This window comes from Trachypithecus francoisi, unplaced genomic scaffold, assembly GCF_009764315.1.
Source record: "Trachypithecus francoisi isolate TF-2019V2 unplaced genomic scaffold, Tfra_2.0 Lachesis_group11, whole genome shotgun sequence".
Lineage (NCBI taxonomy): Eukaryota > Metazoa > Chordata > Mammalia > Primates > Cercopithecidae > Trachypithecus > Trachypithecus francoisi.
This window is the reverse complement of record NW_022681456.1, coordinates 20,121,397-20,409,754: the sequence shown is the minus strand read 5'-3', so window position 1 is coordinate 20,409,754 and position 288,358 is coordinate 20,121,397. Positions and strand designations below refer to the sequence as shown.

Sequence of the window (288,358 nt, the reverse complement as noted above, 5' to 3'; positions counted from 1 at the left end):
CTGGCATCCCCGCTCTCCATTTGCTACCCATGTGATCTTTTGGGCCTCGCATTTCTTACCTGTAACATGGGATTAATAATTACTACCTTCTAGGATTGTAGTGAGAATCTGAGGAGTGCATGCATGTGAATGCTCTGGGCACCCTCGTTAACGCAGGCTGGGTTCCCCAAGAAATGGCTTTGTGGGGAGATGAGCATGCAGGATGTTTAATAAAGAGAGTTCTTGGGATCCAACCCAGTGGGAAGGAGATGAAGGGAGCAGAATAAGGTAGTGGGAGACATTGAGTGGCAATGGCAGTCCAGTCATTGCTTCAGCTGACCCCACAGAGAGCCCTGAAGCTAGCATGGCCCTCGAAAGGTGTCCTGAGTTGGTTCAAGATGGTTGGGTCTGTATACTCAGCGTCCGTTGAGTACCTGGGAGGTGTGTGGCTTTGGGTAAGGTGGCTCTGCAGTTGACGTAGTGTGCTCTTCCACGAAGGTGGATCTAGAGTGTGTAACTACAACCATCAAAACCCTCAGTAGATGTTGGCTATTGCTGTCATTAAGAAGATTGAAAGGAAATTGGACTTTGGGAATGTTTTTCTCTTCTGTAAGATGCAGAGTACTGTCTGATTTGAATATTGCATTACGGTTATCAATTTAGTCATTCGTTTCACAAATATGCCTCAAGCTGCTCCTGCAATGAGCTGGGCATCGTACTAGGCTCTGAGACACCTCCCCTGGCACTTAAGCGTCTCATGTTTGAGATGAGAACCTCATGCTCTGCAAGTTTCAAGCATGAACCTGTGCTACAGACACAGAAACAAGCTCCAAATACACCTGCACAGATTTGCACACACACCCGTACACACACACCTGCACACATATCTGCATATACACACAACTGAACACATACTTTCACACACCTGCACAAACACCCACACACATTCCTGTGCATATACACCCATACTGGCACACACATATCTGCACACACGTACTCACACCAGCATCATACACACACACAACATTAAGAGTTGGTTGTGAGGTGTGTTAGGCCTTCTTGGAAGCAGACACAGAGTTAGGGGTGCAAGAGGCTTACTGGGGGTTAATGCCTGTGAAAGATAAAGGGGTTGAAGCAGGAGTGTGCAGGGGAAGCCTTCAGCTCATGATGCAGGCTTGAAGTCTTGGCCCACCCAACAGGGAGCTCCCATCAAAAGACAGCCCAATGAAGAAGCCTCAAATTGGGCAGAAGTGACAAGGTCTCAGTACCCCTGCCACGCCCAGTCATTGGCTGGGGCGACCTGAAAACAAGGTGGTCTTGGCTCAAATGCTGCAGCAGATCCTGAAGGTTCTCTTTGCAATGGAAGGAAATTCTTTTCTAAAGGAAGATAGAAGCAGCACTTCTCTGCGGCTGCCACGTGAGGATTAAAGACAAGCGGATGTGCAAACAAGAACCCAGCACAGAGTGGACACGGCAGATGCAGGGAAGGATCTGTATGACTTTTCATTCCCTTCTACCATTTCCTCATGTGGTTTCATAATTTCTAGCAAAGAATAGGAGAGTGTAAAAGGTCATGCAGTTTTAGGTGGCTCTGGTAACAATAATATTATTACTATATTAATCTATTGAACGTTTATTAAGTGCCAACCACTGTACTAAGCAATTCACATCTGTGGTCTCTACACAGCTCTTTGAATTAGATACCTTATTATTCCCATTATACAAATGAAGAAAACAAGGTCCAAAGGGGGAAGTCACTTGCCCAAGTACAGTCATGAGCTGCATAACGATGTTTTGGTCAATGATGGACCTCATATATGATGGTGGTACCATAAAATTGTACTACCATATTTTTAGTGTACCTTTTCTATGCTTAGATATGTTTAGACACACAAATGCTTACCATTGTGTTACAATTGCCTACAGTGTTCAGTACGATAACATGCTGTACAGATTTATAGCCTGAAAGCAATAGGCTCTACCCTATAGCCTAAGTGTGTAGTAGGCTATACCTCTAAGTTTGTGTGAATACACTCTATGATGTTTGCACAATGACCAAATTGCCTAAGAGTACATTTCTCGGAACATATCCCCATCATTACACGACATATGACTGTACATGGCGAAGATCAGTCCAAGTGTTACCGGAAAGGGGTCCTGATCCAGACCCCAAGAGATGGTTCTTGGACCTTGCTTAAGAAAGAATTAAGGGTGAGTCCATAAAGTGAAAGCAAGTTTATTAAGAAAGTAAAGGAGTAAAGAATGGCTACTCCATAGGCAGAGCAGTAGCTTGGGCTGCTGGACTAAGGATATTACTTCTTGATCATATGCTAAACCAGGGATGGATTATTCATGAGTTTTCTGGGAAAGGGCTGAGGAATTCCCAGTGAGGCTTCCTCTCCTTTTCAGACCATATAGGGTATCTTCCTGATGTTGCCATGGCATCTGTAAACTGTCATGACGCTGGTGGGAGTGTCTTTTAGTATGCTAATCCATTATAATTAGTGTATAATGAACAGTGAGGACGACCAGAGGTCCCTTTCGTCACCATCTCGGTTTTGGTGGGTTTGAGCTGACTTCTTTACTGTATGCTGTTTTATCAGCAAGGACTTCGTGACCTGTATCTTGTGTTGACCTCGTATCTCATCCTGTGACTCAGAATGCTTCACCTCCTGGGAATGCAGCTCAGTAGGTCTCAACCTCATTTTACCCAGCCCCTATTCAAGATGGAGTCACTCTGGTTCAAACACCTCTGACACAAGCTCCTAAACCGAAACTCTTCTCTGACTGCCATTTGCAGTCCTGGGTGTCACAGAGCAGAGATAACAGCCTCAGGAATATTGCCCAAGAAAGAAACACGATTGGAGAGCATAGTATCGATTATCCTGGCTGACAGCAAAAATGGCCACCGGCCAGATTCTCTGGGAGGTAAACTCTGGGAAGCTGTAAGGCTTGTAAATTCCACTGGGACCCTAAAGCACTTTGCAGAGAAGTCAATAGAAACAAAAGGAAAAGGCATGGAGAGATGTCGGGGACAGAACCTTAGAAACTTAATTTTGAGTGTGTGAGCCTCTAAGAACTCAAATTAGGTCATCTTCTTACCTCCCTAGTTAAACCTAGCAGAAAAAGCCTCCCCAGATAAAAATGGCTAGAAATGCCCCAGGGCAGAGGTTTGGAAACTTGCTGTGCTCTTGCCTGCTGGAGTTAAGATTTCAGAGGGAGGGCATGCCTTCGTCACTGCCATATCAGCGGAGGCTAATTGTTTTTTGAATCTGTGCCTGGCCGAGTCTGGGATGCAGAATGACGCTTTGCACTTGGGCCTGCCAGAGTTAGGCACCAGAATTTAGGATTCACTAGACGCTGGGACAGAGATGGTGTGGAGCAGCCTGGCTTCATGGTGTCCTGACCTTGGTGTTCCCCACCTCCCCACGAGCCTTTCTTCAGTTCTGACCTGCTCATTGTCCACTCTGCTCAAATACCTTAAGTGGCTCCTCATTGCTTAGAGGATGAAACGTAGACTGCTTCCTGGGACCCACTGGGATCTATTCCCACCCTGCTTTATTACTCATGCTACAGGGTTCCCGTTTGAGATTGTTCCCATTGTTCCCTGGGAGGACATCCTGAGACATGTTCTCTAAACGTGCCTTGCCCTTCACTTTCTTCTTGACTTTGCATAGGCTGTTCCCTCTGCCTGGAATGCTTTTCCCCCTCTTCTAAACCCCTACACATCCTTAAAAGCCCAGCTCAAATTTGTCTTGACTTTGACTCATTTACAGTGCGCTTTCTCAACCTTACCACGTTTTGGACACTTCTCGGTTGTGGGAGCTTTCCTGGGCATTGTAAGCTGTTGTGTATCATCCCTGGCCTCTATCCACTAGATTCTAGTAGCACTACCCCCACCAGTTGTGACAACTGAAAGTACCTCCAGACATTGCCCAATGTCCCTGAGGGACAAAACCGCCTCTGTTTGAGAACGATTGCTTAGTCAGTGTTTAGCAGCTTCTTCTATGTTTACCTGACACCTTGTCCGGGGAATCTTGTCTCACTGTGTTGTACTTATTTGTTTTCTGACTATCCCCTCACTGGACCAAAAGCTCCTTCAGGCTGGGACTTTGTCTTCTTCAGCATCTTGCATTGGCCTGGCACATAGTAAGTGCTGCATAAATATTTGGTGAACACATGGAGAAATGGGACACGGAGTATGAGCACTGCAGCTGTCTAGAAACGTGCAATTTCATAAAGCCAAGGGCAATTAACGACCCTTGGGATAAGAACAGTGACCACCTCATGGGACTGTGCATATTAAATGCCTTAAAGATTTAAAGCTGTCAGAATAGGGCTGACACATACTAGGTGCTTAATATATGTTAGCTACTCTTGTTATTGTTATTTTTCTCCCTCTGGGGCTCTCTCTTTCAGAAAGGCTGGCAATTTGAGGGTCACAAATGGCAGGCAGACATGGATAGGTGGACATAGTGGGGGAATCTCTCTTGAGGCTCAACATATGTAAATTTAGGCTACTTAAAAAAAGTACTCCTGGCCGAGCACAGTGGCGCATGCCTGTAACCCCAGCACGTTGAGAGGCCAAGACGGGAGGATCACTTGAGCCCAGGAGTTCAAGACCGGCCTGGGCAATATAGTGAGACCCAGTCTCTACAAAAATTACAAAAATTATCTGGGCATGGTGATGCACACTTGAGATCCTAGCTACTCAGGAGGCTGAGGTGGAAGGATGGCTTGAGCCTGGGAGGGGGAGGTTGCAGTGAGCTGAGATTGTGCCACTGCACTCCTGCGCATTTGAGACAGGTGACAGAATTCTGTCACTGGAATGAGACCCTGTCTCAAAAAAAAAAAAAAAAAAGCTACTTCTTTTTAAAGTGAGTTGTTTATAGATATTATGCTAAGGGATGAATATACAGACATAGTGGATGATATTGAGGACTCTGGACCAGACTGCTTGAGTCCATGGCTCACTTAGCCTCTGTTTCCCCACTTGTAAAATGGGGATAATAATAATATGTACCTCATAGGGTTATTATGAAAGTGAAATGAATTCATGTATATAAAACAACACGTAGTAAGACTCTATGAGTATATTACCGTCATTATTATTATTATTTTTAGATGTATTCTTGAATGATAGCGCCCAAATGGATCTTCCCCAAAGAGAATGTGGAATATTCCAGGACTGTTTGGATAGCATAGACATGCCATGACTTCCCGTTTCAATCCCAGGCAGACATGGCTAGTTGATCCTGCAGTTTTTTTCCCCCCTGAGCCATAGACTCCTCCTCCAGGCAGCCACCGTATGACTGCTGTATGCATCATTATCCTTAGGGATTGCCATTAAGTATAGACCCAGGGTTAAGAATGTGAAGAAGAGTTTCCCTGGACCGAATCCAACAGCTGGAGAAAGACAGAGCCTAAATCCAAATAGAGAGCTACTTAGAGTGTGGTCCGTGGACTGGTGCTCGTCCATAAACTGTTGCTGATCTGTGAGGAGCTAAGTACCAAAATTGTTATTAATGTCTTAGTTTCCTAAGGCTGCTTTAAGAAGTTACCACGAACTGTGTGGCTTAAAACAACAGAAATGTATTCTTACAGTTCTGAAGTCTGAAATGGAGCGGCAGTGAGGGCCATGCTCCCTCTGAGACTTTGGATGAATTCTTTCCTGGTCTCTTCCAGCTTCTGTTGGTTCCCAGCAATCCTTGGCATTGCTTGCCTTGTAGCTTTGCCTCAAATCTCTGCCTCCATCATCACATGGCCTTCTTCCTTGTGTATATCTCTGTGTCTTCATTCCTCTTCTTTTTTAGTTAGTTAATTAATTAATTTTTTTTTAGAGACAGGGTCTCGCTCTGTCACCCAGGCTGGAGTACAGCAGTGTGATCTCAGCTCACCGCAGCCTCAACCTCCTAGGCTCAAGTGATCCTCCCACCTCAGCCTCCCGAATAGCGGGGACTATAGGCATGCACCACTCTTTCCTTTCCTTATAAGGACACACATTTTGGGGTTTATGGCATACCCTGACCCAGTATGTCCTCATCTTAACTAATGACATCTGCAGATACCTTATTTCCAAATAAGGTCACATTCTGAAATCCCTGGTGGACGTGCATTTGCAGGGGGTACTACTTAATCCACTAAGGGAGTAAGCACTTTCTAGACCACATTTTGAGTAATATTTAGATGGTTCTATTCTCTGCCACCGCCACTGCATGGGTGTAGAGGGTGGGGGAAGAGTCCCCTAGAAGGTGAGTAGTGGTGTTTGTTGTTTGGGGAGCTGCACTACCTCCAGCTCAATCAAAAAGAGCAGATGACTCACCGGATGGTTTTGTGCTGAACAAATTAAACCCGTCCCATCACAGCACAGCAGTTCAGCCAACTCCATGCTGAACTTGTGCCCATATCATACATTTCATAATCCTAATTGTGGCTTGCATTTCCCTGATGCCTTCCAAACCAAAGGCTCATAACAGATCTGCAAGCCCTGGGAGTTGGGTTTGTTTGCCTAGGTATTTGGTTTTCTCTCTTTTTTCCCCTAATGAATAATTTTCTAATGAAAGCAAAGTAGGGTCGCAGTATGAGGTAAATGCATGCACTAAGGAGAACAGGCCAGAATAAACAGACTTTGCAGCATCTCCAGGTATTCCTTCCCAGGGAGCAGCTTGTAACTGTTAATGAACTTGGATAGGTTTGCTTGAAAGCCAAGAGGCCTCTGAGAGAATGCCCAGGACAGCTTTGAAGATGTGACTGAGGAATTCATTTCTTCTCTGCCAACCCTGCCACCTCAAGAGGACACCCAGCTTGTAAGTGAAGTGGTAATTCTGTGAGTTAAATGAGAAATCTGTAGGTTACATAATGTTGTTGATGGCAATGGTAGGAATTTGGTCTATTTTTTTTTTTTTCAACACCTGCATGAACTCAACTGCTCTCTAAATTTTAGATCAACTTTGTGAAGTGTGTAATTCTATCCTCCATTTTCTAGTGGAGGAAACTGAGGCTCAGGGAGGTGAGGTCATTTGCTTAAAGTCACACGAGGAGCCAGCACCTGAGCTGGGGTTGGAACTCAGGCCTGTGGGAACTCAGCCCTTATGCCTGCCCTTAACAGGGAACACTGCCCAGAATCTGAGAAAGTCATCTGGCCTCCCCTATTTCCACACGGAATGACAGGTGTCACCTTGAAGAAATTTACAGTTGGATGTTATGTTCTTCCATGAAAGAAGCTGTGGTTTATTTCGTTTTGGATTAGACCTGGGTTCAAATTCTGGCTAAGGCACTCACCAGCTGTCCTGGTCTTGGCCTTATTTATCTGTCCTCTGTTCTTTTCTGATTACAGGGGCCACACCCTTGCAGCCCACATCTTCCACACTTCTCTGTCACCTGGCTTCCTGCTGGGTTTGTCCAATGGGAGGCAATGGCATTACAGGAGAAGGCAGAAGGAAGGAAAGACCAAGGAATTTCTCCCCCTCCCTCTCTGCCTCTGGAAGGTTTGCTGACTCCTCCAAGTTTCCAGCTTCTACTGGGTGACACTGGCCCCAAGGCTCTAGGAAGCACACCTTCTCCCTTCATCCCACCAGCCTTGGGTAGTAACCACTTTCTGCTGTTGCTAGTCTCTGGGTGGCCTCACCCTCCTCTATAGCCTCAGCTCCCTCCTTACCCATGTAACCAAACCCCTGCATTAAATCCTCTCTGTCGTAAATACTTGAAACAGTTTCGGATTTCTTGATTTGATTTTGATAGAGATGCCAGCTAAGTGACTGCTTCTTTTAGACTTGATTTCCCTGTCTGTAAAAAGGGGATAATAATAGTCCCTTCCACCTAAGGTATTTGTGAGGATCAAATGAATCAATTTTAGTTAAACTCTTGGCTCAGTTTCTGGCATATAATAAAAAGTTTTCCAGCTTGGAGACCTTAGGCATGCATTTCCCGCAACAATTTAAGCAGCATAATGAATTCTATAGTTAGCCAGAGAGCTTTATTTTGTTTCACTTTTTTGAAAAGTGTTGGTTCTGGGTATGCATATTAATGAATATCACCAGAAAAATACACTCCAGTGACTAAGCCTGGGAGCTTAGTCTAACAGCTTCTGCCCTTCTCTCTTCCTCCTCTCTTTCACCTCAAGGAGTGGGCAAGCCAGCACCTTTTCTCAGCACCATGCATAGCCAAGTGGACGCAGAGAAAATGCTGAACTTTCAGAATTTCTTGAGGCTCCTGAAAGCCTGTGTGTCATCATGAAACAGAAGTTCATCTTATAAATCTGTCTTTCATAGAAGCTTCAGTTACTGATGCCAAGTGTCAACGTATCAGATTGTTGGCTAATTTTAGCTTTCTCAATGTCTTGCAGACATGTAATTAACACCACAGTTCAGCAGCCATTCAGACACTGAGTTCCATTTTGCATCATGATTTTTGAGACCTTGGCCATTAGCGTTAAGGTTCAAAGTCTGAAAGTGCCATCTACATGTGGGATGTCTCCTGTTCCTCCATACCTCCACTTGTCTGTCACTTTAAAATCAGAATCAAAATGGTCCAAGCTCCCATTTCACGTATTGTAGGATGTCCAGTGCCTTCTTGGATATATCTGGGAATCTCAGAGGGCTTTTGCACTCCCAGTCACTTCTCGTGTGGAATTCTAGATGGGTCCATGTGGTGTGTGATGTCTTGCCTCCTGAAGCTGTTGTGTCCTCTTCACCTTACTTAAACATTGCCCACCCCCTGCCTCAGAACATCCCCAGATGTTCTGGCAACTTATGTGTAGCAGGCTTTTACTGAAGGCTTGAAAATGGCTGATCTGGACCATGGCTCAAGACAAAACAGAAACCAAGTTAAAATGGAATAGTCAACGTTGTACATTTCCTTAGCCTCTCCCACCATAGGAATTTTCTCATCATTTGCCTTTCCTCTTGGGCTCCCCTGTGCTGCTATATGGCCGGGGCTTTTCACTTCCTCCAGCTCTCTTATCTCAGCTTCTCTCATTTTGGATTACTCCTTAATCTTGTCTAGTGACCCATCAATCTCTAGACTCCAAATTCACACTACTTTTGTATAGAGGGTAAAAAACATTTTTGTTTTTTCCCTCCTATTAGAATTCCGTGTAGACATGGAGCCGTCTTTGTTTAGAAGACTGCTTTAATGAGAGCTTGGGGAGAGAGTGAGCTTTCGACCCTCATGTCACAGGTCTCACTCCAAAGCTTCAGTGGAAGGGGATAGAGCTGGGAGGACAAGAGAGGCCTCAGAAAGTTGGAGAGAGAGCTGTGTGAGATCAAGTAGCAAATGTAAAAAGCCATGTCTGCTCATTTCTGCTTGCTAGGCTAATGTCAGAAACCTCTGACTCTGTGATGACATCCAACTCTCTGGAAACATGTGTTGAAGACAAAAGAGGATACATCACACAGCACTCTCCATGTCTTTTGCCTGAGTCACTAGATTCCTTAAAAGATAAGTGACCCTACTCCTTGCCTTTTCCTACACATAAGATTTCATCTTATGGGGTTAGCAATTGTGCCTCTATAATCTATAACCAGATGTACTGTTACATCCAACTTGGATGTGATTTTGCATGTACTAAACCTCTACCACCTGTATATAAGCAGTGGGCTAATATACTGTACCAGAGCAGTCTGATAGAGCTCTCTCTCTAAAGAACTGTTCCCTGGCTATAGGCTTCCTTCAGTCCACAGCCCTCAGTAAGACTTCTGAATAAAGCTAACTTTAATTCTTTAAAAGCTTGATTTTTTTCTCTAGTTGACACCTGTGAGAGTTGAAAGTCCAAGTGAAATCCCAGTAGAAATTTTGGGATTGGTGATGTTTAGAGTGTCCACCAGCAGTTGTTCATGTTACTGTGATATATATCTCTTCTTTGGGCTCCCTGTGGAATATTCAGTTAAGGAGGACATTATTAAGGCATTCTTGCTGTGGGTAGACTCTTCTGGGAAATTGGAGAGGAAATGTTGTATATGAAGTTCATGTAACTGAAGAAGTCTCCACAGCAGCAGGAACCAGGGTACTGAGAGGGCCATGAGGAAATCAGCTTTTGAGACATGAGGAAATGTAGGGACAAGAATGTTCTGGAATGTGCAGATATTTAGGAGTTGAGCTTTGGGACTTCATTAGGCAGTGAGATTGATGAGAGCTAAGGTCCCAGCAGGAAACAGTTGGCATTCTCAGACTAGGCTATCTGAGGAGAATTTAACTCAGGGCTGTCTTCAAAACAATGAGTAGAGTCCAGGGAAACCAACAAGAAAGAGTGGAGAATCCTGGGGTTGTTGTCAGTGCTGGGGGAGAAAGTCAGGTTTATTGCTGGGTAAATGCTGCACCTGACATCCCAGCATGGTGAGGACCAAAAGGTCTTGGGATGGCACATGGCTTGTGTGTTAGCTTCTTATGGTTGCTGTAATAAATTACTACACATTTAGTCACTTGAACTAATACATATGTATTATCGTCTTATAACTGTGAAGGTCAGCAGTCCACAATGGGCCTCCTAGGGCTAAAATCAAGGTGTTGGCAGGGCTGTGTTCCTCCTGGAAGCTCTAGGGGAGGAGAATTTGCTTCCCTGCCTTTTCCAGCTTCTAGCGGCTGCACATGTTCCTCAGCTCCTGGTCCCCCAGCAATCCTATCCCTCCAACCTCTTGCTTCTGCCATCCCATGTCCTACTTCCTCTTCTGTGGTCAAATCTCCCTCTGCCTCTGTCTTATTCAGACACTTGTGATTACACTTAAAGTTGCCTCCAGATAAAAGAATCATCTCCGCATCTTGATCTCTTGCAAATCACATCTTGCAAGGTCTTTTTGACCAGGCAAGGTAACACAGTCACAGGTTCTGGGGATTAGGACGTGGACCTCTTGGGGGTGGGCAGGGAGGAGCAACAGTATTTTGCTTACCACAGCGTGGAACACTCCAGGCTCCACATTTGTTCACCTTGGTTCCCACAGGCAGACCAAACCACATCACCTTTGCTGTAGGAACGACTCTAGCTGTGCCACTGGGTATCATGCATCCCACCTGCAATATTAGTTTCCTATCAGAGAGATGCAGGGGTTTCTCCGTAGAGACTACACTTGGAGAAACCCAGCTCCACACTGTCTGGTGTTGCTCACTCTGCAAGTATGTCTGCTCCCTGGCTACTGTGTAAGCTGCTAACAACAAAGCCAACAAACTATTCTCTGTATCCTCCCAGCAGCCTCATGGGGACTCGCACATGGTAGGTGCTTGGTAAATGTTGTGGCTCATCAGTCTGCTTACAGGGCTGTTTTGAGTAGTTGGGCTGGATGAAGTACATCCTGAATAGGAGTTTAGGGTTTTTTTTCCCCCCCAAGGGCAATAGGGAGTCACTGAAGGTGTTAAGTAAGAGCATGACAAGATTTGTGGCAAGAAATGGGAAAAGATTTGATGTTCCAATAAGAGGAGGCTTTGGGCAAATATGTGGAGACAGGAATTTTGAAAATACAGGTTTGGGGACTGCTAAGATTTCATGGGGTGATGTGGGGAAGATTTTCTTCTGATTTGCCTCCATCAACACTTTTTAATTGTGTGCACACACACTTTCACCCTCAGGCTCTGAGCCTGATTATCTTTGTAACCCCCACAGTGTAGCACTGGCCAGGCACATAGTAGGCGTTAATTAAAATTTTGGTGAGTCATACTGAACTTGGCAAGCCACTTGACCTTGACTGTTTCAGGCTTCAGTTTTCTTTCTTTCTTTCCTTCTTTTTTTTTTTTCAAGACAGAGTCTTACTCTGTCGCCCAGGCTGGAATGCAGTGGTGCGATCTCGGCTCACTGAAACTTCTGTCTCCTAGGTTCAAGCAATTCTCCTGCCCCAGCCTCTCGAGCAGCTGGGATTACAGGCGCCTCCTACCATGCCTGGCTAATTTTTGTATTTTTAGTAGAGACAGGGTTTCACCATGTTGGCCTGGCTGGTCTCAAACTCCTGACCTCAAGTGATCCATCCGCCTTGGCCTCCCAGAGTACCACCACACCCGACTAGGCTTTAGGTTTCTATTTGTAAAACAAAAGAGTGAGACTAGAGCCCTCACAACTCTGACTCCGCAGTATTTAAAATCCTGCTTCTTTTCATGGACAGCATTTATCTGGAGACCCATATTTGGGAGGGGAGTTGGGCTGGAAAACTCTGAGGATTTCCACAACTCTGGGACTTTGAGATTTATAGCTGCTTCTAATATTTATCAAGAATTTGTGTGTGCCAGAGACTACCTCAGGCCTTGCAGGGGGTCATCTCATCAAATCTTTGCAAGAGTCCTATAAAGAAAGGCACTATTAGCCCCATTCTACAGATGAGGAAACTGGGACTCAGAGAGTCAAGGGGCTTGACAAGGTCGCACAGTCAGGGGAGACAGAGCTGGGGTTTGAACACAGTTCCCTGACTCCAGAAACCAGCCTTTATTCTGTGCTCTGATGTTTGGATTCTTCTTTCAGTTTTGTTTTGTTTTGTTTTGTTTTAACCTCTAAACACCTCAAGCGTGTATATCCCAGGAAGAAAGACATTCTCTTACATTGCCACAGTTCAGTTTTCAAAAGCAGGGAATTTACCATCTCTTCAACGTTATCATCTAATCCACAGCTTATTTTCAAAGTGTTTCAACTGTCCCAGTAATCTTCTCTTTATTCTCTGTCCAAGATCTAATCCAGGATTGTGCATTGTATTGAGTTGTCATGTCTTCTTAACATTTCCTCTGGAGCAGTTCTCGGCCTTTCTTTGTTTCTTGACTTTGACATCTTTGAAGCTTCCAAGCCCTCAATGTGAGCTTCCCCGATCCTTCCCTGGGTTTAGATTCAGGTTGTGCATTTTTGCCAGGGACGATGCAGAAATGATCTGAATTTTCCCTGGTGCATTGTATCTGGAGGCACCTGCTATTGGTTTGTCTTATTCCTGGTGAAGTTGATCACTTATGGTTAATAGGTTTTGCCACTGTAAAGATACAGTTTCCCCCTTTATAATGAATAAGTGATTTGTGGGGAGATACTTTGAGACTAATAAATATATTGCTGTTCATCACACTTTCATTCATTGGTTTTAGCATCCTTTGAGGGTTTTCTAACTCCATCATTCCTTTTGCAGTTCTTTAGTTGGCTTAGAGCTTCTCTTCCTCCCACCCTCCATTGATTCATTTTATTCACATTTATGTATATTGACAGGGACTCATGGAGCCATTACAATCTATGCAAGCTCATCTCCCACTGGTTGTTTTTGCCAGGTGAGCTATTGCTTCATCATTTGTTCCCAGTGTGAATTCAGCTCATCTTATCATTTGAAAATCCAAAGGCTTCAACTGCCTGGAAATCTTCAGTTTGAGCTAGAAAGGAGCGAAATCACAGACGTCTGCCCTAAGGAGGAGGGAGAGGAGTGAGTGTTTGGGGAGTCTGACTGCTCACTCCATCCCCATCTAGCTCATCTTCCAGCAATGGCCATCCTCCAGCAATGGGGTGCACCGCAGGGTCAGGGGAGGTGGCCTCCAATTCTGTGGTTTCCTGGTGGTGGTCATTTCTATATGTCAGCCTCTCTCCTTCCTCTGTTTGTGGTTGTGGAACTGTAGATGCCTCTTTAAGAAGCAGGAGCGTTTATGAGCTCCCCCAGAGAAATCCAGGAAGGTCATTTAAGACTCATCTTGCAGTTTTCTCTTCTTAAAGAGTGAATTCAGATGAGGTTAAGTTCCCTTGCAACCCGTTCTTCCTAGTCATAGTACTATGTGTGTTTAACATCTTTTTTCTTTCCCTCCCTCTCTTCCTCCCCCTTTCCTTTTTACCTTCTTTCATCCCTCCTTCTTTTCCTTTAGCAAATTAATGCTCTTGAACACCTACTATGCATTTATCCACGAACAAGACAAACACAACTTGTTCTCAAGCTCTCCTGTAGCAAACATACATTAAACAATGTCGCAATTAAATGCATGATCACACACTTTGATAAGTGCTGCCACAGAATGTCAGAGGAGGGATGTACAGGCTGATGTGACAAATGAAGAAGCAAAGGCACAGACTCCATAGCCACCACCCAGAGTCAGGGAAGGTGTAGAAGCCAGACCTCCCCACTACCCACCCTGCCCTCCATCACTCAACCCAAGCCCTACGTGTTGAGGGAGCAAACCTCACCATGATCTCAGCTGAGCCAAGCATAAGGCTGCTCTCAGGCTAATTAACGATGCCCTTCTTGTATAGGAAGAATTGCTGGGAGTTGTAGGAGAGCAAATATTTACCTTCTCCACCAACCAGAGAGTCAGCTTAACTAAAATGCGAACATCTATCTCTTGTGTAAAATAAGACCTGCACGGGTGTTAGATCAGATGAAGGTGGCTCTATAAGACCTGTCTCCTTCTCTGCCAGGTCTTTCGCCTCTGCTCTCTGTCTATGTCTGTCTTGGGTCTGTCTCTGGCAGTTTCTCTGCCTCGTGTTCTCTGTGTCTCTGTTTCTGCCAGTCAGCTGCCTCTGTCTCAGTCGCTCTCTGTCTCACCTCTCTCCCCACCTCTTTCCCCAGCTTCCCATTCTGTATCCCAGCCAGGATCAATTCCTTGAAGTGTCCCTGGGATGCCACCTTCTTCCACCCTCCCAGCCATTGCAGGTGTTCTTCTACTTTCTGGGAGCGGTGGTGTCTGTGCCCCCTTCCCAAATTTCTGCCTATGTTATTTATCCTTTAGGTCTGAGTTTAAATGTCACCTTATACTTTGAGAATCCTAAACTCCACAAGGGCAATGATTTTTTTTTTTCACTGCTTGCTATGGTCTGCAGATTTGTGTCTTCTCCTTCCTCCCACCTACGATATCACTCCCCACCCCAAATTCCTGTGTTGAAATTCTAACTTTCAAGGTTATGGTGTTAGGTAGTGGGACCTTTGGGAGGTGGTTAGATCATGGGCTGGAGCCCTCGTGAGTGGGATTAGTGCTCTTATGAAAGAGGCCCGAGAGAGACCCCTTGCCCTTCCACCATGTGAAGACACAGTGAAAAGACGGCCATTTATGAACCAGGAAGTGGGTCCTCATCAGACATCAAACCTGCTGGTGCTTTGATCTTGGACTTTCCAGCCTCCAGAACTATAAGAAATAAATTTCTGTTATTTTTAAAGCTCTTCTGGCAGCCTAAACAGACTGAGACACTGCTGTATCCCTAGTACCTTTTAATGAGATTTCTATGACTGTAACTTATTTGCTGATTGAATTAATTGCATCTAGAACAGTGCCTGGCACATAGCAAGTGCTCAGTCAATATTTGTTGAATGAGTAAGTAAATGAATCAATAGTAGGTCTGTTCTGATCTCCCTCAATCTGGGTGTGTGCCCCCATAGCACCCTGGCCTACCACTGTCATAGTTCTTATCTCTGTTGTAATCACTTAGTTGTGGCTTAGGCTGCTGTAACAAGACCTCAACAACAATCCAAAGGCATCAGGAATAAAGAAGTTTATTTCTTTTACGTGAAACAGTCCAGGGCGACTGCTCCAGGTCAACAAGTGGTCCTTACAGTTATTCATGGACCCATTGGCCTGGGCTGACAGCAGCTCTGCCATCCTCAACACCTGGCAGGCAGGAGCCGCTTCTTGCAGCAGACGTTAAAGAGCATAGAGAAGCAGCTGGAATTTGGGGGCCAACCTGGAAGACACACACAGGCCTTCAACTCACATTCTGATGGAGACAGGTGGCTGCTCCTGTCTGCAGGAGCAGGGAAGGCTGGGAAATGCAGTCCAGCATGTGCCCTGGAAGAAGGGGAGAAAAGACTTGCTGGGCAGTTGGCAGCCTCTGTCACATCTGGGTGCCTGTGTGAATTGCTCACTGGACTGTAAGTCCTATGAGGGCAGAGAACATGTCTGTGCAGTCATCTCTGTGTCTCTAGTGCCTGATGCACAGCCTGACTCATTATAGATCCGTAGTTCCCAGATGTGTATGGCTATATATTGGAATCATGTGGAATATTTAAAACATCCTAATGTTTGGCTTCCACCATCACCTCACTTCCCCACTTTTTTTTTTTTTTTTTTTGAGACAGCACTTTGCTCTGTTGCCCAGGCAGAAGTGCAGTGTTACAATCATAGCTCACAGCAGTCTTAAACTCATGGACTCAAGGGATCCTCCTGCTTCAGCCTCCTGAGTAGCTAGGACTACTGGCACATGCCACCGTGCTTAGCTAATTTAAAATTTTTTTTTGGAGATGGGGGTCTTACTACATCACTCAGGCTGGTCTTGAACTCCTGGCCTCAAGTGATCCTCCCACCTTGGCATCTCAAAGTGTTGGGATGACAGGTATAAGCCACCATGCCTGGCTTGCTCCCACTCTTGAACATTCTTGTATAATTGCTATGGTGTGGGACTTTGGTATTGGGATTTTTAAGTTTCCTAGATGGTCCTAATATGTAGAAAGATTTAGGGACCACTGCCATTGACCCTGAATAAATGAATACATGCATGCATGAATGACCAGATGTGCCAAGAGATGTTGACATACTGTGCCAGAGGCTACAGACTAATATTTTGGTAGATGACATGTTTTGTTTGCCTTGTATGGGACTTAATTTTTTTTAATTATGCCAATTCCCAAGATTTAAAAGCTGGAACATGCCATATCATACTTCGGACTTTTGGTCTCTCTTGAAAAATCAGATGATTTGGCAACACTGGGATCCTCGAGGATGTTCTCATGTTCTTCTTTATGTTTACTGCCCATCCCTTCACCCATTTGTTGCCTATGTGGAAGCTGAAAGGCATTTGTATATGATTCTATCATCTGAGTAAACTTCTGTGCATTATTTCAAGAATTTCAGCTTTTTCTAGAGTCAGGTTCCTTTGAGAGAGAGAGAGTGATGTGTTGTCAAGGCCATTCTAGACTGGGCACTTTTCCTGCCTCTGCCTTCAATCCATTTGATCCAACAGCCCCCAGCCCAGCCCACTGGAAACAGAAATAGATTCTGTTGATTTCATCAGTGTTCTTGGATGTGGGCAGACGGTGTAGTGGGATGAGCTCTGAACCAGAAGTCAGGGTGTGGGGTGCTTCCCTGGGTTTGCATTAATTCAGTAATCTTAGAGAAAGGACATTTTTCCTTCCCAGCTCTCATCTGTAAAAGGAGGCAATTGAACTCAGTCATCTTTCAGTTCCCTTTCTACTCTCTGTCTCTCAGAATTACGTCCCATTTTAAAGATCCAGCGTTTTCTCTTTTGAAAAGGGTCATTTCTGAGGTAGAAATCTGCTTGGTTTATGACTCGTCCCTGAAATAAAGCTACTGACATGTCTTTTCCTGATAGAAATCAGCCATTTGCCAATGCTGCATCCAGCCATGCAAAGCTATAGGGCAATTAATTAAATCAGTAAATAAATTATTGTCATACAAATCCCATTAACAGGTGAGAAAGGAGAGATTACGTCTTTTAGAAGAGAGCTTAAACATTAATGTCTGACATCTTTTAAAGAAGAGTTCCTTTTTTATCTCTCTACCAGACTAATAGTTTGTTTATAGCAAATGCTCCCAGAAAGAGATGTATTAAAAACCCTGATTCACCATGAGCTGAATTAGAGTTTTCTCTCTCTCTCTCTCTCTCTCTTTTTTAAGGAACCTCACCAAGGAGTCCAGATGTCTGTATCTGCAGGACAGTGTCTCGATGGGATGCTTAATAATGCATTCCTGTCTGGTCACTGTTGAGGTAGTTGTGCATGCAAAGTGGTTTCTGAAGGAAGGGGGCCTCCTTTCTCCTTCACACTGAAGGTGAAGGAGATAGCTTGGAGGTAGATATGGTTCTCTCATCAGCAGGGAGAGAAACTGCCTGAACATCTATTATAAGCCTCACAGCACTGCAATTTTATCTTTGTAGAATGTGCCTAAAGTAGACAAACGCCACGAGTAATAATGTAGTGGACTTTGTAGTTGTCTCACTGTCTTAGTTTGGGTTCCTACAAAATAGACCCCCAAGTCAGAGATCCAAGTGTAAGTGGTTTATTGGGAATGTGGTCCCAGGAAACACTAGGCGGGGAGTGGGGACGTAAGAAAGTAAGAGAAGGGAGACAAATAGGGTGAGTCACCAACCCAGTTACTACTGAGGGCAACCAGAACTTAATCCCACTGGGCAAACCTGAGAGCCACTGTAGAACATGCACCTCGTTTGTTCCATCTAAGGAGTGAGGGAACTGGGGTATTTATACACCTACTCTATCATTATTGGTTGAAGGTTGCTCCTAGGTAAGTTAATTTCCTGATACTTCTCCTTGACATGAGTGACAGTAGAGAGGCCAGTAGGGTGCACTGCAACGGTAAGGCCCAAGAGATAGGTGGTGCATAAGAGAGGATACTGCTATGCCCAATAGCCAACTCCCCTCTTAATACATGCCTTAATTTTTGTTCCACATCTTTCCTATTTAGCTTTTGGAGGATGATAAATCTACCTTCACTCCAGGATCTAGGTCTAAACTAATTGTTATAATCCTACCCCTGGCTACAGTTATGGGTTCAGGGGGAGCATATGGACAAGTTAGGCCAATGAGGAGCTAGGACAAGTTAGGCCAATGAGGAGCTCATTCTTCTGAGATGGCATCCAAAGTCAGCCTTCTCTCCCCTTGTCTGGACCTGGGGAATTAAAGCCTAGAGCCTTGGGAGTTGTTGGGGACCATCTTGAAACCATGGAGAGACAGATGGAAGATGAAGCCAGCACCACAGAAGCCAGGGAAAAGAAACAAAACCTGAATGCTGGTCTCACCAGTGAGCTGCCGAATCAAGTCATCCTTGACACGTGGCCTTCCTTAGGACTTTTGGTTATTTGAGCCAATGAATCACTTTATTATTTAACCCTGTTGTTGAGTTTTCTGTTGCTTGTAAATGCACACTCCCTATATGAATCACACACACATGCTCAGCTTGGGCGAGGGAGGTGAAGTGAGGATGTGGGCTTCATCATGTGATGTTGGTGGGATAATGAAATGACAGAACTATTCTGGAAGCCATATGCATAGCAGGCAGCACAGTGCTGTGATTGTGAGTGTGCCTTTTGGAAGCAGACAGATCTGGCTTTTGTTCTTGGTTCTGCTGGTTTGTAGTTGTGTGACGTTGAAAGGTTACAGACCTTTTTAGCCTCAGTTTACCCATCTATAAAATGAAGGATAATAAAAATACCAGCCTTATAGTATTGTTCAGAGGTAAAGGAGTACAAGGCCTGGCATGAAGTCCATGCTCAACATATATTAATACTAGTTATTATTCCCTTTATGGAGAGACAATGTGGTCACAAGGATCAGAAGCCTTAAGAATGTGCATAAGAGTCAGATAAATGCCTAAAAATATATGTATGAGGCTGGGCATGGTGGCCCATGTCTGTAATCCCAACACTTTGGGAGGCTGAGGCAGGAGGGCTGCTTGAGCCCAGGAGTTTGAAACAGCCTAGGCAACATAGTAAGACCCTGTTCCTATTTTTTAAAAAAAGTTTTTAAATAAAAATATATGTATGAGAATTTTGTTTGTACCAATGTTTAAATTGGCAAAAAATTGGAAGCAACATAAATCTTTAACCAATTATAGTATGACTATAGTTTAATAACTGGGGTTATTAAAATGATGATGTGTATAGTAATATTATTGTCATGCAAAGATGCTTTTTACATATTGTAAGACAAAATCAATAAATTTAAATTTAAAGCAGTACATAAAGATTAGTGCTGCTTTTACAAGATAGGGTGTATACCCCAATGTTCAGATTTGCTCCCTTTGGGGATAGGATGTGGTGTTAGGGGTAAGTTTCAAGCCTTTCTTTTCATGTTATTTAGGTATTTAATTATACAATGAGCACATATGACCTTTGTAATCAGAAAATGCCAATTTTTTATATTTTCAAAACACAAACGAGGTCCAATTCTCCTGACTTGCTAAATTATTAAATGCCCCTCATTTTCCTAAACATAAGATGTGTTTTCACTATTTCCCACAAACGGTATGGCTCACAGAAAGGATTTTTTCGTAACCTTTATTTGTTTCTTGTTACTAGTAATATGTGTCCCTAACAAAAAATTCAATTATAAAAACTTATTACTTAGTTCCTGCATCTTCCACCCTCACCCTGTTACTCACTCCTAAATTCAAAATGTGTGTATTTTTAGCTTTTCAATGCATAAACTTATCTCCTGTGTTTATTTTCTATGTATATGCTAATACATATCTCTTGTATGTCTTCTGTTCAAAACCACAATCATTGGTAAGCCACTTCTTTGACTTAACCTTTCAACAAAACATAAATATTGCATTATATGAGCAGACAAGTCTTTTTTTTTTTTTTTTGAGAAGGAGAGTCTCAATTTCAAAAAATAATTTTAAAAAATTTGCTTCTTCAGATCAATAACTAGAATGTATACATATATTTTTCTTCTATCAACATATAATTTATATAAGTAAAAAATACACAGGTCACCAAGTACAGAATTTGATGAGTTTTGACAAATATATATTTTTTAAAAACACAGGACCATGCTATATAGACTTCCTTGCAACTTGCTTTTTTTCATTTTGCAATATATCTTGAGCCTCTTTCCTTATCTATCCCATTCTTTTAATAGCTGTACAGGCTCCCATCATTGTGACTGTATGATCATTTATTTCCCCAACCCCCTTTAGATGAACATTTCGGTGGTGTCCAGTTTTTTTTGTTTTTGCTTTTTTTGCTGTTATAAACAGTGCAGTGAATATCCTTGTACATCTATCTTTGTGCCCTTGTGGGATAATTTTTTATAGGTGGATTGTTATTGATGTCTAAGCACGATCGATTCAGACTGTTTCTCGTGGAATGCTCAAGAGATGTAATCTCTGTTCTCAGAAGGGCCCCAGCTAGACAAACAAACACGATTCCACTCCTGCTTTTCCATTATGGCCCTGACCTCAGCTTTCATGTCAACCCCTCCCAAAGATGAGGGATTCTGGCAGAGCCCACTTCATTAATCCCCAAGTTTCAAATTTTGTACCTAGGTCAAATCTTATCCATTCAATCAGGGCAACTTTGGAGTTTGCATTCATCAAAGGAATGCCACCTCTGTGCTGGGCTCTTTTGGGCTATGAGATACTCTTTTGGGCTATGCAGTACACACAGAGGAGGCAACAAGTAAGGAAACAAGTAATGCAGAAAACTGAAGTGAGCCACTTCCTGAAGCCCCACCTGGCTAACCGCAGAGGGTGATGGGTGCTGATCTCAGATGTCCTACTTTGCAAATAGCCCTACCAGCTCTAACTGGAAGTGGGGGAAATTTCTCTCTGGTGAAAAATAAAGTATTATTCCTGTTTCTTGCCTGATCTGCAGAGAAATATGCTCCTTTCTCTTGTTAGACCCAGGAAAGTCCTAAGATTGACGATTTCACAGAAACAAGTCCCAGATTTTTCAGAGGCAACAAAGAATAGTGAAAAGAACAAGGTCTGGAGGTTAGAAAGATGTAAGTTTGAATCGTAGTTATGATTGGCTGGACAATGGCCCTCCAAAGATGTCTATGCCCTAATTTCTGGAAACTGTGAATATGTTATCTTATGTAGCAGAAGGGACTTTGAAGATGCAATAAAGTTAAAGGTTTTGAGGTGGGAAGATTATCATGGATTACAATGATGTTTATATAGGAGAGGCAGGAAGGTCAGAGTTCGCAGCAGGACAAGTGACAATGGCAAGAGAGGCCAGAGTTATGTTCCACCATGAGTCAAGGTGTGTAGGCATCCTCTAGAAGCTGGAAAAGTCATGGAAATGATTCTCCCTTAGAGCCCGCAGAAGGAGCGCAGCACTGACAATCCATTTGACTTCTGACTGTCAGAACTGTAAGATAATAAATCTGTGTTGTCTTAAGTCACCAAGTTCGTGGTAATTTGTTATAGTGGAAGTAGGATATTAATTCAGCAGCCTGTCCACTTACTGCTCTGTGACTCTAGACACGCTCTTAACTGCTTTGAGCCTCAGTTTATCATTTGTAAAATGAACACCCTCTTCTCGGTGTGTGTGTTTTTAAACAATTGGAAATAAAACATCTAAACCACCTGCCTTAGTTCCTGTAGCATAATAGGTGCCAAGCAAATAAACAGAAGGCATTCTTATTATTGTATTATTGATAATTTAATTCCTCTACAGCGTAAAAGATTGAAGACCTAAGAACACAAACCGTGAACCAATGACAAAATAGAACTAGAGATTTATATTCAATGAAAAAAGTAAGAGTAGAAATTTGGTTCAAGGAAAAGACTACATGTGTAGGCATATGGATTTCAGGAATTGTTCCACGTGAGCTTCAAATTTGGCACTGAGTTTCCTAGCTGCCAAAGTGAAAAGGGAGATATGTCAAGTTTTATACTTTTCAATAACAAAGAGAGGGAAGAATCTAATTACTCAAGGAAAGCAAAACCTTTCTTAGTACCATAAGAAATCTCTCCCTGTATTTTTCCTTTGGCTTGCTTAGTACAAGTATGGTCACCTAATTGTGTGATTATCTATTTAAATCTGTCTCCTCTTACTAAACTAATTATTCTCAACCTTGGCTTCACCCTAAAATCACCCAGGACCTTTCAAAAATAACAATGCCTGGTTCTGCTTCAAACTAATTACACCAGAAGCTCTGGGAGTGGAGCTGATATCAGTATTTTTAAAAAGCATCCCAGGTGGTTCTGGTGACAGCCAGGGTTGAAAAAACACTTTGCTTTGCTGTTTTCTCCCTCAAGGTAGTAACTGGATCTGCTTATTGACAACTTTATTCCCAATACCTAGCCTAGTGCCTGGCACTTAGTAGGTCCTCAATGGCTCTTTTTAATTAATTCTTTTGGCACAGGTGGACCATTCACCTGATTTTTAAAATATCAAAAGGTATACAGTGGAATGTCTTCCTCCTTACCTATCTTTTATTCATCTAGTTCTCACTTCTTCCCAGTCCCCTACTCCAGGGGGTCATTGTTATAGTTTATTCCAGGATAACTTTATGCAAAGATAGGTAAAATTGAACATATATATATATATATATATATATGCATACCTAGTTAAATACACACATATGTGTCTGTTTAAGTACTGTTGAGTTACTGGCCCTAATCCTTCACTCTCTGATGGTGTTATACAGGCACACCCTTGCCAGAGCTCATGCTGGGTAGAGTGTTCTTTGCTCCTTGACTTTGGGCTTGGTCATGTGACTTGTTTTAGCCAATGGGATGTTAGCTGATAACATGAGAGTCTTGAAATGTTTTTGTGTGATTGGTCTTGCCCTCTTGAGCTTCATGATCCCTCATGAGAAGAGCATGCCCTGGTTAACTATTATCCCTTCATCCTAGCCCTTGAATGAAAAGAGAGGAACAGACTAAACAGCATCTGTAGCTTGCAGATGAGAGAAGGGTCGCCCTGCTGAGCCCTGCCAAGATCAGCAGAGCCCCAATTAGCTCTCAGATCTATGAGCGTGAGAATAAACAATTACTTTTTAAAAAAGTTTTGCAGTGATTTATTAGGCAGCATTACTGGGGGAATGCCATATCCTTTATGCCTTGTTATTTGCTAATATGTCATGTAAATTTTTCTAAATCAGTAAATCTCATCATATCTTTTAAAAAAATGGTACATGGGGTAGAGAGTCAAAGGCTGGTTAACTGATACAAAAGTACTGCCAGATAGGAGAAATAAGTGTGAAGAAATATGGGGTGACTATAATTAATAACAATTTATTGTATAACCTCAAATAACTAAAAGAGAGAATTTTGAATGTTCCCAACACAAAGAAATGATAAATGTTCGACGTGAGGATATGCTGCATTGGTCATTACACATTGTATACATATGTAATATATTATTGACATCATGCTTTTTCTTTTTTCTTTCTTTTTTTTTTTTCTTTTTTTGAGATGGAGTTTTGCTCTTGTTGCCCAGGCTGGAGTACAATGGGGTGATCTCACTCACCACAACCTCCGCCTCCCTGGTTCAAGCAATTCTCCTGCCTCAGCCTCCAGAGTAGCTGGGATTACAGGTGTGCACCACCAAGCCCAGCTAATTTTGTATTTTTGGTAGAGACAGGGTGTCACCTTGTTGGTCAGGCTGGTCTTGAACTCCTGACCTGAGGTGATTTGCCCACCTTGGCCTCCCAAAGTGCTGGGATTACAGATGTGAGCCACCACACCTGGCCCACACTTTTTTTTTTTATTATACTTTAAGTTCTAGGGTACATGTGCATAACGTGCAGGTTTGTTACATATGTGTACTTGTGCCATGTTGGTGTGCTGCACCCATCAACTCGTCAGCACCCATCAATTCGTCATTTATATCAGGTATAACTCCCAATGCAATCCCTCCCCGCTCCCCCCTCCCCATGATAGGCCCCGATGTGTGATGTTTCCCTTCCTGAGTCCAAGTGATCTCATTGTTCAGTTCCCACCTATGAGTGAGAACATGCGGTGTTTGGTTTTCTGTTCTTGTGATAGTTTGCTAAGAATGATGGTTTCCAGCTGCATCCATGTCCCTACAAAGGATGCAAACTCATCCTCTTTTATGGCTGCATAATATTCCATGGTGTATATGTGCCACATTTTCTTAATCCAGTCTGTCACAGATGGACATTTGGGTTGATTCCAAGCATTGCTATTGTGAATAGTGCTGCAATAAACATACGTGTGCATGTGTCTTTATAGCAGCATGATTTATAATCCTTTGGGTATATACCCAGTAGTGGGATGCCTGGGTCATATGGTACATCTAGTTCTAGATCCTTGAGGAATCGCCGTACTGTTTTCCATAATGGTTGAACTAGTTTACAATCCCACCAACAGTGTAAAAGTGTTCCTATTTCTCCACATCCTCTCCAGCACCTGTTGTTTCCTGACTTTTTAATGATTGCCATTCTAACTGGTGTGAGATGGTATCTCATTGTGGTTTTGATTTGCATTTCTCTGATGGCCAGTGATGATGAGCATTTTTTCATGTGTCTGTTGGCTGTATGAATGTCTTCTTTTGAGAAATGTCTGTTCATATCCTTCGCCCACTTTTTGATGGGGTTGTTTGTTTTTTTCTTATAAATTTGTTTGAGTTCTTTGTAGATTCTGGATATTAGCCCTTTGTCAGATGAGTAGATTGCAAAAACTTTCTCCCATTCTGTAGGTTGCCTGTTCACTCTGATGGTAGTTTCTTTTGCTGTGCAGAAGCTCTTTAGTTTAATCATATCCCATTTGTCAATTTTGGCTTTTGCTGCCGTTGCTTTTGGTGTTTTAGACATGAATTCCTTGCCCATGCCTATCTCCTGAATGGTACTACCTAGGTTTTCTTCTAGGGTTTTTATGGTATTAGGTCTAACATTTAAGTCTCTAATCCATCTTGAATTAATCTTCGTATAAGGAGTAAGGAAAGGATCCAGTTTCAGCTTTCTACTTATGGCTAGCCAATTTTCCCAGCACCATTTATTAAATAGGGAGTCCTTTCCCCATTTCTTGTTCCTCTCAGGTTTGTCAAAGATCAGATGGCTGTAGATGTGTGGTATTATTTCTGAGGACTCTGTTCTGTTCCATTGGTCTATATCTCTGTTTTGGTACCAGTACCATGCTGTTTTGGTTACTGTCGCCTTGTAGTATAGTTTGAAGTCAGGTAGCGTGATGCCTCCAGCTTTGTTCTTTTGACTTAGGATTGTCTTGCCAATGCGGGCTCTTTTTTGGTTCCATATGAACTTTAAAGCAGTTTTTTCCAGTTCTGTGAAGAAAGTCATTGGTAGCTTGATGGGGATGGCATTGAATCTATAAATCACCTTGGGCAGTATGGCCATTTTCACGATATTGATTCTTCCTATCCATGAGTATGGTATGTTCTTCCATTTGTTAGTGTCCTCTTTTATTTCACTGAGCAGTGAGTGGTTTGTAGTTCTCCTTGAAGAGGTCCTTTACATCCTTTGTAAGTTGGATTCCTAGGTATTTTATTCTCTTTGAAGCAATTGTGAATGGAAGTTCATTCATGATTTGGCTCTCTGTTTGTCTGTTCCTGGTGTATAAGAATGCTTGTGGTTTTTGCACATTGATTTTGTATCCTGAGACTTTGCTGAAGTTGCTTATCAGCTTCAGGAGATTTTGGGCCGAGACAATGGGGTTTTCTAGATATACAATCATGTCATCTGCAAGCAGGGACAATTTGACTTCTTCTTTTCCTAACTGGATACCCTTTATTTCTTTCTCTTGCCTGATTGCCCTAGCCAGAACTTCCAAGACTATGTTGAATAGGAGTGGTGAGAGAGGGCATCCCTGTCTTGTGCCAGTTTTCAAAGGGAATTTTTCCAGTTTTCACCCATTCAGTATGATATTGGCTGTGGGTTTGTCATAAATAGCTCTTATTATTTTGAGGTACGTTCCATCAATACCAAATTTATTGAGCGTTTTTAGCATGAAGGGCTGTTGAATTTTGTCAAAAGCCTTTGCTGCATCTATTGAGATAATCATGTGGTTCTTGTCTTTGGTTCTGTTTATATGCTGGATTACGTTTATTGATTTGTGAATGTTGAATCAGCCTTGCATCCCAGGGATGAAGCCCACTTGATCATGGTGGATAAGCTTTTTGATGTGCTGCTGAATCCGGTTTGCCAGTATTTTATTGAGAATTTTTGCATCGATGTTCATCAGGGATATTGGTCTAAAATTTTCTTTTTTTGTTGTGTTTCTGCCAGGCTTTGGTATCAGGATGATGTTGGCCTCATAAAATGAGTTAGGGAGGATTCCCTCTTTTTCAATTGATTGGAATAGTTTCAGAAGGAATGGTACCAGCTCCTCTTTTACCTCTGGTAGAATTCAGCTGTGAATCCATCTGGTCCTGGACTTTTTTTGGTTGGTAGGCTATTAATTATTGCCTCAATTTCAGAGCCTGCTATTAGTCTATTCAGGGATTCAACTTCTTCCTGGTTTAGTCTTGGAAGAGTGTAAGTGTCCAGGAAATTATCCATTTCTTCTAGATTTTCTAGTTTATTTGCATAGAGGTGTTTATAGTATTCTCTGATGGTAGTTTGTATTTCTGTGGGGTCTGTGGTGATATCCCCTTTATCATTTTTTATTGCGTCTATTTGATTCTTCTCTCTTTTCTTCTTTATTAGTCTTGCTAGCGGTCTGTCAATTTTGTTGATTTTTTTCAAAAAACTAACTCCTGGATTCATTGATTTTTTGGAGGGTTTTGTGTCTCTATCTCCTTCAGTTCTGCTCTGATCTTAGTTATTTCTTGCCTTTGGCTAGCTTTTGAATGTGTTTGCTCTTGCTTCTCCAGTTCTTTTAATTGTGATGTTAGAGCGTCAATTTTAGATCTTTCCAGCTTTCTCTTGTGGGCATTTAGTGCTATAAATTTCCCTCTACACACTGCTTTAAATGTGTCCCAGAGATTCTGGTATGTTGTATCTTTGTTCTCATTGGTTTCAAAGAACATCTTTATTTCTGCCTTCATTTCATTATGTACCCAGTAGTCATTCAGGAGCAGGTTGTTCAGTTTCCATGTAGTTGAGCTGTTTTGATTGAGTTTGTTAGTCCTGAGTTCTAGTTTGATTGCACTGTGGTCTGAGAGACAGTTTGTTATAATTTCTGTTCTTTTACATTTGCTGAGGAGTGCTTTGCTTCCAATTATGTGGTCAATTTTGGAATAAGTGCGATGTGGTGCTGAGAAGAATGTATATTCTGTTGATTTGGGGTGGAGAGTTCTATAGATGTCTATTAGGTCCGCTTGGTGCAGAGATGAGTTCAATTCCTATATCCTTGTTAACTTTCTGTCTCTTGATCTGTCTAATGTTGACAGTGGAGTGTTGAAGTCTCCCATTATTATTGTATGGGAGTCTAAGTCTCTTTGTAAGTCTCTAAGGATTTGCTTTATGAATTTGGATGCTCCTGTATTGGTGCATATATATTTAGGATAGTTAGCTCTTCCTGATGAATTGATCCCTTTACCATTATGTAATGGCCTTCTTTGTCTCTTTTGATCTTTGATGGTTTAAAGTCTATTTTATCAGAGACTAGGATTGCAACCCCTGCTTTTTTTTGTTCTCCATTTGCTTGATAGATCTTCCTCCATCCCTTTATTTTGAGCCTATGTATGTCTCCGCATGTGAGATGGGTCTCCTGAATACAGAAGACTGATGGGTTTTGACTCTTTATCCAGTTTGCCAGTCTGTGTCTTTTAATTGGAGCATTTAGTCCATTTACATTTAAGGTTAATATTGTTATGTGTGAACTTGATCCTGCCATTATGATATTAACTGGTTTTTTTGCTCATTAGTTGATGCAGTTTCTTCCTAGCCTCGATGGTCTTTACATTTTGGCATGTTTTTGCAATGGCTGGTACTGGTTGTTCCTTTCCATGTTTAGGGCTTCCTTCAGGGTCTCTTGTAAGGCAGGCCTGGTGGTGACAAAATCTCTAAGCATTTGCTTATCTGTAAAGGATTTTATTTCTCCTTCACTGATGAAACTTAGTTTGGCTGGATATGAAATTCTGGGTTTAAAATTATTTTCTTTAAGAATGTTGAATATTGGCCCCCACTCTCTTCTGGCTTGTAGAGTTTCTGCTGAGAGGTCTGCTGTTAGTCTGATGGGCTTCCCTTTGTGGGTAACCAGACCTTTCTCTCTGGCTGCCCTTAAGATTTTTTCCTTCATTTCAACTTTGGTGAATCTGGCAATTATGTGTCTTGGAGTTGCTCTTCTCGAGGAGTATCTTTGTGGTGTTTTCTGTATTTCCTGAATTTGAATGTTGGCCTGCCCTACTAGGTTGGGGAAGTTCTCCTGGATGATATCCTGAAGAGTGTTTTCCAACTTGGTTCCATTTTCCCCCTCACTTTCAGGCACCCCAATCAGACGTAGATTTGGTCTTTTTACATAATCCCATACTTCTTGCAGGCTTTGTTCATTTCTTTTTCTTCTTTTTTCTTTTGGTTTCTCTTCTCGCTTCATTTCATTCATTTGATCCTCAATCGCTGATACTCTTTCTTCCAGTTGATCAAGTCAGTTACTGAAGCTTGTGGATTTGTCACGTATTTCTCGTGTCATGGTTTTCATCTCTGTCATTTCATTTATGACCTTCTCTGCATTAATTATTCCAGCTATCAATTCTTCCACTCTTTTTTCAAGATTTTTAGTTTCTTTGCGCTGGGTACGTAATTCCTCCTTTAGCTCTGAGAAGTTTGATGGACTGAAGCCTTCTTCTCTCATCTCGTCAAAGTCATTCTCTGACCAGCTTTGATCCGTTGCTGGCGATGAGCTGCGCTCCTTTGCAGGGGGAGATGCACTCTTATTTTTTGAATTTCCGGCTTTTCTGCCCTGCTTCTTCCCCCCTTTGTGGTTTTATCTGCCTCTGGTCTTTGATGATGGTGACGTACTGATGGGGTTTTGGTATAAGTGTTCTTCCTGTTTGATAGTTTTCCTTCTAATAGTCAGGACCCTCAGCTGTAGGTCTGTTGGAGATTGCTTGAGGTCCACTCCAGACCCTGTTTTCCTGGGTATCAGCAGCAGAGGTTGCAGAAGATAGAATATTGCTGAACAGCAAGTGTACCTGTCTGATTCTTACTTTGGAAGCTTCCTTTCAGGGATGTACTCCACCCTGTGAGGTGTGGGGTGTCAGACTGCCCCTAGTGGGGGATGTCTCCCAGTTAGGCTACTCAGGGGTCAGGGACCCACTTGAGCATGCAGTCTGTCCGTTCTCAGATCTCAACTTCCGTGTTGGGAGATCCACTGCTCTCTTCAAAGCTGTCAGACAGAGTCGCTCGGGTCTGCACAGGCCTCTGCTGCTTCCCCTGTTGTTTTTTAGCTGTGCCCTGTCCCCAGAGGTGGAGTCTACAGAGACAGGCAGGTTTCCTTGAGCTGCTGTGAGCTCCACCCAGTTTGAGCTTCCCAGTGGCTTTGTTTACCTACTTAAGCCTCAGCAATGGCGGGCGCCCCTCCCCCAGCCTCGCTGCTGCCTTGCATTTAGATCGCAGACTGCTGTGCTAGCAATGAGGGAGGCTCCATGGCCGTGGGACCCTCCCGGCCAGGTGTGGGTATAATCTCCTGGTGTGCCCGTTTGCTTAAAGCACAGTATTGGGGTGGGAATTACCCGATTTTCCAGGTGTTGTGTGTCTCAGTTCGCCCGGCTAGGAAAAGGGATTTCCTTCCCCCTTGCGCTTCCAGGTGAGGCGATGCCTCGCCCTGCTTCAGCTCTCGTTGGTCAGGCTGCAGCAGCTGACCAGCACCCATTGTCCGGCACTCCCCAGTGAGATGACCCCAGTGCCTCAGTTGAAAATGCAGAAATCACCAGTCTTCTGTGTCGCTCGCGCTGGGAGTTGGAGACTGGAGCTGTTCCTATTTGGCCATCTTGCTCCGCCCCTCCACATTTTTAAAATTAAAAATTTTTTAACCCTACTTGCAAGCTAAAATATCACACTGTACCCCATAAATATGTACAATTATGATATGTAAATTAAACATAATAAAAACAAAAAACTGTATAGAATACTAATGTTTGGATACACTAATCTCCTATTCAAAGAAATCTGGGTTGTTCCCAATATCTAGCTCTTATACTTCTTCAGTGAATAACCCTGCATGTACATCATTTTGTGCAAGTCCAAACATTTCGTTGGGATAAATTCCCAGAAGAGGAATTGTTGTGTCAAAAAATATATGCATTCATCATTTTGATAGATATTGTCAAACTACACTGCATAGCATAGGAACACTCCTACCAGTAATGTCTGAGAATACCCAGTTCCCCACAGCCTTGCCAGCAAAGTGTATTATTAACCTTTCCATTTTTTTTGGCCACCTGATGGGGAAAATACTATTTCAGTGTAGTTTTACTTTGCATTTCTCTTATTTGAGTGAGACTGAGCATCTTTTCAAATGCATATGAGACATGTGTGTTTTCTTTTCCATGAACTCTCTATTCATTACCCTTTGCCATCTTTCTCTTAGATTGTCTTTTTCTTATTGATTCCCTCAATACATATTTGCTGAATAGACAAATGAATGAAATAAAATAAGTTTAAATAGAGGACACTGAATACTATGGTTCAAAGTCCCAAATAAAACTGGACAGATGCAAGAACAGATTTGGCAAGGCTATGGCTTTTCATTGCGTTCTTTGATTAAAAAGCCCAAGATCTCACATTTAAATGCCTTTCCTGATGGACAGCTCTGCAAGAGGCTGAGGTAACAAGATCCAAGTTAGTAGCCTTCTGGGGCAAAGAGTTGAGAAATTCTAGGGACTGTCGTGGACCTCAGTAGGACATTCAATGGGAGTAGAGGACTACTATAATTAACAATTTATTATATATTCTCAAATAACTAAGAGAGGATCTTGAATGTTCCCAACACAAAGAAATGATAAAAGTTTGAGGTGGTTAATATGCTGATTACCCCGATTTGGTCATTACACATTGTGTACATGTATTGAGACATCACATTTTTTAAAATTAAAAAAAATTACTCTATTTGTAAGCTCAAATAACACACTGTACCCCATAAATGTGTACAATTATGATATATCAATTAAACATAATAAAGGCATAAAACTGTATAGAACTATATACAGAGCCCTCTCCCAGGGCTAAGAAGACCTCCTTCGTTCTCTGAGATGGGTGGTAGAGAGTGGGTCTATAGGCTTTAGACACCAGACGAGCAGGTTGACATCTTACTGGGAACATCAAGAGGTGAATCTGGGCTCTCACCTGGATGGAAGGTGTTACACTCAGCTTGTGTACTTTTTGGGAGCCATGCACCTGCCTCACTTTCTGGCCAGAGTGAGCTAGTAACAGCTTGTGTTCTCATTGTCTTAAAGACAATGTTGCCACCATCCTGCTGTGGCAGCTTCTCTAGTCCCTTATATCACTCATGGAAATAGCCCAGAATTACCTCCCCTCATGCTGGTGCTGTACACCTCTCCCCTCTGTCCTGGAATTTTCCTGTTCCATCAAGGCATGAAGCACTGTAGAATCCAGTTGCTACTCATTCGTATGAAATCCAGAAGTGTAGGGGAGCTGGAGGAGAGCTTTGACCAATGGAAGATGGGAGCTGGTGGATAAATTATTCCTGGCTCTAAATGGGTGGTTCAAAGATGCAACTTCTTTGAAGACGTCTGCAGTACCAGGCAACTGACCAGCTCCATAATACACTTCCTTTTGTCTCCCTCTTTTTTTCCTCACTCTTGCTTCCCTGGGATTGCATTCCCCAATACAGTGTCAGTCCAGAATACTTTTGCCTGGGCTCTGTTTTCTAGAGAACCTCTGTTAAGACAGAAAGTAAACTCATTTTCCTTCAGAGGTAGGGGTTTCTAAACATTGCATATGTGACATCTAGATCCTAAAAGCAAAATGGCTTGTGGGATGACTGTGAGGAAGGTTTAAAAGAAAAACCCACTGTTTACTGAGCACCTACTATGCGAGAACTCTATGCTAAATGTTCAAATTGCTATTTCATTTAATTTTCACAATATCCCTATGGATTTTTTGCTATCATCATTTTACCAATAAACGAGACTTTGGATTTTAAGTCACTTGTTCAAGCTAGTCAATGATTGAGCTGGGCTTTCAACCTAGTTCTGCTGAGCTCCAAACTAGTACTCATGTGATTCAAAAGTCACACAAAACACTACAATGCACTTGAAAGAAATGCCTTAACAGAGGAAGTCACCTAAGTGTATCTAGTTGTAGGCTCACTCTTCTGTTTTATGGGAGTAAGACAGTATTAATAATAATATGTGTCTTACAGGTGGGTGTCCCATTGTGCTTTCCAAGTTGTCCCATATTTGATCTTTTTACCAACCCAGGAGGACAGGAATATGGCGCTTCCTGGTCATGAATAAATCCTCTTAATAAAAAGCATAAACTAAAGCTCAGAGATCCTAGAGGGTTTTCCAAAACCCACACAGCTTGTGGTCACTGGAAATAAACCTGGATTTTTTTGTGCCCCAGTTTAGTGATGTTTTAGACCTGGACTTTTTGTGCCCCAGTTTAGTGATGTTTCTATAGTCCCACCCTGTTTTCAATTGAACACATTTGTGTGATTGTGGTCGCTTCCTTAGAAATTGTTTTGGAAGCATGAAACAGTGAGAATTCAAACAAAACAAAGCACCACAGTGTAAAAAATAAGTCTTGACTCCTCCATTCGTGTGTGTGTCTGTGTGTGTGCATTTGTGTGTGTGTGTATGCATCCTTTTGGAGTTATTCTATGAATATACTGGCATACATGTTAAATAGGACACCACTGAAAACACACAGAAGGCAGGTCATTGTCCCACACCTTGTTTGGAGATGGTTCCATTTCAGTGCATGACAACTGCCTCTCTGGTCTGAGAAGCCTTCATTTCCTGGTTTGGATGAACCATAAATCATTCGGGTGATCCTCCATTGAGAACAGTCAGGTTGTCTTCTGCCTCCTGTTGTGCATTTGTAATTAGAGAGTGCTGCTTGATGAATGAGAGGACAGGAAAGTGAAGGACTTGCCCAAGGCTGCACAGCTGAAGATGGTAAAGCTGGTGTTTGAACACAGATCTCCTGACCCTGGTCCACCTTGTTTTCTGCTCACTTCACAAAACTGCAGGGGCATGGTCCCTAACTCCAAAAGGTGAGATTAAAGGATAGGTGTGGACAAATGAGGAACCTTGAACCCTCAGCAGCAGGGGCTATGAGGGGGTTGTCTACCCCCTGCTTCAGGTGTCTTCCTCAGCCATTCTAACTGTGGCAGGGTCACAGCCACAACTACATCTCTTCTGATGCATATGTCCCTCTGCTCTGCTCCAGCACAGCAGCTCAGCACACCCCAGGACACCTCTCTAGGTTCCTTCCAATGACAGGTAAGTCATTGATCAGCTCTGAGAACCAGCTGAGAGCAGGATCTATTTAAAGAAGCATATGTTTCCAGGTGCTGAGTCACGGTCGGCTGGACCAGCCGGCCCAAGTCTGGGCAGTGCGGATATTCACGGTACAGCAGCCGCTGCAGCCTGGCTTAGACTTTGACAAACCTGAGGAAGCTCTGAGCTGAAACACCACATTAAATAAGATAAAATACACCTTAAGTCCCACATCGGTCTCTGGATTTTAAGCGTGGGCATTCTTATTACCTCCCCACTGACCACCATTTTTTGTTGTAATGATGATGATCAATTAGCCAAAATTACGTTCACGGAGACCCAGATTTAAATCCTAGCTCTGCTGCTTATTGGCTGTGTGACCTTGGCAAGTCGAATAACCTCTCTGAGCCTCATTGTCTTCTTTTGTACAACCTTCTATGGCATAGGGAGGGACAAATATGGTAATATATAGGAAGTCCATGTCATAGCCTATAGTATGCAGTAAACATTTAGAAACTGATAGCAAATTAAATTAAATTAAGTATGTGTTCAGCACTATGCTAGGCATGGTAGGAGAATATCAAATACAGTGCAGTATGATGCTGGTTCCCATGAAAAGTTGCAATCTAGTTGTTAAAGATGACATACCCTTGTGAAGTTATAATGAACATATCTGAACAGTGCGATATTCAGATAGTCTTTGAGGACCTGCTTTGGGTTCAGGCAAGGCACTGACTGAGGCTCTGGGCATGTATAAATGGCTCCTGAGTGAACATGTTTACTCGGTGGTATGGGAATCCAGGTCAATGAGCAGCTAATTCTGCCAGGGACATTTGGGAGAAGCTTCTGAAAGGAAGAAAAGATGGCAAATCCATGGCATGTGGGACATCAGTCTCCATTCTCTGCCCATGGCAGCCATCGGTAATCAGTTACAGCCCTCTGCATCCTTCTCAACACAGTGATCCTCTGCATCCTTCTCAACACAATGATGACCCCCACCCCCAACCCACTGCATTCCTTTCAACACAATGCTCCAGACAGCCACAGCCAGTCAATCAACACTGATATGATGAACATTCTTTGCCATCCTTGAGGTTAAGGGTTCAAGATGTTGAAAGGTGTCCACTGGGGCATACAAATAATTAGAGTTACGGGTCTCATGGGAGACAAATGGTCTGGAGGAAGGTATGAGGAAACTTGGAATCCAGTTGCAGCATTGACACTTATATGCCCTGTGAACTCAGGTCATGTAATCTCTTTTATCTTGCTTTCTCTGATTCTGATTCATGGAGTACTAAGGCAAGGGGATTCCAGTTTGGGTGCTCAAGAAAGCTTATCACAAGAGGTAAGATTTCAGGAGGCTTTGAAGTATGGGCATAATTTACATCAATAGAGAGCAATGTGTGCATGCATCCATGTGTGTATTCATATGCACGTGCATTCTAAGAGTATGAGGGAATGTAGTGGGTAGGTAATGGATAGGTTTCAGAATCTACTCTCCTCTACCCTCTCCAAAAATATAAAGCAACCACCTTCTTTCTGCCAGCAGGCTACACTATGATGTGAGCCCTGTTCACTGGGGACTGGAGTGGGCTGTCAAGATCACAGTGCCAGTCAGGAGACAGTTAGAATCACGGAAAAAGTGGTGCCATCCAGGAAAGACTGGGAGTGGGGAGAAGTGTTGCAAGAGGCGGGGCTCCTGAAAGCTGCCTGCTTCTCCTTCCTCTTGCATTCAATTTCCCATTCCCCTGGACAGGGGGCCCATTTGTCTGACTTCTCAGCAGGGTCAGGTCACCCCTGAACCCACAAGGACACCTGTTGCTGGACAGAAGTGCTGTTTGCCATGTAGACCTGTGACCCACAGCTGTGCCTCTGAGGGGCTGTCTTCCATGACGAAACCAGGGGCAAAACCACAGACAGTCTGGCTATAGAGTCAGTGCTTGACATTTGGACTCCCTTTCCTGTTTACTTTTCTCATTCCACCTATAACTCAATGGACCACTTGGCAGAATGGTTTGGACTCCACAAACTGCTTGGGTTCAAATTCTGGCTCTGGCATTTCCAAACTGCAGTCATAGGCAAGCAACGCAAACTCTCTGAGCCAGTTTCCTCATCAATAAAACAGGGGTGATGATAATAGCACTTACTTCATAGAAAGATGTGTGGAATCAGTGAAAAATATCTATGCAAACACAATGCAGCATCTGTCATAAATGTTCAATAAGTATTCACTATATTACATTATCTGCTATAGTTTTCCCACTTTTACCTTGTATTTCCCCAACTAAATTATAAGCTACCTGAGAGTTGGAACCATCTCTTTTGTACTCCCCAAAGTCTGGGCACAATACTGAGTATGGAGGTGCCCAGAACTTTTGCCAATTATTTAATGTAAAAATAGAAAGTTGTAGAACTTTCTATTACTTGGAGGAAGTTTAGCCTCCTCCATTTAAGGCTCAGAGATCTTTAGGTTCACAATGACCTTCCCAGCCTCATTTCCTATTTCTTTTTACAGAAACCTATCCTTCAGGCACATCAAACTATTTGTGGTTCCCTGAATACACCACTCTCTTTCCTGCTTCTCCTTGCAAAGCCCATTTCCTCTGTCTTCCCCCAATCTTATCATTCAAGGCTTTTTAAAATTAGAAGTGACATAAATCAAACATAAAGTGGCTGAAGCAGAAAAAAATGTCTATTTGTTCAAATAACTGAAGAATCTAGTGTTACTGTCCTCAGATATGGTGATTCAGGGATTCATATTATACCACCAGGACTTTTTGTTTCTCTCAGATCGATTTCCCTTTGTGTTGACTTCATTCTTAAGTACAGTCATTCTTGCTAGGGGCAAGGTGATCCAGTCTTCTGACATACCTCCATCCATTGCAGCAACACCAGGCCAAAGAGAGCTCCTTTCTATTTAAGGTTCCAGACAGTCTGAGATGTCTTCTCACTGGACCTGTTTTAGTCATGTGCTCATCCTCCATCCAATCACTGCGGCCAGGAAGAAGGAATATGCTGATTGGACAGATTTGGCTCCTGTGATCATCCTCTAGAAAATCAGAGGATGATCTGTCTTGCTATTAGCCCACAATTCATAGAATTGTAAGTAACTCAAACCTGCCCTTCCCACCATGGCCTGAACTAGTTTTTCAGGTTAACTTTGTAATGCCCTTAGCTGAGAGAAGGGTTCACTCAGGTGGTTGAGGGGCTTGGGATTTTATTTTTAGTTTATGAATGAATGAAGCAAGTGTGTGGTGGTCCGGGCCTATGTTCCCTTAGGTTCCCTGCTCTCCCTCCCCTGTCCTGTTATCATGGGGGAGGACAACCCCTTTAGGCAGCATTTCCAGGCTCCCCATCTTCTGCCTGAGGGCAGCCAGTAGAAGACGTTGGCAGGATATTTGAGGGCAAAAGGAAGAGAGAACCTGGAACATTTCCAGGTTCCTTATCTCTCACTACTTTCTCCATGTAGAACCTGGAAGGTTTGCTAAAAATCACTGGCATGAGGCAGATTAACAGGAGAAAGGGCATACCAATTTATTTAATTCAGTAGCCTTCAGAATGAAGACCCAACCCCTCAATGAGGTACAGGAGCTTACGTACCAACTTGAGGTTAAGAAAGAATGCAGGCTCAGAGAATGGCCAAACACAAGTTAAGGTAGTAAGTCAGGTTTTAGTGGAAAGACAGGTTATAGGAGTGGGAGAAGAGGAGGCTTGACTAGCAAAGGTGGTCTTGTTATGTAGATAAAACTTCATAGGTAGCAACCCTCAGAGGGAATAGGTGGTAAATATTTCTTTCAGACCTTTGAAGGTATAAAACTCTCAGCTAATCTTTCCTAGATCCAGACTGGGGAAGATCTGGCTGCATTAACGTATATTCTCTACAGATTTCCCCAACAAAAGATAGCTTTGCAGGTCCTTTCTAGTCTGCTGGCCCTGTGGCAGCCATTTCAAAGCAATATTTTTTAGGGTAAAATATTTTTATTTATTTCATCTACCCCTCTCCACTTTCCCTGTCTCTCCCTAGCTGAGAGTCTTTTTTTTTTTTTTTTTTTTTGCAATGGCTATATCTCTACAGTTTCAGCTTTTACCTTATGGCCCTGGCCCCTGGGCTCTGGCATTACCTCCTTCTCCCTCTGTCTACCCAGACAATTATGGCTTCTTGATGTAGCTAATCTCTGGGTGACCTCACCATCCCCTCTTAGCTTCTGACCTTTTTCATCCCCCCATAACCAATTTTCTGCTTTAAATTTCATCTGCTTGAAATACTTAGCATGATATCTATTTTCCTGGTTGGTGTCTGACTGGTATTAACCTGTTCCTCAAACTATTAGGAGCAAGCTGCTTCTGTATAATTGTCCGAGCCATAAAGGGGCTTTGTTTTGCTTGTAAAGAAATTTTTCAGCTGCTGTTGTGAGGGAGGAATGCCACCTCTTCCTGAAGACTCTGTATTCACTAAATGTTCTCCATTCATCAAACACTCCTGCTGCATGTCTGCATGGTTCTAACTGGTCAGGGGGGAGCATATCTGTGGGGAGTCAAGAGATATTGATCATAAGAGTGGTAGGGAGGAAGGTGCAATGTTTCAGTCATGATGTGTGTGTGTGTGTGTGTAAGATTGCTATTTTATGCCCAAACTCCAGTTTTTCAGAAGAAAGGTAGGCTGCCTACATTTTGGCTCTGGCAAGTTACGATTGACTTGTGAGTTATTTTTGCCCACAACAAGAGTAGATTTGGTTAAGTAAAGACCCCACAGTTCCCCACTGTACCTCACAGAACAAAGCATGAACAAACAATGCAGGAAAGCCCAAACTGTGGTCCTTAGTGCCTATCAGACCTGAGCTGAAGTCCTGGATTTGTTCCATATTACATTGTGATCTTGCATAAGGGACGTAGCATTTCTGAGCCTTGATTTCTTTATTTGTAAAATGGAGTGAATTATAGCATCCACTTCATGGAATGAAATGACTCAATGCCTGTAAAATGTTCAATGTACTGCTTCATGTAATTTTCCGTATAAACTTTCCATAAATACTGGCTTAAAAATAACAGAAATCTTCACACTGAGGCTGGACCATAGACCTTTGCAGGACTGGAACCACACCTTGCTCATCTTAGTACCCATTGATAGGGCAATTATGGGAATTGATTTAGCTCCAAGGAGCAGCGGTCCATTCATATTAGCTCAGATAAAAATGGAGGTTGTTGCAGGAAACCAGGAAAACCTTTTAGAACTCAATGGCAGGAACTATGGCTGGGCTTCATTACAACTCAAAAGTCATAACTGTCACTGTGGACCCTTCCCCATACACATACTCTCAGTGCTTCTCTGCTTCATTTTATTCTCTATAGATACATACCACCTCTCCATGAATCTGCTTGTATTTGGTCCTTCATGGCACCCCCAAATGCCAGCTCTTGCTCCCCAAGCCTACACAAGAGAGGCAGATCATCTAGAAGTTGAGAGCCCAGAGTTGGACTCAGATTGCCTGGGTTCAGATTTCAGCTCTGCCGCTTCCTATCTGTGTGAACTTGAACTCGTTCCATACTCATGTTGTATAGACGGCAACACCAAACACCTCATTTTCCTTATCTGTGAACTTGAGACAGTAATAGCACCTGCCTCGTAGGGATATTGTGAGATAAATGAGTAAATATGTGTGAAGTGCTTATAGCTACCTGGTACATAGGAAGTACTCAAGAAAGGCTAGTGATTATTACATGACTCTCTAGCTTACCTCAACCCCTGGTCTTAGGCTGGTTCCCAGGTGTAGACCCTGAAACATGTGAAAAAGATTGATTAGGGAGTGTTCCCATGGGAGACTGGCAGGGGAATAGAGAAAACAAGGGGAGGAAAGGGGGTGGTACCAAGCCATCCTAAGGAAGGCAAGCTTGGCTTAAACCTGCAGGAGGCTCTGTAGATACTATAGTCATGCCTGGGTGTTGTCCTCATTAGGAGGTGAGGGAGCTGGAGTATTTATTCCTACACCTGTCAGTCATAGTTTAAGGTAACTCCCAGACATGTTAGGCTCTCTGTGTCACCCTGAGTCACAACAATGATAAAGGGATCCAAGGGGGTAAGTCTGCATGGAGCTCTGACAGCATTTGCTGCTCCTCGCTATGGAGCAGCATAGCTTGTCTATATCCAAACTTCAAACCCACAGCAGCAGAAATCTGATTGGACCTGGGTGAGTTGGGTGATCACCTCTTTCCCAAATGTATGTGACTGGGGCTCCCAGAGCATATACAATGGTGCATCTCAAGGAGGGTTATAGGTGAAACAGGGTTAATGAGAAAGAGCTGAGGAGGATGGATGACGTTCCAAGGATGTAGATGCTCCTCAGAAATGTCTGTTGGCAGAATGCTGTGTACTCAGTGCCGTGCCAGGCTCCTCACTCATGCAAAGATGGCAGAAACAGGGGCCCCACAGCTTCCTCTTCGATGCTGGTTTCCCCAGTGGCCCTGGGAACTTTGGAAGGGCAGGGACTGTGTCTTATTGACCACTGTATCTAGTCCACAGTAGAGGCATAGTATTTGTTGAGCTGAGCTGATGTTTTTGAGGTCAGCTGTGGGGACAGCAACACTATTGGCATCCTCTCCCACCGCTTACTGTCCTCCTCCTCGATCTCACCCTCTGGCAGATCCACTCTCCCCCATCTTACCTGGCACCACCCAGGATGAGAAGGGCCCACTTGGGAAACAACGGGATGCTGGTGTGGAACCTACACTGAACAGCATAGTGTGGCATTCAGGTGTTAGTCACAGCTCTGCCTGACTCTGTATGAAATCAGGGCCTCCATTTCCCCAGTCCAGTGAGGGCCTGGCTAGGAGCTTTAGTGATGCCACCATTCAATAAGGTAGTTAACAAAACAGTCCAGTGGGCTAGCACTGCTGTCAGACTTCCAAGTTCAAATCCCAGCCCTTCTGCTCTCTGGTTTGTCCTTGGGCAAGTGACTTGACCTCTCTGTGCTACAGTTCCCTTATCTGAAAACTGGGTATGACAATAATAGTAGAATCCTTACAGGACTTTGGTGGGAATTTAATAAGATGGGATGTATTATTCAGCCATCAAAAGAACTGAAGCATGGACATGTGCTACATCATGATGAACCTTAAAAAAATCATGCTAAGTGAAAGAAGCCTGCTGCAAAAGGCCACATGTTATATGATTTCATTTGTATAAAATGTCCAGAAGAGGCAAATCCATAGAGACAGAAAGTAGATTAGTGGTTGCCAGGGGCTGGGAGGAGAGAGAATAGGGAGTGACTGCTAATGGATATGGGGTGTCTTTTGGGGATGATACAATGCTCTCAAATTAGATAGTGATAATGGTTGTACAATCTTGTAAATATACTGAAAACAACTGGATTGTACACTCTAAATTGATTAATGTTATGGTATGTGAATTATGTGTCAATTTAAAAAATAAAAATAAAAGATATGGTATGCAAAGCCCCTGACTCACAGTAACCACATGATAAACCATCTTTCCCCTGGATAATTGCAGTGACCTCACTGGTTTTCCCACCTCTCCCCTTGCTCCCCATCAGAATATTCAGTGGCGTGTGAGTTCATGTCACTCCTGCTCTCTAAACTCTTCAATGGCTTCCGTCTCGGAGTAAAAGCCAAGGTCATTACAGTGGCCTATTGCACTCTACACCACCTGGCTCTTGGCTTCCTCTCTCTTATTCTGGGATTCTCCCCTTGTTCTCTCTGCTCCAGCCATGTTGGCCTGTTGCTGCTCCTCAAACCTGTGCCAGGCATATCTCTGCCTCAGGGCCTTTGCACTTACATTCCCTCTGCCTTAAACACACTTCCTGTAGAGCTATTTGGCCTTGCTCTTTTGCCTCCTTCAGGTGTTTGCTCAAGCATCATCTTCTCATTGAGACTTTCCCTGACCACTCACTATATAAATAGAGGGCTGGGTACAGTGGCTAATGCCTATAATCTCAGCAGTCTGGGAGGCTGATGTGGGAGGACTGCTTGAAGCCAGCAGTTGGAGTCCAGCCTGGGAAACTTAGCAAGGCCCTATCTCTACAAAAATATAAAAGTTAACTGGGCATGGTGGCACACATTTGTAATTCTAGCTGCTCAAGAGGCTAAGGAGGGAGGATCATTTGAGCCCAGGGATTTGAGGCTGCAGTGAGCCAGGATTGCTCCACTGCACTCCAGCCTGGGCAACAAAGCAAGACCCTGTCTCAAAAAAATAAAATAGCTTATATAAAAAACAAAAAACCCTCCTACCCTGGTACACCCTATTCACCTTCCCAGGTTATTGTTTCCTGTTACTCTTATGTTTAATGCCAGCGTCATGTTCATGTTAGCCCCATGATCACAGGATTTCTGTGTCTTCTTCTTGACTGTATTCCTAGTACCTAGCACAGTGCCTGGCACAGTCAGTATTCAATATTTTTTGACTGAATAAATAAATGTTAGCTGTTATGGTAACCTATAATAAACTTTCTGAGACTTTCAATCCTTTCCTTTTCCTCTCGTGGGTGTCTCTTGCAGATTTTAACTTGACGCCTCTTTGAGGCTGCTTTCTTCCTTCCGGTTTAGCCCCACTGGGTGCTGGTTTTAGAGGCAAACGTTATTCTTGTGGTATGATTATGAAGTTGCTCTAGAAAATAGTTTCATCTCACTTTGAAGTAAATTGTCTTTTTTAAAGTGACAAGACCAAACCCGCTACTGAATTCTTCACCGTAATGAGATAGTTTTCTAAAGATGATGTGGAAGCTAATTTGTGTATTGATGTCAGTTGGAAGGCTTTGAAATTAATTGTCTTAGTTAACCTTGTAGAGATCTAACCATGTTACGTTTAGCACATAAAAACATTTATCTCCTCATTGGTGTCTGATGGGACTGAAAGTCCTGCCTTATTCTCTCTTGAGTAGGAAATGTAATTTTTGTTGATTTCAAAATTAAGATGAGGAACTAATTGGTAGTGGAAAGAACTCTTAGTTTGGGAGGCAGATTCCAGACTTTAGATTCTAAAAATAACTCTTAAGTTCACTGACCACATGGACTGGGGTCAGGCTATTCTTTCTGAACCCTTTAATGAAGGGTACATTCTGAAATAATTTGTGATCACACAAGTAATACAGAAGTACATTCTTATAAAAAATGAGATTTACAAATAAGGCTCACGTCTTCTTTGACCACAACTCCCTGGTGTCCCTGAAGTATCCTGTCATATGATAGATGTATATATTTCCAGATGATTTGTATGCATTTGTATATTAACATGCAGTATTGTTTTGTGACTGTGTGTCTTCAGTAACTGAACAGATACTATAATATTGTACCACAACTTGCCTTTTCACCCAACATTGTGTCTTGGAGTTCTTTCCACATTAATATATGTATATTTCTGATATTGTTAAATAGCTTCATGGCATCCCATAATACAGATGTATCATGACTTATTTAGTCATTTTGTTATTATTGAATGTTTATGCTATTTTCAGTTTTTCCCTATTACAGACCAGATTGTAATGAATATCTTTGTTCCAGCCTCTCTTCAGGCAGACACTGAGAAATGGAGTGGTTGGCTCATAATTCTGTCATTCTTTTATTTATTTATTTATTTATTTATTTATTTATTTTAGAATTTCTTTTTGTTTCTTTCTCTTTTTTTGTTTTTGTTTTGTTTTGTTTTGTTTTTTGAGACAAGTTTTGGCTCTGTCACTCAGGCTGGAGTGCAGTGGCAAGATCTTGGCTCACTACAACTTCTGCCTCCCCGGCTCAAGTGATCTTCCCACCTCAGCCTCCTGAGTAACTGGGACTACAGACGTAAACCACCACGCCTGGCTGATTTTTGTTTTTGGTAGAAGTAAGGTTTCACCATGTTGCCTAGGTTAGACTCGAACTCCTAGGCTCAAGTGATCCACCTGCCTTGGCCTCCCAAAGTGTTGCAATTGCTAGGCTCATGCCTGGCAATTCTGTCATTCTTAAAGTAGAGGACTTAAACAAGTTAAACTTTAAATCATTTCCAGTAATTACCCAGCTATAATTGGGGTCCCATGTGGCCCAGTCTTTGTTCCATCTTCATTCAAAGAAACAACAGCTTGACAGAAAATATAATTGAACACAATTGCATGTTTTACTTGAATGCTTGGGATGCCCCCAATGGTAGTGTGGTGGTGGGGCTTGGGGCAGGGGTCAGAGTTAGAAGTATATCATTTTCAGTGAATCTGTTTGTTTGTTGCTTTCAGGTATTATTTTGATTATTTTGATTTCAGATAAAATTGTGTTTCTTCTTGTTGAGATAGGCAAGCCAGTTTTGTGTCTATGTTATTTTAAATTATGCATATACACACAGAGAGGAAAGGTACAAGTGGTTGCAAATTAAAGGAGGAGAAAGAATACAAGGTTAAATCTTTCCCCCACATCTGTTCCCTAATTTTCTTGCTAGAGACCCTGTCTACTTCCAGTCTCATATGTGTCCTGTTACCTATTTAACCGAATCTGCTTAAATACAAATGGTAGCATACTGAGCATATAGTTTGGACACTTGTCTTTTAAATTTTTTAATTATGGAAAAATTCAAACATGCACAGGAGAGGATAGTGTGATAAATCCCTCTGTACTTACCATTTGGCCTCAAGAATTATCAGTATATTGCTTTTGCTTTTTCAGCTATATGAAACACTTTGGATCTTGTTCCAATTCAGTTTGTTTAAACTTGCCTCATTTATTTTCACGGTTGCTTAGTATTCTATGATAAAGATGTTCCATAATTCATGTATCCAGTCCCCTTTAGATGGACATTTATATTGCTTCCCATCTTATGTCACTACAAACAGTGCTGCAATAAATATACTTTTACATCCATCTTTGGGCGTATGTTTGAATAAATCCGTAAGAAATTCCTGGAAATAGAATTGCTGTGTCAAAGAAATATGCGTTTAAAATATTGATATAAATACTGCCAAATAGCCTATTGATGGAATTTCATTAATTTTCACTCTCACTAAGAGTATCCAAGATGGCTCACTTCTTCATACGCTTACCAACACAATGTGTTATCACATTTCTAATCTTTAAAATACGCTCACCTAGTTTGTTTCTAAATAGACATGAATCTATTTAGTAAGTTGTAAAATCCTACCTATCTAGTGGGTAGAAGTCAGCATAGAATAGAAAATGTCAAAGAACATCACTTACAAAGACATCACTTTGTAAAAAAAATACAAAGAACATCACTTACTTGAGGGCAAGTGTAGTTTTGTGAAACTTTGGCTTCAGTCACATAAGTCACACATTTGCGTATGTGTGTGTATAAACTGAGTTATTACATAAACATATAATTTTTACTGTGAGTCTTGGTCTAAAGAGTTTGAAAACATTGCCCTACAATGATGACAGCTACTTTCTAGAATGTTCTTCTCTCATTTTTACTTCTCATTCCAAAATGAAAAAGAAAATTCCTTAAGCCCTCTCTTACTTGCCCTTCCCTCTTTCCCTTATGCTCCTGGTTTTATCCTGTGAGAAAAATGTTCTGATGCACATCCACTTCTGTCCCTCTCCCTGCGGGTCACCCAATCCCTCCTCACTTCCTGCTGGAATCAGAGCTGGCACAGAGGGCCTCTCCTTAGAGGGCCTCGGGGATGAGTTGCTGATGACATTATTTTACAAAGGGGGCACTATTTACATTTAGGGCAGCACTGGTCTCCAAGGCGAGGGGTTATCCTGTGCATTACAGGGCATTTAGAATCCTTGGCCCCAGACACAAAATGCCAGGAGCAACCTCCTAGTCGCTGCAATAATGGTAATGCCCCCCTCCTTACCTTTCTAAGTGCCCCCTCGGGGGCTGTGAAAAGCCTGGCTGCTGGTGCTGGTGCCTGCTGGTGCCTGGGGGTGGTAGAAACAATAGCTAAGGTTATACTCTACATGACTTTTGTCCCAATCACCTTTCTTTAAGTCTTGCTTACCCTGGGGCCTTTATATGCATTATTTCTTCTGTGTGGAATACTCTATGCCCCTAACTACCCTACACAAACAGACACACACACACACACACACACACACACACACACTGCTTAGCCATCTCCTTTACTCATCCTTCAGGTCTAAATATCAGAAGCTCTTGTGGTGTGCCATTCTCTTCCTTTGTCACGCTTACCACAGTCATCACACTCTCCCGGTTTTTTGTTCTTCTGTTCATGACCCGAATCTCCCCCTGATTCTCTCCCTCTGTGAGGGAGAACAGCCTTGGTTGTTCCATCCACAAATGTATCTGTGCAGTGGCTAATAAAGAAGGCACTCAATAGATAATTAGAGGAAGAATGACTTAGCTATGTTCTCATTTTGTATCAGGAGAGGCATGAACCGATGCCCATTTCCGAAGGGTACCAAATAGTCTGTTCTCCTTTGGTGACTGAGGCTCTTGGCTGCCTGGGAACTGATAATCAAGAAGTTCTGATGAATTATCCTGGACAAGCATGTTAGCCAGGGGCTTGGCAGGAGCAGAGGGACACTCAACCCCAGAAGTCTGCAGAGTATGAAAGGGCCTGTTTACAGATGCGTCAGAAGGCGTAGGCGATCTGCAGTAGGTGGTGCAGCAGCCTGGGGACTTGCACCAGCAGGGGGCCATTGCTATGTTGTTGTGAAGTGCAGGAGAAGTCGCCTGGACCTTGAAAGAGAAAGTTGTATGGAGGGGCCACCTGAGAGGAGCTGTGGCATTTGGCCAAGAGACTTGGTCAGCCCATAGTGACAACTCAGGAAGAAAGCAAGGGAATGAATGCCCCAAACACTCCTTCCTCTTACCCCCTCATCTCCTGCCAGGGTGTGCCATTGGCTTAACCCAGTGGACAAGGAGCCTGAAGATGCAGTCCACATGGACCAACCTCCCCGGGCCCAGAGGACAAGGGCAGAGAGGGGTCTGAAAGATAAGCAGAAGATAGCCGGGGCAATGATTACCTCAGGGGACAGTAACAGGGTGGCCTTGAGGACTGTACCGTGGAGCAGTTAGGACCGTGGCCACCAGAGACAGAGTCCCTGCACTAAAGTCCTGCCTCTTCCACCCCCTAGGTATGTCATCTCTCTCTTTGCCTGTTTTCTCTTCCAGAAAATGGGAATAACAATGGTGCCCACCACACAAGAGTTGTGTGGACATTGAATGTGTTACATCACACGTCAAGTACTTAGAGAGGTGGTTGGTGCATGGTAAGTGCTCAATAATTATTAGTGATTATTATTTATTATTAGTAATATTGTCATTTGGGGCATCATTCTCCTAGGCTTGCACAGAAATTTATTTATTTTTTAATTAATTAATTTATATATTTTTCATAAGCTATTGGGGTATAAGTGGTATTGGGTTACATGAGTAAGTTCTTTAGTGGTGATTTGTGAGATTTTGGTTCACTCATCACCCGAGCAGTATACACTGCACCATATTTGTAGTCTTTTATCCCTCACCCCCTCCCACTCTTCCCCTCAAGTCTCAAAGTCATTGTGTCATTCTTACACCTTTGTGTCCTCATAGCTTAGTTCCCACATATCAGTGAGAACATATGATGTTTGGTTTTCCATTGCTGAGTTCCTTCACTTAAAATAGTAGTCTCCAATCTTATCCAGGTCATTGCAAATGCTGTTAATTCATTCCTTTTTTATGGCTGCATAGTATTCTATCATATATATATTATATATATATGGTCTATATATATACACTATGTATATAGTGTGTGTGTGTGTGTGTGTGTATATATATATGTATATATATCACAATTTCTTCATCCACTTGTTGATTGATGGGCATTTGGGTTAGTTCCATGATTTTGCTGTTGTGAACGGGGCTTGCAGAGAAATGTAAATGGGAGGAGAAAATGGATAACCCCATCCCTTTTGTTGAAGGTTGGGGTTTTGCCATAGTAAAAGAGAAATAAAACTTAATGACAGTGGACATGGTTCCTTGGTGCAGGAAAGATCCCCCCTTCTTTTCCATTATGGGGCCTGACCCCAGCTTTGAAATTGTGAAGTTTTGATTGCTAATACAAATTGAATTTATTTATTTATTATTTTCTCACTTTCAGCAATGTCATCTTTTTAAAAAAATAAGTATAGGCTGATGAAACATATTTAAATGGAGAGATTAAATTAGTTTTCATTTGCTACTTTGAAATGTTTTAATCCTCTGCAGAGAATGATTAAAGCTCTTTGCAGAGGGTGGGGGTGTATTTTTTTGAGACGGAGTCTCGCTTTGTCACCCAGGCTGGAGTGCAGTGGCCGGATCTCAGCTCACTGCAAGCTCTGCCTCTAGGGTTCATGCATTCTCCTGCCTCAGCCTCCAGAGTAGCTGGGACTATAGGCACCCACCACCTCGCCCGGCTAGTTTTTTGTATTTTTTAGTAGAGACGGGGTTTCACCGTGTTAGCCAGGCTGGTCTCGATCTCCTGACCTCGTGATCTGCCCGTCTCGGCCTCCCAAAGTGCTGGGATTATAGGCTTGAGCCACTGCGCTCGGCCAGGGGTGTATTTTTTTAAGTCAATGTTTATATTCAACATTCCATTTTTGCATTTCCTGGTGTTGGCGGATAAAATGATTTCATTGCCTGCCTCACCAATGGACCACAGTGAGAAGTCAGGGTGGGAGCAGGACTGAAACTGCTGCTGGGAAGGAAAAATCAAATAACAAGAATGCTTTGTAAAGATAGGCAGTAGGGGCCAGACATGGTGGCTCACACCTGTAATCCCAGCACTTTGGGAGGCCGAGGCAGGCGGGTCACCTGAGGTCAGGAGTTTGAGACCAGTCTGGCCAACATGGTGGCACCCCTGTCTCTACTAAAAATATAAAAATTAGCTGGGCATAGAGGCTCATGCCTGTAATCCCAGCTACTACTCAGGAGGCTGAGGCAGGACAATTGCTTGAGCCCGGGAGGCAGAGGTTGCAGTGAGCTGAGATTATGCCACTACACTCCAGCCTGGGCAAAATAAAAAAAAAAGAGAGAAAGAAAAAGGTAGTAGGAAGTAAAGAACGCCAAGAAACAAGAAGATGGACATAGCATGTCCTGACAAAGGAACAAGCCATGCTGTCCAATAATAATAAATATACACATAGATATATAGAGATGTATATCTGTATATGCATATGTATAGAGATAGATAGATATTTTGGATTAAAATTTTTAAAATAAGAGCAAATGGTTGGAACGAATGGGGAATTCTCTCAGGCATCAAAGAGAAGTTCCCAGATTGTCACTGACACATAATGTATTATGCTGATTAAATGTAACTAAAATATTTATGGAAAGAGAACATTAAACCTTATCCAGCTGCCAGCGTCCTGGATATAGATGAGGGCACTGGGTTGAGAGTCTGGAGAACTGGGTTCTCTGGAGCTTCCTCTCCCTGGTTTGCGACTCTCTCAAGACACCAAGTTTCTTAGCCTCACATCCTCATTATAATAGCTCCACTTGTTACTTTGAAAGATTTGGGTTGGTGAGAATGAAAATCCTTTGTAGGCAGCCTTAAAAAGGAACGAGTTTGTATCCTTTGCAGGTACATGGATGAAGCTGGAAGCCATTATCCTCAGCAAACTAACGCAGGAACAGAAAACCAAACACCACGTGTTCTCACTTACAAGTGGGAGCTGAACAACGACAACGCATGGACACAGGGAGGAGAACAACACACACTGGGGCAGGTCACGGGGTGAGGTAGAGGGAAGAGAGCAGTAGGAAAAATAGCCAGTGCATGCTGGGCTTAATACCTAAGTGATGGGATGATCTGTGCAGCAAACCACCATGGCACATGTTTACATATGTAACAAACCTGCCCAACCTGCACATGTACCCCAGAACTTAAAATAAAAATTAAAAAAAAAAAAGAAAATCCTTCGAAGAATATAAAATTATCTATAAGAACATAGCATATGGGAACAACACACAGTGGGGCCTGTTGAGGGGTGGGGTTAAGGGGAGGGAGAGAATTTGGAAGGATGGCTAATGCACGCTGGGCTTAATACCGAGGTGATGGGTTGATCGGTGCAATAAACCATTATGGCACATGTTTACCTGTGTAACAAAGCTGCACATCCTGCACATGTACCCCAGAACTATAAACAAAAACAAAAAATGAAAAAAAGTTTGGAAAAAAACAAAGGCTATTGAATAAAACAAACATGAATACAAAAGAAAAAGGGAACATAACATATGTTTAAGTGTAATAATAAGCAGATGCTAAGGATCCATTCATCAACCAAGAATTTGCTGTGCATGTACCATGTGCCAGGCACTATGTTAGATCCTGGGAATCCAGGGGCGACTACTTTGAGGGATAGAGAAAGACAGTGCTAGATGTGTATGTCAGTAGAGAGAGATTAGAATTCAACTGCTCTATAACCTTTATATTGTCTTGGATGAGGGTGCAGAAATGGACTTATTTTAGATTGAGTCACATAAGCATATTAAAAAATGGAAGGTAACTACTGAAAGAATATGTAAAGAATATAACTTCTAAACTAGCAGTGGGAGAAAGAGAAGACAGGAAAGGCAGGGAAGGGAACCGTGGACAAAGCAGAGTAAACAGAAAATACAAAATCAGATGACAGAATGAACTTAAATATAGCAGTAATCATAGATACAAATGGTCTAAACTCACCAGCTAAAAGATAAAGATAAAACATGGGGCAGGGGCGGCAGGGGGAAATCCAGCTATATCTAACACATAAAAGACAGAGAAAGGTTGCAATGAAACATGGTCCTTTTCCGGGGGTAGATTATAATTGTGTCAAACATGTCTTTTATCTCTACTTACGTTTCCTCCTTTCTCTGGGGACTTTATACTAAAGCAGGCATTATGTTAAATTGACTGAGGAGAAATCAGGGGTGAGGGAGAAATGAAAGGAAAGAGGATTTATTGAGTCAGGTACTGTGCTGGGTGGTTTTTAAAAGGGAAGAAACTGGCATAGGATAGAAATGTACGTCCTGGTATAGCTTATGGTCAAATGCCCAGACCGTGGTGTCAGACAGACCTGGACTTGGTTTCCAAATCATTTAATCATTCATTTACTCATTTAACTAATATTTATTGAATACCTACTATGAGTGAAGAAGTCTACTAAGAAGTCACTTTAATCTCTCTATGACTTAGTTTCCTCATTGTATCAGTTATCTATTACTGCAAGAGTGCTGTGTAAGAAACAAGTAAAAACCCCTGGAGCATATAACAATAAACACACTCTTACTGCTCACTAGTCTATGGGTTGACTGGGCAGTCATGCTGATCTGGGAGGAACTTGGCTAATCTTGCTCAGCTTGATGATGAGTCTGCAATTAGTTGGTGAGTCTCTGGGAACTGGCTGGTCTAAGATGGCCCTGGTTAGGAAGCCTTGGTTCTATCTTATGTGGCTTCTCATCTTCCAGCAGGCTAGCTTGGATTTATTGTCATGGTAGAGGAAGGGATGAGAGAGAGAGAGAGAGAGAAAGAGAAAGTGCAAGACCTCTTAAAGTCCAGGCTCATAGCATTCTGTCAGCCAAAGGAAGCACAGGTCAGACTCAATTCAAAGGTTGGAGAAGTTAACTCCATCTCTTGATGGGCAGAGCTACAAAATTACATTGCAATGTGAAGTCACGTTGCAAGGGGCATGGGTACAGGGAAAGGAAGAATTAAGGCCATTTTTGCAACCAATCTACCACACTCATCTAGTTATGCAGAGATAATATTAGCACCTACTTCTTAGAGTTATTGTGAGAATTCAGTGAGATCATGCATATAAAGCAGTGATTTCGAGTCAGGCTTGCAGGAGGCACTCAGCAAATATTAGCCATTGCTGCTGCTGCTGTTGTGATCATCAATGTTAATGTTATTATTAATTTGGGTCTTCCTCATCCCTGTGCATCTGCTCAATGCAGTTCAGAGGTTCAAATCCCTTAGTAGCTTCTGCTTCTCCGTACCTGATTGCTTTTTCTCTTATTAAAAGAGCAAGTCGGTTGATGGAAAACTTCCTTGATTTTGTGAATGCAGACACCACTGTGTGTTAGCATCCTTTGGCCATTAGCTGTCAGGGCAGCAAGGCAGTGATCTATTTAAAGAACATGTAGGTGCCTCTGCTTTTTGCCGTCAAAGCTGTGCCAGGGATGGAGATACCTCTGAAGTAGGGGCAGAAGGGTCCTGACATCAAGAAAGGGGAATTAATTGCCTAGTGAGGTTTGGTTTCCTTATGTTAATTAATGATGCTAGCAGCTGAACGTGAATAGGATATTGTTTATTTTTACTTCCAAAGGAGAGAGATTGAGCCTTGAGTCAGAAATGAGCACAGGCTGCAATTCTGCTAAATTCTATAGTCTTGCTCACAATACCGCAGCAGGATGGGTGCTTTTTTGGCTGAGCTAGGAGAAAAGGTATTGCCGGGCCTTGGCTTTGTTGGAGCTCCTGTTTATCGACAAGGGAAGAATCTCCAAAATGCTTTTTGTCATATAGGATAAACCTCAACAGTGGTGAATTCATAGGCCTGACATCAGCTTCTCTTCCATATGGGAGGCACTAGCATTTACAGGAAGAATTCACATTTGGGGAGAAGAGCATAACAAATTTATTGACAGAAATTCCCACCAATCTTAATTTTTTTAAAAGAAGGGAAACACCTTCTTTTGAGTTCCTTCCCCAAACACAAGAAGAGCCAGAGATGAAATGTGTTAGTGATTCATCAAAAAACAGATTTTAGTTTCCCTTATTTTTAGAAGTAGCTGTCTAGGTATTGGGTTCTGTCAAATGAGAGAGAGATTATATTTGGAAATCCTAATTATGGAGAGGCTTTCTTTAAAAAGCAGCCTAAAGCCAAACTGGCTCCCACTGATGCTTCTTTGGTTGTTTCTTTTTTCTCTTTAATCCTTCTGACACCCTGAAAGTAGTTCACACATAGAATTAAAAGAATCCATTTTGCCCATCCTCGATGTTTACTTGACTTTATAGTTCCAGAAGCCATAATCTCATTCTCTGGCCGTCACTTTGAAGAATAATGTCAGGAAATATATGAATTTAAATTTTTTAGTTGGAAGACAATTCGAATAGGCTAAAGCAAAGCAAAACGACACTAACAAAAGGCAGGGGAACGTATTGTCTTACATTATGGAAAGGTATGGGGGCTTCAGGCATGGCTGGATTCAGGTGCTCATATAATGGCATCAGGAATCAGTTTCTTACATTGCTCTCTCTCTTTTGCATAGACTTCAACTTCAGGCTGGAGGATACAAAGAAGCCCCTTGGCAGCCCCAAGCTTACATTGTAGCAGCTTAGCAACCCCAGTGAAAATGATATGCCTCTTTCCTAAGAATGCCTGCAAAAGTTTCAGATAGGAATCTCATTGGCTTGCATTGGGCCACATGCCCTTCTTTGAACTAATCATTGTGGCCAGGGGATGAGACAGATGGATTAATTAGGCATGGACATGTACTAACTCCTGGAGTATAGGGAGGCATCAGCTCCACCCAAACCTCCACCCTAATGGACTAACTGTGGGGAAGGGGTGGTTTACCAGAAGGACAATCAGTAATAGGGAATGCATGCTTACCTGGAAAAGGTAGCAGAAAGTCTTTGGGACAACGTGCTAGTCTGGGTCCTCCAGGAAACAGATACCAGGACAGGAATAGATGTGCTAGGATTTAATTAAGGGAAAGGCTGACGCGAGAAAATAGGGAGGCAGCCAGAGAAGGCATAAGGAGCCACTGGACCCCCAAGTGAAGGGGAGAGGGAAAGAAGGCTGGGAGCAAGTGTCCTAGACTCTCATGCGGCCTAAAGGCACTTCAGCAAGGTGTCGAGGAGTCCTCCAGCCAAAGTCTCTGTCGGAGGAGTCCTATGTCTACCAGAGACAGGCGGGTTTTAGTATCCCTGCAGTATTCTGTTATTGGCTGGGAGCTGCCATGGGAAGCATGGCCTCGTTCGCACTGATGGATTTGAGAGTGCAGCAGCTGGGGCCTTCAGTCAATTAAGCTTCCTGTAGCTGCAGGTCTGCGAGGTACTTTCTCATGGCCACTATATAATAACTCATATTCATACAGTATCCTATAGATTAAAAGGTGATTTTAGAGCTGTCAGCTTAGTTTGATAATGTGATCATCACCCCCTTCCATTGTATAGATGGAGAAGGTGAGGCAGGGCTGATTATGATTGATTCTAGGGGGCTTTGCTAGTTAGTGAGGAAGTGGACTCACACCCTGATCACCATCTCCATACCCATCACACCTCCACTGTACGGGAGGTTGAATAGTGTCCCCCTAAAATCCATGTCTACCCAGCACCTCAGAATGTGACCTTATTTAGAAATGGAGTCCTTGCAGAGATAAACACTCAGGTTAAGATGAGGTCAGACTGGATTAGGGTGAGCCCTAAATCCAAATGATTGACGTCATCATACAAAGAGAGAAATGGACACAGACATAAAAGAGACAGAGGGAAGAAGCCCATGGGGTGATGGTGGCAGAGATTGGAGTGAAGCAGCCACAAACCAAGGAGCTCCAAGAACTGTCGCCCACTGCCAGAAGCTGGGAGAGAGGCCTGGAGCAGATTCGTCCCCAGAGCCTTCAGAGTGAACACGGCCCTGCTGAGGTCTTCAGTGAAATTGGCGAAATTTTCCTTCAGTATCTCTTTCTGTATTCCTTGTCTGTTCTTCCTTTTCTCCCCTTTATGTAACCCGTACTCTCATAATGACTTTCTTTTGGGGGCTCATGTTCGCTTCATCTTTTTAAAAAAGTTTTATTGATTGAAGGGGTACATGGGCAGGTTTGTTACATGGATGTATTGCATTATGGTTAGGTTTGGGCTTCTAGTGTAACCATCACCCAAATAGTGAAAAATATACCCCATGGGTAATTTTTCAATCCTCACCCCTCCCACTCTCCCTGCTTTTGGAGTCCCCAGTGCCTGTTCTTTCCCTCTGTAGGCCTCATTTTTGTGAAAACATCTCGTGTCCCCTAGGTTTTCTCTTCTCCCTTCAAAACTTACCTATCCTGTGTCCGTTCTCTCAAATCTCTTTCCCCTGTTAAGGATAAGGGGATAAACATAATCTTGCAAATTAGAAAGGAGTATTTCTTCCAGATAACATTGGCATTTTCATGATGATTTTTATTGCCTTCAGATTCAGCAGGCATTTGTTGAACACGTACTATTTGCTGAGCTCCACATGGGCCCTTTCCTGTGTTTTAATCCTGTTTTATCCTTACAAACATCTAGGCAGTAGACACTCTTCTTCCATTTTACCAATGAAGGTGGAGTGTCTCAGAACCTCTGCTTCCTTTCCCTGCGGCTCCCTATGGGGGTGTCAGGATGGCCAACAAGGAGACACAATTTTGTATTTTGATACCCTGCAAGACTGACTTAAGAATGACATGAAACTTATTAAATTATCCTCTGGTAGCCGGGCATGATAGCTCAAGCTGTAATCCCAGCACTTTGGGAGGCTGAGGTGGGCGGATCACCTGAGGTCAAGAGTTTGAGACCAGCCTGGCCAAGGTAAAACCCCGTCTCTACTAGTACTATGAAAAAAAAAAAAATTAGCCAGGCCTGGTGGCACATGCCTATAGTCCTGGCTACTGGGGAGGCTGAGGCAGGAGAACTGCTTGAACCCAGGAGGGGGAGGTTGTAGTGAGCCAAGATCGTGCCACTGCACTCCAGCCTGGGTGACAGAGTAAGACTCCATCTCAAAGGAAAGCAAACAAAAAAACATATCCACTATAACTTACCTGGTTCCCCTGAAAAACCAACAGGCATTTCCAAGTGCAGCCAGACTCGTGTCCCCTGGGATTTTCTCTCTGTTCATTTACTCAGCTGGAAAGGGCTAGTGAGTGGTTCTTGGGTTTGTCGTGTGATTAAACAGGAATGTTCCACGTGGCTGCGACTTTAGAACCATCAACTCTGGGCAGGAAACTTGCAGGTGATCTCCTTCCTGCAACCGTCGCTTCCCATTTTTTTCTCCAAGCCTCCTCTTCTGTGTGGCTCAGGACCATGAGAGAGCCCTTGGGTGAATGGGGGGCCTGAATTTCTCTCTGTTCAGTTTCTTTGTAGTTTCCTGGGTGTGGTCATGTTGGTGGAGGATCAGTGAGCTATTGGCATTGGCCCAGAGGAAGAACCTCTCACCCAGGAAATAATTGACTTGTAAAATGGTGCCGTTTTCATCCATTCATTTATCCACTCAATCATTCCTTCATTCATCAGCTATTTATTTGGTATTTATTCTGTGCCAGGCCATCATGGTAGATACACAAGACAGACATGGTTTCTGTCCTCAAGGAACAGCTATAGCCAGCAATTCTGGCATTGATCTGGGATGATGATCTACTCCAGGTCTTCCTGTTCTAAGAGGGAAGCATCTAGAAAACACGGAGCTTCTTGCAGAATCCTTTAGTAACTGACATATTCCATTGCCGATAACTAAACATGCAATTCAGGGTGGTCAGATGTCTCTCCCACTTCCCCGCACTGGGGATCATGATGGAAGGAGACAGGCTATTATGGAAGCTGAATTATGTGCAATGGGGGCAGAGAAGAGGAAGATCCAACCATATTGGGGGCAGTTCGGGATGGGTCCTGCGGAGAGTGGACAGATACTCTGTTCCTGTCCCATGTAGGCCCTTCAGTGTTTATTCAATACAACACAATGCTTAGGAGCATAGGCTCTGACATGAGACAAATGTGAGCTAAGCCCCTGCTTGATTACCTGCTAATGCGTGAGGCTCAGTCTTCTCATCTGAGAAATGGGGATTAATTTTAGAATCTATTTTCCAGGGTCGCTCTGAGTATTAAACAATATCCTGAATGTAAAGAACTTAGCTGAAGTCTTGGGAATTTGCTGTTATCATCCTTCATAAACTCTGGGGAGACTACCAGGAATCAGAAAAGAGGAGCTTCAATCTGGACTGGTGTAATCAGGGAGGTCTCCTTGGAGGAGGTGACCTTTTGGTCTCTAAGCTTGGCAAGAACAGGGATGGTATCACTTTTCCGTCTTTCTGTGCTCTTAGTACCAGGCATAAATCAGTCCTCAGCATATGCTTGTTGAGTGAATAGTTGAGTTACTGACCAGGATCTTGAAGGAAGAATAGGAAATGCGTGTGGAAGGGACTTTTAGTATTTCTCTCTTCCCCAGGGACCGTATTTTTGAATGGAGTCATATTTTCTATTTCTTCTTATTTTCTTTTTAATAAAGAGATTACAGCTTTCCATGGTTATAACAAGGCTATTCTGGTGTGGAGCTGCTTCACTTCCCCTGGTATGGGATATGCCACTATTAATTTAAATGACCCCCTGTTGTCAGACACTTTGCTTGTTTCCAATTTGTCATTATTGTAAGCGATTCTGTGATGATCATCTCTGCATATACATCGAATTATTTCCTTAGGTTAAATTCCTGGACAGAGTCTCATGGGTCACCTGGTAGGTATGTGTAATGTCTTAAGATTTTGGACACACAGTGTTAGATCACCCATCAGAGAGGCTGTGCCAGTTTCCCTTGCCACCTGCCCGTCAGCTCATCTGCTTGCTAATCTGCTGCCTGAGAGGTGGGCTTTCACCATTTCTGCAGCACTTGTCACTGCCTTCCCTGCTTGGCCAAGTGGGAATCGTGGGGTGAGCTTGTCTCTCTGTTCTTCAAGCCTGCTGGATATCTGTCGTGTCACATTAGGGTTACGTAAGTGTGAGGCTGAGAAATCTCCTTGGAGGAGAGAAGCTCCCCAGATGTTGGAGTCAGCGCTGGAGTAGGGAAGAAGAGGTGCTCAGGGCATTGAGAGACTGGTTACGTGGCATCCCCCCAAACCCCTACCCCACTTCCCTGGTCTCCCGTGGAGTTAACCTTGTCCAATCTCTTCCCACCTCACTTGCATAATAGAAAGAAACATTCTCTATGCTGTGTGTCCCACATCCCTTTTAAAACTCTTGCCACACTTGTCACACTCCTGTCACATTTTTCTGTATCTCCATTGGACGGTAACTTGGAAAGGTGGAGTCTTAGTCATTTTGGTATCTCCAGCATCTGACATAGAATAACAATAAAAAAAAGAATAAAGTGAAGGTAATAATAATAGTAGTAGCTAATGTGTTGGGCACCTACTATGTGCCAAGCCCTTTGTATATTTTATCTCACTGAATAATCCCAAGAAACGAATGTTGTACATATTATTATTAGTATCCTCATTTTACAGACAATGAGGCTGAGGCACGGAGAGGTAAAATGACTTGCCCAAGCTCACACAACCGGCGAGTGGAAAAGGTGGGACTCAAAGCCAGCTCCCTCTCAACTATTCTGCTATGCGCTTGGTGAGTGTCTTAGCCACTAAGTGGGAAGCCAGCATTTCCTCTGCTCCCTCCTTAATACTAGCTTATTTCTAGGAGGTTTGACAGTTATATATCCCCAGCAGAGATGAGGAATCTGGTTTATTCATTTCCAGGGAAAAGCAAACTAGGTTCTTGAGAGGATCTTCTTGAAGGAGTGCTTTGAAAGACCTACCTGGAAATAGATCTCTCTCTTGACTTCCCCATCTCCAATCACACTGCCTGGGGTCACTCCTCTATGAATTCATTCATTTTCCATCAGAGCTTAAAGCTCCTTTTGAAAATGTAGATTCAATAAAGCTGGGGTGGGGGTGGGTAGAAAATGTAGAATCTTCCAGCAAATATCAGGCCCCTTCAACTTTAATACCTTAGTGGGCATAAAGACATCTGAACTTTCTCCTCAAGCTGCTATTCCTTACTGTTCTTTTCACTTGTTCGAATTCAGTCCAGCTCAGGTCCAACCTCACCCCCAGGCAGGTTTTCCAGCCTCTCCCATCTTATTCAGCCTTCTCCCTGCAGCAGCCACTCCAGTATTGCTCTTCTGAGGTGATGATCTAGCCCAGGTCTCCCTAAAATTGTTCAAAGACAGCAGCATCTTGAAGATAAGGGGCTCCTTGCAGAATTCCGTGAACTCTGGTTATATCTCATTTATGGTAACTAAACATGCAATCTGGGGTGGTCAGATATCAGTAAGTTTTATGAGATTCCAGGAAGACAAAAGATGCAAGCATTAACAGTTCTAAGAATAATTCGTTTATTCAGTATTGACCAAGCATCAGATTTGTTCTGGCCCTTGAGAACTCAGAAATACACAAGATCGAGCTGTGTTCTTGGAATGTCCAGTCTGGTGGGGGAGCCAGTTATAATGTAGGATGGACACAGGGAGAAGGTGAGGTTTTGTTGCAGGAGTTCAGATGAGGAAAATACAGTCAGCCTTCAATAAGTGTTTGTTACAGGCTAGAAACAGATTCCGATTCTGGAGAGGACCTGGGAGAGGAAAGGTCCTACGTGCTTACTTTATTCTTTTGGCCTAGGATTGTGTTTTGGTACTTACTGGCTTAACTGGGAAGCTGGCCTTAAGAGACACAGCTGTGGCTGGGTGAGGTGGCTCAAGCCTATAATCCCAGCACTTTGGGAGGCCGAGGAGGGCGGATCACCTGAGTTCCGGAGTTTGAGACCAGCTTGACCAACATGGAGAAACCCCATCTCTACTAAAAGTACAAAATTAGCCAGGCATGGTGGTGCATGCCTGTAATCCCAACTACTTGGGAGGCTGAGGCAGGAGAATCACTTGAACCCGGAAAGCGGAGGTTGCAGTGAGCCGAGATTGCGCCATTGAACTCCAGCCTGGGCAACAAGAGCAGAACTCCATCTCAAAAAAAAAAAAAAAAGAAAAGAAAAAAGTTACGGCTGCATGGCGAGGGGCAGAGGGTAGTTAGGCAAACTTAGCATACCCAGAAGAATGATTTCAGGACTGACTGATTTTCAGATTTCAGGGCCCATAATGCTATGGAGGTGATGGAAATGACATTATGTCACTGCTGTAAGTGAGAATATAATAATTTTCTAATGTGCTTTAAAGTAAAAATGTAACATCTAAACATTGAAAAAATAAACATCCTTAGACCACCTAACTTCACCTTTTGGATCTCAGCACAGCATGTATCGCTCTTTGGAAGACACCTCTCTTCCATAATAAATAATAATCACAATGGCAATGATAATGAATAAAGATGACAGACATGGGGCTGCCTATGTGCCGGGCTCTACTCTAAGTGCTTTAACATATATTAGCTAATGTGATCCTAACAACAACCATATGAGGAAGTGCTATCATTTGCTTTGCAGATAGAGAAACTGAGGCAAAGAGAGGTTTAGTAACTTTCTCAAGGTCACACAGTTTGCATGTAGCAGAGTCAGATTTGAACACTGGCAGCCTAGCTCTAGAACCTGGCCTCTTTTTTTTTTTTTTTTTTTTTGAGGCGGAGTCTTGCTCTGTCGCCCGGACTGGAGCGCAGTGGCTGGATCTCAGCTCACTGCAAGCTCCGCCTCCCGGGTTTACACCATTCCCCTGCCTCAGCCTCCCGAGTAGCTGGGACTACAGGCGCCCGCCACCTCGCCCGGCTAGTTTTTGTATTTTTAGTAGAGACGGGGTTTCACCGTGTTAGCCAAGATGGTCTCGATCTCCTGACCTCGTGATCCGCCCGTCTCGGCCTCCCAAAGTGCTGGGATTACAGGCTTGAGCCACCGCGCCCGGCCGAACCTGGCCTCTTAACCATTTCAATATGCCGTCTCTGCTGTTGCTGTCCTTTTCCCCTTACTTATGGTCATTTTGGGCTGGACGTTTTAACTACATTCCTTGAGGATAGGAGTCTGGGTAAGCACACAGCACACAGTAGGCACTTAGTAAATGGTAGCTGTTATTCATCATTTAGAGTATATGAAACTCATACCTATTCATTAGCTCAGTGAAACATCCTGGGTGCTTTAGGAGATGGGTGGGGAAGGTATTGTGGTCCCATTTTACAGTTGAGGAGACTGAGGTTCGGAGCATGCCAGTGACATGCCAAGGTCCCAAACTGGGAAGTAGGGGAGCTGAAATCGAACTCCGAATATCGGAGAAGGCAAGTCCAAGTTCCCTTCCCCTGGCAGAGCCTTGCCTGCAAACGCGGAATTGACTGATTAATAAATAAGACTTGTTGACTTGTCTTGAAAGCTTGCTTCGCCAAGTCCTACTGTGTCTTTTCCTAAGGAGGTTAGTGGGCTTCCCTGCGTTTCCCTTTTTCCTTGTGGGAAGGGATTTGTCAGTGCACACAGGCCAATCTCAGGGACCCAGCAATCCTTTCTCTCTCTTTCTGTCTCATGTTCTTTCTCTCTTTTCCTTGTACACTAATCTCTCTGTTTCTTTACTTGTTCTATCTTTGACTGATTCCCTGTGATGAGTTGTGCTCCTGGAAAGCTGCCCTGTGACATTTCTTCCCTTTTGTGTCCCTGACAGTAGCATTTCCCTGGAGGCTCTTAAAGGAGAAGGAGGAGGGAGTGAAGAAGACGTGGATGCCCTAGCAGTGTCATCCAGCGACAAAGCCCAGTGTTCAGGCTAAAGCTTTGAGCATGTGTCCTTTCTCTTGTAGGGCACGCACATGGTATTGTTCAGAACAGGTTGCAGTATGATTGAAGCATTGGGTTCTTTGTCTCAGAGGGAGCTCAGTTGTGACTCCTAAAGCTGATTTGCTCCGGCCTTCTTAATGTAGGGTCCCCTGGCAGACTTGCTATATTGGTTTCCTATGCTGCTGTAACAAGTAACCACAAACTTTGTGGCTGATGACAACACAGATCAATTATCTTACGGTCCTGGAGGTCAGAATTCCTCGTCAAACCAAGGTGTCAGCCGTGGGGTTGTGTTCATTCTGGAGGCTCTCGGGGAGGCTCTTTTCCTCACCTTTTCCATTTTCTAGAGCCTGCCTGCATTACTTACCTGGTAGCTTCTCCCACCATCTTCAAGGCCAGTAACAAAGCATCTTCATACCTCTCCCTACCTCTCTTTCTCTCTCTCCCCCTCTCTCTTTCTCTCTCTCCCCCTACACTTCCATCAACACCTTTCCTCTCTGACTCTGGCCCTCTGACCTCCCTCCTGTAGGGACCCTTGTGATTACATTGGATTCACCCAAATAACCCAGGATAATCTCCCCACCTCAAGATCCTCAACTTAATCACTCCTGCAAAGTCCCATTTGCCACTTAAGGTAATCTATTAACCTCTTTTGGGGATGAAAATGTGGACATCTTTTGGGGTCATTATTTTGCCTACCACACTTGCTAAGTGAAATGGGAGCATTCTCTTTTTCTGGGCTATCTCAGTGCCCATTTCCTTGGGAGACAGAAAAGCACAGAAGACCCTGAGATAAACTGTTCAGATTCACACCCCATTCTCCCCCTCTTCCTAGCTATGTTATCTTGGGCAAGTCACTTGAGCTCTCCATGTCTGGTTTCCTCATCTTGAAAATGGGTAAATCGCGCAACACAACCTCCTTTCACTGTTGTCAGTCATGAATAGTGCTGGGGAGATAAAGCATGGCACCTGCTAAATAGTAAGCACATGCCCCCTGCAAAAGGAGAGATGATTAGGAATTAGGAATGCCAGATCGCATACTGATCATAAATTCCCAGGGTCTTGGTTCAAATTCCAGTCTCACCACTTGTGAACTCAATGGCCTCAGGCTAGTTGTTTTAGGAGTCTCAGTTTCATAAAACAGAAATGAAACCATTATCATCCTGAAACAGGATTTCTGGGAGGAGGAGATGATGCTGCTGCACATATACAAATTGTGCAGGAGGTAGTGGGTAGCATTTGTTGCTGTAGCTATTACTACCATCATCATTTCCCATCCTCTTTGGGGTGATGGAACGTCTTACTGGGCTGCCTCTGCTCCATAAAACAAGGGTACAGCAAGGCACCTTGCTGAATTGGGGCCTGAGGAATCTTCGCAATGTTCTATCATTGAATGAAGCCCCGAGAGCGTCGGAGCCTGGCTGGGCTCAGCCTTGAGGAGTCTGAGTTTTGAGGTGTCTCCCTGCTGCAGTGCTACAGGCTGGTGGAGCTTACAGCAGCAGCTGCTTCTTTGAACAAAGGGCTCTCCAGAAGCACCGGGGACAGAAGAGGGGTTTGGCAGTGGTGACCAGGGAGGTGGGCAGGGTGGGGCAAGGTCCCCTGACAAGGCAAGGCTAGTTCCTAGATGGTATGCTCACCAGAGAGGGTGTAGAGTTCCGGTTTCAACCATATTATTATTTTTTAATTTTGCTGCAAAGTCCTTGTTTCGATGAAGGCTTGGGCAGATGCCCAGTATGCAAAACAGTTAAAAGCACCACTAACTGTTCTAGTTGAAACCAGAGTAGAGGGTCAGTTGAGGCCTCTTTTCATTTCCACAGGGTCTCTAGGGGGGCTGGTTTAGGAAAAACTGACAGGGTCATGAAAACACAGACTTTGGAGTCAGACAGACCTGAGATTTGCATCGCTGCCTCTGCTGCTCCCTGGTTGTGTGAGCTTGGGGGCTTCACATCATCTGTCTGAACCTTCGTCTTCTTGTCTGCAATTGGGCAATAACAACACCCACTTCAGGTCGTTGTGAAGTGTGGGGATAATCACTGTAAAGTGCTTAGTACAATGCCTGACACATGTAGGTGTCTAGGTATGCAGCAGCTGGTAGCTATTGGCATTCCCTAAGGGAGAGCTGAATTCATGAGAGGCCCTCCCAGAATACATGCCTAATGGCCAGGGAAGCTGTGAGAAATTCTTTGGGATTGGAAGCCAAGAGGCCTGGGAACTACTTGGGTTCTGATTCCACCACCAGATCCTAGATGACTTTCATTTCCCCTTGGGCTTCTTGAATCACTCTTCAAATGTTTATTGAGGCGGCCAGGTGTGGTGGCTCATGCCTGTAATCCCAGCACTTTGGGAGGTTGACGTGGGTGGGTCACTTGAGGTTAGGAGTTTGAGACCAGCCTGGCCAACATGGCGAAACCCCGTCTCTACTAAAAATACAAAAATTAGCCAGGTGTGGGGTGCATGCTTGTAGTCCCAGTTATTTGGGTGGTTGAGGCATGAGAACCTCTTGAACTCAGGAGGTGGAGGTTGCAGTGAGCCGAGATCTCACCACTGCACTCCAGCCTGTGTGACAGAGCGAGACTCTCTCAAATAAAACAAATGAAATTGTCTATTGAGGGTTTCATATGTGCCTGGGACTGCCCTAGGCAATAGACCACAGGTCCTGGCATCTGAAAGGCTTACATTCTATACTCAACTCTGCTACTTCCTAGCTCTTTGACTATGGACAAGTCACTTCTCCTCTCTGGTCCCCAGTTTCTCCATCTGTAAAGTGAGAACACTGAATTTATGTCACAGGATCATCCCAGAAGATATTCAATGAAATTTTTCCCTCAAACTTGTAGAATGCATTTGAAATGGACTCTGAGAGAGACATCCTGGAGCATGTTCTTTGGAATCATACAACCCTGAGTTTGAATGCAACGTCTATAACTTACTGTGAAGCCTTGGGCAAAGGAATTTTATCTCTTAATTCTAAGTTTTCTCATTTGCAAGATGGGAATAATACTAGTGCCCTGAAAGGGTCATGGTGAGGACTTCAGAAGATGATACATGTAAAGTTCCTAGCAAAAGGGCTGGCACACAGTAGGTCTTCAATAGCTGCCATAATTGTCACCACCACCACCACCATAATCATCACCATCAACATCATCAGCATAATCATTGTCAATCAACACCATCACTATAATCATCACCATGATTACTGTCATGATGACAATTACTACTACCACCACCACCACCACCACCACCACCACCACCATCATCATCATCATTATCGCCATCTATAAAATGAAGCTCTAGGCCAGATGCAGTGGTCCACACCTGTAATCCCAGTACTTTGGGATGCTGAGGCAGGATCATTTGAGGCCAGGAGTTCAAGACCAGCTGGGGCAATATAGTGAGACCCATCTCTGCAAAAAATAAAAAAATAATAATTAGCAGGGTATGTTCATGTGCACCTTTAGTCCTAGCCACTGGAGAGGCTGGGATGGGAGGATCACTTGAGCCCATGAGTTCAAGGTTTCAGTGAGCTGTGATTGCACCACTGCACTACAGCTTGGGTGACAAAGTGAGACATTATCTTTTTTTTTTTTTTTTTTGAGATGGAGTTTCACTCTCATTGCCCAGGCTGGATTGCAATGGTGCAACCTCGGCTCACTGCAGCCTCCATCTCCTAGGTTCACGTGATTCTCCTGCCTCCACCTCCCAAGTAGCTGGGATTACAGGTGCACCCCACCATGTCCGGCTGGTTTTTTGTATTTTTAGTAGAGATGGGGTTTCACCACGTTGGCCAGGCTGATCTCGAACTCCTGACCTTAGGGGATCCACCCGCCTCGGCCTCCCAAAGTGCTGGGATTACAAGCGTGAGCCATTGTGCCTGGCAGAGACACTGTCTTGAAAAATTGTTTTTTAAATGAAGCTCTAAATGTTTTCATTTTAACTCCTGTGTCTCATGGGGAGAAGTAAGTGACAAATGTAGTAGTTAACCCTGGGCCATCTGGATGAGAAGCTTTAGATGTGAGTCTCCAATAGAGAGAGTTCTCCTTCACTTTACAGAGAAGTTCTACGCAGATCTTGTTCTGTTTGATATTTCCTGGCCTTTTTCCAACATGAGCCCTTTCCCAAAGTTAGCAGGAATAGGACCCTTGAGCTCTGGAGCACTGGGAGCCATGGGAATCCATTCCTCGTTACATATTTCCCCTTTTGATACTTTTATTTCATTGTCCATATAGCGATTTCATTTCAGAAAGCCAGTCTGGATCTTTCAGGGAAGGGTCTTTGGCCAAGGCTCAATGGTGTGATTTCGACCTAAAATTTCCCTTCATTCCACTCAAACCACATGTTGAAGGGTGAGGTTGGCCCATGCCATCTTAGGTGGGCTGTCAATTCCTTTATTGCTCTGTCCAAACATTTGTGTTGTAGGACAGGTTATGGATCATGAGATCATGGCAGTTCACAGCTTGAGTATTCTTATTGTTGCATTTTAACCTCTTGCTTCCTATCTTTAGGAAAAATGAGGTCATTATATTATCATTTTTACAGATGGGACTTGGAAACATTAAATGACTTTTCTAGGGTTGTAAGGGGCTGTATCTGGCTTCCAGAAAACTGTCAAGTGCTTATTCAACTAAGCCATCCTGCCCCTTAGAAATTTCCGTTTCTTATGCCTCAGCTTTTCTGCTCTGAATTCTGAGAAACTCCAGGTACAGGTCAGAAATTTGCAGCAGTAGGGGTGAGGACAGGTCAGCTGGGCGAAACTTTGAGGGGAAAAACCACTTAGGGAGCTCCGCACACTGGGGCTAAACTCTTGTCTGAGCAGAGAGGAGCAATGCAGGACTGGGGGCGTGTGGGAGACAGGGGCTGCGAAGTTATAGCTCCTTTGCTCTGAGAGTGAACGACAGTATTAGAACAAGTGTGTGGTAGGTAAGCTGTCACTGACTAGACTGTGTGATGTTGAGAAGTCCCGTCCCCCACCCCTCTGGACTCCCCCTTCTCTCCTCTAACCATCCAATTACTTAACTTCTCTGCCTAGGGGTTCGCTTCCCGCCCATCTCCTCCTCCACCGCGTCTTAGCGCTGTCCGTGGTGCTGACCGCCAATCCCCTGGTTGCCGTTTCGACCAGCTGGGATCTCTGGTGCGCCCAACCTCCCCTCCCGGCCTCCCACCTTTCTTTCTCCAGGCACCGCACACATAAATCACGGGTGGGAGGTAGGCTTGGTTCCCGCTCGGTTCCCCCTGCGCTAGGAAGCTGCCGCCCCGCTTCCCTTGCTCACACAGGGCTTTGCAGTAGTGGTGGCAGCCGCGGCAGAAACCGGCTCTGGGAAAGCAATTGATTCGTCTACTGCCAGCAGCCCAGAGTTGCCTACGCGGACTGGAAAGGAAGGCAGAAGGGAGAGAGAGAGAGAGAGAGAGAGAGAGAGAGAGAGAGAGAGAGAGAGAGAGAGAGAGAGAGAGAGAGAGGCTTCAGAGCGAAAACCTTCATCCATGTGGAGGACAGTCTGAGGGAGCCACTGTCCCTTGTCCACTGACTCACTGGCTGGTCCGAGTTTTCTCCGCTTCTGGCAGTGGTATTTCTTTTTGTCTTGGTCCTGCATGATTTAGGGGTAGTTGATGTGTCTGTGTGTCTGTGTGTGTGCACTGGTGCTTTGATTTTATTTTGGGAAGAGTAGGAGAGTCAAATGAACAATTTTCTTTCAGGCACCTCCGCTGAGCTTTTGAACCAAGTCATTGGGACTTAGCGTCTTCCTACCCGATAGGGAAGGGAGGAGTTGGCAAGAATTTGGTTCACCCTTTCCCCCTGCAATCCTCCCGCGTCGCGGTAAGTGATATTCTCCTTGATTGTGCAGATGGGCTAGGGGTATTAGAATCCCAATTGTGATGTGTGTGCATGAACTGGTGGGGTAAAGGGTAGTTGGGAGGAGAAGGGTATCGAGGAACGACTATGCTTATTTGCCTACATTCTGCAGTGTTTTATCACCTAAGCGGCATCCCAAAGCCAAATGAGGTTTTGGCTTAGTGCCCAGGGAGGGGGTAAAATGTGCTCATATTGTAGGCAATGTGATCAAGATTGTGGCTTATGCCCAGTTTGCCCTCTCCTTTGCAGCAGAAGCTGGTGAAAGTAGCCGGCAGTTCTCTGAAAGAGTTAACCCTTTGTGGGGGTGGCTAGTCTGGCATGGAGGGACTCCGGGTATTCTGACTTAGCAAGTGAGTGCTTATTCCTGGAGGGGAGGGGGTCACCTGAGACTGGAAGGGTAACTCTTGCTTGGGCACACTGGGTAAGATTTGCACAGGACAGAGCTTAGATTGTACCCAATTCCAGGAAGAGCTGAATAATTTAATTGTGATGGGTTTTGCGAGGTTGGCTGTTCTTGCTTTCCGGAGATGGGAGACCTGGGAGCCAGGAAAGGGCCACACTCTGCTTAGGATGAGTGGTCAGGCTGGCCAGAAGGGAGCAGCCACTGCCTGCAGGGGAGATGATGTTTTCTTTTCACAGGTGGCGTAACCTGTAAGTGATTGTATGGGGGAGCATCCTGGCACTAGCTTGGGAGATTCTATCCTTGAGTTTGTCTCAGAAGGAAGGAGGGGAACAAAGCTTGTTCAAGTTCTGGGGAAAGATTCCAGGTTCCAGCTTCAGTTTTGTTCCAGGGTAGACCATCCCCCTGCACTAGTTTCTTTTTCCAAGATCCTGATGGGGAAAGGCTGCACCAACCTGTTAGTGAGTGGGAAGTAGAAGTACCTTGAAACTGAATCCAAAAGCTCACATTTAATTTTGAAATGCCTTTGATGCTAATCTGTGACCCATCAAAAGGGGATTTCACCTTGCTTTCTGCTTTGATTACATCTACTTTTCTGGAAATGAATGCCCTTATTTTTAGCATCTTTGCTATTATCTCAGGGGCCACCTCAGTGTTCTGCACCCCCAAGGATTTCCTTTTTAGAGTCTTGCTCTTGGAGGTGGGAGGAATAAAACAACAGTCAGAGATTGGCAAGCCTGAAATATAAGCAGGGTTCACTCACTCCTTTTTTCTCTAGCCCCATAGCCAAGAAGAGATGCTGAAATCCCAGAGCATGTGCCTGCTCAGGCAGGACATATGAGGCAGAAGGGGAGGGTTGTCCAGTGGTTAGTGCCAAAGATTTGGTCCTGAAAATCCCTAACTTCTCTTCCTAGTTTCCCTTGCTGGGTGACCTTGAGGAGGAAGTTGCCTTAGATTCCTCACTGGGAAGCCTTGAGTGTGAATAATGAATGTATGGAAATTTTGTTCGAATAAAGAACCACAGATCTGGCTATGGGTGATATTTAAAGTATTGAAATTTGGTACTAATTGATCAGAATGGCTAGGGTCCTGGAATAGGGGATCTTAGGGGAGCCCTGCTGTACTGATTATTAATCTTTTAATTGCTGGATTATGGAGAGGTTTGGGGGGATCTCAGGGGGCTGTCAAGAGAGCCACGGAGGCCTCAGAGGAGCGTCCCCATTTAATTTTAATATTTTCATATTTTTATTTTGTTTTAATATTTTAATACTTTTAACAACTGGTTTAGTCATTCAGTACATGCCAGCCCAGCTGGGATAGCTAAGACTTGGGTGTCCAGATGTGGACACTTCCCAAATATCTCTCCGCTGCCTCACTTCCTTAGGGTTGGCCAAGATCCAAGAGGCCGCCCTCCCTCCTCCCCCGTCACATTTGAAGTGGTGCATTGTGGTGCACCAGGGAGAGGGAAACAGAAGCTTCTGGAAAGAGCTTTGGACTTGGGTCAGGAAACCTGGGTTCCAGTCCCAGCTGTCTCCCCTTTCTGGGCCTTGGTTTCCCCATCTATGCAATGGGGCAGTCTGTCTGGGTGGCCCTAAGTCCCCTTCCAGTTCTGGGGTTCTCTGACTCTGAGATAGGTATGTGTGTGAGTGTGAGTGACTGCACACGCCCACATTTCTAGGAAGGGTTAGCACTGTGCTTGAGAATTTATCCTGTGTCGGGGAGAAGCCCTGTTTGGGGTGAATGGGGATAGGGGAGTCTCTTGTGAGAACTTTGCCAGATTTCTAGAATCCTGAGCTCAGCTGGAAAGGGGTCTGCTTTATTTATGGCCTCAGAGGCACAGAGATGTAGATTTTGCAGCACTTGAAGGCTCCATAGAGACTCTTCTCAGGAGTAGCAGCAAGGACCCCTTGGAGAGCCTCTACTCTGAAAAGATGCATATACACACAAACACACAACATCAGGGTTGGTGGATCCTCTGTAATGCCCATGTGAGCAGCCCCCCAAGTTCAGAACCTCTGATTTAGTTTAACCCTTTCCGGGGGGCCCAGAGAAGAAAAACAATTTGCCTAAGACCACACAGTAAGTTATGGCAGCAACATATAAACCCACCATTATGAAGACCAAGGCATCATCCCCTCACTCCTGGCTCCAGCAGTCCCTACTCCCCCCATCCAGCCTGAGGCACAGAGGAAGGATGTTCAGCAGTGTCTCTCCAGCCCATGCTGGTAATCAGGAAGCTTAGCCATGGAGACAAATGTGGACATTTCCTTTCTGGTTGGCAGGAGAGAGGCAGCAGCCAGAGATTCTGTGATTCCACAGAGGTAGCCTGGAAAGTCAGTTCCCCCGGCTCACTCTGCCTTTCTCCTTCTTACTGCTCTGTACAGACACTGGCTGCTTTGTCTGAAGATGTGCATTCGGTTGGGGTGGCTGCCCTTGGGCTTTCTTTGTAGGATGTGATATGATGCTCTAACTCTTTCCCTCTCTGTGAATGGGTCCTACAGAGTTTATGGCTTTCCAATAAAAACCACCATGACACATGGACCTGTCTTCTGCCCTTCACCCTCATTCAGTGGGGAGCTGATTGTAATTGCAGATAAGTCAGGAATTGATGTGAAGGCAACGAGAAGAAAACAGTGTGGTTTATTTCTGTTAAGAGCTGTGGCCATAATCTGGGATAAAAATAATTCTGGGACCCAGTCATGGTGGGCTGAAGCTGATGATTTTAAATAATTCAGCTGCCACCCAGGATGGAGAGCCTTGATGTGCTGAGAGAGTGAAGGAGGCACTGCAGAAATAGCCCCCTCCTTTCTGTGCCTCACACCTGTCTGCCTCCTTAACCAGCCATGGGCTACAGTGTGGGCTCTGGGGGCAGTCAGATCTTATTTCTAATTTTGACTCTGACATTTCCTTGCTGTGTGATTTCAGGCAAGGCCCTCAACCTCTCTGAGCCTCAGTTGCTTCAGTTAGGTTTATTGGGGTAGCATGATATAGGGATTAAGAGGATGGGCTCTGGAAATAAATTTCCTAGGCTTAGATCCTGGTCCTAGCACTTTCTGGTTGTGTCACTTCACCTCTCTGGACCTCAATTTCCCCATCTACAAAATGGGAATAAGAATGCAGTTGTGAGAATTTTAAGAGTTCATGATCACTTTATACTGAGCCTGGCAAGGAGTAAGTGTCCAACAAATGTTCGTAATGGGGGCGATGTTGGTGATGGTAACAGCAAAATCACCCCTGACCAAAATAAGAGCAGGGTGAGGTAGAGGAAGGTGAGTTCTTTGGGCTAGTTGTGTAGCTGTGACTCACAAGAGGGAGGACAAAGCTTGGAGACAGGAGCTGCCAGCCCCTCTTGTTCCCCACTGCAGTTCCCCAGTTGCTGGAGGTCCCCAGAACTCAGTTTCTTTTTCTGTGAAATGGGCATAATGACTCCTCTCTGTTTGGCTTGTGAGGCTCTAAACAACTAACAGGGGAGTCATGAGCCTGGTGGGTAGGCCCCAGAGAAGTTTTAGCAGAAGAAGCCCTGTTGACCACTCAGTCTTTTGTTCCTTCAAGTCCCTGGGAGGTTTCTGCTGAATCATCCCAGGCTATAAGCTCTGAGCAATGTATTTTCTCTAGGAAACCTGAGCCTTCCTTCCCTTCCCTGGGAAGTGCTTTTCCTGCTACGGCGCTTCTTTGTAGGAGTCCTCAGGTGCTACAGGGTGAGATCTTTAAGGGCCAAGGCTGTGCTGTCTTCATTTTTTGGTGTCTGAGTCAGCACACAGCAGGTGCTCAGCAATGACTTACTGAGTGAATGAATGAATGAATGAAGCTCAATTGATTTACTAGCAAACATGTCAGTTTGGGGCCTGTGGTCCAGCCAGAGGCCTGCACACAGTAGGTACTCAGTTAGTGTTTGTTGATTATGATGAGTCATTGGTGAAAGGTTTGAAAGGACTTGGCTCCTGTCTCAGATTTGCTACAGGGAAAGGACAGGCCTCTCCCTCTTCCTGCCAGAGTGCCCATTGCTATTTATCATGCATTGCACATTTATTGAATACCTACAGTACGCCTGGCACCATGATGGGCATTGGGAATAAAATGGCAATAAAGACACAATCCTGGCCAGGTGGGGTGGTTCATGCCTGTAATCCCAGCCTTTTGGGAGGCCAAGGTGGGTGGATTACTTGAGGTCAGCAGTTCAAGACCAGCCTGGTCAACATGGTAAAACCCGGTCTCTACTAAAAATATAAAAATTAGCTGGGTGTGGTGGTGTGTGCCTGTAACCCCAGCTATTTGGGTGGCTGAGGCAGGAGAATCGCTTGAACCTGGGAGATAGAGGTTGCCGTGAGTCAAGATCACACCACTGCACTCCAGCCTGGGGCAAGACTCTGTCTCAAAAAAAAAGACACGATCCCTTTTGGGGCTTAGATAAAGTAAGTGCCTACCTACATAATGTGATCTTTTGGCGGGAGGGTGTGGTACAAAGAGGGCTCCCTGAGTCACCCAAAGACATTCAGTTCACTGATACCTGAAATTTCCATTATTCAAGTTTTTTTCTTTTTCTTAAGGCTCTGCTCTTGGTTAAAGAGCAGATGCTTTGGAGTAAGTTAATGCATCCAGCTTTATTAGTCATTTACACTTTAATGAGAAACTATAAGAGCCTTTCCTAAAAGTGAAGCAGGCTTGGTTTCTTGGAGCAAGGGGAGGGGGCTACATTACTAGACTTGCAGGCAAAAGAGGGGCAAAGGACAGAGAAAGGGGGATGTTGCTGGATTTACATTCTGTTGGGGGGTAAAAAGCTCTTGATGCCCGGAGTCACCTGATTAGCCTGAATCAGGTGGTCCATCTAACTCAGTGGTTCTCCGTGTGGTTCTCCCCACCCTGAAGCAGTATCAGCATCACCCAGGAACTTGTTAGGAGGGCAAATTCTTGGGTTCCATCCAGGCTTGCTGCACCAGAAACTCTGAGTGGAGAGCTCCCACTGCTGTAAGTGAAGGCATTTTTTAAAAAAAGGCAAAACACTTTTACAGGTGTTAACTATAACAGTTCTAAGTATGTTGTAAGCTTCTAACATTTTGCCAAACTGCCCCCGTCATCCCCCAAGGGGCTGAGCAGGGTAAGACCAGGCCCATTGCCTCCTGCACATACCATTTCCTTTCTGCTACTGAATCCCACAGGAGCACGACCTAGCATGTTGCTCCCATTCCCTGCTAACCTCAGACAATTCCAAGGAGTCACTTTTTGCTAGGCAGGACCCCAGAACTCAGTTTCTCAGGTAGGTTTGTGGCAAGGCCTTCGTAATCAGCTGTCCAACCAGGCCAGGTCTTTGGGATTTGCAGGCAGTGGCTTTGAGAGGGAACAAAGATTTTTTTTTTTTTTTTTGAGATAGGATCTTGCTCTGTCACCCAGGCTGGAGTGCAGTGGCATGATGATCATAGCTCACTACAGCCTTGAACTCCTGGGCTCAAGCAATCCTCTTGTCCCAGTCTCCCAAGTAGCTGGAACGACAGACATGACCATGCTGGGCTAATTGTTTAACTTTTTTGTTAAATGGAGGTCTCCCTGTGTTACCCAGGCTGGTCTCAAACTCCTTGATATCCTCCTGCCTCGGCCTCCCAAATTGCTGGGATTCCAGCCGTGAGCCACTGCACCCAGCGAAAAGTGATTCTTCTTAGCCCAACTCTGCTCCCCATTTGGGCCAGGAAAAGACGGGAGGCAGCAGTGCTGAGGGCCCAGGCTGCTGTATGCAATGTCACTGTGGTTTCCTCGAAGTAATTGTCTTGCTGTCATTGGTTTTAATGATATAACACATGCTTAAATCTCATTGTAACGGAGCCCTGTCAGACTCTGGTTTAGTAATCCATCCAGTGAGCAAGATAACATGCCTCAGGAAGCTGGGTTTTTTACCACCCCCTGCAATTAATCAACAAGAGGAAACTCATCTGACAGCATCATAATGATGTTTGGTTCGTGAAGGATTTATTTAGAGAGCGAGGGGGGAAATATCTTCTCATCTCTCAATATAATCTGAGTGAGTTCATTCAGCTGCCTTTTTCTTTTTCCTCTCTTTCTTTTCCTTGTCTTCCTCTTTAATGCACCTACACAATGACGAGTGGTGACTTGTGAATGGAAGCAGCTTTTAGCAGAGAACATATTATGTAAGCAGGTTTTGGTGCCAGCCATTGATGGTAGGGTGGCGTTCTGAGGCTGCGGAGAAGAGAAATGGTTTCTCGAAGTTTGTTGGAAGGCTTTTCATGCAAGGTGCTGCCAAACAGCATCTGTGTGGTGCGCTCCATTGCACATCTTCCTCCCTGCCCCCTTTCCCCTTTCCCTCTCTGCCTGCCTATGTTTTTCCTCTGTCACTGTGGTGCTAAGTTCCTAAGTCTCTGTCTTTATCTCTCCCGCTCTCTATCCTTTTCCCTGCCCCTGTCTCCTTACCTTTCCCACCCTTTAAATAATTCCCTGCTTTCTCCTTGTAGTCTCTCTTTTCTCTCCGTCTTTCCCTCTCTCCCTTTCCCTCTCCTCTGCCCCTGGCCTCTCCTCCTTTTCTTTTCTCTCTCAGTCTCCATCTTCCTCCTCTCCTAACTCCCCTGCCTTCCTCATCTCATCTTTAAGACACACAGAAATTACTTGTCAAGGGAATGCATTTGTGAATTCCTGAGACTCCAGGTGATGAGGGCTCCAAGTAGGGTCACCAACCGTTCAGCTTTGCCTGGAGCTGAAGGGGGTTCTGGGATATAGGACGTTGTGTTAAAACTGAGAGGCAGACCAGGCACGATGCCCTGCACCTGTAATCCCTGCACTCTGGGAAGCCAGGGCAGGAAGATCGCTTGAAGCCAGGAGTTTGAGACCAGCCTGGGCAACATGTGAAACTTCTGTCTCTATAGAAAAGTTAAACGATTCGCTGGGCATGGTGGCGCACGCCTGTAGTCCTAGCTACTTGGGAGGCTGAGATAGGAGGATCACTTGAACCCAGGAGGTTGAGGCTGCGGTGAGCTGTGGTTGTGCCACTGTACTACAGCCTGGGTGACAGAGTGAGACCCTGTGTCTAACACAAAACAAACCAACAACAAAAAAGAATGGAGAGAGGCCTGGGCAAATTGTGTGATGAGTTGGTCATCTTACCTCCAAGCCAAATGCTTGGAGTTTTGTAGAATTTTCAGAAGGCCAAAGATTCAGCTTTCTGGGTGAGTCGCCTGCCTTCCTGCTCTGGTGGCACACAGTGGTTCTGAAGCCCTCCTAGGCTTGGCATTCTCTGCGTGGCTCTGGAATGGACTATCTAGACACACAAAGGCCTGTCCCTCAGAGCTCAGAGGTCATTCAGGGGCAGGAGACTTACTCCCTTCACCTTACCTAACTCCTGTCCCTGACAAGACTGACCACCCAGCTAGTTATCCGCTCATTGGTCACCTGGGGGATATCGGGTAGAGACTGCAGATGGTTCAATGCCCGAGCTTCTCAAACTTGAACCTGCGTCAGAATCCCTTGCAGGAGTTGTTAAAACACAGAGTTTCTGATTCAGTGGGACTAGGATGGAGACCAGGAATTTGCACACCAAATGAGTTCCCAGGCGGTGTTGATGCTGCTGGCCTGGGGACCACACTTTGAGAACACCTGCTCTCTGCAGACTCATTCCCCCATTCCCTCCTTTCCAGACAAATCTTGTACACTGTTCTAGGCACTGCAGACTCAGCAGCGAGGGAGCCAGAGTTCCCTGCCCCCTGGAGCCGACAGCCCAGTGGGTGGCAAAACCAATAAACAAGTAAATGCATAAACAAGAAAACTCCAGACCACGTGAAGTGCCATGAAGGAAGGAGATAGGAAGACTCGATGGAGAATGACAAGTGATGGGTTGGGGGACAGAGGGGCGAGACTAATTTATAAAAAGGGCAGCCAGCAGAGGCTGAGTTTCTAGGAGTAAACAGCCATGCCTAGAGGGTGAAGGGAGGATGAGCCACACCTGGGAGGTGGGGGCAGTAAGTGCAAAAGCAGAGACAACTGTGGTGTCCACGAAGGACAGACAGATGGCTGGTGTGAGTGGGGTGAGGGTCACATGGCAGGGACATAGGGAGACAGGGCTGTAGTTAGGCAGGACCTCCCAGGGTAGCCAAGGAGTCTGGGTCTGATTTTATTTTGCAGAGAGGGTTTTATGCCAGAGTGATGTGACCTAATTTACAATGTTGGTAATGATTGCTTTGGTCTCTGAGTGGAGAAGGGAGCATGGGAGATGGGGTGGAAGTCAGGGGACCAGTGAAGGGAGCTGTGATGGGGCAGGGACCAGGTGGTGGCAGATAAGGTGGCGACATTTGGGGTGAATTCTGCACGAGTGCAGACAGGCTTTACTGATGGATCAGACTTAAGGGGAGAAGGCCAGAGGAATCAGGGTCCACTCCAGTGGGATGGGACCTATTCCTGGCAATGGTGCAGCACTTGTGATCCTAGGGACATGGAGAGGGGCCTTGGCTGTAACCAAGGGCCAATGGCTTATGAGGCAAGGCCCCAGTAGTGTGTGCAGAGCCAAGGCCTTTCAGGGAGCTCCGCAAATGCCCATTCCATGCTGGCTAAAATGCAGAGTTCCCTTCTCCCTGGAAGAAAAAGCAGCAGCTTGGGTTTTTTTGTTTTTTTGTTTTTCTCTCTCCCATGAGTAGTGGCTGGATTAATCTATCAGTATGAAGCAGGATATTGTAACTTGGCGAAGGCGATGACACCCCGTGAAGTGGCAAGCTGGGGTGGGTGTCTGGCCAAGCCTTTCTCTAAGGGGCTGTGGGAAAGGCTGTTGGACGTGATGGAAGACACGAGCTTCTGGTGTCTGCAGCTTCCTCTCTGATCATTAGAGACCTACCTGTTGTTCCTGGAGTTAGCTAGGCCCATTCAAAAAAGAACCAGTCAGACTGGGCTTGCACCTAAGGACGAAAGCAAGAGAAACCAGCATTTGGAGCAGGAGCTGGGCCCTTGGCGGGAAAGGAGACTCTTCACATGGAGCAAGCAGCAGGCTTGCCTTTCAGATAGAACCTGCCACTGTTTCTGTAGATTTTCTTTCTTCCTTTTTCTTTTCCTTGGAAGGGTTTATCTGACCGGGCAGGCCTATGTAGCCAGCATTGGCCAACTTCTGCAGAGGGGTCATGTCTTCTTATCTGAAGAATGGATAAGTGCTTCGAGGAAAGCTCCCGAGGAAGAAATAAGTGGTGCACACTCGTGTTGATGACCCGGAGGGGGGCTGTGCTTTTGATTATAATGAGAGGGGAACTGGTCTCATTTGTAGCCTCTCTGTTATTCACAGAAGACTCTTGTGCTTCGTAGATTAGAAGAATCTTTGTTAGGGTGTGAGGTGATGAGAGTTGAGTTATTTTTCCCTTCCTGGTACACAACCTGACGTCATTGATCCTTGCCCATCTTTTCCTCCGTTTTTCATTATTTATTCTCTTTTCCTCATACCCCATTCCCCTCCATTCATAGACAACCCTCTTCTACTCTGCTTATGCATATTTCTTTTGCTTGTATATGTCTCTTCAAAACACATATTTTTATAGATCTCATAAGCTCTCACTTCTTTTCCACTCAGCAGTATGTCTTTAAGATCCATCCACGTTGCAAGGTGGGCATCTAATCTTTTGCTTCTAATTGTTGCTTTTCTCCAAGGCAACAACCCCGCAGTTTGTTCTCCATTTTTCTTATATGAGTTTCCCTCCAGCAACCCAGAGTACTTCTGAAAATTTTTTTCCCTCCACTGGCCAGCTGAGATTCTTTCAGGACAGGAAGACTCATTTTAATAGAGATTTAATGATCGTTTGGGCAACACAGGTGGACGCTTTACTCTTTCACTTTGATTCTTTGCCTAACAAATGCTGAGTGTCCTCATGACATCAGACACCACGCATGTGTAGAGGGAGGCAGGAGAGAGCAGCCAGTTCTGGAGCTGGGTGGACGTGGGTTCGAATCCTGCCTCTGCTACCCACTGGCTGCGTGACCTTTGCCAAAGTGACAGTCTCTTGAGCCTCGGTTTCTTCTTCTGTAAGATGAGGGATAACGCTAGTATTCATTTTATAAACCTGCTCGAGAGTGAAGTAAGATGATGGCTAGTGTGCTTTGTGTGATGAAACTTTTTTGAAACAGTCTCCTTGGAGGTTAGGTAAATAGATATTTTTATCCCTTCCAAGTTCGGCTGGGTCTGCCTGCTGCGCTGTGTGTGTATGTGTGTGAGTGTGTGTATGTGGTGCTGTGAACGTAGGGGGTATGGTGTGAGCATGTGTGTGTGACTGGTGTGTGTGGCAATGTGTGAGTGCACATGTGCGTGTTCGGGAGTGGTCCCTGGCTCAGGCTGAGACGTTGCCCCATCACCCCTTAAATGGCTACTTCCCACTCTGTGTGGAGAGACCCTGCTCCCATCTGGGGTAGCCACGCTGGCTCCTCACCGCCTCTGTCACTCCCCAGGGCCTCTGTCCTCTCCTTGGGGCCTCTGTCCTCTCCTTGGGGCCTCTGTCCTCTCCTCAGGGCCTCTGTCCTCTCCTCGGGGCCTCTGTCCTCTCCCCAGAGCCTGGGTTTCCTCATGTAACACCGCCGTTGCCTCGGGGAATAGATTGGTGAAAGCAGAAAGGTTCATTTTGTCCTGAACATGCTCAGAGGGTAAAATGCTACAGCGGCTGGAAGTGGGAGTCCTTGAGTGGCCAGAGAGGCCCCCAGAAGCTATCCAAAGCCTGGGATTGAGAAGACTCCAGATCGGAAAATTCTTCCTCTGGTTGTCATGGCGGCAGGTCTGGATGGGAGCCTTTGTCCCAACTGGTCACTATGGGGTGGTCATTTCTGGTTGACACCAACTGTGAGGGCAGCCCCAGGTCTCCACAGCGGGGTGGTCTCTGACGCCCAGAGGGGCTCCTGACCTGCTTCCAGCATTACATCACCCTATTGCTAGAAAGGGCACTGAGTTAAGAGTCTATCCATTTGGGTACAAGTTCCAGATGTGCCTGATAATTCATCCTTTCCCTCTCTCCCAGGTAGAGAGGGAGAGAATGAATGATCAGGGAGAGGATGAATTAAGGCCCAGGATGTCCATGTGCTTCTTCATGGAGTCACAGAGCACTCTGTGTGGACTGCCGTGCCCTTTGGGTTACATGACTGACCTCCTTCAGTCCTCATGAAGCCTTGGGAAGGAGACATTATTATTATTATTATTACTGCTACCATTTTTCAGACGAGGACACAGGCAATAGAAGATAAGGAGACCTCAGTTCCCCCAATTTACACTGTCTACTTACTATTTGCAATTGTGAAGATAAAGCAACTTAAAAGTGCTTTTTAAAAAGTAAATAATAAAGCTCTGCAGAAATCTATTCTCTAGTCTTTAGCTCCTTCCAGCTTGGATCCAATGCATGGACATCATTCCAATAAAGGATTGGGCACATTGGCCAGGAAGAGGCAGTATGCGCAGTCCTTAGAAGCACAGCTGCTGTTCCCAGACCACCTGGATTGGAATTCCAGCTGTGATACTTGCCATCCTGTGATCCTGGCCTCAGTTTACTCAGTTTACTCAGATCCTTGGCCTCTCTGGCCTCAGTTTACTCATCTGAAAGATGGGAATAATAATGGTACCTCCCTCATAGAGTGGCTGTGAGAATTCCATGAGTTAATACAACATGAAGCACTCAGATACTGCTGGATACATGGCAAGTTGTTTGTTATTGTATAGGATTTGAATTTTTTTTAAAACATTACTTTTAGATTCAGTTTTTTTTTTCACAATAGCTTTTTGAAGAGGAGAGTTGGAATTACTTCCTCCATTACAGATGAAGGAACTGTGCCCCATAGAGGCAAACCAATTTCCCAAGATCACAAGATTAGTTAGGAACAAAAACCAGGTTCAGTCGTCAGGGATGACAATGGCCAAACTGTAAAGCTCCAAAGCATAGCGGATCCACTGGGCCAGCCACAGTCACAGAAAGGCTGGAAAAAAACCAGACAGTGAATTTGGTGGTCTCAGGATCCTTCCCGGTGGATCCCATCAGGTGGGGCTGTGAGCACTTCCAGGTGGATGCAAGTGGTCACTGCACCTGCTCCAAGCCACAGACCACCCAACAGTGCTTGCTTCCCAGAGGGTGGAAAGTTGAAACCACACCCCTGTATGAGCCATCAGCAAACCGTTGGGCTCTCTGTTCTTTAGCCCCATCCATTGGTTGGTTGAAGCCTGGGATGCATGTGTGCATCAGGCACGTGTGGCCCTCGTGACAGCTGGCTGCCTGGTGATACACCACAACAGTTAGGATGTCAGCACGGAAAGCCAGGCTCCCTAGGCCCAAGTCGCCACTTGACCCCTTCCAGCTGTGTAGACTTGACTGATTACCACAGCCCCCTGTACTTAAGTTTCTTCCAGCTGCAGAGTGGGGATGCTGTTAATACAGCAGATATCTCCTAGGGTTCTTGTAAAGATCAAATGGGTTCCTACAAATGGACCTCTTAGGACACTCTCATTGTCATCATTACTTCGTGGCAGCCAATACAAACTCTTTCTTTCATCTTTGGATTTTCCTAATTCAGGAAGGCTCCTGAAGTTTCTTTGCTTACGCTGGTGGTTTCCAAACTCAGATCTGGCCTGTGACAAAGTTTCCACTGACCCTGGTGAAAGGAGAAGAACTAGGCATTTATAGGTGGGCAAAATGTTGCCGATCGAGTTTTCCTAGGAAAAAAACCAAACAAACCTTTGTCCTGACATTATCTCTTTTCTGCTTATTAACGTTAAAATATATTTTTAAAAAACAAAACATTGGCAATGTATGGTAGCATTTTTTTAACAAAAGATTGGTGCCCCTTTTTTGTAAATAAAAACAACAACAATGCAAGTGGACAGCCCTAAATTTGGAAGAAAATTTTACTCATCTAAGAAATTCAAATGTCTGGGTGCTATTTTTGTCCAATCACAAACCTTAGTGGTTATAACATTTTTGTGTGTGTATGAATCTCCTGGGGTATTTTTTTTTTAATGAAGATGCTCAAGACCTATCCCTAGAAATTCTGATTCAGAAGGTTTAGGGTCACACCAGGAATCTGCACTGTAAAAAGTTTCTGGAGTGATTCAGGAATGATTCATGGGTCATTCTGGGAGGAAGATGAATCCTCTTTTTCACTGCCTGGGAAATGGGCTTGAGTTTCTCCAGTGAGAGGACTCTGCACCCGCAGAGGTGCCCTGTGCATTGTCAGGAAGGGCCAGTTAGCTAGGGCATCCTTCCTGATTTCACTTAAGCCTGAGTCCCATCACTCTTTATTGTTTTGCCTTCTGGAGCCCAACTGAAGAAATAATATTCCTAAGACACAGTTTGCTCGTTGAGACCCAAATGCACGTTAGGGGGCAGTTGTGTGAGGTTAAAAGTGCATGTTCATTTTTTTGAAAAGAGGATAATTCAGAAGTGAATATCTAGTCTCTGAATTGCTAGAGGGGACCTCCCTCAACCAACATACAATTATTCATCTATTCATTTGATAAATATTTATTGACCATCTACTAGCATGTAAATCACAGCCCCAAATATAACCTACAATGTTCATATTTTCCCAAGAAAATGATGAATCTGTCTCTCCCTCCAAAAAATTTTTTGCTCAACTTGAATAAATAACCCATTAGGGATGTAAGTGGACTTGTCAAATGTCTATTAGTATTTGATTCATTAATTGTATTATACTCACATACTTAGAACCACATGGTTATATAAATAAAATAAGCAATTCATCCACACAACTGTTCTTTCACCACCGGTACATATTGAGGAAATAATTAAACCAGGAAAATAAGGAAGGTTTTATAACTTTAGTAAAAGTCACTTATTGCAAATACCTTTTGCTGACAAATAGGAAAGGAAGAGATACCACTTGGAGTTGCTTGATGGTTGAAAAAAATGAGAAAGAATTTGCTTAAACTATTTTGTTATTAAAAAGAAGGCAAATTGGGAGGAAAGAGAATGCTTAACAGTGTGAAAAACGTTTGAAGAACCTGGACAGAAAGTGATTTTCATCCTAGTACAGTGGCTCACACCTGTATTCCCAGCACTTTGAGAGGCTGAGGTGGGCAGATCACTTGAGACCAGGAGTTCGAGACCAGCTTGGCCAACATGGTGAAACTCTGTCTCTACTAAAAATGCAACAATTAGCCAGGCGTAGTGGCAGGTACCTGTAATCCCAGCTACTCAGGAGGCTGAGGCATTGCTTAAACCCGGGAGGTGGAGGTTGTAGTGAGTCGAGATCACACCAGTGCACTCCAGCCTGAGTGACAGAGGGAGGCTCTATCTCAAAAATAAAAAAATAAAATAAACAAAAAGAAGAAGGAACTGATTTTTTGTTTTCTGAGGAATATTTGGTTGGGGGGAATCCTCCTCTTCCAGTTGGTCGTTTATAGTATGTGATGGGCACTGTGCTCAGTGTTGGGATGTAGTAGGAAACAATTTAGATGTGGTATCTTCCCGTGAGCAGTCAGAAAATGATTAAAATAGCTGTATAATGATAAATGAAGGCAAAGATTCTAAAGAGAGGGGCACAATTCACAAAGAAATTTGACCTAATCTTGGAGGGCTTCCCAGAGGAAGTGATGTTTGACTTGAGATCTGAAGGATGAATAGGAGTTAATTGAGTAAAGAGAGGAGAAAAGAACAGTGTTCTTGGCAGTGGGAGCAATATGTGCAAAAGCCCTGAGGTAGCAGTGCAGGATCTGAAAGAAGGCCAGCTTGGTTAGAGTGTGAGATGTGAGGGTGAGATGAGGCGGGTGTGAGATGAGGTGGGTAGTGCCTGCAGGGCCATGCAATCAAGACAAATCAAGCAATTTGTCTTGATTCTGAGAGCAATGGGGTCTCACAAGCAGAAGGGTGACCTGATGTGATCCATATTTTGAAAAGGCCATCCTGCCTGCAGTGCAGGGTTCACACGAAGGCGCAAAGTTGGGGAGGCTTGATGAAAACTTCAAACTGGCCCAGAAAGGGCTGCATTTATAGACTGAACCCTCTATCCTCCACTCTTCATAGCACCAACTCCCTGGAAATGAAGAGGACAATAGGACCCCTCTCTACCCAGAGGGAGACTTTGTTCTGCAATCTACCACAGATGCGAGGCCCCTTCCTGAGAAGCAGGGAGCTCAGAGTAGAGGAAGGGGGTAGAAATAATTGCTCATCTAGCTGGGTTCAGGTTCCAGCTCTGCTGCTCTGTGGTCTTGAACGAGTTACTGAATCTCTCTGCATCTCAGTTTCCTCATCTGGGAAATGAAGATAACAATAACAACTACGTTTTTGGGTTGTTTTGGGAATTTACCAAGTCAATATATTGTGTTTGCTTGAACCAAGGCTTGGCACTTTGTAGGTGCTCAGCAAACATTAGTCACTGTTATTTTGATGAGGATGATGAAATCTCTGAGCTTGATGTTCTGGAAAAGGTCCTGTTAATTCTTTCCACCTTCTGTCCACTACCCACCTCTTTCAGATCTTTCTTCAAATGTCATCTTATTTAAAATTGCACCTCCCTCCCCAGAACTCTACCTCCTCCTTCTCCATTTTCCCCCCTGGCACTTGGCACTGTGTACCTGCTATCTACTTTAATTATTTATTCTGTCAATTGCCTATTTCCCCCCACTAGAATGTCAGCGCCACCAGAACAGGATAATTTGACTGTTCTATTTACCACTGTATCTCCAATACACTATCCCCTAGTGTCTGGCATGGAGTAGGTGCTCAGTAAGTATCTGTTGGATAAATAAACATGAACGATATCAACCTAATGATCTTTGCTCTTATTCAAAACCTTACCCTCTCTCCAGATGACTCTAACTAACCTAATGGGTCATTAAACAGCAACACCAGCAAAGAGGGAGAAAACCCCCAAGCCTTAGAAGGGATGCAGGATGGGCAGGGAAAGTGTGGAGGCTCTGGGGATTTTGGTGATAGAGAAGAACATGAAGGTCTTTTATGAAACCAGCTCTGCAGCCTGATCTTTCTAACCTGATTAATCACATTAAGCCTTTGTCAATATCAACATTACCTCAGCCCCAGCTGCGGCAGCTGGTGGCAGGCTTATTCAATATTTAAGAAGACCTGCATTGCAGGCAAGGGCTTGGGCCGCTGGTGGAAGAGCAAGCAGTAAGTGCTCAGGGGCAGTCTCTTAAGTGGTGGATTATTTTTTAAAAGGAAAGAAACAAGAAATCGGAAAGGCAACAAGCCCTCAGCCTCCCCTGACTTTCCCCCATTTCTGGTAGAGGTTGAGCAGCATGCCTGAGTTACTGGCTCTGATTCAGGACAGGACAGCGTTGCTAGAAGAAGGGAAACCATGAACCAGAACATTTTGTCTCCTGAGTTTGATTTTCTAGCATTGCGTAAAGTGGCGGTTCTCAGAATGCGATCCACAGATCAGCAGTACCAGTACTGCCTGGAACTTACTAGAAATGCAAATTCTCGGGCTCTGTTCCAGACCTCCTGAATCAGAAGCTCTGGGTCTGGGGAGCAGGTATGAATTTGTGCCTTAAGGAGCCCTCCAGGTGGTTCTTCTCATGTGCTTTCAAGTTTGAGGTGCACTGGCTTGAAGGAAGGGCGGGATTGCAGGCAGGTGGCTCTTGGCCCTGGCTGTGCATTATAAACACCTGGGGAACTTTAGAAGCCTAGCTATGCCAGGACTCAGCCCTAGAGTTTCTTCTTTAGTAGGTTTGGATGGGGTCCTTGCATTGACATTTCAACCCTGCCTCCAAGATGATCCTAGGGCAGAACTAGGATGTGACTGTTCACCACCTGCCTGACTTTGGTGTGTTGTCTTAGCTCACAGATCCTCAATGTTGGCATCTGCATAATGGACCCTAAACCTCCCAAACTAAGGATGGGACTTGCAACAAAATCATAAGGCTTAAAACAAATGCTCTTGTTTTGTGAAACATTTGAGGGTTGTTTTATGCTCTGCCAATGGGAGCTCATGAGAGTTTCCTGGAATATGTCAGTATCTTTTGACCATTCTTGACCATTTCCTTCTGGTGGCCTCTTCTGCCTCTTCTCATCATGGGGATCTGGGGCCACAAGAACCCTCACTATACAAGCATTTTAAAAGAACATTGCGGCTCCTCAGTGTGGAGATTACTGTCCCTGAGAGAGGAGAGGTTGACATGAAGCACTGAGGGCAGAAAAAACAAGAGGAAATAGGTATAGATTCAAACCTTATGGGCTATGGTTGGCAATGAGGACTCCATGCTAGCATATTGTTGTTCCACAATAAGAGTTACCAGTTTTTGAGTATTTGCTATGAGCCAGCACCATGCCAGGAGCTCTGCATGCCTCATTTCATCCCCTTCTTCCACCAGCCCTGGGAAGAGGGTACGATTATAACCAGCATTTTCCAGACAAGGAAAGGGAGGCACAGAGGTTAAGGAACTTGCCGAGTTCCAGGTTAGCAAGGGGCAGAGCCAGGACTAGCCCTTGTGACATGTCTGGAGTTAACCACTTCATGTCAAACAGGTCCCTAGGCTCTCTAGAAAAGGTAATTACTGAGGAGAGGCACTAAAAGTGTCTCCAGAAACATGGGGTGAAGTGGCTTAGGGCAGAGTTGAACATCACCTTTCCCTGCCTCCTCTTACCTGTAAATTCCGACCCTTACCACACTGCCTCCTCCTGCTGGCTTCAGCTCTATGTGATAAGAGCTTGGTATTCCATTTCTATGGCTTCGGTATCCCCAGATTCCTCAATGAACAAGAACTACATGAAAAAGTAAACAGGCCGGCTGGGGACATTTCAGCTTCCTTTCTTGATTCCTCAGATTCCAAACTAAGAAATAAATCTGCAAAGTCTCAGCGCTTCTTTAAGAAGGAAATGACCTTCAAGTTTTCCTTTCTTTCCTCAAGAAAGAGCTTGAAATCGGGGCCGAATGAACTCAGTCCTCACTTGTCCTCAGCTTTGAAAGACGGGAACCCTCCTAAACCCTCAAATGCAGCCCCCATCAGTGACCAATTTTATTGTAGAAACTAAACTGGCAGCCTGGCTGGGGATGAACCACTTGCAACTACCCCTCACTTACCCTTAGCTCGCTGCAGACCTTCCACTTCTGAGCATGCTCTGTGGATGCTGGAGATTGACAGTACACTTATAAACCCACTTACTGCTTGGCCCTGGTTCGTTACCTGATCAGACTCCAGAAAGGCCGTGTGCTAGATGATCCCTGTGAGTTTTCCGTCCCTCGTAAATCCCCAATCCAATGTGTTCACTCTTGGCAGTTTTCTCTTCTTCCACTTTACCTCCTTCTGCCCCCACAAAAGTGATGGCAGAGGAACCGGGTCGAAATGCACTGTTAGTTTCTTGTGGGAGAAGTTGACCCCAAAACAACCCCTAAGGATGGTATGTTGTATGTTCCTGGCACTTTTCCTCCCAAATTGGCTATTTGCATCAACTATCTTATTATCTGCTCCTTGACTCCACCATATTCGGAAAAATAAAATAGATAACAGCCTAAATTACTAAAATCGGTCCCACTTACTATTCTTCATTGTAAGAGGAAAAGTGAAACTGTAAAAATGCCTTTTGATTAATCTAGTACTGCATACATTTGTATATTATATAATATTATGTATATAATACTTTATACTATGTTATTTGTTTTACATATAATACATTTTTTGTGTGTACATATATATGTATGTGTGTGTGTATATGTAGAGATAGAGAGAGAGGGAATCAATTCCCATTACTCATGATAATTATGTTCTGCAAAGTTGCCACAAACACTGAACTAGTACTGAACCACATTGCTCCTAGAAGAAATACAGGGTTGGGTTCCTACGAGTTTTGGTTCCAGTATCTTCAACTGATCAATAGCCTTGTTTTATGTGTGTTTCGGTTTAAAGACACCTCATTTAATACGCTATTGATTCCATTAACAGGCTTCCAGTATCTTCAACTGATCAATACATAACCTTGTTTTATGTGTATTTCTGTGTAAAGACACCTCATTTAATATACTGTTGATTTCATTAACACTGAACTTGTGGCCAATACCATGAGGCCTTTGTTCAGTTTGAAAGCACTGAACAAATTGTATCATATGCATTATTTTCTCTGTAAGGCACATCACAGCCTTCCTGCTCCTAGAAACACTCAATAGCACTATGCTTGGGGACCATTTTTAAACAGCAAAATTACCAACAAAAAGTACAAAAATGCAAAAAAAGTGTGGCACTAAATAGACCCCCCAAAAAAGAGACTTGATTACAGCATAGGAGCTGAAACAAGGTGGAGACCTGCTTTGTTTACCTTCAGCTAGGAGCATGCATGTGAGGTGACTCAAACATTTTGGTCACTCTGTGCACGTCTGTGAATGACCATGTAAGGGCCACAGGTATTGATTTTGGGGGTTCCAAATTTTAGCAAGTAGGCAAATTTGCAAATATGGAATTCACAAATAATGAGTATTGACTGTGTGTGTGTATGTCTCTGCATTCATCATGACTATGTTGATTGCAAACCTTACTCAAACTAGTTCAAGTAATACCAAAGGACACTTATTTGCTAATGTGATCGAAGGGTCCCCTCATGGTGGAGGCATGACTGGATCCAGAGGCTCAACAATAAGCTAGAACTGAGTTCTCACCATCTCATCATTCGGCTTTTTTCTGGGTTGGCCTCCCTTTCAGGCAGACTTCTCCCCCTGGTAGAACCCACCAAGTCCAAGTTTGCCTCATCCAGCTTCAGTTTAGTAGGAAAAAAAGAGCATCTCCTTTCTAGGATTGCAACAGAAGTCTGAGCATTGAATCTAATTGGGTTGGATTGGGGAATTAATCCAACTTTGAGTCAATTATATGTAGTAACAAGGGGGGATATACTGACTGGTGAGGCCAGAGTCATGTGAGAACCCCTGGAGCTAAGAATTGAAACCAGAACACCATGGTCTGAGGGAAAAGATGGTTCCTTTAAAAACAAAACCAAACCAGGGTGTTAGTACCAGGAGAAGGAGGAACTCACGTCCACTCCCCATACCTCCATGGAACTTTCAGTCTTGTGGAGGATGATTTCTTGAACCAGCGAAGGCTAAGCCATGAACTTCTGAATCCCAAATATGTTAAAAATTCAGAGAAGAAAGAGTGGATTGAAAAAGGCATTATGGGGCAGATGAGAGTTGAGCTAGGATTTTAGGGCTTACAGGGAGAAACCAGCATTTCAGGGTGTGAAAAAAGTTTTACATCATTCTATGCCATCTTGATAGCTGCATGAATCTCAAGAAGAGTAAGTCAAGTCATACATGGTGCATGGTTGGTGGATCCCAGCTTGTAGAAAGTGTATCAATTTCTGATTCATTCTCTCCCCAACCCCCTACACACACACAGAAAAATCCCTTTGTATATTTATTCATTCACTAAAACTGGGGAGAGGAAAAGAGTAATGTGTATGTGCTGCTGTCTATGGTGCTGAACTACAGCTCTGGCCTTCTAATTTCTATCTCTTTGCAAACCTTCTTTGAGCCAATGTATACAAATTACTTAGTGCAATCTCTGGCATGCAGTAAGTGATAACTACCATTATAGCTCTATTTGGCAGACTTGATATTTGGAGATGACGACAAGGGTAACTTCATCCTCTTTATTTAACCATGTGTCAGGCATTGTTCTAAGCACTTTACAAGTACTAACTCATTTAATCCTTTAACGTCCCTGTAAGATAGGTACTGTTATCATCCTTAATGAAAGAAAGGCATAGAGAGGTTAAGTAACCATCTTAACATCACACAACTAGAGAGAGGCAGAGTGAGGACTTGAATCCTGACAGCTCAGCACCTCTCAGCCTCTGCACTCTTTTGCCTCCAGTGATTTGAGTCGTAACACCCGCCTGCCTGGGTGACTGGGGAGACCAAGGGCTTTGTAAATTGCAGAGTTCTCCATCTACAGTACTTAATGTTTTGAGGGTTGTTTTCATGGGGGCAAGAAGAGAAGAAGAGGAAGATTGTGGTCCATTCATGTTCTCCAGCCAATACTGGCCAAGGTTTTATTTTCTGTTTCTTTCCCCCACCTGGTGCCTGGAAAGGAGAAGGGAATGGATAGAGGCAGGCCTTGAAGATCTATTATTCATGAGAACTAAGAGAAGCTTTTCACTTTATTTAAAGTGGGCTTGGATTTCTTAAAATCCACACCCCAGGGAAGTGAACACAGCCAGACTGTGTGAGGCAGAAAGTGTACTTCCTGTGGCTAGAGACTGTGCTAAAATGAGTTTCAGAAGAGGAGGGGTTCTGGAAGAACACCTGGGCAATGCCTAGTGAGGGTTTTGCCTGGGCTGGTACAGGACTAGATGCTCGCTGTGTTACTTTTTGCTGCAACCTCAAACAACCCCATGAAGTGGGTGCTGCTACATCCCCCACATTACAGACAAGGGAACAGAAGCTCTGGAAAGTTAAGTAATTTGCCCAGGCTCAGCCTGCTTAGCTGGGGGTTGAACACAGGTCTGTCTGTGTAACTCTAAGGCCTGGGCTCTTGCTCACTGCCCTTGATGGGAGATGGTGTGTTGAAATTTGTACTGTGGGTGAAAATGAGGGTGTCATGTTTGTATGATTGTGTGTGTGTGTGTGTATATGTGTATAGTGGAGTTGAGAGTGGTTGCAGCGCAGGTATGGTGGGTATGGAGTAAACTAGGATGTGGGGGGTGTTATGTGGGAGTGAGGTGAGTGTGTATGTGTGTGGTGTATTTATGTGGGAGTATGCACGAGTGTGTAGGGGAGGGTGTGGGGCATGGGTGGGGATGTGAGTGTGTGTATGTACGTGTATTTGTAGCAAACTGAGAAGACAAGAAGAGCCGTTTCCTGGCCTATCTTAGGCCAGGATACTTCAGCTTTCTGTTGTGTAACCAGAAACTAGTTCTTCTGACTTGATCAGAGGATCAGGCCAAGTCAAATATCCCGTATATGTGGGGCATTTAACCACATATGAGAGGGAAAAGTCTGTGAACTTGAGCCATTCCTTTTCAAATACAGAAAGGGGTAGTTTCAGGAAAGCTCATCACCCTCTTTTCGACAGCCCCAACAAGTGGTTTTGCTGTTTGTGCTTGATTACTTCCAATGATGGGGAGCCTATTATCTATCAAAGTAGTATGTATGTCTCCATTTTGATGGGTCTGATGGTTAGAAAGCTGTTTCTTTATTATTATTATTATTATACTTTAAGTTCTAGGGTACATGTGCACAACATGCAGGTTTGTTACATATGTATACATGTGCCATGTTGGTGTGCTGCACCCATTAACTTGTCATTTACATTAGTTATATCTCCTAATGCTATCCCTCCCCCCTGCCCCCTCCCCACAATAGGACCCAAAGTGTGATGTTCCCCTTCCTGTGTCCAAGTGATCTCATTGTTCAATTCCCACCTATGAGTGAGAACATGTGGCATTTGGTTTTCTGTTCTTGCAATAGTTTGCTGAGAATGATGGTTTCCAGCTGTATCCATGTCCCTACGAAGGACATGAACTCATCCTTTTCTATGACTGGATAGTATTCCATGGTGTATATGTGCCACATTTTCTTAATCCAGTCTGTCACTGATGGACATTTGGGTTGATTCCAAGTCTTCGCTATTGTGAATAGTGCCGCAATAAACATACGTGTGCATGTGTCTTTATAGCAGCATGACTTGCAATCCTTTGGGTATATACCCAGTAATGGGATGGCTGGGTCAAATGGTATTTCTAGTTCTAGATCCTTGAGGAATTGCCACACTGTTTTCCACAATGGTTGAACTAGTTTACAGTCCCACCAACAGTGTAAAAGTGTTCCTACTTCTCCACATCCTCTCCAGCACTTGTTGTTTCCTGATTTTTTAATGATTGCCATTCTAACTGCTGTGAGATGGTATCTCATTTGATTTGCATTTCTCTGATGGCAAGTGATGATGAGCATTTTTTCATGTGCCTGTTGGCTGTATGCATGTCTTCTTTTGAGAAGTGTCTGTTCATATCCTTTGCCCACTTTTTGATGGGGTTGTTTGTTTTTTTCTTGTATATTTGTTTGAGTTCTTTGTAGATTCTGGATATTAGCCCTTTGTCAGATGAGTAGATTGCAAAAATTTTCTCCCATTCTGTAGGTTGCCTGTTCACTCTGATGGTAGTTTCTTTTGCTGTGCAGAAGCTCTTTAGTTTAATTAGATCCCATTTGTTAATTTTGACTTTTGTTGCCATTGCTTTCGGTGTTTTAGACATGAAGTCTTTGTCCATGCCTATGTCCTGAACAGTATTACCTAGGTTTTCTTCTAGGGTTTTTATGGTTTTAGGCCTAACATTTAAGTCTCTAATTCATCTTGAATTAATTTTCGTATAAGGAGTAAGGAAAGGATCCAGTTTCAGCTTTCTATTTATGGCTAGCCAATTTTCCCAGCACCATTTATTAAATAGGGAATCCTTTCCCCATTTCTTGTTTTTCTCAGGTTTGTCAAAGATCAGATGGCTGTAGATGTGTGGTATTATTTCTGAGGACTCTGTTCTGTTCCATTGGACTGTATCTCTGTTTTGGTACCAGTACCATGCTGTTTTGGTTACTGTAGCCTTGTAGTGTAGTTTGAAGTCAGGTAGCTTGATGCCTCCAGCTTTGTTCTTTTGACTTAGGATTGTCTTGGCAATGTGGGTTCTTTTTTGGTTCCATATGAACTTTAAAGCCGTTTTTTCCAATTCTGTGAAGAAACTCATTGGTAGCTTAATGGGGATGGCATTGAATCTATAAATAACCTTGGGCAGTATGGCCATTTTCACGATATTGATTCTTCCTATCCATGAGCATGGTATGTTCTTCCATTTGTTAGTGTCCTCTTTTATTTCACTGAGCAGTGGTTTGTAGTTTTCCTTGAAGAGGTCCTTTACATCCCTTGTAAGTTGGATTCCTAGGTATTTTATTATCTTTGAAGCTATTGTGAATGGGAGTTCATTCATGATTTGGCTCTCTGTTTGTCTGTTACTGGTATATAAGAATGCTTGTGATTTTTGCACATTGATTTTGTATCCTGAGACTTTGCTGAAGTTGCTTATCAGCTTCAGGAGATTTTGGACTGAGACAATGGGGTTTTCTCAATATACAATCATGTCATCTGCAAACAGGGACAATTTGACTTCTTCTTTTCCTAACTGAAGACCCTTTATTTCTTTCTCTTGCCTGATTGCCCTAGCCAGAACTTCCAAGACTATGTTGAATAGGAGTGGTGAGAGTGGGCATCCCTATCTTGTGCCAGTTTTCAAAAGGAATGCTTCCAGTTTTTGCCCATTCAGTATGATATTGGCTGTGGGTTTGTCATAAATAGCTCTTATTATTTTGAGATACGTTCCATCAATACCAAATTTGTTGAGAGTTTTTAGCATGAAGGGCTGTTGAGTTTTGTCAAAGGCCTTTTCTGCATCTATTGAGATAATCATGTGGTTTTTGTCTTTGGTTCTGTTTATATGCTGGATTATGTTTATTGATTTGCATATGTTGAACCAGCCTTGCATCCCAGGGATGAAGCCCACTTGATCATGGTGGAAAAGCTTTTTGATGTGCTGCTGGATTTGGTTTGCCAGTATTTTATTGAGGATTTTTGCATCGATGTTCATCAGGGATATTGGTCTAAAATTCTCTTTTTTTTTTGTATCTCTGTCAGGCTTTGGTATCAGGATGATGTTGGCCTCATAAAATGAGTTAGGGAGGATTCCCTCTTTTTCTATTGATTGGAATAGTTTCAGAAGGATTGGTACCAGCTCCTCCTTGTACCTCTGGTAGAATTCGGCTTTGAATCCGTCTGGTCCTGGAGTTTTTTTTTTGGTTGGTGGGCTATTAATTATTGCCTCAATTTCAGAGCCTGCTATTGGTCTATTCAGGGATTCAACTTCTTCCTGGTTTAGTCTTGGGAGAGTGTAAGTGTCCAGGAAATTATCCATTTCTTCTAGGTTTTCTAGTTTATTTGCGTAGAGGTGTTTATAGTATTCTCTGATGGTAGTTTGTATTTCTGTGGGGTCGGTGGTGATATCCCCTTTATCATTTTTTATTGCGTCTATTTGATTCTTCTCTCTTTTCTTCTTTATTAGTTTTGCTAGCAGTCTATCAATTTTGTTGATCTTTTCAGAAAACCAACTCCTGGATTCATTGATTTTTTGGAGGGTTTTTTGTGTGTCTATCTCCTTCAGTTCTGCTCTGATCTTAGTTATTTCTTGCCTTCCACTAGCTTTTGAATGTGTTTGCTCTTGCTTCTCTAGTTCTTTTAATTGTGATGTTAGGGTGTCAATTTTAGATCTTTCCTGTTTTCTCTTGTGGGCATTTAGTGCTATAAATTTCCCTCTACACACTGCTTTAAATGTGTCCCAGAGATTCTGGTATGTCATATCTGTGTTTTCATTGGTTTCAAAGAACATCTTTATTTCTGCCTTCATTTCATCATGTACCCAGTAGTCATTCAGGAGCAGGTTGTTCAGTGTCTATGCAGTTGAGCAGTTTTGATTGAGTTTGTTAGTCCTGAGTTCTAGTTTGATTGCACTGTGGTCTGAGAGACAGTTTGTTATAATTTCTGTTCTTTTACATTTGCTGAGGAGTGCTTTACCTTCAACTATGTGGTCAATTTTGGAATAAGTGCGATGTGGTGCTGAGAAGAATGTATATTCTGTTGATTTGGAGTGGAGAGTTCTGTAGATGTCTATTAGGTCTGCTTGGTGCAGAGTTGAGTTCAATTCCTGGATATCCTTGTTAACTTTCTGTCTCGTTGATCTGTCTAATGTTGACAGTGGGGTGTTAAAGTCTCCCATTATTATCGTATGGGAGTCTAAGTCTCTTTGTAAGTCTCTAAGGACACGCTGTATGAATCTGAGTGCTCCTGCATTGGGTGCATATATATTTAGGATAGTTAGCTCTTCCTGATGAATTGATCCCTTTACCGTTCTGTAATGGCCTTCTTTGTCTCTTTTGATCGTTGATGGTTTAAAGTCTGTTTTATCAGAGACTAGAATTGCAACCCCTGCTTTTTTTGTTTTCCATTTGCTTGGTAGATCTTCCTCCATCCCTTTATTTTGAGCCTATGTGTGTCTCTGCATGTGAGACAGGTCTCCTGAATACAGCAAACTGATGGGTCTTGACTCTTTATCCAGTTTGCCAGTCTGTGTCTTTTAATTGGACCATTTAGTCCATTTACATTTAAGATTAATATTGTTATGTGTGAACTTGATCCTGTTATTATGATATTAGCTGGTTATGTTGCTCATTAGTTGATGCAGTTTCTTCCTAGTATCAATGGACTTTACATTTTGGCATGTTTTTTTCAATGGCTGGTATCTATTGTTCCTTTCTATGTTTAGTGCTTCCTTCAGGATCTCTTGTAGGGCAGGCCTGGTGGTGACAAAATCTCTAAGCATTTGCTTGTCTGTAAAGGATTTTATTTCTCCTTCACTTATGAAACCTAGTTTGGCTGGATATGAAATTCTGGGTTGAATATTCTTTTCTTTAAGAATGTTAAATATTGGCCCCCACTCTCTTCTGGCTTGGAGAGTTTCTGCCAAGAGGTCTGCTGTTAGTCTGATGGGCTTCCCTTTGTGGGTAATCTGACCTTTCTCTCTGGCTGCCCTTAACATTTTTTCCTTCATTTCAACTTTGGTGAATCTGACAATTATGTGTCTTGGAGTTGTTCTTCTCAAGGAGTATCTTTGTGGCATTCTCTGTATTTCCTGAATTTAAATGTTGGCCTGCCTTACTAGGTTGGGGAAGTTCTCCTGGATGATATCCTGAAGAGTGTTTTCCAACTTCGTTCCATTTTCCCTGTCACTTTCAGGCACACCAGTCAGATGTAGATTTGGTCTTTTCACATAATCCCATATTTCTTGGAGGCTTTGTTCATTTCTTTTTACTCTTTTTTTCTCTACACTTCTCTTCTTGCTTCATTTCATTCATTTGATCTTCAGTCACTGATACTCTTTCTTCCAGTTGATTGAGTCAGTTACTGAAGCTTGTGCATTTGTCATGTAGTTCTCGTGTTACGGTTTTCATCTCTGTCAGTTCTTTTAAGGTCTTCTCTACATTGGTTATTCTAGTTAGCCATTCATCAAGTCTTTTTTCAAGATTTTTAGTTTCTTTGCGCTGGTTACGTAGTTCCTCCTTTAGCTCTGAGAAGTTTGATCGACTGAAGCCTTCTTCTCTCAACTCGTCAAAGTCATTCTCTGTCCAGCTTTGTTCTGTTGCTGGTAATGAGCTGCGTTCCTTTGGAGGGGGAGATGCGCTCTGATTTTTTGAATTTCCAGCTTTTCTGCATTGCTTTTTCCCCATCTTTGTGGTTTTATCTGCCTTTGATCTTTGATGATGGTGATGTACTGATGGGGTTTTGGTGTGGGTGTCCTTTCTGTTTGTTAGTTTTCCTTCTAACAGTCAGGACCCTCAGCTGCAGGTCTGTTGGAGCTTGCCTGAGATCCACTCCAGACCCTGTTTGCCTGGGTATCAGCAGCGGAGGCTGCAGAAGATAGAATATTGCTGAACAGCGAGTGTTGCTGTCTGATTCTTGCTCTGGAAGCTTCATCTCAGCAGTGTACCCAGCTGTGTGAGGTGTGAGGTGTTGGTCTGCACCTCGTGGGGGATGTCTCCCAGTTAGGCTACTCAGGGGTCAGGGACCCACTTGAGCAGGCAGTCTGTCCATTCTCAGATCTCAGCCTCCGTACTGGGAGATCCATTGCTCTCTTCAAAGCTGTCAGACAGGGACATTTACCTCTGCCGAGATTTCTGCTACTTTTTGTTTAGCTATGCCCTGTCCCCAGAGGTGGAGTCTACAGAGGCAGGCAGGCCTCCTTGAGCTGTGGTGGGCTCCATCCAGTTCGAACTTCCTGGAGGCTTTGTTTACCTACTTAAGCCTCAGCAATGGTGGGCGCCCCTCCCCCAGCCTTGCTGCCGCCTTGCGGTTAGATCTCAGACTGCTGTGCTAGCAATGAGGGAGGCTCCGTGGGCATGGGACCCTCCGGGCCAGGTGTGGGATATAATCTCCTGGTGTGCCATTTGCTAAGACCCTTGGTAAAGCACAGTATTAGGGTGGGAGTTACCCGATTTTCCAGGTGTTGTGTGTCTCAATTTCCTTTGGCTAGGAAAAGGAATTCCCTTCCCCCTTGTGCTTCCCAGGTGAGGCAATGCCCCGCGCTGCTTCAGCTCTTGCTGGTCAGGCTGCACCCACGGACCAGCGCCAAGTGTCCAACACGCCCCAGTGAGATGAACCCGGTACCTCAGTTGAAAATACAGAAATCACTCATCTTTTTCATCGCTCATGCTGGGAGCTGGAGGCTGGAGCTGTTCCTATTTGGCCATCTTAGGCGCACCCCACCAGAAAGCTGTTTCTTATCTCATGCCAGATTCTCTCTTACCATACCTTTTACTCAGTGGTTCCAGGTCTGGCTAGGTGGCCAGATTGTAAGAGTGGTTATCTAGACTAGCGGTTAAGGCTGCTGGTATTAAAGGGAGAACATCTGGGTTTATAACTCACTGGCTCCACCACTCCTTTCTGGTCATTTTGGGTAAATTAATTCACCCCTCTGAGTGTCAGAAATGGGAATAACTTCGGAGCCTACCTCACAGGATAGTGGTGACGATAAAATAAGGTTGTATATGAAAATTGCCCACCTGAAGACTGGTGTTGTTCATTTCTACACTACATCCCACCTCTGCAGAACTGTGAAATGCAGACCCTCAGGGCAGGATAGTGAGCTGGCCAAGAGCACATGTTCTGGAGCCACACTGCTGAGACTCCAACGCTGTCAATTGTTAGTTGTGTTATCTGGGCAAGTCCTTACCATCTCTAGGCTTGGAGGGGTTGGGAGGAAACATAAGTAGATGCAGGAGAGAAGGGACTGGGTGGAGAGGTTCTCCTGACAAGAGCTATGACCTTCAGAAGAATATACCCCAGCCTGTCTCTCCTCCCTCCCTCCAGTCTCCTGCTGGTGCCTCCCATTGGATAAACCCAACCAGAAGCCAGAGGGCCAGGGAGCCTGCTGGTGCTCCCACACGGGTCAGCCTCCCAGGGCACAGAGCAGGATGGAGGATGAATGGGTCTGGAGGAGCAAATAGAAATTATCCAGCAAAGCTACTTTATTATTAAGTTGAACCACATGATGCTGCCATTATGCAACCATTTTTGTACTATAAAAATAGCAAATTAATATGTTTAACCCAACAAATAATAGAGCAGGATGGGCAGGAGCCTCATTTATAAGAGACCCATATTTGGGTCACTGGATATTCCACCTGCTACCAGCATGACCTTGACAAAACTTGGCCTCAATTTCCTGGCCTATAAAATGGGAATGCTATTTCTCCCATGTAAAATTTGTGAAAATGTCCCTTAGATGTGAGGACCAGGACTGCTGCCATTTTTTTAAGGAGAAAAATGCCCCTCTCTGCTGTGACCGTCCTGTCCCCGAGGCAGAGGAGGGAGCAGGACGCTGTCTGTGGCCTTCCGTGGCATGATCAGATTTAGAGCTGCAGAGAAGTCAACTCCAGCTGTGTTTTAATCAGAATGAATTTCACTGCAGCCTGGGCCTGAGTGGCAGCCAGGGGCCATTAAGCTAAATGACTTGTTTTAATATGGAGACCTGTCTAATCACATTTTCTGTATGGGGCCGGTGTGTCTGTGTGCGCATGTGTTGAGTGCTGAAATCAATCCTGAGCCTTTGCCTTTTCCCTGCTTACCACAGTGTAGCTGGGGCAGAGATAAGCCAGATTAACAGCACGACAAAAGCAAGTTTCCACTTTATCAAGGAATTAGGTAATTGTCTGGACCGTGCAGGGAGCCATGAAGAGTGTTCTGTTGATCGGTGTCTGGTGTTAAGGCTTTGTAGACACAGGGCTCACAGAGACTCCCATAACCCAGGGGAGGAAGGAAGAGCTTTGGGTTCCCCTATCCAGCAGGAGACATTCACCTCAGGAAGGTCAGTCAATCCTGGATGCTCTGCCCTGCCTCCAGTGGAGTCATGTACTGTATTTATTTCTGTGGGCTCTTTTCAAACGCACACCGTGTTGTAACCTCCTGGCTGCACGTCTTCCAGCAAATGACTTTACCCCTCCGGGCTTCAGTTTCCCAATCTGTAAAAGTGGGTCATGAAAGATCCTGTTTTCTATGATCATTACTAAGACAGAATAAGACGTTGCATGTGAAACATTTAGTGCAGCTTCTGGCCCGTAGAAAACACAGGCAGACTGGGTTAGGTTGTGCTATGTTAACCATTTCCAGAGTTTCTGATTTGTTTCTCACTCATGCTACTTGGATATGGTGAGATAGCAGGGGATGTCTTCAGAGCTGGGACCCAGGCTGAGGAAGGCTCTGTCTTCATACAAACATGATTGTCAAGATGGGAAAAGGGTAATGTGGTGAAGTATGCACTGGCTTTGAAGCTTCCACTTGGAAACCTTCTTTGGCCAAAACAGGTCATGTGGCCACTCCCAGCTTCCCCAGGGAAAGGGAGGGCCAATCTCACCACACAGTGGAAGGCCAGAAACATTTAGTCATTAACACTAAAGGCAACGATGGTGCTCAACAAATGACCCATGCTTGAGAATTATTATATTATTATTAGTGTATTACTATTGTGTTTATTTCCATAATCCATCATTGTTTTCCTCCATGTACTTACTCTGGTTTCAGAAAGCCTGAGATATTTCATTCCAGTGCAGAAAATGGACTCCCATCTCTTAGGAAAACAGGACTGAGATTATTATTCATAACAAATTAAGGATAGCTTCCACTTGACAAGGGTGTGCTTTGTGCCAGGCTCTGGACTAAGGACTTCAGAGAAGTGATTTCATTTAATCCTCACAGTTCCATTTAGAGGTGGGTTCTTTTTTGTCCCTGCTCTACAGATGAGGAAACTGAGGTGTTGGAAGGTGAGTAAATTTGCCCAAGGTGACCTGGCTCATAAATGGCAGAATGGACTTGAACTCCAAACCCATACCCTTAGTCACCTTGCTGAGCAGTCTGCTAAGAGCAGGGGATCTCAGCCTCTGGATCTTCGAATGGAAGTTGGGGTTGGCTGAGTGGAGATGCTATGCACTATCATTGCTGATCCACAGAAACAGGGATTCAGCACTGGCCCCACTTTCTCTTTTTAGCCCTGTTTCCCCTTCCTCCCTGTCTTCAATCTACCCAGGATCCATCCCCATGGGTCTCTCTATTCCCTAAATGTTTCATGTCCATTGTAGCCTCTGAACCCTGTTTACTCACTTCCCCATCCTTTCCTCCATCCTTTATTCTCACAAGTCCCAGCTCAGCCTTCAAGGTCCAGCCCAAATGTTCTCTTCTCTGGGAAGACACCCCCACCCCCACCCCAGGCAGCACCAATCCCACAGTCTGTCAGCTCCCAGGGAATTTTATACATTTACAAAATATAAATCTTGTCTAGAAATGCACAGGTGTGTGTGCATGCACCTCCCCCTTACAGGCAGCCTTTTTAGAGGAGGGAAGAAATTAGTCTTTGCTTTTAATTAATGACAGCTCTCTCATCCTGACTTTTAATACTGCCACCTCATTTGTCTTATTAAGTACTTAGTTTTGCTTTTAATTAGTGTTGTTTATTGTCACTGAATTTTAATTGCCGTTGTAGGGTCTCAGCGAGCCTTGGTGGGGATTTATTAGAAACACTTTCTGTCCTCCAAGGAGCTTGGATGGCAGTGCCTCTGAGGTAGAGGAGGGAAGGATTCAAGGGGGTTGCTGAAGACTGATGTATTTTTCTCCAGGCCTCAGTCAATTCTGATTGTCTTTGGAATCCCTGTTTGCTGCAAGGTAGCTTGGTCTTACCCAGAGGGTACACAGAGAAAACTCAGGAAAATGGCAGGAATTTGTTCACATTGTATTTGAATTTGACTTCTCAACTTAAGAAGAAAAGAAAAAAAAAAAAAAAAAGGAGAGTGGGGAGGGAACATACTGGTCCATAGTAGCCAAAAAGGCCATGGTAGATTGATAGATTCAGGCATGGCTGGATCCAGCATTCCAACAGCATCATCAGGAATCAGTCTCTATCTCCCACCTCTGCTTTTATCCTTTTCCAGGCTTTTCTTGTGCGTTGACAAAAGTTATCAATAGCAGCTACAGACTTCTGTTCTATCAGTTTAGCAGCCCAGTGGAAAGAGAATGCTTCTTTCCACATAGTTCCAGCAAAAGACCAACTCCAGTCATGTACCTATCCTTGAACCAATCACAGCAGCCTAGGGAGTATAATACACTGACGGGCCAGGCACAGGTCATTGGCCCACCTGTGAGGACTAGGGTTGGATGAGCCCCACCTGGACCACATAGATCAATACTGAGAGCAGATGGTTTCCCAAAACACAATTGGGGTGACTTTACCTAACAAAAGGCTATCCAGATAAATGCTGGATAGGGAAAAACAATAGATATCTACCCTAGACATCAACTGCAGTGTCTCACTCAGGCTTAAGCAAACACCTAGGATTTAGACCTTTGTTTCTCTCCCCAGTTCTGCCCTCAAATAACACTAACAGTATCCTCCCTGACTGATACTTGGAAATCACTTTAGATTACAAGGTCCCCTCACATGAATTAACTCATTGGTTCTTCCCAACAACCCTGCAAGATAGGCATAAGAAGAATATATATAAATATTTGAGATGGAGTCTCACTCTGTCACCCAGGCTGGAGTGCAGTGGCATGATCTCAGCTCACTGCAACCTCCACCTCCTGGATTCAAGTGATTCTTGTGCCTCAGCCTCCTGGGTAGCTGGGATTTCAGGCATGAACCACCATGCCCAGCTAATTTTTTTGTATTCTTAGTACAGAGAGGGTTTCATCATGTTGGCAAGGCTGGTCTCGAACTCCCAGCCTCAAGTGATCTGCCCACCTCAGCCTCCCAAAGGCTGGGATTACAGGTGTGAGCCACCATGCCTGATCAAGAATAGGAATTTTTACATCCTCATTTTACAGATGCAAAACTTGCTTAAAGTCATGCAGAGAATCAAAAGGGGAGGTAAGACTGGATCCCAGTGCTCTGGGTCTGAAACCAGCAATTGTCTCACTGCAAGAGGCTGCTTCACCAGCCAGTTTTTGCTGTGTAACAAACCACCCCATAAAATAGTGGCTTAGAACAACAACCATTTATTTACCTTATGATTCTCTGTGTTGGCATTTGGGTTGAGTTCAGCTGGGTTCAGCTAGGCCAAACTTGGATGATCTTGGCTGGGCTTGTTCGTGTGTCTATGGTCATCTTGTATGTTGGCTGGGACTGACTGGTGTGTGACAGGGCAGCCATAGAAGCTTGGACAGCTGTGGCCTCCTGCCTTGTGATAGCTCATCCTCCAGCAGGCTAGCCTGGTTTCTCATATGGTGACTGCAGGGTTGCTAAAAAGTAGCAAAAGAGACCAGGCTCCGAAGCACTAGTATTTCCAAGCCTCTAATGCAACACATCTTCTAGTGTCCCATTGGCCACAGAAAGTCTCAGAGCCAACTCAGATTCCATGGGTGGGGAAATAGATTTCACCGCTGGATGGTAGGAGCTGAAAAGGACAGGGTTACAGAAAGGGAAGACATGGGGCTATGTTTTGTGATCAATTCACCCCATCTGCAGTGAGCTTACCTCTTTGTTTCCTGAGCTAGGGGAGAAAGAGGGGACCAGATGCACCTTTAGGGAGCAGTGCTGGTGGAGGAAATTTGGAGCACCATGAAAGCTATGGAAGCATTTAGTGCTTTTCCATTCACACCATGGAAGTTATGGTCCATTTTAGCTGCTGGAGAGAACAAACACTGATGGATGATGACGGAGATAATGACAATAGTGACCATAATTAATGTTTACTGAACACATACTATGTTCCAAGTACCACGTTGTCTCTCTTGCCTTCATCTTCAAACCCCACTCTTCACAACAGTCCTGGAGGCAGCATAGCAGAGTGATTAAGCATGCAACCTGGCATCAGATCCTGTAGGTACAAATCCCAGATCTGCTGGTCGCCGGCTGGGTGGGTAAGTCACTTACCCTTCTAAGCCTCAGTATCTCCATCTGCAAAATGGAGATAATACTTGTACCTTCCTTAATGGGTGTTTGGGAGAGTTAAATGAAGCCATCCATGGCAAGCATTTAGCCCAGGGCCAGGCACAACCTAAGTAGCCATTATGATGAAGTAGGTAGTGCTGGGATGACCATACTCATTTTATCAATGAGGAAACAGGCCCACAGACATTATGTATCTGCCCAAGACCATGCAGCTTGTAAGTGGCAGAGCAGTGGAGGACGAACTCTGTGCCTACTTTAAAATCTGTGAAATGGGGACTATCCTGTGGGGTTATTTAAAGGCTCACGGCAGGCAACATCCGTTATTGTTATATGGCAATGGGAGAACCATATGGAGGGGACAGTGAGTTTGCTTTGTTGTTTCAAGGCCAGGAACACAAAGTCGCCTTTGTCTCTAGGACCTCCCAGGCCTGTCTCTGTCCTTGTCTCTGGCACCAACCAGCTCGGCATGGAAGGAGCCAAGCTCTTGTCATTTCAGCCTTTGCTGGCTTCAGGGAAGGCTGGGAATGTCCCAGCTTGCTCTAGGAACAAGGAGAAGCCAATAGCAGCCTATACCATCTGAATGGGACTGGATGTGTAAGGGCTGCTGGGGTCCCATGAAAGAAGGCAGGAATCACCAGTGGGCAGGCAAGTGAAGGGGCACTCAGTCCATCAAGCACAGTAGACAAAGCAGGAGATCGCCGTCTTTCTCTTTGGTGTTCCAAGTGTCCTTGTCATAGTGAGGGTGTGTAGAAATCCCAACAGCCTGGAAAATAGTCAAATCTGGATGCATATTTGAGATGGAATAGAATATACTCAGCTTGCATCATTGTTCAGAGGCTTTCTGTGTCTCCTGCATCTCTCAGGGTGGAAGCTTACATGCCTCCCCACCACCACTTTGATCTCAGCTCCCTCTTGCTCTCTTCACTCCAACCACTCTGTTTTCCTTGCCATTTCTCCAATTTACCAAGCACATGCCTGCCCCAGGGCCTTTGCACTTACTCTTTCCTCTGCCTGAAATGCTCTCCCCGAGATGGCCTTGTGGCTCAGTTTATTACCCACTTTGGGTCTTTGCTCAAATAGCATCTCTCAGTGAGGCAGGCTCCCTCTGGCCACCTGTTTAAAACCACACTTCTTCCCCCCAATTCCCAATCACCCTCCCTCTTTTATTTTTCTCTAAAGCACTCATCATCAGCTGACACATTTAATATTCTACTTGGTTGCTTATTGTCAGTCTTCCCTACTAGAAGGCATGTTCCATGGGGACAATAATTTTTGTCTTTGTTTGTTTTAATGTTGTATCTCCTGTGCCTAGAACAGTGTCTGGCACATAGTAATAATAAATGTTCCATAAATATTTTTTAATTCTTCTAATTTCCCAAGAGAAGCTGGCAATCTGTGTTTTTAATTAAATCCTGTGCTTTTAAGATATTGATTGAATTTTACCCTTAAAATAATCCTTCACGGGCCAAACAAAACATTTTCAGCCTGGATTTTGCTCATGGGCACTCCTGCTTCTCCCAATTTGAGGCCCTTTGTTTAAGTAAATTTCCCACCCCATCAAATAGTCACAGTGAGTTTTTCCATATACCTAGTTGAGCAGTGACGTACTGCACTCAGGGGAAGAGAGGAGGGGCAAGGAAAGAGATCGAGAGATGGAACTGTCTGGGCATTGTCCAAACTTGTGGCTGCAGGTTCTGCTGCAAAGCATCTGGTTTAATTCCAAGACCATTGGAATAGGGAGGCCAACTGTGGCATTGAACTCCACACAAACAGCTGCAGCTCCTGCCAGTTCCCTGCAGTGCCCTGAAGTGCTGCATAAAACCCCTGCCAGCCCAACCCCGCTGGGTCACGTTCAGACACCTGCCACAGCAGCTCAGAAACGGAATAGGCTTTGTGTTGTTTTTTCCATTCAACTACAACTAGCAGAAAACCTTGGAGATTCTGGGGGATGCCACTGCTGTTCCTTAGCAAGCAATGCTAAAGAGAGCCAGGGGAGAAGCAGGCAGAACCAATGGCAAAGGAGGAGAAGGGAGGACCCTGGAATCTGGGTTATCTGGGGTTAGGACAGAGTCTTTGTGGCAGTCTGAGATTCCAGGTCTAAGATTCAGTCTAAGATTCAGATTCATCCAGCTATCCAGTGCTTATTATTAGAGGTTTAGATTGATTGAAGGAATTTAAGCAGGACCTTGGAAAGTTCACTCAAACTTTCCTTGACTCAGTTATCCCATCTGTAAAATGGGATAAGAAGAGCACATACCTCATAAGACTGTTGTGAGGATCGAGGAGATAAACTTGAAAGGTGCTTAGTGTGGAGTAAGCCCTTGATATCTGAACTTTCAGTTGTTGCTTCTTTTGTTACTGAAAGCAGATGATTCTTTAGAGTTTGTACAAGGACTGTAGGGGAGTTTCTGTCCAGCTAAGAAAGAAGCGCTGAAGTCTCTGTTTCAGGAGAGGAAGTCATTTTATGCTTCTGAAGTTGCAGCTGCAGGGCTGGATTTAAGCCACTGCCTTGCCCTTACCCAAGCCGAAGTATGTGATCTCTCAGAGTCGCCTGGGAGAGGGCTAGGGTTGGGGGGGGGTGGGGGTAGGTATCTGTTTGTCTCCGAGGCTGAGAAGTGAGAATGCACCCAGGGGCCAGAGGGCCAGGAATGGACAATCACCAATCCTCTAGATACTCATCAAAACCCAACAATCCAAAGCCCAGGGGCAATGAACGGGTGTGAACAGAGTAGTGAGTAAGCACATGGGCTTTGGAGTCAGGGTTCAAACCCCAGTTCTGCTACTTGGTAGCTGTGTGATTTTGATCAAGTGGCTTAGCCACCCTAAGCCTGAATTTTCTTACCTGTAAAATGAGGATAATACCATCTACCTTGGGATAGGATTGTAAGGAGTAAAGCAAATAATGTAGGTATGGAATTTGGTGCATAGTAGGTACTCAAAAAGTGGTAAGTCATCGTCCTGTACACGATAAGTATAGGAGACACAGGAAAAGAGAATTCCCACTTTACAAGTGTCTGCTGTATGCTAGGGAGTGTAGCTGGTGCTTACTTAAACTTATCAGCTCAGTGACGCCAAGCTTCTGCAGTGGTCCTAGGGCTGGAAATTGGCACTATTTATGTGACACTTACATTTATACTTTTGCTTCTTGTATCCATGGTTGGTTTCCTTCTTCTGGTCCTCCCTGGGCCTCAGGCCTCCAGTGTATTATGACGATGGTTTCTCTGTAGTGAGTGATGGCAAAGTGGGGAGTGGTTTGAGAATGTCTGAGGTTCACCAGTAGACTGTCTCCATTTCTGTTGACTCACCCTCAACTCCTCATGAAGAGTTGGCCTTTGTGAAGTATCATCTGCAGGCCAGTAGGAAAACATCTGAGGAGAGCATTTTAGGATCATGCTGTGTTGGATTAGAAAATGGCTATGTGACCACTAGGGGTGATGTAATGAGCTCGTGGAGCAGAACCATGCTTCCCTAAGATTCTCCTGTCTCCTCCCACACAAGGTCAAGTTCCCTAGTAGCAGAAGCTGAGATGTGCATTCTTGTACTAGTAATAGACTCAGGGGATGCTCCAAGGAGGAACCTGCTAGGGAATGAGGGAAGCAGGAAAGGGCAGCAGAGGAAGCTAGGCGAGGGCGTGGCTTCACCTGAAGTCTGGCCTCAGCCCAATCCTTGGGGAGCTCTGGAGTGTGATGGTAGCACAAAGCCATCTTGCCATGGGAGAAGGGGGCTGTATTTTTCTACCCTCCTCTTGTTCATTAGCCACTGGCTTTGTGCTGCTCCCTGGTATCTCTGGGCAAAGCAGCTCCTGTTGGGTGAGGGCGATTCTCTGCAAAATGGTGCTGCTCTGAGTCCTTAGTGTAGCCCTTCGTGGCTAACACTCCTAGAGACTGGGATTGGGAGGATGCACCAGCTTGTGGGGAAAAGAACGAGAGATCAGTTGGTTACCATGTCTATATAGAAGGAAGTAGACATAAAAAACTCCATTTAGTTCTGTATTTGAGATGCTGTTAATCTGTGACCTTACCTTCAACTTTGTCCTTGCAAGAGACATGTGCAAAGGTGACTTAGGTTAAAAGGATTTTGGGCGGTGCAGAATGTGCCTTGTTAAACAAGTGCCTAAAGGCTGCTTATGGTTAAAGGTCATCAACATTCTCTTAAATCTCAAGAAAGAGAAAAACATTTGTCTCCTGCCCCTCCCTGGGCAATGGAACATCTCTGGGTAACACCCATTGTGCGTTCTGTTTACTGAGCAAGGAGAAAACCACCTTTAGGAATAAGGTGGGGCTTGCTGGAGCAATACTGCTAAAAGGTTTCTGGAGATGTTCGCATATGCATCTCAAGGCACAGCATTTTCCTTTAAACTTATTCATGTCACAGGGATTTTTGTTCATATGTCTTACTGCTGATTTCCTCCCTACCATAGTCCTATTGTCCAGTCACTCCCTTATCTTTCTGATGGTAAAGATAATTGTCAATAAATACTAAGGGAACTCAGAGGCCGGTGCCGGCGTGGGTCCTCTGTAAGCTGAGCGCCGGTCCCCTGGGCCCCGCTTTTCTTTCTCTACACTTTGTCTCTGTGTTTTATTCCTTTTCTCAAGTCTTTCGTTTCCACCTAACGAGAAACACCCACAAGTGTGGAGGGGCAGGCCACCCCTTCACCAGCTGTAGGGGGATCCAGATGAGGAATCAACAGTGACTATTAGGGTACCTGCCCCCAACTGCATCCCCACCTCCATCCCAGAACTGCCAGTGGACACATGCCCTCCTTTCCCTGGGCCTATTTCTCTAGTTGTTCAAAAATCCTTGATTGCTTGAACATTTTCCTCTTCTGGTCCAGGCCTGGTAGACGAGGGTAGGCAGTAGATAAAGAGTCCAATCCTGGGATGTTAAGTGCATTGAGAGTCCCAAGTGGCCAAGCTGAAATAAACAGGGCTGTCCAGGGTGGCTTTTGGCCTGGAGCGATGGAGCTAGGTGGTTTCCACTGGCTGGTCAGCCAGCGAGTTTAGACTTTGCAGATGGAATTTTAGTGGGAAACTCACCCCTGGTGTGCATGACTGAACAAAGGAGAGTGCGAGCAGGCCAGATGCTGCCCTGAGGATGATGGAAGTTGGAGATCAGAGTTCCTGGGAGGTGATCATGTGTCTCCCTTACCCCAGACCTACCTTCCTCCCAGGGTCTCCAAGGCCAGTGTCTTCTCTCTGCTGCAAAGCAGCAGATGAAACCTTCAGTTACAGGTTCAGCTTTCTAGACCAACAGCAGCCGAGGAAGCTCATGCTCGGGGACTGAGCCTCTTTGCACTCAGCAGGGGCCAGGGGTCGTCCAGGTGGGGGGCTCCAGGGAAGTCTGCTCAGCTCTCACCACAGGCAATAATGAGACATTAAAGTTCTTTTTCAGCAAATTTCCTTCACAACAGGAGCTGTCTCTCCTTTCTGTTTTTGAAGTGGAAACAGTGAAATGCCCACATTACTCTGGGAAGATTATGTTAACCACATGGGAGCAGATGAAATAGCTTTACTGTAAGGGACCTTCTCTGCTACGGGTCCAACCAACATTCCCCTCCGGTTTCTCCCACACAAAGACTGAATAATTACAAAGGATGCAGGACAGGAGAGGGAGGTCACTGTGTGTTCACCTCCCAAGTTCTTATCTATTTAGCATCACAGACAACAAGACCTACAGGAAAATCAGGACCCCCTAGACACGCTGATCTGCTTTCTATTTGTTTTTAAAATAATGACTGCAATCTCCATGTGGTCTCTTCCCTCTTACTCTTGGTGGGACCTTCAGAGGGGTGGGGTCGGGACAGGTTCAGAGAGAACTGAAGCCTGGCTGAGTTCAGCCACTCTGACAGTGTCGATGGAGACTCTTTCACACATTCAGCAAATTTTCATTACGTACCGTCTAGGTGCCAGGCACTATGCTAGTGTTTGAGACTAAGCAGTGAACAAAACGGAAAAAGGTATGCACGTATTAGCAGGGGGATTCAAACTCTAAGCAAAGACACAAACATAAAAATAAACAACTTATATTAAATTGGGCTAGTGATAAGAGCTAGGAAGAAAAATAAATCAGAGTAAAGGAGGCCAGAGTGGAGAAGCGGGAGGAGGAACTATTTTATTTATTTAGATTATTTTTCAAAAAAATATCTATTTTATTTTAACTTCCGGGGTACATGTGCAGGATGTGCAGCTTTGTTACTCAGGTAAATGTGTGCCATGGTAGTTTGTTGCACCTATCAGCTCATCACCTAAGTATTAAGCCCTGCATGCATTAGCTATTTATCCTGAAGCTCTCCCTACAGTGACCCCCCTGTAGGAGCTATTTTAAATTGAGTGGTCAGGGAGGCCCTCTTGGAGGAGGTGGCATTTAGGAACAAACCTACACAAAGGGAGAGAGTGAGTTGAGCAAGCATCTGCAGGAAGGCTTCCAGGCTGAGGCAAGAGCAAGTGGGAATGTGGGGGGGGATGTCGAGGGAGCAGCAGGAAGGCCTTTGGGGCTGGGAAAGAGGGCGTGAGAAGAGTGGGAGGAAAAGAGAAGGAGGCTGCAGGGAGCCAGGCTGTGCTAAGGGATTTAGAGTTTAGTCTAGGAGCAACAGGGAGCCTCTGAAGACTCTCGAGCAAAAGAGTGGACATAACTGACTTGCTTTTTGGGGGATGAAGGGAAGGACATGAAGTACACACATCTTAAGAGTTTAGCTTGATGGCTTTTGCAGACGTGTATACCTGGTTAGTGGCCACCCAGATCAAGATATGGAATATCTTCACCCCATGGAGGCCCCCTCCTGCCCCTTCTGAATCAATAGCCTCCCCAAAGTAAGCAATTTATTTGCCCTGATTTCTGTCACCATGAAATAGCTTTGTCTTTTCTTAACTCTTGTGCTAATATAATCAGACAGTGTGTTCTCTTTGTTCCTGGCATCTTTCACTAAACATAACATCTATGGGTTCATCCATGGCGTTACATGGACTGTATCAGAAGCTTGTCTGTCATTGCTCACCAGCATTCCACTGTACAAATAAACCACAATGGCCTTATCTGCTCTCTGTTGATGGGCATTTGGATTGTTTCCAGTGTTAAGGTATTATGAATAAAGCTGCTATAAACATTCTTGTACATGTCTTAGAACATAAGCACTTTTTTTCTTGGGTATATACCTGAGCATATTTCTGGGGTGTATACCTGAGTAGAAGTCCTGGGCCACATGGTAGATGGACTTTTAGCTCAACAGATACTGCCAAACAGTTTTCCAAAGTGGTGGCACCATTTTTTTTCAGCTTTATTGAGATATAACTCACAGATAATATAATTCACCCATTTAAAGTGGGCAATTCCATGGCTTTTGGTATTCTCACAGCATTGTGGATCCATCACCATAATCAACTTTAGAATATTTTTACTGTCCTTACAAAGAAACCCTGCACCCCCTAGCACCTCCCCCAGCCTAGGCAACCACTGATCTCATTTTCATCTTTTATAGATGTTCCTATTCTGTATACTTTATATAGGTGGAATCTCACAATATATGGCATTTTGTGTCTGGCTTCTCTCACTTAGCATCATGTTTTCAAGGTTCACCTACGTCATAGCATATGTCAATACCATATCTGTTTTTATGGCGGAACAATGCTGCATTGCATGGATATACCACATTTTGTTAATCTGCTCATCAGCTGGTGAATACTGGGGTGTCTCTACTTTGTGGTTATTATGAATACTGAATGAAATGGGACAAGGGTAAATGGAGAAAGACCAAGGAGGAGTCAATTGCATTAAGTCAGGCAGGGATAGTGGCAGTTTGGATCAGCATAGTAGCAATGCAGGCTGAAAGTAGGCAGATCCTAAATCTATTGTAAAGATCAAGCCAATACCATTTTCTGATGGTTTGGATGTAGAGTATTTTTTTTAAAGGCAGCGACACATGGATGCAGGAAGGGGAACATCACACACTGGGGCCTATCCTGGGGTGGGGGGCCAGGGGAGGGATAGCATTAGGAGAAATACCTAATGGAGATGATGGGTTGATGGGTGCAGCAAACCACCATGGCACGTGTATACCTATGTAACAAACCTGCACATTCTGCACATGCATTCTGGAACTTAAAGTATAATTAAAAAAAAAAAAAAAGAAAGAAAGAAAGAAAAAGAAAAAGAAAAAAGAAAAAAAAAAAGGCAGGGATGACGCCACAACAACTAAGTCAGATGACTTGCTCGGTAGAAAGACCCTGGATTCGAGTTAAGAACTCTGGCCCACACACTGCTGGGGCTGCAGTGGCCTTCCCTCAACATCCCCACAACAGTGTATGGAGGAGCTTGGATTTAGGTGAGGGGGTTCTTCCCTCTGGTCCTTTTCTTGCCACAGGGTAGCTGTGACTTCCAGCAAGACAGTTGTCCCCCTTAGGATCTCAGATTCCCCATCTGAAAAATGGAGAAACTAGATTTAGTTCTTTCTTCTCTATCCCACTGGGTGTGTGGCATAAAACAGGGACTTGAGAACTAAGGAGTGGCTGAATGATGGGGTGATGTCCTCTCTGGGTTGATGTTTTCCAGGAGCACTAGACGTCTACCATGACTGACACCGTGTTCAGCAACAGTTCTAACCGTTGGATGTACCCCAGTGACCGGCCCCTTCAATCAAAGTAAGTTGCTGCATCTTCCTGGGAGTGGCTTGTTTTGAGTTGATGAGGTTTTGACAGTTCTACACTTTAAAAAAAAAAAGGAATAGCTTCCTTCCCTGAGGAAGGGGGAGAGGAACCTAATGGGAGTTCAGTCATGAAAATGTCTCCCCTAGTTTGACTATTTTGCAAGGTTGGAAGAACAGATTAAATCCTGAGTTCCATGCTCCATAGATTAGGTGGCCTGGTGGACTGGAGAGAGAACGGACCTGGTGGTCAGAACCAGACTTGGGTTCTAGTTCTGGATATGAGCTAATTTACTGTGTGATGATAGGCAAATATCTTCCCCTCTTGGGGTCCTAGTTCCCTCATCGGTCAAATAAGGAAGTTGCACTGGATCAGAGATTACAAACTGGCAGACTCTGACTTGCAGAAGTGTGTGTGTATGGTTTTTTTCTTTTTTATATTTTGGGCCTGATCATGTAAAAATTGGGAGATTTTGCATGAAAGTCCAGATTTCTGACTTGACTTAAAATACCAGAAGACCTGACAATACTGGACTGCAATTTTGCCAACAGTTCAGCAGAAGACAGATCTCTCCAGTTTTCCACAGTACCCATCATTCCTTGTTGGTCTCTAATACCTGGCCTACTTTGGACATTTCTGTTACCCACCCATCCCAATTGGTCTCCCTGGAATAGATGACCTCTAAGTTTCCTTAACTGTGAACTTCTGTCAATCTTATGTTAGACAGTATTTTAGGGTCAGTTTAAGAGTTTAAATTCTGGGTAGGACAGTTGAAGATATGGTTATTTTTGTAAAAAGAATAAATGTCAGGGTGTAGTTGTTGTGGCTTGCCCAAAGAATGGAGAAAGGTTTTTTTTGTTTGTTTGTTTGTTTGTTTTTAATTTGAGACAGGGTCTTGCTCCGTTGCCCAGGCTGAAGCGTAGTGGTACAATCATAACTTATTGCCTTGACCTCCTGGGCTCAAGCAATCCTCTTGTCTCAGCCTCCTGAGTAGCTTGGACTACAGGCATGCACCACCATGCCTGGCTAATTTTAATTTCTTTTTGTAGAGATAGGGTCTTGCTATGTTGACCAGGCTAGTCTCAAACTCCTGGGCTCAAGTGATCCTCCTGCCTTGGCCTCCCAAAGTGCTGGGATTACAGGTGTGAGCCACTACCCCCAGCATACAAAGGCTTTTTAGCAAAGATTTTTCCTTATTGGAGAGTAGTGTTTCCCTAAACTTGGTCATTCGAGCACCACTTTTACAATTTTTACCTCATCTATGAAATATCATTATTGTTATTTTCTCTTAATTGGCTACTTATAAAATGTAAGAACTCTAACAAGAGATTTTTTAAATCACAAATAAATGTAAGTGGATAATTAGTTCATGCTTTCTATGAACAAAGGTAACCATGAAGACAAATAATTTAAAAAAACAATGTTATTACATTCTAGCTATAAACTGTAGCCTCACAGAGGCTCTGAGCCTGAGACTTCCTTTCCACTTAAAAAGGTAACTAGCCCGGCTAGTTTTTTTGTATTTTTTTAGTAGAGACGGGGTTTCACCAAGTTAGCCAGAATGGTCTGGATCTCCTGACCTGACGTCGTGATCCGCCCGTCTCGGCCTCCCCAAGTGCTGGGATTACAGGCTTGAGCCACCGCGCCCGGCCGCCCTGTAGTCCCAGCTACTCGGGAGGCTGAGGCAGGAGAATGGCGTGAACCCGGGAGGCGGAGCTTGTAGTGAGCTGAGATCCGGCCACTGCACTCCAGCCTGAGCGACAGAGTGAGACTCCGTCTCAAAAAAAAAAAAAAAAAAAGGCAACTAGCAAGTGATAGAGAGGTGTTAAAGTCATATGAGCACTTTCTCCTTGAAGTACGTGAGGTTGGAAAGGAGATTGAAATGGGAATGCCTTTCTTATTATTTAATATTGCCCTGTCATTTACTGTCTGATTAATTTTTGTTCTAATTTCTATTAAATAATCCTTTCTCATTTTCTTAAGTGTATTCTATTACTTTCTAAATACTTGGGTTGTATACTTACCTCATTAATATAAAACTTCCCTTTTTTCTAATATTAGTCATTATAAATGTGATCAACAAAGTACCAATTCAAATGATCCCACAAGCTTCAACATATAGTATTTTCATTGTTTCTCATTTCTATGTATTTCAAAATTTCTCTTATGATTTCTACTTTAACCCAAGAGTGATTTAGAGGTATATTTAAAAATTTCTAGATGTTTGAGGATTCTTAACTTATTACTATTTTCGTTATTAATCTCAAATTTAATGGCATTTTGGTTGGAGAATATGACCCATACGATACTTCGTCTTTGAAATGTGTTAAGATTTGGCTTATAACCAGATCTTAGGCTATGCTCAACGAGTACGTAAGAAAAATGTGCATTCTATAATTATAGTTTGTAAGGTCACTCACATATCAAAATGAGATTATTAATTGTGTTTATAACATGTTTTTACATTTACGGCTTTTTAGTCTACTTGTATTATGCTGAAATCTCCTTCAGTCACCATGGATCTGTCAGTTTCTCCTTGTGGTTCTGTGAGATGGCTACAGGTTTGGAGTTGACCTATATTACTGAAAAATTGAACCTTTTATCATTATGTAATGTCTCTCTTTATCTCTAATAATGATTTTTTTGTCCTAAACTCCCTTTTGTGATATTAAAAAACAACATCAGCTTTCTTTAGTATCTTTTTATCCTTTTATTTTTAATCTTTTAGTCCTCTTACATTTCAAGTAAGAGAATATGAAGGATATTTTTAGCCAGATTTTGTTTCTTTTGTTGTTGTTTAATTCAGTGCGGTAATCTTTGTCTTTTAGGTGATGATTCTAATCCATTTACAGATACTGTAATTATCAGCAAACTCTTTCTGTAAAGGACCAAACAGTAAATATTTCAGGCTTTTCTGGCCATAAAGTCTCCATTGCAACAACTCCACTTTCACTGTTCTAGTGCAAAATCAGTCATAGGCAACATGCACATCAATGGGCATGGCTTTTTTTTTTTTTTTAAATAAAAACAGGCAGCTGACTGTATTTGGCCTGTAGGCTATAGTTTGCCGATCCATTATATAGTTTAACTTTTCTACTCTCTTGTTGTTTTGGTCTCTCTTTTTCTATGGTTCTTTTGTTTCTCTCCTTGCCTTTTATTTTTATTAATTGGTTAACTGGGCCTGGGGGTTTACAAATTCTACTTTTCTCGTTGTTGGTTTCAAAGTCATGTGGTTCATTCCTACGATTTCCATGGCTATCCTTAAAGTGTTACCATTCATAACTAAGCATGTCTGGAGTTACTGTCTCAACATCTTCCTCTAGGCAACACAAGGTGCTTAAAACACTCTTAACAACATCTTAATTCCGACCCTCCTTACCTACATACGACTCTTCTCTAGTATCTTAGTTTAATCCTTTATTTAACTCCATATATTAGACATTATTATTTTATACTGGCATTTAAAAAAATTTTTTTTTCCTGTCTTCTAGTTTTCTGGTTCGATGTTCAGATCTTCCTGAATCTTGGTCCTTCTTGGGGCCACTTTACTTCTTCCTGAAGTACTGCTTTTCATTTGGTAAAATTCTGTTGGTAAGCTCTCTCAGACTGTGTGTATCTTAAAACATCGATTTATCCCTTGTTCTTGAAGGTTGCAGCATTCTAGGTGGACTTTGAAGGCTTGGTTGTGCTTTCAAGTGTCTGTTAAGAGTCTTAAGTCAACAATTGCCCTTCCTCTGTAGATGATTTTTCCCTCCACGTAAGACCTTCTTTTTGATGTTCTGTAGAATGATGTGCTTACGTGTATATTTCTTATTGTTTTTTTCTCTTTGGTGTGTGTTGTGCTTCCTGAAACATTGGATTCATGTTTTCCAACATGAAAAATCTAGAAATTTTCTCGTTCTAGAAAATTCTCAGCATTATCTCTTGAAATATTTTTCTTTCTTCGGTTCTCCCTATTTTCCCTATCTGGAATCTGATTAGATAAATATTAGACCTCCATGTTGCTGATTCTCTCTCTCACTTTTTTGTTTGAGTTGGGGTCTTGCTCTGTCTGTTCTCTCTTTCATATTTTATATCTCTTTACCTCTCTGCTGTATTTTGGGTAATTTCTTCACGTCTTTCATCCTGGCTATACTCTGTCTTAGAGCATATTAATTGGCCATTAAACCACCCATTGCATTTTAGAGTTTAGTAGTTACGTATTTTATTTCTAAAAATTATCTTTCATTCTTTTTAGTATCTTCCTAACCATTTTTAATCTCTTGACTCTTGCTTGTTTTAATCCACATTTTATTTCTTTAAGTATTTCACATAGAGTAACTTCACATTCTGTATCCAATAATTATACCTGATTCAGTGGCATGCTGGATATGTACCATAAAAGCTCATTAGAATGGATGTTAAATTTTTAGGAATTTTGTGAGCCAGTTAATAAACATGACCATTATTAAAAATTAAGATATATATTAGCCAGGAACTGTGGCTTACACCTATAATCCCAGCAATTTGGGAGGCTGGGAGGTGGGAGGATCACTTGAGGCCAGGAGTTTGAGACCAGCCTGGCCAACACAGTGAGACTCCATCTCTACAACAAATTTAAAAATTAGCTGGATGTGGTGGTGCATGCCTGTGGTCTCAACTACTCAGGACGCTGAAGCAGGAGAATTGCTTGAACCCAGGAGTTCGAGGCTGCAGTGAGCTATGATTATGCCACTGCACTCCAGCTTGGGTAACAGAGAGAGACCCTTTCCCTGAAATGAATAAATAAAGTTATATTTATAGTTAAATAATATTACACACAATGGTGATAAATATTCAAAATTAAACACGTTTCAATTATTTCACTATCTTGTTTTTGAGACAGAGTCTTGCTCTTTTGCCTAGGCTGGAGTGTAGTGGCACAATCTTGGCTCACTGCAACCTTCACCTCCCAGGTTCAAGCGATTCTTTTGTCTCCCTCCCAACGGGGTTTCACCATGTTGGCCAGGCTGGTCTTGAACTCCTGACCTCAGGTGATCCACCCACCTCGGCCTCCCAAAATGCTGGGATTACAGGTGTGAGCCACTGTGCCTGACCTGTTTTACTACATTTTGATGTTCTCTGTTATTTATGTCTATTATGCCTGTAAGGTGAAAATACTATATAAAGGTATGCTGCTGTACATTTATTCCCAGCTCTTCATTTAGTCACATCATGTTGGCATTTGAAATCAGCCTCCACGGGGCTCTTTCCCCAGAGAGTCAGTTGTTAAACATTTACCAGCACACCACTGCCTGACGCCTCTGACCATGTAGGTCTGTTGTTTGTCTTTCCTGCAGATTTTCACTCATAATTACTTGCACTTTGAATGCTCAGTCTGTGAGAATCCTAGGGACCTACCTTGGGAACATTTTTCTTCAGAGGTATTTACACTTGCTTCTGCCAGGAGTGAGATGCTCTGGTCATCCAGAAACACTTTTGCTCCCCTTGAGGGTCCTGGCTCCATGTGAGTATCTCCAATTCAGCTTCTGCACCTGTCAGGATCTCCACGTCAGCCCCTGGGATGTAATGTTGGTATTTGCATTGGTTTATTGCTCACAGCTCCCTGTTCTGGATTCAGTTTGCTGGATTCCCTTTTTTAAAATATGCTTTATAGAGGTATAATTAATATACTTTCAATGGTACACAATTAGGGTAATTTAAAGCACAATTTGATAATTTTATATTTTTATTTTTTTAGAGACAGTATCTCACTCTGTTGCATAGGCCAGAGTGCAATAGCACAACCACAGCTCACTGTAGCTTTGACCACCCAGGTTCAAGCAATCCTTCCATCTTGGCTTCCTGAGAACCTGGGACTGTGGGTGCACATCACTGCACCTGGATAAGTTTTTTTAAAAATAGAGACAAGGTCTTGCTATGTTGCCCAGGCTGGTTCCAAACTCCTGGCCTCCAGTGATCCTCCAGCCTTGGCCTCCCAAAATGCTGGAATTACTGGCATGAGCCATCATCAGCCATAAAAACATGTGTATACCCATGAAATCATCACAGTAATCAAGATAATGAACATATACATCCATTGCCAAAACTTCCTTGTTACCCTTTATAGTTCCTCCTTCTTACCCCTCCCTCTCCCCACCCATCCCTAAGTCATCACTATTTAGCAATAAATTTGTTTGCTTTTTCTGGAACTTCATATAAATGGAATCATCCAGTGTGTACCCTTTGTGCAAGGGAGCTATCTGTCTTCTTTCACTCGGTGTAATTATTTTGAGGTCCAATCATATTGTTTTATATATCAATATTTGTTTCTTTTAATTTCTGAATATTATTCCATTATGTGAATATGCCACAGTTCATTTACTCATTCATCCGTTGATGGACAGTGGGTTTGGGCTAGTACAAATAAAACTTTGTATAGACACATACTTTCATTTCTTTGGGGTAATTACCTAAGAGTGGAGTGTTTCAGTCATATGGTAGATGCTGGTTTAACTTTTTAAGAAACTGTCAAACTGTTTTTCAAGTTTATTGTATTATTTAAAATTTCTACCAGAAGTGGATGACAGTTCCAGCTTCCCTACCACCTCAGCAGCACTTGGTATGATCAGTCTTTCTAATTTTAACCTTCTTGGTGTGTGTATAGTGGTTCATTGTGGTTTTAATTTGCATTTCCCTAATAATTAATGATGTTAGACATACTAATATAAATTTTTTCCATTTGTATAACTCTTTGTTGAAGTATCTTTTCAAATCTTTTGTCCATTTTTAAAATCAGATAATTCATCTTCTTATTATTAAGTTTTACAAGTTTCCTTATGTTAGAGATAAAATCCCTTGTGGATATACATGTTGCAAATACTCTCTCCAAGTCTGTTACTTACCTTTCCTTTTCCATAACAGAGTCTTTTGAAGAGAAAAAGTTTTTTGTTTTAATTAAATCTATTTGGTTTATTCGTTTGGAGAATTTCCTTACTTTCTAGAAATCCCAGAGCTGCATTTTTTTAAAGTTTGCTTTAATTTTTCTAGGATCTAATTTTATATTGGTGAAGGGTCTTTCTGAATATTTAGTCCACCCATGTACTCCAAAGCAAATGTCTCATGTCTGTTTACTACTTCTATCTAATACCTCCTCCAGTTCTACAAGTTTTACTGTTTTGAAGACACTATTGAACTCTGTTGGTTTCCCTTTTCATAGGAAATTGCTAGTTTCCAAAGCCCTTTTCACGATGTCTTCTTGGAGCCAAACTTATTTTGCAGAGAATATTTCCTCAGCCAGAAAGTGTGTCTCTGTAAGATAAACAGTTGCCTGAAGGGTGGATGGGGTAAAATATTTATTTTATTTAAGAAATGTCAGTTAATTAAAATCTCATCCATCAGAGTTTACTTTAGTGGATATGAAGCCAAACAATTTGCCTTACAATTAAATTGAAATTATCCGAACAGTCTGGACACCATTTCATTAAAGCATTCCTGGGCTCCCATGAAACATGTTGGCATTCTGAATGCATCTGGCTGGCTTGATTGCTGCTGCCTTTCCTTCAGATATTAAAATTATTTTCCAATAAATGCTAATGGGTGAATTACAGTCATCACACATGCTATCTAGTCTGTTGCAGTGGTGGTGAAGTAATGCAGACACTTATAATGTCTTTCTCCAGTAAATTAATGAATCTAGTCATAATTAACTGCTGGCTAGCCAGACACGCTTCCTGCTTTTGTTATTTTCAAATGTCTTCCTCTCTCACCCTCCTTGAATTTAATGATCACGTTTGAAACCAACAACAGGGGAATTTGAGAGAAATGAATGCGTCTACTCCTTGCTTGATTAGGGCAATGGTTCAGTTCTTCATGTTAAGAATACATGGGGAGAAATGCTGGTCTTTGACAGTTGATACTTCTAGCATTCAAGTCTGCAAACCAGAGAGTGCCAGACATGGGAGGTGGAAACTGAGGCACAAAGAGATGATATGACCTGCTTTTGGTTGCGTGCCTCATAAATGGAGATGCTGGTCTCCAGTCTACAGTGGAAGAACTTGCTTCCCCAAACTGGGGAACTGCAAGGTCTACTGTTCAGGGCCCATTGCTCTACCTAGTGTGGTCCTTGTCCCCCCGTGTTTGGAATAACAGAAACCAAGAAAGGTGATGGCCATGAGATCATTCAGTGATTTCTTTTTAGTGCCTCAAACCATTATTCAAATACATACATGATCAGCTTAGTTAATTAATAAGCCAAACTGGCTGGTCAATTTAATCAAAGATGTGGATTTCATAATGCTATGTTGAAGCAGCCTTGTTTTAGATAATGGCTGAAACAAAATGGAAGTAGGTAATAGTAATTCAAACTATGTGAGTGTTGCATCCAGCCAGTGTTGATATTGTGACGATTTCTTACCTAACTTTATTCATTTTTTTCTTTCTCTCCTTTCTCTGCCTTCCTTCAGTGATAAAGAACAGTGAGTATTTTATAACACTTATTTATTTTTTTTTTTTACAAACTGTATTTTATCTCTTTGTCTGATCAAGGTGGCTTGCCCCTGAAGAGAGATGGTTAAAAAAGGAACTAGCAAATTTTAAATATTTTTTTAAAAAGCTAAAATATAAAAAATACCCACACCCACCTTAGGAAAAAATATTTATAAAATTAAAAAAAAAAAAAACCTCATACCAAACTTGATAAAAGGATAGGAGATATTTCTTAGCCCTCAATTCTTGTTAGTGATGTGTAGGATTTCAGCAAGTTTATTGGCCACTCAGTGCCCTTGTTTCTGCAGCATTTTGCTGGGGAGGACTGTTCTGCGATAAGGAAAATGTTAACTCTAATACTGCTACCATGAATAAAAGATGATGATGAACAGGGCAGGGCTCTGGATTGTTATGTGCTGTACATTTGGTCTTTGTCACCTCATCAGAGGTCATCCTGATTTCCCAGCAAAATACCTTTGACGCCGAGGCCCTATCTTTTCTCACTTTTGTGTTTTTAATTGGATTCTTTTCCTAAATACGCATGACAGATTGGATGCCGGGTCCAACAAATGAGCAGCCAGACTGCAAAGTAGCCCCATCTTCAGTTGCGTGCACACATTCAGAAACCATGGAAAGTCATTTTTAGCTCCCCTCCCCGCAATCGTGGGACTATGGGACTCACGGTCCCTGTGGCCTGGGACACAGCCCTTCACCTCCTTTAGCCTTGGTTATCTTGTTTGTAAAATAGGCGCAACAACCCTGCCCCTCCCTCCTTACTGGCTGGTGGTGGGATCAAATGAGATGTTTGCAGAAAGCTTTATCAACTGTAAAGCTTAACCAAGCAAAGTTAGATGAAGGTGTGAATTACATCCTTGCCTTACCCTTATGTTTACATAGAAGACTCTTGCACAACTTTTCCAGCTTTTTTGGACCCAAATAACCACATTATGAGACCCAGAATGCTCTAAAGATTTAGTTAACACAGCTAATACGTAGCCAGGAGACCCAGAAAACTCTTCTCCCTGCCCTTTGCCTCAGTTTCTCCATCTGTCAGATGAGAGCTTTCAACAAGCTGCCTTGTAAAGACTATTTGAATGCTCTACAAGCTCTGTTGTTGGCTGGCAGGACCCTGGACAGGCAAGATCTGCTTTCTATGAAATCATGAGTATATTATTCAGACATGCTGGAGAGAGATGCTAGATTGTTGTCAGATTACAAATATGAACATCACAAGACAGAAGTTCATGACTCCAGAGGGTCTCAAGGCTCTTAGAGGTTTCACGAATGCTGCAGGTTGAAAGGTAGCATGTTCATCCTCCTCCCCTCTGTTCTTCATCCCCAAGATCCTCCCCTCCCTCCTTCCTCCCTTCCCTCCCTCTCTCCTTCCCCCCCTCTTTCTTCCTCCCTCCCTCCCTTCCTTCCTCCCTTCCTCTATTAATAAACACTTACACCGAGTACTTACTAAATACCAAGCACCATGCTAAGCACCAGGGACACAGTTAGCCAAGTGTAAAGATATGTCTAGTGGAGTCTACAAACAAATAAAGGGCCAGTCACCAACAAATACACTCCGGTATGTGCGGAGCTATAATCATAGAATCACAGTGAACTGTGGAACACAAAGACAGTCACCTAGCTCAGACCTGAGGGTGATGAGGGAGAGCTTCCTGGAAGAAGTGATGTGTAAGCTGAGACCAGGAGAGGGAGGAGAACTATGTGGAGGAGACAGAGGAGCTGCCGGTGGGGGAGACGGCATCTACCAAGCCCAACCATGAGAGACAACATGGGATTTTATAAGAACAGAATGGAATTCAGTCTGGCTAAAAAGGTTAACAGGATCCCCAGGTCCCCTTGGCATTCTGAGGACGTGGAGGACCCACAGCATCCCTTCTGCACCCCCCGTTAGTCTGGATGGGGTAAATTTCATCCAAAGGGGACTTTATACCAGCTGGGCATGGGCAAAACATTCTGTGGTGTAGCTGCCCCTCCTTTCCTTCAGGATTCATTAAAATCCCATTCACTCTGCTCTAAAGAGACTTCCTGCAGACACCTGCCCATGTTGGCATCCAAGGGGAAGGGAGGGAGAGAAGAAGAAAGAAAAGAAAAAGGATTAATTTTCTGCACACCTCTGCTGTTGAATGCTTCAGAGCTTTCATGCCCCGACAGCTTTTCTATCATCCCACTCCTTTAGGGAATTATAATTTATTAATAGGGACATCTGGCAAGTATTTATTATGTGACTATTGTGTGCATGCAATGAAGAATCAAGGTGAGAGGCAGGAAAGATATGGGAGGCTGCCCTTTGCAGTATTTCAAGGGGAAACATCTATGAGGGGCTTCCATCTGGAGTTGGGGCTAATTTCCTTTTGTGTCGGGGTCCACTGATGCTGGCCTTGGTGAGTGGCTTCATTCTGACCCCCTCATGGTGCACCTGAGCAGGTGCCTTCTGGTAGCAGATGAAGCACATCGAGAAGGCTGGTTTCTCAAGTCCTGGACCATCCTCTCTCCACTCATGATTGTCGGCAATTCTCTTTCTCCTTGTGAGTCTCAGGCATCTGGGAAAATGAGCAGGTTACCTACAGTGGTCTTTAGACTTTTTCTTAGCAGTGAAAGTCTTTCTTTGAATAATACTTTATTCAGAAGCCAAATATTTGAGACAGATAAGAGTGGAGCTGGATAAAGACCTTTAATGGCTGAAAGCATTAAAAATAGTATGGTAAACATTATACAACTGGAATTTAACATAATGCTAAACTGTAAAATAAGCGTAGGAAGTCTAACAAGTTTCACTCTTTTTTTTCTTTCTCTTTTTTTTTTTTTTTTTTGCCATGGTGAAAAATGTATCAGTTAGCTTTTGCTGTGTAACAAACCATCTTAAAATTCAGTGGCTTAGAACAGTTACTTGTTCTCAGGCATCTGGGCTTGGTAACTGACTCTGTGGACTTTGGCTAGGCTCATTTATGCATCAAAGGGTTGGCTGATCTAAGATGACCATGTCTGGAATGATACATTTCTTCCAACATGATGTCACATGTGTCACCTTCCAACAGGATATCCTGAGTTTTCCCATGGTGATGGCAGGGTATAAGAGTAAGCAGAAACACACAAGGCCTTTGGAGGCATTACCTCTGGGCTAGTGCAACATCACTCCCCTGCATTTTATTGCCCACAGCAAGTCCTAAGTCTGGGCTAGATTTAAGGAGTAGCAAAATAGATGCTAGAGCCAGGCATGGTGGCTCATGCCTGGAATCCTAGCACTTTGGGAGGCTGACGTGGGCAGATCGCTTGAGGTCAGGAATTCAAGACCAGCCTGGCCAAGATGGTGAAATTCTGTCTCTATTAAAAACGCAAAAAACTACCTGGGCATGGTGGTGCACGCCTGTAGTCCCAGCTATTCAGGAGGCTGATGCAGGAGAATTACTTGAACCCAGGAGGTGGAGGTTGCAGTGAGCCAAGATTGTGCCACTGCACTCCAGCCTGGGCGACCAAGTGAGACACAATCTCAAAAAGAAAGAAAAGAAAATAGACCCTGACTTTTTGGTGATCAATTTCAAATTCACATGGCATAGGGCATGTATACAGAGAAGAGTGAAATATTGGGGCCATCCTTACAATAAACCATATTTCATGCTTTTACCAAAATACTAAATATTAATTTTTTCCCCAATGTTTGTCTCTTTTTTTCTTTCTAAATTTAAAAATTTTTTTATTGACATAAAATAGTTTACATATTTTTGGGGTACATGTGATATTTTGGTACCTATATACAATGTGGAATAATCAACTCAGGGTAATTGAAATACATATCACCTCAAACATTTATCATTTATTTGTGTTGAGAACATTTTAATTCTAATCTTCTAGTTATTTTGAATATACAATAAAATATTGTTAATTATAGTCATCCTATTCATTGTACTACCAAATATTAGATCTTATTCCTTCTATCTACGAGTATTTTTGTACCCATTAACCATCCCGACTTTATTCCTTCCTCTCCTGGAAATGCAAATTCTCAAGTCCCACCCCAGACCTGAACCCAAATTTCTGCAAAGGGCCCAGAAATCTGCATTCTGGCTAGCTCGCCAAGTGAATCTTAGGCATGCTAAACTTTGAGAAGTGATGAACTCTATCACAGGCCACCCCTCTGCACTGCCCAGAGGCTTTTATAGGTTCAGACCAGTACCCAGATAGGGTTTACATTATCTTTTCTCAGTAAAGGTGTTTAGGTTCTAGAGTGGACAGTAAAGTGCCTTCTAAAATAAGAGGTGTATTTTGGGTAGGGACATACAACCAATTCCCTGCTTCCACCTCAAAGGCAGCTCTGAGCATTTCTTCCTGCAGCTAGGACATGGCACATTGTTCTTTGCAGATTAGCCAGTGGTAGACAGGTCCTAGAGAGCCCCCAAGTTCTTCATCATCTGGGAGAATGTGCTTGTTTCCATCCACATTCACATCACACATACCATCAGCATTTTAAGCCAGTGATGAGTTTTTGGTGTCTCTATACTTTACATTCCCCTAATTAGATCAATCTACTGTGATGCTCAGAATGAAGCCCTATTAAGCTTCATGTGGTGATGCACACCTCTAGTCCCAGCTACTTGGAAAGCTGAGGTGGGAGGATTGCTTAAGCTCAGGAGCTCAAATCCAGCATAGACAACATAACAAGACCTTGTCTCTTAAAAACAAAAAAAACAAAAATAACCTCATTGGAAAAAATATACAAACAAAAAAGATATTTGGAACCGACAGTCAAAAGTTCTTGAGATTCAAGCTTCCTCTAAACTGAAGAGCCACGAATAATTAAGATGAGGGGCAGGGGGTCTGGAAGAGTTGACTATGGCCTGGGAGATAGAACGTGAGATGGGACCATCTGGCTGCCTTTTAGAAAGGCAGGATAGCATGGTGGTTCAGAGCACAGGACATCCCCCCTGGAGACGGCTTTGCTACTTCAAGCTGTGTGGCCTTAGGCAAGTGATTAACCTCTCTGAACCTTGGTATACTCGAGAGGAGAATAATGTTTACCTCAAAAGTATTGCAAAAATTCAATAAGACAGTAAATGTAAACCCTATGACATAAATATTATTATTAACTCCATTTGACAGATGGAGATTAGAGTCCAGAGAGATAAAATACTTTCCCCTAAGTCACACAGTGCCAGGGTTTGAATGCAGATTGTTCTGAATCTAAAGCTCGAGTTTGATTTGTTTTGTTTTGTTTTGCTTTGTTTTCCATTGCATCCTAATATCTCAGTAGATTCTGGTCTGGGGTTAGTGTATCCAATTGAGAAAGGAAATCTGGGAGCTACAGGAAGGATTGGTCCAGGAAGGGTGTTTCTGAAAGTTCATTTTCTCCAGCATTCATTCCTGCCACCTAAAGTCAGCTAGGTTAGTTGGTCTCTCTCCTCTCTCTCTCTCTCTCTCTCTCTCTCTTCTCTCTCTCTCTCTCTCTGTCTCTCTCTCTGTCTCTCTCTCCTGAATAGCTAAATCAACTAGGCTCATGTTTGTGCAGATGCGCAAGGAATTGATTTGGACACTCCTACTACCATGGCTTTAAGGTGTCAAAGAGCTTCCTGATTTCAAATGCCAGTCAGTGATCCAGGCTGCACATTTTGTTTCATTCCATTGGTTTCTTCCCACCCTGGGTCATTGTCTTCCCATCTGTCTTCCCTACTCCTCCCTATCAGAACATTCTATTCATTCATTCTTCCTTTCATTCAGATTCAGTGCCCACTATATGTGCAGTGCTATTAGGTAATTTTTCACTGAATTGCCACAGTGGCAAGGATTTGAGACACAGTTTCATACCAAAAATATTTAATAAGAAGAAAAAGAAAACACAAGTTCACCTTTTTGGAGCATTTGCCAAGTCCTAGGATCTACGCTAAACACTTTTTATACATGGTCTAGTTGACCCTCATATGAGCTTGATGAACTCACTAGTACGTATTCCCTTTAACAGATGAGGAAACTAAGACTCAGAGATGCTATGTAACTTGTTCCTAAGGTTGCACATCTAGGCAGGGCAGTGCCAGAAAAGAAATTGGAGCTATATGACCCCAAAGCCTACTCCTGCATCCCCTCTCTTAGGTTACTGTATCTTCATAGCAGCCAGAGCTGTCATTGTAAGCAGCCACCAGGTCTGCTTAGGTTGAAGGGCTACTCTGCCAGCAGCTAGCTAATGAGTTGCTGTGAAAAATGCCAGCACTCACCTGGAGAGGCAGTCCCACGAAACTGTGGAGCATATCTCAGTTTGCTTGCAAAGTTCCCGGTGCAATTCATCCCTCACTAAAAAGTTAGGGCATCCTGGTAGATGAAGAGGATGGTCACAATAGCAAGGGCTGCTGTTTCCTGGGCACTTGGCATGCACTTTCATATTTAATCTTCCCAAGGGCCCTGTGATGCATGCCCTATTAACATTCTCAATTAGTAGACCAGGAAACTGAGGTTCAGAGCAGAGCAGAGGCCCAGCACATACTGCCAACAAGTGTCAGACCCAGGATTCCACTCATTAACTCTGCCAAGTCAACAAGGGTTCAAATTAGCACATAGTAGGCCCGCTGGGTATTTTCTGGATTGGATACAATTCTCTAACTTGTCCAAGGGGAACAATACTTTGGTCTCTGGCTTCAGTCTTTAACAAGATCCCAACACTGGACTCTGGCTCTGGTCTTAAGGACACAGAGCTGCCATCCTGTGTCCAGAAGCCCTTGGTAAGGGTTTTATCCCAAGGACCCGATTCTTGACGACCTCGTGCTCACATCGCTCCTCGACTCAGGAAGACCTAGACAAGCCCATTCTGTCCCCTGAGAGCAAAAGCTTTGGTCTAAAAAACTGATCTTGTTTCTGTCTGTTTGCTTCTGGAATTAAAACATGAAAATCCACAGGAGGCTTGCAGGTTCCCACTGAGACCAATCGGTGACATTTTCGAACATGATGAGCTGTTTGTCAACTACGTGTTCTGGAGCAGAGGATGGGGGAAGGGTCTGGAAAGGTGCCAGCAGCCTCCAACAGGGCTGCTCATCTGCAGTCTGCAGATGGAGGCAATTATCCTAGGCGGGGCCTCTCGGGGACCCCCAGCCCTGCTTATGTCTCTGGAGCCATGTGTGTTCAGATGCTTGCATTTCCTGTGCACGATAACACTGGCAGTGGTGTGGTAGTGGGGTGTGAGCCATTGACTTCAGGTCAGGTGGCTCCTGACCAGATTGTGAGCTGCAGGAATGTGTCCTTGGAGAGTCTTCACTAAGGACTAGGCCTAGAATCTCACATGTGTTCAGTTTTGGTCACTGAGCTGCTTTGTAATGGCAGAAAATAAAGGAGGATCAACAGAGAAATCCAGAAAGAGATGCGGCAGCAAATAAGGGAGAATAGAGGCAGGTGAAGTGTCCATTTCCATGGAAAACTGATGAGACTTGGAAGTGGCTGAATTCCGTTATGACTGGGGCTCTTTGGGAAGGATAGGTGATCTTCATTATACAGGAGTCCACTGTATCCTTTAAAAGTAATAGGAAGAAACAGCAGGCTGAGGGGCATTGGCACACCAAATGGAAGATCTTCCCAACAGCATGGCACAGACTCTGCATAAAGAGAGTGAGGCCTCCATCACAGGAGGCATTCAAGCAAGGATGAAAGGATATCTGCCAGGAATGCCACAGCAGGCAGACTTCAAAGTGATCCCCACCTCTTGGTGTTCATGCCTTTGTGTAATGCCCTGACCCTGAGTGTAGGCAGGACCTGAGCCTTGCTTCTAGCCTATGGAATACAGCAAAGGGGATGAGCTGTCACTCTTGGGATCACATTATGTTATATAAGACTCTGTCTCAGGTGACAGGAGCTAGAGATTCTCCTTGTGGACTTGATGAAGGAAGTGGCCCACACAATGGGATCAGAGAGGTCCACATGATTAGGAAATGTAGGCAGCCTCTAGGACCTGGGGTAGGGACTCTCTCAACAGCCAACAAAAGGCCATGGCCCTGGGTCATACAGCTGCGAGCAAATTAATTCTGCCAATGAATTTTTGCTTAGAAGCCAATTCTTCCCCTCTCAAGCCTCCAGATGAGAACACGGCCCAGCCCATACCATGATTGCATCCTTGTGAAATCCTGAGCAGAAGACCTGGTTAAGCCAAGCCCAGACTCCTGACCCCCAGAAACTGTGAGAAAATAAATGTGTGTTAGTTTAAGCCCCTACATTTGTAAGAATGTGTCATGCAGCAATAGAACATGAATCCAGACACTGTGGGGAGGGTGCTACCAGTCTGTCTCTATCCTCCTGCTGGACTGGGTTTCCTAGTTATCTGATAACAAATCATCTCAAAAAAGTGGCTTAAAATTACAGAAACCATGGATTATCCCTCACAGTTTCTGTGAGTAGGAATTGGAGGGTGGCTTGGCTGGGCAGCCCTGGCACAAGGTCATTCATACAGCTGCAGACATGTCACCTGGGGCAGCAGTTATCTGAAGGCTTCATAGGGGATCGAGGAGCAACTCACATAGCTGGCAGTTTGGTGCTAGCTGTTGGCTGGGGGCCTCAGTTCCCCTCCAAGTGGGCCTCTCCACGGAGCTGTTTGAGTGTCCTCACAACAAGGCGGCTGGCCATGGTGGATGCTTCAGTGTCTTTTATGATTTGGAAGCCACACAGCGTCACTTCCACTGTATTTAGTTGGTCACACCAGATCAGCCTTGATTCAGCATGGGAGGGGACCACACACAGGAGAGTAGGAATAACAGGAGGCAGGGACCTCTGGGGACCATCCTAGAGGCTGGTCATCATACTGGTCTTCTTTCCCTCCAGCATGCTGCCTGCTTGCTCTACTCCAGCTTTTGCAAAGAAAGTTTGGTGCCCTTTGCCAGACTCAATCTCTCCCCTACCTTCCATCACCACTTCAGCTTATCTTTGAGGTCTCAGCAGAAGTCAGCCATAGCATTGTGGGGCCCAAAGCTTATATACTTAAGGGGCCCTCTTCAAGATCAAAAACAGAAAACCACCTTGCTTCTGCAAACTTTCCTAATCACATGACCATTGCTAGGGCCCATCCTAGGGCCTCAGGAGGTGCCTGTGCAAACAGGGGGCCCCAAAGCTTCATCTTCACCAGGATCACAATGAATTCTCCTCACTTCCTCAAGAAGTTCTGCCCAGTCTCTAAGATGAGTAACCTCCATTGCTTCAGTCTCCCTGCATGTCACCTGTATAATTAGGCATTTAACATCTCCTTTGGCCACCAGGGACCAGGTCTTATTCAAAACCTCTTTCTATGTACTTGCTGTCAGAGAATGATCTAAATGCCATGGACACAATAGAGAACCAGGGCCAGACAAGCTCCGTGCTATCCTGTAATCTATGTTCTGGTGGGAGATAAAGGGGTAATAAATATATAACAAGAAAAAATTTGAAAGATAACTTCAGCTAGAGACGGGTGCAATGGAGAAAGTGAACCAGGGCAATGAGAGATCAAAGGCAGACTCTCTGAGACCAGGATGATGAGAGGGAAGATCCAGGGAGATAAGTGTCCTGGCAGGGGGAACAGCAAGTGCAAAGGACCTGAGACAAAAAGAAGACTTGGGTGTTTAAGATTGAGCAGAGAGGCCAGTGTGGCTGGAGCCTAGTGTCCAGGGGAAGCAAGGGGCAATGAGGACAGAGGGACAGGTAAAGGACAGACCAGGTAGGACTTTGCAGAATAAGCAAGAAGTCTGGATTTTATTTTATTAAGGTAAAATTCACATACCATAAAAGTAATCACTGTAAAGCATATAATTCAGTGGCATTCAGTATCTTCGCAATGTTGTGCAGCCATCACTTCTGCCTAATTCTGAGTTTTATTCTAAGTCAATGAGACACCACTGGAAAGTTCTGAGCAAGGGGTTTGAGCAGTGTTAGCATGTGCTCATCCCAGAGGTGTCCCATCCAAGGCCACACATGGGAAGGCAAGGTGTGTTTCCAGCAGAATTTCCCCAGGCCATGTCCTCCTTCCCTTTCTGGAAACAAGACTTGCCCCAAGACATCTGCTTCCCGTTTCCTTCAAACTCTTCCTTCTCTGCTCTTCAGAGCAGGCTAGCTAAGGTGGGGGGATGGCCGAAGAAGGGGAGGAGGGAGGAAGATGGGCTTTTAATTTCCAGCCTCCAATGTCAAAAGGCAATTTCATGCCTGCTGCTGTGGTTAGGCTAGCAGAAGGGACCAAGGCTGGCGGCTAATGCAGGGCTGGCTCCTGAGGATTCAGAGTTCCTGATTTTTTTCCCTCATAGGGACAAGAATTTCTAGCGGTGTTCAACCCTGCCTTCCACTCCGGTGATACACCTCAGAGCCTTGGGGCGTGGACCATGGTGTTAGTGGAGAGGATACTAATTTGTCATAGACCACAGCCTTAACTCTGCTCCCAGCAGCCTCTGATTCTCTGAACCACTGTCGGGCACAGGTCCCATTCTTTCCATCTCGTGGAGGGTAAATATGCAGGATGCTCGGGTCTGAATCCTGCCACTGCCACTTGTCAGCCACGCAACCTTGGGCAAGTGCTCTAATTTCTCCTTGCCTCAGCCTTCTCACCAGGAAATAAGGACACGAGCAGCCCCTGCCTTGTAGGGGTGATGTGAGGATTAAATGAGGTAATGCAGGCACACGGGGGACTTGCATGAGAGATAATAAGCTGATGCGGTCGCACAGTGGGCATGTGTGAGAGATAATTAGGTAATGTGGGCACCAATAGATGTTATGTCAGTGTTCGCTTAAAAAGAAAAGAAAAGCCAAAAAGAACACAAGATAGAACCCAAAATGTTACAAGAGCCTTTGAGGCTGGAAATCTAGACATTTATGTGAATTCAAGAGATTTTTACAACCTAGTTGGCAACCAGTTTAAACTTATTTTAAAACACTCTGTGGCCCCCAAAAGCCATCTCTCTGCCAGGCAGATGCTGTGGTCAACCTGGGACCCAGGGCTTCAGACTCTGCCTGTCAGGCTGACAGAAGTCTACTGTTCTAGAATCTTTTCTGAAATATCTTTACTCTCCAGGTTTCCATGAGCTTGCTTGAAAATGTCATGGAGCGTCTACTGTGTACTAAGCACATAAGCAAAATAAACTCATCAAACGCCTAAGAGGGAAGTATGCGTGTCCCATTGCACAGAGGAGCAGACTGAGGCTCTGAGAGCTATAATCCTCGTGCCCACAGTTTCCCAGGCAGTGAGTTTCCCAGCAGGAATTTGAACTACTATTTTCCCTCCACCCTCACACCTTCCCAAATTTCTTTTCAGGCTCCAGGCAGGCTGGTCCGTCCACCCCAGTGGTCAGCCTGACAGGCAGAAGAAGCAGGAAGAGCTGACCGATGAGGAGAAAGAAATCATCAACAGGGTGATCGCTCGAGCTGAGAAAATGGAAGAGATGGAGCAGGAGCGAATCGGGTGAGGCTTACACTTCCCATTCACCCCAGAGCCGCTGAGGCAGGAGGGTGTGCTGGGCCGGAGCAAGGCTTTGGCCTGGAACAGGGTGTGCTGGGCTGCCTCCGGGCTTTGCCATTTGTGACTTATGGGGCCACCTCCCTGCCACCCCTCCGACTTCCCCACTGGCAGATGTGGGATCTTTGTTGCATGAGGTGGGAGAGCTGAGAGAAGAGAAAAGGGACTAGAGGAGAGAGTGGGCTGCAAGTGAGGAGTTTCTTGGCTGGGGGTGCATTGAAGAAGGGGCAGGGGGAGGGTATTGTGATAGGGAAAGGGGAGATGCCATTGGAGGCTTCAAGAAGTGGGGTGGGTGTGAGCATGAGGTGTCTCAGCTAATCACAGCTGCATAGGGATGTGTTCTAGAAATGAGAGCCATGTAGGTGTCAGAAGGTACAGCTGAGGGCAAGGTTAGGAGGACAGAGAGTAGGTAAAAAAGAGTGTGTAAAAGAGAGAGCATGTTTGAAATTAGTTATACACGACAATTGGAGAAACCAGTCCTATAAGGGTCAGACAGCATGTGAGTGAGGAAGCAGAGGTTAACCTGATGGGTCCGGACTCCAAGAACCCGGGGTCCCATGCCATGTCCCTACTTGCCTACTGTGGATCTTGGGCAAGTTGCTTGACCTCTCTGAGCCCCAGTTTGCTCACTGGCAGAATGGGGGAAATAACAGTAATTATTCTATAAGACTCTTGTAAGCGTTGAGATGATGCATGCACAGTTTCTGACCCAGGCTCTGGTGACACTATGTGTTTAATAAATGGTAGGAAGGAGGGGAAAGTGGGGCTCAGAGGGAAGGGATAATGAAAACATGTTTGGGAGAGAAGCAAGGCTTATAAGAAGGATGTGTGATGAGTGGAAGAGAGTGACAAAATCAATGAGCAGGGACAATACCAGAGAGCAAGGAGTGGCGTGGGTGTGGGCTGGAGCTGAGGGACTGGGGAACATGTGGGGCATCATCAAGGTGGGAGAGTAACTTAGAGAAGGGAGTGAGGGTATGTGTTTGGGGAGCTTTTGGTATAAATGGAGACTTTGGCTGCCGGGATACAGAGAGGCCATTGAAGTAGTCTTCCTAGATCCAAATATCAAACAGGAAATGGGAAGGCAGGATGCTGGAACACCACCGCCACCCTATGCCCTTCCTCAATCCCTTGTGCCGGGGACAGCCATTGCCAACTGCTTACAATGGATTTAGGCACTGAGGTGCCTACTGATCTCCCTATCCAGACCCTCAGCCGGGGGTTAACGAGGTTCCTGGATGGAAAATGATGCTCTGGGGATGCAGGAAGTGGGTGCCTTTGATTTGATCCAGATAATTGCGCTCAGGGCAGGCTGGGAAAATCAGAGGTGTTGTTGACAAGTGACAAACAAACCTCAGGATGTGTCAGAGGATGTGTCAGCTTCACACGTGACCCTCTGTCAGCCTCCTCGGGTGGTCACCAAGCAGATGGGTCTGAGAGGCTTGCTTATGGGGTTAGGTTTCTATTTTGCTTTGCTTTTTAAAAGATATTTCAGGAGTGAAAAGTTCTCCAGGCTGGCAGTGTGTATGTGTGTGTGTATGCATGTATGCACACATGTGTGCATGTATGTGCATGTGTGTGTGCACACGTGCATATATGTGTGTGCATGTATGTGTGTGCATATGTGTATGTCTTCATGCAGCGATGGGCCTCAGTCATGAGGGAAGGAAATGTATGTATGCTAAAGGTAAACAGTGAAAACAAGAACTCTGCTCAACTTTTTCTTGCATGGCACTTATCACCAACTATCACATTTTATATTTCACATATTTTCTTTAACTATTGTATGTCTCTCCCCATTAGATTAAGATTCCTAAGGATAGATATTTTTGCCAATTTTGTTCACTGCTGTATTTCCAAAGCCTGGTATATAACAGGTGCACAGCAAAATATTTGTGAGTGAATGAATGAACATGGAAGATGAGGCTGTCTCCCACCTTCTTTCTACATTGCCTGTGGCCAAGAGGCTTGCGGGTTTATAGTCTTATCCAGGGTCCAAATTCCCAGGGAAAGTACTCTGACTGTCTTACGTCAGATACTATCCCTTGTCCAATCAACTGCAGCCAGACATGCCAAGCCCTGTTGTATCAACATGGCCACTGGGCTGCCTCTGGGGGTCAGGTTAAGGAGGTCTTTGTGGACTGAGCAGATCCCAGCTTAAATGATATAGAACAGGGTAAATGGGGTCCCTGTTTTATCTTCAATGCCCTGCTGTATTCTCCCTACCAACCTGGTGACATGGCGGCAGAGCATTGTGGTTAAGAACTGGGGTTGCCAAGTCAGAGAGACCTCGGTCCAAATTCCAGTTCTGCCACTTACCCACTGCGTGCCCTTAGATAAGCCACTTTACCTCCCTGTGCCTCAGTTTCCTCATCTGCAAAATGGGGATAACATTATCACATACATCTGGGTGAGTATTTAATTAGCATGCAAAGGATTATTGTGGTGCCTTATACAAAGTACATATTTAAATAGTGGCAATTATTTAATTGTGAGGTTTGTTTGTTTTTTTAATGAGAAAGCTGATTGTTGACACTAGCTGAAGACTTTGTTCTAGAAGTCTGTCCTGAGACTCCTGTTTGGCAAGTCCTGAAACTCTAGCAGCCCCTGGCTTCCCCTGAAGGAGATTTGAGAGGCTTCCAGGGGAGCTTGGGCCAAGTCTTTGGTGACAGAATGTCCCTTTGCTGAGATAGTGTGTTTTCTGCCTGGCTTCCCAGAGTGGGGAGGACAGTCCCGGAAGATTCTGGCTGTGGTTGTTCCACAGCGCCCTTCCTGCAGCCAGCCCTTGCTGGTAGCATCGCCAGAGGCAAACCCAGTGCTATTTGTGTCTTATAAGCTCAAACCTGCCCTGATTACTGTTCCACCCACACTTCCCTGGGAGGGGATCAGAGAGCAGTCAGATGAAAGCCAAGTGAAACATCAGACATGGAGCCAAACTGAAAATGGGGGTGCTAACTGGGGCTCCCACTGCAGAACATGAGGATCTCAGTTAGTGAGCTCTGGGAATCTCAGTTTCCCCATCCATCAGATGACTCAGTCTCTTTCTCAGGATTCTTTCTGCACAGACTCTACAGTATTTTGGGTGTGTCTGGTGAGAGGCCTCACACCCTATTGTTGGCTGTACCTCTCAGAGTAAATGAGCTCCTTCTATGTTAAAATTTCCCATGTAGCTCTGTCCCTTACTGGGTCTGGACATCAGCCCCATGATGCTGAATGTTCTTTTTTATTACCTGAGTGAAAGCTGTCTGGGAGAGTTACGAAATCACTGTCAATAAACATGATAAATAATCATCATGATGGGTGTCATTTATTAAGCACTTACTATGTGCCAAGCCCATGTCTAAAAACTTCATTTGAATTAACTCATTAACTGCTCCTCTCAACCCTGTCAAGTAAGCTATTATTATCCCCATTTTGCAGGTGAGGAAACTGAAGCTCAGCCAACTTAGGTTATTTGCCCAAGGTCATATGCAGGCAAGGTACACATCCCTATTTGGCTGACTCCCGGAACTATGCCTTTAAATGTCTCAGATGTTTTTCCTGAAGATGTGTTCCCAAATTCCTAGGCTCTGCAGAGCATGGAAATTTTAATTACTCAGGTTTGGAGGGGACATTTTGAGAACTAGAAGCTGAAACCCTTTCTGTGCTGGCCCAATGATTATTTCCAGCTCTTATTAACCTGTCCGTACCTTCCAAAGCTGCCAGGGCTAGTCTGCATGCTGCTGTGGTTCTGAGAGTTCCAGGAGAGAAATGCCCTCAGGCTTCCCAGGAAGCATTGCCTCCCTGGGGCAGTTTTGCAAGAGTTAGCTGCCGCAGGGAGCCCCAGGCCATGCACAGCAACCCAGAGCCGCTTCATTCTATGGAGCTCATGTACTTCTGCCAGGAGGAATCTAAATCTTCACTCACCACTTAGCTCACAACCCAGCTCTGTTCTCTTCAGCATCCCAGGAGGGAGAGAGGATGGCCAGAAGAGAAACTCATTAACCAACCTCATTTTGCCCCCACATTTCTTATATAAGTGCCAAGTGGGATTTCAGAGTTTATTTTGCATGCCCGACTGCTACAGACTTTCTATATTAGTTAGGACACTTTGCTTACAAGAAAGGAAACTAATTCCAGCTAGGTTGTTTCAGTCATCTATTGCAATATAACAAACCACCCAAAACTTTGTGGCTTAGAGCAAAACAGTGTATTATTTTTCATGATTTTATGGGTTAAGGATTCAGACAGAGCTCTGCTGGGCAGGTTTTCTGTTCCAGAGGACATGGGCTGGGTTTGCTCACTCAGCTGCATTCAGCCGGTGGTTGGGTTGGGCTGGAATGTACAAGAAAGCTTTACTCCCCTGTCTGTACCTTGGTGCTCTTCAGGTAGCCCCTCTCTTTGCATTTCATCCTTCCTTATTCATTAGTCTGGCCTGAGATCCTTTACATGGCAGTTGGACCCCAAGGGAACAAAGATAGGTGTTGCCTGGTCTCTTAACAGTGAGGTCTGGAACTGGCAGGTATCACTTTCTATTGAGGACAGGAAATAGATCCTATCTCCTTATGTGATAACTGTCATGTGCATGCAGAGGAGGAAGGCATTACTGGTGGCTATCTTTATCCCATTATGCAGAAAAAGAAATTTAACATAAGGATTCATACATATCTCCAGGGATCTGAGGACAAGAACACAGCCTAGCCTCATGAAAGGCCTACTTCTCATCCCACATATTAGAAAATATAGCCATGCTAGCTAGAGCCTCCCAGTTTTTATAGCTCTTCTTAGTCTCAATCCCAAATTCCCAGGGAAGGAACTCTGATTGACCTAGCTCGCCTTAGATGCCTGCCCCTCATCCTATCAGCAATGGTCAGAGGTGCCAGGCTAGACACACGTGGCTGCTGAGTACTTCTCCTGAGCATAAAAGGGCCCCGTTGTGAGTTGCAAAGCCACACGTAGGTTACTCACAGGACTTTTAGAATGTATTAAGTTTGGAATTAGACATTTGCCTCCAAAATTGGTTTGCATTTCCACCTCTCTCCCTGGCATTGGTAAGGCCCTCTTTATCCTTACTCTGTTTCTCTCTGTCCAGAGCCTCTCAAAGGCATTTGCTCACATACATTGCCTGTGAAGGGACTGGCAGCTGGGTGGATTCCATTCGAGGTCGGCTTCCTTAAACAGATGGGCCCAAAAAAGTAATTAGGATTTGTCATTAACCTTGGCATCCAGACGCCGTGATAGAGGAGGAAGTCAGAGAGACTTCTTGTTGACAGGATCTGTCGCACCCCTATCACCTTCCCATCTTGATTCCACCTTCCCCTGTGTTTTTGGCACATATTTTTTCCAAAATATGGACAGAGGGAGAAGTGAATAATGATGCCTGGAACTTGCTACGTCTAATTAGGCAGACATTTGTCCTATGACTTGACAAGCTGACCATAAGCCAGGTCATACTCTCCTCTTTCTAAAGGAGGACTCCTCTCCCACATTTAAACCTAAAGTCTTAAACCTTCTATGGATGGGAGTCAGGGACTTGGGGGCATTCTGATAATATCAACATATTTATGTATGTGTCTATGTGCATTTTTTTCTCAAGAAACATAGATTTCATCAAGTCTGGGGGGACTCTGAACCTCCCAGTGTTGGGAATTATTGAGTAGTACCTCAGTTTTCTCAGGGATTGGACCAGTGCTTTTTCCAATGTCCAGCTAGCCCTAACATGTTACAGAATCTGTTTGTGTAAGATGAAAATACATAGTAGCTCATGCCTGTAATCCCAGCACTTTGGGAGGCCGAGGCGGGGGTATCAATTGAGGCCAGGAGTTTGAGACCAGTCTGGCCAACATGGTGAAATCCCGTCTCTACTAAAAATACAAAAATTAGCTGAGTGTGGTGGCTCATGCCTGTAATTCCAGCTACACGGGAGGCTGAGGCACAAGAATCATTTAACTCAGGAGGCAGAGGTGGCAGTGAGCCGAGATTGTGACACTGCACTGCAGCCTGGGTGACAGAGCGAGACTCTGTCTCAAAAAAGAAAGAAAGAAAGAAAGAAAGAAAGAAAGAAAGAAAGAAAGAAAGAAAGAAAGAAAGAAAAGACGTGCAACACATTAAGGAAAGTAACTTAACCCAATCATTTGGGGAATTAACATTTGGGGAATTTTTCTTTTTTCATACAAAAGCAAAGATTTTTTTACTTGGGAGGCTGAGGCAGCAGAATTGCTCGAGCCTGGGAGGCAGAAGTCTCAGTGAGCCACCTAGATCATACCACTGCACTCCAGCCTGGGCAACAGAGCAAGACTGTCTAAAAAAAAAAAAGAAGATCAAAATAGAAGTTTTCTGGATTCCTTAATTAGCTCGATGCCTGCTATAAAAGAGAGAACAAATACATGTTGAATGAATAATGTTTACTAAGTGAACCGTAAACCCAACTAAGATGCTTATCAAATCACTTTACCCTTACAGCCTCCCTCACGGCCTCCCTGACCTCATCTGTAAAATGGGAAGTTGGACGGGGTAGTCTTCAAATCCCTCTAGCCCAGGGCTTCTCAAGTTCAGCACTATTTATGTTTTGGGACAGATAATCCTTTGTGTGGGGGCTGTTTTGTGCATTGTAGACTGTTCAGCAGCATCTCTGGTCTCTACCCACTAAGATGCCTGGTTTAACTCCCTACCCAGTTGCAACAACTAAAAACGTCTCCAGACACTGCTCAATGCCTCTAGGGGCAAAGTCACCCCCTGTTGAGAACCACTGCTCTAGCCCTTTTGTTGGTGGAGAAGGAATGGGAGATGAAATGGACTGCGATTTTTCTTGCAATCATACTCAACTTCTAGCAAAATAATCATAAGAAACCACTTTTATTGGCATCATGTGCCAGCACTGTGCTCAGAGCTTTATGTAGATTCATTTATGTAATCTTCACAGGAATCCTATGCAATAGAATATATTACAATCATTCCCATTTTACAGATGAGGAAACTGAAGAACAGAGAGGTTTAGCAGATTGCCCAGAGTCACACAGTTAATACGTGGTGGGACTGGGATTATAAATCCAGGCTGGCTGGCTCCAGGATTGGGCTCCTCTTCTGCTATTCCATAGAGAAACAAACACTTATTTCCAAGCCCTGTGCTAGGAACTTTCAAATATCACATATTTCCTTTAATCCTCATATGTCCTCGCTGAGAGACAGACAATCATCTCTGCTTTACAGCTGAGTAAACCAAAGCTCAGGGAAGTTAAGCCACTTGCCCAGAGGCACACAGCCTTTATGTGGCCAAACCAGACTTTGAACTTGAATTTGTCTTTCCACTTTATCCTATTGCTTTTGGGGAGTACAGGTGGGAAAGGCAACTGATGGACGATTTCAGGGATTCAGAGAAGTCAGTAATTACAGGGTATCTCAAACATTTATTGAAGTTAATGGATCGTTTCATATGTTTCTTCATTCAGTTGAACAATTCATTCCTCTTTACCACAGTGACCCTTGGCCCCTTCAGGCCTCAGCACCACATTCTCCCAACTCTATTTTTCATGACATGAAAGAGCAGGGAGAGGGGTCAGAAAGAACCCCAACCAAAGCACTGACATGAAACAAAGATTTCGTTCTAGCATCTGGGCAGCTGGACCTAACTTCCAGATCCAGTTCTTCCACTCTTGAGCTGTGTACACTTGGGCAAGTGAGTTCCCCTCTGTGTGCCTTGGTTTCCCCATCTGTAAAATGGGAGTGAATAATAGAGCTTCTCTCCCAGATTATTGATGGCTTAAGGAAAACAATGCATATAGAGTACTTAGCACAGCACCTGGCACAGTAAACACTCCAAAACAGCAACCACAACTATTGCTGTTCCCGGGTTTGTCATGACACAGCACCTTGCCCAGCATGGACTGCACTAGCCCAGCTGAGCCCTCCAGTGGTCTTTCTTGGCTCCCTCGTCTCCAACTCTGAACCGAGGTGACCTCCTTCCCCAAAGTGCTGAGGCCCAGGCAGGAATCCCATTCACCAATCCCTCAAGGAGACAGATTGAGATCTAGGGCTCCCCAGGCGGTGACAGTAACAAACAACAGGGAGAATTAATGAGTCTGAAATGCACACGCCCTGCATGCCAGCATGTGGCTTCCTGACAGAGCAGCTCAGTCATTTAAGGACAGGTTCCTGAGAGACCTTGGCATTACAGCCTCAGGCCAGCCCCCATCAGAGCAGCCATTTCCCCACTCACAGCAGATGGTCCAATTTTGACTTCAGAAAGTGCCAACTTTAATAAACTCAACAGTAATATCCCCCTACTTGGCAATTAGGGTGAGGTGAAGAGCGAGCAGGGATTCTGGAATTGATGGTGTGGTGTGTGGTGTGTGTGTGTGGGGTGTGTGTGTGTGTGTGTGTGTGACAGAGAGAGAGAGAGAGACAGAAAAAGAGGCAAAGATCAGAGAGAGACAGAGAGGGACAACATGACATCATACCCATTCTCCCACTTAGCTGCATTTTTCTGAATGGTGAAATCGTGGTCAACCACTGCTTCTAAAGGCAGCTGCTCTGGCTCCATCCCATGAGTTGGTGGAACCCCAGCTTTTAGCCATTTCCTCTGCTGATTCAGAGATTGGCACATAAACCCATCACACTGGGGTAAGCAGGGTGCAGGGTGTCTTTTCCAGGCTCTGCTGCACACCACATGAAGCCTACTTTCTGGTACAATTGTACATCCATTAACCTTTTCCTCAACATTCATCAAGATGTTGCAGCAGTACAGGAAAGCTCAAAAGTAGTTACTTGAAAGTTTCTGAGGTCAGTTTGGGGCTTTTTGTGGGAGGTTGAGCATCAGAAATAAGCAGAGGTCGGTCCTCCACTGGGCTTACGGCCTTACTCGAAGAAGGCAGCTGATTGGATCTGATCTCTCTGCAAGAGCACAGTGTGTGCAGACATGCATGTAAAAGTGTATTCTTGCATGTAGGTTCTAATCATACATGTGCGTGTGTGTGTGTATGTGCATGCATGCTCATAGCCGTATGTACACGTGCCTCTACAGGCATGCCTGTGAGTGTATATGTGTGGGCGCATGTGTCATCTGTGTGTCTGTGTGTGTGTGGGTGTGTTTGGTGATAGGCACTTGAGTCCTATAAATTTCTTTTTCTTTTTTTTTTTTTTGAGACAGAGTCTCGCTGTGTTGCCCGGGCTGGAGTGCAGTGGCCGGTTCTCAGCTCACTGCAAGCTCCGCCTCCCGGGTTTACGCCATTCTCCTGCCTCAGCCTCTGAGTAGCTGGGACTACAGGCGCCCGCCACCTCGCCCGGCTAGTTTTTTGTATTTTTTAGTAGAGACGGGGTTTCACCGTGTTAGCCAGGATGGTCTCGATCTCCTGACCTCGTGATCCGCCCGTCTCGGCCTCCCAACGTGCTGGGATTACAGGCTTGAGCCACCGCGCCCGGCCGAGTCCTATAAATTTCTAATCAATGCAGCCCCTTTAAAAGCTTTAGAAAAACAGATTTCACAGGCAGATGATAGCATCCTGGATACCCAGAAAAAATGTGAGTACCGAGATGTATAAAACCCACAAATTTCCAGAATAAATAATTAGCAGCAACCATTACTGAATCATTACCATGTTCTGGGCATTTTACAAACTAAAAAAAACTATCTCATTTTACCTTTGCAACAATCCTAAGAGGTAAGGGTGTTGTTTTCCCTAATTTACAGATAAAGAAATTGAAGCTCGGAAAGGTTAAGTAGCTTTCCTGGGGTCACAGAGCTAGGAAGTGGCAAAGTCCAGATATGGGGCCAGGCAAGCTCACTCCAGAATTGGCACCCCAACCCCTGCATCATAACTGCTTCCTACTACTAAATCCTGAAAGTGTGCACGTCTGCAGGAGTGTGTGTGTGTGTGTCTGTGCTGGCGTGCCTGTGTATAGGGAAGTCTACGCTTTCTTGGGGCTGCATGTAAATACCTGAAGAAAGCGACTGGAACGTCACAGAGTTCAAAGCTTGACTTGTCTGACATCCACAGCCTGTCAGGGAGGAATTGTTCTGCAGAGGAGGGCTAAAGTTGGTTTCAGACCCAAATCAGGCTCTGCGTGACTGGATGGGGCAAAAATGTGGGTGTGGCAGGCAAAACAATGGCCTCCCCCAAAATGTCCACATTCCAATCCCTGGAGCTTGTGCGTATGTTACCTCCAGTGGCAAAAGGGTCTTTGCAGATGTGATAGTTGTGAATCTTGAGATGGGGAGATTATCCTGGATTATCCAGATGGACCCCATGTCATCACAAGGGTTTCCTGTGAGAGGGAACAGGAAGATCAGAGTCACGGAGAGATTAAAAGATGCCCTACTGCTGGTTTTGAAAATGGAGGAAGGGGCCATGAGCCAAAGAATGCAGCTGACTTCTAGAAACTGGAAAAGGCCCGGGAACAGATGCTCTCCTAGAGCCTCCAGAAGGAATGAAGCCCTGTCAACGCCTCGACTTTAGCCTTGACCTCTAGAGCTGTTAAGATAAATGTATATAGTCTAAGCCCCTAAGTTGTGATAGTTCATTCCAGCAGCCACAGAAAGCTAATACAGCGAGTGATTCCTTGAAACCTGCTGGCATGCAGTGGCATTTTGTGGCCCTCCTTCTGATATGCTCTTTTACCACCATTGAGTTAGACCCATTTGGACCAACCTTGTAGTTTCAAAGGACCTGATCAGCTCCATGTGTGGAGAAAGACCAGAAACCTGCTTGCTTCATTCCACCTGGAACAGCTGCTGCATCTGAAACTCTCACTGCACCAAGCCTCCCAAGGGCTCCATTCATTTGTTCAAGTGTTGTCTCTAAATGGGGCTGGGTGTGGTATCTAATACCTGTAATCCCAGCACTTTGGGAGGCTTTGGTGGGAAGATTGCTTGATTGAGCCCAGGAATTCAAGATGAGCCTAAGCAATATAGTGAGACCTCATCTCTATAAAAAATAAAAAATAATAGCTGGACGTAGTGGCACGCACCTGTAGTCACAGCTACTTGAAAGGCTGAGGCAGGAAGATTGCTCGAGCCCAGGAGTTTGAGGCTGCAGTGAGCTATGATCAAGCCACTGCACTCCAGCCCGGGCGACAGAGCTAGACCCTGTCTCAAAAAAAAAAAAAAAAAAGGGCGGGGTGGGAAGTTGAGTCTCCTCCACTGAAAGCCCTTGCATGCTGTCCCATCACTCTTCAATAAAAGGCCCTGCATGGAGTGGTCCCTACCATCTCTCCAGCCTCATCTCCCACCATTCAGCCTCCCAGCCATGCTGAGCACCTCTCACTTCCTTCGCATATGCTATTCCTTGGTTCCTCTGAGGACCCGTCCTGACTGTTCGTGTCTCTCTCTTGTGAGTTCTCAAAGCTGCTCATACTTGTCCTTCAGGGGACTTATGATGATTATGGCAATTTGCATGTTTTTTGTTTTTTTTTTTTTGAGACGGAGTCTTGCTCTGTCATCCAGGCTGGCGTGCAGTGGCACAGTCATGGCTCACTGCAAGCCCTGCCTCCCGGGTTCACGCCATTCTCCTGCCTCAGCCTCCCAAGTAGCTGGGACTACAGGCGCCTGCCACCATGCCCAGCTAATTTTTTTTTTTTTTTTGTATCTTTAGTAGAGACAGGGTTTCACCATGTTAGCCAGGATGGTCTCAATCTCCTGACGTGATACGCCCGCCTCGGCCTCCCAAAGTGCTGGGATTACAGGCGTGAGTCACCACACCCGGCCATGTGATTTTTGAAACAATGTCCGATTTCTCACTTGAACACCAGCTCCATGAGGGCAGTGATCTTGTTGTTTTGCTACTGTTGCATCCTCACTGTCTACTTGGCACATAGTAGGTGCTCTATAAATGTTTGTCAAGTGAATGAATAGCCCGTCTGCCTCCATTGGGATGGCAAGGCCAGACCAAGTTGGGAACCTGCTTCCCACCACCTCCAGATGCCATCCATTGGTGCCCAGAGGAGAGGACATACTCCTACATACTCCTGGTGCCTCTGGGAGCATCCTGGGAATTGGGATGTGCCTGCCCGACTTCACTGAGTAACCAACAGCTCACCTTAAGCACCCAGCCTGGTGATGGATGTTCTCAGGATGCCAGGTGTGAGTAGTCATCATAAAGTTAATCAGGCATGTAAAGACATAGTAGTGAGTGTCAGCCACTTACAGGGTTCAGCTAATTGGGCACTTAATGTGAGAGAAAGGGATGGAGACATTAGATAGGTAAACAAAACCAGGCAGGCAAATAACACCAGGCAGCCAATGCAGACAAGGTCTACTCTTAGTCATCAAGGGTCCTTCCATTTCAAAAAAGAGAAGGAGAAATCTCAGTGTTTCTCTCTCAGGATCTGAGAATTCAGAATGCTGCACATGAGAGGAAACTTGAGCTGCAGCTCTTCTAACCTCTCTTATTAGAAGAGGTTTTTTCAAGGTCATTGACTGGCAAAGAGGTAGGATTCAAACCCATGTCTTTTAACCGTTGGCCACATGATCTCCATCTTCAAAAATGCACTTTCCTCTCTGATGTAAAAGTAATACATGCTCATTTTAAGAAAGTCAAGAGAGTATAGAGGAGTCCAGCGAGTTGGGTGCATTAAAGAGGGAAGTAAAAATTATCCCTAACCCCTCATTACCTGGTGATAATCGCTGTGAATATCTTGATGTGTTTCCTTCCTGATGTATATATACATATTTGAGTGCACACAATGGAGATATTCAGGTGAGCACATTTCAAACCCAAACTCACACCCCGTTCACAATCCTGCACTCTGGGTTTTTGTTTTTTTCCCACTTAACACAGCAAGAGGAACATATTTCCATGGGATGTGCCTCACCACCTCCTTTCGTATTTCTTAAAGTGTAGCCAGGAATTCACCAGCAGACTCAAACAGGGAGCCGCTTTAAAATGCAGGTTCCTAGGCCTCCCCCAACCCCATAGAATTATTCTCTGAATATTGAACATTCTCCCCAGGTGATCTAGATATACCATACATTTTGGGAACATTCCCCCCACACAGTGGCTCTCAACAGGACTTCATGCTTAAATACTGATATCCAGGCAGAATTAGATCCATAGCTGAGAAGGTTTAGAGTCAGGGCCGGGCACTGGTGTTTTTCTTAACGCTGGCTGATTGACATGCAGTGAAGGTAGAGAGCGTCTCTAATACACATCTAGGGCTTCCCTGCCAAGACTGGTAAAAACATCTTTCTTCTGGGGTGAAGATGCTGAAATGTTTTATCACCAGGATAAAGACCCACTTGTGACACATGGTCCACCATGACCCAGTTTTGACTTGGCTTCTTGCAAAGTTTTATTTCCTAGTTTAAAGTCTTAGGCTGTTGGGATGTTCCATTTTGTGGTTCCAGCATTTGAGGCAGCAGGGTGCCCTAACAGGCAGGCTGCAGGAAGCTCCCTGCTCATTCCCGATCTTCTGAGGGAGAAGGAGGATTTGCGTGTTCCCACCTCACATGCGTCCTCTTTATTGGTCTGTACTAAATTCATGGATAATGAGGGTCCCTCAGCTGAGACATCAGAGTAGTGATCTTAGTTCTGTTGCATTTCTGTGCCATTTGCTGCTGCTGATAGGAGCTAATGAGACACTCCCTGAATAACATGTGTTCATGAGGCCTTTTGGCGTCCAAGAGTTAATGGTGAAAGGAACAGGCACTAGGTGGGGAGGCTGCAATGTGGGTTTGCAAGTGACAGGCAAGTCCACAGCCTTCATTTTCCAGGAAGAGGCAGAAAACCCTTTTAAGTTGCCTTAAAGCACAATGTGGTTTAGAATTGGATTTGTCCCACGCCCTCTTCCTGAGCTGCTTTGGCAAAGCTTGACTTGAGGCAGGAGGCTGTGGGGATTCATGGAAAGCAAAGATGATTGACTGAAGCAGAGAACTAGATTCTAGCCGTGGCTGAGTGACCCAGGTAAGCGGCCCACTCTCTCTGTGCTCTGAGACCCCAATGGTAGAGTGAGAAGAACACAATCTATTTTCTGACTAAGGCAGTTGATGAAGGTGAAAATAGTTGGGAGCAACTGTGTATAAGAAAAATGTCCCCATGCAACTGCCATCCCTGCCTCCATGAGCCCACTTCATTGTCTCGTAAAATTTTATAATTCTATGGCATTGAAAGGCATCCTGACTTTTAACAGCTCTAGTCAACTTCAAACTGTTTTTTTAAAACCCTGGAACCGACTTTCTAAAGGAAATCTAATTCAACAGCCCAAACAAACAAAAGAGATCAATGCAGACATGCTCTGTATGGAATGAGGTGTGGTAACCCCTCAAATTCTCTCCCACCATGCTGCCACAGAGGTTGGCCCCTGAACTGGCTCTATGAAACCCTCAGGGTACCATGAAGCACAGTTTGATGACCACCGATACAACCCAATGCCTCCTGTTTTCCAGATGAGGAAACAAGTGCAGAGAGGCAAAAGCCCAGATTAAAATCAAGATTTGTCAACTGCATGTTGAGGGTTCTTTGGGGAAACACAGTGATGGAGCATTGGTTGGTTATTTTGTCCCAACCTCGGGCAGTGAGAGGTGGATGGGCTGGAACCAGCCAGGGTAACTGCATATGTGCAGCTTGGTGCTTACTAATGATTGAGGGGCCTTTGGTGAGGGAAAGGCAGGGAAATCGAGCAGGGTGGAGGTTGGCTTGTTCAAGGCAATCCCCATGGCTCTACATGGCACATGGCTGTGTGCACAGCAGCATGGTGTAGCAGCTAAGAACAGGGACTTGGGAGCCCACTGCCTGGGTCTCAGTCCCAGCTTTCACCACTTCTTAGCTGTGTAACTGGCATAAACCACTTAACCTTTCTGTGTCTCAGTTTTCTCATGTAGTAAATGGAAACAAAAGTAATCCTTAGCTTCTAGTGTGACTGGGAGGAGTCATTAAGAAAATCCCTGTGGAGGGCTCACATCTGTAATCCCAATGCTTTGGGAAGCTAAGGCAAGAGGATCATGAGGCCATGAGTTTGAGACCAGCCTAAGCAACATAGTGAGATGCCATCTCTACAAAAAAATTTTTTTTAATTAGCCAGGCATGCAAGATCATACCCCTGCACTCCAGCCTGGGCCACAGAGTGAGACTCAGTCAAAAAAAAAAAAAAAAAAAAAATTAGCCAGGCATGGTGGTGCATGCCTGTAGTCCCAGCTCAGCTACTTGGGAGGCTGAGGCAGGAGGACTACTTGAAGTCAGGAGGTTAGTGCTGCAGTAAGCTGTGATCACACCATTGCACTCTGGCCTGGGTGACACAGCAAGGCCCTATCTCTAAAAATAATAGTAACACTACATAAATAAAATGAGAAAATAAAATTTCAATAAAAGTCTGTGCCTGGCACATAGTAAGTGCTCAGTAAACACCAGCTACTATTATTACAGGAGTTCTGAGACCATGGACTGGGAGCTTGTTCCTGGTTTCTGCCCACTCCCATCATCCTATAGAAATAACTTTTAGGGAAGATGGGGTGGGTGGGGGGAAAATGAAGAGGAATCGAGAAGAGCATGCTGCCTTCAGCTCTGCGCATCCTGCCTCCTCAAGTGGTTCTGTGCAATCTGGGTCACAGCGGAGGCTCCAGAGCCTGCAGGCTGCCTTTGCCTCTTCACTGGACAGGACAGCACCTCTCTCGAATGGAACACAAAGGGAGAAGCTGTTATTTATAGCATTGTAACTCAGAGCACTCTGAGGGTGTGGCAAGAGCAATGAGGGCCGTGGGGAGAGTCAGCATTAGGTGCCTGCCAGGCAGGGTTACCAGGGGCCCTCTGGGTGCTGTGATGCCCCAGTCCCTCCCATCGGCTCTCCCCTGCCATGTACGTACACAACTGGGACCCAGCCCATGGAGGGGTGGGTGGGGTCCAGCTCTATCTGGGTTCACTGGCTGTGTGTCTAGAAGGAGTCCTCATTTGAGGGATGGGCAAGGAGATGGCTTCAAGCTGGTGGGAAGTGACCCCCTCCCCCCACAAAAAAACGTCGAAGTGGAAACAGGATGCCACAGTCGTCATTCAGTGTGTGGTCTGAAACCAGTGGCATCATGTGGCACCACCTGGGAGCTTTCTAGAAATGTAGCACCTCAGGCCCCACCTCAGACATGGTGTTTCAGAATCTGCATTTTAACATGTCCCCGTGTCATCTGCGTGCACATTAAACTTAAGAAGTGCTGGGGTCATGTGTATGAGACATGGGTTCTAGGGTTTTTTTGTTGTTGTTGTTGTTTGAGACAGAATCTTGCTCTGTCACCTAGGCTGGAGTGCAGTGGCATCATCTTGGCTCACTGCAACCTCCGCCTCCTGGGTCCAAGCAGTTCTCCTGCCTCAGCCTCTTGAGTAGCTCGGACTACAGATGCACACCACCACACCCAGCTAATTTTTTTGTATTTTTAGTGGAGATGAAGTTTCACCATGTTGGTCAGCCTGGTCTCGAACTCCTGGCCTCAGGTGATCCACCCACCTTGGCCTCCCAAAGTGCTGGGATTACAGGCGTGAGCCACCAAGTCCAGTTATGGGTTCTAGTTTTGGCTCTGCCGCTTCCTAGATGTGTGACCTTGGGTAAGTCATTTAGCTTCCCTGTGCCACTTTCTTCACCTGTAAAATGGCATACATAGTAGTATCTCCCTCCTGGAAGTGGGTGACAATGCACTTCATGCCATGCTAAGCATATAGTGAGTACCACCGAATTGTAAGCTGTTATTATGCATGGCTTGACACTCAAGTCGCTTACTTTTGCAAGATACACATGTGGGGAGTGAGCTGCTCTTATTCATTCATTCATTGATTCAACCAGCATATACAAATCCTCACTACAGCCTAGGCACTGATTCAGCACTGGGCACACAGCAGGGAACAGAACAGACAAGGTGCCTGGCCCGGGGGAACTCGTAGCCCTGCAACAAACCAGAGACTGTTTCACAATCAGCTAATTACTTAATGCAGATAATCCCTGTAGTTAATTCCCAAGGTAACTAATGCTATGAGGAAGTACCAGGTTGCTAGTATAGTGGATAAGATTGGTAGTCTGAGGAGGCTCTCAAGAGGGAGTGCTATTCTAAAGAATGAGGATACTTGGACCAGGCGCGGTGGCTCATGCCTGTAATCCCAACACTTTGGGAGGCCGAGGCAGGCAGATCACGAGGTCAGGAGATCAAGACCATCCTGATCAACATGGTGAAACTACGTCTCTACTAAAAATACAAAAATTAGCCCAGCGTGGCCATGTGTGCCTGTAGGCCTGTAGTCCCAGCTACTTGGGAGGCTGAGGCAGGAGAATTGCTTGAACCTGGGAGGCAGAGGTTGCAGTGAGTCGAGATCATGCCACTGCACTCCAGCTTGGGCGACAGAGTGAGACTCTGTCTCAAAAAAAAAAAAAAATGAGGACACTCTAGGCAGGGAAAATATAAAAGTGTGTGTGCATGCAACAGAGAGAGACAGATCACAAATGTGTGTGTTTGTTCCAGGCACAAGGAACTGAATGTGCTCTGATGCTAAAGCAGACAGAACTGAAACTAAAAGATCAGTGTAACTAGAGCAATGATTCTCAAAGCCATTCTTGAGCATGCATCAGGATACCTTGGAGGACTCATAAAATACGGATTGCTGGACCTCTATCCAGCCAAATTAGAATGATTGTTTAGCTTCCAGGGCATTCGTTTTCAGAGGGGAGCCTTCCTGCATTCTGTTCATCCTCTACCCTTTCCTTAAACTGTCTGCACTTGACAATTTCGGGGCAGAATTTCTAATTCAGTTGGGCTGGGGTGGGGCCCAAGAATTTGGTTGGGTCATTGAATGTCAGGAGAGGAGGGGGTCAAGGAAGGCCCCCCACAGAGTTTCTGGTTTGAGCAAGTATGTAGATGGTGGCGACATTCCCCAAGACTGGGAGGCAGGTTTGCTGGAGCTAGGGATGGAGAGCAGCTAAGATGAAAAGTTGAGTTTGAAAGCACAAGTTTGAGATGCCTGTGAAGACATCCAAGTGAAGGCATCACGGAGACAGATAAATAGATCTAAATAAATCTAGCACTCAGAAGGCAGTTTCTGGGAGGAGGTGACAGGAGATAGAAAGGACTAGACAAGGTTCTTAATCCAAAGTCAGTAGAACAGATGGGACTTTGAGGGGTGTGGGAGGGGGTCTTTGGTATTCTGAAAATGTGTCAGAATTTTATGTGCATATGCCTTTTCCTGGGGAAGGGTTTACAACTGTCATCAGATACACAAGGGTGTATGACTCAAAGAAGGTGAAAACCATAAACCTGACACTGTGGGATATGCTGGTGGTCCCCTGTCCTACAAGGTCCTTATTTACCTTGTCTCTGCTTCCAGGCGCCTGGTGGACCGCCTGGAAAACATGAGGAAGAACGTGGCTGGGGATGGGGTGAACCGCTGCATACTGTGTGGAGAACAACTGGGGATGCTGGGCTCTGCCTGTGTAGTATGTGAGGACTGTAAGAAGGTACCATCATCCTCTTACCCCTTCTTCCCTGTGCAGCACCTGCAGAGGGGAAAGTCCTAGGCTCCAGCTGTAGGGGTCACTGGGTCTTGGGGGGTGGAACTTGGATCCTAAAGATCACTTGTCAGGATATGTTTTTTTTCTGGGATACTTCCATGCCCTACTGTCTTCCAAGGTAACCCTGATCCTGGTTCCTCCCTGGAAGCCACTCTGATCCTTCTGTCTCTTAGAGCTGAGCTCCATCCAGGGTGAACTAGGGAGCCTGTGGCAGGACATGAGCTATGATTGAGACTGCAGCTATCCTGGTTACACCTTAGCAAGTTATGTGTCAATTTAAAGAGCATGCTAAGCACATGTTTATACTTGTGTATATGTGGAATGCTTTCAGTTTTCTCGTATCCTGGGTTATGATACAAGAAACTTAGAAAGCCTCTGTTTAGCCAAGTTAGAATCATTTAACTTCCAAAGCATTTGTTCTCAAAGGGGAGTCTTTCTGAACTCTGTTCACCCTCTAACCTTTCCTTAAACTGTCTGCTCTTGACAGTTTGGGAGCAGTGATACAACTGTCCTGGGGTCTGCCGGACTCCAAGAGTCCAGTTGAACAACCCAGCTGGAGACATCTATAATGTCATCATCTCCAGCTTGATGTCACATTTGACATGTAGAATGAAATCTTGGGAAGAGTTTATCTATTCTGAAAAACTTGCCAGTCAACTCAAAAGTGAGAATTTCATGACCCATTAAGTTTTCCTAATTGTCTTAACTTCCAGGAAATTCAATAAAAAAGGTAGTATTCTATCACACAGTCATGGGGCATTTTCTCAGATAACTTTCTTCTCCTTGGGGAGTTAAACTTCTAGCCATAGTCTAGGTTGTGTCAGGTCCATTTTGGAAATAAAGAGGGAGTAAATTAAGACACGAAATGGATATCTGGTCATTCGTCTTTAGAAAAAAGTATGTCAGTGATTTCCCCTGTGTGGATGATGAAAATTCAGATCCCATAGGGACATTTAGAGAATTCCTTCATCCAGTGCTTAGGAATGACTCAAGTTCTTGTTATTGGAAATAAGACTCAAAATTGGAGTTTTATTCTAACTGGCCGTGCTCGTGGAAGGAAGTGTGAGAAATGGAGGCAAGTTCTTCCTCTTTACATCCACCAAGAGAAAGCGGGGGGCAACATTGCCGTGCCTCCCATGAGCATGGCTCATCTGAGTCTGTTGCCTGTGTTTCATCCACAGAATGTCTGCACCAAGTGTGGAGTGGAGACCAACAACCGCCTGCATTCTGTGTGGCTCTGCAAAATCTGCATTGAGCAGAGGGAGGTGAGTGCCCTGGTCCCATCTGGTGCCTAGATCACCCTCCTTTCTTGACCAGCTTAAGAGGTGCCTTAGGAGGTTGGTATGAAAGGAGCCAGCTCAGCAGTGAACATTGACAGAACAACCTCACACTATTTGGAGGAATTTCTTTTCTCCTCCTCTGCTTCTGTGACTTTTTTTTCTTCCTTCCCATCCTCTCTTCTTCCCTCTCTGTTCATTGCCCTCTGGCCTCTGTTCTTTCTTTGACCCCATTTCTCTGAGTCTTATGAGTCTTCCTCTCCCAACATCTTTCCTTTCTGTGTCTCTATTCCATTTCTTATTTCCATTTTTTTCTTTCCTCATACTCTCCTCTTGTTTGAGCTCTTTTCTTCCTCTAATCCTTACGCTTTTTTCTCCCTTTTCCTCATTTTGTTGTTTCTCATATCTTCACACCTTTTTTTCAGCAATTTCTCTTTACTTTGTCCCTCTTTCTTTCTCCCATGGCATCCTTCTCTTCCCCAGTTCTGTTTCTTACTCATCTTACCCCAATTAAGTCCTTTCTCCTTCTCCCAATTTCTTCATCCCCTGCCCACTGCTGCAGAGTCCTGCCTTTGAGACCATGTTTCAATAACCATGTTCTCCTCAGTATCTGTCAGGGGCCTGGCAGGAAAGCATTGGCACACTTCAGTAGGTTAATCCAGGGCTTGATGAAGGTGTTATTGACAAAGATCCAGGCAGAGCTAAGAGGAATCAGCAAGGGTTGACGAGTCACCCTAGCACCAGCAAAAACAGGGTTGCTGTATCCCCTCCTAAGACTGAAGAGATAGAGGAGGGAGTGGTTACCAGACTGGAAGATAGGTGTAGCCTAACAGGAATTCAGTCATTGTCCAACTAGTGGTGGGTTGTGGGGAGCCAAGGAAATGAATACCATAGTCCCCTCCTCTTAACTACAAACTCTTTATTTGTCTGGAGAACTCTTCAGCAATCCAAGCTTTCAAAAGGCTTTGTTGTAATCCATGGTGCTCTCCTTGACCAAATAAACCTGAAGACAGAGGTCAAGGTTTATTTCATGGAGTCCAGTTAGTGCAATATATACTGGTCAGCCTCCTGGGGCACAGAGCAGGGTGGAGAATGAATCTGACTGGGCAATGGAAGATGTTTCACACGCCATCCTAGGTGTGCTGCTCTGTCCTGACCCACAGGGCCAGGAGAAAGGCCAGAGGTCTCGGGGAAGTTGTAGGTAGATCACCCTGTTTACAACAACCAGTGTAGTGGAGAGCATGCCACATTTAAGAGATGGAAGACTTGGAGTTGAGCCCTTGTTTTTCCATTCCCTGGCTGTGTACTGTTGGACCCATCCTTAAGATTTTGGATATTCCATTTTCTCCATCCAAACTCCACTTTCTACATGGGTAAACTCAAGCCCTTTCTATTGAGTGTTCAGGGTGGATGGACTGAATAAGTATGAATTGTGCAGGGCTCTGTAGTAGTAAGAAAAGTGTGCTGGCTATTGTGTCAGTGTGCTTTGGACGAGGAGGAAAGATAAAAATGGGCACTTATGAAGGTAAGAGCAACAGTGCTTGGCTGCCACATCTTCAATCCCTGTCTCTCCTCCCCAGGTGTGGAAGCGTTCTGGAGCATGGTTCTTCAAAGGCTTCCCCAAACAGGTCCTCCCACAGCCTATGCCTATAAAGAAGACCAAGCCCCAGCAGCCTGTCAGTGAGCCTGCTGCCCCTGAACAGCCTGCTCCTGAGCCCAAGCACCCGGCCCGGGCTCCAGCTCGAGGTAGGACAAAGCAAATGCTTCTTTCAGGACCAAGGACAGATCAGGTAGCCAACTGGTCTACCTGAGGGATGACCTGACATCATGTCTGTGTTTCCATCCAGTTGTTGGACGGTCAGCTTCTGGACTTGGTTCTAGGAATTCTATATCTCCTTCATAGTTCACCATAAATTCTTATCAAGAGGGTAGCACAGGGAACTCTCCAGCAATGCCATGCTGCCCAGAGGCTTTGCTGTCATCCCTGGTGGAATATCTGGTGTACAAGAGGTAGAAATTAAAATTAGGACCTGAGAGAGACTCTCACCACCAAGATCACACTGGAGCCTGGGAGAATACTTGGCTTGCTGAGAAGGCCTTCCTGGACCCTAATATTTCTCCTACTATGCATAAGCAAGTCTGACTTGGACTAATTGAAAGTGAAAGATAAATAGAAGGAAATCAGTAAAAGAAAATTACTGCTACCAAATTGCTACTATTGACATTATCACTATTATCCAAGTATTATGATTAATTATTAAAATGATTAAGAGAGAGAAGCAAAACAGTAAAAATTTTAAAAAACAACCATAGTAAAAATATATTTTAGTTGGACTAGACCACTAGGACTGACCAGATAAAGCCCTTGTGATAATTTCAATTGACACTAAGTGATAAAATCTGGACTAAATGACAATTCCAGATTGAGTGCAGGCAGTGCTTCTGAAAGGAAGGGTATAGTTGAAGGTTTCAAATATTGAAGTGTCCATCTGCATTTTTCGTAAAATAACTTACCAAGGTACTTAGCACAATGCCTGCCACCTAAAAGGCATTCAACAAATGTTTTCTTCCTGACAAGGCATGAGCAATTTCTACTCCTTGCAGAGAATCACCAAATTGTCAACATATATTGCATTCCTGAGGAGTCCCCAGTTTTCACCACTAAAAGATTCCTTCTTCCTAGTTCTTCTAGGCTAAGAAGGTTGTATAGCATAATTATTCTTTATAAAGCCTGTGTATGCTCGTATGTGTTTATGCACGCAAAAAAAAAAAAAAATGTGAAATTGTAAACAGGAGCTAGACCAAAGGGGAAGTTGGGAGGAAGACTTTTAATTTTTGAAACATATTCTTGGGCAATAGTCAATGAACCCCTTTGTAGGCTTCTTAAGTTCTGGTTTTCCAGACACCAGAAAACCAGTAATCCTCATAATTTGTGTTTACTTCCTCCAGGTGACAGTGAAGATAGGAGGGGCCCAGGTCAGAAGGCAGGTGGGTTCTGCTGACTCTGTTTTGTCATTTGAGACAGGAATTGGCCTAATACCCTCGATGCCCTTTCTCCATTCAATTCATGCTCTTCTTTCCAGGCCCTGACCCGGCCTCTGCTCCCGGGCGAGGAAGCTATGGGCCTCCCATGCGCAGGGCCTCCGAGGCACGAATGGGCTCATCTAGCCGGGATTCAGAGAGCTGGGACCACAGCGGAGGTGCTGGAGACTCCAGCCGGAGCCCAGCAGGTGAGCAAGATGGGCAAATCCAGAGACAGTTCTCTGGATAGGGAGACTCAAAAAGAATGAGGGGGACTGTGTTTTTATTCATCTACTTAGGCAGCACTTACTGAGTACCTACTGTGTGCCATGTTCTATTCTAGATACTTGTTCTAGTCTACGGTAGAGGAAAGACAGGATTCAGAAACAATTCTGGCTCTAGACAGCCATAATTTTGGTTAGATCCTTTTCTTGATGTAATACCATATGTTAGAAAACATGATTTTTTTTGTCCCCGCCTCAAAAAAAAAAAAAAAAAAAAACCTGGGGGAAAAATGCCCCTAGGCTTTGAACAAAGTAAGGATGCTTCACTCTCAAAGATCTCTCCAAGTCTACCCTTGGCAATGGCCTCTGCTGTCTGGGCATATGGCATAGGTCAGCATGGCCAGGATGTCACTGACAGGCGCTTGTATTGGGTACCTCACATTTCTGGCCTCACTCATGGTGGGTTTATTTGGCAAGAGTGCCCATTGGTGGGAGTCACTGAGCACAGGACTTTGAAGGAAATATCTACCATAGTGAAACATCTTTGTTCCATAGCTCCTTGTCTGAGACCTCAAAGCAGCTTCATTTCTTTTGCAGGAAAGGGCTGCGTCTGGGTCTAAGTCAGATTGGCTGAATATTTAGGTCCCATGTTGATGTCTGGTCTTCTCTTCCTGAATTGTGTGTTTGGAGCTTAGCACTTCACTTCCTCTTATTGGCAACAGAGCTGGGCACATACCTTGGGCTTCATCATCTACCCAGACCTCCCCCAACAATGAACCTATGGTTTAGATGAATAGAGAAAGGAATTTCTCAGATCCTCAACATCATGAAATATTTATAGAGTGTTTACTATGTGCCAAATGCCATCTCAAGTTCTTTTACATATATTGTCTCATTTAATGTTTGCCACAACTCGAAAATCCACATGAGACTTCTGTTATTCACATTTTACAGAATGGAAAAATTGAGCCTCAGAGAGGTGAAGCCACTTGCCCTAGGTCACACAGCTGATCACTGGTTAGAATGAGAATTAATTCCATATATGTCCAACATCAAAGCCTGTGCTTTTTCTTTTCTCTTCCAGAGGTTAAGTTTCTTTTGGCGATGCCTTTTAAAATTATTTTTTGATTGTTGTAAAATATATATAACATAAAATCTACCATTGTAACCATTTTCATGTGTACAATTCAGTGGGGTAAAGTACATTCACATGGTTCACAGCCATGCCACTATGCATCTGCAGAGCTTTTTTGTCATTACAAACTGAAACTTTGTATCCATTAAATAATTCCACACTCTTCTCTCTGCCCAGCCCCTGGTAACCACTACTCTTGATTCTGTATCTATGGTTTTAACTACTCTAGGTACTGCGTATCAGTAGAATCAAGCAGCATTTGTCCTTTCATGACTGGCTTACTTCACCTAGCATAATGTCTTCAAGGTTCATCCGTGTTGTAACATGTGTCAGAATTTCTCTCGTTTTTAACCCATTTGTGCTGGAGGTTGCAATTTTTTTTGGTAAAAAATCAGACCTTGACGGTGACTTTGAGCAGTAGGATATAAATAACTCCTACAAGTTTAGCGTTCCAATAATGGAACACTGGGCATAAATTAAGAATACACAATATTCTATTGTGTATTTATATAGTATACAGATAGATGCACATAATATAGTATACATATATATAATAGAATATATAGAAACACAGTATATATAATATAATATACAATATATAGTATATGTTGTATATTATGTACATATAGTATATACATACAGTACATATACTATATATAGTGGTGTATATGTATATACATGTATATACATATATATAATAGAATATATAGAAACACAGTATATATAATATAATATACAATATATAGTATATGTTGTATATTATGTACATATAGTATATATACATACAGTACATATACTATATATAGTGGTGTATATGTATATACATGTATATATACATATATAGTGTGTGTTTGTATATATGTACATATATTATATATACTACATTTTGTTTATCCATTCACCCATCAATGGAAGTTTGGGTTGTTTCAACCTTTTAGCTGTTGTAAATGATGTCATTGTGTGCCTGACATACAAATATCTGTTGCATTCCATTCTTCTGAGTATATACCTAGAAGTGAAGTTGCTGGATCATATGGTAATTCTGTGTTTAATTTTTTGAGTAACTACCATACTGTTTTCCATGGTGGCTGAGACATTTTTAGATTCCCACCAACAATGCACAAGGGTTCTCATTTCTTCATGTCCTATCAATATCTGTTGTTCTCTGGGTTTTGTTTTTCTTTTTAGTCATAGTCTTCCCAATGGGTGTGCAATGGCATCTCCTTGTGGTTTTGACTTGCATTTCCCTCGTGATTAGTGATGTTGAGCATCTTTTCATGTGCTTTTGGACATTTGTGTATTTTCCCTGGAGAGACAGCTATTCAAGTCCTTTGAACACATTTTAAATTTGATAGTTTGTCTTTTGTTGTTGAGTCATAGAAGTTCTTTATGTATTCTGGATATTAATATCTTATCAGATATATAATTTACACATTTTTCTCTTATTTCATGGGTTTTTTTCACTCTTTTTTAGTGTCATTTGAAGCACAGAAGACTTTATTTTGATGAAGCACAGTTTATCTTTTTTTTTCTTTTCTTGCCTATGTTTTTAGTGTCATATCTAAGAAATCATTGCCTAATCTAAGATCCTGAAGAAGTTCCTTTATGTTTTCTTCGAAGAGTTTTATAGTTTTAGCCCTTATGTTTGGGTCTTTGATCCATTTCGAGTTAATTTCCGCATATCAAATCCTGCTTTTAACGTCAATATTATTTTGTCTTCTGAAGACAAAGATGGTCATAGGACATTTCTGAACTGGATTTGAATCCCCTGTCCCTCAGGAGTCAATATAAATGTTCCCCTGGTCTAGCTTCTAGCATCCACCTGCTCCACCTTGAGCTGGGTTAGCAGCTACCTTCTCTGAGCTCCCAGGGTAGTGAGATGCAGCCCTAATGCAGGACTTACCACTATCTAAAGCATTATAGCCTGAATCTCTTTCCCTCATAATACCAGGGACATGTCTCTCTCCATTAATTTATTATGTTTCCAAATATTTGCAGCATCTACCATAATTTTATCTCTTTCTCATCATTTTCCAGCCTACACTAAGATTCCTAGTTGATTATAGGCTCTCAAGTGCTTCCATATTTGAATTAATAATCATAATAGCAACTTAAACTTATTGAGCATCTACTCTCTGCCACGTATGTGATTAAACCCTTTGCATGGGCCATATTGATCCAATCAACAGCTCTTTTTGGATAGGTACTATTGTAGTCGTCTTCACGTAATAGATACAGCAAAGAGAGGCTAAAACAATCTCAAGCTCACATAAAAGTAATAGCAGGGCTGGTGTTTAACCCAGGCAGTTCGCGTGCAGAGCCAATGCTCCTAGCTGGTCTGTTATAAGTTCCACTTGAGGGACTGAGAGCAGCTCAGTAAAACAAATTATCAGTAAAACTTGTTCCACGGCTTAATCCTGGAATCTCAGGGTCCTCCCTCACACACAGTGTGGAAATCCCTTCAGAGGATTCTGAAAGGGGTTTGGTCACCCACATACTCTCTGTAAGGGGGGACTCCCTTCCTCTTGGAGCAGCTTATTCTATTGTTGATGGACTTCAGGTGTCATTTACACATTCAACAAGATCTGAGATAGACTTGGACAGAAGTCCTACCTTAGGGGCTTCCTGGTTATGTGACCTTGGGCATATTTAACCCCTACTACCTCAACTGCAAAATGGGAAACACAATACCATGCATGGCATTGAGTTGTGAAGCTTCCATGAGGTGATGTTCATGCACCCCATGAGGGGTGCATTTGAAGAACTCAATGACTGTTGGCTATTGTTGCCTCATAAACTCATCATTTCAGTGTCTGTCTCCTTCCTATGACTGGGCTGTGCACTCCTGGAGGATATAAGATGGTGTTTTGTCCATCTTAGCACAGGGACTGGCACTTGGTAGATACCCAGTGGATGCTTGTTGAATGAATGAATGAATGAACAAATGAACGAGGCCTCAAATGAACAAACAAATGGCAGTGCTAACATAGGAACCTGGGACAAGACTTGGTGACTCATAAGCTCCCAGGTAGAGGTGGTAAAGCACCCTCTGTTATGTGTATTCAAGCATCCATCCAGCCAAAAGTGCTGGATTCAGGAAAGACGGCATCTAGCCCAGTGAAACAGGAGAGGGCAGGGCTTTCTTCCCAGAACATCACACTTTCTGGGTACCAGAAACTGCTGCACACATTATTCCATTCAGTCCCTCTCTGGGAAGCAACAGCATGTAAGGGTCTCTGGCACAGACTCCAGAGACCAACTGCCAGCATTCAAACCCTGGCTCTGCACTAACCAGTCAAGAGACATTAGATGAGCTCAGTAACTTCTTTGTGCCTCAGTTTCCCCATCTGTAAAATGGAGACAATAAGGCCCCATCCCATAAGGTTATTAGTGGTTATTAGTGCAGAAATTAAAGAAGTTCTTATATGTAAAGTTCCTGGCATATGGCAAGCACTAAATAAATGTTAATTCATTACTATTATGAGTTAAGTGGAACTGTTGCCTCCATGGGGCATCTAAGGTTCAGAGAGAGTGAGTGAGCAGCCCAAGGTCACACAGCCCATATAGGAAACAGCAGAAAGGCAAAGCCAAGTCCATATGAAGATAGAGACACATTCTTTCAATAATAATAAAATAATCTCACCACCTGACATGTGTCGAGTCTTTAGTACATGCCAAGTACTGTTCTGAGCATTGCCTGTTTGTATCATTGTATCTTCCCCACAGCTCTATCAGCTAAGTGATTATCTCCATATACCAGGTGAGGAAACTGAGGCCCAGAGAGGACAGGTCACTTGAGCAAGGCCACACAGGTGGAAGGAGGATTATAGAACCTGTGCTTTTTAACATCTGTGCTGCTGCTGTGACTCACCAGAGTCTGAGTATTGAGAGCAAAGAACACACCGAAGGCAGAAGAGCCAGAAAGAGCTGAGCGAGTGAGGAGCTGCCTCCAGCAAAAGTCCAAGGGGCTCACCCCACACCAGCTGAGCAGTCCCAAGCTACTTTCTTGTGTGTGTGTGTGTGACACACAATGGCTGTTTTCTCTTCTTTCCTCTGCAGGTTTGAGACGGGCCAACTCAGTCCAGGCCTCCAGACCTGCCCCAGGCTCAGTGCAGAGCCCAGCACCACCTCAGCCTGGGCAGCCAGGTACCTGCCACTCGCCTGCTAGCACCTGCTCAGGCTGTCACTGGGCTGTGACCCCTATACCAGCTTGCAGAGCATGCTGGGTTTTCTGCAAAGCTGCAGCCACAACTAAATCCTAAGCTCTTCTAAGACCCTCAGAACGAGTAATCCCCTGGGTCAAGAAGCTGGGCGGGGAGCAGGAGGAGGAGGCGGGGAGCATCTTACCCACCCAAGGCAGAAAGTGATGGCGCCTCGTTCGCCAGTGTTTCCCACCTCAAAGACCAACACCCCCATTTCACAGAGGAGCAAGTCAAGGCTCAGGAAGTTCCCACAGCACTGGGGCTTGGATCTAGGCCTTTCTAAATCCAAAAGCTCCCCTCCCAGTGGGACTGTTCCTGCAGCCTTGGGTACCTTTCTGCCTTCGGGCCTGTGTCCATACCTGTGAAATGAAAAGAAAAAGATGAACCCCCAAATGATGCCACCCTCTCTGCTGCATCTCTTTTTCTCTCTTCTCTCTGCTCAGGGACCCCAGGAGGCAGCAGACCAGGTCCTGGGCCAGCAGGACGCTTTCCAGATCAGAAGCCAGGCAAGTATCTGCTTCCTCCCATACCTGCCCAAGTGGCCACCTCTCCCCTACCTCCCTGAGAGAGAGCAGGCAGCTGCCAGAACTTAACTCAGCCTGTACCCTGAGACCTGTTAGATGAGATCTGAACAACCCCCTGAGTCTAAAACTCTAGATAGTCCGTACTAAGATGAGCTAGATAGAAATGCCAACATGTATAGTTTAGAGCATAGACTACCTGGGTTCAAATCCCTGCCCCTTCACTTCCTGGCTGTGTGACTTTGGGCAAGTTACTTAGCTTCCCTGAGCCGCAGTTTCCTTATTTATAAAATGGGAATAATACTAGGACCTACCTCACAGAATTGTTGGGGGGTTTAAACAAACTAATACATAGAAAACTCTGGTGGGTTGCCTGGAATATACTAAGCCCACACTGAGCGACAGTGATTGCTATTGACATATATCATCAATATGCATCACCATCATATGTATCAGTCATAGCTACGAGACACTTTTTGCTTTCTCAGACACCAGGCACTGTTTTAAGTGCTGCACTTATATTCGTTCATTAAAAAAATACTATTATTTGAGGAGCTTCAGATACTATAATTTCCATTTTACAGATAAAGAAACTGAGGCTCAGAGACATTAAGTAATTTGCTGCAGGTCACACGGCCAAGATTCAAATTCAGGCTGTCTGGGCTCCAGAGTCCACACCATTGATTTGTACCCCCACGAGGTCTGTTTTGCCTACATCTGAATCAGCCTGAGGGGCTTATTGTCAAACACAGATCCCAAGGCCCCACTGCATGTCCACCGATTCTGGGTGGAGCCGGGAATCTGCATCTTTTGAAAATGTCCCTAGGTGCTGCTGTTATGAAACAGGGACTCAGCTGCATGTTTCCTGTCCTTATCTCCCTGCAGAGGTGGCTCCGAGCGACCCCGGGACCACTGCCCCACCCCGAGAGGAGAGAACAGGGGGAGTTGGGGGCTACCCAGCAGTTGGAGCCAGAGAGGACCGAATGAGCCACCCCTCCGGGCCCTATTCCCAAGCATCTGCAGCTGCCCCCCAGCCTGCCACAGCCCGCCAGCCACCGCCCCCAGAGGAGGAGGAGGAGGAAGCCAACAGCTACGATTCGGATGAAGCAAGTAGGTGGTGCCTAAGGGAGAGATATCTTGGAAAAATCACTTCAGAAGCCAAGCCCAGAAAAACAGGAATGGCTCAGGGACAGCCCTGTCTATCCCCAGACCCCTAAGATGCCAGACCTAATAAACATATTAACCAAGTGATAGAAGTGCAGATTTGTGTTTCTAAATTCACAAAATATCAGCTTCCTAAAGATTAAGTGCTACATGTATTTTTTATTGTGGTGAAATACAAATAACATCAATGGTACCATTTAAGTCATTTTAAAGACTGCAATTCGGTGGCATTAACTATATTCTCGATATTCAGTCTACTAGTTCCTCAAGATGTTAAACACAGAATTAATATATAACTCAGTAGTTTTGGTCCTAGGTGTGAATTCATATTTTAACAGTTTTAAAAACTCTTTAATGTGTATCTTCTAAAAGTAATTTATTAATCATTATTTCAAATTTGCTGGGCATTTTCTTTTGCATCCTTTTAAAATGCCTACAGTGTACTTATCCCAACCAGGCCCCAAGTCCCAGGGATACATACACACACACACACACACACACACCCCAGTGACATTTCCCCACAACACCCCTACCCCCACCAGGTGTGCCTGGGGCAGCCTTTGTGAGCTGGAGGGAGGCAGAACTGGCAAGTGTCTGCATCCAATATAGGTTGGTAAGTAGGGACATTACTGGTTGTTTCTGATCAAGTGGAAAAACTGGATCCAACAGAAGGACCAGATCAAAGGCTGTGACCAGCAACATGGCCTTGACCTGCCATGTCATTTCTCCTCACTGTAAGATGAAAAGCACAGCACCACCTCCCCCGGGCTAAGGGACAGATAAACTGAGATACCTTCTGGGAAGGTGCTTCGTAAAATGGAAATCGTTATTACATAAGGCTAAACACACACGAGGAATTGTTATTTTGCGTTATGGACATCAGAGGTAATAAAAGTCAACACGTGCTGGGCACTCGTTTTGTGCTAGGCACTATTCTGAGTGTACTCTGTGCATTTGCCCATTTCCTCTTCCCTACAAGCCTGGGCATAGTTGCTTTTATGACTCCCATTTTACAGATTGAGAGATGAGGCTCCGAGAGGTTGAGGGACTTGTCCAAGCACATCCAGTCAGTGCAAGGAGGGGCTGGTGGCCAATCACACAGCTGTAGCAGATCAGAGGCCAGGCCTGCATGGAAGATCAGCTGTCGCCCTTCATGCCCTGTGCTCTCCCATGGGTCATGGGTCTGCGGTCTCAGGAGAAAGAAGTGAGAGAAGTCCACCCACCTTGTCAGCCACAGGCTGGTTCTGCTCTGAAAATGCCCTGTCTATGCACCCTTCTACTTTCCCTAATCCTGGTCTTTCCCTGGAAAACTGGCTACTGCTCCTTCCATCAGCCTTAAATGTCCCCAACCCACCAAGCATAGATGATCCTCCCAGCCTCATGTCTGTCCCTGTTTTTAACTTATCCCGGTAGTTTATTACAAACCTGTCTCCACACCCTGTACTCTTCACACACTCACTCATCTCTATATTTGACAAGGGTTTATTGAGCATGTACTAAGTGCCTCAAACTGTTCTAGATGCTGGGGATATCATGGGAAAATAAAAAGATAGACATGCCAGCTATTCTCCTGAAGCTTACATTCAAGTGAAGAGAGACAGTTAACATACCAATGAATACATTTCGAATGGAGACAGAGCACCATAAAGGAAATAAAATACATTGAGTGACTACGATGGTAGCTACTTTAGAGAGTGATCAAGGAGGGCTTCTCCGAGGAGGTGACATTTAAGGTGAGAAAGCCATGTAGGGATCTAGAGAGAGAGCATTCCAGGCAGAGGGAACAGCAAATACTGAGACTCATTTATTCCTTCAGCAAATAAGTGAGCACCTACGACTATGGGCTGTGTGTTGGACATAGCAGCCAACAAGATAATCCCAGCTATTGCCCTCATGGGGTTCTCAATCTATCAGGACAGAAAGGCATTACCTAGGCAAGTGCACAGATGATGAAATGATCACAGATGTCCTGAGTGCTCTAAGGTAGTGCAGGGTCTACCAAGATGAGGTACTCACAGCAAAAACTGACTTTTCCTCTCTTCTGTAGTCTCAATTCATAGCCCAGCCTGGGCACATAGTAAGTGCTCAGGAAATGTTTGCTGAGTGACTGAATGTTCGTTATCTTGGTTCCTGCCTCTGCCCCCTTCAGCCACGCTGGGTGCCCTGGAATTCAGCCTTCTCTACGACCAGGACAACAGCTCCCTGCAGTGCACCATCATTAAGGCCAAGGTGGGTGATGGGGACCAAGCAGGGGACCTCTCAGGATGCTCTGGCATGGCTAGGAGACTCAGATGGGGATGGGTAAGCAGGCCTGTCTCCTGTTGTTGTTTGTCTATGGATGATAGTGAAAGTGATGAGAGGAGTCACAATAATTAGGCGAATTCCTTTCTGGGAGGCCTTCCTCCTCCAGGGATGGTCCCAGAGGGGTTTCACTTATCTGCAGCCACTTCCTGGGAGCACATGCAGCCGGGCTTCAAGGGCAGAGTCGGCCCCTATCTGCCTGGGCCAGCAGTGTCTCTGGAGGGGATGGTGGAGGTTCTGCCCGGGAGGAGATGACAGCCTGGCTCCACAGCTGACATATCCATGGAACGGCCTCATCTCTGTGTCTGCCTGAGGCCCCTTCTGCTGAAGCGGCTGTCTCACTGGAGCAGCAGTCGAGACACAGGGACACTAAAATGGGCTTCCAAGGGGGCGGGACAGCCTTGCTGCAGGCTCCGGAGGAGTGAGCTGACTTGATTCCAGACCCCAGGGGAAAAAGCTGGGTGAAACCAGTGCAAACCCCAGAAAGTAATTGACTAGGATTGCACCCCTCCCCTGCAAAGCCCCAAGCCTAGGCCACACAGAAAAACAAGCAGGGGCTCAGGAACCAGGCTTCTTGGGTTCAGATACCAGCCCTGACCATTCCTAGCTGTGTGACTTGGGGGAAGTGACTTAACCCCTCTGTGTCTCAGTGTGCCTATTTGTAAATCAGGGATAATAGTAGTGTCTCTCCCATAAGGATAGTGGTGGGCACACATTCCAGTTTTCCCAGGACAGTTCCCTTCTGTGCCTGTTGTCTTGCCATAATAATTAACTGTTTCCTTTTTCACTCTTAAAATGTCTCAATTTGAATGATAAATGAGGTACAAAATGCTTAACATAACTCCTAGACCAACACATTACCTTGCCCAAGTCACTTCTTTATTGAGTACCAATTATGTATCAGCATTTATTGGACACCTGTTATGTAGCAGCATTTATTGGGCACCTATAATATATCGGCATTTATTGGGCACCAAGTATGCATCAGCATTTATTGGACACCTATTTATTGTCATTATGGCAAGCACTTAGATGCACTTAACACTGCCCCTCCACCACCGCCAATAACGCAGTGAAGTAAGCACATACATTATTTTGTTTCCTTCTCATAGAAACTTCTGAGGTGGGGATTCTTAATAGCCCCATTGTACACATGGGGAAACAAGCTAGGAGGTTAAAGCCTGAGGTCCCACAGCTCATACGGGATGGAGCTGATCTTTACAGCAAGATCTCATTTAATCCTCTAAGAGCCCCATGAAGCAGGAGTTGCTGCCAGCCCCATTGAACAAGTAGGGAAACAAGATCCAAGATCACTGGACACAATACAGTTGACCTTGAACAATGTGGGAGTTCAGTTAATCCCTGTGCAGCTGAAAATCTATGGTATAACTTTTGATTCCCTAAAGACTTAACTACTACTGGCCTACTGTTGCCTGGAAGCCTTTCTGACAACATAAACAATCAGTGAACACATCTTTTGTATACTTTAGGTATTATGTACTGTATTCTTACAATAAAGTAAGCTAGCAGAAAGAAAATTCAACATTGAGAACATCCTAAGGAAGAGAAAATGTATTTACTATTCATTAAGTGGAAGGGGATCAGCATGAAGGTCTTCATCCTCATGGTCTTCATGTTGAGTAGGCTGAGGAGGACGAGGAAGAGGAGGGGTTGGTCTTGCTGTCTCGGGGGTGGCAGAGGTGGAAGAAAATCCTCATGTAAGTGGACCCACACAGTTCACAGCCGTGTTGTTCATGGTCAATTGTGCATGGTATAAGTGCTGTGCAGTGGGATGACAGGAGCCCAGAGGTGGGACATCTGCCTGGTCTGAACGTAGAGGATGGACAGAGTATGTCTAAGCCCCAGGAATTTGGAGATTGCTCATTTTAACAAATCAACTTAATTCCTACCTACCCCAAACTTCCTTATAGTATCTCATCTGAGCCTCATCCCAGCCCTGATGGATGGAGACACTGAAGTTTCAGAAGATAATGCAAGGGTCAGGGCCAGAATATAGGAGTCTCCTCCTTCCCCTAACCTTGCCTTTACTCTTCTGGGACATCTCCTCCCATCCTAGCAATAACAATCCAGCCTTGATCCAGTGTGTATCATATGCCAGCACTTTGCAGGTGGAATTGCATTTAAATCTCACCACCTTATGAAGTGGGTACTGTTCTCATCCCCATTTGACAGGTGGGGAAACTGAGGCTCAGATAGGTTAAGAAACTTGCCTAAGGTCACATAGCCAGGAAGTGACATGGCCAGGTTTGAAACCCAGTCTCCTGTCCCAGCACTCTTTCCGTGATACTGCATTTCCCTTCTCTCTCTTTGGAGAAGGAAGCACACAGGGTGGACCAACAGGCAGGACAGATGCCAGGGGGCTATGCCCATTGCCGATGACAGCTGAGCACAGGGCCCTCCTGAGGCCCTCACACCATTGCCTCCTTCTTTTGCAGGGCCTGAAGCCCATGGATTCAAACGGCTTGGCTGATCCCTACGTTAAGCTGCACCTCCTGCCGGGAGCCAGCAAGGTACCATATGGCCTGGGCTTCTCTGCAAACCGGGTGCATGGGCCCTGGCAGATACCCAGGGTTCTCAGCTCAGAGCCTAAAATAGCCCTTATCTGCCCCAAATCCCCAACCCCACCTCATCCTGTGAGTAGCAAAGCCATTGCAGAGCAAGTAAAGTATGTTCCAAGGGTCATTCTCCCTTGGGCAGGGGCTCTGCCCATTTTTCCAACTCAGAAACCTGGGATCTGGGGAGCTGCCAATGCCAGAAGAGAAGCAGATGCCCTGACGATGCCCTTCATCTGCTCGAACACCTTCAGCTGCTCTCCCACTGCTGGCTCTGGCTCACCTCCCCCACACATTTTATACCCCCAACCACACACTCCTCATCTCTCAATAGAAATGAGCCACTCTCTCCACATGTCAGGACTAAGCCCTTCGGAGAATATTCTCTGAAGCCCTGGCCCGCCCACCCTTCTCTCCCCTCCAGCTCACCGGCTGAGCATTGCTTTGCTCTGGGGTTAATTCTCCTCTCTGGGGATTGGCCCACCCAGAGTGCATGGCTGGAAATGGAAGTGTGCCTACCTGGGTTTTGTTTTGTGCTTTGTATTAATTTGACACAGACGTCCTAAAGGCAAAGGTGACAGTACATCTGTCAAATGATCTTCAGAAAATGCCTGTTAAGTACCCCTGCAAGTACCAAATGCTCCATGAGACAAAAGAGGACACATGTACACACGTGCACACCGCCCCCCACCCTCAACACACACACACACACACACACACACACACACACACACACACACATACACTTTGTCTCACTCTTCTTTGGATCAAGGAAAGACAGTTCATCACCTGGCCATGGTCAAATGATGAAGTGTTTGGCCCCTGCTCCTCCTCACTCCCCAGTGAGGTTTGCTTCTCCTCTAGATGCCCTCCTTTACCCACCCCTAACAGCCAAAGCTGCTTTGCTGAAGAATCTAATGTGAATCATTTGCATGTTAGCATGAATGAGATTTGTCACCAGCCTACCTCTTCTGGGCATAGTTGCATTTCTAGCCTTCTCTGTCTCAGAGTAAAATGAAAACTGTTGGCCCCTCTAAGGAATTTTAGGCATGAAGGGTACTATTTGGGGGGAACAGAGAGAGCCATCCCAATATCCCCTGCCTAAATGAGAATGGGTGACTCTCGTTTCTGCCTCCCTGACCCATAAATGATTTCTCCTCAAAGGAAGATGTCTCTGCTTTCTTAAGGGAAAGTTCAAGGAGGAGGCTCAGTGCATGGAGGGAGAAGGGACCCAGTGTCAAGCATTGATCCATTTTTCTGTGGCCATGATCCTAGAGGATGTCCCCCACTCCCTGAGAACATGCATTTGGGAATCACTAAGCCCCGGGACACTCCTACGGGGAAAACCACCCACCCACCCACCCCATGTCAGCCCAAACGATGGGGTTCCAGAACTGGCTCCCCACGGAGGTAGGTGTCTCTGTCCATCTCTCTGGGGCTCTAGTCCAACAAGCTTCGTACAAAAACTCTGCGGAATACCCGAAACCCCGTCTGGAATGAGACCCTCGTCTACCACGGTATCACCGATGAGGACATGCAAAGGAAGACCCTCAGGTACGTGCCAGGCAGAGGGCAGAGAGGGAGGCGAAGGGGAGACTCAGGGAGGGTGGAACTGAGACTTGGGGTGAGGCCCTCACGGCCTCACTCTAAAAAGATCTCTGCATAGTTTATTTTTTTCTTACTTGTTTGCTTTTACCAAAAAATGATATATATTTTTGGTAGAAATTTTGGAAAATACAGATAAGTTGAAACTGTTTACTGTTCACATCTTGGTATCTGTTCATTCAGGGTGTGTGTGGGGGGTGGGTGCTTGTGTGGGTGTGTATGTGAAAGTTTTTTCCTAATAAAATTGAATGCTTATAAAAATGTTTATTACAATGGATCATCCCATTAATATATCTGTATCACTTAAGAATACATTGATACCATTTCATATTCTTCTACAATGTTGAATTATTAGGCTGGTGTGAAAGTAATTGCAGTTTTTGCCATTAGAAGTAATGGATATATATATATACATGGAACTTGCCTTTTATTCTTAACAATATATATTGGTGTTATAGCCGTGAAAAAACATTTAAATCTACCTAATTTTTAACTGCCTCAGAATATTCTACAGAATGGATCTATCACAGATTTTTTAAAATGTTCTTATTCTTAAATATTACAGATGAATAGAAAAGTGTAGCATATACTAAAACAAACATCCATGAACCCACCCAATCCTTGATCTGTTAAAAATCTTGCTATTTTGCTGTGTGTGCATCAGCCATTGTTTTAAGAAATAAAGCACTCCTGTGCAAGTTGAAGCTCCTTTTGTATATTCTATATCCCACCCTGTCCTGTCCTCTCCCTTCTCTCCCAAGAGCTAAACACCATCCTGAATTATTGGGGTATCATTCTCAAGTATGTCTTATACTTCATAATTATGTACCTATAAACAGTGTACAGTATTATTTGGCATGTTTTAAATTTTTATGTAAATGTTTACCAGTTTATTTAGCCAATTCCCTACAGGTGGGCATTTAAATTGTTTCCAGCTTTTCTCTACTACAAACAAAGTTGCAATGAGCAACTTCATTCTCCCTTGTGTACATATGAGTGTTTCCTTAGGACAGAAACCAAAGAGAATTATTACTGGATCATGGGACATGTGATTTTTTCAAAACGATTTCACAAGACATGCAAACTGCTTTCCAAATTGGCTGCAACATTATTCTAAGTAAATATTTTTGTTGCGGCATAACATTCATTTAGCATAAGCACATATAATAAGTGCACAGATTGATGAATTTTCACAATAGTGAACACACTGGGCTTAAGAAATGGAACATTCCTAGGCTGCAGAAGTCCCCCACTGTGGCCCCTTCCTATTGAATACTCCTCTGGGGTATTCAATAGCCTGACATCTAACAGAACAAGTTAATTTTGTCTGCTTTTGTACTTTATATAAATGAAATTGTATTGTGTTGCTCTTTTGTATCTATATTCTTTCATTTAACATTCTACCTGTGTATTCATCTAAGTTGTGTGTAGTTGTAGATCGTTCTTGTTGCTATGTACTATTTTATTGCATGAATATAACGCAGTTTTAGTTATCCAGTTTACTGTTGATATATTTGGGTGGTTTCTAGTTTGGGGCTATTACAAATAGTGCTGCTAGGAACATTCTAGTAGCTGTTTCTAGGTACACAGGTGCACTCATTTCCGTTGCATATACACCTAGAAGTGTAATGATTGAGCCATAAGATATGTGTATGTCCAGCTTTAGTAGAAACTTCCAGTTTTCCATAGTGGCTGTGCCAGTGTGCACTCCCTTCAGCCATGCATGGCAGTTCCAGTTGCTTCACAGCCTCATCAACACTTTTTCATTTTGGCCTTTCTGGCAGGTGTGCACTGGTGTTACGCTGTGGTTTCAAATTTCCCTAATGACTAAGTACAACAGTTTCTCTAATGTACACTATTGCATTTGATGGTTATTTCATAATTTTCTTAAGCAGTTCCTCCATTGTACAGCATTTATTTCTGCTTTCTTCATAGTTACAAACAATATTGTGACAAACATCTTTGTAGTTAAATATATTTCTAATTGTTTTGTAGGTACATAGTAGGTGTATATATTAATATTCATGAGGTATATAGGATAATTTGATATAGGCATACAATGTGTAATAATCGCATCATGAGTTTTTTAAATGGGTTAAAATAAATGGGTTTTTTAATCACCTCAAGCATTTATCCCTGTGTTACAAACAATTGAATTATACTCTTTTCACTATTTTTAAATGTACAATTAAATTATTGACTATAGTCACCCGGTTGTGCTATCAAATACTAGATCTCATTTATTCTTTCTAACTGTTTTTTGGACCATTGTAGTTAAATATTTTTGTACTTGCCTTATTATATATTTGAGGTAAATTCCTATAAGTGGTGCAACAGGGTCAAAAGCAGTGATTATTCTCTCACGTCTTTGGAGATGCATTGCCCTGAAGAAGGATGATATTGTTTACACCCCAACCTGTTCAGTAGAGACGAGTTTCTTCTCCAGTGTTATACAGTGCAGGACTCAGCTACAAGGGTGTTCGGGCCCTCCAGGACTTTGAACATTTGTTCAACTAATGTTGGTGGTCAAGGAGTGTGGTACCTTTACAGTCCCTTCCTGTCCCCCAAGAATTCCTCCCATGCCACTGGAGGACAATAGTCCTTTCCTCTCTTAGTATATGTCAGGATAAATTATCATGCCATGACTGGTCCTTTTCGTCTCCTATGGCGGCAGTTCCCAATCTTTCCAGCACCAGGGGAAGTTTTGTGGAAGACAGTTTTTCCATGGACTGGGGTAGGGAGAAGGAAGGTTACAGGATGAAACTGTTCCACCTTGGATCATCCAGCATTAGATTCTCATAAGGAGCATGCAAACTAGATCCCTCACATGTGCAGTTCACAATAGGTTTTATGCTTCTATAAGAATCTAGTGCTGCTGCTGATCTGACAGGAGGCGGAGCTGAAGCGGTAGTGCTTGCCTACCTGCTGTTCACCTCCTCCTGTGCAGCTGGATTTCTAACAGGCCACAGACTGGTACTGGTCTGTGGCCTGGGAGTTGGAGACTCTTGTCCTAAGGGACATTTCTTATGACCTGCCCATTTTGTGCCACTATTACTCAATGCTGTGTAAGGTAGATAACAAAAGACAATATATTACTATAGGACTCAGGGAGACCTGGATTCAAACCCTGGTTCCACCTCTTATTAGGGAAAAGTTATTTAATCTTTCTGGGCCCCAGTATCTTCTCTAAATGGTAAATGCAGTTGTTTTGAAAGAGGAAAAATTAAATGAGAAAAGTTCCTAGCCTGACTTTGCAAAAGAGGATGCTCAAATGGCCATAAAGTATATGAAAAGGGGCTCAACTTTTTTTGTCATCAGGGAAATGTAAATTAAAACTACAGTGACATACTATGACCCATCCAGAAAGGCTAAAATTAGAGACTAACATAATTGAAGTCAAAGGGAATAAAGAGTGACCAGAACCTCTATAAACTGCTGGTAGGGACATAATTGGTGGAACAGCCTTGGAAAACTGTTTTGAAGTTTCTACTGAAGCTAAACTTATGCCTAGTCCATGGCCAGCAACCCTACTCCTAAGAAAATACTCAATAGAAATATGTACATGTATATACCAAAAGACATGAATATAAATATTCCATAGCAGCATTATTCATAATAACTCAAAACTAGAAACAACCTGTATCAACAGCAGAATTATTATAGTATATTTGCACAGTGGAATACTATGCAGTGATAAAAAAGATAAGTTATACTGTGCATGGATGCATCTCACAGACATAATCTTGAGCAAGAGAAGCCAACATAAAAGAGTCTATATTATATCATTCTATTTATATGAAGGTCAAAAACCAGACAAATGACTTCATGTGGCCAGAGGCAAGAGAGTGGCTATCTTTGAGAAAGGCAGTGACTAGAAAGGATCCTGAGGGTCTTTCAGTCTCTGGAATGTTTTATATCTTGACCTGGATGGGAATTACGTGGGTATATGCATATTGCAATAATTCATCAAGCTGTAAACTAAATTTATGTGCTTTACTGCATGTCAGTTATACTGCAATAAAGAAGAAATTAAAGGTACTTGGCCCAGTAATAAATAAATAGGAAATCATATTATTTCCATGTACATCACACATTCCTTACCAGCATCAGCTGCAGCTCTTGGCACACAGCAGGATCTCAATATTTGTTCCTGTTTCTCTCTCTACCCTTTGTGTTGGTGGCAGGATCTCTGTCTGTGATGAGGACAAATTTGGCCACAATGAATTTATTGGTGAGACCAGATTCTCCCTCAAGAAACTGAAGCCCAACCAGAGGAAGAATTTCAACATCTGCCTGGAGCGAGTGATTCCTGTGAGTGACTTTACCCTGAGGATCTGATGGGAGGAGGGGAGATTGGAGGAGCCGCCTTCCTCTGGGTCTGAATTGGGGGAAATAGATCCACAGGGTATTGGGTAGCAGAGGCACTGCAGCAGGTCTGCAGAGGAGAGTCAAGATTCCAGCTCACAACCTCAGGCTGCATTCTCTCTCTGCCTTTCACAAACCCTGTGTCAGCATCACTTTGAACATGAGTTTTTCTTGGCCAAACTGGATGGACAGCATGGTAGGGGCAGTGCGGGATTCCTGGGTTCAGAGCCAGCTCTGCCACTTGCTGCTCTATGGCCTTGGCCAGGGGGCTGAACCACTCCAAGCCTCGGTGTTCTTGTCTGTAATGTGGGTGTTATAACAGTACCTCCTCTTGGGAGGGTTGTGTTTTAAAAAATAACGTAATTGAACTAGAACTTAGTGCATAGTAAGCACTCATAAATTAACAGTTGTTAGTGTGGGAAATAATGCTGCCTTACCCACCTGTCAGTCATGAAGTCAGAAAGCACCATGTAGATAAACAGAAGGCAGCATAGCCTAGAGTTTAAGAGTATGGGCTCTGAGGCTGGGCACGGTGGCTCAAGCCTGTAATCCCAGCACTTTGGGAGGCCGAGACGGGTGGATCACGAGGTCAGGAGATCGAGACCATCCTGGCTAACATGGTGAAACCCCATCTCTACTAAAAGATACAAAAAATTAGCTGGGCGAGGTGGCGGGCGCCTGTAGTCCCAGCTACTAGGGAGGCTGAGGCAGGAGAATGGTGTGAACCCAGGAGGCAGAGCTTGCAGTGAGCTGAGATCCGGCCACAGCACTCCAGCCTGGGCGACAGAGCGAGACTCCGTCTCAAAAAAAAAAAAAAAAAAGAGTATGGGCTCTGCAGCCAGACTCTCAGGTGTGAATTCTGGCTCTGCCACTTAGGGTATAACCTGAGGCAAATTATTTAATTTCTCTGGGCCTCAGATGTCTCATCTGTAAAATGGGATACTGTGGTACTAACCTCATAGGCTCTTTTAAGGATTGAATGTGATAATCCCCCAAGGGGATTCTATTTTAGTGGGGTAGGGTAGGACTCAACAATCTACATTTTTAGAGATAATTCAGGCTGCCTTGCCTTAAGTGTGGGCCAACTTGGGCCTGGAGAGGGTAGCAAGTCTCCAAGGTCACTGAGCAGCTCTCTGTGCCCAGAGCCTGAGCCCAGCTCTCCTACAACACCAGCACCCCTGGTCTCTCTGAGCAGCCTGCCTGCTCTCCACAGGGAAGCTATGGGGTGCAGGAGGGGAAATCCTGCAGCATCTTCTCACCAGATGGCCAGCCTGAGGATGGAATATCTGCATGCCATGCCATAGTTTTATAGCTCAGGCAAAGGAACAAGACTCAACAAGGAAAATTGCAAGGAAGGATTTCTACTGAATTCCAGGCTCAAAATAAATTCTTAAAGACATCCCTAGGAGCGAGGCATTTCTTCTGCGCTTTTGCCTGGTGACAGCTGGGTCTTAAGGCTTCTCTTCTTTCTCCAACTCCATGAGTCCAATTGATCAGGACAATGGCCAGGCCCTTGCCTGGGTCATCAGCCTTTGGGTTTGCCCATCTTGCTATGGTTGACGCAGCCAGCCCCAGAAACATGAAGGTGCAGGACAGCCAGAGGGCTGCAGCAGCCGCAGAACACTACTGATCATCTTCTTTTGCTCTTTGCCATTAAACCTTAACCCTTGCACCACCATCTTCCCCCATTATATCCCACTGAGGGCCCCTCCCCTCTGGACCTGAGGTTTCCTCCTCTCCAAAGTGGGGAGGTTGGATCTAACCAATGGTTTTCTAACTCTGTTTCCCAGAACCTTAGAGTTCAGCAAAAGGGCCCCAGGGGCCATGAAGGGAAAAAGCACCTGGTGGGTCAGACCCCAAGACCCCTGAGCCACTTCAACCAGAGCAAATGAAATCTTTTCTGTTTGTGTGTGGAGAGCTCTGATACTTACTGGCTGTGTAACCTTGCATAAGAGGCTTAACTACTTGGACCCTCAGGATCCTCATTTGTAAAATTGGAATTGTAACAGAACCTATATCATAGGTTGTTATACATTCACACAGCTTGCTGTATGACTGTGTTTTATAAATTTCAGCTAAAAGGGAGAACACAGGAGGGCCACAGTAGCTTAAGAACCCACTTCCATGGCTCTGGATGCTAATGGAAGTGTGAGGGGTTTCTGGTCCTTCTTGTGCAGGAAGATGAGCTCCATAGACAATGTTATCTTTTATTTGTTTTCTTCTTTTCAGATGAAACGTGCTGGGACCACCGGGTCAGCCCGAGGCATGGCCCTTTATGAGGAGGAGGTGAGCACTGAGCAGGAATTGAAGCCACAGTCGGGGTCTGTGCTGGGCTGGGCTAGCACCTTCCTCTTCTCTCCCTCCCTGGCCCCTTCCTCACCCATTCTCTTGCAACCACCCTGGAGTTGATTTGCTTTGAGAGCGACCCTTTGCCCAAGTTGTTTGAGCATGAGACAAGGGACATTCTCTCCACACCTAAGCCTCTGAGGAGGGGGCAGCCCCTTTCTCTCATACCTAGAATGCCCACCAGGTTTTTGGCCTTGTTGTCAGATGCTCTGTAGACAATTCTACTGACTAGAGCAATGGCCCACTCCTTTCTTGGAGTGGGTGCATTCTTTGAGCTGTGTGCCTGGTAGAAACCAAACTAAGCCTTCATACTGTCTGCCTGGGTCCCTCATATGACTCCAGGGACTGCCCTTTGAGAAGACTGGTTGCGTTAATGGAGTCTGAGATCAGAGGCAAGAATCTGTCTGGGGCCAGGGTCAAGGGTCAGTCCTGGGTTAGAGCCAAACCCAATCAGTGACCAGGAGCAAGTTTAATCTGTGCTCACAGTCAGAGTTCATCCATGTCTAAGTCAAAGTGAAGCCGTTGGTCCCCATGTGCCTGAGACTGGTCCCCGACTTTCACCTTTGGCTCCTCCTTGGAGGCTTGGCCATCTGCTGTCCTTGGTGCTGGCTCCCTAGAGCTGGTCGAGCTCCACCTGCCCTTCATAGGTTCTTCCCTAATGCACGCCATTCACATTGCCTGGCCCCCTCCCCTCCAAGGCCCACACTGCCTTTTCCCCCAATGCAGCAGGTGGAGCGTGTTGGTGACATCGAGGAGCGTGGCAAGATCCTGGTCTCTCTCATGTACAGCACCCAGCAGGGAGGCCTCATTGTGGGTATCATACGCTGTGTGCACCTGGCTGCCATGGACGCTAATGGCTACTCAGACCCATTTGTCAAGCTGTAAGTCAATGCCTTGGGGCTACGGGTGGGCCCCGAAGGAGTCCTGGATCCTTGGAAGAGGAGAACCAGAGAGTTTCCCCAGGATCGTTGTATATTGAGACCCAGAGAGGGCAAGGAACCTGCCCAAGGTCACAGTGAAACAAATGCCTAGAACTGGCAAGAGTGTGGGTCTGGAGTCTCAGGCAGTCAAACTGGTGTGTCACTTGGCCACATGCAAAGTTTTGTGACTCTGTCCTCTCGAGGGCCTGCTGATGGCTCTACAATGATGCCGATTAGCTGTCGTAGCCCCATTTGTAGCTCCCAGGAGTTGGCCTCACACCCCTCGCACCACTCAGACCTCCACCACCAAAGAGGCCATCTGGAGTTTTCCAGTTTCATTCTGGAAATGCTCAGAAAAAAAAAAAAAAAGCCTTCGATCTGGGGTCTATTCCAGTAATCTCAATAATGGAGAATAAAAAGACTCTGTTATCTGTGTTAGTCCAGATCCTCTGAGAAGAAGATGCCAAAATAGGATTAAGCAGACAAGGGGCTTATCAGGGGAAATGCTCATTCCAGGAAGTCTGAGGGGAGTCAGGGGAGAAAGGGAGAGATGTTAGACTACAATGCAAGTCTGATCTGATGAGGGGAATAGGTAGGGAAGTTGGAGAGAAGCATTCCAGATACAAGTTCAGTAAGGCCACCAGGGAGTCCTCAAGCCAAACTGGCCATCAGACATGTCCTGTGTCCCGTAGGAGTGGGCTAACTTTAGCATCTCTGCCAGGCTAGGATTGACTGGGAGCATGGCCTTGGCACAAATACGTCATGGACTTCCAAGGACTGCACCCAGGGCCTTGGTCAGTTACGCTTCCTGTAGCTGGAGGTCTGCCAAGTGCAATCTCAGAGCCACCGCTGTGTCCGACATCAGGCCCGACTCTCATCTCTGCCGGTTGCTGGCTGTGGACTCTAAGCAAGTTACTTAGCTTATCACTCAGTTTCTTCATTGGTAAAACAGAGACAAGAGTTCCACTTATCTCCAAGAGTGGGCTTAGGATGCAAATGAGATAGCACAAAGGAAGCAACCAGAATTGAGCCTGGTATAGAAATGTTTAGCACCTCAGTAGAATTCTGCTGGCCTTGGGGCAGCAACACGTATGTTTCTGTGGATGTGGATCTGCATGGAGCATGGAGTCTCCAGTATGCTCTACCCATGTGACCTGGGGCTCATGACTTAACATCTCTAGGCTTCAATGTCCTCATCTGCAAAATGGAGAGAGTAATACTGTGTATTAGTTCAGGTCCTCCAAGAAGGAAACACCAAGGGAAGATAAGGTGTGCAAGAGATTTGTTGGGGAAATGCCTGTAGAGGAGATAAGGAGGAATCCAGAGGGGAGCCATAGAGACCACAGATCTTGCTGCAGGTGTGATCCCTGTGGAGCAGAGAAGGAAGGAAGTGTGGGTAGAAACGATCTTAGGCTACAGTGCAGCTCCAAGGAAGCTGCACTGTTTCATCCAAGGTGATGTAGAATCCTTGAGCACAGTCACCCATCAGAGGAGTCCTGCATTTCCCAGAAATGGGACTGCCTAATGTCCCTGCCAGGGTCAGCTATTGGCTAAGAACAGCTTGTGGGAAGTGTGGCTTCAGCAAGAACATCATGAATGCAGAGCCCAGTAGCTTGTTCGTCAATTTTACCCCCTGCAATTGGAGAATGCAAGCTGAGAGGTAGATTTTCAAGGGGTCTGGTACACAGTAAATGCTCAATAAATACCTGCCATTGTGGTTATAAATAACCACCATCACTGTCCTTACTCATGGCAAAGAGTATTTACTAATATTCTCTCCAGTTGGGACACACTCCCCCACCTCCATTGCCTCTGATAGCAGAAAGCAATACTTCCCTCTAGTCCATGGTCAAAGAACAGATTCATGTGGGCGGTCTTTCAGATTTCCTTTGAATGAAGGTCTAGTTAACAAAGAATGCGCATATCAGGGACAAGTTTGGTTTCTAAGAGTAATTTGATTTTATTTCCTCATATGACCCAAGAGAGGAAATGTGCTCGAGGGGTGCTGTCCAGCACTCCATTAGTAGTCAGCCATGTGCAGATCGGTTTTCTTAAATAATTCTCTCTACCACCCCTCCCCCACCCACCCAATCCCTCCAGAAGAAGTAGAATTGCCATGGTCACCAGTGAAGCAGCTGACCTGCTGGGTGCAGTTATGGGAGAAGAAATGGGAGACCACTAAGTAGTTTCTGGTCTAATAAAGATTTTTTAAAAGCCAGAACTTCCCATTATTTTTGCTTAGCTCTTTGGTAACTTTTAATTTCTCATTTTTATCTCTTCTTAAAAATTATCCTCGGTTGGGCGCGGTGGCTCACGCCTGTAATCTCAGCCCTTTGGGAGGCCGAGGTGGGCGGATCACGAGGTCAGGAGATCGAGACCATCCTGGCTAACATGGTGAAACCCCGTCTCTACTAAAAATACAAAAAATTAGCCAGGTGTGGTGGTGGGCACCTGTAGTCCCAGCTACTTGGGAGGCTGAGGCAGGAGAATAGAGTGAACCCGGGAGATGGAGCTTGCAGTGAGCCAAGATCACGCCACTGCACTCCAGCCTGGGCGACAGAGCGAGACTCCATCTCAAAAAAAAAAAAAAAAAAAATCCTCAAAACCACTTCTGTAGATGAGAATGAGATGTTTGCCCTCTTTACAGATCAAGAAACACAGGAACAGTAAAATTATGCTCACGTTTAAAGTTGCTCATCTGGTGACAACCTGAATCAGAATCCAAATGTCTTTGCCCTTAGGAGTGTTTAGCCCATTGTGTTTACTCACCCAGGAAATATTTGGTTTGGTTTGGTTTGTGTTTTTTTTTTTCTCTCTCTCTCTTTTTTTTTTTTTTGAGACGGATTCTCGCTCTGTCGCCCAGGCTGGAGTGCAGTGGCGAGATCTTGGCTTACTGCAAGCTCCGCCTCCCAGGTTCACGCCATTCTCCTGCCTCAGTCTCCTGAGTAGCTGGGACTACAGGCGCCCGCCACCGCGCCCGGCTAATTTTTTGTATTTTTAGTAGAGACGGGGTTTCACCGTGGTCTCGATCTCCTGACCTTGTGATCCGTCCACCTCGGCCTCCCAAAGTGCTGGGATTACGGCCTCCCAAAGTGCTGGGATTACAGGAGCCACCGCACCCAGCCTTCTCTCTCTTTTTTTTAAGAGACAGGGTCTCACTCTATCACCCAGGCTGTAGTACAGTGGTGTGATCATAGCTCACTGCAGCCTCAAACTCTGGGGCTCAAGAGATCCTTCCATCTCAGCCTCCTGAGTACCTGGGACTGCAAGCATACAGCACTGTGCCCAGATAATTTTTGTTATTTTTTATAGAGACAGGCTCTCGCTATGTTGCCCAGGCTGGTCTGGAACTCCTGGGCTCAAGTGATTTTCCCACTTTGGCCTCCTAAAGTGCAGAGATTACAGGCACGAGCCATCATACCCAGCCTTACCCAGAATATATTGATTGAGTACCTACTATGTGCTAGACATTGGGCCTCACTGGAAAAGAGCCCTGTAGGCAGAAGAAACAGTTTGCTCAAAGGCCCTTGGGTGGAAAGGAGAAGGAGTGGGGTGAGGAAGATGACGTAAGGTTAGGCTGGGATGGAGCAGAAACCCAACATGCAGGGTCTTAAGGCCACATGAAGGATTTTGAACTCTACCCTGAGTTTAAAAGGAATCCAGTACATAGTTTTGAAAGTGGAGTGACAATAATTAGATTTGCATCTTCCCCTTTCTGTGCACACACCCAGCATCTCTCTAGGAATTGGGGGCAGCCAAAGGTGGGATAGATGGTAAAATGCCAGGCACCACCAGCATGACCATCAGTTTGATTTATGGGGAGAAAGTGAGCATGCTAAGAACACAGACTCTAGATGTAACATCTGGATTCAATCCCAGCTGTGTGAGCTAGGGCACACTTCAGCCTCTCTGGATCTCATTTTCTGTGTCTGTAAACTGAGTGGTTATAGTTCTACCACCTAGGGTCATGTGGGGATTAAATATGCCTAAGGTGCTCAGTCAAGTGCCAGGTACCAAGCAGATGCTCTAATGCACATTGGTCATATCAGTGTTGATCCCTTTCCGATTTATTCATCAATTCATCCTGATAAAGAAGGGGCCTTTGGGGTCAAGAGGCTGTTGTTATTCATTAAACGTCATCCATAATAGCATTTGTGTCTCCTCCCAGCTGGCTGAAACCAGACATGGGAAAGAAGGCCAAACACAAGACTCAAATTAAAAAGAAAACCTTGAATCCCGAATTCAATGAGGTAAGGCTGCCCCATTCTTTATCATGCTCTGGGATACTTGCTGTGTGTTAGAGAGGCACAAATTCCTACTAGAAGGTTGTAAGTCACATAGAAAAAAAACACTTTCTGTGATAGATCAGATTGAATTATCTAAAGAAGCAGAAATGAGTTCCTTGTCACTGGAAGAAATCAAGCCTGAGATAAAAGCCCACAGATTAGGAATGTCATAGGAAGAAAGCAGTGTTTGGGAAGAGATTGAACTAACTCGTCTCCAACATCTTCACCAATTCAAGTAGTCTCTAATACTGAAATTCGGGGGAGTAAATCAGTACAGTGATGCTCTTTACCATCCACCCCGTTGACAATGCCCTGTCCTTCACTCCTCGTGTCTGTCCAGTGCATCAAGTCCTATTGAAACCACTGCTTGGACACCCATTGAATATGCTCCTTCCTCTCCCTTCTCACTGCTACTGTCTTGCCTCAGACCCTGACATTTCAGGCCTGGACGGTTGCAGTAGACTCCTGACTCATTTCTGTGTGCTTGGCACCTCCACCACATAAGTTTGAGCTTTGTAAAACACAAATCTGAATTTGTCACCCCCTTGCTTCAATAACTCCACAATGGCTCTCGAATTTCTTAGCATGACAATCAAGCCCTTTCAAACTCACCTCCATCCCTGCCTTATCTATACAACCCCTCCTCAAGTGACACTCACCTCCATGCAGGTCTCTTCACACCTGCTGCTCCCTTTTCCTGGACTGTCCTCTCCCTCTCTTCCTCTCTGGAAAACTCCTACTCATCCTTCAGGACTCAGCATGAGAATTACCTCCTGTAGATGTGCTTCCTCTATGTTTCCAGACACTGTACATCCCTCTAGTTTCCAAATCCAGTGAAATCTGGATTTAACTTTTCTGTGGACAAGCCTGTCAGACACTAGGGGTCCAGAAATATCTGTGAAATTAATGAAGGGTTGAATGGAGGAAAGAGTGGAAGAGTAAATGAGTTCTAATCTAAACCACATGTATGGTTCTGATCTAGACCTCAATAAAGACAAAGAAGTGCCATGACAAGTGTCTCAAAGTGCCATGAGACACCAGCTCTGAGCCCAGAGTCACATCCCTGAGCCTGGCTCCATGCCCAGGGCAGGAATGAGTCCATGTTCATGCTCCATGCCTGCCTGGAGCAGCCCTGGGTGCTGTTCTACCCGCTGAATCTCCTTTCTCTGCCCTGCTCCTGAGATCTGGTGTTGGAGCAGAGCTGGCTAATATTGATTTTAATCACATATTGCAAAGTGGGAAAGGGAAGTTACAGCACAGTAGGTTTAGTATTGTTTGCTTTAAAAAAAAAAGAAAAAGAAAAACATATGCCCATATGCACCCACATGGGGAATGTGCTGTGTAAACAGAGTTCAGAATAATCACTGAGCAGTCAGCTCAGCCCTTCCTCTCTAGGCCCCTCTTTCAGCTGAACCCCTGATTTCCTAACTCATATCATGGATTTTGAGTAAGGGGCCATTTGTAGCTGTCCTGCCCTACACTCTCTTGGAATCTGAGTAAGTCACAAAACATGAAATCTGAATAAACTCATTAGCCGTGAATCAAGACCAGACACCATATCGCATAACAAACTGATGCAAAAATATTTTTCAGTGTTGGTCCTCAGCGTTGGTGAGCATGTGGGAAAAGCCACACACTACTGGAGATAAAGCAAACCTCTGAAGGAAAGTTTGCTAAAACACTTTCAAAACTGTCAGATGTTAAAAGTTAAATTCCACTTATTTGGAGAATAGGTAGTGCAGTCATATATTTCAAAATTCAGAAAGCACAAAGGGGTATCCAATTAAAGTCCCCCTCCTACCCCAGCCTTGTTGGCACCTACTTCATTTCTTATGAAACAAATATATTATCAATTTCTGAAATGTATATACATATACAAAGCAAGTATATGTGTAACCAGCTTTCTTATTGTACACAAATGGTATCACAGTATAGCCACTATTCTCCATCTTCAAATGTTACAAACTCAAACATTCACTTCTCAGAATCTATTCTAAGTAAATCGTCATAGACATACATAATGATTTAGCCACAAGGGTTACTTTTTTTAAAAACCTATGTGATGATATAGCTACAAGGGTGATTTTTTTTTTTTTTTTTGAGACAGGATCTCGCTCCGTCACCCAGGCTGGAGTGCAGTGGTGTGATCTCAGCTCACTGCAACCTCCACCTTCTGGGCTCAAACAATTCTCCTGCCTCAGACTCCCAAGTAGCTGGGATTACAAGTGTGCACCACACACCTGGCTAATTTTTTGCATTTTTAGTAAAGACTGGATTTCACTATGTTTGCCAGGCTGGTCTCAAACTCCTGGCCTCAAGAGATCTTGGCCTCCCAAAGTGCTGGGATTATACACATGAGCCACCACACCCAGCTGCTACAAGGGTGACTTTTATGGTATTTTTGATGATAGTGAAAAATTGGAAATAACTTAAATACCCAACTGTTAGGGCTTAGGTTATGGCCACATGGCCACACAGCCACACAGCCATAAGTTTGAGCTTTGTAAAACACAGTCACACAGCCACAGAACCACATAGTCACAGAGCCACAGAGCCACACAGCCACACAACTACACAGCCACACAGCCACATAGCCACATAGCCACATAGCCATTAAATGGAGCCATTTAAAACAATGATGTAGAAAAATATTTGAAAAGTATTTGAGAACATGCTAAGTTGGTTTTTGCCCAAAGTTGTAAATGAAAAAGGAAGTGACAATACTGTATGTTCAGCATTACTTAATTCACAAAAAATTTATACATTACTGTGAACACACGTGGGGGAATGTTGACAGTGGTTATTCTTGGGTAGTTGGGTTACAGGGAATTGGTGGGGGGAGGTTCTTCTTTGTTTTAGCAATGAACATAAATGAATTTTGTAATTAGGCAGAAAAGCTATTTTGTGTGTGTGTGTGTGTGATGGAGTCTTGTTCGTCGCCCAGGCTGGAGTGCAGTGGCGCAATCTCTGCTCACTGCAAGCTCCGCCTCCTGGGTTCACACCATTCTCCTGCCTCAGCCTCCTGAGTAGCTGGGACTACAGGCGCCCGCCACCACGCCCGGCTAATTTTTTGTATTTTTGGTAGAGACGGGGTTTCACTATGTTAGCAAGGATGGTCTCAATCTGACCTTGTGATCCGCCCGTCTTGGCCTTCCAAAGTGCTGGGATTACAGGCATGAGCCACCGTGCCCAGCCGGCAGAAAAGATATTTTTAAAAAATCAGATTGTCTGGGAACATATATACTCAGTCCACTTCAACTTTATTTATTTATTTATTTGTTTATTTATTTATTTATTTTTGAGACAGAGTCTTGCTCCGTGGCCCAGGCTGGAGTGCAGTGGCATGATCTCGGCTCACTGCAACCTCCACCTCCCTGGTTCAAGTGATTCTCCTGCCTCAGCTTCCCAAATAGCTGCAATTACAAGTGTCCACCATCATGTCTGGCTAATTTTCATATTTTTAGTAGAGATGAGGTTTCACCATGTTGGTCAGGCTGGTCTCGAACTCCTGACCTCAAATGATCCGCCACCTCGGCCTCCCAAAGTGCTGGGATTATAGGTGTGAGCCACTGTGCCTGGCCACTTCAACTACTTTTAATCCCTAAGCAATAAAAAAGGGGATGCCCCTTCAGAAGCTACGAGAGGAGAAGGACTGAGTTCATGGCCATTTACCTACAAGGAAACTTGAGCTCTATTAGAAAAACCTCACCAGCCTTCCCAATGTCCAGCAGAGAATTCACTGAAAAGAGGATGACGGTGCTTTGTGACATAGAGTGTTTGTTGGAAGGGAATCACTGGACCTGGGCAGAGGATCGGAGCAGGAAGACCTCCCTGCTCCCAGAATGCCAGCTCAAGCTCCTCTCCTTGGCCCATGACTCCAGGACCCCGCCTCTTACCTCCCAATGCTGTGGGTTCAGAGGGCTCTTACTCACATGTCTTCCTCTGTTGCATCCAGGAGTTTTTCTATGACATCAAACACAGTGACCTGGCAAAGAAGTCACTGGACATCTCGGTCTGGGACTATGACATCGGCAAGTCCAATGATTACATCGGTGAGTGTTCCTAACTCCAGAGAAAACGCCCTCTTCTGTCCTCCCAAGAACAGGAGAGCCTTATCCAGGGCTACAGAGAGTTGAGGTCACTGCTTTTCTTTTGGCAACCACATTGTTCAAATGCTAATTTGAGACCCATGGTCCTGACTTTGGTCCAAGTTGGGGATATCTTTACATGAAAGGGCTACAAAACTTGATTATTTGTTGAACAAATCACATCCAGTGGGGTAATTAAATCATAGGAGAGATGTGCATTCTCTGCAGAAAGGAGGCTGCAAAAGAATTCTTAATTTATTTGCATGTCCAGGGTAAAATTTTTAATTTTTTAGTTCCTTTCTGAATCATGAGGAAGAAAATCAATTAAAGATGAAGCAGGGGGGTGGGGACTCCAGGCAAGGGACAGAGCCTCAGCTAAGGGGTAAAGACAGGATTGAGCAGGATGATGAAACTCTTTGGAAATAGACAATGAGTTCCCAGATGCAGTGGGAGATAAGTTTCAGTGAGTAGAAGGGTGATTTGTAAAAAGTCTTTAAAAATAGACAGTGAAATTATGACTTGGTGGAACAGTAGGGAGCCATTGCAGGTTCTTGAGGCAGAGAAGGCCAGTAGTAATAATAACAACAACAACAGCTCTCCATAGAGTATGGATCCCAAGTTGCTGGGGGTCACTGCTTGGTGCAGTTTTTTCCCCCAACTACACATTTGGGTCTAGAATGACCTCTATTCTGACCACCTGCTCCTATCTTCCCATTTATCCTCCAGGAGGCTGCCAGCTGGGGATCTCTGCTAAGGGAGAGCGCTTAAAACACTGGTACGAGTGTCTGAAAAATAAAGACAAGAAGATAGAGCGCTGGCACCAGCTACAGAATGAGAACCACGTGTCAAGTGATTAGGCTAGTGCCCAGGTCCCCAACTCCATGTCCCGGGTCCCCCCCAGCCTGCCTCAGCTGCCCACTGCACCCTGATCTCTCTTCTCTATGCCTACCTCCCCCCATACCCTGCTGATCTCCCTGAGCCTGCCTTTGAGCCCCCGTCATGTTGGGCACTGCTGCCAAAGACTCCCTCCTCCCTGATGCTGGGATGTGGGCTCTGAATATAGCCCTTCTCTGGTCCCTGGGATGGAGCAATGGGGATGGGGTTGGGGAGATGTTTACAAAGAGGTTGATCATTTAATAACCTCTCAGTTTGGGTAAATTACAAAGGTTCTTCATCATTTAGAACTGTTTTTAGACCCTCCTAGCCTTGAACACACACATACACATACACGCACACACACACACACACACCCTCCCTTTCATTCCCTGTGTCATGTCTCCGTATACTCTCAGTTGTCAGCAGACCCGGACAATGCTGTGAGGACAAGCACTGGGGCAGAAATAGAGGCTCCAGGCTCCCACTGCCCCCTGAGATGCACACCCTGATTGCCAGGAAAACAGACTGCTGTGTTCGGGAACACACCCTCCCTGCTCCAAGTGCACCAAGACGCAAATGCACAGAATTCACCAAGGGGCTTGGACGCTCTCCTCTTTCCGAATGTCACCTGTGTGCTTCCTAGCAAAACAAAAACAAACGACAACAAAAAACCCTTCCTCTGTTGCCTTTTCTCCTCCTCCCTCTTCTTTCCCTTTCATCATAGTAGATTCTCTCTTTCTCAGCCTCTCCCTTCTCCTTTCTCTCCCTGCCTTTCTCCCCTTTGCCTTTCTCTCTCTCTAAAGCAGTAACACCGCAAAAACAGCAGCGAAAAAGTGTATGTTAACCCAGCCTCACCTCCTTCCTCTCACCAGCCTGACCAGGAAACTGAGAAACTGGCCCAAATCTGAGATTTCACTTGGGCCCACACTTCTTAAGTGACCCACTTCTCCTGTTGGCAGAGCCAGACATTCCCAGGGCTTGGGCCAGTGGCTGGCACTGCCCTGGGTGCATGGCAGCATCCCTCGAGCTGTGTAGATGCCCCATAGAAGGGCTCTCCATGGGCTCCCTGGGTGGGCACAGAAGGCATTTAGAAGACCAGGGCTATGGGTCTGAGGGAGCCTCATCCAAAGCCTCCAGCCTTTCTCTGCTCTTAGGTAAATGAACAGGCTACCCTCCTCCCCAGTGCCCTTTGACTCTGTTTCATTGACTCTCTTGCATCCCGTCTCTCACTCAGAACCTCCCCCCCGAGTCTCTCTGTCTCTGTCTGTCTCTCTGTCTCCCTCACTCTCTTTACTAAGCTTCCTGGGAGAATCAAATAACATCATGGTTATGGAACAATGGAGAGTGACAGTCCTGATGCCAAAGGCTTTGGGCTCATCATCAATCTTTCACTTTCTTCCTATAAAAAACAATATTTTAAAAAGGAGGAAAACGCAATGTGGGCAAACATTACACACTTGAGGTTGAGGTCAGGCAATCTTCGGTGCCCTGAGAGAAAGGTTTGATTTTCCCAATTTCAATGAGGTTTTCCCTCATGAAAAGCACCCCCAGTCATCCCAGACCCCTGACATTCTCTACAGAAGCATCAGACAGACACTGAAACTCTCACTTTCCCCCAAATCACTTCTCTTAACTTTTCAACACCCTCCACCCTCAGCTCCCTACACAATTCATGGGAGGACTCATTTATTGCCTTGAATAACCATTTTCTAAACATCGAGCTCTTTACCTTCCCCAAAGTGGCCAGCAGCTTCCTGGCCACCACCTTTCCTTTTGACCCTATCTTTCCCCATTAGTCCCTGGTGGCACCTACTCTCAGCCCACCTCCCTTCCCCTGTTTCCCCTTAGGAGACAGCATGCTGGCTGTGTCGCCCAAGCCTGATGCTGGTGTAGGCGCTGGAATCAGCATGCAGCAAGCTCACAGTGCCCCTAGTCTGGGGACACGCTCTTCCTGACAAATGTAACCACCTCCCTGCCTAGAATACACACATGTCCTCCAGTGCATGCACAACCACCCAGCATCTTTCTTTGTGATGATGTAGCCAAAAATAAAGTAGGAACATCCAGGAAAACAAGTGGTCTGCATTTTTCCTTTCTGGTTTCTGCAAAGTCTTCCTCCCCACCAGGACATATGCTATTCTGATAGTATTTAATGAGCATCTACTATGTTCCAGCCACTGGGGACAGATGTGTTCTCTGCCCACGAGGAGTTTGCTTTCTGGTGGCTTTTATCTTGGGCAGGTGGGCCTAAGGTAACTTGGCTGACTCCAAACCCTTTTAGAAGAATACTTGTTGCTGGTGCCCAATAAACAGGAAGGCAACATCCTTATCCTCCTCCTGCTGCTACAAGACCTGGAAAAAGTCCCAGGTGGCTGCAGAATCAGAAATTGCCAAAGCTAAAAGAGAACATAAAATTCAGGCACAACCTAGTTCAATCAACTCGCTTTTTAGACAGATGAAGAAACCAAGGTCCAGAGAAGAAAATGCCATGTCCAATGTTTCACAAAGGCAGTGCCAGGAAAGGAGTTCGATTGTTGGACTCCCAGAGTCCAGTGTCCTTAACACACTGATTGATGAGCATGGACCATCAAATGCCTCCCTTGCATTCTAGCACCTTCCAACCTACAATGAGTCTCTCATTGGAGACTCTCAATAGTCCTGAAGGTGAACTGAATCAGTAACTAACTTTCCAGAAAAAATCTTTTTTTTTTTTTTTTTTGACTGAGTCTCCCTCTGTCACCCAGACTGGAGTGCAGTGGTACAATCTTGGCTCACTGCAACCTCCACCTCCTGGGTTCAAGCGATTCTCCTGCCTCAGCCTCCCGAGTAGCTGGGATTACAGGTGCGTGCCACCACACCTGGATAATTTTCGTATTTTTAGTACAGACAGGGTTTCGCCAGGTTGGCCAGCCTGGTCTCAAACTCCTGACCTCAGGTGATCCACCTGCCTTGGCTACCCAAAGTTCTGGTATTACAGGTGTGAGCCACCACATCTGGCCTCTTGAATTCTTAATCACACTATAATCCATCCCCAAAGTGCTTAAGCAATTTATCAGTAATGTTGGTTACTTCAAGAAGGAGCTATCAATTCGATCCCACAGATATTTCTCTTTTCCTTGAGACCATTTCCTTGTTGTGCCCTCAAAAGCAGAAGCTGGCATATTAGTCTCACTTGGGAGATTTCTTTTCAAACTATGCATTCTCCCCATACCTCCCCCACAGGTTCTGCTAAACCCCGAGAACAAGGTGTATAGTTGAAAATATTTCCTGGCTGGGAACGGCAGCTCATGCCTATAATCCCAGCACTTTGGGAGGCCGAGGTGGGTGGATCACCTGAGGTCAAGAGTTCGAGACCAGTCCGGCCAACATGGTGAAACCCCATCTCTACTAAAAATACAAAAATTAGCCAGGTGTGGTGGCAGGCACCTATAGTCCCAGGTACTTGGGAGGCTGAGGCAGGAGAATCACTTGAACCTGGCAGGTGGAGGTTGCAGTGAGCTGAGATCATATCACTGCACTCCAGCTTGGACGACAGAGTGAGATGCCGCCTCAAAAAAGAAAACAAAAAGAAAGAAAGTATTTCCTGGTTGATGCCTTGTGATTTCCACCTTCATCATGACTTTGAAAACCACTACCCAAAAAGTTGATCCGTTTTTCCTGGTGGCAATTTAGCTAGCTGCCACTAGGTGGAGAGAGGTGCTAATTAGGTCCATACAAGCCTGGCAGGAACAGCTGGAGACACTTGCCATTCTCCCTGTGCTCCTGGCAGACATCACTAATCAATACGGCATCTTTCCTCTAGAACCTACAAGCAGCCTCTGAGTCCCTCTCAACCCAGTGTTCCAGGGAGCCACCACCAGTCAGTCATGGCTGGCAGTTAGAAAGAAGCCTAATTTCCATCCTTAAATTGGTTGATCTTCATTTATATGCAGACATGCCTAACAGACTGAGATGAATACACAGGAGGAAAGTTTTCATAAATATTAGTACACCTGATCTAGCTAATTGTGCTGCTCCCACCCCCGACCCCTGGCTGACTCCATTGAAATAAAACACTCTGTAGGTGGTTATATGGTGTATTGGAAAGCATCTGCCCTGAAAAGAACACCAGCCAAAATTTTAATTAAGTCCAGCATTCAAATTCTGACTGATACTTTCTAGCTATGGGAATTTGGCCAAGTCATTTAGCCTCACTGAGTATCAGTTTCCTCAACTGGAGTCATAAATATTTCAAAGAGTTGCTGAGAGACGTTAATGGTACAGTCCATCGAGAGTCCCTGGCACATAGTAGAGACTTGACAAGTGCCACCTCCACTTGCCAGCCCCTAAACTTGGGCTCCCTCGCACAGCTTGCATACGGGGAAAATGCTCTTGAACTGGCGTTGGTTGAACACAGTACGTTGGAGCTGAAAGTGGGTGAGGTTCAGGTAAGGCAGAAATCAGATCTCCAAGGTCCCTGCACAGATGGGGGCAGACTTTCCTGCTGGCGCCCACAGAAATTCAGCCAACAACTAGAGATGTTTGTTCTGAGTAGGAGTCAGAAGCAAGACCAAGTTGCTGAGGTCTGGTCTCCCATCAGGGATGACAAAGGGGAGGCCAGGAAAAGGGGCAGGTCACAGGGCTGGTAGTTCCTGGTGAAAGCAGTGCAGGCCCAATCGCCGCTGGGCTTACGGCCAAGTGGATTAAACACTCAGTGCTCTGAAACCTGCCAGGCTGACCCCTGCTCAGCTCAATCCGATCTGCCAGGGACATTGGCTTGACGTGGTTAAGCAAGCCATTCAAGGTGATGGACGCCCCAATTACCCTGATGTGATCGTGACACATCATACACCTGTGTCCAAAATATTGCATGTACTCCATAAATATGTACAACTATTATGTATTCATAATAATTAAAAATAATTTTTGACTGGGCATGGTGGCTCATGCCGGTAATCCCAGCACTTTGGGAGGCCAGGCGGGTGGATCACCTGAGGTCAGGAGTTCAAGACCAGCCTGGCCAATATGGTGAAATCCTGTCTCTACTAAAAATACAAAAAATTAGCTAGGCATGGTGGCAGGCACCTATAATCCTTGCTACTCGGGAGGCTGAGGCAGGAGAATCATTTGAACCTGGGAGGCAGAGGTTGCAGTGAGCTGAGATTGCGCCATGGCACACCAGCCTAGGCAACGAGAGCAAAACTCCATCTCAAAAAACAAATAAATAAAAATAGTAATTTTTTAAAAAAGAGCACTGTGAAAGCAAAAGTATGCATATAAGAGGTATCTTTTGGCTGGGTGCAGTGACTCATGCCTGTAATTCCAGCACTTTGGGAGGCCGAAGTGGGTGGATCACAAGGTCAGGAGTTCAAGACCAGCCTGGCCAACATGGTGAAACCCTGTCTCTACTAAAAATATAAAAAATTAGCTGGGCGTGGTGGCAGGCACCTGTAATCCCAGCTACTCGGGAGGCTGAGGGAGGAGAATTGCTTGATCCCAGGAGGCGGAGGTTGCAGTGAGCCGAGACTATGCCACTGCACTCCAGCCTGGGCAAAAGAGCGAGACTCTGTCAAAAAAAAAAAAAAGAGGTATCTTTTGCTTGGCTCTTGTCCATATCTGCTGTGTGATCTTGAATAAGTCACTTTCCCTTTTTGTTCTCTGACTACACGGGTAGACATTAGAGCATCATGATTCTCTATGTTAATTGTTACACCCCACAAATGTGCCTTTGTTTCCTAATCATTAGCCGAAGACCAAGACCTTTTTGCCGAGGACAGGCCCACTGACTGGAGTCCCGCCCTATCTTTCTCTCAAAGCACAAGAATGAGTGGTCTATAGTTTCCTGTTTCTGTTTTTTTAAAGGAAACAATAATTTAAAGCCACCTGCAAAGGCATGAGGGCATAATCCTGGACATAAGTGGATTTGTTCCAACTTATTTTCTCAGTCTTCTATGGGATCATGTACTCTTAGCTAATTCTATGCAATGCTTGCCTTTATTGCATCTTTCCAAAAAATTCGATGTTGGTTTCCTAAGGACAGCTCTCTCTTCCACTCATCTGTGTGTGTGTGTGTGTGTGTGTATATATATATATATATATATATTTTTTTTAATCAAAAATATTTGACAACTGCAATTGCCATGAGGACATTATGGAGCAAACAAAATTTTATTTATTTATTTAGAGACAGGGTCTCACTATGGGAGCAAACAAAGTCTTATTTATTTATTTACTTAGACACAGCATCTAGTTAAGTTGCCTAAGCTGGTCTCAAACTCCTGAGCTCAAGTGAGCCTCCTGCCTCCACCTCCTAAAGTGCTGGGATTATAGGCCTGAGTCACTGCTCCTGGCTAGAATCTTTTTTTTTTTTCCAGTTAATTTAGAAAGTTTATTTTGCCAAAGTTGAGGACGCACACCCGTAACAGAGCCTCAGGAGGCCCTGATGACACGTGCCCAAGGTGGTCAGAGCACAGTTTGGTTTTGTACATTTTAGGGAGACATAAGACATCAATCAACATATGTAAGATGAACACTGGTTTGATCTGGAAAGGCAGCGCAACTCAAAGCGGGGAGTGGGATTCCAAGGTATATAAGACACAAATGGTTGCATTCTTTTGAGTTTCTTTTGAGTTTCTGATTAGCCTCTCTGAAGGGGGCAATCCAAAATGCATTTATGTCAGTGAGCAGAGGGGTGACTTTGAATAGAACAGGAGGCAGGTTTGCCCTGAGCAGTTCCCAGCTTGATTTTTCCCTTTAGCTGAGTGATTTTGGGGCCCCAAGATATTTTCCTCTCACGTTTCCTCCCTTTTGTTTTTAAAAATATTTCAGAGAAAGCATTTTAGAAGAAAATGAGTCCCTAGTATCAGGTTTCATCTGAGGATGAAACTTGGCTAAGATGGTTTATTGCTACAGGGGTAGGTCCGGAGTTATTAGGAAAGCTCATTTTTAGAAGGTTGTCAAGTCTCATGTCCTATGAAGAGAAAATAGGAGGAGGAAGGGAAAACAGCAACAACACACAAAAGAACAATCCTGGAAAATCAAGATATAGGCCAGAGTACTCCGAAGTTCACACATCAGCAAATAGGTACGAAAGTAGCTTCTGTCTGTAAATATGTTGTTATTTTTTTCTGAGGTTTAAGTTGTCTAGCTCCAGTTTGCAGGGCTTTATAAAAGCACAACTTAGTTTTCAGTGAGTCCAAATTAGGGAAAATGGGGAAAAAAGAAGGAAAAAATTTAAAACGTTATTTTGGAGACTTGTAGCCAAGAAAAATTAGAATTCAGTCCAAACTATAGAAAATAATAAAAATTGAAAAACATTAGGCAAGACTAGAATGTAACAACAGGTGCACTATAGTTTTTGAAACATAATGTTTCTCCAGTTTCCCATTTTTACTAAAGGTGAATCATGGTGTGACTGGTTTCCTTTATCATACTTGGCCTAACTTTTGCATAGAGTGCAGCAAGAATCTTCAACTGGTAAATGAAGTGAGTATTGCAAAGACAGCACCCCACCCCCAAGGTGACATTTAGTCTTAGGCCAAAGTCAACATCTTATACAGTAGGAGTGGAGTGTGTCAATTCATGAATAATCTGGTTAAGAGGTTAAGGGGTTGTAAGAAAGATAGTCGGCATTTACAAAATATTTAATCCAACAAAAACAGGAAACACATTCTTCTCAAACTCACACAGAACATTCACCAAGATAGATCATGTTCTGGGTTAGAAAACACACTGTAACAAATTTCAACAGAGATATGTCATACAAAGCATGCTCTTTACTACAATGGAATTAAAAAAGAAGCCCATGAAAGAAAGATAGCTGGAAAATTCCACAATATATGGAGATTAAAGAACACACCTCTAAATAACACCTGGGGCAAGGAAGAAGTCTCAAGAGAGGTTTTTAAATATTTTGGGCCAGGCTCAGTGGCTTACGCCTATAATCCCAGCACTTTGGGAGGCTGAGGCAGACAGATCGCTTGAGCCCAGGAGTTCGAAACCAGATTGGGCCACATGCTGAAACCCCGTCTCTACAAAAAATACAAAAATTAGCCAGGCATGGTGCCATGCACCTGTAGTCCCAGCTACTTGGGAGGCTGAGGTGGGAGGATCGCCTGAACCCAGGAGGTCAAGGCTGCGGTGAGCTAAGATGGTGCCACTGCACCCCAGCCTGGGCAACAGCGTGAAACCCCGTCTCAACAAAATAAACAAACATATTTTGAATTAAATTAAAATGAAAAAGCAGCCTATCAAAAAGTGTGGGATGTAGAAAAAGTAGTATTTAGAGGGAAATTTATAGCGTTGAATGCGTGTATTAGGAGAAGAGAGATCTAATTCAGAGAGGGATGAACAGGTGAGGCACAGGGGGGTTTTTAAACTGTTGCAGGGCAGGGGAGCCCCAAAATTGGGACATCGTACGGGAAGGTTCTTGGCTTTGTCCAGGAAAGAATTCAAGGGTGAGCTAGAGGAGGAAGAAAAAGGTTTATTGAGGCAGCAGGGTTACAGCTCCGTGACTGTCCCTACAGAGCAGGGCCACCCCATAGGCAGTGCTTGGAGAGCAGCAGCTCAGGGCAGTTCTACAGTCACATTCATACCCACTTTTAAATACATTCAAAGTAAAGGCAGTTTATTCAGAAATTTCTAGAAGAAGGGTGGTAATTTCTGGGTCATTGCCAGGGAATGAGGAAACTGTTCATGGTGCTGGTGCTCATGCCAGCCAGTCTTCAATCCAGCCCTGAGTCAAGCCCCACCTCTGAAGCTGAGTCCCACCTCCTATCTCAGAACTATCCTGCATGATGCTATAATGGTGGATACATGACCTGTTATGTTTGGCAAAACCCACAGAACTGCAGGACACAAGAGTGAACCTTAATGTAAACCTTAATGTAAATGGACTTTTGTTAATTATGATGTATTAATATCAATTCATCAATTGTAACAAATGTATCACACACTGTTAGTAATAGAGGAACTTATTGGCAGAAGGAGAGAGCTCTTACGGAACTCTCTGCACATTCAGCTCGATTTTTCTGTAAGCCTAAAACTGCTGTGAGAAACAAAATCCAACCTGGGCAACATACCAAGACCTTATCTCTACAAAAAATAAAAAATGAGCTGGGTGCAGTAACGCATGCTTGTAGTCCCAGGTATTCAGGAGGCTGAGGCAGGAGGATCACTTGAATCCAGGAGGTTGAGGTTGCAGTGAGTCATGATCATGCCCCTGCACTCCAGCCTGGGTAACAAAGCAAGATCCTGTCTCCAAAAGATAATAAAGTAAAAATCTACTAATTGAAAGGGAAAAAAGCATAGTATAATACCATTCTTAAGAAAAAGAAAAGAGACCTGTGTTTGTGTGTGTGTTAACATTAAAAAAAATCTCAAAAGCTCTATATCAAAATGTTTATAGAGGCAATTTTGTAGTTTTAGAATCATAGATGATCTTTCCACTTCCTGATTTCTCTGACTTTTTTCTTTTTGCAATGGGCATGTATTGCTGGAAAATACCACAGACAACTGTGAAATGATTTCATCAACAACAAAAAAAAGATAAAGAAGGAAACACAAAATCTGTTAAATATGATTTATGTTGGCCGAGGGTTAAAATGCATTTCCAGAATAGAGTTCAGAGAAAGGCTGGGCTGCTAGTTGCTGGTTTAAGGACAAAGGGTAAGTTTCAGGAAGCAGAAAGCAAGCAGATGAAATTCAGCACTGGGATCAGGGGAGTGTCTGATTTGCAAAAGGAAAATGAAAAGACAGCGCCTCCCTTCCGAGGAAACGAAACCAACAGCAGCCCAGGCTCAGTCAGCAGAAGAGATAAAAGTGAACAGGTCTGGGAGCCAGTTATGTTGCCACTGTCTCTCCTGTCGACGATGGATCTCAGAAGTACCCCAGCCAAATCTCTGGACAAGTTCATTGAAGACTATCTCTTGCCAGATACGCGTTTTCGCACGCAAATCAACCAGGCCATTGACATCATCCGTGGGTTCCTGAAGGAAAGGTGCTTCCGAGGTAGCTCCTACCCTGTACGTGTGTCCAAGGTGGTAAAGGTGAGTCCAGGCCTGCCTGGCCAGGGGAGGGGTGGCTGAACGCACAAGAGCTGAGATTGAGAATGAGAGAGAGAGAGAGAGAGAGAGAGAGAGAGAGAGAGAAAGAGAAACCTAGAACCCAGGGTGCAAATGTGAGTACAGACAGCTGAGATCTTCTGGGCTGGTGGTTTCTTATTTATCCACACAGTATGATAAAATAGATTCTGGGGTGAAATGCTACATCCCTATTATTAACAAGTGACCCTCCCCCGACCTTCCCGCTAAAGTTTATGAACCACTGTCCTAGGCCATGCCCATTTCAGAAAAAGGGAAACTGAAGCCCAGCTCTGGTAAACAACTGGCTAATTAGTGGCCAGGCTAGGGGCTCACCATTTCTGCAGTGAAGAATCATATGTTTTGAAAACAAATAGCACCTGCTGGCTGCAAGACCTTGAGCGAGTCACTTAACTACTCTGTGTCCCAGTTTCCTCAGCCATAATCCCCCATACTGTTGCAGTCTTGCCAATGCACCTTAATGTAGCAGCTTCTCATTGTCTGAATTAGTACCCAAGGTTCTTTGTCCTGCATCCAAGAAAATTAAGGAACATGGACACAAAGGTGAGCTTGGAGCAAAAGTTCAGTAAGCAAAAGAAGAAAGCTCTCTGTGCTGTGGAGAGGGAAGTCTGAGTGGATTGCCAGATTGCAGATGAATGCAAAAAACTTTTACAAGAAACTGCTCTCCTCCCTGTAACTGTTTGAGAAACTTGTTATCAATAAAGCTGTGCAACTCCCCTTACCTTATGCAGCTGTGGGTATGTCTCTAGGCAAGCACAAAGCGCCACTTCTCTTGTAGGTATAACTGTGGATTTGTTTCAGGTAAGCCCCACTCCCTGCGCCAGTTTCAGGCAGGCCGCTCCTCCAGGGCCCAGCCTTGACCGTTTACCTAATTGATTTTTCCCCTTCTTCCCCTCAATACCTCAGAGGGCCGTGCAGATTAAGTAAAATAGTAAGTGTAAACCATCCAGCATAAGCTAGTCTTGGGCATAGTAAAGGACAATGGGAAAAGAACACAGATCCTGGAAGAAGGCCCCCAGGTTTGAATTGCATCTGCCACCTACTAGCTGCGTGATGGGGCTGATATATTATCTCATTGAGCATCCATATTCCCATCTGTAAAATGGGGACTCATGATAATGGCACCCAAATCATAGCATCATTACGAGCATCATAGGAGTTTAAGACATGTGATGCCTTCAGAACAGTGGCTAATGCTCCATGATGTTAGTGATTGCTCCTGTCATTTTATTTCGGGAGGTTTGCCTCACTAATGTCAGGTATTATTCTTGTCTTCTTTTTCAGGGTGGCTCCTCTGGCAAAGGCACCTCCCTCAGAGGCCGATCTGACGCGGACCTGGTTGTCTTCCTCAGTCCTCTCACGACTTTTCAGGATCAGTTAAATCGCCGGGGAGAGTTCATCCAGGAAATTAGGAAACAGCTGGAAGCCTGTCAAAGAGAGAGGGCGTTTTCCGTGAAGTTTGAGGTCCAGGCTCTACGCTGGGAGAATCCCCGCGCGCTCAGCTTCGTGCTGAGTTCGCCCCAGCTGGGGGAGGGGGTGGAGTTCGATGTGCTGCCTGCCTTTGATGCCCTGGGTGAGAGCTCCCAGCTTCTTTTTCTCCCTCTTCCCATTTCTGAGCAGAAATCTCCCACAGCTTGAGAGCTTTTTGCCCCAACAGGGCATCCCTCTAAAGCAGGGTGGGAGGAGACCTTAGGATCTCTTCCAGGGCAAGAATGAATATGGTCATGATCTATCACAGGAGAGACACTAAACAGCAAATTGGCATAATGTGAGGACAAAGACATTTCTTACAGAACATCTGCAAGGCTTACTGGTTCTGTTTATGGTAAACTGTGTGAATTTTATCTTTCTAAAATCAGGCAGCAAAGATGTGGCTTAAAGTTCATGTTACTTTCATCTTTGTCGCAACATGATATCTCATCAAACTTGTATGCAGCACGTTGGGAGATAGATATTTGTAACCTGCAGGAACATTTGGACAGGAAGTGCAACCTCTCAGAGGCTCCCTCGCCACATCAGGAGAATTGGTAAAACCATACTGCCTATATCATATCATTATTTTAAGCGATAAATGATCATCTACATTCAGCTCTGATGAGTAATAGGTGTTCAAAAATAGGAACTTCCAGCCAAGTGTGGTGGCTCATGCTTATAATTCCAACACTTTGGGAGGTTGAGGTGGGAGGGTCGCCTGACCCCAGGAGCTCAAGACCACCCTGGGCAACAAAGTGAAACCTCATCTCTACTAAAAATTTTAAAACATTAGCCAAGTGTGGTGGTACATGCTTGTGGTCGCAGCTATTCAGGACGCTGAGACTGAACGATCACATGAGGACAGCCAAGGGTTCAAGGTGTCAGTGAGCCATCAATGTGCCACTGCACTCCATCCTGGGCACAGAGCAAGAGCAAGACCCTGTCTCAATCAGTCAGTCAATCAAAACTATGAATTTCCCAGCTATATACGAAGGTGCCTCAGAACACCACAGTGAACTCAGAGAGGGATACGGAATCGTTCAGATTTTAATTTGTTGAGGGAAATGCAATGACGTCTGCCACAAGCCAAACAAACAGCTACTATTAAATTGTTTGAACTTACTAATTAGTGGCTACTAATTAATAGTTGGTCATTAAACAATAATTAGTGATTAATTATCAAGTAATTAGTACTTAATTAAAGGTACTGTCACAGTTTCCTTTAGTCCTAGGGCAGCCATAAAAAAAAAGGTTGACACTCCAAAGACACCAGGGTATGAGAAAGTTTTGGATTCTCTCATTTGTGTCATCTCCTGTGTTGGAGGCTAGAGTACAACGGTTGTAAAAGACAAGAGGGAGAAGACTGGTCACAGTGGCTCACACCTGTAATCTCAGCACTTTGGGAGGCCAAAGTGGGGGGATCACTTTAGGTCAGGAGTTCAAGACCAGCCTGGCCAACATGGTGAAATCTCATTTCTACTAAAAATACAAAAATTAGCTGGGCATGGTGGTGCACGCCTGTAATCGTAGCTACTTGGGAGGCTGAGGCAGGAGAATTGCTTGAACCCAAGAGATGGAGGCTGCAATGAGCCAAGATCATGCCATTGCACTCCAGCCTGGGCAACAGAGTGAGACGCCATCTCGGGGAAAAAAAAAAAAAACGAAGTAGGGTGAAACAATAGACAGCCATGGGGGTTAGGGGGCTTTTCTAGACAGGATCCTGAGGGAGGTTCCCTGAGCCTGAGTGATGAGAAGGAGTGAGCCTTGGGAAGATCTGGAGGTTCTGGGAAGAGGAACGGCAAGTACAGAGGCCCTGCAGCAGCAGTGACCGTGGCACATTTGAAGAAGAGAGAAAAAGTCAGAGAAGTAGAAAGTGGGCAAAGGAAGCAAGAGAGGAGGTGAGGTGGGAGAGGTTCCAGAGACCAGATCACACTAGACATCATTGGCCACCATGAGGACTTTGGGTTTTAAAATTCCAGATGTTGTAGGATGCAGGAAGCAGCATGATCAGATTTTAAAAGTTCTCTCTAGGTGCCAGGTTGAGAACAGGCTGTGGGGGAACCTGTAAAGAGGTTGCTGCCATAGTTCCAGCGAGTGATGTGGTGGCGTGGATGGAGTGATGGCAGTGGAGAGGGCAGGAGGGAGGATCGGGAATAGACCTCAGGCTTCCCAATCCTGGGTTTGTTGCACTTTCCAATCAAATCCAATGGCAAGGGGGATTGTCCCCTCAGAGTGACTAAAGGAACTTCTGAGAAGAGCTGACACCTAAATTGTGGATTTTGCCTGAACAGGTCAGTTGACTGGCGGCTATAAACCTCGCCCCCAAATCTATGTCGAGCTCATCAAGGAGTGCGTCTCCCTGCAGAAAGAGGGCGAGTTCTCCACCTGCTTCACAGAACTACAGAGAGACTTCCTGAAGCAGCGCCCCACCAAGCTCAAGAGCCTCATCCGCCTAGTCAAGCACTGGTACCAAAATGTATGGCCCTCCTACCAGGCCTGGCAGATCCTGTCTCTACTGGGAGCAGAGTGGGGGTTGGGGGAGCAGAGAAAGAAGGGAATGAAGGAAAGAGGAGGGAGAGTGGTGGAGGGAAACAGAGGGAGGGAAAGAGGAGAGAAAGGAAAAAGAGGTGGAGAGGGTAGAGGGAGGAGGCTGCAACAGAAGGGAGAATGAAAGGGAAGGAAGAGAGGAAGGAAGGGATTTTGGTGTTCTGTTCACTGCAATATCCCCAGAACTTAAAACAGCCTGGTGCATAATAGGTATAAATAATTGTCGAATAAATGAATCAGTGCTACACACACACACACACACACACAGAGAGAGAGAGAGAGAGAGAGAGAGAGAGAGAGAGGCAAAGAGAGAGAGAGTCAACCACACTCTTCAGAAGGTGGATAAGTTAAAACAAGAGTTTCAAACAAATATATGTTCAGATGCTCTTTCCTCCCACTTACTGGCTAGCTGGCCTTAAGTAAGCAACTTAACCTTTCTGTTATTTCTGCTTTCTCATCTGCAATGAGTAGCATGCCACAGCTATAGTAACATGGCATATAGTTGGTCCTGATTAATGTGGCATCTTTTAGCCACCACAAGAGTACACATAATAAAAACTAACATGTATTATGTGCTTAGCTTATCTATGTTTTGCAGATGTGATATGCTTTTCTGTTTACTTTTAAATGCCCTGCATCTTAGTCAACTTTAGCAGTGATTCTGTAAGTTAGATAAGGTTAGGTATTATTATGAAACCCATTTTACACCAAGAGAAACTTGGGTCAACAAGAGAAACTCCTTGGGTCACATGACTCATTCAACCAATAAGTAGCGGAAGTAAAATTTGAATTTGGCTGGGCATGGTAGCTCACACCAGTAATCCCAGAACTTTGGGAGGCCAAGGCAGGTGGATTGCTTGAGCCCAGGAGTTCAAGACTAGCCTGAGCAACATGGCAAAACCTCATCTCTACAAAATAAACTAAAAATTTAGCTAGGTGTGATGGTGAGCACCTGTAGTCCCAGCTACTGGGGAGGCTGAGGTGGGAGGATCGCTTGAGCCTGGGAGGAGGAGGTTGCAGTAAGTCAAGACTGTGCTACTGCACTCCAGTCTGTATGACAGAGCAAGATCTTGTCTCAAACAAACAAAAACTCAAATTTCGGTCTACTGACTTAAGAGTTTGCCTGATAATAATAGGCATTCAATATATATTTCTTGAATGAATGAATGAATGAATGAATGAATGAAAATAATCAGGGATACATTTTCCAATTTAAAAGTAACACCTCTAGGTAAAAAGAGACAATCATTTAGTTGCTAGACTTCTAAGTGTTTGCTGTTCCATGAATTTTAATCATGGAGCCTGAGCATTGTAGAACTTACAAAAGCAGTTCTTGACAAAAGCAGCACTGGCCCCAGGGACATATTGAAAATTAATGAGGGTGTTTTTGGTAACCATGGTGATGGGAGGACATGGGTGCTACTTACATTTAGTGGAAAGAAGGCAGGAATACTAATTGCTGTACAGTGATTACGAGAGTCCTGCACAGCCAAGAATTGTCTTTTTCTTTCTTTCTTGATGCTTTTCTCCTTTAAAACAGGACAAGATTACAATATTTTAACTCCACTAACCACCATCATCACCACCTCCAACTTGTATGCTACATTTCTTGTATATTTCAAGTCTCTTTATATTTTCAAGTGCCTCGAAGTATTATTACTATTTTACAGCCAAATGTTTAGTTAATCTACTCACAGATTTACCACTTTCTTCACTATTCATTCTTTCTTACATCTCTAACATTCCATCTGGGGTAATTTTCCTAACTGACCATATATCCTTTGGGATTTCTTTTGATGATGGTCTATTGGTAGTAAACTCTCTCAGTTTTTGTCTGAAAATGTCATGCTTTTGCCTTCATTGTTGAAGGGTGCTTTTGTTGGGTGGTCATTTCAGTACACTAAATATATTATTCCATCTTCCACTGTCATCATTAAAAAGTCAGTTGCCAGTCTTTACTGTAGCTCTTTTGTAGGTAACCTATCTTATTCCTCTGGCTGCATGTAAAAGTTTTCTCTTTGTCTTTGATTTTGTTTAGCTTCAATCTGCTGTGTCTTAATGATGGGTTCCTATTATTTGTCCTGATAGGGATTCCTTTAAGAGTCCTGAATCTGTGGATAGATATCTTTAATCAGTTTTGAAACTTCTCAGCCATTCTTCTAAAATATTGATTCTCCCTCATTCTCTCCTCACCTTCTGGAATTCCAATTAAATGTATGTTAGACCCTACTCTATCTTTCATATCTCTATACTCTCTTCTGTATTTTTCATCTTTTTGTTTATTTTTCCATGCTTTATTCTGAATAGTTTCTTCTAATCTACCTTCCAATTAACTAATTTTCTCTTTAGCTATATCTAATTTGCTGTTGCACTATTAATTACAGTTGCCATTTTTATCCTGAAATTTCTATTTCATGTTTTTGTATCTGCCATGTTACTTCTTAGGGCTTTTAATTCCCTGCCAACTATTGAAAGTTCTTATTTTATCCTGTGAATATGATATTCCTACTTATTTTATTTTTTATTTTTATTATTTGTTAATCTTATGTTTTATTTGCACTTCTTTTCTGTGACATGAGCACACACAGATTCATGTGTATACATATATGGCTCTGATACCTGATACCTCTCCTTTCCTGTCCTCACTCAAACCACTGATCACAGAGAGAGGACTATTTTTTTTTTAATTTTTCTATTTCAATAGGTTTTTGGGGGAACAGGCGGTGTTTTGTTACATGAATAAGTTCTTTAGTGGTGATTTCCCAGATTTTGGTGCACCCATCACCCAAACAGTGTACATTGTACCCAGTGTGTAATCTTTTAACCCTTGCCACCCCCCACCCTTTCCCCCCAGTCTCCCAAGTCCCATGTGTCATTCTTATGCCTTTGCTTCCTCATAGCTTAGCTCCCACATATGGCCACATATGTGAGAACATACAATGTTTGGTTTTCCATTCCTGAGTTACTTACTTAAAATAATAGTATCCAATTCCATCTGAGTTGCTGTGAACGCCATTATTGTGTTCCTTTTTATGGTTGAGTAGTATTCCATGGTGTGTGCATGTGTATGTGTGTGTTTAACATTTTCTTTATCCACTCATTGATTGATGGGCATTTGGGTTGGTTCCATATTTTTGCAATTGCAAATTGGGGTGTTGTAAACATGTGTGTGCAAGTATCTTTTCTGTATAATGACGTCTTTTCCTCTGAGTGGATACCTACTAGTGGGTTTGCTGGATCAAATGGTAGATCTACTTTTAGTTCTATAAGGAATCTCCACACTGTTTTCCATAGTGATTGTATGAGTTTACATTCCCACCAATGGTGTAAAAGTGTTCCCTTTTCCCCACATCCAGACCAACATCTATTATTTTCTGATTTTTTATTATGACCACTCTTGCAGGAGCAAGGTGGTATCACATTGTGGTTTTGATTTGCATTTCCCTGATAATTAGGGATGTTGAGCATTTTTCCATATGCTTGTTGGTATTTGTATATCTTCGTTTGAGAATTCTCTGTTCATGTCCTTAGCCCACTTTTTGATGGGGTTGTTTGTTTTTTTCTTACTGATTCATTTGAGTTCTTTGTAGATTCTGGATATTAGTTGGATGTATAGATTGTGAAGATTTTCTCCCATTCTGTGGGCTGTCTGTTAACTCTGCTAATTATTTCTTTTGTTTTGCAGAAGCTCTTTAGTTTAATTAAGTCCCATCTATTTATCTTTGTTTTTGTTGCATTTGCTTTTGGGTTCTTTGTCATGAAGTCTTTGCCTAAGGAATGTGTACAAGGGTTTTTCCAATGTTATCTTCCAGAATCTTTATGGTTTCAGGTCTTAGATATAACTATTTGATTCATTTTGAGTTGATTTTTATATAAGGGGAGAGGTGAGGATTCAGTTTCATTCTTTTACATGCAACTTGCCAATTATCCCGGGATCATTTGTTGAATAAGGCGTCCTTTCCCCACTTCATGTTTTTGTTTGTTTGGTTTGTCGAAGATCCGTTGGCTGTAAGTGTTTAGCTTTATTTCTGGGTTCTCTATTCTGTTCCATTGGTCTATGTGACTATTTTTATACCAGTACCATGTTGTTTTGGTGACTATGGCCTTGTGGTATAGTTTGAAGTCTAGTAATGTAATGCCTCCAGATTTGTTCTTTTTACTTAGCCTTGTTTTGGCTATATGGGCTCTTTTTTGGTTCCATATGAATTTTAGGATTGTTTTTTCTAGTTCTGTGAAGAATGATGATGGTATTTTGATGGGAATTGCATTGAATTTGTAGATTGTTTTTGGCAGTATGGTCATTTTCACGATATTGATTCTACCCATTCATGAGCATGGGATGTGTTTCCATTTGTTTGTGTCGTCTATGAATTCTTTCAGCAATGTTTTGTAGTTTTCCTTGTAGAGTTCCTAGTTATTTTAAAGTCTGTATTCAGTCTTTCAATATTTAAAGTTTTGTAAGTTTATTACTATTTCTCTTTTTTCTGTTGGTCATAACTCTTAGTGTTTTGTTTCCTTTTGTACCTGGTTACATATGTGCTGGTCACTGTATTTGAAAATTATGTGTGAAATAATTTCAGGTTTTGGATTATGTATACTCCTCCAGAAAGAATTTCATTTGCTTCTCTGCATTTCTTAGGAACATTACAAGTCCTTCTTCTCAGTTAATTTTCATAGTATCTTTATAAGATAGGTGCTATTATGACCAGTCACTTAGCAGATGAAAATAATGAGGCTCTGTGAGTCTAAGTCATCAACTTAGAATCGGACAATGGTGAAGCCAGGATTCAAACTCACATCAATAAGAATCCAGCGCTCTTGACAAGGGGCCAGCACAGTGTTTTTTAAAAAACATAGTAGGCTAGATAGTAACAAAGGGCTAGATAGTAAATATTTTAGACTTTGTGGACTGCACAGCCTCTGTTGCAGCTACTCAACCCTGCCTTTGTAGCATGAATGCAGTCATAAACTATACATAAATGAATGAGCTTGGATTTGTTCCAAGGAAACTTTATAAAAACAGGTGGCAGGCTGGATTTGGCCCTTGAGAAATGGAGTTTACACAAAAGTTGAGCAAACCAATTTTTTTTCTGATTGTTTTTCCTCTTCTCAGTGTAAGAAGAAGCTTGGGAAGCTACCACCTCAGTATGCCCTGGAGCTCCTGACAGTCTATGCTTGGGAGCAAGGGAGCAAGGAAACAGATTTCAACACAGCCCAGGGATTTCGGACGGTCTTGGAATTAGTCATAAACTACCAGCAACTCTGCGTCTACTGGACAAAGTATTATGACTCTCAACACCCCATTATTGGACAGTACCTGAGTAGGCAGCTCAGGAAACCCAGGTATGCTATCCTCACGTGGCTTAGCTCCTCTATGTAAATGAGCACCTGGACACAGGTACAGTGCCTTGGAAATGGAGGAGGTGGGAGGGCTCCCCACTTAGTGAGAATCTCCTCTTGCCTGTCATTCGTACTGGGCATTTTACTACTGCCACCTGATTTAAACACCTACCTCAAACCCTGTGAGGCAGGCACTATCATTTTATAGGTGAGTAAACTGAGGTTCTGAGAGGTAAGGAGATTGTCCAAACCTTAACAGAAAATGAGTGAAATAGCTGGAATTTGAACTGAAATAAGAACAGCAGCAACAACAATGATAGTAATTGTTCCCAGGTATTGAAAGCTTGCTGTAAGACTAACACATGCTAATATAATAGTAAAAATTTTTATCAATATTACTGACATGTATGTTATATTGTAGTCACTGTGCTGAGCATTTCACATAACTGGGCTTTTTCTATCCTCACACCATAGCCTTTGAGATACGTATGTGGAACTATCTCCATTTTACAGATAAGAATCCTGAGGCTTAGAGAGTTCAAGTGACCTACCCAAGGGCACATCACTGATGGCAGAGGTGGGATTCAAACCCACATCTGTCAGCGGCAAGTGCAAGGCTCCTTCTCCTCATGCTCACGGCCCCCTGGGGAATAGGGCACTGGGGACATACCCCAGGGAGTCCTTCCTCATGCTCTGAGTCCCAGTCCCTCCCAGGCTGCTATTTTGCTCTCCAAGGAGCACCTGGACTCCCTGGACTGAGCCCCAGCTTCTCACCTGTCCCTCTCTAAATGTTGCTCTGCAGGCCTGTGATTCTGGACCCGGCGGACCCTACAGGAAACCTGGGTGGTGGAGACTCAAAGGGTTGGAGGCAGCTGGCACAAGAGGCTGAGACCTGGCTGAATTACCCATGCTTTAAGAATTTGGATGGGTCCCCAGTGAGCTCCTGGATTCTGCTGGTGAGACCTCCTGCTTCCTTCCTGCCATTCATGCCTGCCCTTCTCCACACAGCTTGAGACATATAGCTGGAGACCATTCTTTCCAAAGAACTTACCTCTTGCCAAATTCCATTTGTATTCACATAGTTACAGGCTGTGCTCCATATTTAACAGTCATTTTGGTCACAATCGAGGGTTTCTGGAATTTTCACATCCCTTGTCCAGAGTTCATTCCCCTAAGAGTAATAATAATAATCTGTAGCACCATTTACCGACTGTCTGCTTCGGGCTCAGGTTCTGTCCTAAGCCCTTTAACATACACCATCTCTTTAAATATTCACAACAATCCCATGAGGCATGTTTTCTTTTTTTTAATTTTTGTTATTTTAGATTCAGATGGCACATGTGCCATTTGTTACACAGCTATATTGTGTAATGGTGTGATCCTGTCACCCAATTAGTGAACAGAGTACCCAAAAAGAGTTTTTTCAACCCTTGCCCTTCTCCCTCCCTCCTCCCTTTTGGAGTCTCTAGTATCTATCGTTCCCATCTTTAGCAGATGTTACGTATTTGGTTTTCTGTTTCTGGGTTAATTCACTTAGGATAATGGCCTCCAGTTGCACCCATGATTTCATTCTTTCTTACGGTTGTATAATATTCCATGGTGTAGATATACCACATTTTCTTTATCCAGTCCACACTGATGGGCACTGAAGTTGATTCCATGACTTTGCTATTGTGAATAGTGCTGCGATAAACGTATGAGTGCAGGTGTCTTTTGATGTGATTTCTTTTCCCTTGGGTAGATACTCAGTAGTGGGATTGCTGAGTTGAATGGACATTCTGTTTTTAGTCGTTTGAAAAGTCCCGTGAGGTATGTTCTCTATCGTTCCCATCTTACAGATGAGATAAAGGCTCAGAGAGGTGAGCTCACTTGCTCAAGGACATCACTAGTGGTGGAAATGGGATTCAAACTCAGTGGACTCTAAAGCTAGTGCTCATGTCATGGTGCTAAACAGCCAATCTTGTCTCATCCTCACCTCTCATCTGACCAGTGGGAGACTCTGAGCAGCTGAGTGACTTGGGCTAAATAGGGGCAAAGGACCCAGTCTTGGATCTTTCCACCCCCAAGCAGGAATCTATCTGATTCCAGGGGATTGATGATGTTGCAGATGGCTAGGAAACAGACTCCAGGATGGAATTTAGTGTGCAGGACGTTCTGGGGGAGAGCCACTGGAACCAGCACTCAGGGAAAGGAGGGGAAAAAAGGATAGGAAGAAAGAAGGAAAGAGCATAGGGAGAAGTGAACAGGGATGCAAAGCAAATGCCAGCTTCAGCCAACTTCAAGGACAGCCCTGGAGCTGGAATGGCCTTTAGAGCTGCCCTATGGCGACAGAACTGGCCAGGCCTCTATACCTCTACATGGACCACTCACTGTGCTTGGGCACCTGGGAAAGGGCATGGCCTTGAGCAAAAGGCTCTCTGCAGCTGAGGCAACCCCTAAATGGGCTGAGGGCTGAAGTCTGTCTGCTGATCACCATCCCAGCAGCTGGGGTTTGTTAGTCTTTCCTCAAAGGGGGATCCAGATGGCACGTCACAGTGTCCACCGTAAACGCTCACTGAATCCAGCTGCAAGGTAGGAAGACTCCCTGATGTGATCATGTGTCTCACCCTTTCAGACTGAAAGCGATAGTGAAGACGATGAGTCCTACGATCCCAGGAGGTATCAGCAACGCGGTTACATCCAAACATATGAGGGCCCTTATTTCTCTCAGAGCCCCAGCACACTCCAGGCAGCATCCACTCGACAGGCAGAAGAGAACTGGACGTGCACCATCCTCTGAATGCCAGTGCATCTTAGGGGAAAGGGCTCCAGTGTTATCTGGACCAGCCCCTGCATTTCCATGTCGGACGCTTGATCCAGAGAGGACAAAGGTCCTCAGTGAGCTGGTGTATAATCCAGGACAGAACCCAGGTCTCCTGACTCCTGGCCTTCTATGCCCTCTCTCCTATCATAGATAACATTCCCCACAGCCTCGCCTCATTCCACCTATTCTCTGAAAATATTCCCTGAGAGAGAACAGAGAGATTTAGATAAGAGAATGAAATTCCAGCCTTGAATTTCTTCTGTGCACCTGATGGGAGGGTTATGTCTAATGTATTATCAATAACAATAAAAATAAAGCAAATACTATTTATTGGGTGTTTATTAACTTCAAGGCACAGAGCTGCCAAGAAGTACAGATGCCTATCTAGGGGTGTGTGTGTGTGTGTGTGTGTGTGTGTGTATACATTGATTCAACAAGAAATATTTATTGAGCACTTACTATGTGCCAAGCATAGCTCTGGGCACTGGGAACATAGCAATGCACAAAAGCAGACAGAAATCCCTATCCTCATGACCCTGCAGAGCCAAGGCTTCCAGAATTTTTTAAGTAAAAAAAAAATCCCTGTCCTTATGGAGTTGACATTTGTGCAAAACATCTTAATATTAGATGGTTTTCCTATTACTAATAATTCTGAAATAAGCATCTGTGATTTATCCTTTCTCCATATCTCTGAGAAAAATTCTAGAACCTCTCTGTGTGACACAGTAGCCACTAGCCACATGTATCAAGTGCTTAAAACATAGCTAGTCTAAATCTACATGTGCTGTGAGTGCAAGATATATACTTGGTTACTAAGACTTAGTACAAATGAAAAGAAGGCCAAGTTCTTGCCAACCGATAATTTGTTTAATTGTGTGCTGAAATGACAATTTTTAAATATATTTGAGTTAAATCAAATGAACTTCTCTTTCTTTTCCCTTTTTAATTGTGGCTACTAGAAAATGTGAAATCACACATGTGGCTTGCATTATATTATGTATTTCTATTGGACAGCTCTGCCCTCCAAGGTAAATCACTGGATGAAAGATTCGACTATACTGACTTACATTGCCACATTATCACACTGTCCTTGGGACCAAGCATCAGCATATCATTCATAAGACTCTAAAATATAAAACTCTCATAAATACTCACAAAAGAACTTGAATGCTCAGATCACCTGAGTTGCTGGTCACATGGGTGGCTGGAAAGCAGTCTTTGGTCTGTCCAGATTATATTCTTCCATTTAGTCCCCCAGCATCCCTGTGAGATGGGTTTTGTTGTTATTCTCATAATAGTAAGTGGAATAACTTGAGGTTCTAAGAGGTTGCAGGGCTTGCCCAGGGTCACCCAGCTGGTCAGGGGCAGAGTCTGAACTTGAACCTCTAATCCTTCTCTTTCTAAAGCTCATGTTCTTAATCACTGCAGTATGGTCTCAATGTGTTCTCATTCATTGAATTCCTATGTTTTCCTACTCTGGCGCCATGAGAACCAGAAGCACCAATGTCCAAGGGCAGGGAAAGATGAATGTCCCAGCTCAACCTGAGCACACATTCACCCTTCCACGGCCTTTCTGTCCTATTTGTAGACTGGATTGGATGATGCCAGTCTACTGATTCAAATGTGAATCTCTTTCAGAAACACCCTCACAGATACACTCAGAAATGGTGTTTTACCAGCTATCTGGGCACCCTTAGCCCAGTCAAGTTGTCACATAAAATCAATCATTGCACACTACATGCCGATAGGCAAGTGTGGATATCCCAGTGTAATGGCTTCATTGTATTTTACCGTGTGGAAAATGCACTTATGTTGCCTTTTGAGAGTGTTTCATTTTATAGCAGTGCCACAACCAACAGTAGGTTAATGGAATCAGTAATCAGTTGTTTGATCGAAGAGCCACACGGCCACAGGATCAGCCTTCCATCTACAACAGCACCCAGGAGTGCCCCAGGATTGTTTTTCAAAGGGCATAGACATTTTTGCTGAAAATGACATGGGCTTGCTCCAGAGTCCTGGAGGGGTCTGTGTTCTAATTCTCTAATTAGATATTACCATAATCTCTGAATGACATGTTTTCCCATGACCAACACTTTGGACACCATGGGGCCTGTCAGGCTGGTGTGGCCCAAGTAGAGGGGTGACTTGCACTGAAGCCTATACCAGTTGCAGAGCCCTTTAGGATTTAATAAGAGGGTGCTAATTTCTGTACTTCCCTGGCTCTGAGATGTAATAGCGGTTTTGATTTGCTATCCTGGCCAGGGAGGTGACATTTTCAAAGGTATCCCCATGACCTTCCTCACTGTGATAGCCCTCACTTAACACTCAGGCCAATGTGGGGTAGTGTCTTTTACCAAGCATGTCCTTTTTGAATATACCTTCAGGGGACAGGGAAATGATCACCAGGTTGGTCCACAGACACAGTGGGCATATTACAAGCCTGACTTGGCCAGGGCTCCATTTTTCACTCTTGGCTCCTATATACCCCTACTCTGATGAGGACAGAATCTGATGACGCTTTGGGTTTTCATGCATCGTTATCAATGTTGATCCTCTGCTCAACAGTCTTAGAAATGTTGAGTGATTCCCCTTTTCCAGTGTTAACATCCTCTGAATAAATGGCTATAGGTCCTTTGGGGGAAACCATTACTATATATGCTATGGTGTCACAGGGTCTTTTCCCAAGGGGACTCTGCCTCCTGCTTAGGTTGTTTCCACTGGATTATTGTGAATAGTGCTGCAGTAAACATGGGAATGCAAGTTATCTTTTTGATATCCTGATTTCAATTCTTTTCGATAAATACTCAGAAGTGGTATTGCTGCAACATATGGTAGTTCAAAATTTTTGTTTGTTTCAAGACGGAGTCTGGCTCTGTTGCCCAGGCTGGAGTGCAGTGACGTGATTTCGGCTCACTGCAAGCTCCACCTCCCAGGTTCACACCATTCTCCCGCCTCAGGCTCCCGAGTAGCTGGGACTACAGGCACCCACCACCACGCCCGGCTAATTTTTTGTATTTTTTAGTAGAGACGGGGTTTCACTGTGTTGGCCAGGATGGTCCCGATCTCCCGACCTCATGATCTGCCCACCTCGGCCTCCCAAAGTGCTGGGATTACAGTTGTGAGTCACCATGCCCGGCAGTAGTTCTATTTTTAATTTTTTGAGGAACATCCATACTGTTTTTCACAGTGGCTCACCAACAGTGTGCAAGAGTTCCCATCTCTCTACATCCTCACACTTGTTATCTTTTGTTCATTTTTTAAAAAAATGATAGCCATCCTACCAGGGGTAAGGTGATACTGCATTGTGATTTTGATTTGCATTTCTCTGATAATTAGTGACATTGACTATCTTTTCATACACCTGTTATCCACTCGTATGTCTTCTTTGGAGAAAGATCTATTCCAATCTTTAGCCCATTTTTAAATCAGGTTATGAATTTTTTTGCTAGTGAGTTGTAGGAGTTCCTTACATATTGTGGAGATTAACCCTTATTAGATGTATGGTTTATAAATATTACCTTCATTCCATAGATTGTCTTTGCAGCCCATTGATTGTTTCCTTTGCTATGCAGAAGCTTTTTAGTCTGATGTAGTCCCAGTTGCCTATTTTTGCTTTTGCTGCCTGTGCTTTGCATACATGGCCACCTGATCTTTGACAAGACTGCCAAGAATACACAATGGGGAAAGGACAGTGTCCTCAACAAATGGTGTCTGGAAAGCTGAATGTCCACATGCAAAAGAATAAAACTGGACCCTTACCTTACACCACACACAAAATCAACTCAAAATGGATTAAAGACTTAAACATGAGACCTGAAACTGAAACTACTAGAAGAAAACATGGGGAAAACTTCATGACATTGGTCTTCCCAGTGATTTCATGGATGTGACACCAAACGCACAGACAACAAAAGGCATTTATGTTCATATGGCATGTGAGGAAGGGGTTCAGTTCCAGTTCTTCCAATGTGGATGCTCAGTTATCCCAGCAGCATTTGTTGAAGGGACCATGCTCTCTCTACTTCTTTGTAAAACCACCTCTTAAATATTCCCAGAGTCCCTCTATGTGGGATTCTGTTTCTGGACTCTGCTCTTTTCCATGGGTCTATTTTTTGTGTCCTTGAGTTAATACAGCCTTGTCTTAATTACTACAGCCTTATAATTCTTAGTATCTTTGGGAGAACTCTGTTCTCTTTTTATCAAGTCTTTGGTTCCTCTTGGCCCTTTTTATTTCTACATTAATTTTATACTCAATTTGTTAAGCTCCTCCCAAAATATGGGGAGGCATTTGATTAGAATTACACAGATTAGCTTGGGAAGAATAACATCTATATTATATAGATAGATAGATAGATCCATATAGAATTTGATGATTCTGACCCATGAACTTAGAGTTTCTTTTCATTAATTTTAGTGTTTAGTGACAGTGACAATGTTTTATCATTTTCCCTGGAGAGGGCTCTCATGGTTTTTGTCATATGTATTCCTAGGTATTTGTTTCAGTACTATTGTACTTGGCATGCTTTCTTTAATTTCATTTTGTAATGGTTGGTTCATGGGAGATTTAAACGTTTTCAGTGGTGATATTTGGCTATAGCATTATAGGTGATCTTTATACTTTTCTAAATTTTCTGTGGCCATGGGAAATAACAAAGACACTTTTCTTGCAAAAAAAAATAGCTTTTGACAAGTATTTCTCTCAGCTAAGCTCTGATAGTTTATGCAAAGTTGGCAGGCACAGGCTACAGAAAGCCCTGGAGTGCTGTTGTTTGGAGCTGCTGGTTCAAGGACAAATTCACAAGATTTGGAAACAGAGGAACAAGTGTGTAAGGACAAGGGAAACTATCATATAAAATTGAAGCACCTGAGCTGGAAATTTCTGAGATAATTTTCCCCCAGAGATAAATTTCCTCAGCTCCTCCCTGATGAGAAAACAAAACTAAGAGAGTTAACGTTTAGCCAACAGAAATGAGAGTGAAGTTCATGGAAGAAATTAGGACACAGCGGAAGTGTTCAAAATGAGGAAACGTTCAATGTCAAGTTTGAGGTCCAGGGTTGATGGGTGAACTCTGCACACTCAGCTTCATGTTAGGTCTCCTAGCTCAATGAGGGGATGAATTTTGATGTACTGCTGTCTTTGAGGCCCTGTGTGAACTCTCCCAGACCCTCCCCCTTTTCCTCACACAAATCCCCTCCTTGCACAGCCCTCACACCTGTCTGTGAGGTGCCAGGGTCCCCTTTCCCAGCCAGCCACAGGCCAGTATTGCCCCTCTCCAAACTTCCCTTCAGGCAGATCAAACCCAGGGCTCTGGAGTCAGACTGCCTGGGCTCAAATCCTGCTTCTGAATCTTACGAGATGTCAAGTCACTTACCTAACTCCTTGGTGAAACAGGCTCTCCTCTGTCAAATGGGAGGGCATGCTTTGGGAGGCCAAGGCAGGAGGATTGCTTGAGCCTAGGAGTTCAAGACCACCCAGGGTAAGAGAGTGAGGTCCTGTCTCTATAAAAATAAAAAAAATTAGCCAGGTGTGGTGGCTCATGCCTATAGTTCTAGCTACTCAGGAGGCTGAGGAGGAAGAATTGCTTAAGCCCATGAGGTCAAGGCTGCAGTGAGCCATGATCAAGCCACTGCACTCCAGCCTGGGCAACAGAACAAGACCCTGTCTCAGAAATAAGTAAATAAATAAATACATAAATAAATCTGGGTGCAATTGTGGCTCTTAGTGTTATAGAGAGGACTGAATGAGCTAATGGATGATGGATTTATGCCAGTACCTCACATATAGCTTATCCTGAAGGAAGTTAGAGCTTATTATGATGATTATTCAAAAAATATTTATTAAAGGTCTGCTGTGGGCCATGTTCTGGCTCAGTGCTGGGGATGCAAAGATGAGCAACAGACTCCTCAGGGACAATTGTCTGATGAGGTAACAGGCACTATTTATGAGTGGTCTAATCAATAGAGTTCTATTTATCTTATAATTATCTAATAAATGATCTAATAATTTACTAAAGCGCTAATAAATCTGATGGCAGGAGCCTGTGGGGGGCAATGGCCAGTTCTCACTATGGTACCCAGGCTGGTCTTGAACTCCTGGGCTCAAGCAATGCTTCTGCCTCCACCTCCCAGCATTCTACAATTACAGAGGCATGAAAAACTGCACTTGGCCTAAAATTTTATGTTAATAAAAAAATGCATGTGTTTGAGGAGTACGACATGATGCTTGAACATCATACTGTGTCAGGGGAAACCAGCCCCCGATACTTCAAAGTAGATTCTTTTCTATTTTCCCTAAGTGTTGGCTGGTCTGAGAAATAAAGGGCAAGAGAACAAAAGGGAGAAATTTTAAAGCTGGGTGTCCAGGGGAGACATCACATGTCAGCAGGTTCCGTGATGCCCCCTGAGCCATAAAACCAGCAAGTTTTTATTAGCAATTTTCAAAGGGTAGAGAGTGTACAAATAGGTGTGGCTCACAGAGATCACATGCTTCAAGGGCAACAAAAAGATCATAGAGCAGAAGGTCAGGGTGAGATCACAAGGTCAGGGTGAAACTAGAATTACTAATGAAGTTTCATGTCCCGCTGTGCACGCATTGTCATCGATAAACATCTTAACAGGGTTCAAGAGCAGAGAACTTGTCTGACTAGAATTCATCAGGCTGGAATTTCCTAATCCTAGCAAGCCTGGGGGCGCTGCAGGAGGCCAGGACGTAGTTCATCCCTTATCTGCAATGGCATAAGGCAGACACTCCCAGAGCACCCATTTTAGAGACCCCACACTGGGAATGCATTCTTTTCCCAGGACTGTTAATTATTAATATTCCTTATCGGGGAAAGATTTCAGTGATACTTCTCTTACCTATTTTCAGTAATAAGAGAAATAAGGCTCTGCCCTACCTGGTTCCCAGGCAGTCAGACTTAATGGTTATCTCCCTTGTTCTCTGAACATCGCTGTTATCCTGTTCTTTTTCCAAGGTGCCCAGATTTCATATTGTTCAAACACACATGCTTTACGAACAATTTGTGCAGTTAACACAATCATCACAGGGTTCTGAGGTGACATACATCCTCAGCTTATGAAGATGACGGGATTAAGAGATTAAAGTAAAGACAGACAGGAAATTATAAGAGTATTGATTGAGGAAATGATACATGTCCATGAAATCTTCACAATTTATATTCTTCTGTCACGGCTTTAGCAGGTCCCTCCGTTCGGGGTCCCTGACTTCCCACAACATCACTGTATACCTGAAATTAGCATCGATTCTAATTCTCTGGTCACACGTCATTCAGAGCATAGGATCTTCGGTAAATTTAAGAAGTGCCTCTCTCCCTACTTTTAGCCATGTGACTCCCAGAATCCTGTGAAAGTCAAGATCTTGTGTTTGGCCATAGGAGACTTCTATTCACCATCTTTGCTCTCTCCCACAAATGGTGAGGTCTCCACAGTCTCCCACATGACAGCTTTGTACTAAAATCAACCTTACTCTATAGAACATGCATGATTATGGCAGGACTACTATGATCTTGGTATATCACATGGGACAAAGTTTGATGTATTAGTTAGGATAACATTAGCTGCTGTAACAAGCAGTCCCCCAAGCTGCAGCATGGCTCAGATGCAGTATAGGTGTCTTTTTCACTTATATCAAGCAAGAATTATCAGATTTTCTGATTTTTTCCCCGCTGTGTAGGGAGAAGTTGTCAGAGGTCACATCACAGTTCACAGCAACCATCTATGTTTGGGAGCAAGGATGCTGGAAACAGAATCCAGCATAGTTGTAGCTTGTCCAAAATTACAGACACCTTTGCATTTACTGAACTGAATCCTATGACTTGAAGACCAAAGACTGTATCATGCCTAAAGGGACAGCCTCAGAACTGTGGATGCCTGTCCCTCCTGGTTTGGGTTTGTGCTGACCATAGGCAAATCCACTGAACTCAGGATCACTGTATAAAGTGACATATTGAGCCTGGTGCCAGAATAAATCTGAACAAAATCAGGGTTCATTTTAATAGCAACAGGCTGCTAATGCAGGCATCAACTCCATCAAACTGTGTTCCTTCAAATGTTATGTTCCCCTGGGAGTATCCCACACCCTGACATCACACATTCACTCAGTGAAACCCACATTCATTCGGGGAGCTCTTTCTCTTTCTCTTTTCTCTAATACACACACTCTCCTTGGTTAGCTGGCTGCTGATCGACATTTCTGGATATACTGGTTTTCGGGAAAATAGGATGGTTGGCTTCCAACCCCAGATTTTTCACTGATAGGTTCCATATTTACACCATCTTGGCCAAAGTCTCTGGGTCACCATTTCCATACATACCCACACACTATAAAGAGATGCTTTTTCGGAGCCTTCTGTTCATGCAGTCTGGAATTGTATTTACTTTTGTTTTGGGGCATCCTGGGTAGCTCATTCCACTAATAGGCATAACCATAACCATTGCAGTCTCCACTTATTGACATTTACAACTTTCCAGACACATGCTAGGGAACTTACATTCATTATTTCATTTAATTCTCACATCACAACCTTGTGAGGTGGAGGAGCATGATGGAAGGAGGAAGGAGCTAAAAGCAAGGAATCTGGAGTCCAACTGCCTGGGTTCAAATCCTGGCTCTACCAATTACCAACTCTGTGACATGGGGCTAATTTCCTAACCTCTCTATGCTATTTCTGTATCTCTAAAAGGAACCTGATAATAGCATCTACCTCATAGGATTTGTATGAGGATTAAATGAGTTAATATTGGCCGGCATGGTGGCTCAAGCCTGTAACCCCAGCACTTTGGGAGGCCGAGACGGGTGGATCACGAGGTCAGGAGATCGAGACCATCCTGGCTAATACGGTGAAACCCCGTCTCTACTAAAAAATACAAAAAACTAGCCGGGCAAGGTGGCGGGTGCCTGTAGTCCCAGCTACTCGGGAGGCTGAGGCAGGAGAATGGTGTAAACCCAGGAGGCGGAGCTTGCAGTGAGCTGAGATCTGGCCACTACACCCAGCCTGGGGGACAGAGCGAGACTCCGTCTCAAAAAAAAAAAAAAAAAAAAAGAGTTAATATTTATAAAGTGTTTGGAATGATACCTGACGTCTGGTAATTGTTTGATAAATAAAATCCATTTTAATGATGAGGAAACAGACTCAGAAGAGGGCACTCATTTGCTCATGTGGTACAGATAGGTTCCAGACTCAAACTCAAGACCATCTGACTCCAAAACATCTAAAACTGTTGCCCTGCATTCTCTTCATTTGACAGATAATAAAACTGAGGCTCAGAGAAGCTAAGTGACTCACCTGGGACTGCACAGCAAAACAACACGAGCAAGACCTAGGGTCTCCTGACTGCCAGAGCAGAGATGCTTCTATAGGCTTTTCTCACTGATGCTCTCTGGGCAGACAGGCTGCTTAATATGAGAGTGAGCACACACTCCTTTTTTCATTTTCAGGTAAAACTGACACCGGTTGGCAGAAGGCACTACACCAATAATTAGTGAACATGTGGTGAATTTGCAGCAGACAAGAGGAGCCTCATTATCCCATATTTTCCAGGTTGCTTAGGGAGGCAGGAATCACAGCAAGGAAAATCTTCAATAATAAACAGACGTCTCATAAAATTAATTACAACCCAACCTCTCTCTCTACTTAAAATTAGCATCTATTTCCAGCTCTGCTTTCAATGCCCCCATATGCATACATGTGAACTCCCTCCCTCTCTTCCTCCCTCTCTCCTTCTCTCTTTCTCTCTCCCTCATTAAAAAATAAAATTTAAGAAAAAAATACTAGGTAGATTTACACAAATAGTGGGATCTCAGTCTTGAGTTAGCTATGTATGACTGAAAAGGATGCTGTGGTTTAATCTTAATAATCATCATAAAAACAATGACATGGCCAGTCACAGTGGCTCATGCCTATAATCCCAGCACTTTGGGAGGCCGAGGTCGGCAGATCACTTGAGGCCAGGAGTTCGAGATCAGCCTGGCCAACATGGTGAAACCACGTATCTACTAAGAATACGAAATTTAGCTGGGCATCATGGCCATCCCCTGTAATCCCAGCTAATCAGGAGACTGAGGCAGGAAAATTGCTTGAACCTGGGGAGTGGGGGTTGCAGTGAGCTAAGTTTGTGCCACTGCACTCCAACCTGGGCAACAGAGCGAGACTCCATCTCAAGCAAACAAACAAAAAACACAATAACATAAAAGTAATAAAAACAAAACAACTGCTATTTACTCAGTGCTTATCTGATGCCAGCCACTTTGCTAAACCTATGAATGCATTATTTCCCCGTTGCTACAGATGAGAGAATTGAGGTTCAGACAGGTTGAAGTCATTGTGCCCAAAGTCATACAACTGGTGAGTGGCAGAGCTGGTATGCAAACCCTAAACTGCCAGCCTTCAAAGCCTATGCTCTTAGTCTCTACCCTGCTGTCTTAGTGCTTCCTTGTCCATTTAATTAAGCTCCATAGGCACACATTCCCTGCCCTGCTTTGCTGTACAGTCCCAGGCAAGTCACTTAGCTTCTCTGAGCCTCAGTTTCATAATCTGTTAAATGGAGGTAATGCAGATAATTCCCAGTTGTGATGAAGAATCAACATAGAAATCTGCCATTTCCAGCCTATTATGCAATTCCTCAAGCACTGTGACTCCAAGTGGCATCAGCTCCTGGAAGAACACACTGTCTTACTGTCGTTCCCTCCTTTGTCAATGGATCCCCCCTTGAACCTCACTCTATCCCTGCTCTCAACCCCCATGTACCGCCAGCTGATTAAATAAAATATTTTTTGAATATCATAAGTGTCATGAGTAAGGTTTCTTAGTGTTGATGTAGAGGAACAAAACAGAATTGTGAAATGAGAATCACTGCAGCTATCATTAAGTCCCACCTACCTGCCCAGCAGTTGCTAGATTGGCCAAGTTTTCCCCGTGAAGAGCAATATAGTAAATATTTTAGGCGTTATGGGCCATCCAACCTCAGTTGGACTCTTCATCTCTGCTGTTGCTATAATGCAAGCAACCATAGACAATATATAAACAAATGGGTGTTGTGGCATTTCAATTAAACTTTATTTATGGACACCGAATTTCATAATTTTCATGTCACAGAATATTCTTCTTTTATTTTTAATATTCTTCTATTGATTATTTTTTTCTTAACCATTTAAACATGTTAAAAAGTACAACAGTCAGGTGCAGTAGCTCACACCTATAATCCCAACACTTTGGGAGGCCGAGGCAGGCAGATCACTTGAGGTCAGGAGTTCGAGATCAGCCTGGCCAAGATGGTGAAACCCCGTCTCTACGAAAAATCGAAAAATTAACCAAGTGTGGTGGCAGGTGCCTGTAATCCCAGCTACTCAGGAGGCTGAGGCAGGAGAATCGCTTGAACCAGTGAGGTGGAGGTTGCAGTGAGCCAAGATCATGCCACTGCACTCCATCCTGGGCTACAGAGCGAGACTCTGTCAAAAAAAAAAAAAAAAGAATACAAAAACAAGCAGAGGCTGGACCAGATGCGGCCCATGGGTCATAGTTTGCCAGTTTCTTCCAACATTTCATTAATAAAAATTTCCAAGCTAACAGCCACATTGAAAGAATTTTGCAGTGAACACTCATATACTCACCACATAGATTTTACAATGAAAGTTTTACGGCACCTGCTTGATTGCATATCTACAGTTTCTTCATCCTTCTATCCATCCATGAATCCAACTTATTCTTTTGAAGCATCAGAAGATTCTTTTTCTGTCGGGCGCAGTGGCTCACTCCTGTAATCCCAACACTTCGGGAAGCCAAGGTGGGTGGATCACCTGAGGTCAGGAGTTGAGACCACCCTGGCCAACGTGGTGAAACCCCGTCTTTATACTAAAAATACAAAAATTAGCCAGACATGGTGGCACACACCTGTAATCCCAGCTACTCAGGAGGCTGAGGCAGGAGAATCGCTTCAACCCAGGAGGCGGAGGTTGCAGTGAGTCAAGAGCGCACTGCTGCACTGAAGCCTGGGTGACAGAGCAAGACTCTGTCGACAGAAAGAAAGAAAAAAGAAAGAAAGAAAGAAAGAAAGAAAGAAAGAAAGAAAGAAAGGAAGGAAGGAAGGGAAGGAAGGAAGGAAGGAAGGAAGGAAGGAAGGAAGGAAGGAGGAAGGAAGGAAGGAAGGAAGGAAGGAAGGAAGGGGAAGGAAGGGGAAGGAAGGGAAGGAAGAAAGAAAGAAGGAAAGAATATTCTTTTTCAAAAAGAAACCAGCAGCAATGTCTTCCTGGGACAGTGCAAGGTGGTGAGTGAGTTGGCTAAGCAGACAGGCAAAAAGAGAGAGTCGCCTGTAATCCCAGCACTGTGGGAGGCCGAGGCAGGCGGATCACGAGGTCAGGAGATCGAGACCATCCTGGCTAACACGGTGACACCCCGTCTCTACTAAAAATACAAAAAATTAGCCGAGCATGGTGGCGGGTGCCTGTAGTCCCAGCTACTTGGGAGGTTGAGGCAGGAGAATGGCGTGAACCTGGGAGGCGGAGCTTGCAGTGAGCCAAGATCACGCCACTGCACTCCAGCCTGGGCAAAAGAGTGAGACTCCATCTCAGAAAAAAAAAAAATAATAATAATAATAGAGAGAGTATCTGTAGGTGGATACTGGCACCTTTTATATATAGGCAATAGGCAATAGTTTTCCAAGGAGAACAGTAGATGATTTGCTACTGTATCAACCAAGAATATGTTTGACAGTAGTAAGTAACAGAATGTGTAACAGACATTCTGAGACATTTTGTTACACCCACAACTGTGAGTGACCTGTCCAGATATGCCTTCTAATTCCAAGCAAACCAAGAAAAACCCTCTGCTTAAGATTTTATCTAACCATGAATCCAACATTTTTTCACTTATTTGCTTATTAATTTTTTGTCCATCTTCTCTTGTTAGAATATAAATTCCATGAGAGCAGAGGCCTTTTCACTTACCCACCACACATGTTCTGTGCTAGACAAGTGCCTACCATAAAGGAAACACTCAATATTTATTTATTTATTTATTTATTTATTTATTTATTTATTTATTTTTGAGCCAGAGTTTCACTCTTGTCGTCCAGAGTAGAGTGCAATGATGTGATCTCGGCTCACTGCAACCTCCGCCTCCTGGGTTCTCCTGCCTCAGGCTCCTGAGTAGCTGGGATTACAGGTGCCTGCCACCAGGCCCAGCTAATTTTTGTATTTTTAGTAGAGACAGGGTTTCACCATGTTGGCCAGGGCAGTCTCAAACTCCTGACCTCAGGTGATCCACCTGTCTTGGCCTCCCAAAGTGCTGGGATTACAGGCATGAGCCACCGCGCCCAGCCTCAATAAATATTTATAATAAGAAGGAATAGTTCTGTTTTCCACATCTCATAAATTGTCTTTTATACCTTTCTTTTCTATGTCTTGCTTTCCTGTAATCTTGGGTAATTTCCTCCATTCCATCTTCCAGTTTACCAATTTCATCTTCAGGTATATTTATTCAGGCTATCTATGGAGAAGGTTTGGTTTTTCTGTTCATCTTTGGTTTTATTTTGCATTATTTTTTCACTTCCAATGTGATGGTGGTGGCAGTTGATTTTCATAACTTCTTGTTTCATGGATATGATGAATAATTATGAATACAATGAATAATTATAATGGATATAATATCTAATCCCTCTGAGCATGTTAATTATATATTTCTAAGACCATCTTAGTGCAATTTGCACTTCTAAAACAGAAAGCCACTAGGTAATTAGCAAAGAACAGAAATTTATTTATCACAGTTCCAGAGGCTGAGAAGTGCAAGATAAAGGCTTCAGCAGGTTAAGGCCTGGTCTCTATGCTTCCAGGATGACACCTTGAAAAATGCTGTGTCTTTTGGAGAGGAGGAACGCTCTGTCCTCATATGGCAGAAAAGCAGAAGAGAATGAACCCATTCCTGCAAGTTCTTTTCATAGTGGCCGTAATCCATTCATGTGGGCAGAGCCCTCATGACACAAACACCTCCTGTTAGACCCCGCTTCCCAAGTGCTGCACTGGGGAGTAAGTTTCCAACACATGAATTTTGGGGGACAAATTCAGACCATAGAAGACTCCTTCTCCTTTATTGATTATTTTAACGTCCTTACATGTGAGTTTTTATATTCATAGCATTCAATCTCCCAAAATAATCTGGCACCTTTGGATGTGTGCTTTTTGCCCACTGGGGATGTTCTGCTTGTCTCCCTGTGAAGTGGGTACCTTCTTACTGCATCTGGAGGCAGTGGTGAGAAAAGAGGAAGTGCCAGGAACGAGTCTTCTGCATACAGGGCTTCCTGTTCTTTCCGGATGAGGCCAGGTATGCTGGGCACTTCCCTGCCTCTCTGCCCCACCCTCACTGCTCCCTCCTTAAACAGGCACCTCTGCCGCCTGTTACTCAACACAGAAAGGTTGGGGCGGGAGAGCGCATGTCTTTAGAGGCTGTCACTACTATGCCAGCACAACTGACAACCATGACAGTTAACCTAGGGTCTCTCCTCCTTCAATCCACTGCCTAGAGCCTGCAGCCCCTCAGATCCTTTCCACTCTGCATAGGCACCCCCTCCTTTATGCGTTTTGGCTGCAATTTCCTCCTTCATCCAATCCCATATCTCTGCCAGGGATCTCAGTTTCCGGTTTATCTAGGGCACCTCTGGTTAGGACCCAGCGACATTATTAAAGTTTTTCCATCTCTTTCCTGCCACCTCTAGAGGCCTGGGATGAACGTTGAAGGCTTGTGTATATGTTCAGTCCACCATCCTGACCCAATATTGACCCTTTTGTGTTCCATCTTCTAAAAATGCCTCCAATGTCCTGTTCCCTTGACTCCACTTTTTCTCAGTTTCCAACCCTGTTGATTTCCATTATGCTTTTAATATATCTTTGCTGCTATTTTAATAGAATTTTGAGCTTGTGTTCAATCCACTATCTTGAATAGAAAGTTTCTAAAGTGGCCTGTGACTCAGGAAGAAGACTGTGATTAATGGACAAGCATGAAAATCTTGCAGAATCCCTTGACTTAAATCCCCGCCACAACACCTGGCCTACAAAATAGTCTCCTGCCCATACTTGAATATTCCAAGTGATGCAGCATTCACTACTCAAAATACTGCATACTACGTATGTTGTGATGTACACACTACAGACCCAGCATCTCTCCCTCTGGTTGACCATGACCTCTGAAATTCACACTCTAATCCTATCTATTTCCTTTCAGTTAACATGCAGATGTCAGGAAGCACTTGTTAAGACTATTACCTGGCCGGGCGCGGTGGCTCAAGCCTGTAATCCCAGCACTTTGGGAGGCCGAGACGGGCGGATCACGAGGTCAGGAGATCGAGACCATCCTGGCTAACACGGTGAAACCCCGTCTCTACTAAAAAAAAAATACAAAAAATTAGCCGGGCGAGATGGCGGGCGCCTGTAGTCCCAGCTACTCGAGAGGCTGAGGCGAGAGAATGGCGTAAACCCGGGAGGCGGAGCTTGCAGTGAGCTGAGATCCGGCCACTGCACTCCAGCCTGGGCGACAGAGCAAGACTCCGTCTCAAAAAAAAAAAAAAAAAAAAAAAAGACTATTACCTGAAAAGTACTCAGAGACAGAGTAAATGCTGGGTCCCGGGGCAGACAGGAGAGAGGACCTGTGAGTTTTTAGTAAGATGGGGAGGAGGAGATAGGCTATGGCTTGTACCAGGCCTGGAAGAGAGCTCAGGCGTGCAGTCTCTGGGAACCTGGGTGGAGAAGCAGCAAGAAATAAGCAGAAAAAGGAGGAGACAGGCCATGAAGATAGAAGCGCAATGGTCCTGGATTAAAATCTCCACTCTGCAGCTTATAGCTTACAGTCTGCTTAGCTTTGTGCCCGTTCCGAGAGGATTTCCCTATTGCAGCTTTACAATGTTTTAATGTGTAGTGTTGTTGTGCAAGGTACCATTCTAAACTGACTGACTTTCCTTCCTCCCTTCTCCTCCAAAATAATTTTTAATTCTTGCAGACAGACTTTAGATCGTGTGTTTGAAGTTTTTAAAAATGGAATTTTTATTGGAACTGCATTACACATATAAATTATTTAGGAAGAGTTGGCTTCTGAAGAAGGCAGCTCTGTGGGCTTGCGCTGGGTTTGAATCCAGCCAGATAACTTTCCAGCCGTGTTACCTTGGGCAGTTACCTAGTTCCTCTGTACCTTGACTTCCTCATCTGTCAAATGGGTGATGATAATAGCACCTACACCATGGTCGTTGGGAGGAGTCAGTGAGAGTCTCCAAGTGTGCTTTATTATCATTAGTGGTGGCAGTGGTGTTTAGAACACATTCCTCAGCCAGACGGCAACATAGGAGTTCTCCGTTTATTAAATCCTGATTTTTTTTTCATGTAAAACCTGCACATTTCTGAAATGCTCTGAGTATGTTACTCAATATGTACCCATACGTTCTGTGGACCTGCTTCTGTCAAGATACTTTGTTAGGTTGTGATTAGTTCGTTGCAGCTGGTGGTTGCAGGGACAGCTGGAAGCAAGGAGATGAAGGAGAGGAAGTCATAGCTGGAAAGGGAACCAGGAAGTGGGTGCCAGATCCAAGAGCTGCTAGAAAGAAACGAAACTGAAAGCAGGGAATTTCCCAAGTTTGGGGAGGAGTAGAGAAACCTAAGGAAGACAGAACCTGCAGTGCCGGTCCCCATTTCACGCCACTCTCGAGACCGAGGACCTAGGTCCTGGCGAGCTGGGCGTGGTGCGGAGAGCCGAGCAGGGAAACCAGAAATCTAAAGGCCGCGCCAGAACCCTGCTTCCCCTTGCAGCTGCGCCAGGTGGCCATGGACTTGTACCGCACCCCGGCCAGCGCGCTGGACAGGTTCGTGGCCACAAGGCTGCAGCCGCGGAAGGAGTTCACAGAGAAGGCGCGGCGCGCCCTGGGAGCTCTGGCCGCTGCCTTGAGGGAGCGCGGGGGGCGTTCCGGAGCTGCTGCCCCGCGAGTGCTGAAAATCGTAAAGGTGAGGTGCCGCCTCGGGGTCTTTATGTGTCCAAAGGGGACAATCTTGGGAGGACGCTTAAGCCTCACATAGCCTTACGGTGGGGGTGGCTTTTATCCACTTGTGCACCTCTCATTCATTTCTTTAACAAACACTTCCAATGTGCCAGTCCTGTACTAAGTTCCCTGAACATACGAGCCAGGTAGGTACTCTTAAGTCTGCTTGACAGATGGAGAAACTGAGGCACAGAGCGGCACAGTGACATGTCCAATCCTGTAAGAGGCCCAGCCAGGATTCAAATCCAAGTAGCCTGATTCCTGCATCTCTGCTCTCAGAGGCTGCCTCTCATCCATTTTCATTCACTCACTCACTCACTCATTCACCCAGTCATTCAGACAGGCTGAGGGCCTCACACTATGCCAGACCCTAAGGATACAGAAGTAATAATACTCCATAACAGCCAGAATAGCCCAATTTATCGAGACATTACCAAATAACAATGAAAATTATCTCATTAAATGAGTATTACCTCGTTTCATCCCCACATTCAGTGAGGTAGGTATTATTGTACCTGTTTTATGGATAGGGAAACTGAGGCTAAACGCCAAACTACTGCTCTGAGTCACTTTTTTTTTTTCTTTGAGACAGGGTCTCGCTGTGTCACCCAGGCTGGAGTGCAATAGCACGATCTTGGCTCACTGCAACTTCCGCCTCCCGGGCTCAAGTTATTCTCATACCTCAGCCTCCCAAGTAGCTGGCACTACAGGCACACACTACCACTCCTGGCTAATTATTCGCATTTTTTTATAGAGATAGAGTTTTGCCGTGTTGCCCAGGCTGGTCTGGAACTCTTGGGCTCAAGTGATCAATTTGCGTTGGCCTCTCAAAGTGCTGGGATTACAGGTGTGAGCCACCGTGCCCAGGTAATTTTTGCATATTTTGTAGAGATGGGATTTCACCGTGTTGCCCAGGCTCCAGGTCACTTTTTGTCACTTAAATACAGCCACACTGCCACTGTGATCCCAGGACACTCGCAGATTCAGGGAGGAGACAAGTCATGAGCTACCTTATCCTCAGGGTAAATTCGGGGGTACCAGGGGTGGATGGACCGAGGGAACCTGGGTGTGCTAAAGCAGATTTGGAGGTTGTCAGGAGAGGGAGTGAAAACGCAGAGTAGAAATGGCCTCAGAGCACCTAGTGGTTTCCTGGGGCTGACTCTCAGCTTGGGAGGTGGGGAAGGAGGACAGACTTGTTGCCTAGGAGGTATGAAGTCCCGTTTCTACCTTGGAGACGGACAGGAGGGATTTCTGTGCAGCAAGAGAAAGCCCTGGCATCCTTAGCTTCCCTGGAAAGGGGTACGGCAGGCGGGGGGGTCTTGAGCACAATCTCCGTGTGCTTTCATTTCCTCCTTTATGAAGTGAGCACTGTGCTTTTGCTTCCTCTTTTGTAAATTGGTACCTTACTTCCGGGGCTGTGAGGAAGGTTCAGTGAGATGAAAGTGTGTGAAACGTGCAGGAAGTGCCCAGCCTGTAATATTCCCTCTTCCCACTTTGTCAGCAGCCCCCACATTGTGGGAGCTGGAAGTAAAAGGACTGGCATAATCATCGGGATAAGTAGGGGGTCCCAGTTTGTGGCAAGACTTGCTCCTGGAGGGCTCCATCCTGGTTCTTGCTGTTTACTGGCTGTGTAACTCATTTCACCGTCTGAGCCTCACTCCCCATATCTGCAACCACATGTAACTACATCACAGTTGTTTTGTGTTGAAAGTGAGAGTAGAGACGTCAGATCCCAGACACACAACAGTGGCTCTGACAATGTTTAGGAGTTTCTTTTCCAAATTCTCAGGTTGGAAGCTTTGCTGAAAGAAACACTGATCACACAGGTCTCAGAAATTGAGTCATGTCACAGTTCTGTACCCATTCTGAGCAAAGATTGCAAACGTGTGTTCTGCAAAGCAGAATTTGTTTTACCTGCGGTCTTGAGTTTTTAAAAAGTTAGTTGCCAACATTTAAAAATCATGGCTATAGGCCTGGCATGGTGGCTTACTTGGCCTGTAATCCTAGCACTTTGGGAGGTCAAGGAGGGCAGATCGCTTCAGGTCAGAAATTCGAGACCAGCCTGGCCAACATGGTGAAACCTCATCTCTACTAAAAATACAAAAATTAGCTGGGCATGGTGGTGCACACCTGTAGTCCCGGCTACTCGAGAGGCTGAGGTGGGAGAATCGCTTGAACTCATGAGATGGAGGTTGCAGTGAGCTGAGATGGTGCCACTGCACTCCAGCCTGGGCAACAGAGCAAGACTTTGTCTCAAAAATAAAAATAAAATAAGAATTATGGATTTAGCACAGCACGGTGGTGCATGCCTGTAGTCTCAGATACTTGGGAGGCTGAGGCAGGAAGATCACTTGAGCTCAGGAGTTCCAAGCTGCAGTGAGCTACAATCGTGTCTGTGAATAACCACTGCACTCCAGCCTGGGCAACATAGCAAGACCCTGTCTCTTTAAAAAAAAAAAAAAATGTAAAAACTAGCCAGGTATGGTGGCATGTGCCTGTAGTCTCAACTACTTGAGAGGCTGAGGCAGGAGGATCACTCGAGCCCAGGAGTTCAGGGCCGCAGTGAGCACAATTATGTCACTGCATTCCAGCCTGGGTGACAGAACAAGACTCTGTTTCTATGGAAAAAAAAATCATGGATTTACATATTAAAATTGCTTCTCTTGAAATCTCAAGGCTGGCTACCCTGGACTCACATTCCCGTGTGGCTTCAACATCTAGAACCATGTGGCCACAGTCTCTCCCCAGCACCCTCACTTCACTTAAGTCACCTGCCAGGTTGCAAGGCCACTAGAATTGGACAGTATGAAATTCTGAGTTGTTTTTCTTTGCCCAGGGAGGCTCCTCTGGCCGGGGCACAGCTCTCAAGGGTGGCTGTGATTCTGAACTTGTCATCTTCCTCGACTGCTTCAAGAGCTACGTGGACCAGAGGGCCCGCCATGCAGAGATCCTTAGTGAGATGCGGGCATTGCTGGAATCCTGGTGGCAGAACCCAGTCCCTGGTCTGAGCCTCAACTTTCCTGAGCAGAGTGTGCCTGGGGCCCTGCAGTTCCGCCTGACATCCATAGATCTTGAGGACTGGATGGATGTTAGCCTGGTGCCTGCCTTCGATGTCCTGGGTGAGGGGTTCCTGGACTGTTCCAGGATTGGGGGCAAGATCACTGGGAACAACACAGGACTTCCAATTCTAGCCCAGCCACCGACTTGCTATGTGACCTGGGCCAGCCTCTACCCCTCTCTCAGCCTCAGTTTGGGGACTAAACATATTGGACTTGTGCCAGACAAAGGCAGAGAAAGCCCAGTTCCTCCTGGATCTGTGGTCCTGCTGTCAAGGAGCTTGGCCCTCCCACAAGCATCTGGTAGTTTCCCTCAGCCACTGCCTGGAGCAGTTACTGCTCAGCCCTTCCACAAATATTCCCGAAAGCTAAGCCAAGTGGACACGTGGCTAGCAGTAGGGGCCTGGGGACCAAACCAGAATTCCGCAAAATCTTGTATTTTATCTTGAAAACATTAATGTGATTTTTGCATTCTTTGTAATATACCTGTGCTTGAGTTAAGATAAAAATATGTCTTTTGTGTCCTCATCCGTAAAATGAGGATAATACCAATGGGGATATTAGTAATCTTATCGAGTTGTCAGAAGAATTAAATGCATTAATATATGTAATCAAACATAGAAGTGTGCCTAGTGGGCCAGGCGCTGTGGCTCGTGCCTGTAATCCCAGCTTTGGGAGGCCAAGATGAGAGGATCGCTTGAGCCCAGGAGTTCAAGATCAGCCTTGGCAAAACAGCAAGCTCTAGTCTCTACAAATAATAATAATTTAAAAATAGCCAGGTGTAGTAGTGCATGCCTCCCTGTGGTCCCAGCTGCTGGGGAGGCTGAGGTGGGAGGATTGTTTGAGCCCAGGCAGTGGAGGCTGCAGGGGGCTGTGATTTTGCCACTACAATCTGTCTAAGACTTCTTAAAAAAAAAAATGTCTAGCATGTGATAAGGGTTGTAAGAGCGTTTACTATTATTATTTCTATTATTGTTGTTGTTTCTATTATTATTGTTATTATTATTTACCTTGATGATCTGGGGGATAGCTTTATCCTTTGGGCAGGTAGCCACATCCCCTATGCCTGGTACCCCATGCCTAGTGTATCCACTTACTAGGTACACACACACACACACACACACACACACACATTTTTAAGACAGGGTCTCATTCTCACCCAGGTTGGAGTGTAGTGGCATAATCCTGGCTCACTGCAACCTCCATCTTGGGTTCAAGCAATCCTCCCACCTCAGCCCCCCGAGTAGCTGGGACTACAGGCATGCACCACCATGCCTGGCTAATTTTTTTTTTTTTTAATAGAGATAGGGTTTCACCAAGACCAGTAGGCTGGTCTTGAACTTTTGGGCTCAAATAATCCACCTGCCTCAGCCTCCTAAAGTGCTAGGATTACAGGCATGAGCCACCACACCCAGGCTGGGTATATATATATTAGTCATAATGGTTCCTACTTATTAAATGCTTAACTATTCCAAGAACTTGACATGTTTTATCTCATCAGTTCTTCACAACAAACCTATGAGGTTTCAGCTTCAATTTCACCAATGGGGAAACGGAGGCTCAGAGACATACAGTGACCCACCCAAAGCCACACAGCAGGCAAGCGGTAGCAGCAACCTCAGGGAATTATGGAGAGTGTTTACTTCTCCCAAGTCATGCCCATGGGAGTGGTGGAGGAAAAGGTGCATCCTGTAAAGTCCACCAGCTCTGAGCTCAAATCCTGACTCCATTGCATGCTGGCAGTATAACCTTGGGCAAAGCATGGAATTTCTCTGTGCCTCAACTTCCTCAGCTATCAAATGGGATGAAGAACTGTACTTGCCTCATAGGGTTGTGGTGGAGATACATGTAAAGACCTTCTGTCCAGTGCCCAGTATGCAGTAAAATATATATATAGATATAGATATAGAGAGAGAGAGTTCTTGAGTTCAAGCGATTCTCGTGCTTCAGCCTCTGGAGTAGCTGGGATTACAGGCGAGTGCCACCATGACTGGCTAATTTTTGTATATTTTTAGTAGAGATAGAGTTTCACGATGTTGGCCAGGCTGGTCTTGAACTCCTGACCTCAGGTGAACTGCCCACCTCGGCCTCCCAAAGTGCTGGGATTACAGGTGTGAGCCACAGCCCCAGGCCTGTAGTAAAAAATATCAACAACCACTGCTAAAGGATCAGGGCTTTTTGCCTTTTATTGCTTGGGCATCATTTTCCTCTCTGTGACACCTCTTAATTAAGGGTATGTAGAGTGGTGTTTTGAGGAAGGCTCACGGAAGGAGAGAGTTGCCAGGCTGCAGGTACTGCTGACTCAGCTGGAAGCATCTTTCCTGTTTAACCATCTTAGAATGCAGCTGCTCTTCTTTGAGCTATTGCTCCAAGGACTGCCTGGCCATTTGGGAGGGAGGGACTCTCCCACTGCATTCTGGAGTGCCGCTTTTCTTCCCAGACTCCTGAAAAGCTCCGGGCTCTCTTCCCAGTCCCCCGACTCCCATGTTGCCAGATTTCTTCCCCTCCAAATTCTTCCCATTCTCTCTCAGTGCCCCAGGCTGAGCTCGGCAACCTCCATCCTGGGTTCAAGCAATCCTTCCACCTCAGCCTGTGGGCTGCCCACCGCCCTCCATCCTGTGTCCTCAGTGCCCTTCCTAACTCACAGCACTTCACACCAACAGGTCAGGCTGGCTCTCATGTCAAACCCAAGCCACAAGTCTACTCTACCCTCCTCAACAGTGGCTGCCAAGGGGGTGAGCATGCGGCCTGCTTCACAGAACTGCGGAGGGACTTTGTGAACATTCGCCCGGCCAAGTTGAAGAACCTGATCTTGCTGGTGAAGCACTGGTACCACCAGGTGAAGCCACTTGGGAGGGTTGCTCCAGACATGTGACTATTTGCTTTGTACTTCCATAGTCGTGAAACTGTTGTCATACATTTAGTGGCCATTCATGTTCTCTTTCTGGGAATTATCTGTTTATGTACCTTGTGCATTATTTTCTCCTCGGTTAGCTGTCTTGTTATTGATTTGTTGAAGCTCTTTATATATTGTGGATACTGATCCTTATTTAGTTAATATAATGCATTCTTCCAGTATTCTTCCAGTCCGTGACTTGGGCTTTTGCTTTGTTTAAAGATTATTTGTAGGACAAAATATTTAAATTTTAATGTACTCAGATATATCCTTTGAAAAATGAGTTATTCTTAGTGTGTCTTAAGAAGTCTTTCCCTATCCTGCCAGGTGCAGTGGCTCACGACTGGAATCCCAGCACTTTGAGTGGCCGAGGCAGGTGGATCACTTGAGGTCAGGAGCTCAAGACCAGCCTGGCCAACATGGTGAAACCCTGTCTCTGCTAAAAATACAAAATGTAGCCAGGCGTGGTGGCACACACCTGTAATTCCACTTACTTGGAAGGCTGCGGCAGGAGAATCACTAGAACCCAGGAGGCAGAGGTTGCAGTAAGCCAAGATTGCACCACTGCACTCCGGTCTGGGTGACAGAGCCAGACTCCATCTCAAGAAAAAAAAAAAAAAGAGGTCTTTCCCTATCCTGACTTTGTAAAATGACTCTTTCATATTTCCTGCCACCGTATTGTTTCCCATTGTATTTCTGTTCATATTCAGGACTTTGGCCTGTCTGGTATGGTATGAGGAAATGTGGAGGTAGTACACCTCCCTCCCCAGCCTCAGGGATGCTCCCTTGCTCTGTTTATGTTTGTTGCCAGACTCTTATGCACTGGGGAAAGTATGCCAAGTCTATGCCTGGAGATGGAGGAACAGGCTCCCCTAAAATCTTGCAGCACATGGCTTGGTCATTCTGATGGACCAGGCATCATAAGCAGTCTGTCTAGGAGATTCTGGATTCCAATTCTAGCTCAGCCATCTTCTTGCTGTGTGACCCTGGACAAGTTCCTAGCCTTCTCTGGGCCTCTGTTTCCTCCACTTGCACATAAATAAATATATGTGTTGGTAAATCTTACTCAGGTTCTTTCCACATAAGATTCTCCAGGGGCAGAAAATGCTAATAGCCTGGTACTTCTTAAAAGGGCAAACTCCTGGATATGGTGACTCATGGCTGTGGTCCTCTCTATGCAGGAGGCTGAGGCAGGAAGATCACTTGAGCCCAGGAGTTCAAGGCTGCAGTGACCTATGATTGAGCCACTGCACTTCAGCCTGGGCAACAGAGCAATACTCTGTCTATAAATTAAGTAATTAATTAATACAACTATGGAGTCAGCCTGGTTGGGCGTTAGAAATTCTATCTTGATCTGGGTGGTGGGTATACATGCGCACCCAGGCGTGTTTATCACCCCAAAGACAGGGGGTGAGTGGAGGGAGTGTGGAGATGCTAGGTGCTTCTAGTCAGGTGGGTCACCTTCTGGCAAGCTGAAGCATCCCCTCTGGAGTTACTCAGAGGCCTGGAATTCTTGCCTTGGCATGGAGTAATCCCCCCCTGGTACATGGAGATCCCAAGTATATGGTTCACAAATAGAAATAATGCATTTTGGGATGGGGGATAGACAGCTGGAGTGAGGAGGGAAGGACAGAGTCCTGGCCCGCTGCCCCACCCCACTCCAGGGGTGAAAGGGCGACAACTTGGTGCCCTTCTCCAACCATCCACGAAACTGGGACCCCAGATCTGCTTCACCTTTATCTGAGGATAGGTAGCAAGTTGAGACTACCCTTGGCTTCTCTCTGACTGCTCCCTGCCTCCTTGGGACTTGAAACTTACACCCCTCCCTCCCACCACTCCCCCATCATACTAGCCAACCACTTTGCTGAAGCTACCAGTGAGGGCTGGTGAGAAATGCCACTTGTTCTTGGAACAGGCTTGGAACACAGCATCTTGTCTCAGGCTCAGCCTGGAAGGTCCCCAGTCTGGTTCTGCAGAGAGCTGGGTCTCTTTCCTCTCCTTCATCCTTCTGAGTCCCCTGCCATGCCCTCTCACAGGTGTGCCTACAGGGGTTGTGTGAGGAGACACTGCCCCCGGTCTATGCTCTGGAATTGCTGACCATCTTCGCCTGGGAGCAGGGCTGTAAGAAGGATGCTTTCAGCCTGGCCGAAGGCCTCCGGACTGTCCTGGACCTGATCCAACAGCATCAGCACCTGTGTGTCTTCTGGACTGTCAACTATGGCTTCGAGGACCCTGCAGTTGGGCAGTTCTTGCAGCGGCAGCTTGAGAGACCCAGGTACCTCCTAATAATACCTGTTCTCCTGTCCTGGGGCTAGGGGGAGATAATTAACAAGGATAAAACTGGTCACATCTACTGAGTGCTTGGGTGTAGGCCAAAGCTAAATGCTGCATGTACATGTTTTAATTCACTGGATTCAGCCCAGATGCAGCACATTAGAATTACCTGGGGGAGTTTTAAAAAACATACCAGTGCCTGACCCCACATGTTTTATGTGTGAATGTTTTGCTGATGTATAGCAGAAAGTGCGTGTTCTGATGAATGTGTGAAGACTGCATACTTTGAAACCATCACCCAGATCATGGTAGAATATTTCCAGCACCTCGCTGGTTCCCTCTCAGTCAGTAACCTTCCAAAATCACCCCACTTACACTTTTAAGATTACAGTTGTGCCTTTTCTTAAATCTTATTTAAATGGAATCATGCCACATGTACTTTTGTGTCTGGCTTCTTGTTCTGTTCTCAAGATTAAGTCTTTGAGATTCAGCTATATAGTTGTGGATCATTCTTTTTTATTGCTGTATAGTATTCCATTGTGTGAATTTATCAAAATATGTTGTCCATTCTACTGATGATGGACATTTGAGTTCTTTCAACTTGGAGCTATTACAAATAGGGCCATTATAAACATTTTTGGACTTTTTTTTGGCGCATATGCATATCTGTTGGAAATATACCTAGGAATGAAATTGCTGAATTGTAGGGTGTAACTCAAGAGCCCTTGAGAGTGGATCCTGGTGTCTTGTGATTCCAACGTGCAGCCAGGGTTGACAATGATAAGCAGGCAATGTTGTTATCCTCATTTTGCAGACGAGGAAATTGAGGCTCAGAGAAGGTAAATCATTTGCCCCAGGTCACACAGCTGGAAAGTAGCAGAGATGTGATTGGAACCAGGTCCATTTCACTCTAGAACCCTCTTGCTAACCAGAACCTTCTTGTCTCTCTGAAATTGCAGGCCTGTGATCCTGGACCCAGCCGACCCCACATGGGACCTGGGGAATGGGGCAGCCTGGCACTGGGATTTGCTAGCCCAGGAGGCAGCATCCTGCTGTGACCACCCATGCTTTCTGAAGGGGATGGGGGATCCAGTGCAGCCTTGGCAGGGGCCAGTAAGTGAGGGGGTCCCAGGACCCTTGGGTTTTGCACTTTGTTTATATGTCCAGTGTTTCCTGAGCATCTACTATGTGCCATATGGTGTGGAACAGGCTTTAAAAAGCAGGGGTGGCTGGGCGTGGTGGCTCACGCCTGTAATCTCAACATATTGGGAGGCTGAGACGGGCAGATTACCTGAGGTCAGGAGTTTGAGACCAGCCTGGACAACATGGTGAAACCTCGTCTCTACTAAAAATACAAAAATTAGCCAGGCGTCGTGGTGGGTGCTTGTAATCCCAGCTACTCGAGAGGCTGAGGCAGGAGAATTGCTTGAACCAGGGAGGCAGAGGTTGCAATAAGCCGTGATCACTCCTTTGCACTCCAGGCTGGGTGACAGAGTAAGACTCCATCTCAAAAAATAAATAATAAATAAATAAATAAATAAATATTCACAGGGCAGCAGGCATGTAAAACGGTCTTATCACCAAGCTCAAGCTGAAACTGCCGGGGCAAAGGAGCCCTTTGTTTTTCTGCACCTATGGTCTGCTTACCAGGCCTTTCTGCCCATAACAAGGGCACCCATTTTGCAGTTTATCCCTTCAGAAAGGCACCTTTTTCAACTCTGCCCAAAGATGCCAGGTGGGTTCGCTGTGGCCCTCCCACTTCCCCTCTCTAAGCCTCAGTCACCCTGACTGTACAAAGGGCGGGAGCTGGAGAGAGAAGGCACTGGGTTGATGCAGAAACCTCTGCACCTGGCTGAGGCAGCTCCTTCAACGACCTTCCAGGGTCTTCCACGTGCCAGATGCTCAGGTTTGGGCCACCCCATCCAGCTAAACCCTAACCAGAAGACCCCTGAAAACAGCAAGAGCCTCAATGCTGTGTCCCCAAGAGCAGGGAGTAAAGCACCTTCATGCCCAGCTCCCGGCCCCTCTGGGGCAGTCAGCGTCACCCCCTCTGTGCCGGGAATGGCCTTGGACCTGTCTCAGATCCCCACCAAGGAGCTGGACCGCTTCATCCAGGACCACCTGAAGCCGAGCCCCCAGTTCCAGGAGCAGGTGAAAAAGGCCATCGATATCATCTTGCGCCGCCTCCATGAGAACTGTGTTCACAAGGCCTCAAGAGTCAGCAAGGTGAGTTGGGCCAGTAGAGACACAGGGGGACCCTATCGAGGGGTCAGCGTGGGAAAGGGAAGGAGATACAGCAATGGAGCTGAGGTTGGGCTGGGGAACTGCACAGCCCGGGAAGGATGATTTGCTGGCTTAAATAAAATATATTTAAGTGCCAGCTTAGATTTTCTTTTTTTAATGATACAATTTTTAAAACACTATTATGAGAATCAGATCACTTGCCTCCTCAGCTCAAAATTCTCCATGGTTTCACAGGGTGCAGAGGCCTCAAGTCCTGTAGGGTGGGCCCTGGTCTCCCTCTGGCCTTGACTTACTCCACACTGGCCTCCTGGCTGCTCTGAGCTTACCAGGTCCACAGGCCCATTCAAGGCCTCTGTAGTGGCTGTTTTCTCTTCCTAGAAGAGAATGAGAATTCTCTTCCCCATCCATTTGTCTCTCTTTTTCTCCTCTTCAAGGTTCTTGATCCAATGTCCTCTTCCACTGAGGCCTGACCATGCAATTTAAAATTGCAATTTTTCCCGGGGCACGGTGGGTCACGCCTGTAATCCCAGCACTTTGGGAGGTCAAGGTGGGCAGATCACCTGAGTTCAGGAGTTCGAGACCACCCTGGCCAACATGGTGAAACCCTGTCTCTACTAAAAATACAAAAATTAGCCAGGTATGGTGACGGACCCCTGTAATCCCAGCTACTCGGGAGGCTGAGGCAGGAAAATCGCTTGAACCCGGGAGGCAGATGTTGCAGTGAGCTGAGACCGTGTCACTGCACTCCAGCCTGGGTGACAAGAGTGAAACTCCATCTTAAAAATAAAAATAAATAAATAAAAATAAAATTGCAGTCTTGCACTACCAGCCCCCTTTCTGCTCTGCACAGTGCTTAGCATTTTCCTTTTCTCCCCCAGCCAGCATGTAAGTTCCAGGAGAACAGAAATTTTGTATCCTCTCCTCTTCTTTCCTTCCTGCAACAAACATTTAGTGAGCACTGACATGTACCGGGATATGTGTGATATCCCATGTGATACCACATTACATGTCAGTGCTCACTAAATGTTTGTTGCAGGAAGGAAAGAAGAAGAGAGGGAGGGAGGGAGGGAATTGATGGAAACAGGGCAACAGAGCGCAACTGCAGGCCCTATTTGGACTTGGGACCTCAATTTGCAACTGTTGGCCCAGATGTGCTGTCAGTAGGCGCTGCAGATAGTAGGCTAAAATGTTTGGTCGCTGCCCCTACTCAGCCCCAACTCCATTATCTGTTGCTGCAGATTGGCCTGACTTAGCTCAGGCTTCATGGATCAGAGGGCAGATGCAGGCAGTTACAACTTGACTCTCCTTCACAATTCTAAGAGGTCACAGGACCCATGCAGTCGGCCTCTGTCATAGTGCCCAGACCTGACATCAGCGAGAGGGCAGGTTCCAGGCTGTAGATGGGCGCCAGTGATGGGATCATAGTCTGACTCCCAGGCTCCTAGGAGTTCCCTGGTCTGAGCTGTACTTCCCTCCCCAGGGGGGCTCATTTGGCCGGGGCACAGACCTAAGGGATGGCTGTGATGTTGAACTCGTCATCTTCCTCAACTGCTTCACGGACTACAAGGACCAGGGACCCCGCCGCGCAGAGATCCTCGATGAGATGCGAGCGCAGCTAGAATCCTGGTGGCAGGGCCAGGTCCCTGGCCTGAGCCTTCAGTTTCCTGAGCAGAATGTGCCTGAGGCTCTGCAGTTCCAGCTGGTGTCCACGGCCCTGAAGAGACGGACAGATGTTAGCCTGCTGCCTGCCTTTGATGCTCTGGGTGAGGGCGCCCAGCATGTCACTTGGAGAATGATAGGGACCTCAGGTGCCCATCTAACTGGGGTGCCTGCCTCCTCTTTGTGATCTTAATTCTCCTACTTGACCAAGCATTGAAAACTACTTTGAGATATTGAAAGTAATCATCACCATCAAATCTTACAACTATTTAGTGCTTTAACTTTACAAAGATTTTAATTATGAAACGTTTCAAGCATGCAGAAAACTACAGACATCACACACCCATGTACCCCAATTCAGATTTAAAAAATGCGAACAGTAGGCATATCTGCTTGGTATTTTTTTTAAAGAAATCCTCATGTTATAATTTTCTTCCTTATTTTAAAGGGTTTACTTTATGGTTCATTTTTTTTTTAACTTTTGGAGGTGAATCTTAGCTTAATAATTGTCAGTTTTAGTCAACGCAATTAAAGCTACTGATTTCCCTTTCAGTACCACTTTAGTTACAGGGTAAATCTTTTGTTTGACATGTATAATTTTTATCCTCATTCCGGTCTAAATATTTTGTACTTTTAATTATGACATCATTGTTTGCTGTTTCATCCATGAATATTTGGAAGTAGCTTTCCAAATGAATGTTTTGGGGTTTTGTTTGCTTTTGACATTTACTTATTATCTTTTTTAAAACTGTAGTCAGAAAACATACTTTATGTGATATCAATTATTTGGAATTTGTTGGCATTTCTTAGGTTGCCCATGGTTGAAAAGAATGCATGCTTTCCAGCCAGGCATGGTGGATCACACCTGTAATCCCAGAACTTTGGGAGGCCAAGGCGGGTGGGTCACTTGAGTTCAGGAGTTCGAGACCAGCCTGGCCATAGTGAAACCCTGTCTCCACTAAAAATACAAAAAAACAAACAAAAAATAACCTGGCGTGGTGGCATGCACCTGTAATCCCAGCTACTCGGGAGACTGAGGCAGGAAAATTACTTGAACCTGGGAGGTGGAGGTTGCAGTGAGCTGAGATTGCATCGCTGCACTCCAGCCTGAGAGACAGAGTGAGATTCCATCTCAAAAAAAAAAAAAAAAAGATCGCATGCTGTCATTGCTGAATGCAGACTTCTATATAGGTCCTTTAGATCTAGTTTATGACCTTTTGCTCAGATAATTTTTTGTTTAGTCTCTAATTTCTGAGCAAGATATCTTAAAATCTCCTGCTCAGAATGGAGACTTATCCATTGTTCCTTGCAGTTCTGTGAAGTTTTGCTTCTAATATTTTGAGGCTATGTTATTGAGAACATATACGCACATAATTATTATACTTTATTGGGTTGTACTTTTTATCATTAATAATCTTCATTACTTCTAAACGTTATCTTTGTCTTAAAGCCTTTTGTCTGATATTAACAGAGCCGCAGTCCTCTTTTGTCGGCGTTTTCCTGATGTACCCTCTCCACTCTTCATTTCCTAGTATGTGTTATTACATTGTACCCTTTATAGGCAGCACAAAGCTAAAAGACAAAAATGAAACAAGCAACAATGATATAACAATTTACACAGGTTTAACAGTATCTTGGAACTAAACTACCAGACACTAATAATAGGGGAGACTGTTTCTTTTGTTTTTGTTTTCACAGTCTGTGCAAATTAAAACTTATGAATATAATTAACAAATTTTTTCACCATTGCTACTTAATTTCCAGTTCTTCCTTCTGGATTCATTTTCCTTCTTACAGAAATACATCTTTTGGTACTTTTTCAGAAAGGGTTTATGAGTGACAAATTTTTCTCACTTTGTCTAAAGCCCTTTCTGTTTCACCTCCACGCTTGAATGGGATGCTTGACACTTGTTTTCCTTAGTTCTGCTGTCTTCTTACCTGTTGTTGCTGATGAGAAGTCTCTGTCAGTTGTTGATTTTTTTGTTGTTAACAATCTGTTTTTTTGTTTGTGTGCGTGGTTTTTGTTTGTTCATTTTGTTTTGATTTCCCTTTTGTTGGCTTTTAAGACTTTCTCTTGGTTCATAGTATTCTTCAGCTTCTCTTTGATGTATCTGTGTATGGATTTCTTTTTAATGTGTCCTCTTTGAAATGTGCTGTCCCTCCTGAATCTGAGAGCTCAATTCTTCCTTTAGTTTTAGGGAAATGTCTTCCAATAGCTCTTCGAATACTGCCTCTCCCCTATTTTCTCTATTCTCTACTTCTGGAACTCCTGTTAGATAGTTTCTTATCTCATCCTCCATGGCTTTTCATCTCTCTCTCTCTTTTTTTTTTTTTTTTTTTTTTTTTGAGACGGAGTCTCTCTCTCTGGAGTCTCGCTCTGTGAGAGTTCAGTGGCGCGATCTCGCTCACTGCAAGCTCCACCACCTCCCGGGTTCACGCCGTTCTCCTGCCTCAGCCTCCTGAGAAGCTGGGACTACAGGCGCCCGCTACCAAGCCCAGCTAATTTTTTTGTATTTCTTTTTTTAGCAGAGACGGGGTTTCACAGTGTTAGCTAGGATGGTCTCTATCTCCTGACCTCGTGATCTGCCCGCCTCGGCCTCCCAAAGTGCTGGGATTAGAGGCGTGAGCCAGTGCGCCTGGCCGCTTGTCATCTGTCTCATTGTTCCCATCTCTTTGTCTGTCAGGGCTGCCTGTTTTTCAGTGTCTTGGACCTGTCTTCTGGTTTATAAACTCTATTAAAATAATGTCTACTCTGCTGCTTATCCTTAATTTTTTTTTAATTTCAATGACTTTTTCACCTCTAGAAGTTGTGTTTCTCTCTTTCTTAAATCAATCTGTTATTTGTTCATAGGCTTCAATTCTTTCACTGTGGTTTCAGTGTCTTTGATGTCTTTAATAACTTCCAACATGCTTATTTTAGTGTCTCAGATTGTCCAATTAACCCAACTTCTTGAGGTGCTAATTTTCCTATTTGCTGTGTCACCTGACTCTCCCTCATGGTCAATCATTTCCTCATATGGTTCGTAATTTTGTATTGTGAACTGATCTTTGGGGTTTGTGGAGCTTTTGCTGTCTTTGCTTTTCCTGTGGAAGTTCCTTGTGCCATGGATTGGAGAATATTCCCCGTGAGACCAAGTTTTCATTTCGCTTCTACCTGGACTCCAAGAGTTTCACTAATTCCCAGGCTAGATTATGCATTAATTCAACAGTCTGGGATTTCCTCGCCATGCAGATACTGTACATTTGGACTTCACATCCACATCTAGCACAGGATGGGGGTCCCAGTTTCTCACAGGGGATTTTCTTTTTTCCCCTACCCAGAGCCCTAGCAGCAAGCTTCCTTAAAGCCCCTCTCTGCCAGTGGATAACCTTTTGCAGTCACTTTTCATGAAGAAGGCATTTATTTTAGAGGCCAGCCTTATGAAAGTGAGGGATGAGGCTCAATTGTAGCTTCCTCTCTGTCTTGTTTTTCTTCTTCTGGAAGATAATGTTAATAATAGCCATAATTACTGCTTATTGAGCAAGTGATGTATTCTACACACTGTTCTAAGCACTTCACATGTAGATTTCAATTGATTCTTACAATAACCTTAGAAGGACAGGTGCTATTTATGATCCCCCTTTTACAGATGAGGAAACTATACCCGAAGAGGTAAAAATCACACAGCTTGGATTTGAACCCAGGCTTATCTGTCTCCAAAGCTCACTCCTTTAACCACTACGTGACACAGCTTTTCTGGGTCAAGATTATCCATCTTTCAGCTTTCAGGGAAAATTTTTAAAAAATGAATAAATAGAAGATTATCCACCGTGCCATTACTGGATGGATTAGCAAAAATTATTAAAAAGCATCCAGTACAGAATTGATACTGAAAAAAAGATAGCTCTGATTGTTATTCAATATTATAGTGTATCACTGATTGCAATGTTAGGTGATTAATGTTAGAATATTCATAAAGGCTGGTGAATGGATGGGTTGGTAAATGCTGCTGTCTGCGATTGGAGTTGCACACTCAGGGTGTTTCAAACTTCTACAGGGCAGCTCAGTTCTGGCACCAAACCAAATCCCCAGGTCTACTCGAGGCTCCTCAGCAGTGGCTGCCAGGAGGGCGAACATAAGGCCTGCTTCGCAGAGCTGCGGAGGAACTTCGTGAACATTCGCCCAGCCAAGCTGAAGAACCTGATTCTGCTGGTGAAGCACTGGTACCACCAGGTGAGTTGCCCCTGGCTCCTCCCAGGAAGCCGCCACTGTCATGGCAACCACTCCAGCCAATCAGTTCCTCCCCTACACCCACATCTCCCCTCCTTGGCTTCTTATTGATCATCCAAAGCAAAAGGACCGGCCTCCTCCATCCTCCATTTCCTGCCCAGATCTGGAAGTCACTGTTAGAAAAAAATCTTTTCTCCATCAACTCTAAAGTCCTCATTTCTTGTACCTGGGGTTCACTGTCCCTCTTTAGCCCATCCACTTCTCTCTTTTGACACTGCAAATGTTTTCTCTGATTTTCCCCCACCTCCAAGCTTTTGCTTATTATGTTACCCCCACCACATCTCTATTTTTAGAAAAGAAAACTCCCCTTTCTGGAAGCTAGAGCTGGCAGTGACCACCATATGGTAAGGGCCTGTCCAAGACAGAAAAACCAGAGCACTTGAACAGAAAAGATCTGAACAGAAAAGCTGATGACGCCTTATGGGCTCCTGGATCAACCTGTGCCTGAAAGGAGTCTACTCCAGGGCTTTTGGGTTACATCAGCCAATACATTCTTTCACAGGCTTTTTTTTCTTTTTCTTTCTTTCTTTTTTTTTTTTTTCTGAGAAAGAGTCTCACTTTGTCACCCACGCTGGAGTACAGTGGCATAATTACAGCTCATTGCAGCCTCGACCTTCTGGGCTCAAGCAATCCTCCTGCCTCAGCCCCCCAAGTAGCTAAGACTACAGGCATGCAGTACTACACCTGGCTGACTTTTGTACTTTTTGTAGAGACAGGAGTCTTACCATGTTGCCCAGGTTAGTCTCTAACTTCTGAGCTCAAGTAATTCACCCACCTTGGCCTCCCAAAGTGCTAGAATTACAGGCGTGAGCAACCGCGCCCCAGTCTTGCTGCCTCTTTTGAGTTGCACTAAATTCTGAGCATCCTTCGGAATTCCCTTACTAAATACTTCTCTGAATTCTGACTTGCATTCATGCATCCCTATATTCAACAAACATCTATTGAGCACCTGCTATTACTAACTCTTGTGATGGACACTGAGATACCAAGATGGATATATTGTAGCCCCTATTCCTGTACAACCACCCTATGTTATGTGATTAATGTTAAAATATTCCTAAAGGCTGGTGATGGATGGATTCGTCAATGCTTCCGTCTTCAATTAGAGTTACACACTCAAGTTGTTTCATATTTCCAAATTCCTTGAGGGAAGACACTGGGCAAAAGCCACGGCTGAGCTCTCAGTCTCACTGTATGACCTTAGACAAGTCACTACCCTCCTCTGAACCTCAGTTTACCCACCTGTAAAATGAGAAGTATCAGCAAGTTTCTATTCTTTCTGCACTTCTGTTTTCTATATTCCCTTCCTGCCCCAAGTGCTTATGGCCACACTCAGCTCACATCCACTAATCACTCATCTTGGCCTTGGGTGACACAGGTTGTGGCTCAGAACAAAAGAAAACGACCAGCCCCTGCCTCTCTGCCCCCAGCCTATGCCCTGGAGCTCCTCACCATCTTTGCCTGGGAGCAGGGCTGTGGGAAGGACTGTTTCAACATGGCCCAAGGCTTCCGGACAGTGCTGGGGCTCGTGCAGCAGCATCAGCAGCTCTGTGTCTACTGGACGGTCAACTATAGCACTGAGGACCCAGCCATGAGAATGCACCTTCTTGGCCAGCTTCGAAAACCCAGGTGAAGACCCGTTTCCCTTTGCCTGGCTTAATTATGCTTCTCCTCCCCACTGTCACCCTGGAGTCAGTCATCCAGGAGGGGTCCAAGGTAGGGTTTGGGATAGCAATTCCGCTCCTCACTCTGCTTCCCTCTGGACTCTTTGCTGAGGAAATGTGGACATAAGGAGTCCCAAAAGGAACCAGGGCCAGTTTTGTTAGCATGATAAAATAGTATTTCTCAGTTGAAGGGGCCACCCAATAGCTTTCCAACCAAGGCAGCCAATTGAGACTGCTTCTGCATTTGGACAAGATTGAGCCAATCCTGAGGTCCTGACCCTCTTTCCAGCCCTCATGCCCCTTGTCAGCCCTTCCACCCACCTCCTCTTTCACTGACTCCCACCTTCCCCACCCACCCTCTTGCTGTGCCCCCAGACCTCTGGTCCTGGACCCCGCTGATCCCACCTGGAACGTGGGCCAGGGTAGCTGGGAGCTGTTGGCCCAGGAAGCAGCAGTGCTGGTGCTCAGAAAGAAGGCCTGCTTTCTGAGTAGAGATGGGACATCCATGCCGCCCTGGGATGTGATGGTAAGACGGAGGGTCCTACCTTCTAGTCAGGTTCCCTTAACCTGCCGGTGCACCCATCCCCCGCTGCTAGGAGTGTTGGTTCCTGACAACTCATAGCCACCCCTTCTCTGGAGACTTGCCTTCCGTGAAATGCACAGATTGCTACGTCCCAGCCAGTGCCTGAGTGACACAGGGTTACAAAAGGCCCAACTTTGTCTCCAGGCGGAACCGACTCTGATGCAATTCACGGTCCAGCGCTCCCTGTGGGATCAGGCAAACACTTGTCTCCGGCTGAGCACCCAGCTTTGCTGAGACTCTTCTCTGCCCTCTGCTGCTGCCCTCATTCCACTTCTCCTCCAAGCACTGCCCCAATTAATCATATCCACAAGAATTCCCACCATGGGCCCTGCTTCTAGGAAAACTGAGACATAAGCCACTTGCAGCTCCCAAAAGGACATGATTTTATCACTTTTACTATTTTGCAGCAGGGTCTAATGACCAGCGTTTAATACTCAAGACAATCCATTGGGACTCGGGCTTTATCATTGCACTCATTTAAACATGGGGAAACTGAGACTGTGTATTGATGCTAGAACCAAAATTCAATCTCAGGTCCTTCTGATGCTACCTCAGAACCTACCCACCAGCTGAGAAGGAAAGAGGAACGTGGGAGACAGTGGGAGTCTTGTCCCCTCAAGGGGCAGGGCTTGGGTGAGCACTGGGAGTCCCGTCTCAAGCTAGCCCTCCCTGGATTCTCTCTGCAGCCAGCCCTCCTTTACCAAACCCCAGCTGGGGACCTCGACAAATTCATCAGTGAATTTCTCCAGCCCAACCACCAGTTCCTGGCCCAGGTGAACAAGGCTGTTGATACCATCTGTTCATTTTTGAAGGAAAACTGCTTCCGGAATTCTCCCATCAAAGTGATCAAGGTGGTCAAGGTGAGTCCTCAGAGAGCTATAGGCAAGCAATGTCCTGCAAGCTGGTGATCTCTCCCAGCCCAGGGCCAGGCCTGACCCACTTCCACCCTGGTAGCAACCAGCAAAAAGCCAGGCATAGAGAAAGAGCCAGAAAGTGATCATGGGGGATTGGCAGAGAGAGGGCCCAGATATGTCCAACAAGTCTTTTTTGGTTGCTGGTGACACCCAACTCAAAAGAGGCAGCAAAGGAATGTATTGACTGATACAACTGGGAAGTCTGGGGGTAGGGCTGCTTACAGGCATAGCTAGATATGGGAGACCAGGCAGCAGCATCAGGACTCAGTTTTTCTCTCCAGTTCTTGGTTTTGCTTTTTAATGTCTTGGATAGGCCCTTAACATATGGTGGTCTTTGGCAGCTCTAAGCTTCCAGAAAGGGGAATTTGTTTTTTCTTAAAATTCAAATAAAAATCTTGGAATTGAGTCTCATTGGCCTGCCTTGGGTAACCTACCAACCCCCAAACTAATTACTGGGGCCAGGGAGACATGATGCTCTGGATGGCCAAGACCAGGTCACACGGTGAAGTGGCCCCCGCCTAGACCTCATGGGCTGAGTGTGGGGTAGGGGTGGTCCCTCCATAGAACACCAGGATGCTGATCCCAGGTGGAAAGGACAGTGGGGGTGTACAAAAGGTCACACTGTCCACGGCACTGGATACAGCCTTAGTCCACAGTTGGAGAGAGAAGTGAGACCCAGATCGGCTCAGAAAGAGTGTTAACATAAAGGCAACCAGTGAACAGTGCCAGGGATGCTGGTTTGCTGTGTGACCATAGGCATGTACCTTCCCTTCTCTGATCCTCACCTTCCTGATTTCTAACACTTGAGGAGAGTGGCTTGGCTCACTGGTTCTCAACCCTGGCTTCCCTGGCTTGACTTTGGAATCACAGTTTTTAAAAAATATGCTGATGCCCAAGCCCCAGCCCAGGAAAACTTAAATCACAGTCCTGTGGGGTGGGAGCCAGCCGTTGGTCATTTGTAAAAGCCTTCCAGGTGCAGACAGGCTTGGGAGCTTCAGGGCCAAAAAAACAACCAACAAACAAAACACTTCTCAAATCCTCTCCAGTCACAAAACATGATGGAGTGAGAAATTTTGCATTTGTTGAAGGGTTTAAATTTACCTCTTGCACGCTTCTTTTTCTTACAGTCATACCAGATTAAAGATGTAACAGAGAGGTTAGGTGACTTGTCAAAGATCACACAGTAGGTTTTCTAACTCATAGTCCAGAACCCACAGGCAAAAGAATGCCAAGCCATGCTTCAAGGGTTGAGCCACCTGCCATGTCCTCTCCAGGGTGGCTCTTCAGCCAAAGGCACAGCTCTGCAAGGCCGCTCAGACGCCGACCTTGTGGTGTTCCTCAGCTGCTTCAGCCAGTTCACTGAGCAGGGGAACAAGCGGGCCGAGATTATATCCGAGATCCGAGCCCAGCTGGAGGCATGTCAACGGGAGCGGCAGTTCGAGGTCAAGTTTGAAGTCTCCAAATGGGAGAATCCCCGTGTGCTGAGCTTCTCACTGACATCCCAGACGATGCTGGACCAGAGTGTGGACTTTGACGTGCTGCCAGCCTTTGACGCCCTAGGTGAGGTGCCCTGGCATAGACCTGAGAGGGGAAAATACAGAGGCAGGCCCGCCATGCGCAGTTGTAGAGGTTGCACAGTACACAACCAGGCCACATCTGTTCGCATCATTGCAGGCACTGTAGTTGTGTATGTTCATCACAACTTTCCTGCAAAGTATCTGAAGAAGAAAGCACCTTTTTCTAATTTGCACAGGCACTCTGTGGGCTAACAGTGGCCTCAAGCTGGGTTCTAGTCCCAGCAATTCCACCAATATGCTGGATGACCTTGAACAAGGGACTTCCCCATCCTGAGCCCCAGTGTCTTTATCTCACATCTGACAGTAAGGACACTGATGTTTCTTGCACATTCCAAGCTTTGAGTGGTTTGTGTGCCATCCACCTCCTCCACCTGCTGCAGATCTATTCATTCAGTTCATTCAATACATGCATCTACTCTGTGCCCAGTGCTCTTCCAGGCACCAGAAATAAAGCCTTGAACAAAACAGACACAACTCTCTTCATATCTCTTCAACTCTCAGTTTGGTTAGCAGTTTTCAGAGTGAGAAAATCCCTTGTATCTGAATTTATTTAGTTTCTGAGTTTGAGGGAGCAGGTAGCCAAGGGAGGGATTCATGCAGAATTTTGTTTTAAGAGACAGGGTTTACTTTATCACCTAGCCTGGAGTGCAGTGGCGTGATCATGACTCAATGCAGCTTCGAACTCCTGGGCTCAAGTGATCCTCCCGCCCCAGCCTCCTGAGAAGCTGGGACTACAGGTGCATACCACTACGCCTGGTTAATTTATAGAATTTTTTGTAGAGATGGAGATCTCACTATGTTGCCCAGGCTGATCTGAAATTCCTGGCTTCATATGATCCTCCTGCAGTGGCCTTCCAGAGTGCTGGGATTACAGACGTAAGCCACTGCACCTAGCCCAGAAATGTGTCTGAATCTGTTCAGTTCCTCAGTTCAGAGAGCGAGAATTTGGATATTAAGGAATGCCTTTAAGTGCAATGTAACCAGAATGGTGATGTCAACTCCATACGTAGCTCTGTTACCTGCAGGAGGTTGTAAGACTGAGGCCTGTCCTCCCCCAGTTAGAGAGAAAGATAAGCAAGTATTAGAGAGGTGTTAAAGAAAGACTAGCTCCAAGCTGAGACTTTTTCCAAGATAGGTAAACAGATGGTTTGAAAGGGAGCAGAAAAGGGAGTAAGACTGTCACAAGGGATTTAACGTGGGTCATGCCACATCTGTGTTCCACCTAAAAACACCCTGTGGCCTCCCAGTGGATCCCAGACCACCCTTAGGAAAACACCCAAGAGGTAGGAGATCTCAGAAGTCCTTTCTAAGTTGGCCCCATTGGGACACCGTGGGAACAAGAGTGATGGTAACCGTCTCCCCACCTCCAGGCCAGCTGGTCTCTGGCTCCAGGCCCAGCTCTCAAGTGTACGTCGACCTCATCCACAGCTACAGCAATGCAGGCGAGTACTCCGCCTGCTTCACAGAGCTACAACGGGACTTCATCATCTCTCGCCCTACCAAGCTGAAGAGCCTGATCCGTCTGGTGAAGCACTGGTACCAGCAGGTTCGGCACATGGATGGGCCACCTTCCCCAGCAGCCCTAGGCTCTGCCTCTGGAGCACTTTCCTGGGAGGAGGCAGGGCCCAGCCCTGGCCAGGAACCTGGGTTGGGGGAGCAGAGCAGAAAGAGTGCTATATCTCAGCTGTGGGACCTTAGTTTTCTTATCTGTAAGATGGGGGTGATAAAACTATGTTGCAGGATATGATGGGATAATGCATAGCAAGGCATCTGGCACATGTGGTGCTCAATAAAAGTTTTGGGGTTGCTTTGCCAAGTCCAGAATAGTCCCTTCTGTACCTCATCAGTGCCAATATAAACCAACATATCTTTCTCCTCGTTCTCCAGTGTCACAAGATCTCCGAGGGGAGAGGCTCCCTACCCCCAAAGCACGGGCTGGAACTCCTGACTGTGTACGCCTGGGAGCAGGGCGGGAAGGACTCCCAGTTCAACATGGCTGAGGGCTTCCGCACGGTCCTGGAGCTGGTCACCCAGTATCGCCAGCTCTGTATCTACTGGACCATCAACTACAACACCGAGGACAAGACTGTTGGAGACTTCCTGAAACAGCAGCTTCAGAAGCCCAGGTTCGGGTCTACCCCCAGTGTTCCAGAATTTCAGACCTGGGATCACTCACTCTCCCCACTTTCTAGATTGCAGAGCAGAGACGGGAAAACACTCTTCGTAGAACTGATTCCTTTCTAGAAGTTATATTCTTAGCACCTGAGGGACAAGCAGTCAATTTTCTGGTCACCCAGGAATAGGGTTGCCAGATAAAATGCAAGACCCCAAGTTAAATTTGAGTTTCAGGTAAACAGTGAATAACTTCTTAGTGTAAGTATGCCCAATGCCATATTTGAGACATAATTATGCTTAAAAATTATTCACTGTTTATTTGAAAGTCAAATTTTACTGGGCATCCTGGTTTGTTGTTGCTGTTGTTGTTTGTCTGTTTGTTTTTGTCGCCCAGGCTGGAGTGCAATGGTGTGATCTTGGCTCACTGCAACCTCCTCCTCCCGGGTTCAAGCAATTCTTCTTCCTTAGCCTCCTGAGTAGCTGGGACCACAGGCACATGCCACTATGGCCAGCTAATTTTTGTATTTTTAGTAGAGACAGGGGTTTCACCATGTCGGCCAGGCTGGTCTCGAACTCCTGGCCTCAAGTGACCTGCCCGCCTCGGCCTCCCAAAGTTCCAGGATTACAAGCATGAGCCACTGTGCCCAGCCTTGTATTTGTATTTGTTAAATCTGACCACCCTACCTGTGAACCCACCCAGGTGCCATAAGCATGTTTCATTCTTTGGGATTTTGCCTACCTCGGAAATGGGTACAGAGGTAACAGAGATGCTTTTGCAAACTCAGGATGCATCTCCAGTCAGTGGGTAGTGGCTACTTAGAATGATGTGTTGAAAAAGCTTCTGAGATTGTGATTTGACGCAGCTGGAAACAGCAGGATAACCAACTAGTGGTGTCCAAAGGTTGAGCATCCCAAATGCAAAAATTCAAAATCTGAAAATGGCCCAGAATTTGAAGCTTTTTGATTACCAAAATAAACGCTCAAGGAAAATGCTCATTGGAGCATTTTGGATTTTCAAATTAGGGATTCTTAACTGGTAAGCGAAGAGTCCAAAATCTGAAAAAATTTGAAATCCAAAACACTTCTGGTCGCAAGCATTTTAGATAAGAGATACTCAACCTGTATCATGGATGCAGAAAGGGAAAGTTGTGGAACCAGTGCTGTGATTGATTAACAATGCCTCCCCTGAATAAGGAAGGGGTAAGCGGTAGCACTGTGGTTGGTTAGTAATGTTTGCCTGAATACAGAATGGCAAAGTGGCCATGTGTGTCTTATTTTCTATACCTGCCCTGTAGTGTGTGCTGGGAGCGCCGAGGAATCTCTGAGCCTGGCCCTAGCCCCTGCAAACTGTTAGGTGAAAAGGGAAAATAGTCCAATCGGTGCCACAGGTGGACACCGAGATGTTGCCAGGAATAAGACTGACCCTGGGTGGGAATTACAGGCCTATCATCCTGGATCCAGCTGACCCGACAGGCAACCTGGGCCACAGTGCCCGCTGGGACCTGCTGGCCAAGGAAGCTGCAGCCTGCATGTCTGCCCTGTGCTGCGTGGGATGGAATGGCATCCCCATCCAGCCATGGCCAGTGAAGGTAAGAGATCTGTGGTGTCAAAGGAAGTACCCTTTGCGGGTAAGTGGGGAGCATGGCCGGGGGGGGGACATGACTCCTCCTAAATGGACAGGACCCAGTGACGGCCCCAGGTGTGCCCCTGTGCTTCCATTTTCCCATCTGGCTATGTGGTCTCAGCTTCTGCAGAAAGGATGGGGATACTAACATCTCCTATAATACTTCCCTAGGCTGCTGTGTGAAGTCAAGAAAATCAGTGGTCCTACTGGATGAAGAGAAGATGGACAACAGCCCTCAGCATAAGGAAATTCAGGGTCCCCTGCCAGATGAGAGAGATTGTGTATGTGTGTGTACACATGTGTGCATGTGTGTGTTTTAGTGAATCTGCTCTCCCAGCTCACACACTCCCCTGCTTCCCATGACTTGCACACTAGAATCCAGGCTCCATGGTTTGACACCAGCCTGCATTTGCAGCTTCTCTATCACTGCCATGACTCCATCCTGCTTCCCACGACCACTGCTGCTTCCCACCCAGCTGAGAATGCCCCCTCCTCCCTGACTCTCCCTCCCTAATCTGCCCATGCAAATTAGCTCACATCCTTCCTCCTGCTACAATCCAACCCTTCCTCCCACTGGCCTCTCCTTCTTCCCAAATCTAAATACTTTATATAGGGATGGCAGAGAGTTTCCATCTCATTTGTCTGCCACAGCCATTTGGTACTGGCTACCTGGAGCCTTATCTTCTGAAGGGTTTTAAAGAATGGCCAATTAGCTGAGAAGAATTATCTAATCAATTAGTGATGACTGCCATGGATGCCGTAGAGGAAAGTGGTGGTACAAGTGCCATGGTTGATTAGCAATGTCTGCACTGGATGCAGAAAAGAGAAGGTGCTCATAGGTTTACAGTATATGTCTGGGCTATTGAGGAGCCCTCTGAGCTCAGTTGCTAGCAGGAGAGTATGCCCATATTGGCTTACTTTGTCTGCCACAGACACAGACAGAGGGAGTTGGGACATGCATGCTATGGGGACCCTCTTATTGGACAACTAATTGGATGCCTCTTCATGGGAGGCCTCCTTTTCTTCACCTGTTATGCTGCACTCCTCCCTAGTTTACACATCTTGATGCTGTGGCTCAGTTTGCCTTCTTGAATTTTTATTGGGTTCCTGTTTTCTTTCCTAACATGCTGAGATTCTGCATCCCCAGAGCCTAAACCTGAGCCAGTGGCCAAACAACCATGCTCAGCCTTTTTCTCTCTGCCGTCCAGAGCAAGGCCCTCCAGGTCCATCCAGGAGGCTCTCCTCACCTCAAGTCCAACAACAGTGTCCACACTAGTCAAAGTTCAGCCCAGAAAACAGAAAGCACTCCAGGAATCTTAGGCAGAAAAGGATTTTATCTAAATCACTGGAAAGGCTGGAGGAGCAGAAGGCAGAGGTCACCACTGTAGCCGAATCAGAGGTCAGAGAGCTGCCACTGCTGCTGCTAATGCCACCACTGCTCCTGCCATCACCGCCTCACATGCACAAAACTGGAGTCGAAACCTAGGTTAGATTCCTGCAACCACAAACATCCATCAGGGATGGCCAGCTGCCAGAGCTGCGGGAAGACAGATCCCACCACCCTTTCTTAGCAGAATCTAAATTACAGCCAGAACTCTGCCTGCAGAGGAGTCTGAGACATGTATGATTGAATGGGTTCCAAGTGCCAAGGGGCGGAGTCCCCAGCAGATGCATCCTGGCTGTCTGTTCAGGGTGGATGAGGGAGTGGGTCTGTCTCAGAGGAAGGAACAGGAAACAAAGAAAGGAAGCCACTGAGCATCCCTTCTCTGCCCCACAGGAGTGTCTTAGACAGCCTGACTCTCCACAAACCACGGTTAAAACTTACCTGCTAAGAATGCTAGATTGAATGGGATGGAAAGAGCCTTCCCTCGTTATTGTCATTCTTGGAGAGAGGAGAGCGACCAAGGGCAGCTCCTCTGATTCACCTAGAGCCTGTTCTCTGCCCTGTTTGGCTCAGCCTACAGAGATTAGAGCAGGTGAAGGGACAGAGGACAGGGCTTCTACTACCTGTGCCATATTGACGGCCTCCATCTCTGTCCCCCGTCTTGGTGCTGAACCAATGCTAAGGGCACCTTCTTAGACTCACCTCATCGATACTGCCTACTAACCCAAGGCTAGAACTCTCAGGACCCCAACCTCCGCCTCTTGGATTGGCCCTGGCTGCTGCCACACACACATCCAAGAGCTCAGGGCCAGCTCTAGTGGGCAGCAGCGACCTGCTCTGCCAAGGTGCCCAGCAGCAGAGTGGCCCTGGACTGGGCATCGCAAGCCAGTGATGCTCCTGAGTGGACCAGGTGGCTATTGGGTGCCTTCCATTCCCACCACACAGACTCTGGGCCTCCCCGTAAAATGGCTCCGGAAGTAGGGTAATTATGAGATGGTGGGAACCAGGGCAGCTCAGGCGCATGATACAAGGAGTGGTTGTCATCTGGGCAGGGCAGAGAGGAGGCCTTGCTGATCTGAAAAGGGGTGTATTTCATTCCAGGCCCTCAGTCTTTGGCAATGGCCACCCTGGTGTTGGCATATTGGCCCACTGTAACTTTTGGGGGCTTCCCGGTCTAGCCACACATTTGGATAGAAAGACTTGACTGCATAAAGATGTCAGTTCTCCCTGAGTTGATTGATAGACTTAATTGTCACCCTAAAAACACCCACATATGCTTTTCTATGGAACCAGATAAGTTGACACTAAAGTTCTTCTGGAAAAACACACACACAGTAGCTAGGAAAACACAGGAAAAGAAGAGTGCTGAGCAGGGCAGGGCCTAGTCTTAGCCAATATTCAAACATACTATGAAGCCTCTGATATTTAAACAGCATAGCACTGGTACGTAAATAAACAGACCGGTGTGTTGGGTGACTCTTTCCAAGACTCTGGGGAAAAAAGTAGTAAAAAGCTAAATGCAATCAATCAGCAATTGAAAGCTAAGTGAGAGAGCCAGAGGGCCTCCTTGGTGGTGAAAGAGGCTTGCATTTCTTGCAGCCAGAAGGCAGAGAAAGTGAAGATCAAGTCCAGAACCGAATCCTAAGAAATGCAGGACTCCAAAGAAATTGGTGTGTGCGTGTGTGTGTTTAATTTTTAAAAAGTTTTTATTGAGATATAAGTCAATACCATAAAGCTCTCACCCTTTTAAAGTGTACAATTCAGTGGTGTGAGTATATTTGTAAGATTTATACTTGGTGATTTCATAAAACTTATATTCAACATATACATAACTAGAGCCATATCACAGATACATTCATCATAGTAATTCCAGACATTTTCAACACCCTAAAAGGAAACTCTGACACCCATTAGCAGTCATTCCCCATTCCTCCAACCCATTCTCTCCCTAATCCCTAGAAACCGCCAATCTACTATGTATTTCATCTATTGCAAACCTTTCATATAAATGGCATCATACAATATGTGGCCTTTTGTGTCTGGCTTCTTTAACTTAACATGTTTTCAAGATTCGTTCATGTTATAGTATACGTTGGTGTTTCATTCCTTTTTATTACCGAATGAGGTTTCCACTGCATAAATGGACTACATTTTGTTTATCCGTCTTCCATGGATAGGTATTTGGATATTCTCCACTTTTTTGTTATTTTGCTGCATTTTGTTGCTATTATGACTAATAGCTGCTATGGACACTCTTGTATGAGATTTTGTGCGCGCATATGTTTTCATTTTTCTTAGGTATAAAAGGCGGTCCGCAATTGATGACCCCATCATAAGCCAAGGAGCGTCTATGTGCTGTATTAATCAGAGTTCTCCAGAGAAACCGCGCCGTTAGAATAGAGAGAGATATATAGAAAGAGATTTATCATGAAGGTTTGACTTGTTTGATTATGGAGTCTGAAAAGTTCTGTGATCCACCATCTGCAAGCTGGAGACTCAGGAAGGCCAGTGGTTGTAGTTTCAGACCAATTCAGAAAGCTGAGAACCAGGAGATTGCTGGAATAAGTCCCAATCCAAGTCTGAAAGCCTAAGAACCAGGCGCATCAATAGCCAAGGACAGGAGAAGACAGATGCCTCAGCTCACGCAGGGAGAAAAAAATTGCTGCTCCTCTTTTTGTTCTAGTCAGGCCTCCAGTGGATTGGAAAATGCGCACTCATCCTTGGGAGGGCTGTCTTCTCTGCTCAGTCTACAGATTCAAATACTAATCTCTTCCAGGAACATGCTCACAGACACATCCAGAAATAACATTTTACCAGCCATCTGGGCATCCCTTCACCTCGTCCAGTAGACACAAAAAATTAACCCTCATGTGTACCTAGGAGTGGAATTTCTGTATCACGTGATCACTCTTATGTTTAGCCATTTGAGAACTGCCAGACTGTTTTCCACAGTGGCTGCACCATTTATACACACCCACCCCTGGCAGTGAATGAAAGTTCCAGTTTCTCTGTGCCCTTGCCAACACTCATTGATCATGTAGATTATAGCCATCCTAGTGGGTAGATGAGAAAGTGATGATATGCTGTCAAAATAATCAGGTCTGCTCAATGTGGTCAGGACCCTACATGGTAAAAAAGAATAGGGCCTTGACACATAGAATGGGGACATTCAGGTTGATGCCACTGAGAATCTTTTTGTTGTTGTTGTTGTTTTGAGACAGTGTCTTGCTCTGTCACCCAGGCTGGAGTGCAGTAGCACAATCTCGGCTCACTGCACCCTCCACTTCCCAGGTTCAAGTGGTTCTCCTGCCTCAGCCTCCTGAGTAGCTGGGACTACAGGCACATGCCACCACACCTGACTAATTTTTGTATTATTAGTAGAGACAGGGTTTCACCATGTTGACCAGGCTGGTCTTGAACTCCTGACCTCAAGTGATCTGCCCACCTCAGCCTCCCATAGTGCTGGGATTACAGGCAAGAGCCACCACCCTGGTCCCACTGAGAATCTTGAATCCCCAGATTCCTCTGACTCCTAAGAGATGTAGAAGTGACCCATCCATCCCTCCCTATTAAGAGCTAACCCTCCTCCCTTGCTCAGAAACCCTACAGAGGCATCTCATCCACAGGATGTTTGTCCCTATGCCCACCTCCTCTCCTGCCCACAAGGGTTGTGACTAGGCTTAAATTCCAGCAAAAACCAGCCAGGGATGTGATGGGCCTCATAGAGGAGGAAAGGGCCTATATCCCAAAGTAGCTGGAGGGCCAAGCCAGCATGACCAGCAGAAGTCGGGTGAGTATGTGCAGGAGTGGACCTTGAGGGTACTCAATCAAGGGGCTGTAGTGTGAGGTCAGATAAGAAAGGGTTTATTGATTCGGAAGTCTTTTGGAAGTTCAGGGCTGCACACCCTGGCAAGGACTCCAGGAGAAGGTGTAAACTTGCTGCCAGGAGGGCTCCTAGAAGAGGAGAAAAAGTAGGAGGTCATGCTAAGTGAGATCCAAATGCCAGAATTGCAGGGGAGATGGTGGCAGATGGGATGAAAGGTTAGGGAAGTGAGAATGCTTGGGAAGGCTGCATAAGACCCAGGGAACCAAGATTCCCCTTTACCAAGGCCACAAGGAGTGGACCAAGAAGAGGACACCAGCCAGCATCACAGAGAAGCTCAGAGAGCCTCTTCTGCAAGAGATGCCATCACAGGATGGTGGGTGAGGACCCTTGGGAGCTAGGCTCACTGATAGCAAAGGGGATGGTGGAACCCTGGAGTAACAGAGGCCAGGAGATAGCACCCGTTAGGGGACACAGTCCTCACCATGAGTGATAGGGCCCAGGATTGGCCAGGAGGGCCTGGCCTACAGAACATGGAGATGACCCTTAAATCTTGGTGTCCATAGGGACAGACTAGATGGGCCACAAGCAGGGAATTACTCAACTTACACCATTAAAATACCTCAAGAATGAACACCGAGGAAACTTCCCCCAGTAAAAACATCACCATTGGCCAGGCGCGGTGGCTCACGCCTGTAATCCCAGTACTTTGGGAGGCTGAGGCGGGTGGATCACGAGGTCAGGAGATCGAGACCATCCTGGCTAACACGGTGAAATCCTGTTTCTACTAAAAAAAAAAATACAAAAAATTAGCAGGGCGTGGTGGCAGGCGCCTATAGTGCCAGCTACTCGGGAGGCTGAAGCAGGAGAGTGGCGTAAACCCGGGAGGTGGAGCTTGCAATGAGCCGAGATTGTGCCACTGCACTCCAGCCTGGGCGACAGAGCTAGACTCCGTCTCAAAAAAAAAAAAAAAAAATCCCCATTGTTTTCCTAGTGGGCTTCCCAGGAAACACGTCTGTCACATACTTCAGCTAAATGTCATGTGTGAGCCTAGATGTTGGCAGGGGGGATGCTATAAAGAAGAGTATTGGAATAATTGGTAAAATTTTCAGTATAAGAATATATTTATGGCTGGATGCAGTGGCTTATGCCTGTAACCCTACCACTTTGGGAGGCTGAGACAGGCAGATCACTTGAGCCCAGGAGTTCAAGATCAGCCTGGGCAACATGGTGAGACCCTACCTGTACAAAAAATACAAAAATTGGCCAAACATGGTGGTGTGTGCCTGTAGTCCCAGCCACTCAGGAGGCTGAGGTAAGAGGATCACTTAAGCCTGAGAGGTTGAGGCTACAGTGAGCTGAGATTGTGCCACTGCACTCCAACCTGGGTGACAGTGAGACTCTGTCTCAAAATATATATTTATGCAATATTTATATAATAAATATATACTTATATATGTTATATAAATTATATATTATATAAATTATATAAAATTATATTTATTATATATGTTATAAGAGATGATGGCATTGCATCAATGCTAAAATTCTGAATTGGACCATTGTTCTATACTTCTGTAACACAATATTCTTGTTCTTAAGAGATACAGGTTGAAGCATTTAGGAGTAAAGGGACATAAATCATGCAACATGGACTCAAATTGTTCAGGAATAAAAAAATACTCATGAAGGGCTGGGCATGGTGGCTCATGCCTGTAATCCCAGCACTTTGGGTTGCTGAGTTGGGAAGATCGCTTGAGGCCAGGAGTTCAAGCTCAGCCTGGGCAACATGGTGACCTGTTGGTAGAAACCCCCGTTTCTACCAAAAAATTTAAAAAATTTAGCCAGGCATGGTGGTGCATGCCTATAGTCCCAGCTACTCAGAAGGCTGAAGTAGGAAGATTGCTTGAGCTTGGAAGGGGAAGGCTGCAGCGAGCTATAATCATGCCACTGCACTCCAGCCTGGGCGACAGAGCAAGACTCTGTCTCAAAAACAAAACAAAACAAAAACCTCCCAAAATGTATAAATAGCAAGAAAATGAGGGGCAAATGTGGTAAAAATATAATGGGTAAAAAGTCTAAGGAAGTTCTTTGTGTGCATCTTGTAAATTTTCTCAGCATTTCAAATTACTTCAAAATAAAGTGTTTTTTTTAAATAACAAATAAAGCACAGGCTTTGGGGTCAGGCAGTGTGTTAGTGTTAGAACCTAACCCGACAACTTGCTGAGCAAATGTTTCCACCTCTCTGAGCCTCCATGTTCTCATTTGAAAAAGGAGCCTTAAGACTACTCCTGCCCCGCCTGCCTACCTCTGGGTGTTGCAGTAGAAGTTGGATAAAGGCAGGGAAGGCCCTTAATGAGCATGAGCATTAATTGAGGTTTTCCAGAACCAACAGGGTATGTACATTTATTTTGATGTATTTATTTTAAGGAATTGGCTCATGTGAATGTGGAGGCTGGCAAATCCAAAATCGGCAGGGTAGACTGGCAGGTGGGAGACCCAGGAAGGAGTTGCTGCTGCAAGTGGAGGCCAAGGCAGTCTGCAGCAGAATTCCCTCTTCCTTGAGCGAGCTCAGTCTTTATTCTATTGAGGCCTTGAACTGATTGAATTAGGCTCACCACCTTACAGATGATAATCCGCTTTCCTCAGAAAAAAAGTCTACCAATGTAAATGCTAACCTCATCTTAAAAATACCTTCACAATAAGGTCTAGGATAATGTTTGACCAAATATCTGGGTACCTGGGCTCAGCCAACTTGACACATAAAATTAACCATCCCAGCATGGAAGGGCCCCGGTCCCCCACCTGACATCTTGAAGATTTTTGCCTTCTCTGTGAATTATTCTTTCTGGGCCAAGGCAGCTGTCTGGGAGTTCTCTGTGAGTTTTGTTTTCAAAGCTCTGGGCACAGGAGTTGCGTTTCTCTCTCCTTTCTGGCTCACGCACTTGGGGCGTGTTTTCTTGCCCTTGAGGGACTGGGCAAGTGCCTCATATGGTCCCACGGCTGTCCACAAGTGTGCTGAGAAACTGGACACACAGAGGCTCCCACCCGCTGACCACTCTGGGGTCTGTGTTTACACAGAAGCAGACCAAAACCTGAGTCTAGTTAGGTCCCTGCTTTGCTGTGTCCCTGAGCAAGTCAGTTTCCTCTCTGGATCTCTTTCTCCTCTGCTCCTCTCCCTGAATCTGAGTTCCCCGGTCACTGAGAACAGGGGGAAAGGGACAGAGCCTCAAAAGATGACCTGTGCCCCCTGCTTCTAAGCACTTTGCAGGTATTATTTAATCATCAAGCTAATCCTATGAAAGAGCTGCTTACAGATGGGGCTTACACTTTCCCAGCTTACAGATGGGGAAATTGAGGCGCAAAGAGGGCAGGTGATGTTCCCAAGGACAGATGTCTAGCAGGTATGAAGCCCTCATAATGGGGTTCTAGAGGCTGGTTAACCTCAAGTTTTGGGGAGCCCCTGAAGGGCTGTTCACCATGCTGCAGGGGACAGGAAAAGCCTCTGAGCTTGAGTCAGTTTTGGTTTCCCTGCTGGGGTGCAGGAGTCGGTAAACCTTGCTGTAAGGGGAAGGCGAAAGCCTCTGAGCTTAAGTTAGTTTTGGTTTCCCTGCTCCGGATGCAGGAGTTGGTAAACTCGCTGCAGGGGGCGGGGCAGAGCCTCTGAGCTTAAGTTAGTTTTGATTTCCCTGCCCCGGATGCAGGAGTTGGTAGCTTGCTGCAGTAGGTGGAGAGAGGCCTCTAGACTTCAGTTTCTGTTTCCTGGCTCCGGGCAGCAGCAAGAATTCCTCTGCCTCCCATCCTGCCATTCATTGTCTTGCCGGCAGCCAGCTGAGAGCAATGGGAAATGGGGGGTCTCAGCTGTCCTCGGTGCCTGCTCAGAGGCTGGGTTGGTTTATCCAGGAACACCTGAAGCCCGAGGAAGAGTGTCAGACAATGATCGACGACATGGTGAACATCATCTGTGATGTCCTGCAGGCACCCAAGCAGTTCCCCCTGGTGCAAGGAGTGGCCATTGTGAGTCCAGGGCTGAGGTTGGGGCTATGGGAGGCAGGCGGCAAGGCCGAGCTACTGGGTGCTGGGCGCCTATTATGTGTGAAGCCCACACTTGGGTGGGATGTGGTGTAGGAGTTTCAGGCTCTGGAGCAGGCTCTTGCTCCAGAGCTGTGTGACACTGGGCAGGCTACCTAACCTCTCTGTGCCTCAGTCTCTGAATCTGTAAAATGGGGAGAGACATAGTACCCACTTCAGAGTATCGTAAGGCTTGAGCACATCACATTCTTAGCAAAAGACTGGCACATAGTGCTCAGTGAACTCACTGTGATTACTCACTGCCATTTTCTTCTATCCTTTCCACAGTACAGCGGAGTAAGCTTATGGAGGCTAGAGACTTTGGTCAAACTATCCATGTTGCCTTCTGGTTTCTCCGCAGCAAGAAGGAGTGGCTTTCATCAGTTAGAAATATTTGGTTTTGGGGACACAAATCTCAGGACTGAGGCTGAAGATTCTGGACCTCTGGGGAGGAAGGGGGATTGGGGAGGTGCCAGGACCCTAGAATTGGGGGCATGGGGGTCCTCATGGCCCAATACTACCCTCTTACCCTCCTGCACTGCTGACGTCCCTTCTCTGCTGGTGCCACACTTTTTGGTCTCTACCCTTTGCACACACCAGCTAGTGCCGCAATAAAGAAATCTAGACATATGGTGGTCCCCAGCCCTGGCCCAGGTCAGGAACCTAAGGCGAGTTTGGTTACCAGCTGTTGTCAGAACTGGGATTTTAAGCCTGGGTAATTGACTTGAGGGCATGCATGTTTAACCACTACGCTATCCTGCCTCTCAATAGTGTTAACATTTTTCCTCACTGAAGTAAAACAGAAAAACTACCCAGATCAAAGTGTCCAGCTTGATAGGTAGCCATAAACAATGTAACTGTGCAGCCCCCACCCAGATCCAGAAACAAAACATTCTCAGCGCCCCAGAACCCTGGGCCCCCAATCCAATCAATACCTCCAAACCCAAGTAGGCAATCTCCTGACCTCTAATAGCATAGACACGTTTTGCCTGTTTTTAAACTTTTTATGACTATAGGGTGACCAACTATCCCAGTTTGTCCAGGATTGGGGTGTCTCCTGGGATGTGGGACTTTTGGTGCCAAAACTGGGAATGTAAACCAGGATGCATGGGTGACCCTATATAAATGGCGTCATGGGCTCTGTGTGCTTTAGTGCATGGTTTCTCTGTCCAAAGATGTTTATGAAATTTATGTTGTGGAGTGCAGTTGTTTATCTTTTCATTGTTGTGTCAATTCCATTGTGTGAATATACCACATTTGTCCATTCTACTGTTTTTTATTTTTACATAATTGTACATATTTATATGGGGTACATGTGATAGTTAACACATGGATACAATGTGAAATGATCAAGTCAGGGTAGTTAGGATATCCGTCATCTCAAACATTTATCATTTCTTTGTGTTGAGAACAGTTCAGATCTTCTCTTCTAGCTATTTTGAAATAGATAATAAATTATTGTTAACTATAGTCACCCCATTGTGCTATCAAACACTAGAATTTACTCCTTCTATCTAACTGTATGTTTGTATCCGTTAACCAACTTCTCTTCATTTCCTTCTCCACTCCCCAGCCTCTGGTAACTATGATCCTACTCTCTACCTCCATGAGATCAACTTTTTTTTAACTTCTACATAAGCACACGCAATAATTGTCTTTCTATGCCTGACTTATTTCATTTAACATAATGACCTATATAGTTCCATCCACATTGCTGCAAATGACAGAATTCCATTCTTTTTGTGTCTGAATAGTATTCTACCATGTATATATATTACATTGTCTTTATCCATTCATCCGCTGATGGATACGTTGGTTGATTCCGTATCTTGGCTTTTGTGAATAGTACTGCAATAAACATGGGGGTACAGTTATCCCTTTTTTTGGATAAATACCTAGTAGTGGGATTGCTGGATCGAATGGTAATGCCATTTTTAGTTTTTGAGAAACCTCCATACTGTTTTCCATAATGACTGTCCTAATTTAAATTCCCACCAACAGTGTGTAAGATTCCTTTACTCCAAATTCTTGCTAGCATTTGTTATTTTTTGTCCTTTTGATAATAGCTATTCTAACTGGGGTGATATGATATCTCATTGTGGTTTTGATTTGCATTTCCCTAATGATCAGTGATGTCAAGCATTTTTTTCACATGCCCATTGACCATTTTGTATGTCTTCTTTTGAGAAATGTCTATTTAGTTCCTTTGCCTGCTTTTTAAATGGGATGGGTTGTTTTCTTTGCTGCTGAGTTGTTCAAGTTCCTTGTATATTCTGGATATTAAATCCTTTTTGGAAAAATCGTTTCCAAATATTTTCTCCCATTCTACAGTTTGTCTTTTCAGTCTTGATTGTTCCCTTTGCCATGCAGAAGCTTTTCCATTTAACATAGTCCCAATTGTCTATTTTTGTTTCTGTTGCTTGTGCTTTTGAAGTCTTAGCCACAAAATATTTGCATAGACCAATATCCTGAAGCATTACTCTTCTGCTTTATTCTATTAGTTTTATTGTTTCAGGCCTTAACATTTAACTCTTTAATCCATTTTTTAGTTAATTTTTTATAAGATGAGAGATGGGGGCCTCATTTCATTTGTCTGCATGTGGATATCCAGTTTTCCCAACACCATTTATTGAAGAGAGTATCCTTTCCCCAGTGGTGCTTTCTCAATCAGTTGACTGTAAATATGTGGCTTTGTTTCTGGGTTCTCTCTTCTGTTTCTTTTGGTCTATATGTCTGTTTTTATACCAATCCCATGCTGCTTTGGTTACTATAGCTTCATAGTATATTTTGAAGTCATGTAGTGTGACGCCTCTAGCTTTGTTCTTTTTCCTCAGTATTCTTTTGGCTATTTGAGATCTTTTGTATTTCCATACAAATTTTAGGATTGTTTTTTCTATTTCTGTGGTATTTATAAGGATTGCATTGATTCTGCAGATTGCTTTGGATAGTATGGCTATTTTAACAATATTAATTCTTCCAATCCATGAGCATGGGATGTCTTTCCATTTGCTTGTGTCATCTTCAGTTTCTTTTATCAGTATTTTGTAGTTTTCATTGTAGAGATCTTCCACCTCCTTGGTTAAATGTATTCCTAGCTATTTTTTGTTAAATACTATAAATAAGATGCTTTCTTGATTTCTTTTTAAGCTAGTTCATTATTGATGTGTAGAATATGTTGATATTTTGGTATGCTGGAATGGTGTGTTGATTTTGGTATTTTGCTTTTGTATCCTGCAACTTAACCAAATTTATCAGTTCTAAGAGGTTTTCTTGATGGAGTCTTTAGGTTTTACTGTATAGAGGATCATGTGGTATGCAAAGAGGGGCCATTTGACTTTTTCTTTTCCTATTTGGATGCCTTTTATTTCTTTATCTTGTGTGATTGCTTTGGCTAGGACTTCCAGGATAGATGTGAAAGCCTTTCTCAATTCAGTACAATGTTAACTGTGGGTTTGTCATATATGGACTTTATTATGTTGTGGTATGTTCCTTACATGCCTAATTTGTCGAGGGTTTTTAGCATAAAGGGATGTTGAATTTTACCAAATGTTCTTCTACATCTACTGGGATAATTACATGATTTTTCCTTCATTCTGTTGATGTGATGTGCAAATGTTCAACATTTATTGACTTGCTCATGTTGAACCATCCTTGCATCCCTGGGATAAATCCCACTTGATCATGTGTTATCTTTTTGATGTGTTATTGGATTTGGTTTGCTAGTATTTTGCTGAAGGTTTTTGTGTCTATGTTCATCAGGGATATTGGCCTGTAGTTTTCTTTTTGGTTGTCTTTGGTCTGGTTTTGGTATCAGGGTAATGCTGACTTCATAGAAGGAGTTAGGAATAATTCCCCAATTTTTTTGGAATAGTTTGAGAAGAATTGGTGTTAATTCTTCTTTATAAGTTTGGTAGAATTCAGCAGTAGAGCCATCTGGTCCTGGGCTATTCTTTGTTGAGGAACTTTTTATTACTGATTCAATCTCCTCACTCTATGGTCTGTTCAGGTTTTCTGTTTCTTCCTGGATCAATCTTAGTAGGTTGTATGTGTTCAGGAATTTATCCATTTCCTCTAGGCTTTCCAATTTATTCACATATAGTTGTTCATGATAGTCTCTAATGATCCCTTGTATTTCTGTGGTATCAATTGTAATGTCTCCTTTTTATATCCCTGATTTTATTTACTTGGGTCTTCTCTCTTTTTTTAGTGTACTTAGTCTAAGTAGTGGTTCATCCATTTTGTTTATGCTTTTAAGAAACCGACTTTTCATTTTGTTAATTTTTAGCCTCTATTATGTTTAGTTCTATTTTGATTTTTATTATTTCTTTTCTTCTGCTAATTTTAGGTTTGGTTTATTCTTGCTTTTTTTGTTTGTTTTTGAGATGGATTTTTGCTTTTGTTGCCCAGGCTGGAGTGCAATGATGCGACCTCTGCTCACTGCAACCTCTGCCCCTGGGTTCAAGTGATCTCCTGCCTCAGCCTCCTAAGTAGTTGGGATTACAGGCATGCACCACCACACCCAGCTAATTTTGTATTTTTAGTAGAGACGGGGTTTCACTATGTTGGTCAGGCTGGTCTCGAACTCCTGACCTCAGGTGATCCACCTGCCTCAGCCTCCCAAAGTGCTGGAATTTCAGATGCGAGCCATATGCCTGGCCTTTCTTGCTTTTCTAATTCCTTGAGATGAACTGTTAGGTTGTTTATTTGAAATTGTTCTACTTTTTTTATGTAAGCATGTATTGCTTCAAACTTTGCTGTATCCCTTAGGTTTTGGTATGTTGTGTTTTCATTTTCATTTGTTTCCAGAAATTTTTTGATTTCCTTTTAAATTTCTTAATCAGCCCAGTGGTTGTCCAGGAGCATGTTGTTTAATTTTCATGTATTTGTACAATTTCCAAAGTTCCTCTTGTTCCACTGTGGTCTATATCCATTGTGGTAAGTATCCATTAAGATACTTGACAGTATTTCAATTTTTAAAAATTTGTTGAGCCTTGTTTTATGACCTACCATAGGGTCTATCCTGGAGAACATTCCCTGTGCTAATAAGAATGTGTATTCTGTAGCTGATTAAATAATCTGTAAACATTCATTAGGTCCATTTGGACTATAATGCAGACTAAGTCCAGTATTTCTTTGTTGATTTTCTGTCTACGTGATCTGTCCAATACCAAAAGTGAGATGAACTTCCCAGCGATTATTGTATTGAAAGCCTCTCTCTCTCTCTCTCTCTCTCTCTCTCTCTGTTTAGTTCTAATATTTGCTTTACATATCTCAGTGCTCCACTGTTGGGCGTATATATGTCTATATACATATATACACATGCTTATATCCTCTGGCTGAATTGATCTCTTGATCATTAATTATAAAATGACCTTCTTTGTCTCTTTTTATGTTTTTGACTTGAAGTCTACTTTGTCTGATATAAGTATAGCTACTCCTGCACACTTTTGGTTTCCATTTGCTTGGAATATTTTTTTCATTCCTTCACATTCAGTCCACATGTACCTTCACAGATGCAGTGAGTTTCTTGGAGGTAGCATATAGTTGGACCTTATTTTTTATCCATTCAGCTTGTCTATATCTTTTAACTGGAGAATTTAAACTGTTGTTTAATTCAGGGTTGTAATTGATAGTAACAACTTACTCCTGTCATTTTGTATTTGTTTTGATTGTTTTGTACATTCTTTGTTCTTTTCTTTCTCTTTATTGCCTACCTTTCCAATTTTGGGGGGTTTTGTAATGATAACATTTGACTCCTTTCTCTTTGTCATTTGTGTATCTGCTCTACCAGTGAGTTTTATACTTTTGGGTGTTTTCATGATGGTAGACATCATCCCTTTGCTTCCAGATGTAATGCTTTCTTAAGCATTTTCTGTAGAACTAGTCTAGTGGTGATGAATTCCCTCTGTTTTTGCTTGTCTGAGAAAGGCTTTATTTCTCCTTGATTGTTGAAGGATAGCTTTGCTGGGTATAGTATTCTTGTCTGAAAGGGTTTCTTTTTTCAGCACTTTGAGTATCTCATCCTATTCTCTTCTGACCTGTAAGATTTCTGCTCAGAAATCTGCTCTTAGTCTGAGGAGGATTCCCTTATATGTGACTTTATACTTTTCTCTTGCTATTTTCAGAATTCTATCTTTGTCTTTGACTTTTGACAGTTCGACTATAATATGCCTGGAGAAGACCTTTTTGGGTAGAATCTATTTGAGAATCTTTGAGCTTCCTGTATCTGGGTGTCTAAATCTCTTGTAAGACATGGAAAGTTTTCAGCTATTACTTCATTAAATAGATTTTCTATGCCTTTGCCCATCTCTTCTCCTAGATCTTTCCAAATTTAAATATTTGATTGCTTTATGATTACCAATATGGCACATAGGCTTTCTTCACTCATTTTTATTTCTTTTTCTCTCCTTTTGTCTGGCTGGGTTATTTCAAAAGACCTGTCTTCAAGTTCAAAAATTCTTTCTTCTCCTTGATCTAGTCTATTGTTAAAGCAGTGAGTTGTATTTTTATTTTATTCATTGATTTCTTCAGTTTCAGGAATTGTTTGGTTCTTTTTAACAATATCTATCTCTTTGTTGAGTTTCCCATTCAGAGTATGAATTATTTTCCTGATTTCTTTGTATTGTTTATCTGTGTTTTCTTGTATCTTACTGAATTTCTTTAATATCATTGTTTTGGATTTTTCTTAGTCATTGCATAGATATAATTTTTTGGGGGGATCTGTACTGAAGAATTATTGTGTTCCTTTGGAGGTGCCGTGTTTCCTTGCCTTTTCATGTTTCTGTGTCCTTACATTGATATCAGCACAGCTAATATAACAGTCACTTCTCCAATTGTATTTATTGGCTTTCATAGGGAAAGACATTTTCCTCTGCTGGGCATGGTGGCTCATGCCCATAATCCCAGTGACTCAGGAGGCTGAGGTGGGAAGATTGCTTCTGGCAGGAGTTTGAGGTTACAGTGAAATATGATTGTGCACTACACTCCAGCCTAGGTGACAGTGCAAGACCTTGTCTCTAAAAAATTAAATAAAAATAAAATAAGAAGATGTTTTCCTGTAGATGTGTCTATAGTGTTGGTTGAGTGGAGCACTTTGGCTTTGATTCTGTGTGCACACAGTTAGTGAAGCCTCCAAATGATTTCATTAGCATCAATGTTGTCTGTCAGTTCCTCAGTGTCTGACACTGTAGTTGTTGATGGAGTCTGTGGAAAGGCTGTGCTGGGAACAGGGACATCAGGCAGGCTGGTCTTCGAGCACTAGTGGTGACAACAGTGCGCCAGGCATGCTGGTCCTCAGACCCCCAGGCAGTGTATGTGGGTGCCAGTGCTGGTGTGTCCAGGTGGGCAGGGTTTCAGACTTCAAGGCAACATGTTCAGGTGCCAGTGGTAGCAGCAGTGGACTGAATAGGCAGATCCTTGGGCCCCGAGGTGGCCTGTGTGGAAGTGGCAGCAGCAGGCCAACCTTCAGGCCCTCAAGTGGTGTACACAGGCATCAGTGATGGCAAGCTGGGTAGGCTGGTCCCCAGGCCCTTGGGAGACACATGTGGTCACTGGTGGCAGGCAGAGTGGGCCCATCCTTAGACCTCTGGATGGTGTGTGCCTGTGCTGCTGGTGGTAAACAGGATGGGTCAGTCTCCTGGCCCCTGGGCAGCACATGTGGATGCTGGTGGCAGGTGGGGCAAGCCTGTCCTCAGGTTCCCGGATGGTGCGTGCAGGTGCTGGCAGCAGGTGGGACAGTTTGACCCCTATACCCCCAGATGCGCACAGGCACCCGCAACAATGGTGGGTGGGGCAATCCTATCCTCAGGCCCTGGGACAGTAAGCACAGGTGCAAGTGGTGGCAGATGGGGCAGTTCAATCCGTTTCTTTTGTCAGTAGCCATTTGAGTCACCTCCAGCTTGGGGCTAGCATGGAAAGTGTTACTATGAGCATCCCAACCAGGTCTTTGTGGGGCAAATGGATGCCTGCCACTCAATTTTAAGACCATTTTTGGCTTTTACTTGAGTTGAGAAATACCACTGCCTGCTAGAGATCCCTGTGACCCCAGAATCTAGAGTCTCACATCTGCTTCTTTGTCACTGGCAGGGTGGCTCCTATGGACGGAAAACAGTCTTAAGAGGCAACTCCGATGGTACCCTCGTCCTCTTCTTCAGTAACTTAAAACAATTCCAGGATCAGAAGAAAAGCCAACATGACATCCTCGAGAAGATCGGGCATAGGCTGGAGTTCTGTCTGTACACGAAATGGATGAAAGACTGTTTCGAGATTCAGAAGTCCCATGATGGCTTCACCATCCAGTTGTCCACAAAAAATCAGAGAGTCTCTTTTGAGGTGCTGGCTGCCTTCAATGCTCTCAGTAAGTATTCCTGGGTGTTGGGGAAGAAAAACCAAAGAAGGGGGTGCCAGATAGCCCCATGCAACCTCTAGGCCATGGGTGACATAGATACCACTGCTGCTTTCAAAAAATGGGAGACCATAGACCCTCAGGAGAGAAGAATCCTTTCTACCCTGGACTCACTCTCTTCTCTAGAACTAACTTCTCCCCCATATCCTGATTGTCTTTGGAGAAAATGTTCTGGATTCTAGAATCTAAGGCAGAGCCTTTTAAGCCATACTGTATACATAAATCACCCAGAACCTTGTTAAAATGCAGATCCTGACTCAGAGGGTCTGAGTCAGGGCCCAGGATTTCATATTTCTAGCCAGCTCCGTGATGAGCTGCTAGTCCGCAGATCACGCTTGAGGGTGTTGACCAGAGTCAGTGTTGGTTAGAGTGAGAGGATGAGGCAGACATCTGGGAAAAGTCCAGCTGGGGCAAGCATTTGAAGTCTGCCTTCCTACCAGGTCAAAATCAAGGCAACAACCTTCCACAGATAACTATCAAAGCTTGAGGGGTGCCTTGAACCCAACTCATAAATCCCCAAGACCTGTCTACCTCTTGTGTCTCCTGTCTCAGCAAACATTCCCACACTCTTGCTTATTGTTAAAGTAACCTCTGCTTACCAGGCTTCTGGTTTAATAAAAGATGGCTAGAATGACTCCATCTTAAAGTGAGTAGCTAGGCACTCACGAGGAACCTACAGGCTTAATACTTGGGTCTGAAAATAGCCACAGTCTAAGCTGACCACCAACTATAATTGCAGAATATTTATGGCCATACAAAACATCTCCCACTAAGCCTACAAAATGTCCAGATGTCCTAAAAGTACAGCCTGCTTAAAGTCAACATTAATGAGCAGGCTTAGGTGGAAGGATTAATGGTCATCAATACCACTGTTAAGAAGAAAGTTCTTAGCCAAATTGAATTTAATAGAGTTTAACTGAGCAGACAATTCACGAATCTAGAGGCCTCCCGAGCCAGAGTAGGTTCAGAAAGTCTTGAACACAGTCATGTGGTGGAAGAAAGATTTATGGACAGGAAAAGGAAAGTGATGTACTGAAAAAGAAAGTGAGATACAGAAGCAGCCAGACTGGTTATAGCTCAGCATTGGCCTTATTTGAACGAGATTTGAGCAGTTGGCCACCTTTGATTGGCCAAAACTCAGTGATCGGCACAAGAGTAGGTTGCAGTCTGTTCGCACATCCTTTTAGGTTATAGTTCACCATGTACAGAGAAATTTTAGACCAAACTTAAAATATGTAAGGAGGCAGCTTTAGGCTAAACTTGACTTAACAGCACCAATAGCCTCTACCTTTAGTGAGCACCTCTGCACATTCCAATTTTAATTATAGCTCCTTAGAGTTTCTTATAAACAAAGACACTAACAAAAAAATGGCACATTCTTCCTTCTCCTTTCTGAGGACGCCCTACCCTGTAACAAAGTAGTTTCTAATAAATTTGCTTCTTTCACCATACTCTGTGCTTGCCTTGAATTCTTTCCTGCATGAGATCCAAGAACCCTCTCTTGGGATCTGAATCAGTACCCTCTTTTCCAGCAATGCTATCACCTGTAAACCAAAAGTATCTGAGACAGGTCTCAATCTATTTAGAAAGTGTATTTGCCAAGGTTAAGGATGCGCCCATGACACAGCCTCAGGAAGTTCTGATGACATGTGCCCAAGGTGGTCAGGGTACAGCTTGGTTGTATACGTGATATGGTTTGGCTGTGTCCCCACCCAAATCTCATCTTGAATTGTAGCTCCCACAATTCCCACATGTCATGGGAGGGACCTGGTGGGAGGTAATTGAATCATGGAGGCAGGTCTTTCCCATGCTGTTCTCAAGATAATGAATAAATCTCATGAGATCTGATGGTATCATAAAGGGGAGTTCCCCTGCACAAGCTCTCTCTGGCCTGCCACCATGTAAGACATCTCTTGCTCTTCCACCATGATTGTGAGGCCTCCCCAGCCATGTGGAACTGTGAGTCAATCAAACCTCTTTCCTTTATAAACTACTCAGTCTCGGGTATGTCTTTATTAACAGCATGAGAACAGACTAATGCAATACATTTTAGGGAGACATGAGACATCAATCAATGCATGTAAGAGGTACATTGGTTTGGTTTGGAAAGGCAGGACAACTCAAAGTGGGGGCTTCCAGGTCATTGGTAGATTTAAAGATTTTCTGATTGGCAATTGATTGAAAGAGTTATCATCAATAGAAAGGAATATCTGGGTTATGATGGTAAGGGATTGTGGAGACCAAAGTTTTATCATGCAGCTGAAGCCTCCAGGTAGCAGGCTTCAGAAAGAATAGATTGTAAATGTTTCTTATCAGACAAGAACCTGTTCTATCACTAATTCCAAAAAAGAGGGAAGTATCATGAGGAATCGTCAGCTCCTCCTTCCCATCATGGCCTGAACTGGTTTTTCAGGTCAACTTTAGAATGGCTTTGCTGAGAGGAGGGGGTCCATTCAGATGATTGGGGAGCTTAGAATTTTATTTTTGGTTTATACACCTAAGCCAGGATTGTATCTCCAACTCCCCCATCTCCTCACTCACAGCCCATCACTAAGTCCTTCCAGTTCTGCCTAACTTGCTCCTAAATCTGCATCATTTCTCTCCCTTCCCACTGCTACTTCCCTAATCAACGTCACCACCAGAGATGTGGTAATGGCTTCTTAATAGTCTCCCTGACTCCTCTCTCTACCCTGCAGCTGGTGCTCTCTTTCCATGCACAAATATCATTGTGTCACACACTCTGCCTCTAATAGCTTTTCATTGCATTTAGGAAGTTGACCAAAAATGCCAAACTCTGTAAAATATTTTAAGAGGTTATTTTCTGAGCCAAATATGAAGACCATGACCTGTGACACAATCAGAAGTTCCTGAGAACATGTGCCCAAGATGATCAGGTTACAGCTTGATTTTTATACATTTTAGGGGGACAGAATTTACAGGGAGAAACATAAATCAGTACACATAAGGTATGCATTGATTCAGCCTGGAAAGGCAAGATATCTCAAAGTAGGGTCTTCCAGGTCATAGGTGGTTATAAAGATTTCCTGATTAGCAGTTGGTTGAAGGAGTTCAGCTTAAGAAAAGGGAAGTTGTGGAAGACAAGTTTCTTATTATGTAGATGAAAGCTCCAGGTAGCAGACTTCAAGGACAATAGGTAGTAAATGTCCCTTATCAGACCTTACAGGTGTCAGACTATTAGTTAAAATCTCTCCTGAATCAGGAGAAAATCTGGAAGGGGAAGGGGATTCTCCACAGAATGTTAATTTTTCCACAGGACACAGCTTTGCAGGGCCATTCCAAAATGTGTCAAAGAAATATATTTTGAGCCAGGCACGGTGGCTCACGCCTGTTATCCCAACACTTTGGGAGGCCAAGGCGGGCAGATCACCTGAGATTGGGAGTCTGAGACCAGCCTGACCAACATGGAGAAACCCTGTCTCTACTAAAACTACAAAATTAGCCAGGCGTGGTGGTGCATACCTGTAATCCCAGCTACTTGGGAGGCTGAGGCAGGAGAATCGCTTGAACCCGGGAGGCAGAAGTTGCAGTGAGCCAAAATCACACCATAGCACTCGAGCCTGGGCAACAAGAGTGAAACTCCATCTGAAAAAAAAAAAGAAATATATTTTGGGGTAAAATATTTTTGATTTCCTTTAGGGCCTGTTATCTGTCAGGCGATGCCAGAGTTAAGTTGGAATTTGGTGTCATACTGCTACAAAGAGTCTGTTCTGTCAGTCTTGGGATCTCTATTTTAATGTTAGCGTTTGTCAAGTGTGCCTGAATTCCAAAGGGAGGAGAGTATAATGAGGTGTCCGAGTCCTCCTTCCCTTCCAGATCATATGTAGATAAGAGACCAATGGTTGCATTCCTTTGAGTTTCTGACTAACCTCTTCCAAAGGAGGCAATCAAATATGCATTTATCTCAGTGAGCAGAGGGATGACTTTGAATAGAATGGGAGGCAGGTTTGTCCTGAGAAGTTCCCAGCTTGACTTTAATTGCGTGATTTTGGGGCCCCAAGATTTACTTTCCTTTCACAACTTACATGGAAATAATTTATTTAGCTTTCTCCTCTCGTAGACTATAAGCTCCATGAGGACAGGTATCATGAGTATCTTGTTCTTCTCTGATCTCTAGTACAATGTTCACCATTAATAATAGTTGTTGGATGAATGGATGGATCATGATGGATAAATGGATGGAAGGTAAATGGATGGACAAATGAATGTAGATGGATGGATGGATAGATATTAAATATATATATATACTTATAGATGAGGTAGATAGATGGATAGTCTCAAGCACAAAGCATAGTCTCAAGTACAAGTGCACATATAATCACAAACTTAATTCCAGGCTGGGCACGGTGGCTCATGTCTAGAATCCCAGTGCTTTGGGAGGCTGAGGCAAGAGGATTGATTGAGGCCAGGAGTTTAAGATCAGCCTGGGCAACATAGTGAAATCCCATCTCCACCAAAGAATTAAAAATTAGATGCGGTGGCATGCACCTATATTCCTAGCTACTGGGGAGACTGAGGCAGGAGGATCACTTGAGCACAGGAGTTCAAGGTTGCAGTGAGCTTTTATCACACCACTATACTCCAGCCTGGGCAACACAGCAAGATCCTGTCAAAAGAAAAAGAAAAAGAAAGAAAAGAAAAGGGGAGGGGAGGAGAGAGGAGGGGAAGAGAAAATTCCCAAGCTGAAACTTAAGCCATCATTAAGCAAATGGGGAAACAGAAAAGCCCATGGCCAGAGTACCTTCCATCACATATAGTTTTAAGGAATTTCTGGGTTACCAGGAACCATGAAGAACGATTAGCCCAGGCATCACTGATAAGGAGGAGACATACAGACATCCTGATAACTCACATTCACAGAAAGGTGGCCTAGCTTGGGGAAACATGTACCAGTTTGGGAGATTAGCAGTTCTGAGTTCTTATCCTGGTCCTACTACTCACTTATGCCTGCCAGCTGTACAGTCAGACTAGAAACTAGCTTCCAGGGCCATTAGGATGCTCACAGGGTTGGGGGTGGGAGCCTGCTTCAAACAGGGGCTGGAGTCAAAGGGGGAGACAAGTGCACTCATAAGTCTCACAGGAAAGTCCTGTCCTCCTGTTCCAAGTGCCATGCTGGAAGACCTGGCCAGAGCGCCCTCTACTGGGCTCATCCCATCATGCAAGGATAATGTGAGTGAGAAATAAGGTCTTCCCCATATGTGCTACCCAGAAGCCGCCACTAGATGGTAGTAGAGCTGCACATTCCAAATTATTACACGCTCCCTTTTCTGCAAGGAAACACAGGGTCACTTTCTGAGAAATGCAACCTACAGGGGAATTGGTAACTTGTTTTTCTTTTTTTTTTTAAACTAAATATTAGCCTAACTAATCTGGCCTATTTTTACACCAGGTCCAGGCTAGCTGTCTCCAATTCTGCATCTCTTTCCACTGTTGCGTACCACAACTCTCCCCCTGGGGCCTTTGACCCAAAGCAAGAAGTACCTATTTACTAGACTTGCTGGCATTTCCACTATCCTCATCTGTAAATTAGTAATTGCAATTGCACTTGCCAGAGTTTTGTGAGGCTTGTATGTTTCACTGTACATAAAAGGCTTAGAGTAAACACACCATAAATGTTGGCTATTTATTATCATTATGGAGGAAGATAGGACGTTATTTCTGTCAACCTCCCTGCATGCCAAGTGCCCAGAACCAGGCCTAGGGAGTCAGTAAATATCCATTGGGGTGTATGAAAGGAACAAGCTAGCTGCTTTCTCCTGGTTGCTTATCTAAATGTGTTTGTGGGCCAGGGTGCTGGCTCACATCTGTAATTCCAACACTTTGGAAGGCCGAGATGGGAGGATCACTTGAGGACAGGAGTTCAAGACCAGCCTGGGCAACATAGTAAGATGCTGCCTCAAAAAAAAAAAAAAAAAAGCCAAACATGGTGGCACACGCCTGTAGTCCCAGGTACTCAGAAGGCTGAGGCAAGAGGATCACTTGAGCCTTGAAATATATTTGAGGGTACAGTGAGCTATGATTGTGCCATTGCCGTCCAGCCTGAGTGACAGAGAAGACTCCGTCTCTAAAAGTAAGAATAATGATGAAACAAATCCAGTAGTCTCATAGACCACTTTTTTGTTTGTTTTTGTTTCTGTTGGTTTTTTGGAGGGGAGATGGGGGGCTCTTTTGTTTTGTTTTTTAATGAACATAGAAATTGACCCTTCTGATCTTAAAGCTTGAAACTTACATTTGTTTTATCTAAGTTCCTTCCTCAGAAAAGGAACCTCAGACCTCTCAAAAAGTATCAAAGAACTGAAACTCACCAGTCACTGCATCCAGACAATGGGATGTCAAATCCCTTATTCCTCATGATTACCTCCTCACCCCTCCCTAATTCCCGCTTTCCTACACATAGGTACATTTCTTCCCTGCTGCATAGAACCCTAACTTTAGTCTGTCAGGGAGAAGGATTTGAGACTGATCTCCCATCTCCTCGGCTGCAGCACCTGATTAAAGCCTTCTTCTTGGCAACACTTGTGGTTTCAGTCATTGGCTCTCGGTGTGGTGAGCAGCAGGACCTAGACTGAACCCCTGGTGTTTCAGTATCAGTAATCAATCAATAAATGTGTTTGTTTTATTTTTAATTTTATTTTGAGACAGAGTCTCACTCTGTCACCCAGGCTACAGTGCAGTGGCACAATTATGGCCCAGTGCAACATCCGCCTCTCAGGTTCAAGGAATTCGCATGCCTCAGCCTCCTGAGTAGCTGGGATTACAGGCATGTGCCACCACGCTCAGCTAATTTTTGTATTTTTGTATTTTAGGATTTCATCGTGTTGGCCAGGCTGGTCTCGAACTCCTGGTGATCCACCTGCCTTGCCCTCCCAAAGTGCTGGGATTACAGGCATGAGCCACCGTGCCTGGCTAAATAAATGTGTTTATAAACAGTGGAGTTCAGCTAGCAAGAATGAAAACCCATTGATTAAACCAGCCTCTGTCCCCAGATCTCCACGGCCCTGCTGCCACCTTGCCTGCCTTCTCAAAGTCCCTGTACCCTGACACTCTGAAGTAAAATATTCACTGGATGGACTCAATGACAGAATATATTGCATGTAAAATATAAACTTTCCTTTCTTCCAGATGTATACTAATTATGCCAACACCAACAATTTTTTAAAGAACCCACTTGTTCCCTACTAATTTGGAGAATTCTGTTTCTCATTTATAATTCCATCTCTTATCCCTCCATTAGGTTCTGCTGATCATGTCTTGGGTTAACACCATACCGTTTTCATTACAGTCATTTTAGACTACACTTTATTATCTAATGGGCCAAGTTGCCCTTTCCTATTATGTTATATGTAAAGGTACCAGTCCTCTGACTGATTAAACAAGGATCGTGTGCTGTTAAACTATAACTGACTTTCATTGTAGAGCAACCCTGGCTCTCTGAGACCAGGTTACATAAATACCAAAGTTCCAATTTATCTTTCACACCAGGCTTAAATGATAATCCCAGCCCCTGGATTTATCGAGAGCTCAAAAGATCCTTGGATAAGACAAATGCCAGTCCTGGTGAGTTTGCAATCTGCTTCACTGAACTCCAGCAGAAGTTTTTTGACAACCGTCCCAGAAAACTAAAGGATTTGATCCTCTTGATAAAGCACTGGCATCAACAGGTAATTTTCCAACTGTCTATATATGGTTACCATTCATTTCCTTTCTATCGAGATAATTGACATCCAGTAAAGTGCAACAATCTTAGGTGTACAACTCAATGCATGTTTTGCAATCTTACCAGCAACACCCAAATTAACATAGGAAACATTTCCTGCACCACAGAAGGTGCCTCAAGCCCACTGTCTCCCCAGTAATCCTCCCAAACAAACCCCTATTCTAACATCTGTCACCACCACAGATTAGTTTTGCTTGATTTTAAACAATATAAGTGGGATCATACAATACATACTTTATGTCTGCCTTCTTTTGCTCAACAGTACGTCTGAGAGACTCATTCATGTGGTTGCAGGATCTTGCTCTGTTACCCAGGCTGGAGTGCAGTGGTATGATATTGGCTCACTGCAACCTCTGTCTCCTGGGCTCAAGCAATCCTCCCATCTCAGCCTCCCACGTAGCTGGAACTACAGGAGTGTGCCACCACACCTGGCTAATTTTTGTGTTTTTTGTAGAGATGAGGTTTTGCCATGTTGCCCAGGCTGGTCTTGAACTCCTGGGCTCAAGCTATCTACCCACCTCGGCCTCCCAAAGTGCTGGGATTACAGACATGAGCCACGGCACCCAGCCATAGTAGCACTTTTTTTCACGTTTTGCCATATTCCATTGTATGAATGTAACACACATTTATCCATTCTGCTGCTTTGGGTTATTTTCAAATTGGGGCAATTTTCAAATAGATGATTGGGTCATTTTCAAATTGGGCAATTATGAATTAGGTTACTATGTATATTTTCCTACATGTCTTTTTGTGAATGTAAGCATTCATTTCTCTTGGGCAAATATGTAGCAGCAGAATTGCTGGGCTATCCAGTACACATATATGAATGTTGTGTACATATATGTGTGTAAATATATAAAATATATTGTGGTTTACTTGTTTTTTTGTTTAACCATAGCAAATCTTGCCATATCATTTCCAAAATCTTACCAAATTATACTCCCATCAGCAAGATATAAGTTTCAGGAATATTATCAAACCCAACTGGGGATCTGCCCACCCAGCGCAGCAAAACCAAACACAGACTTTGGGATTGCAGTGAGAGAGTGAGGCATTTATTGCAGGGAGCCATGCAGGGAGAATCAGGCAGCTCATGTTTAAGAGCCAAACTCTCCGATGGCTTACAGGTAAGTGTTTTAAAGGTGAGGGGACAGAGGTTACAGGCAAAGCCATAAATCAACACATGGAGACTGTAGATTGGTTTGACCTAAAAAGGTGGGACGTCTCCAAGCAGGAGGGAGGAGATGGATGGATGGCTCAGGTCACAGGATTCAAAGACTTTCCGATTTGTGATGGGTGAAATGGGCGAAGCTTTATCTAAAAATTTCAGATCAGCAGAAAGGAACGTTAGCTCTGGCTCGTAGGTGTGACCTCCTCCAAGACCCTCAGGAAGAAATTTAGAACAAAGAATGAGGTCAGGGTTCAATCCTCAGTTTCCCCTTATCTGAGGTCTACCTGCCAGTCGATTTGCTTGGTGGGGGCCTGAGTTTCTGAAAATCAACTCAGGGACAGGGACATACTTTAAGATGTTATCTTTAGTTTCTATAGGGAACAAAACATCTTCTGACTCTAGCTTCCTTGGCTACTGTTTTAAGTGACTATTACCTTCTTTTTTTGTTGTTTTTATTTTATTGGGTTTTGTTTGTTTGTTTGTTTTCACTGCTCCTGTAGACCCTGAATACTATATTTTTGCTTATCAAGTTGCTCATTGACTTTTCAAGGCTAGTAAGGTGCCTGGAATTTCCCTCGAAAGAACTCCAGATTTTCCTTTATTTTTATGCTTGTGGGATGGGGGCAGTGGGTGGCCTGCAGGCCCCTAAGAGAGGTCCCTGCTGCATCCCAGTTGTTCCACATCTTTGTCAAGTCTTGGTATTGTCAGTCTGCTGAATTGTAGGTATTCTGGCAAAGGCGAATGACTTCCTGTAGACCTCTGGTTTCTTGATTTCAGATCCCTGACATGGTAAGAATGGGATCCCCAAATGAGCTGCTACCCTTTTCTTCTCCCACAGTGCCAGACAAAAATGAAGGATTTACCCTTGCTGTCTCCGTATGCCCTGGAGTTGCTTACAGTGTATGCCTGGGAACAGGGGTGCAGAAAAGACAACTTTGACATTGCTGAAGGCGTCAGAACCATTCTGGAGCTGATCAAATGCCATGAGCAGCTGTGTGTCTATTGGATGGTCAACTACAACTTGGAAGATGAGACCATCAGGAACATCCTGCTGAACCAGCTCCAATCAGCAAGGTGCCAAGCTTCTCATGCCCTATCCCTGTACCTCATCATTCACATGCCAGGCATACCTCTTTAGAATGAGATCTCAGCCTTGCCCTATCAAGCCAGTGCTGGACCAGAATGGCAGCCACCATGGGTGGGAAGGCAGAGGGGTCTGTCTGAAAGAGGGGAAGTCCAGTCAGTGCTTTTCAAGTTCCAAGCCATAGTCACATTTTGTCCCCTAAACAAACACTGGAGAGACACTTCCTCTTATAGAAGGCAGGAGCTAAGAGAGAAAGGGCAATGGGGGGACAGGAAGAGGAGACCACTTTGTTATTTTATTAATAGAATGTCTCTGTAAAGCAGCAAACACAGGGCCAGAGGGGCTTGATGTTGTAGACAAAATTCCTCAGCAGCTTGGAGGAGCCTCAGGAATCCAAATTCAAGTTGCCAGATTCCCACTCCAGGCCTCTTACCCCAAAACAGATTTTGCCTCCCACAAGCAGCTCAACTGACATTTTTTTTAATCTAATGGAATACATAGGCCAGTAATCTTGGATCCAACCGACCCAACCAATAATGTGAGTGGAGATAAAAGATGCTGGCAATGGCTGAAAAAAGAAGCTCAAACCTGGTTGACTTCTCCCAACCTGGATAATGAGTTACCTGCACCATCTTGGAATGTTCTGGTAAGAGGGTTTTCCAAATGCAGGGTGTTTCATGCTGCAGGAAGGTCTTCCTGACACCTAGGCTAAGTCTTATCTGAGAGTACTCTGTATTAGTTTCCTGTGCTGCTGTTACAAAGTTCCACAAAACAGATAGCTTAAAGCCACAGAAATTTATTCTCTCACCATTCTGGCTATTACAAGTTCAAAATCAGGGTGTTGGCAGAGCCATGCTCTCTGCAGGCCCTAGGGAAGAATTCTTCCAGGCTTTCCGCAGCTTCTGGTGGTTGCCAGCAGTCCTTGGCTTGTGGCTGCATCACTCCAGCTGCTGCCCCTGTGGTCACGTGGCCTTCTCCCTACGTGTCTTCTTATCATCTTCCCTCTGTGCATGTCTGTCTTATTGTATCCTCTTCTTCTAAGAACAACAGTCATACTGAATTAGGGCCCAGCATAATGACCTAATCTTCATGAGATCCCATTTGAAAAGACACTATTTCCAGGTAATGCACATTCATTGATACTATAGTTTGGAACCCCAGCATCTTTTAGGGGGACACAGTTCAACCCATCGCACACCATCAAGGCAATGACTATGAAGTGCAAAATGGAACAAAGAGAAAGGGGGATACCCACAGATGCGAGATCTCAATTAATTTTTGCAAGAGAGAAAGCTGGTGAGCAGGTGGAGACATGAAACAGAGCATTGCTCAGAGAAGGGGTTGGCAGGCAGGCCTGTGGATACCAGGACAGGTTCTGAGCTCCATTCAGGCAGGTGCCGGGGGCAAGAGCTGGAAGTGGGGCCAAAACAAGAGAACCAATTAAGGCACCAGCAGTGAAACAGGTGCACTGGTCTTCCCCCTCCCATCCCCAAAAGGAGAGGTAAATCTATCAACACAAACTCCCCTGCATGCTCAGTGCTTATTAGAGAAAACCCATCAAGAAGAACCTTCCCAGATTAGACCACTGAGCCCTCTCGGCTTTTCTGGGAACCACACTGGGGACAACTGTATTAATTGAGGCCAGTGGGGCCAACCAAATTCCACACTTCACAGACAGATTTATTTATATCCAAGTTATGGGAGGCGGAATCTACATCCCGTTTGCACAGAAATGTGAAGGCTAACTGAGCAACAATCTGCCGTGTCAATGAAGATGTAAATTAGTTTAGCAAACTTCACAGAGGATGGGGAGTCTATGAATGGGGAACTTCCCTAACTGGACCCAGAAGGATCAGGACACTCTGAGCAGTCACCCCTGTGCCCACCCTAACCCCTACTTTCACTGGACCCCTGGTCTTTGCTCCCTGACCCCAATTTTCCTGGCTTCTTCAGACAGATTTTTTCAAAAAGTTATCCCCCCAACCTGACATCTTATTCTGAAGCTTTGAAACATTAAAAAAGTTAGAAAAATGGTTCCGTAAACTCCTGTGAGCCCCTCACATAGATGCACCCATGTGCAACATTTGCTATGTTACAGTTTGTGTGTACACATGTTATTATTGTTGTTGTTATTGTTGTTTTTAATCTTTTTTTTTTTTAAAGAGATGGGGCTACATCTCGCTACATTGGCCAGGCTGGTCTCAAACTCCTGGGCTCAAGTGATCCTCACACCCTGGCCTCCCAAAGTTACGGGATTACAAGTGTGAGCCACCTCGCCTGGCCCATTGTTATAGTTGTTGTTTATACTGAGCCCTTTGAGAGTAGACTGCCAGACATCTCTTTACCCTTAAATACTTTCACAGGGATCTCTGAGAACAAGAATATTCTCTTCAATAACCTCTATGCCATGATCAAATTCAGGAGATTAGGACTCATATGTTATTGTCCCAATACAGCCATTGGGATGATTTTGACAATCATGCCAAGAATGTCCTTCATAGGACATTCTTTTCCAACCCAGAAGCACATGTGGCATTTAGTTCCAAACATCTCCTAAACCATCTTTTGATACTCACTGTGGCTGTTTTTATTCTGCTATCCCATCAACTTCTATTTTGAGAACTGTGAGACCATCCCTGTCTCTACAGTTGTTGAAGACAATTAGGCCCAGGAACCACTGCATAAGGAGGTCTAAACATTGGAGGGCTCATGTACACACACACATGCACACATGTACATGCATACACACACATGCACTCACACACATGCACACACATGCACTCACACCACACACACGTATACACTCACACACCACAAATATTCTGTCCTGTGGAAGGAGCAGTGTTGGCAATGAATTTACCCTCAATAGGCACCATCCTCAGCAACTATGAGGCCAACTTACAACATCTAAGAACAACCAAGGTTGACCTTCAACTTTCAAGCTGAATGCCCTTCCCCACCTCCAGGTGAGCTAGTCCATCTTGTCTGTGTTGCCAGCAAAAGTACAACATTTGTATAGAACACTGAATTAGTTGCCTCTTACTGCTGTTTTTAAAAAATGCCCTAGGCCGGGCGCGGTGGCTCAAGCCTGTAATCCCAGCACTTTGGGAGGCCGAGGTGGGCGGATCACAAGGTCAGGAGATCGAGACCATCCTGGCTAACACGGTGAAACTCCGTCTCTACTAAAAAATACAAAAAACTAGCCAGGCGAGGTGGCGGGCGCCTATAGTCCCAGCTACTCGGGAGGCTGAGGCAGGAGAATGGCGTAAACCTGGGAGGCAGAGCTTGCGGTGAGCTGAGATCCGGCCACTGCACTCCAGCCTGGGCGATAGAGCGAGACTCCGTCTCAAAAAAAAAAAAAAATGCCCTAAACTTAGTGGCTTAAAACACATGAATTTGAGCCAGGCACAGTGGCTCACACCTGTAATCCCAACACTTTGGGAGGCTGAGGGGGGAGGATCGCTTGAGAACAGGAGTTTGAGACCAGCCTGAGCAACATAACAATACCCCGTCTCTACAAAAATAAATAAATAAACTAGCCAGGTGCAGTAGTGTACACCTGTAGTTCCAGCTAGTTGGGAAGCTGAGGCAGGAGGATCACTTGAGCAAGGGCAATCAAGGTTGCAGTGAGCCATGATTGTGCCACTGCATTCAGCCTGGGTGACAGAGCAAGACCCTGTCTCAAAATCACTTTTGCACCAACCAAAAAAAAAAAAACAATATATATGTTTCCTCACCTTTTCAAGCTCCTTGAGGCTGTCCAAATTTCTTGGCCTATGGCCCCTTACTCCTTCTTCAAAGCCAACAGCATAGCATTTTCCAGCCCCTCTCTCGACTTCCAACATCACATCACCTCCTCTAACTCTAACCCTCCTGCCTCCCTCTTATAAGTACCCTTGTCCTTACAAGCACAGTGGCTCATGCCTGTAATCACAGCACTTTGGGAGGCTGAGGTGGGAGGATTGCTTGAGACCGGAAGTTTGAGACCAGCCTGGGGAACCTAGTGAGACTCCCATCTCTAAAAAAAAAAAAAAAAAAATAGCTAGGCGTGGTGGCACAAACCTGTGGTCCCAGCTACTCAGGAGACTAAGGCTGGAGAATCCCTTGAGCCCAGGAATTGGAGACTGCAGTGAGCTATAATGGCACCCCTGCCCTCCAGTTTGGATGACAGAGCGAGACACTGTTTCTGAAAAAACATAGGTTAGAATCATGGGTTGGAAGGCTACCTATTGGGTTCTATGCTCACTACCTAGGTAATGGGATCACTTATACACCAAGCCTCAGCAACATGCAATTTACCCATGTAAAAACCCATGCAAGGTAAAAACCCTTGAACCTAAAGTAAAAGTGGAGAAAAAATATATTAATTAATTCAATTGAAAATTAAAATTAAGAGGGAAAAGACCCTTGTGATGACATCAGGCCAATCCAGGTAATGCAGAATAATCCTCCCATCTCTAGAGCCTTAACCATGTGTGCTTCAGAGGGAGCACAGCTGTGCCAAAACCTGGACTTTGAACTGTTGGCCTCCAGAACTGGAAGAGAAGAAACTTCTGTTGTTTTAAGACATCTAGTTGTGGTCACTTGTTATGGCAACCCTTGGAAACCAACACACCTGCACATGGCGTGTTTAACACAGGCTGATACAATCTTAAGAAAGGAATGGATGTGGTCATCAGCAATCTCCAATACCTACAGCGAATGGGAAAACAGGGAAGGATCAGAGGTGTAATTAAAGCAAAAAGCCACAGGTCATTAGGAAGTGATGCTCAAACTGGGCAAGGAAAAAGGAGTTTGGAGTTAGGAACACGACAGATCTGTCTGGACAAGGATCTAGATCTCTCCTGGAGGAAGGAGGGGCAACTAGGACTGTTTTTGTTTCTGAGGGGGTGGTTTGCGTGCCACCCCAAACTCTCAGGTGTCTTCTTGGGATGTATTCATGTAAGGACAAAAGATAGAAAAGATGCCAGGCCACGAGCTGGAGCGTAGTTGGGAGAGGAAGGGTAGGGGGCCCAGTATAGGCAGGAAAGGAAGCCTCAGATGGACTTACAGGGGCCACTCACACTTGGGGTCTTCCTTCCTTCCCCAGCCAGCACCACTCTTCACGACCCCAGGCCATCTTCTGGATAAGTTCATCAAAGAGTTTCTTCAGCCCAACAAATTCTTCCTAGAGCAGATCGATAGTGCTGTTGACATCATCTGTACATTCCTTAAAGAAAATTGCTTCCGACAATCAACTGCCAAGATCCAGATTGTCCAGGTGAGCACTGGCCTTTCTCATGTCTTGTTGGAATGATGTAACATTGGGCATTCCTGGAAGGGAGCTAAGTGTGCATTGTAGCTCTCCAGGATCCATATACCTTCAGAAACGAGGAAGGGAAGCAGGAGTTAAGGGAACTAGGATACTAGTTTTCAGTGGGGGCTGTGGATAGACTGCCTAGGTCATTAACACAACTTGGATTCTGTATTGTTTTTCTTGGAGCTGCTGGCCATCCTTGGGGCTCTTGGGCGTGGAGACACATCACTCCCGTCTCTGACTCTGTCATCACACCTTTTCTTCTGTGTCCACCTCCTTCTCTTCTTTTCTAAGAACACTTGTCATTGGATTTAGGACGCAGCCTGATCCAGAATGATCTCATCTCCAGATCCTTAACTCAGTTACATCTGCAAGGACCCTTTTTCCAGATAAGGGCACATCCACAGGCCCCCAGAGGATGTATTTTTACAGGTCCACCATTGAACCCACTGCAGATTCTAAGGAGCTTAGAATCTCCTTCTCCTTTGAGTGACTGGATCCCAACTTGCCCCATCAGCTGAGCTAGAGATTCAGAGGCTTCGGTCATCCTTGTCTGTGGCTCAAATGCCATGGGGATGACATGTTCCTCTCTGTTTACTGGTCACAAGACCAGATAAACATGTTCCCATGGTCACAATAGGGAGAGAGAAAAATGTTATTATGTCCGCGTAAACGTCTGCGGTGATGCCAGAACAAATCTGTGCATCTAGAGAGAGGGGCCTTGGAATTGGCACCAGTAGCCCCAGGGCAATGAGTAAACTGTCTCATTGAAGGTCACTGGAGTGAAGGCAGGACTGAGTTTCTGATCAGTGTTAGAATTGTCAAAGCATGTGCTTTCTCCTCTCCTTCCTGAGACCCCGTTCACATGATAGTCAGTGAAAAAGAAAAGGTATATGACACATTAAAGAAGAAAAGAGAGCCATCGGCAGATAAGACATTACTTTCCATCTTCCCGGAGTTGGTTGAAGGTTTCTCTGCTAAGGCCAGAGGAAGGTGACACCTAGAAATTATGAGGAGGGGGCTACAGTCTGGGAGGAGCTGCTGAAGCCCAGCTCTTAAAGACAAAGGTGGGCTGCATGAATGAACGGGACTGGAACAGGGATGAATTGAGGATCTGTGTACAGGAAATAGAACACAACCTTTCCTCACCTCCTTAACCCATGTAATCAGGCATTTAACACCCATGGATAAAATAAAACATTTTTCTCTACAGAAACTAAATGGAGGAGAAGGAGCAGGAAGGGAAGGGAGAAGCCTTAATGGCAGAGACATAAATAGCCCACAAAGCCTAAAATGTCTACTATCTGGCCCTTTGCAGAAAGTTTACCAACCCAGTGATTCCCAGACCTGCAGGAGAAAACACGCATCAAAGAACAGATGAGCACTTTCACCATAATGGTTGCATTCCACTCGATTTGTTTGGTTGCAGGAATCCAAAAAAAGCTAAATATGTCTTTAGGCAAAATCTTTAGGAAATTGACCTGAGAAGCAGGTAACTTGTAACTAGCCCATCAGTTGTTTGTGTATGAAAGGCAGGAGAATAATTGCCTTTGGAACTGTATGATTTAATAACTGCATTATCTATTAGTTTGTAAAACAAAACCCTTTGCTTTGGGCTCAGCCCTCACTGGACCCTAATGCAGAACTTGGCCTTGGAAACCGTGTCAGTTAGCCCAACTGGTGCCAGCCCATGGGGGCAGGGGACTCCTTGGTCTAGGAAATTCTGGATCTCAACCTTCCTTTCTTCCTTAGGGAGGATCAACCGCCAAGGGCACCGCTCTGAAGACTGGCTCTGATGCCGACCTTGTCGTGTTCCATAACTCGCTGAAAAGCTACACCTCCCAAAAACACGAGCAACACAAAATCGTCAAGGAAATCCATGAACAGCTGGAAGCCTTTTGGAGGGAGAAGAAGGAGGAGCTTGAGGTCAGCTTTGAGCCTCCCACGTGGAAGGCTCCCAGGGTGCTGAGCTTCTCTCTGAAATCCAAAGTCCTCAACGAAAGTGTCAGCGTTGATGTGCTTCCTGCATTTAACGCTCTGGGTAAGGCTCCCCAGACCTTAGCTTCTGGAGGAAGAAGATGCTGGATCCTGGAAGTGATGGTGGACAGAGGGTGGAAGGAGAGCCACGGGACTCGATGATGGGCTGTGAAAGCATGTGCTACTCACGGGTTCCTGGCCCCAGCAAGTGGCATGAATCGTGGCAGTAATACTTTACACTTGTATACGATTTTGGTCCCATTTCTTATTTCCAAGCATGGTGGTGCGTGCCTGTAATCCCAGCTACTCGGGGAGGCTAAGGCAGGAGAATTGCTTGAACCCGGGAGACGGAGGTTGCAGTGCGAGATTGCACCACCACACTCCAGCCTGGGTAACAGAGTGAGGCTCTGTCTGAAAACAAACAAACACACACACAAACAAAACAAGTAGTTAGGCTGCGCATAGGGGCTCACACCTGTAATCCCAGTACCTTGGGAGGCCAAGGCAAGAAGACTGCTTGATCCGGGAGTTTGAGACCAGCCTGGGCAACATAGTGAGACTTTGTCCCAAAAATAAATAAAGAAATAAACAAAATTAGCCAGGCATGGTGGTACATGGCACACGCCTATAGTCCCAGATACCCAGGAGGCTGAGGTGGCAGGATTGCTTAAGCCCAGGAGAGTGAGGCTGCAGTGAGCTGTGATCATGCCACTGCACTCCAATCTGGGCAACCGAGCAAAACGCTGTCTCAAAAAAGCAAAAAAAAACAAAAACAAACAAACAAAAAACAAGAAGCAGTGCACCAGATTTAGCCCCAGAGGCCATAGTTCACAAACTCCAGATCAGTGTTGTCCCAAAGATCTTTCTGTGATCATGAAAATGTTCTATATCTGGGTTCTACAACTACTGAGAGCTTGACATGTGGCTACAGCAACTGAGAAACTAAATTTTTAATTTTCATTCCCTTTAATGAATGTGAGTACACATTGGCTGGTGGCTGCTCTGTTAGTGTAAGTCTAGATGATACTTCAATAATACCACTGGCACCCATGTAGACCACATAATTTTTTACATAGCTCATTATTCTGGAGATGCTCCCTATGTCTTAGACATCTTTCAAATACACTAACACTATTCAAAGTAATTTCCCAGAATTAAATCGTATTTGTCAAAAATGTTTTGGAATCTGTTATTGACTGTGCATATTAAAGCAGGCTGTCAATCTCTCCCTCATGGCAGGTCAGCTGAGTTCTGGCTCCACACCCAGCCCTGAGGTTTATGCAGGGCTCCTTGATCTGTATAAATCCTCAGACTTCCCAGGAGGAGAGTTTTCTACCTGTTTCACAGTGCTGCAGCGAAACTTCATTCGCTCCCGGCCCACCAAACTGAAGGATTTAATTCGCCTGGTGAAGCACTGGTACAAAGAGGTAAGGACAGTCCTTGTTCTGACCATGGGGTTATTATTTTTACCAGTAAGCCATGAACATTAAGCCCTGTTGCCCACAATCTCCCATGCTGAGGGCTGAGGCACTTTGGAGAATCTTCCCACTGGGTATCTTTATGACATTCCCATCACTAACCCTATTCATTTGGGTCAGGTGTTGATGGCTTCTGGCCACCAAAGCTGCTACGTGTGATTTACTTTGCCCTCACACTAGCCAAAGAATTCTGCAGGAATCCAAGTGACCTTGCCTACAGAGGGTGGGTGGAAGCTGGGATTTACACGCCCACACGTTGCCAATGGGGCTTTTCTGCTTCCCGGTGCACACACTCTCTCTCAGAAGGCAGGTTGAAGCTGTAGGTGGAACCGGGGCTGCATTTTCTATATTGGTCAGTCTCCCCGCACTTGCACACAAGGTAGCTTCTGAATATTCTCGTGACAGTAAACATCAAGCACAATACCACCTCTTCCTGAGATGCCTCCTCTCTGTGACCAGCTCCCTGAAACGTGAAACCAAGACCAAACTCTGTGGTTTTCATCCTGGAAAATCAGAGAGCTGGCATGGCATGTCAGAAGACTCGGGGCTGTGACATGACCTTGAGTGAGTCACTCCACTTCCCGCAGCCTCAAAGTCTTCATCTAAAATGCAGGTCATGCTGCCTGGGTTGTGGCGAAGATTAGGAATGATGTGGGTAAATACCTGGGCCCATAGTTGGCATGCAGTGGGTTTCTAGTAAACCGTAGCTATATGATTGTCCTAGGAAGGCATATATGGTCAAAAGCACAACAAAGAAACTCAGGTGTGCTGCCTACCAGCTACCAGGTGGACTCCTGTAAGGCTATACAGTTTAGACATCTAAGCTGCAGAGTGTGAGCACACCAGCATGATATCATGACTCAGTTGCCCTGCTGTGATCCCTGTGCGGCTCTCACTGAGCTCCTAGGCTAACCAGTTCATCTGATGTTCCCACTCTTCCCTAGTGTAAAAGGAAACTGAAGCCAAAGGGGTCTTTGCCCCCAAAGTATGCCTTGGAGCTGCTCACCGTCTATGCCTGGGAGCAGGGGAGTGGAGCACCGGATTTTGACACTGCAGAAGGTTTCCGGACAGTCCTGGAGCTGGTCACACAATATCGGCAGCTCTGCATCTTCTGGAAGGTCAATTACAACTTTGAAGATGAGACCGTGAGGAAGTTCCTACTGAGCCAGTTGCAGAAAACCAGGTGCCCTCATCCTAGCCCCATCCTTTTCTTAACCTGACGCCCTTGAACACTGTCTCAGCGACCTGGATTTTCCTCTGCTGGGGTCACGATTCATTCCTTGTGCGAGAGGGGGAAAGTGCTAGCCAACAGAACTTCTCACAGTCTCTGGGGATAAAACCTAGGGAGGCAGGAGAAAATGCTGTTCAGAAAAAATACAGAAGGAAGGTTCAAGATATCAGGTTCCTGAGTTGCTTTCATCTAAGAGGTGTTAGAGTTGGAAGTGTGTCCCTGAGAATTAATGCTATCATTCACGGGCCAATTTATCCTGTAGGGTTTTTATTGGATTAGGGTTTATCTCCTCTTTCAGATCTTCAAGAATAGTAAGAAATTGTATCCATCTGCTTAGGGCCACCAGCAAGGGACAAAAACAACGGAAACCAGAGGAAAGGAAAGAGAAAATAAAGGAGCATTGAAAAAGAATAGAGGAGAAGTAATAGAGAAGGAGACCCCTGCTGGGTTGCCTACCCTGGGTTCTTGGCAACATTATATTTGATTAAATTATGTATCATATTTTAGCTGACATAGCAAGGAGGAGAAATTTAGATTATGCCTTCATTATGCCTTCATAAGTATAGCAATTAACAGCTTTCAAAACACTTTTGGCAAATACGATGTAATTCTAGGAAGTTACTTTGGTTTTGGTTTTTGTTTTTGAAGACAGAGCCTCACTCTGTCACCCAGGCTGGAGTGCAGTGGCACAGTCTCGGCTCACTGCAACCTCTGCCTCCCGGGTTGAAGCTGATTCTCCTGCCTCAGCCTTCCAAGTAGCTGTGACTACGGGTGCACACTACCACGCCCAGCTAATTTTTGTATTTTTAGTAGAGATGGGGTTTCTCCATGTTGGCCAGGATGTTCTCGAACTCCTGGCGCTCAAGTGATTCTGCCACTTCAGCTTCCCAAAGTGCTGGGATTACAGGCATGAGCCACTGCATGCGGCCTCTAGGAAGTTACTTTGAACCCTATTTGTAAATTTTAGTTGCTGACATCTAAGCTGTAAGAACGCATTGCCTTATTGCTGAAAGTATTATAGGATGGACCCCAAATTCTGAAGTCACTGGTTTTTAGAATCTCCTAATGCCTTCTAACCTCTTATTCAGGCCTGTGATCTTGGACCCAGCCGAACCCACTGGCGACGTGGGTGGAGGGGACCGTTGGTGTTGGCATCTTCTGGCAAAAGAAGCAAAGGAATGGTCATACTCTCTCTGCTTCAAGGATGGGACTGGAAACCAAATATCACCCTGGAAAGTGCCGGTGAAAGTCATCTAAAGGAGGCGTTGTCTGGAAATAGCCCTGTAACAGGCTTGAATCAAAGAACTTCTCCTACTGTAGCAACTTGAAATTAACTCAGTCACAAATAACAGGAAACCCAGCTCACAGGAGCTTAAACAAGTGGTCAGCTCCCTAAGCCCCCACTGCAAGTGAACCTCAGGCAGGTAACCCCAGATTCATGCACTGTAGGGTGCTGAGCAGCATCCCTAATCTCTACCCAGTAGAGCCTTCCTCTCCAGCGACAACCAAAATCTTCAGACATTGTTAAACGCTGCCCTGGGTTCACAGATCTTTCTGCCTTTGGCTTTTGGCTCCACCCTCTTTAGCTGTTGATTTGAGTACTCACGGCCCTGAAAGCGGCCACTGTACCTCCAGATGGCAAGTTCACTTTCCAGGAAGGAAGAAGGAAAATATACTCAAAGGTCAAGAACACAGTGATTTTATTAGAAGCTTCATCCAGCAAATTATCTGACATTGCTCAGAAATGTCATGTGGTTACCTATAACTTGAAGGTGGCTACAAAGATGACTGTGGACGTGGGTTGCACTGGCCACCCAAGGATGTCTGCCACACCTCTCGAAAGCCCTCCCTACCTACCAAGATATACCTGGTATATTCTGCCAGGATATCCTTCCTCCAGGTACTTTCTTTAAAGCAGGATTTCTCAACTTTGATACTTCCTTGCATTTAGTGCTACTCTTTGTTTGAAGGCTGTCCTGTGCATTGTAGGATGTTGGCAGCATCTCTGGCCTCTACCCACTAGACACTACCCAGTTGTGACAATTAAAAGTGTCTTAAGACTTTATCATTTGTCTTCTGCCCTAGGGTTCTCAGAACCCTTGCAGTAGAGGAACCCTACACCCCAACCCTGGGTGGAATGTAGGGAATAGGTGGCCAAGCCAACCATGGAGTTAGCTCTAATTATTAAGATCTGCATTATAAATAAGTACCAAAAAATTGTCTCTGGCAATAGTTACCTTCCCAGATACAGGTGCCCCCTTTTTTCCCCCTAACTCTTTTAAGCAATGGTTGTAACTGTTAGGAGACATTGCTCTCCCACATATATGTTTTTCTTTTTAGACAATGCAGACACTAGGAAGTTGTAGAGCTAGGATCCATCCTATTGTCAATGAGATGTTCTCATCCAGAAGCCATAGAATCCTGAACAATAACTCTAGAAGAAACTTCTAGAGGTCATCTGGCAATCACTTTCAAAGACTCGGCTCACCATGAGAAAGAGTCACTCACATCCATTCTTCCCTTGATGGTCCCTACTCCTCCTTCCCTTGCTTCTTGGACTCCTTGAAATCAATCAAGACTGCAAACCCTTTCATAAAGTCTTGCCTTGCTGAACTCCCTCTCTGCAGGCTGCCTGCCTTTAAAAATAGTTGCTCTCATCCACTTTGTGTGCATCATATTTCTGTCAACTTGTATTTTTTCTTGCATATTTTTCCAATTAGCTCCTCCTTTTTCCTTCTAGTCTAAAAAAGGAATCCTTTGTGTCTTCAAAGTAAAGCCCTTTACTTGCCCCTTGGTTCTCATAACTCTGTGATCTTGCTCTCGGAGCTTCCAACTCATCCACGTCCTGTCTGTTTCCTCTGTATATAAAACCCTTCCTGCTCCTGCTGACACAGAGGTCTTCTATGCCAGCATCCAGTCAACCCTTTCATTAGACCTTCAAGCTCTCCAAAGGCTCAGATTATAACGGTTGCCATATATATATGAGGCTGTTGTCTTTTCCTTCTGAACCTGCCTTTCTCCCCCAACCCAGGAGTATCCTCTTGCCAAATCAAAAGACTTTTTCTTTGGGCTTTAGCCTTAAAGATACTTGAAGGTCTCGGTGCTTTAACCTCACATACCCTCACTTAAAGTTTTATCACTGCTGCATATACCAGTTGTGATATAATAAAGAATGTGTCTGGCTTTTGTGCCTAGTTCCTAGCACACAGCTTCAAAAACTCTATTGTTTCCTGATAGGAGTGTCTTTTGCACTCATAACAAGCCCTTTTCACCCATCCCTGGGTTTATGCTAACAAAGTTACCCATGGTGGGCCCTTAGTTTCAAGGGAGGAATTGACCAAGCCAGAAAGACCAAGCACGTGATTAGAGCATTGGAATTTTCAGCCCCATCCCATCCCTGATTTCCAAGGAGGTGATGGGGCTGGAAATTGAGTTCAATTTTAACATGGCCAA

At 44.6% G+C, this 288,358-nt stretch overlaps 4 protein-coding genes across 7 annotated transcripts; all 4 read left to right on the top strand.

Moving 5' to 3' along the window:
• Positions 1-66,126: 66,126 nt before the first annotated feature.
• RPH3A (rabphilin 3A) lies at positions 66,127-185,180 on the top strand. Of its 2 annotated transcripts, none has more exons than XM_033220521.1 (22): positions 66,127-66,196; positions 66,760-66,880; positions 109,778-109,866; positions 118,293-118,304; positions 129,560-129,706; positions 148,018-148,147; positions 149,383-149,466; positions 151,059-151,224; positions 152,428-152,466; positions 152,562-152,708; positions 157,918-158,004; positions 158,504-158,566; positions 159,467-159,691; positions 161,895-161,974; positions 164,503-164,577; positions 166,064-166,173; positions 170,409-170,535; positions 172,819-172,875; positions 173,662-173,816; positions 178,024-178,105; positions 182,097-182,193; positions 182,956-185,180. In XM_033220521.1, exons 3-22 carry the CDS (start codon positions 109,796-109,798, stop codon positions 183,084-183,086), a joined length of 2,085 nt encoding a protein of 694 aa, XP_033076412.1. In that variant the 5' UTR covers positions 66,127-66,196; positions 66,760-66,880; positions 109,778-109,795; the 3' UTR covers positions 183,087-185,180. The 2 variants fall into 2 exon arrangements, with proteins under 2 accessions (XP_033076412.1, XP_033076411.1); XM_033220520.1 differs by having other exon boundaries at positions 66,190-66,629.
• Positions 185,181-192,664: 7,484 nt separating this feature from the next.
• OAS1 (2'-5'-oligoadenylate synthetase 1) lies at positions 192,665-205,673 on the top strand. Of its 2 annotated transcripts, none has more exons than XM_033220519.1 (6): positions 192,665-193,130; positions 194,469-194,757; positions 196,949-197,133; positions 202,318-202,547; positions 203,347-203,500; positions 205,255-205,673. In XM_033220519.1, the coding sequence occupies exons 1-6, from the start codon at positions 192,687-192,689 to the stop codon at positions 205,321-205,323; spliced, it is 1,371 nt and encodes a 456-aa protein (XP_033076410.1). In that variant the 5' UTR covers positions 192,665-192,686; the 3' UTR covers positions 205,324-205,673. The 2 variants fall into 2 exon arrangements, with proteins under 2 accessions (XP_033076410.1, XP_033076408.1); XM_033220517.1 differs by having other exon boundaries at positions 192,666-193,130; positions 205,159-205,673.
• A 16,126-nt stretch (positions 205,674-221,799) lies between these two features.
• On the top strand, positions 221,800-250,659 carry OAS3 (2'-5'-oligoadenylate synthetase 3). 2 transcript variants are annotated; one of them, XM_033220515.1, is made up of 16 exons: positions 221,806-222,340; positions 225,212-225,494; positions 228,095-228,270; positions 230,364-230,602; positions 231,561-231,714; positions 232,483-232,827; positions 234,326-234,608; positions 238,542-238,717; positions 240,153-240,403; positions 240,814-240,964; positions 241,708-241,881; positions 243,210-243,495; positions 244,883-245,058; positions 245,400-245,638; positions 247,069-247,216; positions 247,423-250,659. In XM_033220515.1, exons 1-16 carry the CDS (start codon positions 222,164-222,166, stop codon positions 247,432-247,434), a joined length of 3,270 nt encoding a protein of 1,089 aa, XP_033076406.1. In that variant the 5' UTR covers positions 221,806-222,163; the 3' UTR covers positions 247,435-250,659. The 2 variants fall into 2 exon arrangements, with proteins under 2 accessions (XP_033076407.1, XP_033076406.1); XM_033220516.1 differs by lacking the exons at positions 247,069-247,216; positions 247,423-250,659 and having other exon boundaries at positions 221,800-222,340; positions 244,941-245,058; positions 245,400-245,540.
• A 5,430-nt stretch (positions 250,660-256,089) lies between these two features.
• On the top strand, positions 256,090-288,087 carry OAS2 (2'-5'-oligoadenylate synthetase 2). Its single transcript, XM_033220514.1, has 11 exons — positions 256,090-256,475; positions 264,615-264,885; positions 272,434-272,612; positions 274,678-274,913; positions 275,425-275,569; positions 280,013-280,183; positions 281,972-282,260; positions 283,436-283,623; positions 284,619-284,857; positions 285,994-286,147; positions 287,246-288,087. The coding sequence occupies exons 1-11, from the start codon at positions 256,299-256,301 to the stop codon at positions 287,354-287,356; spliced, it is 2,160 nt and encodes a 719-aa protein (XP_033076405.1). The 5' UTR covers positions 256,090-256,298; the 3' UTR covers positions 287,357-288,087.
• Positions 288,088-288,358: the final 271 nt, after the last annotated feature.

Excerpts from the sequence above, each read along its gene's own strand:
- RPH3A (XM_033220521.1), top strand. The coding sequence starts at position 109,796 with ATGACTGACACCGTGTTCAGCAACAGTTCTAACCGTTGGATGTACCCC. Across the intron at positions 129,707-148,017 it reads ATGGAGCAGGAGCGAATCGG|GCGCCTGGTGGACCGCCTGG; the intron begins GTGAGGCTTACA and ends CTCTGCTTCCAG. Across the intron at positions 158,005-158,503 it reads ACCTCAGCCTGGGCAGCCAG|GGACCCCAGGAGGCAGCAGA; the intron begins GTACCTGCCACT and ends CTCTCTGCTCAG.
- OAS1 (XM_033220517.1), top strand. The coding sequence starts at position 192,687 with ATGCATTTCCAGAATAGAGTTCAGAGAAAGGCTGGGCTGCTAGTTGCT. Across the intron at positions 194,758-196,948 it reads GCCTGCCTTTGATGCCCTGG|GTCAGTTGACTGGCGGCTAT; the intron begins GTGAGAGCTCCC and ends TTGCCTGAACAG. Across the intron at positions 203,501-205,158 it reads TGAGCTCCTGGATTCTGCTG|ACTGAAAGCGATAGTGAAGA; the intron begins GTGAGACCTCCT and ends TCACCCTTTCAG.
- OAS3 (XM_033220515.1), top strand. The coding sequence starts at position 222,164 with ATGGACTTGTACCGCACCCCGGCCAGCGCGCTGGACAGGTTCGTGGCC. Across the intron at positions 232,828-234,325 it reads AGGCCTCAAGAGTCAGCAAG|GGGGGCTCATTTGGCCGGGG; the intron begins GTGAGTTGGGCC and ends TTCCCTCCCCAG. Across the intron at positions 243,496-244,882 it reads GCCAGCCTTTGACGCCCTAG|GCCAGCTGGTCTCTGGCTCC; the intron begins GTGAGGTGCCCT and ends CCCCACCTCCAG.
- OAS2 (XM_033220514.1), top strand. The coding sequence starts at position 256,299 with ATGGGAAATGGGGGGTCTCAGCTGTCCTCGGTGCCTGCTCAGAGGCTG. Across the intron at positions 272,613-274,677 it reads TAAAGCACTGGCATCAACAG|TGCCAGACAAAAATGAAGGA; the intron begins GTAATTTTCCAA and ends CTTCTCCCACAG. Across the intron at positions 274,914-275,424 it reads AACCAGCTCCAATCAGCAAG|GCCAGTAATCTTGGATCCAA; the intron begins GTGCCAAGCTTC and ends TGGAATACATAG.